This window comes from Oryzias latipes, chromosome 24 (assembly GCF_002234675.1).
Source record: "Oryzias latipes chromosome 24, ASM223467v1".
NCBI lineage: Eukaryota > Metazoa > Chordata > Actinopteri > Beloniformes > Adrianichthyidae > Oryzias > Oryzias latipes.
Genome location: NC_019882.2, coordinates 17,542,397 through 17,767,107, shown reverse-complemented (window position 1 = coordinate 17,767,107; position 224,711 = coordinate 17,542,397). Strand labels below are relative to the sequence as shown.

At 40.6% G+C, this 224,711-nt stretch overlaps 19 protein-coding genes and 1 long non-coding RNA gene across 26 annotated transcripts; 10 read left to right on the top strand and 10 right to left on the bottom strand.

The window, feature by feature from the left end:
• Positions 1-330: 330 nt before the first annotated feature.
• LOC101173427 (kinesin-like protein KIF3C) lies at positions 331-21,635 on the bottom strand. 3 transcript variants are annotated; one of them, XM_011491981.3, is made up of 10 exons: positions 21,325-21,635; positions 19,732-21,126; positions 8,215-8,316; positions 8,004-8,126; positions 5,699-5,817; positions 4,614-4,730; positions 4,381-4,489; positions 3,688-3,833; positions 1,629-1,703; positions 331-1,544 (listed from the first exon to the last, which is right to left on the bottom strand). In XM_011491981.3, exons 2-10 carry the CDS (start codon positions 21,115-21,117, stop codon positions 1,535-1,537), a joined length of 2,187 nt encoding a protein of 728 aa, XP_011490283.1. In that variant the 5' UTR covers positions 21,118-21,126; positions 21,325-21,635; the 3' UTR covers positions 331-1,534. The 3 variants fall into 3 exon arrangements, with proteins under 3 accessions (XP_011490283.1, XP_020570108.1, XP_011490282.1); XM_020714449.2 differs by having other exon boundaries at positions 21,397-21,635; XM_011491980.3 differs by having other exon boundaries at positions 19,732-21,635.
• A 4,132-nt stretch (positions 21,636-25,767) lies between these two features.
• Positions 25,768-41,381, top strand: rab10 (RAB10, member RAS oncogene family). The gene is made up of 6 exons (XM_004083786.4): positions 25,768-26,526; positions 30,393-30,453; positions 33,199-33,337; positions 38,065-38,154; positions 38,477-38,578; positions 40,461-41,381. The coding sequence occupies exons 1-6, from the start codon at positions 26,400-26,402 to the stop codon at positions 40,545-40,547; spliced, it is 606 nt and encodes a 201-aa protein (XP_004083834.1). The 5' UTR covers positions 25,768-26,399; the 3' UTR covers positions 40,548-41,381.
• A 1,514-nt stretch (positions 41,382-42,895) lies between these two features.
• lats1 (large tumor suppressor kinase 1) lies at positions 42,896-51,173 on the bottom strand. Its single transcript, XM_011491979.2, has 8 exons — positions 50,986-51,173; positions 50,036-50,474; positions 49,570-49,690; positions 47,619-48,991; positions 46,743-47,325; positions 46,063-46,245; positions 44,371-44,477; positions 42,896-44,295 (listed from the first exon to the last, which is right to left on the bottom strand). The coding sequence occupies exons 2-8, from the start codon at positions 50,387-50,389 to the stop codon at positions 43,825-43,827; spliced, it is 3,192 nt and encodes a 1,063-aa protein (XP_011490281.1). The 5' UTR covers positions 50,390-50,474; positions 50,986-51,173; the 3' UTR covers positions 42,896-43,824.
• A 471-nt stretch (positions 51,174-51,644) lies between these two features.
• nup43 (nucleoporin 43) lies at positions 51,645-55,637 on the bottom strand. The gene is made up of 8 exons (XM_004083784.3): positions 55,400-55,637; positions 55,096-55,218; positions 54,102-54,179; positions 53,856-54,018; positions 53,650-53,785; positions 53,403-53,554; positions 53,208-53,324; positions 51,645-52,003 (listed from the first exon to the last, which is right to left on the bottom strand). The coding sequence occupies exons 1-8, from the start codon at positions 55,517-55,519 to the stop codon at positions 51,774-51,776; spliced, it is 1,119 nt and encodes a 372-aa protein (XP_004083832.1). The 5' UTR covers positions 55,520-55,637; the 3' UTR covers positions 51,645-51,773.
• A 59-nt stretch (positions 55,638-55,696) lies between these two features.
• pcmt1 (protein-L-isoaspartate (D-aspartate) O-methyltransferase) lies at positions 55,697-64,924 on the top strand. 2 transcript variants are annotated; one of them, XR_911247.3, is made up of 8 exons: positions 55,697-56,036; positions 58,263-58,367; positions 58,451-58,482; positions 59,232-59,336; positions 59,417-59,537; positions 61,038-61,123; positions 63,223-63,455; positions 64,140-64,924. XR_911247.3 is itself a non-coding variant. In XM_004083783.4 (8 exons), the coding sequence occupies exons 1-8, from the start codon at positions 55,859-55,861 to the stop codon at positions 64,150-64,152; spliced, it is 810 nt and encodes a 269-aa protein (XP_004083831.1). In that variant the 5' UTR covers positions 55,697-55,858; the 3' UTR covers positions 64,153-64,924. The 2 variants fall into 2 exon arrangements, 1 of the variants encoding a protein (XP_004083831.1); XM_004083783.4 differs by having other exon boundaries at positions 63,223-63,392.
• A 342-nt stretch (positions 64,925-65,266) lies between these two features.
• Positions 65,267-76,104, bottom strand: lrp11 (LDL receptor related protein 11). 2 transcript variants are annotated; one of them, XR_002293159.2, is made up of 3 exons: positions 76,063-76,104; positions 65,812-65,898; positions 65,267-65,739 (listed from the first exon to the last, which is right to left on the bottom strand). XR_002293159.2 is itself a non-coding variant. In XM_011491977.3 (3 exons), the coding sequence occupies exons 1-3, from the start codon at positions 66,027-66,029 to the stop codon at positions 65,585-65,587; spliced, it is 300 nt and encodes a 99-aa protein (XP_011490279.1). In that variant the 5' UTR covers positions 66,030-66,087; the 3' UTR covers positions 65,267-65,584. The 2 variants fall into 2 exon arrangements, 1 of the variants encoding a protein (XP_011490279.1); XM_011491977.3 differs by lacking the exon at positions 76,063-76,104 and adding an exon at positions 65,972-66,087.
• A 457-nt stretch (positions 76,105-76,561) lies between these two features.
• LOC101157505 (gastrula zinc finger protein XlCGF57.1) lies at positions 76,562-83,546 on the top strand. Its single transcript, XM_011491976.3, has 2 exons — positions 76,562-77,104; positions 80,872-83,546. The coding sequence occupies exons 1-2, from the start codon at positions 76,930-76,932 to the stop codon at positions 81,975-81,977; spliced, it is 1,281 nt and encodes a 426-aa protein (XP_011490278.1). The 5' UTR covers positions 76,562-76,929; the 3' UTR covers positions 81,978-83,546.
• LOC105357221 lies at positions 77,326-77,955 on the bottom strand. The gene is made up of 2 exons (XR_911245.3): positions 77,574-77,955; positions 77,326-77,391 (listed from the first exon to the last, which is right to left on the bottom strand). It is a non-coding gene; the product is annotated as an uncharacterized LOC105357221 (long non-coding RNA).
• A 1,129-nt stretch (positions 83,547-84,675) lies between the features above and the next one.
• On the bottom strand, positions 84,676-120,200 carry tbc1d32 (TBC1 domain family member 32). 2 transcript variants are annotated; one of them, XM_011491974.3, is made up of 35 exons: positions 119,935-120,200; positions 118,688-118,850; positions 117,474-117,638; positions 116,785-116,962; positions 116,628-116,699; positions 115,428-115,547; positions 115,252-115,330; positions 113,874-113,977; positions 113,739-113,800; positions 113,241-113,379; positions 112,796-112,855; positions 111,821-111,920; positions 110,785-110,922; positions 109,556-109,645; positions 108,111-108,253; positions 107,847-107,974; positions 106,868-107,069; positions 104,750-104,817; positions 103,452-103,590; positions 101,916-102,003; positions 100,737-100,855; positions 98,675-98,794; positions 98,352-98,440; positions 95,748-95,870; positions 94,172-94,280; positions 92,347-92,440; positions 92,146-92,265; positions 91,303-91,386; positions 89,832-89,901; positions 89,675-89,749; positions 89,477-89,592; positions 88,382-88,536; positions 87,430-87,570; positions 86,324-86,512; positions 84,676-84,998 (listed from the first exon to the last, which is right to left on the bottom strand). In XM_011491974.3, the coding sequence occupies exons 2-35, from the start codon at positions 118,840-118,842 to the stop codon at positions 84,885-84,887; spliced, it is 3,948 nt and encodes a 1,315-aa protein (XP_011490276.1). In that variant the 5' UTR covers positions 118,843-118,850; positions 119,935-120,200; the 3' UTR covers positions 84,676-84,884. The 2 variants fall into 2 exon arrangements, with proteins under 2 accessions (XP_011490276.1, XP_011490277.1); XM_011491975.3 differs by lacking the exon at positions 89,675-89,749 and having other exon boundaries at positions 119,935-120,199.
• A 231-nt stretch (positions 120,201-120,431) lies between these two features.
• Positions 120,432-123,420, top strand: hsdl1 (hydroxysteroid dehydrogenase like 1). Its single transcript, XM_004083883.4, has 5 exons — positions 120,432-120,882; positions 121,440-121,888; positions 121,974-122,057; positions 122,790-122,912; positions 123,332-123,420. The coding sequence occupies exons 1-5, from the start codon at positions 120,663-120,665 to the stop codon at positions 123,392-123,394; spliced, it is 939 nt and encodes a 312-aa protein (XP_004083931.1). The 5' UTR covers positions 120,432-120,662; the 3' UTR covers positions 123,395-123,420.
• A 334-nt stretch (positions 123,421-123,754) lies between these two features.
• LOC110014220 lies at positions 123,755-131,138 on the bottom strand. The gene has a single exon (XM_020701000.2). It carries the CDS (start codon positions 130,386-130,388, stop codon positions 124,263-124,265), a length of 6,126 nt encoding a protein of 2,041 aa, XP_020556659.2. The 5' UTR covers positions 130,389-131,138; the 3' UTR covers positions 123,755-124,262.
• Positions 131,139-134,121: 2,983 nt separating this feature from the next.
• LOC101172551 (gap junction Cx32.7 protein-like) lies at positions 134,122-137,388 on the top strand. Its single transcript, XM_004083781.3, has 4 exons — positions 134,122-134,199; positions 134,693-134,845; positions 134,955-135,140; positions 136,573-137,388. The coding sequence occupies exons 2-4, from the start codon at positions 134,717-134,719 to the stop codon at positions 137,164-137,166; spliced, it is 909 nt and encodes a 302-aa protein (XP_004083829.1). The 5' UTR covers positions 134,122-134,199; positions 134,693-134,716; the 3' UTR covers positions 137,167-137,388.
• A 2,057-nt stretch (positions 137,389-139,445) lies between these two features.
• On the top strand, positions 139,446-141,275 carry LOC101172301 (gap junction Cx32.2 protein). The gene is made up of 2 exons (XM_004083780.4): positions 139,446-139,543; positions 140,085-141,275. Exon 2 carries the CDS (start codon positions 140,112-140,114, stop codon positions 140,970-140,972), a length of 861 nt encoding a protein of 286 aa, XP_004083828.1. The 5' UTR covers positions 139,446-139,543; positions 140,085-140,111; the 3' UTR covers positions 140,973-141,275.
• A 1,416-nt stretch (positions 141,276-142,691) lies between these two features.
• Positions 142,692-146,662, top strand: LOC101172045 (gap junction Cx32.2 protein). The gene is made up of 3 exons (XM_004083779.3): positions 142,692-142,816; positions 143,548-143,681; positions 145,665-146,662. The coding sequence occupies exons 2-3, from the start codon at positions 143,553-143,555 to the stop codon at positions 146,316-146,318; spliced, it is 783 nt and encodes a 260-aa protein (XP_004083827.1). The 5' UTR covers positions 142,692-142,816; positions 143,548-143,552; the 3' UTR covers positions 146,319-146,662.
• A 1,354-nt stretch (positions 146,663-148,016) lies between these two features.
• c24h1orf198 (chromosome 24 C1orf198 homolog) lies at positions 148,017-157,555 on the top strand. The gene is made up of 6 exons (XM_023952902.1): positions 148,017-148,355; positions 154,600-154,650; positions 155,736-155,861; positions 155,959-156,126; positions 156,264-156,611; positions 156,767-157,555. Exons 1-6 carry the CDS (start codon positions 148,050-148,052, stop codon positions 156,821-156,823), a joined length of 1,056 nt encoding a protein of 351 aa, XP_023808670.1. The 5' UTR covers positions 148,017-148,049; the 3' UTR covers positions 156,824-157,555.
• A 6,578-nt stretch (positions 157,556-164,133) lies between these two features.
• clec11a (C-type lectin domain containing 11A) lies at positions 164,134-170,539 on the top strand. Its single transcript, XM_004083882.4, has 5 exons — positions 164,134-164,523; positions 164,911-165,025; positions 167,285-167,392; positions 167,480-167,563; positions 170,040-170,539. The coding sequence occupies exons 1-5, from the start codon at positions 164,428-164,430 to the stop codon at positions 170,450-170,452; spliced, it is 816 nt and encodes a 271-aa protein (XP_004083930.1). The 5' UTR covers positions 164,134-164,427; the 3' UTR covers positions 170,453-170,539.
• A 1,337-nt stretch (positions 170,540-171,876) lies between these two features.
• On the bottom strand, positions 171,877-179,574 carry LOC101156547. The gene is made up of 9 exons (XM_023953256.1): positions 179,367-179,574; positions 178,752-178,830; positions 178,617-178,670; positions 177,892-177,937; positions 177,546-177,673; positions 177,323-177,437; positions 177,123-177,245; positions 174,391-174,528; positions 171,877-172,700 (listed from the first exon to the last, which is right to left on the bottom strand). Exons 1-9 carry the CDS (start codon positions 179,455-179,457, stop codon positions 172,542-172,544), a joined length of 933 nt encoding a protein of 310 aa, XP_023809024.1. The 5' UTR covers positions 179,458-179,574; the 3' UTR covers positions 171,877-172,541.
• Positions 179,575-181,649: 2,075 nt separating this feature from the next.
• ttc13 (tetratricopeptide repeat domain 13) lies at positions 181,650-201,887 on the bottom strand. Of its 2 annotated transcripts, none has more exons than XM_011491973.3 (23): positions 201,689-201,887; positions 200,935-201,029; positions 199,914-199,989; positions 199,757-199,827; positions 199,608-199,673; positions 198,240-198,332; positions 197,147-197,263; positions 196,963-197,073; positions 195,461-195,543; positions 195,184-195,325; positions 194,913-195,087; positions 193,844-194,000; positions 191,044-191,174; positions 190,820-190,952; positions 188,884-188,976; positions 187,612-187,695; positions 187,345-187,429; positions 187,127-187,233; positions 185,624-185,759; positions 184,921-185,000; positions 184,065-184,143; positions 182,953-183,032; positions 181,650-182,873 (listed from the first exon to the last, which is right to left on the bottom strand). In XM_011491973.3, the coding sequence occupies exons 1-23, from the start codon at positions 201,855-201,857 to the stop codon at positions 182,759-182,761; spliced, it is 2,478 nt and encodes an 825-aa protein (XP_011490275.1). In that variant the 5' UTR covers positions 201,858-201,887; the 3' UTR covers positions 181,650-182,758. The 2 variants fall into 2 exon arrangements, with proteins under 2 accessions (XP_011490275.1, XP_004083826.1); XM_004083778.4 differs by having other exon boundaries at positions 187,127-187,236; positions 201,689-201,886.
• Positions 201,888-202,445: 558 nt separating this feature from the next.
• On the top strand, positions 202,446-208,429 carry arv1 (ARV1 homolog, fatty acid homeostasis modulator). Its single transcript, XM_020714670.2, has 5 exons — positions 202,446-202,626; positions 203,210-203,329; positions 205,665-205,818; positions 206,028-206,252; positions 207,386-208,429. Exons 1-5 carry the CDS (start codon positions 202,531-202,533, stop codon positions 207,490-207,492), a joined length of 702 nt encoding a protein of 233 aa, XP_020570329.1. The 5' UTR covers positions 202,446-202,530; the 3' UTR covers positions 207,493-208,429.
• A 4,932-nt stretch (positions 208,430-213,361) lies between these two features.
• fam89a (family with sequence similarity 89 member A) lies at positions 213,362-220,231 on the bottom strand. Its single transcript, XM_004083777.4, has 2 exons — positions 219,816-220,231; positions 213,362-217,210 (listed from the first exon to the last, which is right to left on the bottom strand). The coding sequence occupies exons 1-2, from the start codon at positions 220,059-220,061 to the stop codon at positions 216,941-216,943; spliced, it is 516 nt and encodes a 171-aa protein (XP_004083825.1). The 5' UTR covers positions 220,062-220,231; the 3' UTR covers positions 213,362-216,940.
• Between the last annotated feature and the right edge of the window lie 4,480 nt (positions 220,232-224,711).

The window sequence follows — 224,711 nt, the reverse complement described above, 5'->3', positions numbered from 1 at the left end:
TTTTACCACAGATCAAATGAGGATTGGAGTGGGACTTCAAATTCTGTACTTGAAGCTGAATGTGAAGCTTTGACTCCCCCAGAAGGGATTTGTAAATGTTAAAAATCATCAATTTATATAGTTTTTGCTAAGGTGAAATCCTAAACCCCAAGTCTTCAAGTAACCAGATTTATAGATTGACCCATGAACCCCAAATGTGCACGGTTGCTATGACGCCAGAGTGTGAGGGGCTTATAAAAAAGAGGAATACTTCTGTAAAGAAGAAAAAATATTAAGCTTTGATTATAAATAAATAAATTAATAAATAAATAAATAAATGAAATGACAATCTAGCTGTTTGGGCAAATATTATTTCTGTCTCTCCAAATTAATACAGTCTAAAAAAAGCGTAACAAAACAGTCCAGTGTTTATATATCATTGTGAGTTAATTACTCATCTGACAGAACACATGGTAGAAAGATTTACAGGAATTCTTCACTGGATTCATTTCCCAGACTGCTGTGTTGTGGCCTTTTTTTACATTGAGGTTTTTCTGCCCCTAACATTTAGAGAGTCCTTCAGGAGGACCTGAGCAGCTTCAGTGGGAACGTGGTTTCAAGTTTGCAGTGAAAGTAACCGAACCTCCGCACCGCCGTTCCTGCAGAGCGGACACCAGATCTGCTCCATCAATAATCCAGATGAGCGTTTGTCCGTTTGACCCTTTAAACTTCCAACAAGTCCGTCAGGAAATATCCCACAAAAGAATCCATACTAAGCCCAGCAGGCTTCTTTTCCAAAGATGTTTTGGTCCCATCCAAACGGCGTGGATGACGTTTCTTGTTCAGGTCTTCAAGCACTTCACGAGAACAAGCAGCTGATTTTAAAACCGCTGCCATCGCAGATCCATACCCCTACTCGATGACCTACTTGAATGAGAAATGTACAAAGCTTCTACACTGTGAGAATTTCAGAATAAGAGGCCTGTCGTTCCACTCAGAAGCTCCTCCTGGCCTTAAACATGCAGGAGCGTGAAGGAAAGGAGACTTTTCCTCCAGAGAGGATTCAACAGGTTCAACAGAGGTTCAACAGACCCCAGGATTGAGTCAGTGGTGCTTTCCGGTCTCTTTTTTTGTCTTTTTCGTCAGTCGATCCTAGCACTGGTTTTGGGTTTCCATTCTCACTAATGTGAATCATCTCTACAGCAAGGAGAAGTCTGTTGACTGGCTTTTCCTGGGCTTTCTGTACAGTTTTTGAGGCTCTGCAGACTTCAGGTTTTGGTTGCTTTTTGACTTTTTTTTTTTTGGTTAATCCCAATTCTTGTTTTAAACAACCAATCATACCAGTAAGAGTTGTCGCCATGGCAACGAGGAAAACATAGGAGAACCCTGTTTGTTCTGGGCTTTCTTGCATATCAGACAGAGATGATCTCAAAAACACAGAATGAATTAATCTCCTTTATGTCATCAAACAGCTGATAAATATTCCTTTATTGAAGGATGGCCAGGTAAATTAATCGCAACACCTCACTTCCATGCGTTTGTGTTGTTTGTGGGATTACTGGCCTCTAGAACCAAAAAGATGCAAAGCAAAAATGAATAAATAATAAAAAAATCATCAAATGAAAAAAGTATTTTTCATAAAGCTTCACTTTGCCAGTGCAGCAGGACACGCTGCCAAAGAGTTATTAGACGAGGAGAAGGGGATTGATTTCGACGACTGACACCTGAAAGAAGAAGAAGAGGTGAAAGGATGTTAAATTTCTATTCAAACACAGATTAAACTCATCTGGCAGCAGTGAGATTACAGAGGAGACGACAAGAGATTAAGACGGCTGAGTGTGGCTAGATCAGAGTAATCCCTTTTAGAGATGAACTAACACTAAACTGATAACAGACACTGCTTGTTATAGATAAAGTATCTAATGATAGGGCGGAAAAAAGAAAATTGAAAAGAATTAAAAGTTTTTATGAGAGCTAAACTAAATTAAATACAGCTTTGTCCATGCAATTTCCAGAATTATTAAAGAAATAGAAAAAATCCTTATTTAAAAAAAGGTTTCATAGACTTGATTTTAATGTTCGGTTTCTTTCATTTAAAAAAAGTAGCTGGTTGTTGTTGCTACAAAGTCTAACATTAACAAAACAATTGATAACTTTTTGTTTGTTTTTTGTTTTACGCTACCAAAATACAAATAAATAAAAGTCAACTGTTCTGTCAAATATCTCCATAATAATTCAATTTCCAAGCTTAATTACAACAAGAAACCCATATCATTACAACCCCACCACTGTGCTTCACCATACGTCTGTTCCAGCCAACATGCTGATTGGTTTTAACATTTGACATTTATCTAATCTGGTCATAATCTGTCCAAACAGTCATTCTTGAAGTTCGTTTGAAAAAAAGTACACGTCACATCGGTTACAAGGGGGGCTCAATTCTTTGAGATTTTTTAAGTTAAGTGTAACATTTCAAATATTGAAACAAAAAAAAAGAGTTTAAATCAGATCTTCATGTTTCTAGTTAATCTGACTTCATAGACTCATTACAAGAATTGCTTAGTATTTATATTTACGTTTAAAAAATGTTTTTTAAATTCATAAATGAGAGTTTTAAGAATATACATTTTTAGAATTGAGTGGAGTAATGACAAATTTGCAAGTGGTTCTTGTTTACACTTTGGGTTAACAGCAGCTGCTTCATGAGAAGACAAAGACTCAAGTCATGCTAAATTGCTTTAGACAAAAGCCTTTAAAAACATACACAGTACCACTGGCCATTGTTCTTTTTCTTTTCTTTAAGAACGAGAAAATGACTCTGACTGCTTTAAAGTTTGTTGTTCTTCTTTTAAATGCAGTTCAGTGGCCTTGTGGTAACGTTTCCCCCTTTAGACTGGAAGGTCTGAGTCAAACCAAAGACTCTAGAAATGGGACCCAACGCCTCCCTGCTTGACTCTCAGCATGGAGGGGTTGGATTTGGGGGTGAAGCCACCAAGTGCACAGCTGTGTCTGCAGTTGACCCAGATGTTGAGAACAAGTTTCACACACCTAGGTGTGTGACAAATGCTCCTATTCCGATGCATCCACTTGTAGACAAATAGATAGATGAACGTCTTCGTTCTCCTCGCCTGAGCTGGAAACTGGAACTTAACTTTATGATTCCAATATGTTAGCTTGGGGTTGTGAGTGGCTGTAAACTAATGGAAGGAAGTGTAAACAAATGAATGATGTGTGCAGGCTATTCTGGGCCAACAGCCCCGCCCACAACTCAGAGGAGACTTTCTAAAAAACTCCTGCTGGTCTGCAGAGTCTACGTCCTAGAAAATGAGGCAGATTTCTTTCTTTTTGGGCTAAAAACAACATCATCATAATTTAAAAACCACTGGGAAGGATTTTACAATAGATCAAAAGATGATCGGATGGAGACTTTAAATAAAAAAAACTAGGAGAAAATGCTAAATATGTATGAAAAAAGTGCCTAAACTTTAAAATAATTCAATGTAATCGTTTTTGTGTTAAATTGTTTTGAAGTAAAAACCACTTCAAGACAAAAAAATGACAAAAATATTTACATATGTATGCCTGTTCTGCAGCTTTGCAAGCAGGTTTTCTTTTCATTCATAGATTCATTTAAAAAAGTTTCAATCAAGGGCTTCCAGGTGAGTTAAAAGCCACGTTAAAGCGGTGAAAGTCCACATGCGGGCTCACCAGGAGCTGGACTTGTGAATGTCTCTGTTCTTGGTGGGAGAGTTTTCCTGTGAGGGAGTTTGGTTTGTGGCCGCCTCCGCTAAGCAGTCCAGGGAGGACGGGTTTGGAGGACACATGTCCAGCTCCAGAAACATGATGTTTTCCGCCTGCAGAGGAGAGCACACAGACATGACATCACAGCAGCTGTCAGCAGTCAGGTTCTTCATAATTTACAACAAACATTTAAGGATTTCTCTTAGTATTGATGGTTCTTTGAGCATAAACTGAACACTTTTTGTTAATTAATATAAAAGGTGGCATAATCAGCAGATGACTAGACAATTATTTTGACCATAGATCCAAAGATTTTTACATTTTTTACAGGTAAAATTTAATTTTATTCATTTTTTCTTTTGGTGAAGATTTTTTTTTAGAAAATACCATTAAAATAATGTTAAATAAATACATTTTCTTAAATGGAAAGAAATAAAGAATAAGATTAATTAAAAAATATAAAAGGTGTAGTCATCTTTTTAAAGAAAGATAACATATTTGATCAAAAATTGAACAATGCAGAAGCAAAAACATATTTTTGTTTGACATTTGACATTAACTTAACATTCATTTTCCACATTTACTCTGATAAATAATAAGATACCTCACCACTATAAACAGATTTATGTTTTCATAGCACTGATTACAAAAAAAGCTCACCCTGAATCTGGAATGAGCTCCCATCGCTATGGCAACCCTAGCATACTGACTGATGGGTCGTTTGTATCCGACTGCAGATGTCGGCCTTTTCTTCATCTGTGAGAATTTACTGTAAAGGCAGAAGTTCCATCAGTGAATCACTAATTATGGCTTTAAGGGAGACTGTTTGAGATGAGAAAGATGAGAGAGGAAGAGCGTACTCCTGAAAACCATCACATGAAAGCATCACCGACCTCTGAGCGGGAACGAGAGGCTGGAAATTCCACTGATCCTCCTCTGGGTCGAAGGTCAGCCTGTTCATGATCTTATTCTTCTCCTCCGGAGGAATAAAATTCTCAATGATGAGATACCTGTGCAGACATGATGCAGCTTTAATGTGGCGAGACAGCAGCCTAAAAATATCAAACCAAAGAGCAGCATAGAGACAAACAGATGAATTATGAAGAATAGAATAAACTAAATATTGAGTTTGCTTACGGTACTAAATGTTAGTTGATGAATGTAACATTTATAAATACGTGAATGAAAATGTGAAAATATGTATCGGAAAAATGAAACCTGGTTTTTTTCTTCTAAAACAGGCTAAATAACCAAAAATATTGCTGGTTAGCACTCTTGCCTCACAGCAAGAATGTCCCCGGTTCAAGTCCCGCCAGGGGGACCTGAAACAGAATGGGGGACGTTGCATGTTTCTCTCCCTGCATGCGTTGGTTTTCTCCGGGGTTCATTGATTACCCTAAATTGTTCCTAGGTGTGAGTGTGTGATTTATGTGGACTGTCCCCTGCCTTCGCCCAAGAGTGGCTCCAGCGGCTACGGGACCCCGAAAGGGACAAAACAGGTTTAAGAGATGAATGAATGTTTTGCTGTTAATATCTGACTTTGTCACTTTACAAAAGGCAGCCCATAGCCCCACCCCTTCACGTTTGGTATGATTGAAAAGCCCAAAATGTCCTCTGTAGATACCAAAAGGAGTTCATTCAGTGGTATGCAGTTGTTGGGAGGGATTCATGTTTAGAAATATCCTCCACACCAGGGGTCCCCCAAATCCAGGCCAGTGTCCGACATGTTTTCTAACCCACCGGCTACTGAAGCTCCTTGTTGGCTAAACACCCCTGATCCAGGTAATCAGCAGCAAATAGGGCAGTGATTCTGGAAAACAGGACACCGGCCCTCAAGGCCTGGATTTGGGGACCCCTGCTCTGCACAGAACAGATTTACACTGCTGTGTGTGAGGTGAGAGAGCAGGTGGAAGAAGATAAACCGAGAAGCTGAGACGTGCTGGTGCCTGCACTTCCTCGGGACGCTGTTGTGACTCACTTGAACTTGAGCTCTCTGGTCAGCTCGTTTTGAGTCTGCTCCAGCTCCTGCCGGCTCCCCACATGCTCGTCGTTCATGTCCTTGATTTCCGCCTTGATGCACTGCAGCTTGGAGTACAGCTGCAGGAACACAAACAGTCAGCGGCTGAGAGGAGCCAAGCTTCTCAGTTTGGGGTATCTGCTGGTGCACTCGTCTCCAGATTGCAGCAGCTTGGTTGCCCATAGCAACAGCACTGGGGGCACTGGTATCTGGAGAGCTGGCCAGCCAATGGGAGCACGCCAAGTCCGCCCCCCACCCTCAATTTGGTTCATTCCTCTACTTCTCTGCTGCACCCCTTAGCCCCCACATTGTTCTGTATAACTTCAGCCTGAAAATCAGCCGCTCAGCCTGACTTTTAACCCCGAAACTGCAGTGAAGATGCATTTTATTGCAATGTGGACGACATTCTGCAAATATTTTAAACACAAAAACACTGAAAATAGAGATTTTCATGTAAACAAACCACAACGCGAGTCACTGAGTCGAGTGAAAGGATGTGTACACATCTGTTGGACTCACACATATGACCTCAAAGGAGTCAAACAGATGTGTAATTTAGATTTTTTTGTCTGAAATATGTTAGAACACAAATTTATCATGGTAAATTTTCAGACTTTGATACAGTATTTGCCTTAGTCTTCTACTTTACAAATCTCTTAAAGTTTTTAAAGCAAATTTTGAATTTTACTTAGGTATTTTAAATAAACATTGTGTAATTAGATTTTTTAAAACAGTTTTGTCAAAGTTGAGTTTTCATAGATGATCCTAAAATGTTCTGTGAAAGACGTACATTTTCTGTTATAATGCTTTGTGTGGTGGTCACTTAATTTTGTCTTCTAAATATCTTCAAGTTTCTCCAGCGAACTGAGCATTAAATTAGTATTTCAGTATTAAATTAGTATTTTAGCATTGCTGCCTCTTGTACAAACTATTTTAAGCTGACCATAAGTAAACAAAGCAGATATATAACTTTTTGAAAAAGATCTTGTTCACTGTTTTTTCCCCTATTTTTACTTTTTATGTTGCCATACAGTGGGGAAAAAAAGTATTTAGTCAGTCACCGATTGTGCAAGTTCTCCCACTTAAAAAGATGGGAGAGGCCTGTAATTTTCATCATAGCTTTACAGACCATAAAAACAAAGACGCACGTGGATCTATTTATTCTTTTTTTGTGGCCCGCCGAGAGTATTGTCTACGTAGCAAATACTATCTTATTCAAACAGTATTTTGTTGTCTGCTGATTCTGGTTCTGAAAATATCTGATCCTTATTCACAAGATTTGAACAAAGAAATACTCACAAATGCTATTTTAGGCCTAATTATCTTTAAATATCTCCTCCATCATGAGAAAAATGCCACAAGAACAAGATAAACACCAAAAACACAATTTTCAACTGAGTGGGTCTTTCATTCAGTATTTTAGTCTTTTTTCACACTGCTAGGAATAAATACTCTTTATGTAAACGAAGATCACAACTTTTCCAAAATAATATGAAATGGAGATAAAGCCAAGGACTCAGCCATAGGAAGTAAATACTTTTCCACACACTGCTTCTTCATTTTGGTTCAATTTATGTGAAACTGGTCATTTAAAGTAAATGTAAATATTGTCATCTAATGTGAATGTAATTTTTCTAAAAAATAGGTTACTTTATTGTTAGGAATAATTAGAAACAGAATAGTTAGAAACTCACTTTTACTTTTTATTACACTGATGGTTTAAACTTTGATTCACTATGTATTATCATCTCAAAATTATATTACAAGGCACAATCAAGACTATTGTCTCGTAACATTCCTTCAGCATCCTCCCCTTCCATCTTTGTGTGTGCTGGTGTGTGCGCTCTGCTAAATGTCTGTGATAACCTCAGAGAGATCTGACACTTTAAGCTCTCTGACCTTCGAACATCTAGCCTGCAACTGGGGGTGGATTTTTCACACCACCATCCATCGGATGATGTTCTGAATATGCAAATGCAGGACTTATATACCAAGCCCATTTTCCTGTTTTCTTTGTTCAGACTTTGAGCTCCGTTGTTCGGACTTTGATGCAGTAACCTGTTCATCTGTCTGTAACCCTTTGTACAAATCTGTGCCTTTTGTGCGGAGTAAATCTTCACTGAAGCTAAGTATTGTCTCTGAGTCATTATTCATTCATTTCTGTGTTCAAGAAATTGACAGGGTACGGACCTAATAATTTTATCAATACAGTCCAATCTAGCAGAGCCAGTTTCTTCACACTTATTTTGAAAGCTAGTAGACCCACCTTCTTGAGCTTTTTGGTCTTTGCCTCAACTTCCTGTTGTAGAGACGTGAACGTCTCCCTGAGCTCCACCGTCTCCTCATCCTGGACCAGCATCTGCTGCTGGATTTCCCTCTCCTTGCGAGTCTGACAACATAAAGTCCATCTTTAACAGCAGACTTTGTTTTCGAACGCACATGAGAAGGGATTTTAAGGGTGAGCACAGTTTCTTTACCTGCTCTGCAATCTCCTGCCTCTTCACCTCCAGCATCTTCTGTTGCTCGTTGGTGTGATCCATGATGTTCTTACCACCAACTAGAAGCTTGCTCTCCATCGCCTGAGAACAGAACCCATTATCAGTGTACGTTTTTAGAAACCAGCTGGCAAAACGTAAGATGAGAAGGCTGACTTCCAGGAACTGGAAAGGTGAGGCAAACTTTAGAATGAGCTAAAAACAAATAAGTTTCCAAAAGTACAAAGTCCCCAATCTGATCATCTTTTGATCTACTTTCAAAGTGTTCCCAGTGGTCTGTTCATTATGATTATACCACTTTTGGCCCAAATCAAAAACCTGTGTCGTTTTCTAGGACATAGTTTCTGCAGAACAGCAGTAGGTCATTAGCAATTCACCTCAGAGTTGTGGGCTCTTGGCAGGGAAAAACCCCTTCCCCAGAAAAGGTAGGAACTACGGGACATCACTGATTGGATAATGACGTTTGGAGTTTTTTCAAATGCATCTTATGCAAATTAATAAAGGTTTTATGATTGGTGGGCCCTGCGACAGGCTGGGGACCTGTCCGGGATGTACCCTGACTTTGCCCCGCAGTAGCCGGGTTGGGCTCTACCAGTCCTGTGAACTGGAAAGTGATATATTATGTTAAGTACATGGATGGAAGGATATTTAAATACATTGCTTTATGCCAATTTCCTCGCATTTAAAATGATGGACAAATGTCATCATCCAATCAGTGATGTCCCATAGTACCTACCTTTTACATTTTCTTATTGTGATTTATTTTTTAATGTTTCTATTCTGACACTGGAAATTACTTTTGCTTTCCAAAAAATATCAGTTTAATTTGTTGGTATTTTGTTTTGATTTCTAAAATGTAATGTTGTTTTCTTATTATTTGTTTTACTTTGATATTCTATTGAATACGTTTTTGTGTTCAGTGATTTGTTGATGTGATATTTTCTTCAGTTTAGATCTAGATACCAGCTGGGACCAGGACAACATAGACAAACATGGATCTTTGGGTTTTGCTGATGAGGCACATAGGAACAAATCGGACAGATGACACAGATCAAAGGCCGGGGGCTAAACTGGTCCTAGGAGCTGCTGGAGGTCAGAGAGAGTTCATGTGGGAACAGTCAAGCGTCTGTGAACACAAAAGCTGCAGTCAGTGCAAACTTTGCGCTGACGATGCTGCAGCTTCCCGTCAACGTGACGACAAAGCGCCGCAAGGAGCAAAAAATACAAAGAGGAAAACCTACATCTTTAATAAAAATTTCAAAAGGGCTGAGATGTTTCCACTTATAATCTCTTCTAAAGAAGAAGTGCAGATCGTGTGGCAAACGCCCGGTTACAGCATCTTGTTCCCATGGAGATAAACGGTCATTGGAAGTACAGCCTGATGTAAAGCTGCTCACATTCCAGGCTCTGATCCTAAAAAGACATTGTGCGTTTATCAAATGTGTGCATTCTTTACAGTATTTAGCATTTGCTGTCCTCATAGGAGCACAAAAGCAGGTCTGAACTGCAGCAGGGGACAGTGGAGTCCTTCAGAGAGGAAGCAGTACATACAGACCCTCTTTGTTTTCAGTGGTCTTTGTGTGTTTGTGTGGGACTCCTTGTTTTGCTGCTGCTTATTGTTTTCTGTTGTCGTCCGTGAGATTCATTAAAGAGGTTTTTCCTCCCTGCCTCTCTTCTCCCTGGCTGCTCACTAACATCCTGTTTAAATGGAAAATCGATTGTTTTTTTGTTTTGGTCATTAAATGCTGTATGCTCGGGCTATAGCTTCTATTAAACATGAGCAGTCTCGCTGTGAGCCTGAAAGTGTGTCAAAAATCTAAATTAAAGTGAATTTAATCAACTGAAGCCATTTTGTTTTCATCTATTAACAAATCGGCTGCAAATGCTTGTTTTTATGCAGTTTCTTAGTTTCAATTTACTTCAGTTACTTTTTGTGCTTTCAACAAAATAATTTTGAAAGTACTTTTACTTTGTATTGCATTTACTAAAATTGCTCGTAATGTTGTCAATTGTTTGAGATAATTCCTACGCTCACTTTTGGATTTTCTTACTTTCTTAATCTTTTTCTTCTTCTTTGCATTCATATGTTGATAATCAGCAGTTGCATGGTTTCTGTGGAAACCTCAACGAATGCATGATGACAGCCACTCTCTAGCATTTGGTTTGGTTTATTATCAGCAGAAACCAGATTGTGTTTATCTTTCAGAAAAATTAGAGAGATACTTAAGGAAAAAGAAAAATGGTATTGAAAGGCTTTAGGAAAAGTGCATGTTTGTGCAGAAGCCTCCATTCCTGTCGTGTATCATGTGCTCATAAGAGCACGCTCGAGTTCTTTTTGCTGCAACTGATGCGTTTTCTGGTGGGAAAATGAGGAGAATGGGTCGTGTTGCGATCTGAGCTGGCTCATCCACATCATTCAGCCAATCACAGCAGGCCCAGAGCCTGCTGGGAGCAAATGAGCTATAAATATCATGGGATCACAACAGCTCCAGTGTGTGCAGCACAGACACAGAAAGCTTTCTGAAAAGAGATAGAAGAACTGCAAAGTAAAAGAGAAGAAATACTGAGAAAGAGAGGATGAAAGAGAAGGACAGAACTTAGAGTCAGCAGTCCTGATGGGAAGTCTCAGATCTCATTACTGTTCACTTAGTGTCTGTATCTATTGACCGACAGATCCGTCAAAGAAATCCAGTTTGACAAAATGAGATAAGCAAGACTTTTTTTTTCACTTCCTGACATGTTTCAGACCCTCTGTCCTTTTCTTTGCTGTCTACATTCACAGATCTGCAGGGGTGACAGTAGATTTTTGTTTATGCCGGTACTGTAACAAGTTTCATCAACATTTCAGTCAGACAACTCTTGCAGTAAGAAATATTTATTTGACACTTAATTTTCCACATTCTTTAAGTTTCCATTCACATCTTTTCGTTTGGCATAAGGCTCCGTTCAATTCCATGAGAAATTTCCATAAAACTTTCGGGTAACAAAACCCCCTTTACGGAGCCCACAGGTGGAAGCCGGGGAGGAGGGTGGAGCGAAGAATGAGCGCTGAAGGTAAGAAAGAGAATGAACAGCTGCGCACCTGGGCTTAAATAGGACGCTGAGCAGGTGAGTTAATTGACTGGACCGCCTTAGGGTAGTTACCTGTAAAACACTGCAGCGAGTATCTGCCCGAAATACGACAAGTCGTAATTTTTAGTAGCAGTAATTAAGATTAGGGGTGTAACGATAATCGATGAATTGATTTATCCAACCAACCAGAATGATGAAGTCATGTGACCATACAGTGTGCTACAATGTTCTAAGAATGTTCCCTTTGGATTCTTTGGATGTGGAAAAACAACAGTGGGCTGAATTTTAGGAAACTAAAATGTGAATGGATTTGACATTCATTCCTAATTACTTGTTTGTTTGTACACAGATTTAATTCACACTTGATTATCTTGAAGATTATTAGGAAAGTGGAAACGTCTGAGTCACACTTGTAGAATTTTGGGCTAAAGATGTCCTGAATCGATTTCAGGTCAGTGAATTGGATCATGAATGAACAAATATCAACTATGAATCGGATCGGCGACCACAAATTATCACATAAATCAAATCGTTGCTAAAATAAATAATTACAGCATGTTTTAAAAAACTAGCAGAGCTTCCTTCACACTGAGTGGCAGCCATCTTGTTTCCTTTCCGTTTTGGATTTTGTGCTTTTTCTAAGACTTTCCTCGTTGGAAACTTGATTCCAAGCAGTATTATTGTTTTAAGCATTGGTATTGTTTTTATAGTTTAACGTTAACAAATCACACTTTCGTGCTTGTGTATGCAAAAGGTCTAAAGATCCCATAGACTTAAAATCCCATAGACTTGAATGAACAGCTATTTGTCAAAATAATCATTCTTTCTCTGATTCCTTTTTTAACATGTTCTTGATAATTCTTTGTTTTATGATATTTATTCTGTAGCGCAAGTTATTTAAGCTATAAATAAAAGGATGTGGTCTCACATCCAATGTTCAAAATGTTTGATGGTAGCCCACTTTCAGGGTAGGGGCGTGGCCTTCCAACAAGCTCAGTCCTGATTGGTGAGAGTGGTTGCCATAAAAGCATTGACATTGACCAACTTGGACCAATCACTGCTTATTGATGACGTCTGGCCTCACCATGGAGACATCAATGATGCTTGCAGACAAATAGATCCATGTACGTCTTTGTTTTCCCCGTCTGAGCTCTAAACTGTACAATATTGCTCACCATTTCTGTTGCACCAGTAATGTTTGCTTGGAGAAAAATAAATAAAAATAATCATTGTAATATTATTGTTTCCATTCAAATAGGAAAAATGTCATAAAATTCTGGAGGAGCACAAAGTGCAGCGATCAGATTCTCCTATATGTTAGTTTTGGACTCCACCCACTGATCACATCATCCATATGTCACAGGCCAAAGCTGAATTCCTGACTGGTTGATGCAAGTTTAGTCAAATTCAGACATTAGTAGGAAACATCACTTCAGATTTGGTTGATCAAAAAGAACGTATTTGGACATGAACCCAAATAAAATTGCTTTTGGATAAAACTTTGACAAATAAATAGATGTTGAATCAGAAATTATATTCATGTTAGTTATAAATATGAGGCTAAATTTGTACCAAAGTGTTTCATTTATTTTACAGACCCGATTTCACTTTTTAAACCAATAAATCACACTTCTAAGCATTCTAAGCTTCTAATCTTAGCAGTAGACCATTGCTGAATTTTTAAAACATGTTTCCTTTGTGGTGTTAATAAAAGGCAAATCACGAAGAGAATTCAGATCAGAACTATACAGAACCTGCAGAACGTTAACATTAGATTGTAAAACGTATGGAACCGTTTCAGGCTGATGTTGAATATGAAGCTAATGCAGGTCAGCTGACTAAACAGACACACACTGGGACTTCATTTATCAATATTTTATTGATGCAGCCCTCTCTGCTGAAAGATGGAGCTCAGTCTGTTAACAGCCTCCACACAAAGAGACCTCCTTCTGACTTTCCTTCTCTGATAGGCAGGAAGGCTGCTGTACAAACAGGAAACACCATTATTCCTTCCATGCAGCAGTACATGTGAGTGGATGTGAGTGCATGTGAGGCTTACTAAAAAACAAGCTTTCATATATCAGCATGTACTGCATGGATGCATGCATGGCCACAACCAACACAGATTTATCTGAGCTGATTATGAAAAAGCTTCAACTTGCTAGATTTGTGATCTAAGACAAATATTTTGCGTTGAAATTTGTAAATTCAGATTTAGATTTTTATACTATTACACAGTTCTGTTCTTTGTGCATTTTCTGGGATGTTTTTTGGAGAGAAAAAAAATTTGCAACTACATTATCTAACTTAGTTATATTTGTAGTTTGGAAAATGTTTCTTCAATTTGAAAACTGGATTTTTTTATTTTTTTTGCAAAAGTGTGTCCTGAAAGCCTAACATGCTGAAGTGTCTGCATCCAATTCATTCATTTTATTACTGTTTTATTTGCTTATGTTATTTTGTAGTAGCCTTGGTTTTTTTCAAGAACAGTTTAAGGAACTTGTGTGATTTAAAAATCACTGAATAGAAAATGAAGAATGCGTCTGATGAGATGCAGGGAGATGTTCCAGTTTTGTCCCAGAAAAATGGAGTCTAAGAATAGTCCAATGGAGGGTCAAAGAGAACAGTTGCTTGCTCCGGCTTCACTGGACTGACAGTTTCAGACCCAATAGAATCAGAGAAACATGCAGCATAAAGACTTTCCTGATGTTCAACAATCCTCCGTCCTGTCTGCTGATCTGCAGGCTCAACAAAAGGTGGAAAACGAGGAGTGACAGGACACGAGCTCAAAGTCAGTCTTAACCTGGGATCTTGACTAAATCAACCCCGACAACAGTAGGAGCAGATGTTATACAACAGTTGCACATGGACAGATGGAACGAGTTAGCAACAAACGCCAGACGCGCTGCACAAATTGAGGTCTGACCTTTGCTTGTTGAGCGTCAGACTCAAAAAACGACAAACTCCACTGTGTGATCATCTGACATGTTTCTGCAAATAGTTGTTTTTTTAATATTTTACAACCTCTCTGTGATTGGTTGAGAGAGTAGCCATTCATCCATTTTCCAAACTCACTTAATTCCTTTTAGGGGTCATGGGGTTGCTGGAGCCTATCCCAGATACTGTTGGGCAAAGACGGAGTACACCCAAACAGGTCGCCAGTCTGTTGCAGGGCAAAACAGATTGAACTTTGAGTCATTATCAAGTCAAGCTAGGTTAGAAAGAGGGTTGATAGTTTAGGCAATTAAACTCTTGACGGAAAAGAATACAGTGTGGCCTACTGTGCTGAAAGCAGAGAGCAACACTCACACTGTCCATCACAATCCAGGTGCTACTGTGTTCCTGACCCCATACAGTAGGTGGCGGTATAACCCCCCTTTGGTTTACCGTGCACCATCCAATAAAAGAAGGCCTACAACTAACATAACATGCTGCCCCATGTAAGCAGCTCTCGGCATAGTTTGGCTAATCGTGCCGGAAAACGGAACAGAACAATCACCGCAGCCAAACAAACCATAATCTTAGGTAGAATGTACTTGGGCATGGTTTGATAGCTCCTCTGTGTTTAAAGTCAATAAAGGTGAAGACGTGTTTATGAGCAGGTTAACTCTTTAACATCAAAGGTGTCGCAGGCGACGCCTTCTTTGACATACAGCAACTCTACAACCATTTGCACGATCTATTCTGACTATGCTGATTCTAAGGGTGGAAATGAGCGGCTTTTAACAGTTTACACAAGTGAAGTGCTTTTCCTCGCTTCGGCAGTTGAAAGAACGTTAACACTGGAGCCAAACCCTTTAAAGCAGGGGTGTCAAACTCATTTTCACTGAGGGCCACATCAGCATAGTGGCTTGTTAGTCTAGCATAAATCCTTTTAGTTTTTGTCCACTTATTAAAACCCACATAGCTCCATTAAGGAAGGATCAAACTGTCCAAGTGAATAAAGAAAAATATTACATATATGTATTACATGTGTAACATGTTGTCTGCATAAAGACATAAGATAGGCAAACATTGAATAATTACAGCAACTACACATAAATAATATGTAATAAACTAAAGAAAATTTTTATTCTAAGAATTATTCTAAGAAACTTTTATGCTCTCGAGGGCCACATAAAATGACATGGCGGGCCACATCTGGCCCACGGGAATTGAGCTTGACACATGTGCTTTAAAATGTTCAAATGGGTGGAGTGAGGGGTAAACCCATAGCGTTTCACTGTTTATAGAGAGCAGCACTGAAGAGTCGGAGGCAGATGTTATCTTGGGGGGGGGGGAGATAAGTTTAGGAAAGAGAGCATCTGAGAGACAAGATGCTTCAACAATAAAGTCTGTAGATGGTTTGGAGATGATGAGGTCTTAGCAGGAAAACTAATGAGAGGATTTATGGATGTAATGAAAAAGAAGATAATGCTAGTTACTGTCAGTGAATGGATGCCGGAAATGGACATAAATAGAGACACATTGTTGTTGTGAAAATAAAACAAATTGTAACACACAAACCAACAGGATGGACTGAAGATAATGGACGGATAGATGGAAGGATAAATACATGGATCGCTGAATCAGAGATGATGGTGTACCTGCTGCCTGCTCTATATCACAGAGAAGAGGCAGCTTCTGCAGACAGACTTGGCTTGAACTGGCAAAAAAATACTTCACATATTTGAGCTCCGTACAACTGCAGCTTTTCTGTGAAATAAGGGTATGTTTATGGTGTTTTACTTAATAGAAGAATCATAAAGGAGTGTGAGGGGGAGGAATTCACTTTAACAGTTGGACACAAACTTTTTTTAGCGTCTCCAAAAGGAGGATGGTGCTTCTTGCTGGATAAACTTTGTTCTCCCCACAGTTTCCTCCTGAAAATGCTAATGAATGAAAGGCAGGAAATACTTCCTGCCCTGAATTGTCTACCACTTTGAGGGCAGTTGTTCCCCCTCATCGCTCGGCAGAAGCATACAAGGCAGACTGAGTCAAGGACGTCTCAGGATGTAACTCAGATGGGCAGCAAAAACTTTGACACGTTTTGGGTCTGTGGGATCAAACCAGAAGCTGCTCAACAAAATACACAAAAACTCGTAGATAATCTGAAAATCCACAATGTTATGAAGAGACAATCAAACTCTGGCAGACCAGCAAAAATGTAAACAAGCTCGTGCAATGAAACAATTTGTGAAGAGTTTTTTTAAGAGTGAGAAAACATTTCTGTGGCAGGATGAGAAAAACATTAAACAGTAAATCAGGTCCCATATCCAACCTAGATCGTATAATTAAAGTTTCACTTGTTCAGCATAGCAAGATACCCCTCCTTTGAATTAACCAGTTAGATTGTTACTTTCCCCATCAATCACAAAACGGGATTAAAGGGCCTATATCATGCTCTTCTTGGCATTTCAGAGTTAACTATATCCATGTATGTATATTACCTTTGACACACAAAATAACTATTTTTTAATGAAATATGAGTTATTTTTATAGCTCATTTTCCAACGCAGAAGTAAGACGACTCGATCTCTTAAGCTCCGCCTTTCACTCTATGTGGGTGCCGCCCATTTCATGACATCGACCTATAGTTGGCCTCAGCAGCGTGTCTTCGTTATGCCCACAAAAACAAACAGCATCCTAAATTTGGCAAGGACGAATGCGCATATTGTGCATATAAGAAGGAAAGAGTTTTTGCCGATCACTGCTAGCTCCGTGGAGAAAGTGTGTGTGTGTGTGTGTGTGTGTGTGTTAGCCCGGGGGCGGAGCTGGCACCGCAGACTCTTCCTGGAAGAGTTTTTGTGGGTTGGTAGGGGTTAGTGCTAAATGAGCAGGTTTTTAGAGAAATGCGTGAACAAAATACCGCTTAGGGTTTGTTTTTTTGTGAGGAACGAATATTATAATACACTTCAACGTTCAAAATGTTGATGCATGATATAGGCCCTTTAATATCTAGACCATCCAGACTTTGTAGATAAACACAGCGGAACGAGGACACATTTGTTTTGTTTTAAAAACTTGTCCATGGGGTCTAATTTCCATACATCCATTCATTTTCTGAGCCTGATAACCGGTAATCCCTTTCAGTTTTGGGCAAAACTGGGGTACACCCTGGACCGGTTGCAAGTCCTTTGCAGGGTGGGCTATAATTTCTCAAAACAACATAGAAACCTAAGCTAATAAACTCCATCAATTCATTACTTTTCAAATCGGTTTAAATCCCATTAAAATCTTTTTAAATTCCTTTCGGGGTTATGGAGCTGCTGGAGCCTTTCCCAGGCACTATTGAGCAAATCTGGGGTACACCCTGGATGGTTCGACTGTCCTTCCCAGGGCCGCCATTGGACTCACTTAGACACTGAGTTCTAAGGTTAACCATCAGATAACCTCTTCTTAAAGTAATGAGGTTCAAATTGTACTTTTAACATAGAAGCAAACATACCTAAATTTATACTATGGATGAGATATCCCCTATGTACAGGCTGCCATGCTGAATCCAAAAATGACTCATCTGGTATATCAGCAAAATGAATTTCAGCAGCTTCAACAGAGACCCAGACTCCTCAAGGGATTTATTTTGAAGTCACTTCCTGCAACAATGAATGTTCTGAATCTGGTTGAGGTACTGCAGCTAAAGTTGGCAGCTGCAGTGACTTCGTCGCTCTGCATGAGTGACTTACTGACCAGATATGAATAAGGGTGAGTAATTAATGCAGCTTTGACTCAGTGACTGACTGCAGTAATGTGTAAACACAGCACAGAGACGAATGACCTTTTAAGCTCCAGCGGGCACAGCTCCAGTCAGGATAAATCAGCATCAGGACGGAAGAGTTAAGATCAAGGGTTGAATTCATTTAATCGACATTTAAAACTGATTTTATAGGTAGAAGCTCTCCTGGAGAGGAAAGATTTTGTGAAAACATCTGTGTAAAAAGACCTACAAGTCTCACTCTGATCATCTTTCAATCTATTTTCAAAGTGTTCCCAGTGTTTTTTTTAATTATGACTACTGTGTGGCGTTTTTAGCCATTGTCAAAATCAGAGCAGCAGGAGTTCATTAGTAATTCACCTCTGAGTTGTGGGCGGGACTGTTGGCGCAGAGTAAGTTCACACTCTCTCCCACTAGTTTACAGCCTTCACAACCCCAACATTACATTACAGATGCAACAAAAACGGTGAGCAATATTGGAGCTATTGGATACAGCAGTACAGTTTAGATCCAGATTCCAGCTCAGACCAGGAAAACAAAGACATTCATGGATCTATTTGTCTGCATCAGTGGAGTGGATCAGAGAGCTTGTGGCCTGCCAGTTGTAGTTGGTACATACAGTATGCATACAGTTGTCTGTTCCCGTTTTACATAGAGAAATACTCAGAAATGCAGTTTTAATCTTAATTTTCTTTATATATATATCCTCCATGGTTAGGAAAATGCTACAAAAACATGTTAAAAACACCAAGGACAGGTGTCACTGGAGTTGGTCTTTAAGCAAATATCATATTTGCTATCTTTGAACAAAAAAAATCTGACATCTTCTAGCTACCCAAGAACCTTTTCTAGTCAAAACTCTTCGTACACATATCATTTTACAAACACTATTACTATTACTGAACAATATCAGTCCATTTTGTGGTGAAAAATGTATGTTGTTTACAATTTATGGATTGTCAAAATGGAAACATTCACAAGGATGATAGTTCTGTATAAACACAGGTTACCTGCATTATGTATTTTTATGTTAATAAAATTATACATTTGATGCTTTAATGCTTTGGCTCAGAGTTTGACTCATTCCCTTCCAAAATTTGAAGTCTCAAATGGTGCAGTTCCTCAAACGACCACTAGAGGTTGGTTTCAGGAGGGAGCAATTGTTATTGACTCGCAGGTTAAAAAGGATCAACTATGCCTTACTATAAATATAAGCACAGTCTGTTCCTAAAAACGAGTTTTTCCTTACCGCGAAGGAGGGTCTAAGGGCAGGGATGTCCAGTTTAGTTTAGTCAGTTTGTTATTTCAATATAGTATTTTCCTATTGAAATCTATGTATTCATGATCCTTTTGATTTTATGTGTAACTTTTTCAATTACCTATACGAAGCCCATCGAGACGACTGTTGTGAATTTGGGATATACAAATAAAATTGAATTGAAAGGTGCTTGGCACGAACGATTCTGGGTATCATCACCTGGATTTTATTTTGTTGTTTTTTTAATATTTGTTTTACTTTTTTAATTTTTGTTGCGATCTTTATTATGCTTTTGCGTTGTGTGATTTGTTAGTGTTATTCGCACTTCAGGGCCACCGTAGAAATGCACTGACGAAGCTTTCTTTTCACGATAAGCACCACCTCCCAGCACCATCGTCATGCCATCAATCTTCACCTGAGCTCAAGCACATGGACCCGGAAACTCATGAAGTTCCAAGCCTTTGTCTGGACTTACCTTGTACTTTGCAGTCAGCTGCTCCGTGGCTTCCTGCTCCTTCCTCAGATCTCCCAGTAGTTTCTGTTTCTCCTCAACCAGCAGGAACTGGTCCTCTGTGATGGCCTCCTTCTCCCTCTCCAGGCGTTGCTCCTCCAGCTTCACGTAATCATCTGTCTCCGTCTCCACCGCCTCTTCCTCATCCTCCATTTCTTCATCACTGTCTCTGCCCCAGTCCTCACCATCCACCTGCTCCTTCTTCTGTTTGCTCCTCCACCTCCTGTGGTTGAGCTGAGCCTTGAGGCGAGCGATCTCCTTCTGGAACTCGCGCAGCAGAGCGTCTTTGGGGTCCTCGTTTACTTTGGGTTGGTTTTGAATGTTCTTGGCACGGTTGGCGTACCGGAGCGTGGTAAGTGTCTCATCGTAGTGTGCAGGGGCTGGGCCAAGTGTGGCGACCATGACAGTCTTGGCATTCCCGCCCAAAGAGTCCTGCAGGAGTCGAGTCAGCTTCGAGTCCCTGTAGGGAACATGTCCACTGCGTCCATCTGCTAAAGCTGAAATGACGTTCCCAAGAGCTGACAACGACAGGTTTATCTTGGCAGCCTCCTTCAAGCGCTCTCCGTGGACACCGGTCTTGGCTTGGCGTTCACTCCCGGCCAAGTCCACCAGGTTCAGGCGCCCTACTCTAATATGTTTTCTTCCATCTGGACCAGGCTGGCTGCACTCAACCGTGATCAAGAACAAGGCGTGAGACCTGGATGAATGCTCGTTCATGTCCGTTGCTCCAACTACCCTCGTCTGATTGCCTACGTTCATCACCTCCTCAATCTCTTTAATGCTCTTGCAGACACATGATGTGAGATCCTGAACATACACCCCTGTCTCTGGACTCTCCCTGAGATCCAGGCCTCTGGTAGTGCTGTGGTTTGGATCAAGGAGGTCACGAATCTCCTCTCGGTAGATCTCAAGGTAGGAGGCCCGGACCAGGTACTGCTTGTCCGACTGGGAGCGGGAGATGTGTGTGAAGATGTGGTCGAAGGCGTTAGGAATTACACCTCGTTTTTCTGGGTCCAGCCAGGCTCCCTGCATAGTGTAGGTCTTCCCAGTTCCGGTTTGTCCATAGGCGAAGATGGTACCATTGAACCCCGCCAGGACTGAATCTATCAGCGGCCGCACACTTTCGTCGTACAGGTCTCGCTGTTTAGAGTTTCCGTCATAGACCGCATCAAATGTGAAGGTTTTCTGGGGCTCGCTTGGTGAGGCGCGGGGGTTTCTGAGGATCACCTGTCCGAGCCGCAGATCCATCTGCACAATCCCCCCCACAGGCCCAGAGGACTCCTCTTTCCGGTTCAATGGACGGCATCGTACAACCACCTTCACTGACTCACTGCTCTTGTTTTTTGACATGGTAGGCTTCTGTGTTATGACATGAGACAGAAATCCAGATTATATCTTCTCGATGAAGGCAACAACCTCTGTAGTCACTTAAATGCAGAATCTCAGTGCTCTGTCATTTTCATGTATTCTTCAGCGTTACTACTCTGGGTTAATGCAGAATCTAAACATAAAAGCAGGATGATATGCAGTCCATTAAAGCATAGTAAGATCACTGACGGTAATTTTCCCATTAGACGGATGCTCGGAATCCCTCAACGCCTCGTTCAGCTCCTAACGGTCAGCTCCTACCGCTCGGCTCCTGTCCGTAAATATGAGAATCCCACACAGCCGGTAGAGACAGGGTGTGTTGACGCGTCGTCCTCCCGTCTCGCACTCCTCTCATCCGGCAGAAGCGCCGCTCCTGGTTCTCCGTATCTCCCGGTTCTCTGCTGCTCCGAGATGCTCCTAACTGGATCCGCTCCTGCACGCAAAAACACACGCGCAAACGGTCATTCAACCGCCACACCCCACATCACTGCAGAGCCGAGCAAAGGATCATGGGAAATTGAGTCAAACAAATCTGTCACTATTTCAGTGTTTAGATTTTCTTCTGTGTTAAAATCATCTTTAAAATGTAAATCCTTAAGATTAACATTTAGGTCTGATAGAAAATTGAATTAAAAAAAATTAAAAATTATTTAAACTCTAAACTACAAAGTCCAGTGAGTCCAATTCATTTAATTTACATCTAATTTGATCCAGGTTAATCTAGTGTGGCCCGAATTTAAAATGTACCTATATTTATATGCAGAGCTATCTCATAAATTCAGTGACATAAATATATTTAAAACAACAGCGAAATTTATTTTTTTGTTTCCTCGGCATATGAACTCCTCATGGACATAAAGAGATGTTACTTAAAGAAGATAAAAACAATCTTGAACTGGAAAAGATTATAACAAAAAAAACATTTGATTGGGGGTAAATAGGAAGGCATGATGTAAAAGCAATCTAAAATCAAACTAATTAAGATGTAAAGGGACTGCTGACCACAAAAAAAAAGAAAAAAAGGTTCAATTGTATGATTTTCAAAGCCAAAAATCTCCAGAACATCTAAGAAGTTATTCACATGTTAAACACTTGTTTCAGCACTCTGGAAACAATCCAAAATTATCTAGAAGATATGTACTTCTCGATTTGATTACCACACACAAAATCTTTGAAAGTCTGGGAATTTCTTTTGATTATTGCTTTTCAACAGTTCATGGTGTTTAGATAAACAGAGGAAAGCAGCGACAGTAGACCTATAGGAATTTGAAAATTAAAAAAACTATCCCCCTCCCCCACCAAGAAAACACCCTTTTTAAATAATCTATTTATTTTCAAGAGCCAATTCGCAATGATAGGAAAAAACAGATTTTTTTTTGTTTTTTTCTCTCTAAATTTACTGAAATGTGTTAAAAGAGCACCCCCTGGTGGATAAGTGTGGAATATTCTCATCATTTGACCTATATTGTTCCAATGTCACCAAATACTGTTCAAAAGTGCCGCCCTGTCACTTTTATTTAAAAAGAAACCTTTTTTTTAATGAGATAAAATTTTCCTAGGACACAACAAAGAATATTATTGTCTATTTTGGTCAAAATAGCTTTATTTCTCACTTCGTAAAGTCTGTTTGAAGTATGTTAGGCCTGCATAATGTGAAGAAAACCCGCGATGTGCGATACCACTGATAAGTATTTCAATGACGACATGACTTGTGATACATGAACAAAAACAAAAGAATACATTATTTCCACTTGACTGCAACAGTTTTATTTAAATAAAAGTCAACATGACTTCAATTAAAATCCAAATGACAAACATCAACTTGAGAGATGGGCATCTCAGGGCTCCATCTGATTTGTCAAATGTGTAAAGGGCTCAGTTTAATTTGTTAAATACTTCTAGCTGACCTAAGATTTTGCATGCGTGCAAAGATTTAATCCATGAGAACCCATGCTAACATCAGTGTAAAAGGAAAAGATTTGAAATGGATTATTTGGTTCACCTGGTTTGTGGTAAAATAATTTTATTCTTAAGAAAAGTGGGTCTGGGTTCTTCTGGGTTTTGCACTGGCTGATCTCACAATGCTGATAATGTTGCAATTTCTTGTGCAAGCCTACTATATATGTTCAAACTTGATCAGTATGTGGAATATTTCACAAGTTGCAGTTATAAGTCATATTAAAAAAATTACAAAAAATCCTAATTTGTGATATAGAATAACTGGAATCAATTCAAAATAAAAGATTTATTGAAATAGAAGGCGTTCATTTTTAAAGACTGTCATGCAGTTGTTAAAAGTCATATCAGGGACTGTAGTATGTTTTCATAACTAGAAATATTGAAAAAAACTTGCTTTTTAAAGTTACACTTAAAGTTTTACATCGGTATGGAAGTATGTTGCATTGAATAAAACGGATGATCTATGTGTTAATCTTTTCCGTGTTTTTTGTTCTAATTTTTTAAGAACTAGAAAAGCAAAGGACTACAAATAGGCTGGGTTCTAACTTCATCTGCTCATGAAAACTAGAAGATGAGCGGCAATTAAAAGTTGAAAAGCCCCAAAGTGTCCGTGTCACAGATGATGCCATTTGTTTTTGTGTTTGTCACCTTATCAACAGTCTGCTCTGTTCTTCTTGGCTTTCTCCACAAACACTGTAGAGCAAACAGTTGAAGAAGTATTAAATTTTGACATTTTTTTTTAAATTATTATTTTCATTTTTAAAGATTTCTGATTTTCATTTTTCAATATAAGTTTTTCAAGAAAATATTTTGGTCTTTTGATACAATGTTTTATCGATTTTTTTTTCTGTGTTTCAACATACTTTGAAAGGAGAGAAGGACTCGTCTACAACTTGCATCGCTCGAACATGCTGGTTGATTCTCAGAGAAACAGTGATGATATTAGGGATTTCTGTGGAGTTTGTTGTAACAATAGTGAGTACCTGTGATGCTTTTGAGATTATTTATGGTTAATTGCTGAGAAACTGCTGATGTTTGTCCGGTCCGTGTTTCTACACTTTATTGCCGGTCCCTACCTGCCTCTGCAGCTTCACAAGCATCAACATCAAGGTAGACCTCAAAGCTCTGAACAGACAGATCCTATTTATCGATAAGCTCCTGCTGAAACACATTTTCTGCATAACTACACACAAAAGTAAACAGTTCATAGCACATAAACTAAACGTTATGGCTCAGACACATGACTTTAACACTCCAAAAAGTAGAACAAAGATCATCAGTTTTTATTTTTATTGAATGCAATAATACACTTCCATAAGTTAGAGACACATCTGCACAGTTAAAAAAACTCATTTTTTGTTTAAATTCCCACTTCGATCATCTTTTGATCTGTTGTAAAAGCGCTCCCATTGGTCTTTTATTTATGATTACCCAAATTAAAGAGATCTTGTGTTGTTTTCTAGGATATAGCTTTTGCAGACCAGAAGGAGTTCATCAGAAATATGCCTCAGAGTTGTGGCCCTGCATTCATTTCCCATCATGCCTTTGTTTAAACTCTCTCCCATTAGCTTACAGCCCCTCACATCCCCAACCTAACATTATCGGTGCAACAAGAGCGATGAGAAACATTGGAGGTATCCAATCGTACAGTTTTGAGCCAAATACCAACTCAAACGAGGTAACAAAACCGTACACAGATCTTTTAGTCTGCAAGTGGATGCATTAGGAGAAAAATGCTGCAAGAACATCTTTTCATTAATTGTCTGAATAAAAAAAATATGAAAATTAAAACATATTTAACAAAGACAATAAGTTTGTTGATTAAGTACTAGAGGAGGGAAGAAATGTGAAAAGTTGTTGCTGGTTGTTCCTGTGAGATGAACCCTGGGGCCCCTTGGAGGAAATCCAGGAATGCATCTGGAGAGAGCAAAAAAAAAAAATCACTTGTGTTCATAATTTATTAGCATAACAAAAGTTTGCTCAAAAATGGAGGGGCAGTAGAAACACAGAAAGAGACAGAAAAAATAGGAATTCTTTTTAGATTTACACGTACTTTACTATTTAAGCCCGTGTGTTCCAGCCCTAAAACTGTGTTTCTTTTTTTTTCTTTTCAGTTTGTCAAGTCTGAACTTGGCAAAGTAAAGGGAGGCATACTCAGCATTCCACAGAAGTGTCCGCGAGACACTGACAGGCGGAAGTAGAAAACGTTCACGCGCGCCCAAAGCAAACTCTTCGAAAGGTCACAAACACAAAAACTAGAGCGTCTTTTTTTTAGGTGGGTTTGGTTGTTAAGGGCATTTACTGGAAATTTGCGGGGGAAAGGACGTGGGAAACGCCCGCAAAAAAAGCACAGAGGTCTTCGTTTATGACATCACTTCGTCTGACTCACAGCTGGGATAATCAAGTGCCAGCTTGCTACGAAAACTGAAGCGCAGGCTAGCTGCCAGAGCTTCGTGCGAAACTGGCAGCCATGTTGGGTCTACGTGTACACGAAAGAATAGGAACAAAAAGAAGCCGCGCGCCCAAATGGCTGGCTTACATGCGTAGTTACACTTGCCCTTTCTGTCACTCTAGGAACGCCCCTTTGCCACTCAGTGTTTTCTGAATGAGCCAATCAGATCAAGATCTACGACAGAATGGCAGTGAAGACGACCAATCAAGAGAGGGTAGTTTGACAGAAGAGGCGGGAGAAGGCGTTCCGATGGATCAAGGGTGTCGCCGTTGTGGCTCCCATTCGAAGGCGACGGCGGTCGTCTGTATATTTCGGTTCAAATCTCTCCAGAAAACAGAAATTGCTTTCTAATAGGCGCTGATTTTGCGGCCCTTTCGCGCGTGGCTTCTCTGTCGGTCTTCTCGGTCGAGCTTCGCGCAGCGCTCCTGGAATGTCGGGGTGTGCGGAGAATTTGAATTAGCTCGCCATTAGTTTTGAAGAAAGAGTGAGTCGGGGCAGAGACGGAGAGGAGCCATTTTGTCCTGACTGTGTGGGAGAAAAGAAAAGAGTGGAAAAGAGGAATCACATCGGAGGATATCTTACTTTCGACTTTTGTTCTCATGTTATAAAAGGAAGACTCGGCGGGGCTTGGGAAATTGAACTCTCGGACACGTCAGCTGGCACGTTATTTGGGTGGTATATAGCCAACTAGCTTGCCAAGCTAATCAACAAATCCCAGATTGTGACCCGTTAACAGTCAGGAGGAGTGGAGCAAGTCGGTCAGGTTGGCCAAGGAGCTGGCTTTAGACTCTACGCGGGCGTGCTACTAGTTTATCCCACTTTGTTTTTTCTGGGTTGAACATACTGGTTTTCGATGGCGAAGAAGACGTACGACTTGCTGTTCAAGCTGCTGCTGATCGGAGACTCGGGCGTGGGAAAGACCTGTGTGCTGTTCCGCTTCTCTGACGACGCTTTCAACACAACCTTCATCTCTACCATAGGTGAGAAGACGCAGAGTCTGTTCGCGAAAGTGTCTAATCACTTTCAGGGGAAGTTTGACAGCCGAGCGGCTGAGCTAACCCCCCCTCCACCTCTCTATATCTGGAAATGGTAGTCTGGTTAGCATGTAGCACTAGCAGGCCCGGACTGTGAAGCTAACATCCCGGACAAGCTAGCTGTTAAGATAAATCCCAGTTACTCACTGCCATTCCCCTTTCTAATCACTCTAGTAAGATAAATTGTACGATTTAAAAAAAAAAATTAATTATGTTTTGGTTAAATATTAAAACCCTATTAGGGGAAGGGCTTTAGTGTCACAACTGGTGTTGAGCCAGTGGCTACATCATGCTAACTCCGTTCTGGCATCCCTGCAGAGTTTAGCCCCAGAAGCTGGCTTTTTTTCAGACATTTGCAGGTCTTTAAAGTAAATTCAACCTTCTGTTGTCCTTATGTTTGCATCTTCAAACAAACATTTCATTAGAAACCAAGCCTCGGGGTGTTTACAAGTTGCTCCAGATAGATAATCGCCTCGATAGCAGTTTTGTCACGCATGAAATGTTTTAGCTAGTAGTTTGTAGATCAGTTGCTAGTAGATGAAATCATTTCTTGCTATGACTTAATCAGAAACGAAAACAGAAGCTCAGGAGGGTTTAATTTTTCCTTCTTGACCTGTTCAACAGAAAAAAACGTGAGTCAGATCTGGTTTTTCCACTCCAAGTTTATTAAGTTCTGATGTTATGACAGTGTGTGATATTTTGTTTGTCATTTTATTTCTCTCGGCTTGTAAGTTAGTAGCAGGACCTGGCAGAGGAAGGGCTAGGCTGCTGAAAGCATTGGTTCTATAGGAGTATTTTGTCTACAGAAAACACAAAGTTAACTAAAAACAGGTACTTCGCCTGCAGAGCCTCACTGCTGTTGCCACAACATGAAGCTGCACGATTAATTTGCTTGATCATTAAAATCTGGACCATGGAGAACGCCCCGAATCCCCACCCCCCAACATGTCGGATCCTGACTCACATTACATAAGTGATATTTTTGCATTTGATTTAACTAGTTCTGAGTTGATTCCTTTAAACCTAGTTCTGGGAAGATCTTAAGCACTTGATATGTCAGTACTTGACTCTAATTTGGAGATGGTACAGTCCAGCATGCTGGCATCATTTTCTTTTTTCCCCCTTTCACACTCGTCAGTCAAATCCCAGGAGAAAGCTCCTCTTACTCCTGTTGCTTAAGACTACAGCTGAGCAATAATGAAACATTAGATGTGCTTAGCAGAACTTAACCCAGCTCACTGTTTGCTCTGGCATCATATCCCTGATCCTTGGACCTGGCTTTCACTTCAAACCCGACTTTTTGGAACTTAAACGCGTTCTGATTGTTGTTGGTATGTTTGGCTTTTTACTTTAAGGAGGAAAAAAGAAAGCAGAAATATTAGGACTGGAATCCATAAAAATGCAGCGTTTCTGGCTCTTTGCCTGTAGTTTGGAGGAAGAGGCAGCAGTCCTCATTGTGGATCTTCAGCAACTGAAGAACAGCGGAAACCTTTGCTCCTTATAGAGAGAAACGGGGACGTCCCACAGTCTGCTTTCAAATAGGCCTGTGGATTATTACGATACTCAGGCAGCGATCCGATTCACGATTCCAGATCAACAACTCACAAATCAAAATTGAATGGTTGCTATATATTTTACTGGACACATGAAAACAAAAATATGTATTTAATTATCTTCATATATACCTTCATTCAGAGCAGATCAGAATTAACTAAACATAACTGATAAAAACACAAATTTAGAAAGAAGGCTAAAAGGGTTTTCATTAAAATTCTGTGCTCTATTTAGACAAAACTTCTTTTTTTTTCAGAACTCCTCATTAAAATGAGCTTCAGTCTCAATTTGGTTTGTTTAGTTTAAATTATTAACATTATTCTGCAATTTTGGAGTGGTACTCAATCACATTGTCTGAAGAGTATTTTCACTGCGCTCTATAAAGACATCAGTGATAAATATTCATACAGATCTCGAATGTCCATTTATTCAGATACTCGTTACAGTCCAACTTCCAAGTGTTTGCAGCAACAACGCATTTTCTGTTTCCATTGTTTTTGAAAGTATACCATTAAAAATGCATGTTGGCTCCACAAAAATCCCTCCGGAATAAATGGTCACGAAGAATTGTATTTAACTGTCTACTTTCTGGCATTTAAGAAGCAGAAAACGAGGCAATATCTGGTTTATGTCATAAAGAACTGAACTGCTGGGAGCCAAACATGAATTATTAAGAGTCAGTTGGTGTGTAATATTAGATTTCAGTAGACTGAGCTGGGGTCATTGATGGTCAGATCGTTCATAAACTGTGATAATCTTTGAAAATCAATCAATCTTCTGGCCCGCCCAGCTTATTTTTTATGAAACAAATGAGGTCTTTTTCAAACCGCATTTTTCCGTCTGCTCCTGATTAACAACAATTAGAATAAAAAAAAACTTAAAAAAGCTATTTTAAACGTAGTTTCGTTTATAATTGTCCATCATTAAAATAAATGCCACAAGGACATGTTAAAAACAAATCTCTACTATCATCAGAGTTGGTCTTTAATCTTCTCGAGCACGGACAGATTTCACCGTCACTGTTCACGCTCACTGTCTGTTTATTAACATGTGGAGACAATTCCTCCTCTTTATTCATCCGTTGTTTTCTCCTTTGAAGTTTGGAGAAAACGCGTTTCTTCTTGACCATGTGGTCCCATGAGATGAAGGTCTAAACTGCTGCTGGTTCAGAATCACATCTGAGACTTTTTCAAAAGAATGACACAATAATGGCACGAATGGATGAAATGGTGAGAAGGGAAACAAAAAAAGACAAAGATGAGAACCTTCTTAATTTTCTGAGCAGCAAAGATGGACAGATGTGGACAAGAATCACATTCCTGAAAGTTGATGGAGGCAGAATTAGTTTTGTTGTTGTATGAATGTTCAGGTTGGTGGAAATAAAAAGCAGTTTGTGATCAAGATTTTCTAACAAACCCTGATGGAGTATTGAACCAGCAGCTTCAAGGAAACTCATTCTTGTTGCTGCAGGAACAAAATGAGAAAGAAAGTGGGGAAAGCGGAGAACCAGGATGTGAAGCAGGACTGTTCTTCCCATCACAGAGAGGTCCTCCACCTTCTGGGGGTGCGGATGCACAGCTGCTTCTCAAAATACCCGTGACGGAAAGCCCCCTCTGCTGTTATTATCCTTCTCAGCCTCCAGGTCCCACTCTCCTGTGAATGTGAGAAGGGTTCCAGGATACAGGGAAAGCGAGTTTGAAGCATTCCCGTTTCCAATTCATCACTTAGCACTCAGACTTCCATGAAAACTTCCCAGAACACCTCGCAGGGGTCAAAATGTCCCCATGCGACATCAACCGACCCCTCTCTCTGTTTTCCTGGTTTCCCAGTCCCAACTGTTTGGTTTTGTCCAGGAACCCCTTTATTTTCCGCTCCTCTCCCTAGGGTGCACATAATATTTGGTGAGTCACTCCTTGGCAGCGCGTTCCCTCATTCTTCTGCTCCACCTAAAACGCAGCTGCTTCTCCTGCTTTCCCAGCCCCCAGAGCACCCAAGACCTCAGATTTCAACCTAACTTGAAGCTTTAGTTCGTTTGAAATGTGTAATATTTGGTTAAAAATGTCTGGAAAGTTTAAAAAATATTTCAGTTTTTGTTAGATTGGTTTTTGTCTCTGTTCTGTTTGTACTTTGTGAGTTTGCTGTTGCCATGACTGCAGGATCAGGAAGACACATTTTTTTTTTGTTTCCGATAAAAGAAAAAATAATAATTTTCCACTTCCTTTTTGAGTTTTTTCAAACTTTTCCTTTTTCTCTTCCAGGAATAGATTTCAAAATCAAAACTGTGGAGTTGCAAGGAAAGAAGATCAAACTACAGATCTGGTGAGTTGTTAGCATTTTGTGCGGAGCGAGGAATGTCTTTGGGAATGGCGTGTGGTGTCGGAGTGAAACATCTGTTTGGATCTGCTTCTAGCGCTAAAATGCAACGTTCATGTGTGTGCGGTGGTGGTGGGAGTTGTCCCTCCCCAGCACAACAGCAGATTTTCTTGCTGGAACTGACACTTTAACAGGCCTCCAAGACACGGACAGTTTGACTCTTGGGGGGAAAATTGCATTTTTTTTTATTATTTTTATAATAAAATCTTCCATTTTGAGGTATTTTTTTAACTAAAAAACTGTCTAAACGACACATTTGAGTTTTCTGGTGATGGTTCTTTAATGACATCTCACGAAGAGGTGTAGTGATTCATCTTTTGTAACAGGTTTTTAAGAAAACTGATGTAGCTCTGATGTTGACAGAAACTGTAAAATGTTTTTGGTGTTTAAAACTGGTTTATGTATCCTTTTCTGACAATGGACTACATATCTAATGAAAATTAAGCTTAAAATAGCATTTTTTTATTTATATATAATTTATATCTAATATATATATATATATTAAAGTTGTGAATTAGGAGCAGATGGAAAATATTGAAAAACACTGGGGGGGCCACAAGCTTCCTGCTCTGCTCCATTCTGATCCATCCACTTCCAGACAAATAGATCCATGCACGTCTTTGTTTTCCTCGTCTGAGCTGGAATCTGGATCTAAACTGTACGACGGGGTAGCTCTGATGTTGCTCACCATTTTTGTCACACCGCTATTGTTAGGTTGGGGTTGTGAGGGGCTGTAAGCTAGTGACAGACTACAGCCTATAAACAAAGAGCTCTCAGCTAGGGTAAGGGTGGCCGGGGTCTTCTCTGTGCCAACAGTCCCGTCCACAACAGAGGCGAATTTCTGATGAACCGCTGCTCTGCAGAAATGATGTCCTAGAAAACAACACCAGCTTTTTTGTTTAGTCTAAAAGCGGTTGAAATACCACTTGGAACAATTCTACAATAGATCAAAAGATGATTGGAGTAGGTCTATACATTTTTGGGGGGGATTTTTTGAGAAGAAACTTGCTTCTTTTTTTTTCATTTCAACCGTTTGTAAGTTGTTCTTGTTGCAGCAACCAGGACTGATGCATTTCCATGGGACTGTGTCAGATACAGCAGATGGTTCCTCCCAGTTTAGAGCACTGAAGCAGGCCTTTAACTGAGTTACGTTCTGGTCTGTCCGGGCCTTTACTTCAGAACCAAAACCTGCTGAGGTCCTCTGTTATAATGGCTCCATCAGCCAGGAGCTTCTTCATAAAACACTGAAGATGGAGAACATCATGAAGGAAAACAGCCAGTCAGCGGTTTTTCATTCTCACCTGAGTTTAAGGTGAGCTTTCATGCTCACCACAGTTGCTCTGCTCTGAGTAATCAGTCAGGTGATGGTCCATAAAGACCAAAATCAACAGTGTTCCTGAGCTCTCCAACATCATTCCTGTTTGGAAAGAGTTTGGTGAAAACATCTCGGTGTGCTTTTCTTGTGACGTGAAGGGTGTAATCAAAATCCGGGGTGGCAGTAAAGTTTTCCAGTCTCCCGTCAGCTACATGTTACCGTGGAAACATTTAGAAAGTGGGTCCTCGTAAGAAACTTTCTGCTGGAGGTTTGAGGCTCTGCGACATTAGCGTTGTTGACATTAGCCTGATGCTACCTGCGTTTAAATCGGATCGCTACATAGAGCAGTGCCTGTGTATATCTTATATACATTGCATGGGAAACACACAGGATGTCTAGAGATTGGATTTATTTATTTTGAAGAGTTTTACAAAGCGACAGTAATCATGTCTCCATGTCTTGACATTCAGAGACTCTCCTGGTACGTTAAGCTTCACTGTCTACTACAGGAGCTGAATGACTGTTGTTTCCTGTGGTTTTCCGTCTCTCTGACCCAGTCTGTAGACTTGCTGTCCTGCATTAGCCAGAGGAAGGACAAAAATACAAATAAAATTTAGATTTTTTTATTTTTATTTTTGTCTTGACGCAAATAAGAAAAAGATGAAGTTTGGGACGAGAACGACCAGCTTCTCTGCATGAATGGATTTGGACTCCACCCACTGATCATCACTGAACACGTCACCTGATTAGTTGTCATGATGTGTCCTCCTCGCCAAAGCAAAGAATTTTGAACTGTGGATGCGCTATGACACCCAAATTGTGCCGTGACGCTGAAATTGCACTGCTGCTGGACAAAGGCGCCATGCCAAATGATAAAACAACGCCACTGGAGCTCTGATCGCAGCTGTACATTGACTTAACATGAAACTTGACGCCTCTGGCGCGTGAATCGCGTTTGGTGTGGAAAGCAGGCTGAGAATAACAGCTGAGGTCTTCTTGTTCCTCTCTGTTTTAGCCAGGTATTGAACCGAATCAAGGTTTAAACCTGTTCTTGGAAAGTGAAGTAATAGCATCTTTAACACCCACACATAATCTAGAATCCCTTTCAGATTAAAACAAATGCATCCTGAAGTATAAACTACTAGATGTGATTATTTTAGGATGCATCATAAACTGATGAGATTTGATAAAACCAGAAATGGAAGCTTTATAATCGATGTTTGATCCTAAATTGATTTGTTGAAAAACTAAAAGTTGCAGCTTTGGTAGAAATGTTTCTGCTTTCTTCTGAGTCTGTGAACCTTTTTAGGGGGCTGGCTCTGAAGTGTCTTTTACGTGGGAGGAGCTGCTGAGTTTGTTACTGTTTTTGTTTGCAGGGACACAGCGGGCCAGGAACGGTTCCACACCATCACCACATCCTACTACAGAGGAGCCATGGGCATCATGCTGGTCTATGACATCTCCAACACCAAGAGCTTTGAAAACATCAGCAAATGGTTGCGTAACATCGACGAGGTGAGGCACACCAATGTTGCTTTTGGTTTCCTCATCGACGTGCCGGGGCGCCTTCAGGCTTTAAATCTGTCGTCAGCAGCAGCGTTGTTTGCTGATGAACTTCAGATCACCAAACAGTCGTTTATGATTCCCATGATTCACTAGTTGTTGGTAAACAGCGGCTGAAAGAAGAATGAAAGCGGTGCTCTCACAGGGATTACTGTGGGGTTAGTGTGGTGGGAAATGGTGTGTCATGTTTTCAGGAACGGTTTCTGCTGAGTCAGTCCTTCCTGTCCTTTTGGGAATGTCTGGGAATATCTTTGTGGCTGCCCTGATGAATGGAGGAATGCTTGGTGGAGGAGTTAGTCTAACCGAAGAGCTGAATTCCTTCTCGCTGTTTAAAGTGAACTTTTAAAATGGTAATTTTGAATTGTGAGATTCTATTTCCTGAGATAATTCACATCCTGGTGAAAATCCAAAGTTTGGATCAAAGCTTCAGATGTGGACGTTTTAAAAAAAAAAAAAAAAAAAAAAAAAAATTAACATCTCCTTTGCTACGATCCGTCTTTGCTTTGCTAAAAAGCCCTACAAAGATCATGCTCTGATCTAGAAGCAATGTAATCTTAATATAAATCCTTTAGACATAAATATTTATCTTTAATTCTCTATTTAAACAATAGTTTTTGTTCTGCCTGCGTCTCTACTCTAAAGCTTAACGCACGTTCTAGAACAGGGGTCGGGAACCTTTTTGGCCGAGAGAGCCATAAACACCACAAATCATTAAATGTAATTCCATGAGAGCCATTCAGTATTGTAGCGTCCCTTCCCACACTGAGGCACGGAGACTTTACCTCTTTTAAGGTTCTTTATTCTGGTTACTGCAGGCCGTAACCAACGCCGTACAACTTATTCAGCAACTCCTGAATCTCTTTCGCCAAGGGCGCTTAACCCAACCTTTTATTCCTCCCGCACCAGCCCTCCTATATACCGTATTTTCCGGACTATAAGTCGCTCCAGAGTATAAGTCGCACAGGCCCAAAAATGCATTATAAAGTAGAAAAAAAACACAGATAAGTCGCACTGGACTATAAGTCGCATTTTGACGGGAAATTCTTTTGACAAAATCTGAGACCAAGAACTAATAACTTGCACAACCTCATATGACACAATCATAGCAGACTGTTTATCTCATAATTTCACAGTAATTCTTTCTCATATTTATTTATTCCTTTCATGAAGCATCATTGGCCAACTAATACTCTGTTTTCATCCTGTATTTGTAGAATGTAGTAATTTCTATTGTATTTCTGAATCTATGAAATCATTGGAAAATAGAATATGATGATGTTAGCCTTCAAGATCTTATTTAAAAAAAAGGTTTGCTGATTCTCTGAGTCACTTAACAAACTCTTAACACTTAACATACCTCATACATCAAATTGACCCAGGAACATCATCAATGTTCCTCACAAATGAACATAACAGGAGGATTAACAATGTTTATTTCAGTTTAGCTCTAATATAAGTCACTGCGGAGTATAAGTCGCACCCCTTGCCAAACTATGAAAAAAAGGGCGACTTATAGTCCGGAAAATACGGTACTTATTCGGCCCGTAGCTGAACCCCATTGGTCCAAACTCCCCAACCACAGGCTGAGCGACAGAACTGAGAGCCAATCAGCATCTCTGCTTGATGCGTTCAATGAACTCCAGAACTTAGGACACGACCCAACAGCCACCCAGTCCAACTGAGTCACTACAATATGTTTAAAACTAAAAATACAAGTGAATGTGTGCATTTTGTGCAATTTCAACACTTTTAAAGTACAATAAGTCTGTTGATTCTTTTTAATAACATTGTTATACTGTTGTTAATAAATGATGAGTATTTCTTAGCATTAATGTGACTTCTGGTGCTGCATGGTGGTTTTGCTGATGGTCTAGTCTGGTTGATACGTGGTGAGTTTAAGCTTCATGCAGGCGTTGAGACTTCCATCCGTTAAACGTGATCGTAGGTTGGTCTGAATGTTCTTTAGATTGGACAAAGACTGCTGACATGCAGACGTCGGTACAGCAATACTCACACGCTGCAGTGTGTGGTATGTGACGGGCAGCGTGTTCTAAGTTTTGACAATTAGTGCGCGTTTCACCTCGCTGCCAGAGCCCACTACCCCTCCCCTTCTCCTACATCCTGTTCCTGCAGCTGCGCGCTCCTTCCTCAGAGACGGAGTGGCAGCTGCAGGACGGCAGATCGCAGGTTTCAGGCTGTTACAAACTCTGTGATACAACAGATAATAGTAAACCGATAGTGGGGCAGATTTTTATTTTCCAAGCACGGCTATCCCAGGCATCACGCCCGAGAAGGACTGGTCTGATGAAAAAAAAATTATAATTAAAGATTTGTCTAAGAGCCAAATGTGGCCATCAAAATAGCCAGATATGGTTTGCGAGCCATGGGTTCTAGAACATTCATTCAACCTAAGATTTTCCCACTGGACAAGCGGGAAGGGGCTGCTGCTTCTTCTTCTGCTGCTTCTTTACTAGTGCATATCTGCCACCTACAGTTGGAAGAGGGTTGGTGCAAAATGTTGGTGCCAATCCCGTTAATCTCGCTCCAAGCTTTTTCTGTCTGTTCTGATACATGAAAGACTGGTGTTGTATAAATAATTATTCATTTCTTCTTCATGATTTATTTTCAAATGGCACTTCCTTGAATTAAAAGGGACACCATCCATGTGCCACTACACGTTCAATGGTCACGTGTTTTATATGTGGAGCCTGAAAACGCTCTCAAAAATGTGCATAGCCACGCTTCAACAGGAAGGTTTGAGTATTTGCGTGTTTCATACACTTTTCACTTGATTGCTTGAATATGCTTTGCCGAGGTGGGTGTGACTGTAGCTTAGGCTCCGCCTCCTCTAATGCCCTCTAAATGCTTATCTTAAATAAAATAAAAATCCAAGCCACGACCGTCGGGTCCACGTGAAATCAGCTTTCAATACATTTGTTTTAGTTATTTTGTTTGTTTACGTTGAAGTCGCTCAGAAGATTGAGTACTGGGGGGAAGAGCTCTCAGCTAGGGAAGCCAGGAAGCATGTTTAAACTACCCTGACTTTAAGCCTGAACTCTGGCTGAAATCCACCTGAACTTGCTTACTCTGGGTATGTCATTTCCAAAAGAGCGGATATGACTTAGCGTAATTACGCTCGACTTGGTAACCCTGGGTTAATGCACGTGCTCGTCAGGTACACAGAGACATTCTCAATGGATCGCCGATTTCCGGAGTCACCATGGAAACGCGTGGTGAAAAAAAGAGAGCCCTATACTTCAGTGAGACGGAGTCTGAGATTTTAATGACGGCGTATGAAGATTTTACGTCCATCAAAAAAGTAATACGGCTGCATCAGCAAGAAAGAGTTTCTGCTAGTAGCAGAAGAACAAAGTAAACGCACGAGTTTCTGATCTTATTTCTATTTTCATGTGACGCATATATATATATATATATATATATATATATATATATATATATATATATATATCTTATTGCCACCTTAAATGAATTACATCCATTGGTAACAAGTAATTGAGTTAGTTATTCAACCTAATTTCTTACGTCTATAAAACTCAATAATTGTTTATACAACTCAAATTTACATATTTATTAAACTAAATGTCATATTACTCCAAATCAATTAATATTTTTTCCATCTTAAAGAATATGTCTAAGTTTGAGCCGGCAGATGTACTCATTTTTATAATAAAAAGAACGAAACAATATGCACTACATGCATACGTTCATTTGGGAATTTTCTAACATTGCCTTTACAGCATTTGACTGTAGGCGTGCTACATAAACTCATCATCCTCTCCCTCCCTCTCACTCATGGTGCAGAGACTTAAGCAAAGTAGGATAAAATAACTCGGCAAAATACAGTAAAACAGCTAAACAGCTAAACACATTTGGTCAAAAACCCACACTGAAACCCAAATCCGTCCAGACAGGCAAAGGGAATGGTATCCCACAATCCCTTATGGTGCAAGGGATTGTTACACCTACTTAAATGAATTAATTTGAATGAAAGTAAAATAACTGTCTGAAAACTACATGTTATTTTTAAACTGACTTAATAAAATAAATGATTTATCTTAACTAAAGCAAATAATTAAGTTAGATCAAAGTAAAAAGGTTTATCTTTCCAACATCCATATGTGGTCTTTCCACTGAAGTATTATCTGAGCTTCTTCATCCACTAAATCATCTTCAAATGGACACACCATGCTGCTTCACCTCTCTGAAAACAAACTAACCTTCAACTAAACCTGCTCCAGACCAGGTTATGTTCAGAGCATGAGTTGCCATGGCAACTTGACCTACCCTGAAACATACCTCCATTTCTGGAACCGAAAGCTGAGGTTATCCACTTCCTTAGCCTCAAACTTACCGTGGGAGCTAGCATAACCTGCTTTCTGGAATATCCCCCTGCATGAATACGTGTCAGTCGGAGGTTGAGGGTAAAAGTCCCTCATAGGCTGTTGGATCTGTTTGTATTTGGGTAGTTTTGACATCATACATCATAATACTATTTGTGGTCAAACAAAACTTTTGATTTCTTGTCAGTCATTTTTAAATATAAGGTTTATATTATAAAGAAATATGAATGGAAAAAATGCCATGAAAAATATGAGTTCACTTTTTTTAAATGAAACCAGAACTCAAAACATCTGTGTTTTGTTTTTGTTTGTTCCCAGCATGCAAATGAGGATGTAGAGAGAATGCTGCTAGGCAACAAGTGTGACATGGAGGACAAGAGGGTCGTACCAAAAGCCAAGGGAGAGCAGGTGAGGACACTGAAGATGAGGCTCCACAGGGGGATTAGCCTGAAGAGTCCAACATGAGCACAAACCTTCAGACACAGCAGAGAGATGTTCAAACCAGATTTTCCAAGAACATCCTGGAAATGCTGAGTTCAGAAAACCGAGATCCGCTGGTGAACTCAGGGTCCAGTCTGCCGATGAAGAAGCCTCAGCTGCTGACACAAGAATGGAGAGTGACGCAGCGTGGATGCCTGATCCGCCTGCGTCCTGAGCGGGACGTCAGCAGCTTTTATTTTGGTCCTGGACCTCCTTCAGAGCTCACCCTGGTTTTGTTCCCTCTCCACAGATTGCGAGGGAGCACGGGATTAGGTTTTTTGAGACGAGCGCCAAGGCCAACATCAACATCGAGAAAGCTTTCCTCACGTTAGCAGAAGACATTCTCAAAAAGGTGCGTGAGCCGCTCGCATCGTCCAGCTTTTCAATCACCGTCTGCTTGTTCAGCCGTTCAGGAACGGATGGACACTTTGTGGTTTAACAACACAGAACACTGAGAGTGCTGCCATTGATTTAGAGGAAACTAAAGGCTTAAGCTGCATTAAAGGCATCCAGACGTCTCCAAGCTGGAGCTGCAGGAGGAAACTGTAGAGTCCAAGCTCCGTCATTAATGAACAGAAAATGAGGAATTAGAAAAGGATGGAGCAGATCATTGAATTCAATTTTCAGGAGAAGCAGGTCAACAAAATAAATGCATCTCATTTAACTGTAGAAGGTTTGAAACCACTGCAGTGGATCCAGAAATGCTGACATGCATGTAGGATCCAAGCATGACAACAGCTGTTACATCCGTGTAAGTTGTCCAACAACTAAAAAAACAGCTCAGGTTTTCCCAAATCTTCTGTAAAAGTTTTTATTTTCCTTCTTTTAAGATTGTAGGAAAAGTAAAATATGCCAGTTACTAAATTAACCTGCAGAAATGACTAAAATGATTTATTTTACCTAAGAAACTATTTGTAAAGCCTGTAGACTAGGCCTGCACAATATACCGCAAATTTATCGTTATCGCAATATCCAGCTCTGCAATATGCATATCGCAAAAGACGGCGAATATCGCAATAAATCGCAAACCCAAAATGTGTTAAAACAATCTTCTAGCAGCTTGAAGCATTTAACAAATCAAATAAATCCCTTTATGCTTTGACCAATCAGATGGACGCCTTCCCATTGTTGACCAATCAGATGGAGGCCTATTATGTTAACCCTGGTCCTGAAGAGCCTCAACCCTGCCTGTTTTCCAGCTCTCCTTAACCAGCTTGCTGTTGATTGGCTGACTCAAGTGATTTCACATCCTGATTGACTGAACACACCTGATTTTGGTTATCATTATCGAGCAGTCTAGGGAGAATTGGAAAACAGACAGGGTTGAGGCTCTTGAGGACCAGGGTTAGCCACCCTGACGTTTTTCCCCCATGTCGATGAGGGTCATTTGGAGTATAATTTTTAAACTGTTGCAATGAAATGGGAATGATGTTTTTGTTCATTTTTCTATTTGTTTATTTACCGCAAATTTATCGTTATCGCAATATTGATCACTAATATCGCATATCGCAAGTTTTCCTCATATCGTGCAGCCCTACTGTAGACATAGATGTGCGTTCACATGTGTTCAGACGATCCCATGGATCTATATGGAGAGAGAAGACTGTCAAAATGAAACCTATGCTCGGAGACAAAGTTGAGCACATTTTGGAGGAAAAAGAAAAAAGAAAAGATGTGAGTGAATATGTGAAAAAGACTTTTCGTCGTTTGTATAGAAAAAGTCGTATTTGAAACAAAGACTAATCGTGTTTACAACAGAAATGTATTCCTTTTATTAAGTTTTGCTTTGTTCACAAGTTTGTCTATGCAAACACTTCATTTTGACAGAAATCTCACCCCAAAATAAAATGGATCAAAACTATATTTTTTTATTTGTAAAATGAATAATTATGGAATAAAAACTGTTTTTGTCTAAAATAATAATACAACAGTTCACCTTAAGGAAAAAAAAAATAATTTCATGGTTAAAACGGACATTTCTAAAGTGAAGATTAAACTTTTCTTCTGGGCTTTAAAGCTTTTAAAGTTGCATTTGACAAATTTCTTTTTTTTTAAATTCATTTTGGGTCGCAGCAATATAGAACCTGTTTGTTAGGGTTGAATTTTCAGGGTTAATTTAATAAAGATTTGTAAAATAATTGTAGTGTTGGTGGATCAGCTGAGTGTGTTCTATGTCTATGTCATGGTGGGGGAAAGCCGTCTGACGTCAGATTTCTGTCCGCTTTGTGCTCCAGACGCCCGTAAAAGAGCCCAACAGTGAAAACGTGGACATCAGCACCGGGGGCGGAGTCACAGGCTGGAAGAGCAAGTGCTGCAGCTGAACGCCACACGCAAACACACGTCTCCCTCTAACTGCTAACTGTCTCGCCCTCTAACCCGTCTCATGAGTTTTCTTGAACACTGACGCCCCCCCGTGTACCTGACCAGAATAAACCAATAAGCCACTTCACTCATCCTAACTCCTCCCCCTTTTCACTCTGCATCCAATCATTTTTATTTCTGATAAAAAGAGGAATCCAGTCACGTTTCTTGTCTTTTCTTTTAAAGGTTGTTGACGATAAAAGTGTGAAAGAGCTCATTTTAACTAAAAAGATCCCCCCCACCACCCACCCACGGCGTTCCCCCCTTCAGTCCCAGGAATCTGCGAATCAGCAAAGTAGGAAGAATATTTTGTACACTCAGTGAGGGGTTCTTCTTTATTGGATCATTTGTAACCAAGCAGCAGAGGCGTGGCCGGCTCCTTTTCTACGTGGGCGTTATTTTGTCCTGTGCCTTAAAAGGAAGACAGGGGCGGGGCTGTGCAGTGGGTGGAGCTACACCCACCAAATGAAATTACTATAATATTTCGTCACAAAGAAGCTGACTGAAGCTAAAGTGTTTGAATTTCTTCTCCAGCTAAGAGAACCGCGTTCTACAGTATGTCCTGTTTATCAATGTTTTCTTTTACTTTTTGTCTGTGTGGTTTCTTTCACTTTTCTTTTTTTTTTTTTTAACCCCCACCTACTTTGGTTAAAGTTTTGTGCATGCCGATATTTTCTCTTTTTAAAGGAGGAAGCGTTTCTGTATGGTGTCTAACTGGGTGGGAGGTGCACACGGTCTCTTTGGAAATTCAAACAATTTTGCAGATCCATTAAAAAAAGGCTTGTTTAAGTTAACTTGTTTGTCCTCTGTCCTTTTCACGCTTGAGTTAGACGGATCCAAACGTACAGCAGCATGATGGGAATGTTTACTTTAAACATAAAGTTTACAGAAATGCTGCTTAATGTGTCCCACTAAAGGTTTAAATAATTGAATTAGGAACTATACATTTCTCTAAAAATGAACTCATGTAAATTCCTGTTGAAGTTGTATTTCCAACCATTAGTTGTTATTTTCAGGCTTTGCTGCCATCTAGTGGTGGCAGTGCTCAAACTTTGTGTTGTAGAAAGGGATTCTGAATTTCCTCACTACTTACTCCACTATTTTAGGGCGTTTGCCATTTGGTCCGCATGTTCGAATCTACATTTCCAAAATCCAGTGTCTTGGAAAATTCCCAGAACTGTCAAAACCAGTATCGATGGTGAATATAGACCACAATGCATTGCACTTTGATGTGTCATTTGGAACAAAAGTACTTAGTTTTCCTCATCAGAACAGATGAACATAAAATGTTCATATTCTTTTTTTTAACTTCAGGAAATGGAGGATGTCATAAATAAAGTGAGTTTGTGTCCAGAGCACTGGATATTCCCGCATGTAGTTTTTTAGGGGTAAAGGAGTAGTGATGGAATTTAGGTAGACTGGAAATTTTTGTAATTTTAGGGCTTTTTAAGTCATATTTATGAAAGAGTATTTGGGCCACTGTAAAAGAAAACGTGCACAAATGAGAAAAATGTGACGGGAAAAGGTCAGCATTTTACAAGGATAAAAATCTAAAACAGTCCTTGTGCTATCTTAGATGACCCCACCCTTACATTGACGTGTTCTCCCTACCATGACAAAGGTGGATAAAGGTGGAAAGATTTCATGTAATCCATGGACACCAGTGAAGATCACAAATCATTGAAGAAAAATGGTTCAGAGCACTGTCTAGTGGGTCTAGATGACCCAACTCCCAATGTTAAAGTGCCTAGGATAGCACCAGGGTTAAAGGAAAATAAACAAGCTTAAATGTCATTTTTTACACGGAAAAGTCGTGCTTTTTCAAAATTCAAAAGTAACATTTAGCTTTTAAATTATTTGAACAAAGATGATTGAACTTGTTCCTCTTTCAGCATATCCCTTCAGGGATTGCCGCAGTGAATCCGCTTTTTACCCAGAATGCCCTTCCTGACAACCCTGCGTTTTATTCCGGTTGGGGACCGGCACAGGGCGACCCAGACTTGGGGCCCCTTGTGGCGTTGAAAACTTTATTCCTGTAAAAATGCCACTTTTCAAATGAATTTAGTTTTGTTCTCAAGTTGTCGACTTGAACTTTAATACATTTCAAATTTTACTACTTTTATGATTTCAATGACTTTTTCCTCATTTTACAACTTGATTCTCATTTTTCTTTAATGGTCTTATTTTTTTGTATTAAAAGTAAAAACACGAGTTTTTCTGGTATAAACACAAACACATTTTGCCGTAACTGAATAAATATAATTCAAATATTCCATCAAGTTTCCACCTGTAGATTAAGGGAAAAGAAAACCTTTCAAATCTGTTTATTTCTGACCCCTCATCCCAGAATCACATGTACAAAAAATAAACTTTAACAACGCAAACAAAAGCAGTGCGGGGCGAGGCGTCGCCGTGACAACTACATTCAGATGTTTCCTAAAGAGGACAGCAAGAACACCCCCCCACCCCCCCAACCACACACGAGGAAGAGTTTACCTTTCATCAGGTGCTAAAAAAGTGTGATTACCCATAATTCATAGTGTTTACTCCACCTGCAGGTTTATTGGGGCTCCAAACCCACATTTTTAGTGCTTTGGTTGATGAAAAAAGTTCAAAGTTCCTGTCAGAGACAGACACTGGCCCGTCTAGAAAGAAGAGGGCGGGGCTATGTACAACCTGTTTACAACTTCATTTATAAATACACTTTAAGTATAAATTAGAAAAATAAGACTAGTGTAGTACGATCAGCTACTGCTACTCATTTAAATGCCAGTCTGATTATTAACCTTCGTAATATTTGGTAAAACCACAGAATCAAAACAAAAGGCACAGCAAAGAATCATAGGAACCACTCCTCCCTGCTATGAAATCCCCATGGAAACGCATTTTAATATAAATTAGGACAACTTCTGAACATTCCTCAGATAAACGCAATTCTCATACACAAGCGGTATCTACAGCTTTAAATAAATTAAGTCGTTTGGGGGTTTAAGAGCACGCCGATTCACTTTTGAACCGTAGATTGTTCCTGAATGTGGGGGCGGGGTTTAAGGGTCCGGCGGAAGAGGCTGATATCAGACGGAGATTCTGAAACTAAGGAACTTCTAACATCTACTGACAGTCTGTCCTAGAAGGGTCAGTGTGGGACAAAAGCAGAACAGCCAGACGTGAGCTCAGACTCCAGTTTTTCCTCATGAAATAAAGTAGAAACAGGCTTTTGTCACGTGACGTGAACCGCTACACGTAGACCTGCTCCTGGCCCTGCGCGTCTGGGGGCACACCCTCGCAGTCCTCATCGTACTCGATGGGTTTGGGGCAGCTGTACGGGTGTCCGTAGCCGTCGAAGAAGCGTCGGAAGGTGAACTCGTAGAAGGCGTGCTCGGGATGCTTGCCGTTGCGGAACAGCGACGTCAGCGTGTCGTTGTGGTTGTTCTCGCTGTCCATGCTCCGCAGTTTGTCCGGGTCCACAGGGTCGAAGTTGGAGGTGTCCATGGAGTGGGCGATGGTGGGGATGTAGGGCGCCACCTGCTGCCTGAGGTCACTGGAGAAGTCGATGGTCCTGAAGAAAGAGTGGGCTTTGATTTCGTCAGCGCCGTTGGTGCCGAGGCGGTCTTTGGGGTCGCGACACAGTTTGACGATGAGATCAGACGCTTCGGGGCTGAGCTTGGCCTGAGGGGGGATGTGCAGCGTGGTCTTCCAGTTGATCACCTTCCAACACAGCGACAGAGGCGTTAGACAGAGGCACACAGGTTCAGGGCGCCTCACCGCAGCTGCTTCGTATACCTTTTTCTGGGTCTCCAATGGGGTGTTGGCGAAGAACGGCGGCTGTCCCACCACCATTTCGTACAAGATGACGCCCACGCTCCACCAGTCGCAGAGCTGCGTGTAACCTGCAGGGACACACCAACATTTGACATCCACACACGCTAAACAACTGCAGTTATGCAGAAAATCCAATCAGCTGCGGAAGAATTTGGCTGTGCATTCCTGCAATGGAAACGCTCGACGGCGTCTGAGTCTTCAACACAAACTCACTGAGATGACGTGTCCAACATGAACCACAAGAATCCTGAATCGTTAGGGAAACTCTTGAGATTTACCTGAACCACGTGAGGACCATTAAAGCTATAAAAAAAAAAAACACTAAATAACCCCTGAAAGCCTAAAGCTGCGTTCAAGCTGAACGCGGTTCTGCAGCCCGAGGTTCAAATATTCTTATTTTGACTAAGAATTTGCGTTACATCAACCAATCAGGAGCTCAGCTTTGGACGGTAACGTACCGATGAAGTAATGGAGGAGACCCGGATCGGCTTCCTCCTGAACTTTCATTTGCATAGAGACAATAATACTAAGGTATTGTGCAGGGGTCGAGCGGTCAACCTCTGATAGGAAGTTTACAGGTTCGATTCCTGCCTTGCCATGTGTCTAAGTGTCCTTGGGTAAGACACTGAACCCCACATTGCTCCTGGTGGTTCAGATTGGCGCCAGTGTTCAACAGCGGAGTGTGTGAATGGGAATGTGACTGTAAAACGCTTTTGCTCCATCCAAGCACACGCCGTTTACCATTTGTGGTCTGATAATTTTATTCTATTTACTCCCTCCTCTGACTAATGCGGGACAGGAAGTCTCCTGCAGCAGACGGTGAAGCTAACTGTACCGGGAGAGTCTCTGATGATGTCATGAACCCAGACATGGAGACGTGATTACCAACGCTTTAGTAGAACTCTTCTAAATAAACCTGGTCTCTCCCACACAAGGTCAAGGACACAAACAGTAAATGCTGCCATGAAGCAATCAGTCCAAGACCTTCACAGTAGCTCCGCCCACACGCATCAGGAGCCACAACTTTATGAACACATTTCCGGGACGAGCGTCCAGCAGAGGCAGTGGACAAAAATGGCATTTGGTGTGAACGCAGCATTAAGAGTTTGTTATTTTTAGACAAAAATGCTTTTATTTGGCTAAAAATCAAAGAAAAAGTGATGTTACAGGAAATATAAATATATAATAAATATATATATTTATATAAAGCTCTGATGTCACTCAAACTTGGAAGCAAAAAATCCTCCATTTGTAAAATAAGAGAAGATACCATTATGTAAAAAGGGGGGGGGGGGCAGCTTCAAAAACTTTCATTCTGAGCTTTTTTTGCATGAAATCTTTCGATTATAGATTAGAAAATTATTTGTATTTATCTGTAGTCATTAAATGTTAGTCTTTTAATTCCTAAAATGACTAAAAGTTTAAAGACAGACCCACTGAAAAATTGGAAAATTAAAATGATAAGATTAGAATTTTAATGATCTGATTAAACTCATTTTTAAATGTAAATGTTTTTTTAAGTAGATTTTAAAGAGGAAGTCACATTTATACAGCAGCTCCATACACTTCTAATATAAATGAGGTAGAAAAATCGACCAAAAAAAGAGAAAGTGGGATCAACAACCCCTCACCCGTATCGCCAGCCCCCCTCACCTGATCTGAGCAGCACTTCTGGGGCGATGTAGTTGGGCGTTCCCACCAGGGAGTGGGCCAGGCAGCGCTGGTGCTCCCGAGCCTTCCTCCTCTCCAGCGGCTTCAGGCGGTCTGAGCAGCGGCAGTTGGCAGACTCCTCCCACTCCTTGCTGAAGTCCATGCTGTCCTGCCTCACGTGGTCTCCTGGCATGGAGCAAAAACTGAGACCTCAGAGTCTGCACAGGAACGACTGACCCTCACACCTAAAACTTTATTTAAACCGGGTGGAGCAGAAACGTCACGGTCCTGAAGATCTTTTTCTATAAAGTGCCTCATAAACCTGCAGAACGCTGTGAATTCGGAGGAATACAGATATTTCTTCATTTATTGAACTGTTTTAGGGTGAATTGTCCTGAAGTTGAACTTTTGTTTTGTTTATTTAAAAGGAAAATTTGTTCAGTAAAGGGAAGAAGTTTTGGAAAATCAATCAACTTGAGTCAAAAGTGAGTTTTGAAATACTTAAGTGTTTTAAAGCAGCAGTTTGGGGCCATAATTTTGCAATTTTTTCGGTCATGGGTTTTTTTCCTCCAAGAAAAGTCTTCTATATTCAGAATTTGGTTGAATCAAACTTAAAAAAACAGTCATTATACAGAGAAGTAGTTCCTCGGGTTGAGGGAATTGAACGCACGGGCGGCACTCACCGCTCTGGTAGTACTTGGAGTCGTGCGTCCAGCGGAAACCGGTGCAGAGGCCGAAGTCTGTCAGCTTGATGTGTCCGTCTCGGTCGATAAGGATGTTGTCCGGCTTGATGTCTCTGTGGATGAAGCCCATCTTGTGGACGCTCTCCACGGCGCAGGTCAGCTCGGCGATGTAGAACTGCGCCAGGTCCTCCTTGAAGATGCCCAGCCGGATGAGGAGGCTCATCATGTCCCCCCCGGGGATGTACTCCATGACAAAGTACAGGTTGTCCTTGTCCTGGAAGGAGTAGTAGAGCCGCACCACCCACTCGTTGTCTGCCTCCGCCAGGATGTCCCTCTCAGCCTTCACATGCGCCACCTGGTTCCTCAGGAGAACGTCCTTCTTGCGGAGGGTCTTCATGGCGTACAGCGACCCCGTGTCTTCTTTTCTGGCCAGGCACACCTGACCGAAGGCCCCGATGCCCAGAGTCTTGATCTGCTTGAACATGGACTTCTCCATCTTGGCGCGCTTCAGGCGGATGTAGTTGGACTCCTTCTGGCAGAGCATCATCCGCATCTGCTCCTGAGCTTCTGAGGACAACCCCACCTGAGACGGAAACAAGCACAGTCAGCAAAAAACACGCCACCTGCAGCTTTTTCACAAACCGTGTTCAAGCGTTAAGTTAAACGTTGGGGTGGGGGCTGGGGGACATGCTAGCATGCTTGACTGATGCAGCTCAGAAGAAGAAGAAGATCAGACCTGAAGCAGCAGAAATGTTTACCTTTCAGATCAGGAAATAAAGACAAAGCAGCTAAGAAAAAAAGAGCAAGAGAAAGGTCAAAGGGCGTCCACAGATTGGGGGAATGGGGGTGTCGGACCCAGAGGGGGAGGTTCCTCACCCGCTGCATCTCGCTCTCCAGCTGCTTCCTCCTCCGGATCCTCTGCTGGTGGTTCTTCAGGATGTTTTCCACGTGTTGCTCCATGAAGAACTTGAAGGCCTGGGGGGAGTACAGTGCCACCCTCCCGGACTCCCCCCTGGGCTCGTCCTTCTTGTTGCGGCGGACGGGGACGGGCGAGGTGGTGATCTGCTTCCTCTCCTTCTCTGCTGCCGCAGTTTCAGGGTTTTCTGGCGCCTTCTCTCTGGAGTTCTCGCCACTTGCCTCCTCCTCTGCCGCCTCCTCTCTGCTCAGCTTGTTGGTGCCAACAACATACGCTGGCTGTAGGAGGTGCTTGGGGTAGGGCGGGGGAGGGCCCTGATAGCCAGGCGCCTCAACAGGAGCCTGGGAAACGGGGAGGGAGGGCTCCGAGTATGTAGGTCCCGGCAGCGCCCCCTGTTGGATCCAGGGAGGGTGCGTGGGGGCGACAGCTGTCTGAGGCTCGGGTTTATGGACTTTGGTGCTCCTGACGGGGTTCAGGATGGGGGCCGGCGTGATGGCGGTGACGGTGGTGGCAGAGGGCTGGGAGCTGGCGGGGTGAGCAGGCCTACCGTTCAGCTGGGGGGTGTTGAAAGAATTGGAGCGGACGGGCACGTTGTGCTGCCACGACGGGGACAGGTCCTGGTTGCTGTTGCAGTTGGCAGGCGGGGGCTGGCTCTGGGACCAGGACTGGGGGGCAATGCCGTACATCTCCAGGTTGTGGCTGTTCCGGTTACTGATCATCAGGGATGGAGGGATCCCGCCGCCGTTGATGTAGGAAGGAGACGAGGCGGGTCCCCCCACCTGGGGGTCAGTGGAGCTGCTCTGAGTAAGAGGGTAAGGGGGAGGGGGCTGTCTGCTCCCCCCTGACACATGCTCCGGTTGGGAGGAACCACTCTGAGTCCAGCTAGAGGGAAAGGTGAACTTGCTCCCCCCGGAGCTTTGCATTATGATGGGCTGGTGACTTCCAGCGGCGGGGCCGATCACTCGCTGGTTCGGGGCTGCGGGGGTTGGATACCCATCAGCCCAGGGGGCCTGAGGCACCGGGGATATGCGGGTGGGGAAGAAATCCATATTTCCAGGGAGGCGGTTAGTCTGCGGGTTGTTGTCCCAGGACGGCGCAGGTGGCATGGCCCGGTTGGGGGGAGGTGTGACGCTGCGCATCTGAGGAGGGAGGGGGGGGTTGACCCTCTGGTTGGCAGTCGGGTGAGCCTGCGAGAACGAAGGGGGGGGTCCGGGGCTGTCCGAGCGGTACATCATCCCGTCCACCATATTGGGGCCGTGGCGAGAGCCCAAAGACTCCATGGAGCCTTTCCAGCTCGGCCTCCGCAGCACCACCTGCGGCATGTGGAAGGCTTCTATACACACACACGCACACACACATCGTTAGACTAAGCACACATTCAATGCCGCACAACAGCTCCATCTTTGGCAAAAAGTGAAACTGCTTACATGCAGGATAATAATCTGATTTGAAATCAATCAATGCCTTGAAACCATAAATTTAGCCAGATTGGGATTATATCTGGGATTAAACACAAACCAGGAATATAGATTAACAAACCACAGCAAAAGATTACATGAATGGAATCTTCCCCTCAGTTATTTAATTTTATTTAGGGATTTTTTTTTTAAATTCAAGCTTTCCTAAATAACCTGAAGAATTTCATAAATGTTCGTTTTCACACAAAAAAAATTTCAGTTTTACCGAGCAGAACCTAATAAGGTGAAACAGTGAGAAAAGTGTCTGAATAACAAAAGCTCCTCGCCGTTAACCGAAGGCGTTCTATGTATCCTCAGAAACAACAGAATGTTTCCTCTCTGTCCAGAACCGCACATCTCTGAGACCGTTGGGTTACACACAAATGTTTAACCAGCCAAATAGACACAAACACTTGTCATCAAACGAAGCAACCGTCACCACAGGAGTGCGTACCCGGGGCTTTCAGGGCTGAAGAGTTTGAACTGGAAGCAGTCATCTGATCTCTCATTGGGTCCTGGTAACTCGGCTTTAACATGTAGTCTGAGGCAACCCCCCCACGGCGTCCACTGGATGGCTTCAGAAGAGAACAACTGATTAATAAGCTTGAAATGTATACAGGAAAGAAAAAAATTCAAATGTTGTGAATTTTTGGAGTGTTAATCATCAACACGTCATCATTAGGCTTTCAGAACGCACAGATGAAGATGACAGACCTCCTCCTCCTCCTCCTCCACACCAACGCCCGCAAATCGTTAACTATGCAGCTTCCATGGTATTAACTGTACCAGCTTGTCAAATACCTGGCATTTCCTACATAACTCCTCTCTAAACAAAGTGCACCATGTGACCGTCCTCAGCCGCACAAGTATGTACAGAATGGAATCCAATTATCTAAGAAGACTAAACGCATTCCTCATACCTCCTCAAACCCAGATTGGTCCTGGGACTTGTTTCCATCAGCACCTGACGTGGTGGACTCCTCGTCCCCAGAACCGTTCACTTTATACGGAACAAGGGACTTGCGGATCTCCTGTAAAGCCTTCTGGTATTGGTTTTTGAGGTTCCCGCTGCGCCCCTGCTGCCGTGGATCTTCAGGGGCCATCTTTCCAGGTCCCCCGGTGTCCCCTTTCGGCTGATCCGAGGGCTTGGTCAGGTTCCGCAGGCTGTTGCGTATTTCCTGCAGCATCTGCTGGCTGTTGCCATTGTAGTTGCTGACGGGGAAGGTCTTAGGTCTCATCTGTCTGTAGCCCTCGGGCTTCTCCGCTCTCCTCATGTAGGATCATATACGATGACGATGGAGGATGAAGAGGGTAACAGCAGTGCAGGCTCTGGTCGGTCCTCACAGCAGCATGCTTCAGCTGGATGTGTTTTCAGCAGCGTGAGAACGACAAAGAATACATGTTATGCTACCAAACAGGTTAAGCCAATTCAATTCAATTCAATTCAATTCAAAGGGGCACTGAAAAACAGGGCCATGTTTCCGTCACAAACAGGAGCTAAGCTTAGATTTAATACGTTTATATCCCTACTTCCGGGTGACATTTAATGTATTTTACATGTTTATACTTAAAAGTTAACTGTCTTCTTTGTAACACCAAAACATGCTAGCTTGTTAGCTCTGTTAGCTAACAAACGCTACTTTGACGCTAATTCTACGTCAATTAACATTAAATATGTAAACATATCTTAAAAATAAAAATCTTTTTACCTTACTATAAACATAGTAGGTGTCGTTTGTGATTAAAACAATAAGCTGTATTCGTCAGACAAAGACAAACATTTCTTTACGGCCTGCTGTGTTTGCTAAAATTCAACAGCAGCTGAGGGTTAGCGGCTGCTCAGAGACCAGCAGAGAGAACCGGAACCTACCAGCGCGTGAAGCGGCCGCTTGTCTCCCTGTTTGAACGGCTCGATGTGTTTTTGGGTTAATTCCGCTGGACGCAGGTTAAATGGATAAATGTCTGAGCCGCGGTGACTGGTTCCTTGTCGCGTTGGATTCCCGGGATGTCTGAATGACAAGTAAACGCTGCCGTCAGAGTGCAGCGCTGCACTTCCGGTGGCCGCCGCTTTCAAAATAAAACTATCAAGGGTCAAGAAACAAACAGGGAATGAGATCAAAAACAACCCATTGCTTAAAAATTTATAAAAAGCAAACCAGAAATAAAACGATTACAAGAAAAAGATCTTTAAAAAAAATCGTTTCAAATTGTTTAAAATGACTAGTGCTTCATAATACTATGAATTTTCCTTAAGGTAGGCAGTATAATTTCATATGTTTGTCTTCATCTGTGAGTATTAGTCCTCAAAAGATGATTAAACAACAGTCAAGTAAAAAAAAAAAATAGAATTTCTGTGAGGAAGTATTACTTTAAGATGTTTAACACATTTAATTTGAAATCAAGACCATTTTTCCCTGTGTTCTTAGCAGCTGACTTGTTTGTTTTTTTTTTTTTTTTACACAGTGTAAATACAAATCTATCAAATAATCGTAAATATTGGAAAATAAAAAAACAAGACTGACAATAAAACAACTTTTTAGACTTATTTGAGCGTTTATTTGTAATTTAATAACCTTTTAAATCAAATCTGTACAAAACACAGTCAGAACACAACATGAGGACAGTAACATCTCTTTCCTCACAAAAGACACTTATTTTTTAAACTGGGACATGTCTGTTGACAAAAATGGCCTCTCCGTCGGTGCCGCAGACGAGACACTGTCCGATGATGTCCAGGCTGTTGACGGACATGGTCTGGCTGGGCAGCATGTGCGTCGTCTCCAGGCAGCCTTTGCCAGAATCTCCGCAGAGCCAGGCGCTGCTGAGGGGGCGGTTCCCGCCAGCGGGGGTCAGCGCGCCGTGGGAGATCACGCTGCTGTTCCTGCCACCTGTCAACAGTTCAAACAATCCAACGTTCACCCCCAACTGCAAATATTCTCAGAATTACCCCAAATTCTATCAAAAATGCAGAGTTTACACTCTAGGATTGAGATTATTGTCCCTGTATTTGTTTCAGCGTCATTGGCTTTAAACTCTAAACTTCTTTAAAATTTCATAACAAATCTTGTCTCATATTAACCCTTTCAAAAGACTGACTTTGTTTTTAGCCAAAACACACAAATCTCTGTTGTACAAATCAGGACTGATAAGCTGTAATTAGACTTTAGAGAACTTCTGAGCTGTCAACAAGATCGTTTTAGTTTGAAGTGAAGGGATGTTTGATGAACACAAAGCAGAGGAATGTGCAAAGTCATGACTGTGTCCTCAGAGTCAACAACCAGAGAGAGAAATGTCTAAATAATTCTCAGAGAGCTACAACGCTGAGGAGGAAGGAGGAAATAAAAATTAGCTAAATCTCTACTTGGAAAGTCAAAGACACCAGGGAGCGAAATCAGAAATTGTTGTCAAAATATTCGGAGCTCTGCACAGAAATGAATGGAGAGGACGCATTAAAAAAAAAAAAAAGGAGTCAGACTGAAGAGTCTATATGTTCAAGCTTAAAGTGAATGAAAAACATTTCCAGAAAAAAATTACATTCAAAAGTACACAATGTAACCTCGAGTCATCCCTCCTTTGAAGTGGAAATGACATTGTCATGACCTCTATCACACAACATCAATCATGTCATGGTAACCAATGGGCTCAAAGCCCCGCCCCCATATAACACTAGCCTGAATAAGTACAGGAAGGGTATCTGGTTTAAAACTCTGCCAAACCACCTTTGCGAAACAGTGACAGCTGTATTTCAGAGTTTCAATTTTAAAATCTGGTTTTCCAGTCAATTTGAGATGATCCTGATTTGACCCTGTGTGTTTTAAGTGACATAAAGAAAGAAGAATGCATAAAGATAAAAGCTTCAAATCTGATCCATGGCTTTCTCTTTTTAAAGTTCCAATTCCAATCATCTTTGGATCCATTGTAAAAGCCTTCCCTGTGGTCTTTTTATTATGATTATGCTGCTAAGAACTCTGAGCAGCGAGCTGGGTTTTTTTTTTCAAACTGCCTCCATCATCAGAAAAAAGAAAAGAACATGTTGGAAACACCAAAAAACAAAATTTTCATCGGAGTGCCTCTTCACTGATGACGACTTGCCTTGTAAGAATGAGGGCATCTCGGAATGCGAGGCAGTTTCCCAGTGCAGCAGCGAGCCGTCCTCCGAACACGTGAACAGGTGATCCGGGTTTGTGGGGTGGAAGCGAACCTCCCACACTGACGAGGAAATCCAAAGGAAAGTTAGTGAAACAGAACCAGAGATATGTTTAAAGTGAAATAAAGAAAGGATCTGACTTTCAGCCGAGTGTGCCTCCATGAGTGAGATGGGCGTGCCCCCCTGTCTCACGTCCCACACACAGAGCATGCCGTCCTGGCCCCCGGTGGCTACGATGTGCTGCTGGTTGGGATGTCTGTCAACGCAGTGCAGAGGAGCTCTGTCTCCTGACCTGGTGGAAAAAAAGACAAACAAGTAAAGGTGTGTTTCTGAAAGGATAAAGATACATAAAAAAATAATAAATACATCAAATTTCAGAGCTCTTACAGGGACAGAATCTGCGATGGGGAGCTGCTTTGCTGCCTGAGGTCCCACAGCTTCAGCTGGCCAATGGAGTTCACCGTCAAAACCTCCGTGGTCTTCAGGTAAGTCACCGCGTGAATTGTGCTGCTGTCTGCATTCTCTAACAAACACAACGGACAGTTTTAGACTCGACTCCTGATGAGGCGGTAACATCCGAGTCCTCATCTCACCGATGACCCGGACCGCTCCTTCCTGGTCGGCTCTGAAGACCACGATCCTGCCGTCCTCCCCGACAGTGACAATCTCCGGGCTGCTGCAGACCAAGGCGGTGCAGGGCGCGTTGTCACAAGGGTAGCTATGCGCCCTCGCCCAGTGCTGCAGAACTGAAATGGTCTGTTCAGGAAACAAAAAGGAAACCCGTTTTTAAACATGACATTTTGTTTTCTCCTCAAGAAAACCGAAAAGAAACAACGTACATGAGTGTTTGGATGATAGCGGAAAATAGTGACTGCTCCCGTTGATGACGCTGAGACCATCCGTTCCTGGTCCAAGAACTAAAACATGAAACAAAGAAAAACAAGAAAAATTACTTTATCCAAACAATGTACACATTTAAAATCATTTAAAATTAAAACCTATTGTAAAAACATTCCCAGTGTTTTTTTTATTATGATTATGCAGTTTTTAGCAAAAATCAAAAACCCTGTGTTGTTCCTTAAGACATAATTTCTGCAGAGCAACAGAAGCTCATTAGAAATTTGTTTCTGGGTTGTGGATGGGACTGTTAGCGTGAAAGTGACCCTACCATGATTTCCCAGCATTCCTTTGTTTACACGCTTTCCTGCTACCTAACAGCCGCTCACAACCCCAATCTAACATTAGCGTAGCACAAGAAAAAAAAACAACCTGCCGTACAGTTTAGATTTAGATTCCAGCTCAGACAAAGGAAAACAAAGACGGATGTGGATCTATTTGTCTGCGTGCGGAACAGGGAGACTTTGGCCCGCCAATGGCAGTTGCTGCATCGCAAACCGGGTCCTTATCCATTACAATTTAAATAAAAAAGTCCTCGTAAATGCAGTGCTAAGCTTAAATCCTTTTGTCCTCCATGATGAGAAAAATGCTACAAAAACATGTTAAAAACACACATATCTGAGTGAACCATCCAACATAATAAAGTGGGAAAATCCAGAAGAATTGAACAAAAATGTAATCAAATAGTTACACAAATTGATCAAACATTTGGGTGTGAGCTTCTGAAGGATCTTTATGACTTTATAACTGCTGACACTTATTTGACATGCTGAATAATTTTAATGACAGAAAAGGGAACATTTAAAATTTCGTTTTGGTTTTGTGCTCATTTCTATTTTTCATTTAGTTTGTTTATAGGCCTAAATAAAGAAATGGCTCCACAGATCAAACATCAACACCGATGATTCCGTCATTAGAAGCTTTTGGGTTTCTTACTTGCAGGTCCAGAACATCTCCGCCATGTTTGTGCTCACATAAAATTTGTGGGTCTCCTTCAAATCCGTCTTCTAATCCAGAATTGTTGTGATTTCCAATGGACCAGATAGACACCTTGTTGTCCTATAAATCAACGGGTTTCACATTAAACTCAGTGAACATTTAAATCACGACGACAAATGAATCAAAACAATTTTTTAAAGTGTATTTAAATAATTTAAATTAATAAAAAAAATTGAGTTAATTAGCAAGCGATCTTAATAATTTGTGTGGTTTTGCGCTAGTAGTAGTACTACTAGCTAACCTCGTTGTCCCACGAGCCCGTAGCAAAGACTTCTGGTTGTTGCAGTGAAGAATAGGAAACCGGACACCATCTCGTCTTACTGATTTTCTGAGACACATATTTGGCATTTATGCTCTCCATGGAAATTGAAGCCTTTTTGTTAAAATTTGAAGTGTTGTTTTCAGTTTACGGACTACACGAGAAACTACGCGCCTGCTGCTTCATACGTAACTACGGTGGCCCGAGAAGACCAGATCACAGTGTGCTATTCTTCTTTAAATTAATAGATAATCTGTTTCCCCCTAGCGGCCGACTTCTTTATTACCCAACAATTCCAATAAAGCAGAGACAGAGGAATTCCCTCTTTAAACTGACACTGGGCTCAGTACGTATCTAATTGGGTTTGTATTTTATTAAACTGTACGTGTTTTGTTAAAAGGGAGTGTATGTGAAAGGCGGCCCGGTAATAAAATCATTTGGATGTCTGGTGACGTATCCGCTCCGCCGTCTCCGCTCGAGGTTGCGAGCTTCATCGGGAAAACTGTTGGCGCAGGCGCGGCACTGACAGCTGCTGTCTACTTACTCCGCAAAGTCTGCTTAATAATGGCCTGGAAATCTGGAGGAGCCAGTCACGCAGAACTTGTCACCAACCTTCGCAGTGAGTCTTGTAGCGTTTTTAAGGTGGCATCGGCAAGCAATTCACCCGCGCGACGCTGGAAAACTGTTTTCGGGCGCGTGCTTGTTAGCGCAGGTGCGGTAGCTAGCTGGTTGCTTAAACTGTTAACCACTGTTGCCCCTAGTTTCTCCACCCCCTTTTTTTTTTTTTGCCAAACCACGTTACGCCGTGGGACACGCGCGCGCTTCTGTCATTTTAGATCAAAATAAAAGCACTAAACACCCAAATTACATAATATTTGCATTAAATATTTAGGGTGTATTGTGATGTTAGCCCGGCCAGCTAGCTATGTATGTGCGTCATGTAGGAGCATGTAGCTAGCGTTAGCAGCGGCGCTAGCTGTGTGCCCTGCCCACATCCATTGATGTCTGTCTGCACTGGCCACTGCGCTGTCATTTCACTGACGAGAACAGTTTAAACCGTAAAGCTCGACTCTGGAAACCACCCTTCTGTTGCACGAGACAGAAATTCACATTTGCTGTGTCACGATAGCAGCTAGCAACATCGAAAGAGCGACTTAGTGCCAAGTCCAACTCGGAATAAATGGTAATGTCATTTTGACACTTAGCCTTTTTGTTCATAATAAGCCTTTAAGCCAGTACATCAACTTATTTAATGCTAATATGTGAATTTAATACGATATTTGCAGACTTGAGTGTGCGTCAACATTCACTGTCAAGTATTTGCCAGCTCTATTTATACTCTCTGTGCTGTCAGGGGTATCATTGCTCGCTTTTTTGCCCATAGCTGCGTGTTTAGGAGGGCATCAGTCTCTATATCTGCTTATCTCAGTCCAGACATGTTTGCTTCCGACTAGCACACTTCATTTGGATTGAAGCAGACCACATGCAGAAGGCATGCTGATCAGTCTGCCACCTCTGGCTGAACCTTTCAACCCTGCAGGCTTTTGTTAAGGACCTTTTGTGGTTATATTGGCTTTATGCAAATAGGTACAGTTAAAAAAGTGATCATGTGGACTGTATATAATAATGCTCAAGAGTTTTATCATCTTATTTTGCTAATATTTTACATGTGCATTCTTAATATTTAAGTCTTCATTGTTCATTTTTTCTGCTTGGTGACAATAAAGCTTTTGATTGTATTCCAAACATAAGAAATCGAGCTCATGTATCTTCCTTAAAGGGTCATGAAAAATCAACTTTTTTTTAGCTTTTAAGTGTATTATAATGTTCATTCTTCACTGTAAACAACCTCAAAGCAGTATTTTGATCTGTTCTTACATTTCTGAGTATTCCTCTAAAAACGTCTTAGGTTTTCAGAGGAATACTCTGTGTGTGTGTGTGTGGGGGGGTGTGTGTGTGTGTGTGTGTGTGTGTTTGTGTTTGTGTTTGTGTGTTTATTCAGGAATACACACACACACTTTCTGCGTGGTGCCAGTGGTGATTGGTCAAAACACGTTCCTTTACTCTGCACAGTATGCACATCCATCCCTGTAAAGGTTTGGATGTTGTTTGTTTTCCTGGGAGACTCAGACACGCTGCCAAGGCCGGCTCTATGTTGAGGTCATGCAATGGGCGACACCCACACAGAGAGAAAGGCGGAGCCTCAGAGACCAAGTCGTCTTATTTCCGGGTTGGAAAATGAAGTGTGAAAATAACTCGTATTTCATAAAAAGATCATTCTTTAGTGTGCCAAAGGTAATATATTATCATATACATGGATATAGTTCATTGTGAAAGTATTGGAAAAGCATGAAATAGGCCCTTTAATCCACAAACTACAGTGTAAATGCAACCTGTTTAGATAAGTGTGACTGTTCTTTTGAGTGTTAACATTACAACATCTAAATTTTATGTCCATAATTCTGTCCCGCTGCAGTCCATGGTCTGCAAAGCCAATATTGTTTTTGCTATGCCGCTTTCTTACTGTGCCCTGTGTTAACATTTCACACCAAGCCTCTTTCAGCTGTGAGTACATGCACTAATATCGGGTAGCGACAGTCCAGTGTGAACACATGTGGCAATAGGGCGTTCAAGAAGGCCCGTTTAGCGCGTTCTTCAGGTCACATCACATGCCTGGTGTGTAGGTAGCATAAGGAATAAGGTTTATTTGGATACCAACCACTCCATGTTTGTCTGATTTAACTCAATGCGTTCATTCGTGTGTCTTTCTTGTTGCATATTCGTCTGCAGGACTGTGTGGTTCTCTTCTGCCTCACTTTTGACAAAAACTCTTCTGCATCCTCAGAAAATGGCATCATCAAATCCGACAGGGTGTACGAAGCCATGCTGGCCACAGACCGAGCACACTTCTCCAGGTGTAACCCCTACATGGACTCGCCTCAGTCCATAGGTAGGTGCATGGACGCCATAGTTTGTGCACTCTGGCCTGTTTTCTGAGTGATCAACGAGCCCATGTTTGCTTCTAACCAACAGGTTTTCAGGCCACCATCAGCGCCCCACACATGGTATGAAGGTCTCCACCTTCCAGAGGACTCTTTGAGAAAACCTGAACTCATCTGGACTCAATTATGTCTATATATACAATATTTCAATTCAATTCTTTCACATTTTCTTTCAAATTTCTTAAATACAAAACTGGTTTTACATACAGTATTTTAAAGCACACTTAAAAGCCTACTTTTTTTTTTTAAATCTACAGTGCATCTTATAATCTGGAGCATCTCATATATGATTAATTCTGGTTGGGTTTACTGATGTTGAAGCGATTTTTAGAAGTAGACGGTGCTCTGTCAAAATGTTTGGTTGGGTGTTGTTGTAACTACGCTCAAGCAGCTAATGTTTAGACTGTTTTTTTAGGTGTTACTAACAAGGTTGTGACGTCACAGAACGTTTGTTTTAGTGATATCCGTTGTGTTTTCTATGTGTTGCAAACAAGGTAGGTACCAAAACTGCCACTGAACACTTATTGCAGGCCAAACAGTTTTGGTACCTACACCGTCGAAGTCTGCCTGACTAGTTTTTTGACTCTTTTGTCTCGCTTAATGCGCCTATGAAATAAGTTTGAATCTAAACCATTCATTGAGGATGCACCTTAAAGTGCAGAAAATCGAAGTTGCATCTCTTTAAATAAAGCTCAGTTTGAATCAAACAGTTTATTTTTGAAACCCAGCCCTGGTTAATCTCTGGGCTTGACCGCCCTTTGTTGGTCGCAATGGCCAGATGTGATCATTCTTGTTGCTTTGACTCCGCCCAGCATGCCTACGCACTGGAACTCCTTCACGACCAGCTGTACGAGGGAGCCAAGGCCCTGGACGTCGGCTCCGGCAGCGGCATCCTGTCGGTCTGCTTCGCCCGAATGGTGAGCCTCAAACCAGAAACTTTCAGGAAACACGCCATCTGATCACTGCAGGGTCGGACACAAACGTCTCTGCCTTTCAGGTAGGACCCAAAGGGAAGGTCATAGGAATTGACCACATCAAAGAGCTGGTAGATGACTCCATAAACAACGTGAAGAAAGACGACTCCAGTTTAATAACGTCCGGACGAATCAAGCTGGTTGGTAAGGTTTCATCTCTAAAAATGTTTGTACTTTTTGGTCGTCTTTCCCCACCTTTGTGGTAAGAAGCAGCTAGCTGCTGCAAAACCTAAATCATTCAGCAGGGAGCGCCGCTTTCTGCCGCTCATCAGTTCAACACAGATGCAGGTTAAACGCTCTGCAGACTCTGAATGTGATCCCTTACTGAAAGGCTGGAAGTCACTGGATTTCATAAAATATATCCTGTTTTTAAAATTATTTTATTATATTTCAAAACCCTTTTCTATTATTTAAAAAACAACATTTATATGGAGAGACTCTGTTTTCAAATGACTGATCGATGTATGCTAATAATCAACAGCTGTAATACTGTTCTGAATGAACTCATCTGCAGCTACGGGAGGATTCTCCTGTTATTCTCCTTTTATAATCTGAGTAGAAAACAATCAAAGCTGGAAATTAACTTTTTGATTTCTGTTAAAGTGGATCCTTAAATGGAAACATAAGCACTTTTTTAAAGAGAAGACAGACTGGAAAAGTCAGTTGGAACAGACAAAATCAGCTTAATTTGGTCCAGATCTAGTCCTGGACTTTGCATTTTATCTGTATTTGGACATTGACAAAAGATCTCATCATTGGCCAGGCGTTATGAGGGCGGGGCAAAGCAAAAAGAGAGAGAACAATGGAAGTCCTATGCTTTGCAATCCATGTTCACTGATTCAAACTCTATTTCGCTGGTCAATTTTGAACGTCTGTATCAGCGTCAGCCACAACACTCTACTGCTGCTTTAGTTCAGCTGAGTCATGCTGCAAGGCGGTTACTGAGGCAACAGTCAAGAAAATATGCTGATGTGTTTACGACATAGAGATTTTTGGGAAAACTGTGAGAAGCGATGTGTGTCTCGCTAAAAGTTGTTTTAATGAGCCGTCATTCATCCGAGCACATTTCAGTGAGTTGCTGTGTCTCATCGTCATGGCTGCTACCTTTCTACTCCGTTTCTTCTGTACTCTTTCTCATAACGCTCTGCTACGGTGGCTGATTTGGTCCTGTTGTTCTGCTCCGAAAGCGCAGAAAGGATGCAGAGGTTCCTCAGCTCGAGCCGTCCGTCCTAACCGAGCTCACAGGGACTCCAAGTGTTCCAGCTCAGAGTCTGGTTGCTTCACCATCTGCAGAAAAATGTGTTTCACAAACATATGTTGTTGGAAACAGAAGCTCAGATGAGTGTTTGTGTTTTTCTTTCTTAATCAGTTGCTAAAAATGTCAGTCTCTCTGTGCGGTTCTGTCCTGGTTTCAGACCTGCTGGTTGGTTTAGAATCACATGAGTGATGCTGGACGGTGAGTCAGGACTTCACTGTGACAGCAGCAGCTCTTTAGCCTCAAACATCATCTCCTCACAAATACATCGGAAACTAACAGGATTTAATATCATAACCGAGCCAGATTTGAGCATGCAGAGGTCTCATTTTCAGATGGGAGTTTTTAACGCTGTAAAAACCACCTAAATCTCTGTCTTCTCCCCACAGTGGGAGACGGGCGGATGGGTTACCCAGAGGAGGCGCCATATGACGCCATCCACGTTGGTGCAGCAGCGCCCACCGTCCCACAGGCTGTAAGTAAATCCCAGTTAGTAAGTCATGTTTGAAGTTAGATTTGTTGGGAAAGTGTTGTCTGTCCGCAAAAAGGTTTCATACTTGTAATAAGACATTTGTGAACAAGACAACTGCTTTGTAGCTGTAGAAAATATTAGAGAGTGAAGGTTTGACGATTCAATTCAAATCCTACTTTGTGGTTTCTGATCTGAATCATTCATATTGGTTCATTTTGAACGATGTGATTCAATCCGATTCACTGTACTAAAATGGATCCAGAACATCTTTAGCCTAAACTTCGACCAGAGAAATTCCTGCTACTGAACAGTGAAGTTTTCCAGATTCCTTGTTTTTCTTCAAGATCATCAAGTGTGAATTAAATATGTGTCCAAACAAACAAGTCAAATCCATTCACATTTTAGTTTCCTAAAGTTCAGCCCACTGTTGTTTTTCCACATCCAAAGAAACCAAAGGGAACATTCTTAGAACATTCTAGCACACTGGATGGTCACATGACTGCTACATTCAGAGTGTTTCCACACATTGGACTGCAATCATGGACTGATCAGTTTTGCTGACATCACATGTGTGTTGTCTGCTCTGATGTTTTTACATTATAGTAAAATAAACTACTGTACCTCAGTCCAAATGCTATTTTCCAATATTTATACGAGCATGCACTTTCATCTACCATGACAAAAAACAAGTTTCAGGTACGATTCTTTTATTTTTCAAGAAATCATCCAATCAGCAGCCTTTCACTGTCACCCAATCAGTGTGGTGCAAAACAGAAATGAAATGATCCAAACAGTAAGTAACTCAGTAATGAGTAGCTCCACCATTCTTGTTGATCAACTCCAGTTAGTCCAAAATGCTGCTGCCAGACTGATAACCGGAACCAGAAAGAGAGAGACCACATCACTCCAGTTTTGGCGTCTCGGCTCTGCCACCTAGTCCCTTTTAGAATAGATTTTAATGATTTTAATGATTGCTTTTAAAGCACTCTGTGGACTGGCCCCTAAATATATAGCTGATCTCCTCATTCCTTATGTCGCAATCTTAGATCTTCAGCAAAAGGCCTTTTAACAATCCCACAATCTAGATTGAAGACCAGGGAAGAGCCTTTGCTATAAGAGCCCCAACACTCTGGAACGGTCTGGTCTCCATGAAGAGATCAGGCTCGCTGAGTCCCTACCAGTATTTAAATCTCTTTCAAAAAACCTACCTCTATTGGAGTGCTTTTAATGATTTACTGGTTCTTAAATTCAGACATTTGATTTTTTTGATTTCATTGATTTTACTGATTTTACAGATTTATCGATTTTATTGATTCTAACCACTATCACGATTTTGTGCTGGGTTTTATTTCTACATACTGGAAACTGTTTTTAATCCTGATTTTGTCTCATATTAATTGTACAGCACTTTGTAATCTGGATTTTGAAAAGTGCTATATAAATAAAGTTTATTATTATTATTATTATTATCATCATCCCTTTGTTTACACTCTTTCCCACTAGCTTACAGCCCCTCACAACCCCAACCTAACTTATGTAGTGCAAACAAATAGCCAGCAGTATCAGATCTATCCAGCTGTATTCAGTTTAGATCCAGATTCCAGCTCAGACCAGGAAAACAAAGTCGTTCATGGATCTATTTGTCTGACAGTGGATGATCAGAATGGAGTAGAGCAGGAAGACTGTTACCAGCCAATTATATTTTCTACATCACTGCAAGCTTTTATAAAAAAATTTCATCTGCTACTCAGAAATGCATTTTTAATCTGAATTTTCTTTAGAAGTGTCCTCCATCATCAGTAAAATGTCAAAAGAACACGTTAAAAACACCAAAGACACCATTTTCATTGGAGTGAATCAATAAATTGTTACTTTCGGTGAATTGGCAGCTAAAATAATATCAGCACTCTTTCTCTTTCTTTCTTCCTTTTGCATTTTGAATTTCCATGCAGACTTTTTTTAAGGTCCAGCTATGTTAAATGCAGATTCTTGCATGTTCTTGCATGTCTTAAGGTTTTGATCATGTAGAGTCATGGCTCAGTGTTTTCGATGTCAGACTCACCTGTATGGTGTTGATCCTCCGTAAACTCTAACTCCTGCAGCTCCTGGACCAGCTGAAGCCCGGCGGTCGGCTGATTTTACCTGTCGGGCCTCCAGGGGGCAACCAAATGCTGGAGCAGTACGACAAGCTGGAGGACGGCAGCACCAAGATGAAGCCCCTGATGGGGGTGATTTATGTGCCTTTAACAGACAGAGACAAGCAATGGTCCAGGTGGAAGTGACTTCCTTCTCCTCCCCCCTCCACCCCCCCTCTGTCCTTCTCACAGTGGCAAAGGTGAAACGGTGTAGCCTGGAGCAGACGCCGGATCCTCAGGGGCTGCCCTTTTGCTGCTTGTTGTTGTTTTTGTTGCCCCCTCCTCCTCCTCCTCCTCCCTGACTGACGGCTCGATCTCTGTTTGGAGCCTGAACCTTCAGAAGCATGACTGCTTGATCAGTTTGGACCCTTAACCCTTTCACGCCGGAGTTTCAGCTCCAGTGTTTAACTCTTTAACTGTTCAAAGGATGTACGCATTTCCAGCGGATGCTGACACAGAGAAAAGCAGCATGGTGTCAATATGCAACCATTTATGTTTGCTAGTTTTATGTTTGTAAAGTATTTAAGCAATCAACCCAAATCAGCTTATTCTGACGCCATGATTAGCCCTTTTGGGCTGATATGTATGTCTTTACATTAGTAAAGCGTTTCACATAAATCTGCTGATTCTGATCAGGAGAAAAGCGCCGACATGCAAGCGTGTTGCTTATTGGCACAAAGTCTCTGCTGAAATGCGCCAATTACATAGAAACTCTTGAGTGAAGGTAGTTGAACAGCGTGTGTCATGTTGCCGCCGGCGACAGCTCCGGTGTTAAAGAGTTAATCAACCCAAACCACCAAAGCAGCTTCTTTTCTCCTGGGTGCTTTTGCATGTGTCCCGTCAGCTGCTGGTGGCCCTCTGACGTGGTTTTCTCTTTTTTCCAGGGATGAGCTTTGAAGAGGAAGACTGTCCATCATCCACCTTTGAGTTTGGCGCAGCAGAACAGTCGGGGGGGCCTCAGCGTCTGGTTGAAAGCATCACCGACGTGCTGTTTTTGTTTGAACAGAGCTGTGGAAGTTTGTGTGGCTGCAGACGCTCCACTCTCCAGATGGGCTTTCAGGTTTCTGTCTTCATGGGCCTGCATCCTTTTGGTCACTGTCCAAATCGCTGGAGGAAGTTTTTTTTTGTTTGTGGTTTTAACATTTGAATTCCAAACAATTTGAGACATTTTTAAAGCGGCACATTTCAGAAGGCTATAAAGAGGGCAGGACAGGATGAAGGCTTCTTTTAAAGAGTCTTCTGCTAAGCCCCCCCCCCCCCCCCCCCCCCCCCCCTCATGAGCAGTATTATTAAACACCGGAAACGCCACAACTGCTGTCACCCATCCATCCGCAGGTCACATGACCACACACTCAAAAAACAGAGCACCTCCACACTACACAAAGGACGCTCACTGCTTTGCCAAAATAAAGCGTATGAAGCAAACGAATGTCTGATTCTTGGTCTGAACGGTCCAAACATAGGTTCCTTTCTGTTGTGTAACCACATGTCATTGTGTTCCTCTCAATAATCAGCACATTTGATATTCCTTTCACATTTATTTTTGTAAAGGATAGAGTGGTCTACATGTAGCCACGCTGGAATAATATATTCTTAAACAGATCGTAACCCTTTAATAAAAATAAAATGACTTAAAGATGTATGTTCTAAATAAAAGCATGATGTGAAATTTGTGTTTGACTTGAATTTGACAAATGTTTTTTTTTGTTTTTTTACACTTTAATAAACATTGAATGCTGGGGGGGGGGGTATTTAGGCTGGGAGAGATTTAACCCTTGTGCTATCCTAGGCACAAAAATTTTACATTTTCTAAAGACCCACTCCAATGAAAATGGTGTTTTTGGTGCTTTTAACATGTTCTTGTGGTGTTTTTCTCATGATGGAGGACACATATTTATCCATTGTGTTATCCCAGGCATTTTAACATTGGGAGTTGGGTCATTTAGACCCACTAGACAGTGCTCTGAACCTTTTTTCTTCAATTATTTGTGATCTTCACTGGTGTCCATGGATTACATGAAATCTTTCCACCTTTATCCACCTTTGTCGTGGTAGAGAGAACACATCAATGTAAGGGTGGGATCATCTAAGATAGCACAAGGGTTAAACATGGATTTCGTGTCAGAGGAACAGCAGGTTCGTGTCAGTAACACAGGTAGTGGCAGACTGAAGTAGCAGAAGCTGTGAGGAAACCACAGAAAGACCTTTAGGATTGTGGGTAAAGAACAGCTGGTTTCTTCACACATCGGTGGTGGGTTTAGGAAACAAAATGGAAACGTTTTGACCATCTCCACAACATCAGGCTTTGCTGCAGACACCTTTTGTTGGATTACAGGTACATGCTGTTGATGAGGTAATCAGATTCCTCTGTGGTCAGGGGGCGGGCTTTCTTCATTCTGTGGCGGACAAGTCTGAGGCGGCAGCCGATTATGAGCAGCAGCAGAGCAGTGATGAGGAGGCCGAGCGCCAGAGGAAGGATCGCACCTGCAATTGAGAGGGTTCACTGAGCGGGAGGTGGGGGGATCTAAGGGCTGAAACTGTAAACTGGGGCCTCACCTGACTCTGGAGGGGGGTGTCCCCCCACTGCAGGAAAAGCAAGGTGGGGGTCACCCTCTGCTTTGTTTTGGGGGACTTCAGCAGGCTCTGTAACAGAAGAAAAGCAATCCAGAGCTTCACATTTCCCTCAGGAAAGGCCTTAGGTTCCAGTCAGACTCACGTGTGTCAGTTTCCTTGGACACCGCCGGCGCCACACTTGCTGGTCTGAAGGCCGGCATTTGGCTACCATCTTCCACCCTGCAGTTATGTGCTGGATTGTTTCAGGCGCTTCTTTGCACAGCCTTCACCTCGGGTCTTTTCTGGTGTGGTAGATCTGAGCCTCTATTGCTCTGGTGCTCAGGGCTTGTTCCTGAGCTGCCAGGATGAGCGCTTCAGTGCTGTCCTGTAGGCCAGCCCTTTCTAGCCATTGGTAGGACTTCTTGATATCAGCCACTTCAGTTATGGTGTGGTACATCCCATGCAGGGGTTTGTCCTCCCATGAGGATCTGTCCTCCAGCACTGTATCCTCTGTTCTCCATTGCCTGAGACATTCACATTCACTGTCAGTTGGGGCCTTGAGCTTGATGTACTCATGCATCTTGGATGTTTCATCCTGGATAGTGGCTTCTACGCTCACTAGTTCTCGGCCTCCTTCCTTGCGGCTAGTCTAAGGGTGCTGGATTTGGGATGGAACCCTCCATGCATGGTGAGGAGCTTTCGTGTTTTAACATCCGTGGTCTGTATCTCTTCCTTTGGCCATCTTATTATTCCTGCAGGGTATCTGATAACGGGCAGTGCGTAGCTGTTTATTGCCCGGGTCTTATTTTTGCCATTGAGCTGGCTTCTCAGGACTTGCCTTACTCGTTGGAGGTATTTAGCTGTTGCAGCTTTCCTTGTTGCCTGCTCCAGGTTGCCATTTGCCTGCAGAATTCCAAGGTACTTGTAACTGTCCTCGATGTCTGCTATTGTTCCTTCAGGGAGTGAGACCCCTCCTGTGTGTGCCTCTCTTTGTCACCATCCGGCTGCATTTCTCGAGCCCGAATGACATCCCGTCAGCCTTTGTTTGGCAGTTTCAAGTGCTTCAGGTATGGGCATTTGGCTTACTTGCTTTCTCATTGTACCTCTTTGAGCCTCTGTCAGCTTACTCACATCCTTCCGAGTTGCCTTGATTTTGGCCTCTAACCGTTGCTTCCATGGTGGGTACTGTTTTCTTTCATGGTTGCTCTTATAGCCAAGCATCTCAAGGATCACTGCTGCTGAAGTGTAAACCTGTTCATTGGTCTCTGTGATGGTTGTGGTAGGAATTGCCCTCAATGCTTCATTCACAGTTTCCAGTAGACGTTCAGGCGGTACATCACTTAACCGTTGTAGCTGGTGTCGGGGTTGCCTAGTGTTCATTGTAGACATGATCTTGTCTTTCAGGTCAGTTGCTGCCTCGCTCAGCGTAATTGTGGTTGTTGGGGCTGTGTACCCAATCTCAGGGCGGGAGTGTGGTATAACCTCCTCTCTGACCTGTTGTTCTGGCTCTCCCGTGGCATTGTATTGTATCGCTTCAATCTCAAGTTGTGATAGGAGTTGCCGTTTGTGGATGTTAGAGCACTGGGCTACTAGTTGTTGGGCAGTTATCCCTGATTGTGGTGTCCGAAGCATCCATTCATTCCACAGTCTCTGCATGTAACCCCTCTGGGTGGGATTACTTGAGTAGTAGCATTGTAACAGAACCTTGTTCTCACATCTAGTCCATTTGCCATTTTTCCATTACCATTAATTGTTCATTCCGCCCTGGGAATTGAACCCGGGTTTCCTGCATGACGGTCCTACACCTTACCAACCGAACACATATATATATATATGTATATATATATATATATATATATATATATATATATATATATATATATATATATATATATATATATATATATATATATATATATATATATATATATATATATATATATATATATATATATACGTATATATGCCTACCTCACAACATGAGAGACAATGAACCACATGTCATGCCGGCTCAGACGTCGCCCGGCCAAACAAGGTCTGCGTCAGGTGCTGAGGAACCAGAGCACCCTGATGGAAAGTGGGCTACTGGAACAAGACGGAAATGGACTAGATGTGAGAACAAGGTTCTGTTAGAATGCTACTACTCAAATAATCCCACCCAGAGGGGTTACATGCAGAGAATGTGGAATGAATGGATGCTTCGAAACCCACAATCAAGGCTAACTGCCAAACAACTGGTAGCTCAGTGCTCTAACATCCACAAACGGCAACTCCTATCACAACTTGAGATTGAAGCGATACAATACAATGCCACGGGAGAGCCAGAACAAAAGGTCAGAGAGGAGGTTATGCCACACTCCCACCCTGAGATTGGGTACACAGCCCCAACAACCACAATTACGCTGAGCGAGGCAGCAACTGACCTGAAAGACAAGATCATGTCTACAATGAACACTAGGCAACCCCGACACCAGCTACAACGGTTAAGTGATGTACCGCCTGAACGTCTACTGGAAACTGTGAATGAAGCATTGAGGGCAATTCCTACCACAAACATTACAGAAACCAATGAACTGGTTTACACTTCAGCAGCAGTGATCCTTGAGATGCTTGGCTACAAGAGCAACCATGGAAGAAAACAGTACCCACCATGGAAGCAACGGTTAGAGGCCAAAATCAAGGCAACTCGAAAAGATGTGAGTAAGCTGACAGAGGCTCAAAGAGGTACAATGAGAAAGCAAGTACCTAAGAGATACAGCCAGATGCCCATACCTGAAGCACTGGAAACTGCCAAACAAAGGCTCCTAGCCTTGAGCAGCCGCCTAAAGAGGTACACAAGAGACAATGAAGCCAGACGGATAAACAGGCTGTTCGCAACTCAACCTGCAAAAGTGTACGCTCAGTGGCAGGGTCAAAACAGCCGAGCAGACCCACCAAGGCTAGAAACTGAACAGTACTGGAAAAGTATATGGGAGAAAGAGACAGCACATAACAGCAATGCCCAGTGGCTGGTCTCTCTGAGAAAAGAACATAGCAACCTCCCTGAACAGAATCCAGTAACCATCACAGTGGCAGACATCCAAGAAAGAGTCTCAGGTCTGAAGAACTGGACAGCACCGGGCCCTGACATGATACATGCCTACTGGCTAAAGAAGCTTACCGCACTCCACGAGCGCCTGGCAGCACAAATGAACCAGCTGCTAAGGGATGGGACTCACCCCGAATGGCTAACGGAAGGGCGAACGATCCTGATCCAGAAGGATCCCTCAAAGGGTGCAGTCCCATCCAACTACCGGCCAATAACCTGTCTGTCCACAACATGGAAGCTCATGTCAGGCATCATTGCAACAAAGATAAATAGGCACATGGATCAATTCCTGAGTAACACACAGAAGGGCATTGGTAGAGACTCCAGAGGAGCCAAACACCAACTCCTGGTCGACAGAACAGTCGCTCAAGACTGCAAGTCACGACACACCAACCTGTGCACAGCCTGGTTTGATTACAAGAAGGCCTATGACTCAATGCCACACACATGGATCACTGAATGCTTGGAGCTGTACAACATCAACAGGACTCTAAGAGCCTTCATAGGAAACTCAATGAAGCTGTGGAAAACCACCCTTGAAGCCAATGGGAAGCCACTTGCACAAGTGTCCATCAAATGTGGGATATACCAAGGTGATGCTCTGTCCCCACTGTTCTGCATAGGTCTCAACCCCCTCAGTCAAATAATCACCAAGACTGGCTATGGATACAGACTCAGAAATGGGGCCAACATCAGTCACCTCCTCTACATGGATGACATCAAACTATATGCTAAGAGCGAGCGTGACATTGACTCCCTGATCCACACCACCAGGATCTACAGTACTGACATTGGGATGTCATTCGGGCTCAAGAAATGCAGCCGGATGGTGACAAAGAGAGGCAAGGTAGTACACACAGGAGGGGTCTCACTCCCAGAAGGAACAATAGCAGACATCGAGGACAGTTACAAGTACCTTGGAATTCTGCAGGCAAATGGCAACCTGGAGCAGGCAACAAGGAAAGCTGCAACAGCTAAATACCTCCAACGAGTAAGGCAAGTCCTGAGAAGCCAGCTCAATGGCAAAAATAAGACCCGGGCAATAAACAGCTACGCACTGCCCGTTATCAGATACCCTGCAGGAATAATAAGATGGCCAAAGGAAGAGATACAGACCACGGATGTTAAAACACGAAAGCTCCTCACCATGCATGGAGGGTTCCATCCCAAATCCAGCACCCTGAGACTAGCCGCAAGGAAGGAGGCCGAGGACTAGTGAGCGTAGAAGCCACTATCCAGGATGAAACATCCAAGATGCATGAGTACATCAAGCTCAAGGCCCCAACTGACAGTGAATGTGAATGTCTCAGGCAATGGAGAACAGAGGATACAGTGCTGGAGGACAGATCCTCATGGGAGGACAAACCCCTGCATGGGATGTACCAACGGGACCATAACTGAAGTGGCTGATATCAAGAAGTCCTACCAATGGCTAGAAAGGGCTGGCCTACAGGACAGCCCCGAAGCGCTCATCCTGGCAGCCCAGGAACAAGCCCTGAGCACCAGAGCAATAGAGGCTCAGATCTACCACACCAGACAAGACCCAAGGTGTAGGCTGTGCAAAGAAGCGCCTGAAACAATCCAGCACATAACTGCAGGGTGTAAGATGCTGGCAGGGAAAGCATACATGGAGCGCCACAATCAAGTGGCTGGAATAATATACAGGAACATGTGTGCAGAATATGAACTGGAAACCCCAAGGTCAAAATGGGAAACACCTCCGAAGGTTGTAGAGAATGAGAGGGCAAAGATCCTGTGCGACTTCCAGATCCAGACTGATAAGATGGTAATGGCGAACCAACCAGACATTGTAGTGGTGGATAAAGAACAGAGGAAAGCTGTTGTGGTGGATGTGGCAGTGCCAAGCGATGGGAACATCAGGAAGAACGAACATGAGAAACTGGAGAAATACCAGGGACTCAGAGAAGAACTGGAGAAAGCCTGGAAAGTGAAGGTGACAGTGGTGCCTGTGGTAATTGGAGCACTTGGGGCAGTAACCCCCAAGCTGGAGGAGTGGCTACAACAGATACCTGGAAAGACCTCAGACCTCTCAGTCCAGAAAAGCGCAGTGCTAGGAACAGCTAAGATACTGCGTAGGACCCTCAAGCTCCCAGGCCTCTGGTAGAGGACCCGAGCTTGGAGGAGAAACCACCCGCGGAGGGTGAGAGGGGCGTGTGTATATATATATATATATATATATATATATATATATATATATATATATATATATATATATATATATATATATATACACATATATATATATATATACACATATATATATATATATATATACACATATATATATATACATACATATATATATATATACATACATACATATACATATATATATATATATATATATATATATATGTATGTATGTATGTATGTATGTATATATATATATTTGTTGTTGTTAGATAAGAGAAAGTTAGCTTTAAAAGCTCAAACTTTAATGAAAAATGCATAGTTGCAGGACTTCTTACAATTTTGTTTTTACAAATAATGTTTAGAAATAATTTCTAAACATTTAGAATTTTTAGACCTCTTTTAAATGTAATTTAAATTATTTAGAAAAGCCCAACAATAAGTCAATGATAATAATAATAATAAATCAATAGTAAGTCATAGTAAAGCTATATACTGTAAACTAGGACTAGGCTATTATATTAATATAGATTTATACATTTCTGACTCAGTGACTGAACTTTTCTTGCAGGTTTCCAATGGATTCAGACTTGCGGAAAAAGTGGGCCTTAGCAATAAAAAGAGCTAACCCAGATGGATCACTGTGGTACCAACTAGCAATACAGTTTGGCTATGTTCAAGACATTTTGTGGAAACAGATTTTGATAAGACCAGACTGTTAGCTTGAAACCCGACACCATAACATCTGTGTTACATGGATCACTCACATTACGGTAATTAATAGAGTAAATCTATTGTTTTTTTTGTTTGTTTTTTTGGGTATATCTATTGTTGACTTATGGTTATTTATTATTATTAATTTATTATTATTTTTTATTGTTGACTTATTATTCATTTATTTTTATTATTTATTTATTGTTATTATTTATTATTTTTATTGACTTACTACTGATTTATTATTATTATTATTATTATTATTATTATTATTATTATTATTATCTTTCTTTCTCTTTCGGCTTTTCCCATCAGGGGTCGCCACAGCGAATCATCCTTTTCCACCTCACTCTATCATGAACATCTTCTACCCTAACATTAGCCAACTTCATGTCCTCTGTTAAGACATCCATATATCTCCTCTTTGGCCGTCCTCTTGCCCTCCTGCCAGGAACCTCCATCTCCAACATCCTTCTACCAATATATCCACTATCCCTCCTCTGAACATGTCCAAACCATCTCATTCTGGCTTCTCTGACTTTGTCGCTAACACAGGCAACATGAGCCGTCCCTCTGATGTATTCGTTCCTTATCCTGTCTAACCTGGTCACTCCTAAGGAGAACCTCAACATCTTCATCTCCGCTACCTCCATATCAGCCTCTTGTCTCTGTCTCACTGCTACCGTCTCTAACCCATAGAGCAGAGCTGGTCTCACCACTGTCTTGTACACCTTTCCTTTGAGTCTTGCTGACACTCTTCTGTCACACAACACTACTGACACTTTCCTCCACCCGCTCCAACCTGCCTGCACTCGCCTCTTCACCTCTTTTCCACACTCCCCATCACAATGAACTGTTGACCCCAAGTACTTAAACTCCTGCACCTTCTTCACCTCAGCCCCCTGTAACCTAACGCTTCTACCTTGATCCCTCTCGTTCAGACACATGTATTCTGTCTTACTACGACTGACCTTCATGCCTCTTCTTTCCAGAGCAAACCTACACCTCTCTAGCTGTTCCTCCACCTGCTTTCTACTCTCACTGCAAATTACAATGTCATCCGCAAACATCATTGTCCAGGGAGATTCCTGTCTTACCTCGTCTGTCAGCCTGTCCATCAGCATAGCAAACAAAAAAGGACTCAAAGCTGATCCTTGGTGTAGTCCCACCTCCACTTTGAACTCCTATGTCTGAGCTACAGCACATCTCACCACCGTCATACTTCTCTCATACATGTCCTGAACTACTCTGACATACTTCTCTGCCACTCCAGACGACCTCATACAGTACCACAGCTCCCTCGGCACCCTGTCATACGCCTTCCCTAAATCTACGAACACACAATGCAGCTCCTTCTGACCATCTCTGTACTTTTCCATCAACATTCTCAAAGCAAAAATGGCATCAATTCAATACAATTCAATTCAATTTTATTTGTATAGCCCAAAATCACAACAACAGTCATCAGTGGTGCTCTTACAGGGCATGAAACCATACTGCTGCTCACAAATCTCCACCTTTTTCCTAAGCCTGGCTTCCACTACTCTTTCCCACAGCTTCATTGTGTGGCTCATCAACTTTATTCCTCTCTGCGTGTCACCCTTGTTCTTAAAGATCGGGACCAGAACGCTTCTCCTCCATTCCTCAGGCATCTTCTCACTCTCTAGAATCCTATTGAACAAACTCTTTAGAAATTCCACTGCTGTCTCTCCTAAGCACTTCCATACCTCCACAGGAACGTCATCAGGACCAACGGCCTTTCCGCTCTTCATTCTTTTCAGAGCCTTCCTAACCTCATCCTTTCCAATCTCTGCTACTTCCTGCTCCACAACAACCACATCTTCCTCCCTTTTTTCCCTGTCATTTTCCTCGTTCATCATCTCCTCAAAATACTCGTTCCACCTTTTATGTACAGTCTCCTGGGTTGTTAGCACCTTTCCATCTCTGTCCTTAATCACCCTTATCTGTTGCACGTCCTTCCTATCTCTGTCTTTCTGTCTGGCTAGCCTGTATAAGTCCTTCTCTCCTTCCTTTGTGTCTAATCTGTCATATAGCTCATCGTAAGCTTTCTGTTTGGCCTTTGCCACCTCTCTCTTCACTCTACGCTGCGCTTCCTTGTACTTCTATCTACCTTCCTCAGTCCTTTCTACATCCCACTTCCTTTTAGCCAACCTCTTCCTCTGGACGCAGTCCTGTACTTCCTCATTCCACCACCAAGTGTCTTTACCGTCTGTCCTCTTTCCAGATGACACACCTAGCACCTTCCTACCTGTTTCCCTGATAATCTCTGCTGTAGTTTCCCAGTCATCTGGAAGCTCATCCTGACCACCCAGGACCTGCCTCAACTTCTGCCTAAATTCCTCACAAGTTTCTTCATTCTGTAGCTTCCACCACTTGGTCTTCTTTTCTGTTTTCCCTCTCTTCTTCTTCCTGACCTCCAGAGTCATCTTACACACCACCATGCGGTGCTGTCTGGCTACACTCTCTCCTACCACCACTTTGCAGTCATTAACCTCTCTCAAATGACCTCATCTACACAGGATGTAGTCCACCTGAGTACTCCTACCTCCACTTCTGTATGTCACTCTATTTTCCTCTCTCTTCTGGAAGTAAGTGTTGACTACCGCCATTTCCATCCTCTTTGCAAAGTCCACCACCATCTGTCCCTCCAGATTCCTTTCCTTCACACCAAACCTGCCCATCACCTCCTCATCACCTCTGTTGCCCTCACCAACATGCCCATTAAAGTCTGCTCCAATAACAACTCTCTCTCCTCTTGGGATACTCTCTATGACCTCATCCAACTCACTCCAGAATCTCTCCCTCACTTCTAACTCACAGCCAACCTGTGGCGCATACCCACTGACTACATTCACCATCACCCCTTCAATTTCTAACTTTAGGCTCATCATCCTGTCCCAGACTCTTTTCACCTCTAGAACACTATTTACAAACTCCCCCTTCAGAATCCCTCCTTCCCCATTTCTCTTCCTATCAACACTATGATAGAACAGTTTGTATCCTCCTCCAATGCTCCGTGCCTTGGTGCCCTTCCACCTTGTCTCCTGCACACACAGTACATCTACCTTCCTTCTCTCCATCATGTCTGCCAGCTCTCTGCCTTTCCCTGTCATTGTGCCAACGTTAAGAGTCCCTATTCTCAAACCTATGTTCCTGCCTTTTCCCTTCTCTCCCTGGCCACGGACCCTTCTGCCTCCCCTCTTTCTTCGACAAAAGGTAGTCAAATTTCCAACGACACCCTGTAGGTTAACAGCATCGGTGGCGGTCGTTGTTAAGCCGGGCCTCGACCGATCCGGTATGTCTAAAGTGTTGTGGATGATTCGCATGGTTATTTTGGCAATTTTTACGCCGGATGCCCTTCCTGACGCAACCCTCTCTATTTATCCGGGCTTGGGACCGGCACAGAAGTAACTGGCTTGCAACCCCTGTGGCTAGATTGATTTATTATTATTATTGACCTATTATTTACTTATTGTTGGGAGAGCCAGTTTAGCTCATGCTGGTTTGCAGCGCCTTCCATCCCTGAAACCAGAGTTCAAATCCAGACTGCTCCCTGTTCCCTTCTCTGCTTCTGTGCCGGTCCCAAGCCCAGATAAATTGAGAGGGTGCATCAGGAAGGGCATCCGGCATAAAACATTGCTAAGTTAACCAAGCAACTTATCCTCGAATGAGAGGTTGTTTCGCTGTGGCAACCCCTGATGGGAAAAAGCCAAAAGAAGATTTACTTATTGTTGGGCTTTTCTAAACAATTTAAATGACATGTCAAAGAGGTCTACAACTTCTAAATGTTTAGAAATTATTTTTAGAAATTATTTGTAATAATTTTTTTTTATTTGTAAGAAGTCCTGCAACTATGCATTTTTCATTAAAGTTTGAGTTTTAAGGCTAACTGTTTCTCTTATTTAACAACAACAAATGATGTATGTATGCATGTATGTAGGATGGATGGGTGTATGGATGAATGGATGGATGGTATAAAAGCTACTTAGATGCCATCTTAAGGCCCGTACACACCGGGACGAATTTCGCACACGTTTAACGCGTCGTCACTAAACAAAGGGCACCGATGTGAGTATGCATACCGACGCGAAAAACGCACGCGTAAAAGCGTCATTTAAAAAAACGCACCGGGTTCGTTTTTTTGGTTTGACGCGCTGCGTTAAAAACTATACGACCAATGAGAATGGCGCTTTTGCACACGTGTCTGGAGCTTCTGAAGTTACAGTAAAACACAACTTGGGGGCGCTCAAACACAAAACTGCCTTTCTGAGCACACATACCAGCGAAGAAGATAGACGCCAAGTAGCGTCTACACTGCCGCGAAGAAATAATGACGGACATTCTAAAATATCCCCGAAAACGCTCACGATACATTTTCAGCTCTTGTATCAGTCGATAAAACTCCCCATGTTCTTCTCTTCTCGTAACTATGGGATGTACCCAAAATCGACGTCTTTTCCGGCGTCTTTCATCATTCAACAGAACAATAATTTCTTCATTGCTGGAACTCTCGTCTTCTGAGTGAAAAGCGACTTTAAGAAGCGTAATGTTGCGCAGCGCCACCTTCTGTACAGGGGTATTTCTGTTTTACACTAAGCGCCATCTAATGTCAGGGAATGAAATTGCATGTTCACTCGGCTCATCGTCAGCGAAAATCGCCTGGGTGTGAACACAAAAAACGTGTTGAAAAACGCTGGCAAATAACGTGCGCCGATTTTCGTCCCGGTGTGTACGGGCCTTTAGGCTGTCGATGGCGTTGGGCACCGACTACCTCACCAAGATGGCGATGTGCTCCGCCACCACTGGCCAAGCTGTCCAAGTCGGCGTGTCGCCTCCATCGACATAACTCATTGGACTCCACTTCCCCCAAGATGGCGGTGCGCTCCTCCCACAAGGAAATACGTCATCGCCGTTACAGCAGGTTGCTAGCAGCGTTAGCTTGTGATCAGAAGACGGCGGTGTTTCGTTATGACGACTGTGAGTTTTTTCGGATAGAAAGGACGCCGCGTGGTTGGTGCTCGAACTTTCAGCAGTTTCCAAAGTGCCGTAAAGACAACGTGGCTGTGATGATCGGAGCTGCAGTGAAGGGGACGGCGGTGTTTGTGTGAGTTCCCGCGGAAGATCGGAGCAGCTGCAGGAACCTAACCATGTCTTCACTTCAGTCTCTGAGAGAACTGATCAGGGAGCGACTTGCTGCTGCTGCCGAAGAAATCTTCCGACTCTGTGAAGGAACCATCGTCCAGTACGAGGAGGAGATCCGTCAGCGCAGACTGCTGGATGTCATCTGGAAACCACAGCTTTGCCTTCAGCTGCACGATATAGGTATGGAGAAAAGAAAGAAACGCGGAAATCCAGAAGTTCTCCTTCATTTCCAAAAACCATTTGGAAATAGAAGCTGTAATTGTAGGAAAAGTTGATTGTTTCTTTAGCTTCTTTTCATTCCGTCAGAATCTGATGGGATGTGTTTGAATCCAGAGTGATTAGGGTTCACTTTGTAGCATTCCAGCCGCACTTGATTCAGACGATGGACTCAATGAAGTAACTGATGGACTATGATGGGGTATTCCAACCCATTTATTTACTCCACAGTCATAGTCACACCGTAAGAGCTGAAGAAAAGCATAAAAACAAACTTACAATAATTCCTTTTTGATAAACAACCATTCTTTACCTCAGCTAGTTGCGTTAGATTGTTGGATAACTTCAAACAGAAACATATTTTGTTATTTTACACAAAACAAATGGAAAATAATCACAAAATGTGTACAGTAAACATAACCAAAAATCATACCTGTTCGCCTTCCAGCTAGATGCCAAAAACAAATTACAGCTTTACACAGTTATCCGTCCGTCTTTTTTGTCTGTTTCCTTTGTTGCCGTAGCATCAGCTGTTAACCGTTTTTTTGTTTCTGTTAAACTGACACGCTTCACAGAAAAAGCGGAAGTAAGTGGAACCTTCACAATAAAAGTCTTCAAAACAAAATACACTTTACAAACATTGACACCTTTTTGTCATTTTCTTTTACATCTTCAACATACTTCCTCTGAAATTAAGGGCATCTTGAATCAAAGGAAATGTTAAACAATAATAAGAAAACAATTAAAATGGGTCTTTTACACTCTTTCCTTTGGAATCTTGGTCAGAGATGTGAAGCAGATGCAGAGCAGCTGCTGGAGCCTGCAGAATGACCACAAGCCTCAATTGTCTTTGGTCCGGAGACAAAAGTTGGTGACCACATGATAGAGCTTCCTAAAATAAACACAGAAATAAATAAAATAGCTTAATAGAGCCAAAATAAAGCTAGTTATTACTATTTTACGCTCTTAATTAGGGCTGCACGATATGAGGAAAACTTGCGATATGCGATAATAGTGATCAATATTGCGATGACGATTTAACTTGCGATAAATGAACAAATAGCAAAAACAACAAAAACATTTCCATTTCACTGCAAGTTTAATTTAAATAAGAGTCAAAATACCTTAAATTATTCTCCAAATGACCCACATCTAATTAGGAGGGCAACATCTAACATAAAAGCTCCATCCGATTTGTCAACAATGTGAAGGGCTCCATCTGATTGGTCAAATTGATGATGGGATTTATTCAGTTCATTGAATAGTTCAAGTTGCCATAAGATTGTTTTAGCACATTTAAGGTTTACCATTTATTGCGATTTTTACGCCGAATTTTGCGATATGGATATTGCACAGCTTGAAATCGCGATAACGATAAATTGGCGATTTATTGTGGAGGCCTACACTTAATGATCACCTGTGTTTTGCAAATAGAAAACGGGGAAAACTTGGTAAACACTGGTATCAAGTTGTTTTTTTTCTTTTTAGATACTACACCTTCTGTGCTCAAAACACCACCAGTTTGTCACAGAACATTATTCAAATAATTCTACAATTTGTAATATTTTTTAAATCGTTCAATTCATGTTATTACGTGTTTTATGTCTGCCGAGTGCAGCTTATTATTATTATTTTTTTTTTAACTTGTCCTGTCCAACAGCTGGGCAGACAGATGAGAGTGCAGCTGATTATTCTGTATTAAGGGGTGGAGCCTGTGGGCGCTCCTTGCCCCACTCATTAATATCATTTTTTATAATTTGACGTGTGGGATTCAGGTCTGCAATGATGAATGCTGCACATTTCATCAAGTTCCCTCAATGTTTAGGGCAGCGGCCAAAAGGATGAACTCAATTCTGCATAATATTTATCGTATTTCTTTATAAAAAAGCAATAAATAGCATTGTTTTGACAAGCTGGTATAGTATGCTATATGTTATAATCAAGCAATGAAAAAGTGAGGTTACTTTACAAAAAATCCTTTATTCAATCACATTTTCCAGAACAAAATATGAACTTTTTAAAGCTATTTATGACTTATATTAGTAAACATTTTCAGTCACATTCCCTCCAAATTACATTCTGAGTTTCAAATACTGCTGGCAAGAGGTTTTTAGCATTCTAAGGACATCCCAATGTTGTCTTTGTGCTCCAAACATTAAGCAAGAAACATCATATTATAAGTCTTTGAACATCACTGAAGTGTGGCTTTGAGAAAAAGGCTTTCCAAAGAAAGTGTCCCAGTCCACTGCTAGTTGGTGCCTTTGCATGCCTACAGGTTAACCCCCCAATTTGGTGTTTTAAAGTTCTGTTTTCTTGTTCAGTGAGTGAAATCTAGTCTCTGCTGGGCTTTAACCAGTGCATCAAAGTCAGGTCCAATGTGAGGCGCAGCTGACAGATGATCATCAGTGAGAGAGCTCCTATACATGGATTTTGTAAACTTCATCATTGAGCATGTTTGTTCACATATGTAGGTGGAGCCAAAGAGAACCAACATCTTCTGAGCATGTCTCCTCATATTTGGAAAGTTCTCCCTCTTAAGAGAAGAGTAGAAATCCACCAGAGATCCTGACTGAAGTGCTCTGCCAGTACTGCAGGTCAATGAGCTCCAGCTGAACATCACGGGGTGGATGATCCACACTGCAGGCAAACGGAGAGGATATCATGTGCATTTCATCCTTAATTGTTCTGAGATCTTCAAATCACCTTGAAAACTCTCCATTCAATGGATGAGTACCTGATCAGCTGATGGAGTGACTTCTTTCATTGAGTCATCAATGTTTGCATCGTCTGCAGCAAACAGATTGTTTGTCTCTATGTGATCAGCTGATGTCACCAAAATATGTCATCTTTCTAACTGGCACACCAGCGGGTATCTAGGAATACGAGTCGATTTCAAGGGATCAGCCAATGTGTGTTTAGATCCCACCCACTTTCACTGATTGACAGACAGGCTCGTTTGGACGAAAAAGCTCATCATCAAATAAGTCATTCTGAAAAACAGCAATGTGATATAAAAACAAAGCTACTTTGGAAAATATTGATTTTTAAGTCTGAGTTTCTGGAAAAAGCCATTGAATTATAATAATATTCAACATGATTAAAAATGAATACTTTAAATGCTGTTTTTCATGATCTTTTTATATATTTATGAGGGATTTATTGGTTGATTGTGTGATTGCACAAGGTGATATTAATTTTTTTAATGATGAACAATTTGGGGCTCCATACAAACTTGCATTCAATGCCCCGCATTAATAAAGAACATTCAGGCTATGAAAATAGAACCTCTGTTATAGAACGCACTCATCACTTTTTGGTGGACATTTTCATGGAACATCGAGTATTCACTCAGACTGTGCTATAAAGATTGACATTTTTTATTTCTCCCTTTAAAACCAATTTTTGTTTAATTTAAAATAAAAAAATTTCACATAACTTCTCATAGAAACAAAGAAAAACCTTAATGGATAAAACTATGAATTTATACATTAAAAAATGACACAAAAGTAGGTTTTTTAACCTGTTGAAATGTAAGAAAATAAAAAAAGGACATTAGATTTGAGGATTTGATTTTTCAATAATGTCTTTTCTCATTAAATTTTGATTCCTTATTGCCTTTTCCTTTAAACAAAGTGTTATTTACTGCATCCTTATTTGACACTTGTGGATGTTTCAGACAGAGGACATGCTGTTCTTAAAAAAAATAATTTATTTTGTTTGTGTCCTTACAGACCTACCCCAACATTTTCTGAATAACCAGGAGATAACAATCCACACTTCACACTCTTGTGAGAAGCAGGACGAACCAGAACCGCAACAGGACAAGCAAGAGGAACAGAACTCTCCTGAAGTAAAAGTGGAGCAAGGAGAACTCTGCATCAGTCAGGATGAAGACCAGCTTGATCTGAAACAGGAGGAACCAGAACCACAACAGGACAAGCAAAAGGAACAGAACTCGACTCAAATTAAAGAGGAGCAAGAAGAACCCTGCATCAGTCAGGATGAAGAGCAGCTTGATCTGACACAGAAGGCTGATACCTTGATAGAGATTCCTACTTATGAGGAAGATGAGAACAGTGAAGCAGATCTAAACAGTCAGCAGAACTTTAATGTAACTGATAGTCAGGATGAAGAAGGGAGCCAACATGTGTCAGATAGTCAGTGTGACTCTAATATTAGAGAAAACTACAAGACAACTTTGGTTAAGAAACGTCTGCAAAGTCCAAAAGAAAAAAAAAAGTCTGGTAAAAGAAAAAGAATTGCACATCTTTCAGTCCACAGAGGAATGGAGTCTAATGAAAGACCATATGTTTGTAAAGAATGTAGTAAAAGCTTTAATCAAAAGTATGTTCTCAAAAGACACATGACAATTCACACAGGAGAAAAGCCTTTTACTTGTAAAGAATGTGATAGAAGCTTTAATCGGAAGTGTAATCTCCAAAAACACCAACAAATTCATACAAAAGAAAAGCCTTTTTCCTGTAAAGAATGTGGTAAAAGTTTTAAACTGAAGTCTGGTCTCAAAAAACACCAGATAATTCATACAGGAGAAAAGCCTTTTTCTTGTAAACAATGTGGTAGAAGCTTTACTGTGAAGCCTAGTCTCAAAACACACCTGAGAATTCATACAGGAGAAAAGCCTTTTTCTTGTAAAGACTGTGGTAGAAGCTTTAATCATAGGTCTAGTCTAAAAAAACACATGAGAATTCATACAGGAGAAAAGCCTTTTTCTTGCGAAGTATGTCAGAAAAGTTTTAAGCAATCGTATCATTTAAAAACACACATCAAAAGAATTCATGCTGGAGATAAGCCGTTCTCTATAAAAGAATGTCAGTAGTTTTACAATAAAACAGTCTAAACAGACACATGATAAACTCACACAGGAGAGAAGTATTTTTTTTGTAAGGTCTCAATAAGTATTGTTTCAAATGTACAGAGGTTTTTTTTTGTGAAAAACAGAAGTAGGTTAAGTCAATTACTTAGTTTTTTTTAAACAATAAAAGTGATTTTCAGCTGTTTCTGAAGCCCTCAGTGGTGTAGTGGTTATCACTGTCATCTCAGTAAAAATTTCAAGGTTCGAATCCCAGCTGGATTCTTTCTTTTTGGAGGTAGCTTCTTTTCTCCTTGTACTTGTAGGTTAAGACCCACTAGACAGTGCTCTGAACCTTTTTTCTTCAATGATTTGTGATCTTCACTGGTGCCAATGGATTACATGAAATCTTTCCACCTTTATCCACCTTTATCTTGGTAGGGAGAACACGTCAATGTAAGGGTGGGGTCATCTAAGATAGCACAAAGGACGCTGAACAGGTGAGTTGATTAGATTGAACTGCCCACGGGGAGGTGTAACCAGGTAAATGCACTGCTCGAGTTGCTTGCCTGAAATACTCCCAAGGTCGTTCATGTCTGATAACTACGTGTTATTTTTAAGTTGACTGAACTCAAAAAAATAATTTATCTTAACTGAAGCAAGTAATTAAGTTAGTTCCGTGTATAAAGTTTGTCTTTCCAACATCCATACGTGGTCTTATCCCCCTTTCACGGTGGAAAAGTATTATCTGAGCATCTTCATCCACTAATTCATCTTTAAATGGACACGCCATGCTGCTTCACCTCTCTGTAAACAAACTAACCTTCAACTAAACCTGCTCCAGACCAGGTTATGTTTACAGCATGAGCTGCTATGGCAACTAAGCATACCCTGAAACATACCTCTGTTTTTGGAACCTAAAGCTGAAGTTATTCGCTTCCTTACTGTGGTAACTCACATAACCTGCATTTTTGGAATACTCCCCAGGTGATTCATGATCTGAAAAGCCTCTGGAAACAACATGACCTAAGAAAACCACATGATCTCTGGCAAAATGACACTTTCTAGAGTTCAGCTTCAACCCCGCATACCTAATTCTTGGTAACTGAGCAGTTGTCTGTCGTCTTCCTCAGCCACTTCTACATGCCAGTAACCAATAGAAAAATCCAGCGTGCTGAACCACATGGAACCAGACAAGGCATCCAGGCTGCCATCCACGTTTGCAGCAGGTGCAAGTCTTTGATTGTGACGGGATTCAAGCGACAGTAATCTCTGCAAAAATGCCATGAATGGATTGTAGAATCTTTGGCTAACACATCTGCTTGAACTGCTTTCATAGTGCCGAACAGCCGGCATCATTCTGAGCCACGCAGCATCGAAACAGACTCTGATGACGAAAGTGAACCTGGCTTGTTCACCTCAGATTCAGTCCGGCTGTGCTGAAGTCGGTGTCTTCGCTAGCCAGCGCGTGTGAAAGGAGGAGGAAGGGAGACGCTCAGCGCAAGTCTGTGTGTGAGCATTTAGCTTCAGTTAGGGAGAACAGTTAAAAAAAAAAAAAAGAGTTTCCTCTAAAAGAACGGAGACTGGTTCTTTTATTAACTGTAGGAAAATCTGTTCGTCTTGCAGTTTTCCTAAACGTGTTCAAGCATCGAGGAAAGATAACCAGGATTCAGAAAAGTACAGATTAACAAAGTTTTATTCCCTGACAGAGTTTTCTAAAACAAAGTTTAACAGATATCTGTAAAACCCCAGAGTCTGCAATGCACACAGCTTATGTGTGACTCACTTTCAAACAGTTTTAGAATAGGAGAGACAAAGAATGCTTCTCAAAGAAAGATTTTTATCCTGTGCTCGCCGGAGTCTTCCCCCCGGGCCCGTAGAACCATCGACAGCTGGACTGCCCACTTCCTTCGGTCCATATTTGGAGTCCGACCACATTGTTGGTCCCTCTTCACAGGTAAAATTCTTTCCCATCTGTCCATGACAAATCTGCTGTGGACAGCCGAACCCCGTAGCAATTTCTGGAGCAAAAGTTAGCTTTTCCTGCGCATGGGAATGTTTGCACGTCCTGCTCCCATGGATTGAGTGTCAGGAAAGGTCAAAGCAGTGAACTTTTTGTACTAAGTCACGAGTAAATGGCAAAACCGTGTAAGCATGTACCCTAACACTTCAATGTAATAAAAATTAAAACAGCAAGCATATACTTCTTCATAACCCACTCTGGAGGCTCTGAACGGGGTGTTAACGTGCCTGCGCCTTAACACCCGGTTCGCCTTTTGTCTTTTGTCAAAGGCTGAAAAATCCCCCGTAACTGAGACCGCGCCCAATGACCCAGTGCACCTTATGGTTGGGTAAATACGGTAAGCTTAAAGTTAAAGTCCCAAATATCTCCACATTTGTGTTCTCGCTCTGACTGGGTTTGAATGTTTGCTGTCCTGCATTAACCCGAAAGGGTAAAAATAAAAAGAAGAAGAAAATTAGGGGACTTTTTTTATCGTGATCGTTCAGCTCCATCGGCCCTGCAATAGACTGTCCAGGGTGTACCCACCTTCAACCAACCGTAGCTGGGAGAGGGACTATGGGGTGATTTGGTTCAGACGGTTCAGACAGGCACCAAATTGTGCCGCGCCATTAAAACTGCCTTCACAAAAAAAATCCAGCAACTCAGGGAGAAGGTTCATGTTTCCTTTATGGTGGAAAACAGTGATGCATGAGGAATGTTAGATTATATTATATTAGATAAGATAAACTTTATTCATCCCACAATGGGGCAATTCTCTTATCTTCAGCAGCACAAAAAACATTCAGAAATACAAACAGCAAAAAAGTGGCATTCACAGAGGAATAAAGTGACCTTGAATTAAGGTTGAATAAAAATAGTCAAATCATTCACATTTCTTTTAAATAAATATAAAAACAATCTGCTTTTGCTCTTCAGGGTTCTAAAAAACCTTTCATGGCCGTCAGAACGTCCTTCCTGTAGCTGCGTTCCAGACCCAGCATGAACTCCAGGTGGTCGCTCATCCTGAAACCTTCAATCGGATTCTCCTGCAAGATGGAAAAAAGAACGTAACCAATAAGTTTTTGTTTGCCGACCCTTAAGGTTATTTTTTCTTTCTAGCGCAGAAAGAAACAGTTGTTTATCTTTGCATAATTTCAATGTTAAAGAGAAAATTCTGAAAAAAGTGTTCACATTGAAATGTATCTGCCTGATGAATTCAACTTGAAGTACATTATGTGTTCAGAGTCTTAAAGGTGTGTGTGCTGCGTGTGTCACACTGTATAGTGGGCAAGAACAACTGGAATGTTTCAAAGATGGGGACTAATGTCAATAATAACATGTTTATCCAATTTTCCAAACCTCATGAGTTCCACTGCAACTCTTTTTATAGCCCCCAAAAATAGTCATTTTGGGTCAAGACTCACCAGTTAACCCCTTGAATTTAAATTCAGCTATGAAAAAAAAGCTCTTGTGTTTTTGCTTTCAAGTAGACGCTAAATTAAAATAATTTTGGAGCCAAATTGGTTTAATGCATAATTGCAACAATAGTCATCAGGGTAAAACTAACATGATTTTGGAGTGTGGGAGGAAACACACGTTTGTTCAAGGAGAACATGCAAACTCCACACAGAAAGGACCCATTCTGGATTTGGAGTGAGGAGAGAGTGTTAACCACTACACCACTGATCAGATCAAGGATAGTGTAGTCAAGTGTTGGGTTCAAACAGGTTGCAGGGGGTGCACTTGAGTGTTTCAGTTGTTTGTATTTCACATTTCTTGCAAACCCTCCCCTCAGCCTTGGTGCAGTTGGACTCCAATTTAACAAATCCACCAGCTTTTAAATGTAATTAAGAATCAAATATACATACAAGTGTGTGCTGCTAATCTAAAATCTGTCTGTGATCACTTTTGTAAGAGAGAAGCGTAAACAGAAACTGGGTGGACAAAAAACTTTCAGCTTTTCTTGTGAGGACAGGATTTGTTCAGGTCTTCTCTGTGTTTCAAAGGAAGCTTCTAGCAGCAGTATCTGATGCTACAGCTCATAAGAGGAGCTTCTTTATATAAAGACAAACCTGATGTTTTCTTCACAGAAATGATCAGTGTGGCTCATATTAGTCTTCCTCCCATCACTTCTTAGCAGGATCCCTGGATACTTAAACTCCCCCACTTGGGGCAGGGGATCTCCACCTACCCGGAGAGGGCAAAAACCCTCTTCTTACCTTCAACATTGAGAATTTTTTTGATTTCTGATATATGACTTTATTCCTATTAGGATTTTGGAACTAGCCTGTTTTTAAAGCTGGTTATTTTATTTTGAAATTCCAGCGTGTGGATGTTTTTCACTTTCCGGCGAGGTGGAACTGCAGCTGACCTTCAGGAAGATCTGCAGCTCCTGGGACTGTGTGCGCTGCAGGATGTCCGGCTGCAGGTGTCGGAATATCGCCACGCACAGGTACACCTGGTAGTCGGGGCTGAAGAGCACGCAGGCGCAGAGGTAGAGGCAGATTTCACTCCAGTCCAGGTAGTTCCAGAAGCACTGAGTCAGCCAGTGGAGGCACATCTGTAACAGAAACCGGGTTTCCCCTGAGCTTTTTCAAACTAAAACAAAGTTAAGATCATTCAAAGGACAAAGAATTCTGTATGGAGAAACAACTAACCGGAGCACAGCGGCTTCATAATGAGTTTAACACCAAGTGTGTTTGCTGTTTGGAGATGAAACTGGCTGTGAACTCAAACATTATTTTTTAACAGTTTTTTCCTAGTAGCTACACTGTTTGCAATAAAAGTAAGAAAACCACAGTGAGTATAGGAAAGATTATGAAAGCTTGACTGAACTCTTAAAAAAATGTTTTGGAAATGAGAATTACATCATGTGTAGCTGTAACTGAATGTAGTCTTAGCTCTTAACTTTGATAGTGGGAGTACTTGGTTTAGGAATGACATAAGGTACGGGGGTATGAATTTATACGATTTTTCTTCTTCTCTGCCTTCTGGATTTTTGTTGTTTATATACTTTTGTCTCATTTTGCTGTGCTTCATACGTTTTCACATGTCTGCAATAAATGTTTTTGAACTGAACATACAAGTGATGCTGTGTGGTACAACCAATGTCCCGTGACCTGAACCCCACAGAGTACGTCTGGAACCAGCTGAAGCAGAGACTGGATGATCGTAGCTTCAAGTGACCTGACAGAACTGCAAGTACCACTGGTGGAAGAGTGGAAGACCTCAGAACATCATCATGAGGCTAGTGAGGAGCAGGAGACGTCGTTGTCAAGCTGTCATTGCTGCAAATGGTGGAAAGGCCTGCTACTGATAAAGACAGCCCCTTTGGGTTTATCTCTGTTATTGTCTTTATTTTTGGGGGGAATAAATATCAAACTAATAAAAAAATGGTGTTCCTTCTTGTGCATTATGAGTCATATCAAAGGGAATGTTTATGCATTAAGACTACCACAGGAACTGCCAGTAAGTCACCTGTGAAGGTGTAAATCCAGACATCCTGAAGGCAGAGTGGACCAGAGGCAGTTCAGCCTTCAGCAGCATCTCCACATAGTGGGCTGTACACCAGTAGACCGGAGGGATTCCTGATCCAGCTACCTCTTCAGGTAAATGGACCTGAAAACAAAAACTTCTTTTAGAACAAAATTTGCATTCAAACTGAGATAAATGTAGAGTTCAGGCTGAAACGGAATAAAGAATGAGGTCTCTGTTCACGCTTGTGTTTCATACCTCAGTTTTAGGCACTTCATCGAGCTTTCCTTTGGTTTTGTCCAATTTACTTATGAAATATTAACTTCCAAAAGTATAATTTATGGGTTTTCTAGGACTCCATTTTATACATTTCAGTCAATCCCTACAAGTTAGTTATAGAAAAACTGCCTTTTTGCTTATTTTTACTGTAATTAAACTTCTGTTTTATCCAAAAAACACAGATAAATATCTCAAAGTTCCAGTTGAGTAACTGGAATCTTCAGGCGGGGCTCTAAAAGAGGTTAGCTTGAGATTTTAATTAAAAAATCTTAATTTGAAAAAACGTGAGCAGAAAACAAATCATAACTGCCGTGTGATGAATTGTACGTCCTCCATCTGAAGTCTCTGCATCAATGCCCAGTAGGTTAAATAAAGACCACAATGGATTGTGTTTGAATGATTTATCATTTGAAAACCATGTATTTTCAGAAATTGTCCAATTTTTCATCATCAGAACACAGTGGAATTATTTTTATAAATAGTTTTTGTAAAATCTAAACATTTATTAGGATTTTACTTTAGCAAATGGATGATGTCATACTCAGCATTATAAAAAAATGAGGATGTGACTGAATTGCGTTAAAATCCAGGGAATTCTATAGTCTTTATAGGAGTTAAGGAGTTTGTACAGAAAAGCAAAGACTGCAGTTAAACCAAACTTGCATGCACTACTCACACATGCATGCATTCTTGCAGGCCAGATGAACGCAGACGCCAGCAGGGAGGAGAGGCGGAGCAACAAACCCAAAGAGCGCTCCAAATCTCCGCCCATAAGTAGGAAGACTGTGGATGCCAGCCAGTCATGGCCTGGATAACTCTCCTGCTGAGTAACTGAAGCGCAAAGTTAAAGAACCTGAGGAATCATTGACTGGGCGGGACCAGGTAAGTTTTGTCGCGTCACACTAGTTTTCAGAGTGGCCATTTTTTGTGGCCAGTCTAAGGCACACCTGTGCAATAATCATGTGGTCTAGTCAGGATCTTGATCTGGCACACCTGTGAGGTGGGATGGATTATCTCAGCAAAGGAGAAGTGCTCACTATCACAGATTTATAAAGATTTGTGAACAATATTTTAGATAATTATTTTTTCTTTTGTGCATTTCGGAAATGTTTAAGATCTTTGAGTTCCTGTAATCTTGTGACATTTGAGAGCAAAAACAAGTGTTGCATCTCTATTTTTGTTCAGTTTAAGGATCTACTGCTGCTTTGTTACAAGATGCACTGTTGTTAATAAAAATTTTTTCAGTGCACCTTCAGGTCCAAAAGAAACAGGAAGTGTTTAGTTTTATGTGGCTTAACAAAAACACTGATAATTAAACTCAATTAAGCAAAAGCTCAAAGTGACTGAACACAAGCAGAATATTGATTTTGTTTGTCACATTTTTTTAAATCTGGTAAAGTCTTGGGTGCCAATACTGTTGAACCAAAACAGTTACTGACTACTTTAAAACCCTTGTGCTGTCATAGATGACCCCACCCTTCCATTGACGTGTTCTCCCTACCATGACAAAGGTGGATAAAGTGCGAAAGATTTCATGTAATCCATGGACACCAGTGAAGATCACAAATCATTGAAGAAAAAAGGTCGGGTCTAGATGACCCAACTCCCAATGGTGAAGTGCCTAGGATAGCACAAGGGTTACGAGTATTTAAGAGAATTTCCATCAGCAGTGTCTAAAACGACTTAGTTTCAGCAAAAAAGTAATACTGTCTAACAAGTTCCTCCCAACCCTGATCATAGGAGCGGCAGCAGCAGTTTGTCTGAAGGATACGAAGTCCTGAAGACGCGTTCCTCCGCTGTTTGGAAAGGAAGCTCTTGATCTGCTTCAGCAGCAGAATCAGAGGGTTTCTGGCGTCTCCTCCAAGTACCTTTAGGTAGCTGCCATACCTGCAGGTAAAAGAGGAAACTGACATTCCTCCTGCATAGAAACAGATTCAGAAGATTCCTCCACCTTTAGTCGTTCTTTTACATTTTTACTTCTGAACTCAATCCCTGTGAAATGATCCACCTAGAGTAGGCTTGAAAAACTGCTCCTCTGTGCTTTCTGTTAGACAGCACACTGATTAGAATTAAACAACACAGAAAGACTCAAACTTTTAGAAAACTCCTGAACCCGCTTTGCATACTTAAGGCAGATGTCGACTCCCAGCTGCTCCACAGAGGACAACTCCACATTCTTCACATCTTTTACCGCAGCTGTAAAACAAGCCGATTAAAAGAACGACGTGAGCATGAAACCAAGCAGAGGCATGAAACACAAAACGCTTCCTGTTTATCACTGCTGGTGTGCATCTTTCCGTATCAGGTTTAGAAAAACTCAACCACAAATCTGTTCCTGTTGCTTTATTTGAGAAAGCAAACATAGAGTTTTCACAAACACAAATATTTGGAAAAGCTAAACTTTGATCTGGAAGATTTTAACCCTTTAACATCAGAGCTTTGGTTCTCGTAACATTTTATCGATGACCATTTCTCTTCTACGCAATTAACGGAATTCCAGTGGATCCTGAAGCGGAGAAAAGCAGCCTTGCACTGATATGCAACACTTTACAGTAAAGAAGTGGTCACGTTGCTATGCAACAATATATCAGGAATGAATGCATAGTGGTGCAAAGCCACTTTTCTCCGTGACAGAGAAGCTGATTTATTGATCGCAAGAGTGGTGGGAGAGTTACAGTACGTCAAAGAGCGTGTGTCATTTATTGTAGGGGTCGCTGCCTGTCGCACACACACACGCACACCTATACACACACGCACACACACACTCCTGGATAATTGCCAAACAGACTTACTTTTGAGCTTTGAAACCACAACCATGAATCTTGAATGACTGTCAAACAAGGATCTTCCCTCAAATACTAGCTAAATACTAGGTTTTCCACTAACCCCCTCCCGTTCTCATAAACGTTGTGCCCTGGGAGTCGATTTTACCGTCTGTAATAACTACCATCACTAACACCAAACTTTTGTTTGTTCAAGACAGACACAGCTGAAAAAGTGGAGCAATTTATCTCTAATATTAGTCTACGGCTGTTTCAAGGGCAACAGTGAGAATTATTAAAGAGCCTATATCAGGGGTGGCGAACACGCGGCTCTCAAGTCGCATGCGGCTCTTTGAGTCTCATTATATTTTCTATATACTGTACTTCATTTCATAATTTTTTCCCTCTTCAACCACACTCAAATCCGTCAGAGGGTATTAAAAATAAATAATAAAAAAGTAATTTGGCAGTGTGTGTGTTTGATGCTGCTCCTGACACATACGCGATCGTCTACTGCAGAGACTGACTGCCAGAGATCCCCACTTGTCACCGATGAGGCAGCGAGAGAACCGGAGATGATTGAGCTGAAATGTCTTTGAAAGAAGGTCCTGTTACGTTTTGGAGATCAGAGAAATACCCGTGTGTAAAAGAGCTGCTCTCAAGCTGCTGTCCATGTTCTCCTCAATGTCTGTCTGTGAGTCCCTGTTTATTACCTTGACACACGTGAAATCAAGGCATCGGTCCGTTCTGACCGACACCCACGTAAAGGAGCTGATCATGGGGGTTAGCCCCGCCTTCAGCCCCTAACAAAGAAAGAAGTGCGTTCGCTGCTGACCTCTGTGTTGATCCAAGGAGAAGAGGCACTCTGTGGCAGAGTTGGATAGATGGACCACGACACTCTCCAGAAGGTCAGCCAACACTGCGGAGAAAAACGTACGCATAAAGACACAAAGCTAGCTGCACCCAATGAGCTATATTGCTAGAGGAGACATCACGTAGTTCCTCATGGGAGGAGAGCACCGTCATCTTGGTGAGGTCCAGTCACTGCTGTAGTGCATGATGTGAACACATTTTTGCTAAATGCCAGTTCATTGCGCTGGTTTCAACTACCAAAATCTGAGAAATTATTCCACGAAGGAGGAAGGCTTAACATTTGACAGGTAGGTACTATCATTTTTTCCTTTTAATGCTGCAGGGTTATTATTTATCAACATACTGCATGATGTACGTATAATTTGCTGACTATATATATATATATATATATATATATATATATATATATATATATTATATAAAAGCTACTTAGATGCCTCTAAAGGCTATAGAAAGCATTGTCATGTGGGCACCAACGACCTCACCAAGATGGCGTCACACTTCCCAAGCGGGCGTGTCTCCTCTAGGGATATAACTCATTGGCTGCAGCCAGATGGTGGATTTACAGGAAGTTCAGTATTTAAGGTAAAAAATGAATCCTGAGTATGACTAGCAGCACTGCATTGTGATTGTTTCATCAAATCCCAAAACACAATGTGTGATAATCCAAGAACATGTGAGACTCTTACTTTGAAATTTCTTCTGGTTTGTACTGAATTGTCCAACAATCAGAAGACTCAGAAATGACGCCTCCTATCATTAACACTACATTAATAAGGAAAGGCAGCGGGGTGTTGAGGATTACCGTTCCCAGTGAGGTTGTGGGGTTCAGACGTCATGGCTTTAAGGAACAGATTTTGGCACTTTTTTAACCAGTTCTCATCACTCTCTTTGGAGGAAGTCAGAAAAGCACTCATCTCACAACCTGTACAAAGACATAAAATACCGGTACTTAGTCAAAATTTAAAAATTGAACCAAAGTGGAACATTTGACCGTCATTCTCACTTTGTGAGGTGTGAAGAGTCTCTGGTGGGTCCAAGGTGTAGAAGTGTGGCACAGGGTAGGATAAAACCATGGGCCAAGGGTATGGCTGATCTCCCTTAATCAAGAAAAGACAAGTCTTTCTTAACCTCCTGACTACTAGAGGGGTTTGGATTTGGTAGTGATGTATGGATGGTGACCGTTTTTATTTACAAAAGCGCCAACCGTTAAAGAATTAAGGGGGAGAAAATTAAGGAGAAATTAATAATTGCAGTTTGTGCCGTCGGAATTCTATGCCACCAAGTCTTTCATATATCAGAATAGAGGTGTGAAAGAAAAAACCTGGAGGAAGATTTATGAGATTTCAGACCAAACCTCTCCCAACTGTCGGTGGCAGGCATGCACTGTCAACAGTAGAAATTTACTGCTTTCCAGAGTGAACACTATATGCCAATAGAACCTGCGTGTGGCCCGTTCTCAAACACCCTCACATGCTCAGTGTTAACCTAAAAATCAAGGCTTTGGTGGGAAGCTTTTGGGTCTGTGAGGCCAGAATGCTAATTTGACCACATCAATAGAAACAGTTTTTAAAAATCATCCAATGTTATTTCCTGGATTATCATTCACATTCTGTCTTTTAAAATTGAAGTTTCTCTTCTCAATAAACAAATCGTGACTAGTAAATTTTTGATCCACTGCATATCGTAATCCTGTATTTTTCTTTTTGGATTTTAATTTGAAATCTATTTTCCAAATATCATAAATGGTTGTAGGAAATAATACTCCATTGAAAGTTGAATTTGGAAGAATGATTAAAGTACAGAAAACCCTCTTCCTTTGTGAAATCTTTCTGGACTCTAACAAAAAATATTTAATTTGATCTTTCTTACGCAAAAGTGGACCAAATTTGATTTGGTAAAAGTCCCTCAGCTGGCAACATTCGCTAAACTTATTCATATTTTTTCCTTTTGAAAATGGCTTTCCTAAAATCTTAATGGCTTTAGCATTAATTATTTCCTTTTCTAAACTCCGCTGTCCTGTTCTCAGCCTGCTGTTTCAGCTCACTCCAGTACCAGTGCATCTTTTCTGTTCTGGTTATTCGGCGCTCTTTGTAGAACTTTTCTGTTGTTTTCGGATATTATTCCACTTTGGATGCTGTTCCCTCTTCACCCCAGAGGACAAACCTTAAATATAATTTTATAATCATACCATAAGTCATATCTGTTTTCCCCTCATTAACTCCATATTAGGTTTAAGACGTCCTCAACGTGGGCAGATGGCCGTTTACTTTAGACAGTGGATATCCTCGTTTTTGGTTGTCATTTTTATCACTTCTTCCTGTGTTTGGACCGTGTTAAATAAATGAAAAGCATTGTTTTGGGTTGTCCCCACTAGATCTTTACATCTGCATAAACAACACTTAAATATTTGGTACTAGTCTTCTAATATGCTGAGTAAATAAAGCTGTGGGCTCCAGACACTGGAAATGCTCAGTATATCGTTAAGTGTTCAACAGCTAAAAAAAAGGGACTTGTAGGGGACAGAAAAATGGAAAATCCACACAACACGCCTGCATCTCACCTACTTCATTCTTACTTAAATTTCCTTGCATGTTGAGTACAATAGGTGTTTGCTATGACATGTCGCTCACAGCATGCCTGCAGAAAAACCCGTGCTTGAACATTTTTGCTCTATGGGCAAAAATAAACTGTAGGCTAGAAAACACAAATAGTATAAGAAGGACGACTCCTGAGTTGAATCTTCCACAAGCTTGTTGGCAACACTTAAGACAAATAAACATCTCCAGGTCAGTCCAAATATCTGGATGCACCACTGAAAGCAAACTGACCTCCTGAAGGGATCGAAGAGGGAGTCTCCTTTCAGACGGACCTCCAACCACGCCAACACGAACCAAGACATGATTCCTCTCCACAGACAGACCGTCTACAATAATCTCCCTGAAAAGTCAAGAAAAAAAATCCTTAGATTTGCTAAATCATGTGACACACAGGGGAATGTAGCCCCCTATCATATAAGAGTTTGGAAAGATGAACATAGAATAGAAATCAACAAAAAAAACGTTGAGATTACCTTTGAATAGATTTGAAGTCATATTATGATTTTTTTTAGCAGACAAGGTAAGTCATAAAGGAATTGTTCTATTTTTTAAATCTTTACCTCTTTTTAAGCAATAATCCTTTTTTGCCATCTAGTCATTGGAAAACCTTTAAAAAGAAATTTCCTGATTGCAATATTATCAGGATTTTTTTCCCCAGAATCTCAAAAATGTCCCATCAATGCGGTCCTTATAAATGGAAGTTTGTAAGTCTTACAGGGCACATTCTACTGTATCTATGCCAGGAGAACGTTAGTAGAAATACAAAAATACCAGCCACTTTTAACTGTACGTTAAGCATTAAGGGCCCCTTGGTGGGAGGGTGCGTGTACATCTCTGTGAGCAATCGGGAAATGTCCTTGCAGTGCCCTACCTGCCAATTTTAACTGCATCCTTTATTGCGCACAAGCTTTACCCCTCAACAATATAAACTCCAATACACACACACGTACACAATTATATTACACAAGGAAGGTGGGACCTGTGATCTTCTGTCCCCTACCAACCCATCCCTGGTGGAGGGAATAGTGCCTCAGCAGTGGTGGCTGTGACCCTTGGGTGCAGACTTTCTGGCCTCGGCAGCCCCCTCCACACAGGGAGGGGGATGCCTGAGTCACTGTGGTGCTGGTTTTGGTCCTTGGCCTCCAGTGCTGGGCCTCTCCAAATTTCCAACAGTGGGTGAGCCTGGTCGGCCCATGTTTACCACACTCGTGGGTGAGCCCCACTTCTCTCAGGCGTTCTCCTCCTGGGCGGGGGTGGGCGGCCCCTGCCTTGTGCTCTCCTGGACCTTCCGTGGGGTGGCAGCTGATTGCCCAGAGCATGGGGCGGGTCTCCCTTGGGGGACCCTGGCTCGTGCCTAGGGTTGGGGTGGGGGGATGCTCAGAACTCTCGGATGGTGGTGAACTAATTGTCTGGTGCTGGGTCTTGTCTGGTCCGGGATGGGTGGGTGGGGGGTATATGTGCAGGGCCCCCTGGTGAGGTGGAAGGGTTATTCTTCTGGTTGGGTTGGAAATTGCATTCTCCGTCATCTGGTTTCCCCTGCTCTCTGGCGTTGGGGGCCCCTGTGGCGGTCCTGCTGGCCCTAGTCTAGGTTGCTGACATGACTGCCTGGAGGGTGGATTTGCTGTACTGTGCAGGCATTGGGGGGGCCCTGGCTGCCGCTGCTGCTTCAGTGTGGGTTTGGTGTGGGGGGCGACCAAGCATTCTCCCTCTTTTTACAATCCATCATCCACCTCAGTACAACATTTTTCAAAATTGTTAAGCAATGCAACTTTTTCATTTCAAGTTCTTCACAATCAAGACTCTGTACCCTTCATTAATGTCAGAGTCGGTGATGTTGTCCCTCTGACTCTGCAGCAGCATGGAGCAGATGTTGTACTGGTTTTCCAGCAGCAGGAAGGAGTCCAGACTGCAGCAGAGCACATTAAGTAGTCTGCAGAAAAGCACAAACATAAACAAAGACATTAACATGGAGGGACTGGCAGCCAGAGGAGCTGGAACAACACAGCAGCACGTACAAACAACAACTTAGTTTATAATATTGAAAGCAGGCAGCCATAGACTCCATTTGGAATTTTGCTAAAGCTTTTTTCTCCTGGCCATCTGGGTCCCCTTGTTCCAGCCAAAACAAGATTTCTCTGACTATTGTCATTTTTGTTAGGCGCTGCAGTATGCACTGATTAATGACACCACAATGCATGCATCATTGATGAAGCCACTAGGACGACTGGCTTGACTCAGTTGCCATGACTTAACTTTAAAGTCAACTGGATGAATGAGAACTCCAATCAGAGGTCGGCCGTTCCACTCTGCACCAGAGGGGTTATATGGACAGAAAGGAGGGCCAAGAACTGAAGCATGTGGAATACAAGTTCTGAGGCTGAAAGAACTGGACGATCCCTCTACCGTGAACCTTGGATACTCTTTACCCAAATTAATAGGATTAAACTACTCCAGAAATCTGTTACACATAGACTCAATTCTTACTTTGTGCATATCCCACCAAAGACATGGGACATTTGGCTCTGCTGTGAGTTTTCAGCCCAAACTATGGTTGCCATTTACTGTTGCAAAAAAAACATCTGATGTAATTATTGTCAATTACTTTCAAAATGATGTTTTGATCAGTTTGGATGATTAAGCAAAAGGACTAAAATTTTTGATTATTTGTTTTTTATGACAGAGTTTTAGAGCAAAAGAAATGTAAATTACAAAATTAAAGTGGAAGTGAGCATGCAGAGCAGCAGGTGAACGCCACGCAGAAGCAGAGCAGATCGACTAAACTCAATTGAACAGGTGAGCTGAATGTTTATTGATAACGTTAAAAATGTTTTGGAAGCTCATTTATTTGATTTACAATTTATTAATGTTTTATTTGTTGCAGAATCTCTGCAGCCGTTGATGAAGACATCGGTATCCCTGCAGCCGTCCACTTCAATCCTTTCTTCCTCCATGAAACCAAGATCTCTAAGTCTGTCTGACGTATGCTAATATAACAGACTATTTTCATCTTTGTTGTTTTATGTTGAAACAGGACGTTTCATCTGGAGGAGGGGACGTAAGTAACTGTTTACACGTTGGTGTTCTGCGCATTGACAGGTTCATGACTTAATGAGACAAATGCAATTCTGGGTGTGTGAATGAAAAGGAAATTAAAGTTGCGGTCCTTTCCACCCAAACGTGTCTCTGAGCTTTTTATTTTACAGATGAAACTCCGCTTTACCGACACCAAACCCCAGACAGTCGGCTACACTGACAATAATCTGATTTTGGACCAAAGGGTCCAGAATTCCTTTATTTTTTAAACCTATCTGGAAATAAAGCTTCACAAAATACTCCACATCTTTCATCTTCAAGCTAGGCTCCAATAAACAGACAAAAGTTGGTGTTTTTTCCTCGTTAATCTATGCCTTTTTTTCATAAATTTACGAGATTTTAGGTTGTAAATTTACTACTTAAAATCTCGTTGTTTTTTTTTTTAATGACTTTATTTATCCCACGATGGGGAGACCCACTTATCTGTGGCAGCAAAAACAACATTCAGAAATAACAGCAAAAAAGGACATCAAAAATGACATTCTCATTATAAATAAATACAGCTACGAAGGTGGCATGTGATCCACTGCAAACATGTGATACCATTTTTATTTTTTATCCCAAAAAAAAGAAAGTAAAAAAGAACACACCAATCAAACAACCGAGTGAATGAAAAACGCCCGTGGGACCGTAGTGTGTCACTTTAACATGATGTTGTACAGTCTGAATTGTTTAACAGTTATGCCTTTTTTCTCATAAATTTATGACATATAAGTCATTATTGAAGAAAAAAAAGTTTGTAACTGGCCCTAAAACTCTGTTGTAGTTTTTGCTCAGCTTTTATATAAAGATTTGCACGTTAACTAGATTCAAAAGTTTAAAATTCCAATTTCAGATTGTGAAAGTGTACTGGTATTTTATGGTTTATTTCTTTACCAAATATCTTTGCTGTTTCTTCTTTCACATTGTGTCATCTAACAACAGTCCCACACGATTGAAGTGCAGGATAAACATGAAGCCAGCAGACGTTTGTGCTCAGCGCCAGGAAACATTTAAAAAAATGCAACTTTCAGTGAGTCATACATCTCAGAATAATTATGCTTAGTCCTGGAAATTAAAAACTGAAATAGAAGCTAAACTCTTTTTTGTTTGGTTCCTTCCTCCACTAATCACACGTACTCAGCTTTCACTCTGATCCACAGAAATCCTTTCATCAGCTATTCAGTGCTGTATCATCCCAGCATATAGAAGCATGTGAGTGGGGTAAAGCCAGAGCTGCGGCGGAGTATGTGTGCAGTCAACAGGTGCTAATCTTTTAATCAGTACTTTGCTGCTGTGGTGAAGTAATATGGAGAAATGAAAGAAAAATTAATCTCACCGCAAACCGAAAGTGTGAGACTGCTCATAGTGGAACAGGGAATGGATCTTCACGTCTGAATTCACAGCAATCAGCCTGTCAATCAAGTCCTGTGGAGCAAAAGGAGAGGCTGTGAACAAAAACATGTAGGATGAAAACAGGGAGGAAGTGTGCGGCTTGTGAGGTGGAAGCTGCGCATCAGCCTCAGAGTAATGGGAGTTTAGTGGAGGGCCCATGTGAAGTTAAACACATGCATAGGTAGCAGCTGACAACCGGACCAAAGAGCAATCCTGCCCTCATGTGGCTGGAAAAACAACTGCAGGGAGTCATGGAAACACACTCACTGGTATGGAGGTGGGCATTTCTCTAAGGGAGTATTCACTTTTGTTGGGTAAAGGCTGTTGGTGCAGCAGCTCCCACACCGACTGGGAGGATGATAGGAGGTTCACCAAGGACAGGAAGGGCTATGGAGGTAGAAAAAAGTAAACCGCACATCTACGAAAATACTTTTTTTATCAACTTTATAATCGTAAAGCTTAGAGACTAAACTGTTAGACAACACATTTAAATAACCTGGAAGCTGAACAAGTGGATCAACGGACCCATGGGAATGATGTCACATGTGCCGCTGTCCGCCATTTTGGGAATCTAGTACACATTGTTTTAACACATCCAGCGAGTAACATCAGTCACTTTGATGTAGAGAAACAGCCACCAAATCTCATTATATTACATGTGCATTGTTGTTGGTTGTCACAACAACAACAAAATTCAAGCATCTCGATGGATTAGCCTAGTCAAGCAGAAAGGTGGCAGCCTGCAGATGCCAGCAGAATCTGTAGCGCACATTTTGGGTCAGGAAGGCCTATAGTTGCAGTTTTTAAAAGTGATACATATTTAGGAATGGGTACCGCTTGTGTTTTATCCGATACCAATGCCATTCCATTACTTTTGAATGGGTGCCGGAGTTGTGCCATGGTAGTTATCCCTGCCAGAATCTGTCTCCCGCTGTCATAGCGCTCATATTTTGTCTCTAAAAGAGTAAAAATGATGTGGATGTTCACAATGTGTTTAGTTCTGGAGCTGCTCAGGGTTTCTCTTTCATATTTGCCATGGGAGTTTGCAGTTTTTTCACATCTTCAACGTTAAACAACTAAAGAGGTATGTGACACAAAAAAAGTTGAGCGTTGTTTTTCTAATTTAGGATAAGAAACGTGATATATGAAACTGACATTGTTGTGGAGCCATTTGCCAATTGACAATTAATAATTATTGTCTAAAATATTTGAACAAGCCTGTTTTGTTTAGTAGGGAAAACTATTTTTAATGGACAAATGCAGGGGGTCTTCTCTTAAACACAGGGGTACAAATTCTGGCAGTGGTAAACTTTGGCACAACACCTCTTCCAAAACAGTGCCAGAACCTTTACTTTTAAAATCATTAACGGTGATTAATGGAAAACATGAAAAGCTTTACAAAAAGCAGGCAAAGTGAGGAAGCAGCATCACAGGTTCCTGCAGAGCCAGAATGTTCCTGAACTGTTATTTTCTGTCTCTTACATACATCCTCACGCACACCAACATGATCATTGCAACATTAATGCTCATTGAATTCATGTAACCTGAAAGCTTTTTGTATTTTGTCAATATATATTCATCTTAGTAAAATGTAACCCATTCTTTCAATGTACACTGAGACTTCTTCTTTGTGGCCTCGCTGCTCTGTTTTTGTCAGTCTTGGGGGAAGGGTCCATCAGAATAGTCACCAGGCGTTGGATCTGATCCGTGGTCGACTTTGCTGCCCTTTATTTATTATCTTATTATCTTTGCCTTAATCCTACAATTTGACTCCCAAAATGGCGGTTTACACAGGAAATGTCACTTGTAGTGGGTCTATTCAGGCTTCAAAATTACTGGTGGGTGCGTATTGTTGGAATATGATATTTTACCACTAAGCGTTATAACTGCATTGTAAATCCTCTTTTGATTTACTGTTTGAACCAATGACTGTATTAGAGATGGATTTTGGTCACTGATTTGATTTGGGTTGATTTGAGGTCCATTATTTTTTTCTGTGCTCTTTGTCATTTTGACAAGTAATACTGTAAACCAACACCTGAACTTTTTTTTCAATGGGATTTTTGAACAAACTGGAAAAATACGTTCAAGGTGAAGTCAATAACGAAGTACTAATTTTAGGACAATAATATAGTGTCGTAGAAATGTTGACATCGGTGGTCTTGGAAAGGCAAACCAAATCATCCATGTCAACCATTTTTCAAAATTAAATCTTATTTAATTTGTGAATGTTGTTTTGTACAAAGTCCTTGTACCTGAAGACTGAATATTAGGTACTGGAGGTAATCAAAAAATCAAACAAACAAAAGTCCGGTATGGAAGATTGTACCTTGAGGCAGCTTCTGTCAATGGGATCCATGGATGTTGGTTTAGGAGCAGCCAATTGTGCATCATCACTGCCGCATTCAAGAGCAGACCACAGCTGCACCAGCAGCTCCTGAATAAAACCTGCAGGGCATCAAAATCCTGGTTACAGAGACCAATTATAGGATCTGTTACAGAGAAATTAAGCTGTGAAGTTTTCTCCAACAGGTCAACAATTCCCATTCGCCTACTTAACATATGCATATGTCCTCATTTCCAACAGGCATAGGTTGTTTTCTCCTACATCTTCATCACTGTGAATTGGTCAGTGTGTTCTGATGAAAGTAAACCTTGTTCAAGCTTGTCAGAAATGCTACAGACTGTAGCCAGTTAAGAGTCAAACAGAGTCAAGGAGCACTGGAGCAAAAAGTATTTGGCATACCATGAGGGACAATGAAACATGCCATGCTCAGATGCAAATCCACATTGCAACATCAACAAATAGCAACCGGTATCATGACTTGAGAAGAAGACAGTAAATAGCTACAATCAGTGATCAGGTACCCAACAGGACGACAGGGTGAAAGGGAGAAAGGAAGAAAGACAGACCACAGGTGTAAAGACATGAAATCTCCTCACCATAACTAGAGGGTTCAATCCCAAATTCAGCATCCTGAGATTGTATACCAGTCGTAAGGAAGGAGGCTAAGGACTAGTGAGTGTAGGAGCCACTATCAAGGATAACACATCCAAGACCCATTAATACATCAAGAATAAGACCACAAATGATAGTGAATGCCTTAAGCCAGTGTTTCCAACCCTTGTCCACTGGGAAAAAGGCTGGCGGGGAAGCATACATGGAGCACCACAACCAAGAGGCTAAAATAGTGAACAGGAACATGTGTGCAGAATATGGACTGGAAATCCCAAGGTCAAAATGGGAAACACCTCCGAAGGTGGTAGAAAACGAGAGGACAAAGATCCTGGGGGACTTCCAGATCCAGACTGACAGGATGGTAATGGCGAACCAACCAGTCATTGTAATGGTGAATAAAGAACAGTTATAGTGACATTTAAATAAAATAAAAATTGAAACCAGACAGCAAAAACATTTATTTTTAGAATGAAAACTTTTCCACATAATGGTAACTATCCCCCCCTACAATCCACAATTCCATAAACATGTTTGCGTGACTGAGGATACCTGAATCTCGTAGAGCTACAGTGCCTGGAGCAGTTGTTGCCACCTGTGTCACCATCACACCATATCCAAACTTCTCACAGCGGCTAACCTACAAGACACACAAAAAGCATTCAGATCCACAGAAAGGTGTGGCATTTATGTTTTCATCTGACAAAATGGGGACAGAGCTGAGCAAATAACCCAATGTGCAGACAGAAATAGATCCAATCACAGCGTAGAAACCAAATAATGAAAATTTTACATTTAAAGACAAAGTCAATGAAATGATAAAAACGAGGTGCTACTACAGATGTTTACAAGGCTGCTAGGACCAATATCACATGCAACCCTTTAACATCAGTAATGTAGCCAGTGACACCTACATGACACACGCTCTTTGGCATCCTAGGAACACTGACATATCATCTGCAAACCCAGTGCTAACACCTTACTAATGGTTAGAGTGTGGCGTAAGGACATCATGGTACATTCCATTTTCACATCCCTTTTGGTGGGAGCCTCAAGGAACCCAGGGCCCAGGTTTCATGTGTGGCAGTCCTACATCGGGCCAACTGAGCTATCCAGCTCCTTTTTTTATTCTGAAACACCGTGGAGATCCTGCTGTTACAAGGTATGCCGATCTTCACCCAAAAATCACATTTATAGCTCACTTCAGTGCAAAATTAGCCTTAGATTTGTGCCAAGAGAAAGAATTATTTAAAAAAAAAACACATTATTTTTTATCTCAAAATTCTAATAGTCTTTAATACCCTAGTTCTAACAGCTGAATTACCTTTTCTGGTTTATTTCTGTTTTATCTATCAATTTAATATACAGTGGTGATGTTAAATTGTGTCTCACACTTAATTCTGTCAAACCTTAGGAACAAAAGCAGCAAATTGGGCAAAGTGAAGGCGTGAGAACAAAAATGTGTCTGTGCTTTATATTTTCAAACGACAAAAAAGACAGAAAATTGGATTGAAGAACTATGTAAATGTAATGCATCTGGGGAAAAAGCTGAACTGTCACTTTAGTGTCAAACTGGGACCCAAGATGGCACTCTAGAACTCTCAACAGTGACCCAGTCAGAGTTTTTTTCCTCAAGCTATGATATGGGTATTAACGCCCTTTTTACTCAAAAAACATGATTCATTTTTACCATTTTATTTTGATTTCTGAAAGATATTTTTGTTTCCCAAAATCTTTTTTTTTTTTACATTTTGGTTTCTGGAATTTTCTTTTCTTTGTTAAAATTTAAATTTTTTTTGTCTGTTAATTGTCATTTACATTTTTAATGTGTTTTTGTGTTGAGTGATTTGTTGATGTGATTTCACCTTCAGAGCCACAATATAACCAACAGGTTTAAGATTTTCATTTTTGAGTTTTTACAAAACCTTCTGAGACAGTAATCATACTTAAAGATGTGATTAGATTGTTCACATTCAAACAAGTCTTTGCTACTGCAGGAAAGAACTTCTTAGCTAAATAAACCCATAAAGGCATAAAGAGCCAACTTTGATCTTCCATCTGATTTTGGAAAAAGAAAAGGAACCGTACCTGTAGTTTTTTGGTGGAGCGGGAGAACATGTAGGAGATGCACTGAGTGAGGGCTCCAGTCTGCTGGAGCAGCAGCAGACCTCTAGGAGTCGCAGCAAAACTCAGCAGGCTGTCCAACAGTGTTTCCTCCCAAATGAGCCTAAGGGGAAAAAAGAGATTTATTCATTGACTTTTAAGTAAAAAATAAAAAACATCAAGAGCAGGAACTAATTTGTGTACATTTCAGCACACAACATCTGAAAAAAAAAACCATTAAAGGGCATTAAAATAATTCAATAGTAAAATCGATTGCTTTTATTTTAACTGCAGAGAAGCATAATTAACCCTTCAACGCCAAAGCTTTAGCCATCGTTAAAAGGTGGAAGAGTTACAGAGCGTCAAAGAATTATTTAGATTTCACTGGCATCACCTCCAGTTTTAAAGGGCCTATAGATTCAATTCTTAAGCTTTTATAGTAAACAATATCCATGTATATGAAAACATATTACCTTTGGCATACAAAAAACACATTTTTGATGAAATATCGACTTGATCCCTGAGGCTCCGCCTTTCGCTCTCTGTGGGTACCGCCCACTTTATGACATCAACATAGAGCTGGCCTCTACAGCGTGTGCGTTTCGCCCACGTGAACAAACAGCATCCAAACTTTTGCAAAGATGGGTGTGGTTATTGTACGTATAAAAGGAAAGCGTTTTATCCAATCACCGCTAGCTCCGTGAAGAAAGTGGGGGTGTGTTAGCCTGGAGGCGGTGCTGGCAGTGCAGACTCTTCCTGGAAGGGGCTGTTCCTCACTGGTCTACGTCACAATGTGACGTGGGTTTGACAGGGGCTGGTGCTCAGAGCGCAGGTTTTTAGAGGAAGACTCAGAAATGTGTGAACGGGTCAAAATACGGCTTTGGGGCTGCTTATGAATTACCATTATGATACACTTAGAAGCTCAAAAAATTGATTTTGAATGACAGAGACCCTTTAAACTTCCTTTAAGACAACTGCAGTTCACCTGCTGTGTGTTTCTGCAATGTGAATAACGGTATATATATGTTATTGGTAAGCACGGTTTTCACATAAACTGGAGGTTACCGTAATCTCATTGGTCAGGAGTTTCCTAACGCCTAAGCAGACATGCTAGGACTTAATGAAGAGTTGTTGGAGGCTTTGAGCCATTTGAACAAACAATTATCAAACATCTCCATCTGTGCAATGATCCATCACTGTCTGGTGATCCCTGCATTACAACTCATTAGTTAATGGCGTCTTAGTGGGCACTTGAAGTGCTGTACTTGTGTGTGTGGACTCACTCATTAGGCATCTCATGGAGGGATGTTTCAGGACTGGCTTCAGATATCCTCTCTGGTAAGGAGCTGGTCTATTTAGAAAAAAATTCAAAAGTTTATGTGTATCGCAGTAGCAAATATTAAACAAAGAATAGCTTCTTTTTCTGTAATTTAGTTGAACAAAACATACAGTTTTAAGGTTGTTCTAACAATTTTTTGGTCTTACGTTTAGTTTCTTTTCAATTTTTTTAAAATTAGTCCTTTTAAACGCTTCTCTTTTAGTTTGTGTAGAGTTTGTCTATTAATGTATCATATTTTTTTTAAATCAAACAGTTCAAGCCTAAAGTAGCAGTAAACACATAGAGATTGGCAATTCTTGAATATTTCAACTCTATACCAAGAAAAATTGCTGTAAAGTCCAAGCAACCATACAACTCTTTGATCGTTTTCGGCCGATAAACTTGTGTGACAATTTTTATGTAATAATATGAAAGTAAATTTCTTCCCTAGCAACCATTGTTTTCCCCTTTGCAACACCCACATTGTTATCTGCATAACATATCAGCCTTAGGTGCGTTTGTTTTTTTTAAAGAAATATTTGAATTTTTTTAAGCAAGAGATTGGACAAGATTGAAAATAAAAAATAGACAAAGGTTTTCTGCAACTTGAAATATTTAAATTCAGCTGACACGAGCACCAGCCTGCAAGGAGCAGAAACCTGGAAGAAATGAAAAAATGTTGAGGTCATTTGGTGACCTTGAAAAGGTTAACAACGTTGAGTTTATTTTACACACAATCAAATTCTGATGACAGTTCCTGGATTGCCTTTTTGATCAAGACAGTAACCAACTTTTGCTTCAACCCACATCAATGATATTCTACCAGAGATAACACATCACGTTTTTCAGTGTTTCCTTGTTTATCACACGTTCCATAAATAACACACAATAGGTGAAATCTAAGAATTACAGACAACTTAAAGCTGTAAAACTCCTCAGTACAAACTTTATACACTTTTCTCATGCAGACATGATCATTTTCACACTTTTCTCTCTTGCTTAAATTCTCACAGGTCAAATCTGCTTATTGGGATATTTCCTGCTGCAAGATTTAGATTTTTATAGTTCTGATACCTTAAGAAAAACTATTATTGCAGATACAGAAAACACGAACACAGCATATTTTTACATATTTTTTTAAGTGTAAAGAAAGATAAAAAATGAATAAAGAAAAAAAACGTGTTGGTCTGTCTCATTTCCGTTTACATTCAGTTGACTCCAAAGGGTTTTGTGAGACTCTGCACATGTCAGATTCTAGCTAAACTTCCATGGAATAACTTGGCATTAAAAACGCTGTGATTTCAAGCTTTTACTCAGGATGGCGCCCTCCACAAAGGCACAATCCTATTTCAACAGGACAGTTTCTGTGAGTTTACAGAAGTCATCAACAGGCAAAATAGAATCAAGAGGGTTCCATTTGAAACAATGGCTGAATTGAAATAATGCCTGAGAGCTCTACAGACGACTGCAGCCATGTTTGATTTACATTCACCGCTAGCAGAAGAAAGTATAGAAAATTTCATGGAATCAGAATCAAACCTTATATAGAGAACATCAAATCAGGATTGGGTGTTGACATGAATTGTTGCTGAACTTGCAATAAAGCTTTGTGTTCAACGACTCCATGCCTCTGCTGTAGAGCAAGCACGGGCTTCATCTCTGCAGATATTTTCACATAGACGCTGTTCTGACAGACGTGCTGTTCCAGAAACCTTGATTAGGAGGTTTTTTTTGGGCTGGTTAGCCTCCATATGATGGAAGCAGCTCCTTGATGAGGCGAGTAGATAAAGTAAGACGTGCGCTCACAAAGCAAACCGAGCATGACAAACGTTCGGCGGCACTGAAACTAAACATAAGATAGTCTCCATTTCATGATGCTGAAAGCAGATGGAGATAAAAAGCTTGTAAACGAACATTTTCTAGAATTTATGTGCATTTTCTAGTGATAAATGCCTATTTATGTCCCCTGATTTATATAAAAAGAATGTACAGACTCTTTTTTTCAAACAAAAGGGTCATTTTAGAATTAATAACGGCTACATTCACCAAGAGGTCAAAATGAGTTTTGTATTTCTGCAGGTACCTTTCTCCATGCAGCAGCTATGGCTTTATGAAGTCCGTAGGGCTCAAGGACCTGCAGGCCCTCGCAGGTGTTGTACATCTGCCAGCACACAAAGATGAAGGCTCCACACACCGAATGTGACACTGCTGATCCGCTCAATGATGGCAGTCCGTTACCCAGCAGCCTCAGGGTGAACTGTGCAATTATATGAGCAGTACAGGCTCTGCGGATGTCAGAAAACAGAAAGAAATAGGCTAAAAAAGAGATAAAAGAGACTTTTTTCTACACATAAATGTATAAATGTGAGTCTTTTCATCCTTTTCTTTTCACCCTACTCTAATATTTATAATAGAATTTTCTATTGTGCAATGTTACACGTAATAAAAAATAAGATTGTAAGAAAACTAGAAAGTACTGACGTTAAAAACCAGAACAACTGATCTGAGGAACACCTCTGAGAACACAGTTAGAAAGGTGAAGCACTGAGCCTTAGATTGTGTTTCACAAATGCAAACCACCTGGGAATGTTTGTAAAGAACCAAATTGAGCAATTTAACAGAAAAACCCCATGTTCATTGTAAAGCACAGTGGGAGAAGCATTATAATTTGGGCTTGGACATTCTCCATCTGCAAAGGTGAGCTGACACCCGTCGTCAGTTGAGTGTCTGGCAACCACGCAGGAAAGCATGGTTGCCAGGCAACCCAACGTCAACCACCCAGACCAGAACCAGAAGGACCACCACCGATGAAGTGTTTAGGGTCAGACAGCAGAAGATAAAACCAGTGAAAGGCTGTTTCATATGCTTACCAAATATGCGTTTTGAATACATTTTATTTCTCAAAAGTTTTCTTTACTGAGAAACATGGGAGCTTTGCCAGTTCTAATCTGTTTGCTCTGCATGAACCGGGAGGATTTGTTTCACATATTTAACTCCACACAAAAGTCTTCAAGGCTACCTGAGAAGGTCTGCTTCTTCCCGTCAAAACTTCGCAGCCTCACCTCTCTCCCTGGGGCCCCACCACATTCTTCTCATATAAGAAGAGGGCTAATCCTCTGTCGGTGTTTGCAATGCGAGCCAGAACGTCCGCAATAAGAATCAGTGTGGTTGCCGGGGAATCCAGCGTGCTCTGTAAACAAATAATCAATCCAATCCGTTAAAGCATCATTGATGAAAACCCCGTTCCTGCTGTGAGAACTTCCCAGTCCACAGAAAGTCTCCTCTGACAAAAACCTTCCAGGTTTTCTTCAAAATGCATGCGTGACCTGTTGTCCACTGAGCAGCGCGACCACGGGAGCCAGCAGCTTCTCCATGACGGCGGTCTGGTGGAGGCATTCAGCTGCGCAGTCTGGCTGCTCACACAACATCCACAGCAGCTCCAACACCAAACCGCTGGGTGACAACGGGTCTGAGCATGAAAACATCACAAAGTTAGAACAGTTTGATTGATCCAAATATAGTTTTTGGTTGTATTTGTAACTTCAGTTGGTCCAAATTGTGACACCTGCTGGTTTAAAGCATTTCTGAAGGATGTTTTAGAAAACCAGAGGACCTTTTGCTTAGAATACTTTACAAAGCAAAGTGAGTTTTGAACATTGCAGGTGACTGAGTTGGATTGAGCAGGAATGCCCAAAATGCTGATACCTTTGGTTATTTCGGTTTGCTTTTGAACTTTATAATTAAGAGAGTACCAAACCCCTTTGAAATGCTGCATTGTTACAACAGCTACTCCTAAAACAAGCCTTTAAACCCAGTGCTGGCCAACCCTGGCCCTCAAGAGCCACAATCCTGCCAGGTTTCCAGCTCTCCTTGACTATCTTTCTCCTGATTGGCTAACTCAAGTGATTCCCCATCCTGGCTGCCTAAACACACCTGATCGAGGTAGTCGGTGTCAAGCAGTCCTGGGAGAGCTGGAAAGCAGGCAGAATTGTGGCTCTTAAGGACCAGGTTGGCCAGCCCTGCTTTAACCCATTAATTGTATAAGATTACTGGACAGAGAGAGTGTGACGTCACCAACAGAAAATGAATTCTAATAATATTAATTAATTGACTGCCATTTGGAGCCAGATGAGGTTAGAAAGTAGTGATGGGTCCGAGTCATTATCTTTTGATATATTGTGGTCTTTGAATTATGATTATGTCGTTTTTTGCCTAAATAAAAAAAAAAAAAAAGCCTGTAAAAGCTCTTTGTTGCCAGTGGAACAAAGAGCTTTCCTTCGGCCTCATTTAAGGCACCTTTATTACACGATGTTATGGCAGATGGTAACACAGTTTGTGGACATTCTTTCATAAAACTGATCCTAAAAGCACTGCTGAGGATTTGTAACGCTCGTTCATTTGAAAAAACCTGAGGGGATCCTGCACCTATTCCAAAGAAACACAACACTAACACAGCTAACTCTCTTTATTTTATATCTTCCCAAGTAGAAATAAGTGATAGGAGCTTCGCTGTGAATACAATTTCCTCCTGGGATAAATAAAGTATTCCGATTCTGATTCATTCCATGTAATTAATAAATAACTCAATAAAGTATTTTAAGACACAACTTTACTTCCTGATTCAGTACAAGGTTAATAGATACAAGCCGTGGTTAAAGGCGTTTTATGTCTGACTGGAAATTACGGCTTGCTTCTTGATTCTAGACAGAGGCTGAGGAGCACTGAGGTCACTGCAGGTGAACATGTCTGTGTGCGTGTGCGTGGGCCGCACCTGTGTGCGAGGCATCGCTGGGCAGAGGCTTGGGGTGGTGATACATGATGTTTATGAGAATGACGAGCAGGTCTGTGAGAGTGACTGGCTCTGAAACACAAATATAGCTGCTTATTGTCCAGACAGAGACACGAATCCTGAGGGGAAAAAGGCTGAATCACCAAAACACAGTTTTAGGTGCAAGATAAGACGCTGTCATAAAATCCTCTGCTGTTGTACGTTTGATGAAAATTTAGCGCCAGCAGGAAAATATTACTAGATATTAACCCCGTACAAAATAACCTCCCCACCACCAAATCATTATTACTTTTTAACTTATAATTAAAAAGAACTGTCAGTGAGATGAATATGTTGACAAAAATGTATAAAAATACTAATTAGATATACAATTTAAGATGATTTTGATGACGATAATACTAAACACTTTTTTATATTACTCTTCTATTGCTAAATTAATTTGGGAGAATTGTACTTTCACTTTGTGTAGTTCACAGACTCACTACTAGGTGACTTTTAAGCAATTTGTGTATCAGGGGCGTTCAGTTTCAATGGTAGTAGAGGAGGCTAATCCCAATTGAATGATGCTAATGTAAATTATAGGATGCTGACTCCAATCAGAGAATACTAATGCTAATCCCAGAACGCTAATACGAATATCTAATTTTGTAAAAAATAAATGAATACTAAAGAAACAGTATTGTCGACATTATCGAAATGTAATCTCAAGGTTTTATAAAAGTGAAAAAAACCTGATAATCCTATGATTTTAACAACACATTTGTCCCACGTAACAATACTCATAAAAACTTAAGGCTGCTATCAACAAAAAATTTACATGGAGAACTGTATTAAAACTGCAATAAGTGACACATGATGACACACGAGGCTGATGCAAAGTCATTTCATGACATAAGAGTCTAGATTCAAAGAGAACACCTTTGATAGACAGTGATTCACAGGTGACTGAGTAACACAGACTGATACAGGGTGTGTTGGGGAGAGGCGTGTTATACGTGTGCACTGATCAGACATACACCTGCTGGAGATTATGGGCTGTAAAGATGGGAAGGATTGTTCTTCTTTGGAATTATTGTGACTGATGCAACACCCATCAGTACAGGACAATAAAGCCCTCCTTAAGTGGAGACATGTGCCCAAAGCTAAATGTTAAACTGCTAAAGTTACGTAAGATTCCATGTCAGGGAGCACAGAACGTGTTAGCATCAAACCTTTGTGCTTCCTGATTCGGATGGGAAACAGCTTTCTCCCATTGGCATAAAGGATCAGTTTCCCCAGAACACACACAGAGTGGACGAAGAGGGCAAAATCCAGCTCCTTTCCGGAGTAAACGCTGCTCTGCAATGCGCCTGAAACGAACAAAAAAAAAACATTTATGGATCTTGGTCCGTGTCCTTTTTTGGCATTTGAAGTCTCTTTATAACAATAGAAACAAGCAAATTAAGATAAAACTTAAGTTCAATTTTAAACAGAATTTAAAACCCTAAATTGCAATAATTCGGTATCCAGCGTAATAACAGCCATTGCCTAAAAATAGAACTTGTTTCTTTTTTGTAATATAATAAGAAAACAGTTTATGTTTTTTATGACTGCTAGAAACTAGAACGGCTTGTTTCATCGTATTGCAGCAACAAACAAACAGTAATCAGCACGCCAGGAGTTTTGTCGTTTGAATCTTGTTCAAAAGCTGCTGCAATGGTCCATCCACACAGTATCACCTGCACACTCTGTGCGTGCAGTGAGTGTGTGTGCAACTTAAATTAGCCTTACAGACACCTTTTTGATACACTTACCACATGCACAATAATGGTATATTCCATTTTCATGACGTCCCTTACGGTGACTGTACAAACCTCTAGGGAGGTGCAAAACACACCTGCACTCCCTTTACAATGCTCCTCTCTACGACCCTCCATGGACCTGGACTACACAAAAACCTGCAGCACGGGCCAGGGTCAACACTCGTATGGGTGCATGTGACCTTGCCTGCCACTAAAGTGAAGGGCTGCTCTTTTCTTTGTAAGAGCACATCTGTGTTTTTGTAGTTCCTGAATGCACTCAAACAACAAAGGCTTCAAGCTAGGTCTTCAATTGCAGACCTGGATTCCTGGAATAGCACTTAATGGCTCCCAGTGAGCTTTTTTTTGTCAAAAAACAGCCATTATTCCATTTCACTGCAGCTCTGAATGTTTTCTATCACACTGTGGCCTGCATCAGGCTGATGGAGGGGAAGAGGGTTCGACTTACTGGCGTTCTTCTGCTTCCCTGCGAGAGCATCGCTCACGTCGCCCCTGAAACCTTCGCTGGCCTCGCTGTAATGGATGCACTGCTGAACCGCCACCACCACCTGGTGAAGAGCAGAGCATTGGAATCCGTTGGTGTGTTGGAGCAGTCCACCTCCAACTGAGAAACCTCACTTTACGATTTACAGGGCATTGCTCAAAGGCATAGAATTGTGAGAGTTATTGTTGGTTAGCTCAGAGAAAGTTTAAGAGTTCATGTGGTGGAAATTGACTCACTCAAGCCAGGAGGATTAAAGTGAGAGGTTTAAATTAATCGATCCATTCTTGCGTCAAATTGTCAAAGTGGCATTCATCTGCAGTTGATCTGTGTTTGCGTATCAAACACGGTGACTCATCTGGGATTGCACTTCATTTACCATCAGATCTACCCTCTTGACAGGGAGAAATACAGTTTAAGCTGGATCTCTGTGAGCCGGACACTTCAGTTACAGTTCTCTAACAGCCATTTCACACTTAATACCCACTAAAGCACAAAAGTCCTGTCCAAGGGCGGATCTCAGATTTCTGCAAGGGCCTAGAGCTAAGCTGTACATCTCCTATGGGACAGGAAGCAGCGTCTTTGGTGAGCTGGATACCAGATCTGGTGACAGATGTGCTCTCAAGTCATTTTTTGCAAATCAGAGTCGGTGTCAAGTCCTTCAGGCTTCAATTTGCAAGTTGCATCTCAAGTTTTATAATTAAAATTGTTCTTCGTCCTTACAAAATGTCGCTGTGACTGCCTGAAACACACTTTTAGAGAGTCTGTGGATCTGCAATTGTAAAACAATAAGAAGTCCCAGTCACTATACACAAACGTGTATAATTTATATGTAATTAAAATTATTTTTTTTAAAAAGCTAAACTTAAATGTTTTTATCTTTGCTGTTGGCATTTTTTTAAGAAATCACAAAAAAGGCAGTGATTACTGAGTGAATCTTACCAGAAGCTTGTACTTTCTCTCCAAGAGTCTGAGAACAACATTCCTGCTGTAGTAACCATGCTGAGCAAACAGAAGAGAACAACCAAGAAAGACAAAAAAACAACAAAAGAAAGCAAGTTAATAAAGCCTAGTTTACAGTCTTCAAAACCGAACATAACAACACAAGGAGTTTCCATTTAAGGTTAATAAGAAGCACAAAGAAGCATCATAACTTTGCTGTTACGTCGTTCAAGCAGAGTTTTGCTCTACATGTTGCTGGAATTGTCTCAGCTTTAGCAGAACTCTCAGGGAATACAATAAAATCTCCAGCAAAAACTGCAGCTGAAAGCATTTGAGCTATAAAGTGGTACAACTACTTCTAACTTTGCAGAACCTAACAAACGTTCTAGAAATATCCATGTTTTTTTGCCGTATTTTAACAGTAAAAGAAAAAGAACAAACACACCATCCACTTGATGAACCAGTCCGCTTTGATGTCCAGTAGTGTCAGTAAATGTATCGGCTCCAGGGGTTTTTCAGCTGAACCGTGTGGGTGATGGAAGGACAGCAGGGACAGACTGCTCTCTATCACGTCTTCCATATATCTGTAGCAAAGTCAACAGAGTGAAACGTAGCATCTTTCTCCAAAACAGGAGTGAAAACACAAACTGCAGCTGAGTGCCTCGTGTGACGGACGTGTTTTGCTTTAGTTTTATAGTGTGTTAATATAACTTAGACTCTCAAGTGTTAAGTTTAATATCTATGCAATTAACAGTATTTATATAGGACTTGTGTCGAATTGCTCCGACTGTTTTTTCTTCAGACATACGATTTGCATATCCAACATTCTTGGAGACAGCTCTTAAAAAAAACAAAAAGTATGGTATGGCTGCTGAAAATATTGGCTAACATAAACATAACATGCAACAAAGCCTCTGTGCTGAAATCCTTGACATGAACTCACTTCTCAGGGTGACGAATCCAGAAGGAAGCCACCTCCTTCTGGAAGTCATTAATCAATCGCATCTGAAATGCACAAAGCAAAATAATTAGAAAAACTCTTCTGAAACGACCTTTAGTTGAGCTGAAAAGAAAGTACCTGCTTGAGAAGGCGGGTTATCTTAGGAGTGTTGATGTCGAGGGTTGCTGAGCCGCTTGGGAAGTTCAGCTTGTGAGACACAAAACTGGATTCTACATTTTTAGCTGTTAAGAAAAAAGCATATCGACACCAATTAATGTCATGAAACTGATAAATTCTTTAACTTATTTGTAAAATAAATGATTTTCAGTTTTTTCCACAAAGTAGTTTAAAAAAATCTACCAAAGGAACGAGGATATAAAGCAGAATTTAACAGATCGTCTTTCTTCAACTTTTAGTTGTTATTTTTTATTTTATTTTATATACAGCTTGTGTCTGTAAAATTGCTCTCTCCCATTGACCGTGCTTCTCCCCCTATCTCTAAGGCAGCGCCCAGCCACCCTAAGGGTGTTCTCTGGCTCAGCTCTCTTGACCATAATGGGCCGGTACGGCGACTGCATAACGGCAGATGCCGCACCAATCTGCCTGTCAATCTCACGCTCCAATCTTCCCTCACTTGGGTTCAAGACCCCAATATACTCCTCCACCTGGGGAAGGGACACTGCGCCCATTTAGACAGGACAACATCATCTGCAAAGAGGAGAAAGGAAATCCTGTGGTCCCCAAACCGGACCTCCTCCGGCCCCTGGTTGTGCCTAAAAATTCTGTGCTCAAAGGGCAGCACTGCCAGAGTCCAACATGCAACGGTAACGGGTCCAACTTACTGCCGGCTATGCAAACCACTGGACAGCCCTCAGTAAGGCTCCACGGATCCCATCCTCCACAGGAAACCACAGGGGACCCGGTTGAACACCTTCTTCAAATCCACAAACACATATGGACTGGATAAGTGAACTCCCACAAACCCTCCAGCACTCTAAAAAGGGTTAGGGCCGGTCCACTGTTCCACAACCAGGACAGAAACCGGACTGTTGTTCCTGGATCTGAGGTTCAACTATCGGATGGACTCTCCTCTCAGGGTACCCTGGCATAGACTTTCCATTGTGATTCCCCGGGAGCTGGAACACCCCCCCATTGAAAAGGGGGTCGCTGAGACACCTGCCTTCAACTGCCACACAAACCACATTGGACAGGCCCCTACAGGTGTTTGGCCCACATGACTGTAATCCCCAGTCCTGGCTCTGGAGTGGGGCTTCAGTGAAGCCAATCCTGGCGACATAGCAAAATCTTTGTTTGTACTTCTCATCAAGCGGGTTCTGAACAGCTCTTTGTCTGGCTCGTCACCCAGGACCTGTCTGTCTGCAAAATCTCTAGACAGTTTAGCTCCTGGGATGACTAAAGCTCTTCAACCCCTCCACCACATTAAGGTGGCGGTTCAATGATGAAGAAAATACATTTTGTTAAAAAAAACAGTCATATCTCTATTTACATTTCCTACCTAAACTGGCGAACATCTCTCTGGTGACATTGAGTGGAGAGCAGGAGAAGCTTTTAGCAAAAAACTGCAACGCCTCTTCCTGACAGGGACAGGAGAAAAAGAGACCTTTATTCCTGCAGTGGCGGAAGGAAATGTGGGTGTGTGGGACAGCGGGGGGACATGAGGTTAGGACTCACACTGAGCTCGGCCTCGTTCAGAGCCAAAGAGAGGTTCCTGCGCAGGGTACTCCAGCTCTCGCAGCTCAACAGATCAGGCAGAGACGCACGGCAGAGGACGTGCAACGCCTCCCGACGCATCTACACACACATTCAAACAGATCCCAGCTTGAATGAATTTTAAGATGATCGGGGGCGATGGGTGTGGCCGAAATCTCCAAAATGTGACTGTCTAAACCTGGTTTAAGAGATCTACTCTTTGTAGGGGTGTAACCATGAATCGATTTATTTTCCTATGATCCAACCAGATCAATCTGTCTGAGGCAAGCTGTCAATCAAATTGACCTAAACCAGGGGTGTCAAAGAGGGCCGGATTTAGTGAAGTGAAACTGTATGTGGGCTAGGGCTGCACGATATGAAGAAAACCCGCGATATGCGATATTAGAAATTAATATTGCGATAACGATATAATTTGCGGTATATAAACAATTAGCAAAACAACCAAAAATATTATTCCCATTCCATTACAACAGCTTAAAAATTATACTACAAATGACCCTTGTTGACATAGGAGGCGAACATACAACATAATAGAGCGCCATCCGATTAGTTAACAACGTGAAGGGGTCCATCTGATTGGTCAAATGCAGAAAGGGATTCTTTCAATCCATTAAACACTTCAAGCTGCCATAAGACTGTTTGGCCACATCTAAGGTAACCATTTATTGCAAATTTGCTGTCTTTTGCGATATGCATATTGCACAGCTTGATATTGCGATAAAGATAAATTTGCGGTATATTGTTCAGGCCTACTGGGGGCCAACCCTTTGGCCTGCATTCTTGAACTTTTTAATAAGGTTAAGTGCAAATGAACAGTTTAATGAACATTGCTGGGCAGCACATATGCATATTTAAAATGATCATAGCTTGGTAAATATTCTGCCAAGAGCTCTGAAAATTAATGCATGAAGTTATTATTGTTTCTTGAAGGTGGATAAATGAAAGCACAGAGAACAGGTTCCACTAAAAAGAATTTAAATAACTGCAGCTCAAAAGAGGAGTATGTGTTTGTGGAAAGAAGGCAAAAACTTCAGTTAAAAAACAGAATCTGAATCTGTATTGTGTAGCTCTGAGTTCTGACAGGCTGAGCACAGCTAAAACATACATAGAACAGATGGGAAACAACCATGGTGGTGAATGTGAAAGCCTCAGGTTGGGTACCTCTTTGGGCTTGCCGGGCTCAAGTCTTTCAGCTAGAAGCTGGAGCTCCTCCTGCGTGATGAAGGTGTAGCTCTGGAAAAGATCAAGAGGAGAGTCTCAGAGAGAGAAAACAACCCCATTCCAGAATCAAACCCCCCTCGTGTCTTGTTCCTCTGACCTGGTTGAAGGAGGAGTCGCTGTCGGAGCAGCTGTCTGTGAAGTGGCTGCTGTGCTGGCTGTGCTCCCTCTCTCTGTGCGTCTCCTCTTTTCTCAGCTGGCTCTCCTTGTATTTGTTGGTTAAACACTCCACAACAGAGCTCAGTGAGGTTTTCAAGGTCTGCATCATCTGCTGATACCTGGTTCAAGAAGAAAAAAACGGATTATCTGAAAGTCCACCATAGCTTTTCTTGAAATTCTGTTGATGAACTTTTATTCTTTTTAAATACCGGTATGTCTATTTCTAATGCAGCCTGAGTCCTTTTATGTTGTCTTGTTCAGCAAACAATAACTGTAAAGTAAACTCCTTCTTAAGATGACAGAAGAACATAAAACATAAAAAAGAACATTTAAATTTTATATAATCACAGTCAGACAGACTTGGTTTTAGCACGATCCATTTTAAGTAATTTTTTTGTTTAATTTCTGCAAAACAAGGACAAAAACAACACAATAAAATGTGTTTTTTTTCACAATAAAAGGGCAAAAGCAAAAAGAAAACATAATATATTTTTGCTTTATGCACCATACAGCCCGAAAAATATGTTACTGTTTTAAAAATACAAAAGGTTTTGTGTTTTTCTTCAGTCAAAAAGCCACATGTGGCTCCACAGCCTCAGGTTGTGGGCCCCTGTTCTAAGTTACTCTTACTCAGCAGAGTCTTTGTTCCGGCACGCCACAACATTAATCAAGGCGTCGTGTCCTGATCCGGTCCCGTGTTGGCCCTCTCCTAAAGTTAAGTTCAGCATCTCCTCCTCCACCGCGGCGCCCAAAGAGCTCTCTATATGTTGACGGAGGTACCTAACAAACTCATAGCTAAATAAAAACAGACAGAAACCAAAACAACCCGTGTGAGAATTTTGAAGGCATAGTTACAGTTTTTCTCAGTCGCTTTAGTAGAATTCTCAGATCAGAATGAAATTCCCAAAACTATTTGTTCAATCTTCACATCATGATGTCACTTGTGCACATCATATAAGCAGTTTCTCACTTCTTTGAACAAGTTGCAATAGCTTTGGTACATCCATGCAAATGATTATGTACAATTATCTGCTCTTTGCTACATTATCAATTGTTTTTGTCATGTTGATCAAAATGTATTATCTAGTTCACTGTGCAATAGTCTTACTCCTCAAAACACTTAGTCATTAGTTCATCGTATAAGTCATTAACTGCAAAATGGTTTACCAAGTTGTCATAATGTGACAAACATATTTCGCTGCATTTCAAGAGAGGATATTCGCTGTGATGTGGATGAGAATTTGTGGCCTAACATACAAGAACGACAAGAGGTGTAGGAAGACCACACCAATTCCTACTGCACTGCCTGTATTGTTGGACAGAATATTGTCCTATCTCCCTTTGTATTACTGTTTGCAGTGGGTTTTTTCTATGTTGGTATGACATGGTCTGTCAACAAATTACAAAATGAACAGTAAAAGTGTAAATGTGAATCTTGTTCAGTCTCTTGCAATCAAACAAAAAAGGTGTAACTTACATTTTACAATAATTGTCATCAGAACTTTAGCCATAGTTTACATCAGAACTTCCCTCTAAAGTACACACTTATATTGACAACATGACTAAGTAATTTGACTGTCTTGTTCGTAGACAATGACACAAGGACTTGACATTCTGATGGCCCTGACATGTTCAATGACATAAAGACTTAGTTTTGAGAGATGAACTAAAGATTTTGAGCAAGTTACAGGCTTTTGCAAGAAATCCATAGTGTTTGGCTGTTTGTACAAATTGTTTTGAGAAATGCACACAGGTATTTGCAAACTTCAATTCTGATCTGAGAATTGTACTAAAGCGACTGAGAAAAACTGTTGAGGACCACATGTGTTTGTGGGTGACCTCACCTATAGAAGTTCTTGTCAGTCTCCTCCAGGTGGAGGAGGATCTCTTGAGCAGCTTCACCTGAAGTTGCCCCGGTTATTTTCTCACTGATACTTTTTAGAAACTGTTTGATGAGGGACTGCAACTCCACCTCATCTTTCACCAGCAGCTGAGACATATTTGTTGCTGAGGAGTAGATCAGAAAATGAGACCAAAAAAAAGGATTATTAAGGACCCGCTCCAATGAAAATGGTGTTTTTCACGTGTTCTTGTAGCATTTTTCTGATGATGGGGGAAACATATAGACAAAAATTAAACTTATATTTGCATTTGTGAAAATTGTTGTGAATCAGAAGCAGATGAAAAAAGGCCCTGTGAAAAAGCTTGTAGCTGTGATGCAGTTGCTACAGTCAGTGGGCCACCAGCTTCCTGCTCCACTCCATTCCGATGCATCTACTTGTTGTCAAATAGATCCAGGAATGCCTTCGTTTTCCTCGTCTCAGATAGAATCTGACTCAAAACTGTAAAACTGGATATTTCCAATATTGCTGCCGTTATTTTCTTGCACTGATAATGTTACTTTGGAGGTGGATGGGGCTGTAAGCTAAATGGGAGGAGTGTAAAACAAGGGATGATGGGAAGTCAGGACAGGCTTACTCATCCCAAAGGTCCCGTCCCCAACTCAGAGGTGAATTTCTAATGAACTCCTGCCGCTCTGCAGAAACTATGTCCTAGAAAACGACACAGATTTTGCCTGAAAACTGCATAATTGTCATTAAAAGACAACTGGGAACACTTTGAAAATAGATCAAAAGGTGATTGGAGTGGGACTTTAAATTTGTTTTGTGTTTCATTCACACAAAGTAAAGATACTTAACATCATCTCCAATGTTTTGTTTATTTTTAAATTCTCTTCAAAACTAAATTCTAGCCAATTAGCCATACAATTAGATCTTTTAAAAAAGCACAAACAAAAAATCTTAATAATATTAGAAGAATAGAAAAGTAGTTAATATCGCACCACCTACAGATGTTGAGGTACTTTAAGGGTAAAATGACATGTTGTATTAAAGTGATCATAAAACTGTTTTAAAAAGCAAAAATGGGCAATCAGCCAATACACCAAAACCAATAAACAAATTAAGTTGAATACTAGATGATAATACCAGAAGACGGGCAATAACTAAAAGTCTCTTCCGACAGACCCGAAGAGACTAAAGCAGGCTGTGTACACAAGACAATAAAATGACATTTTAACGGCGTGACTTACTCTGTTAAGATGCACTCTATATTATTTATGCATATATCTGATAGTATTTTTGCTCTTGTTGGTGAACCAATTCTTCTAGGCTAGCTAGCAGAAAGAGCGAATCAGACTTAGCAATAAAAAAGAGCCAAATTCATGCTAAAAAAAAACGTAGTATTTATGAATACAATGTCACATTCATTCTGCAGTGGCCGCCGCTTTACAGGAAATTTTAAAGCGCTTGCAAAATCCATTTTTGTCTCGAGTATGTAAACGTCAGAGCTCGGTGCATTGTGGGTATCTCATGGTGCACTGAGGTACCATCGGAAATTAGAAACTATCGATTATAGATCTATAATTGAGCTTAGAGGATGGTTAAAAATACTTTTAGAAAGGGATAGTATATAATTTAAAATATTTAATATTTTATTACCAAATAAAAACGTTTGTCTTATATTTTGGTATAGTTAAAACGTTGTAAAAAGACATTTCTGTTGGCTTTTGAAAGCAGCAACCGGAAGTGTCTCATCACGTGATAAATGTTTTGTTTCTTCACTGAAAGTGGACGAAACGCGTCCCTTATTCTCCAGAAGCTATGAAATAAGTTTTTTCCCCCCAGTATAATAATAACTTTTTAGACACTTTTTCCTCAAAATCAAACTGCTGGTTGGCGTTTAATCCCAGCGTTTTGTTTTGGGGATGATTCTAAACTAGCCAACTAACTAGCATCAGACTAGTAGTAGTGGAGCAGCATGGCAGCGGTTGACAGCTTCCAGCTTTTGTACAGAGAAATTTCTCGCTCTTGCGGCGGGTACGTGGAGACCCTGGCCCTGGTTGGGGCCCTGTACTCCGCTAGCCGAGCCGTCGTCCTGCTGAGTGATTGCTGTTCGCTGGTCAGGGTTCATTTTCTGCCAAGGATCATCCCCAATAAGCGGCTGGCTCAGAGATTTGGAGACTGGGCTGTCATTACTGGTGAGAACCGCCTTCAGCAGAAAGAAAAGGAAACAGCTTCATACTGACTAACAGTCGTCACACATCAGGTCTATGATTTATGGAATCTAAATATAAATATATCCAGACATTGTTGGAAACAATAGGATTGTGTGTGATTTAGGATTTTTGCTGAATTCTAAATGTGTTAATTTACCCTAAAACCCTTTGATCTTCTTTTATAACAAACACAATACTGAGTTTCTTCTAACATTTTAAGTTAAAATTTATTTATTTGTTAAATGAATGTTGTTGTATTCCCACGATGCCGTACAAACAACTGGTTTGTTGTGTTTAGCATTGTATTTATGTGTTTATTGTTAATTTCAGCCTGAGATTCACTTTCTGTCTGAAATCTTTATGCTGGCAACTGATAAAAAGATATTGTTACCATGATATTGTCCAGTAAAAATAAAATAAATGTTTAAAACAAACAAGGTGTGAAATGATCGCCACGCATTGTTTCATAATAAAAATCTCATCTGTGGTTAAAATGAATGGCTTTCCTGAAATAATGAAGGTATCTTCTTTCCTCTCAGATGCATCTGAGCCTGTAGCCAAAGCATATGCAGAAGAGCTGGCCAAGCACGGCATCAATGTGGTCTTCATAGCGCCAGACGCCGCCTCAGTTCGAGATTCAGCAGCATCAATTTCACAAAGTTTTGGAGTAGAAACCACCGTCATAGTGGCTGACTTTTCTCTGGGCCAAGCGACTGTAATCAAGCCCATCCAGGACTCACTGAGGGATAAAGATGTCGGCTTCTTGGTGAACTGTGTCGATGAGTCGCTGGCTTCTCCTCTGAGTCTGATGGAAATGTCGGATCAGTTCTTGCTGGCTCAGGTCAATAGGAACGTCGGTGCTGCGACTCTGATGACCCGTTTGGTTCTGCCGGGGATGTTGCAGCGCAGCAGAGGAGCCCTGGTCAACATATCGTCGGGCGCCAGCTGCAGACCGTGGCGCCGACCCGCCACGCTCAGCGCAGTCAGCGTAAGAGCAGAATCTGCAGGGAGGAGTCTCTGAAGCATCTGTGTGGCCGGAGCCCGCTTAACGTTTTCCTTTTTGGATGTTTCAGGGATACTTGGACAGTTTCTCTAGAGCGCTTCACTTGGAGTACGGTACCAGAGGGGTCTTCATTCAAAGCCTGATCCCTTTACAGGTAAGAGTCAGTGTTCAGATCCTGTAGAAAGTGTTGAATGACGTTATACAGTACGGTCCAAATTATTATGCAAATTGTATTTAAGTGTAAAAATAGTAGAATTCTTTGTTCTTCTCATTATAAGTCATGGATGATATTAGTTTGCCAGGTAAGTTCAATTAAAGCAAAACCTACTAAACAAGGAGGTTCCACATTATCAAGCAGAAAAAGGATTTCTCTGCTGCTGAAAAGTGTGAAACACTTAAATGTCTTAGGCAAGGCATGAAAACCTGTGATATTTAACGAAAACTTAAGTGTGACTGTCGTACTAGGAAGAGATTTGAGGCTATTCAGACGTCCTGCAGAGAAATTCAAGCAGAGTCTCTCCAAAAACTCACAAGTTCAATGGATGCAAGAATGGTGAAGCTGCTACAAACTAAGGGTTCCACTAAAAGACATAAAGTGAAATCAAACAGAAAGGTTTGATTTAAAGGTTAAAAATGATTTCTAAACACAGCACCAGTGGACTTGGTGCTTTGGACTAAACTGAAACAGATGCTTTAAATTCTTTCCATGCAAACCGGGGGGTCATGTGACCACACACATGCATCTCTCCACTGGCTTCACTGCTGCTGGGCTTCATTCAGGCTCTGCTTTCATACAGACCTATGATTGTTGAAAACTGCCCTAAAAGAAGCTGAATGGAGCTGAATGTGTGACACAAATTCTCCTCGTTTCGTTTTCTTTGTTTAGATTGCTTCAAGCGCTCATAGAGAGAGTTGGTTTGCGCCGAGGCCTGAGGTCTACGCTCGCCACGCCGTCTCCACTCTGGGCATCTCAAACAGAACCACCGGCTACTGGCCGCACACGCTTCAGGTCAGCACCGACATTCAAGCGCCACTCGAGTGAAAATGGGTGTTTTAGTTTTTTTTCTTGCAGCATTTTTCTGATGATGGGGTGGCATTGCATGGGTTTTATTTTTATACTATTCAATTCTCTTCATTTATTTATTTATGTGTACTGTCTTGCTATTTGTTTTTAAAATTGGATTCTGTTTTTGTGTAAGGCACTTTAAGTAACATTAGTTGGAAAAGTGTTGTACAAATTAAATTGATTTGATTTGATTTGATTTGAAAAAGACCACTGGGAACCCTTTGAAACTGGATCAAAAGATGATCGGAGTGGAACTTTAGGATCTTAACAGGAAGTTTTAGGTTTCTTTTTTGTAGTTCTTATTCAGGAAGTTCTATCTGAAACCTAAACCTGCTTCCTCTTTCTTCTCTCCTTCATCACAGTATGGGCTGATGAAGTGCGTCCCGGAGTGGCTGTGGATTCTTGGATATCGAACGCTCATCTAAGCCGAGAACTAAAAAAAAAAAAAAAATGGCATTGTTTGTGGTTTCTGCTGTTTTTTTGATGAAATTGTTAATTTTTTAGTTTGCTGCAGGAAAAGGAAAAGAACAGTTTCACAAACCACACCTGCATTTCTTTAAACATGTGATTTTTTATTTATTTTTTTATTTAATGTTGATGTTTCCTTCCTGAAGGAAAGGCTGAGACTATAAACTTGTAAAAATAACTGCAACCGATTTTGCATTAGTACTTCAGACTCTGTCACAGTTTGTTTTTAGGAAAAAAGCAGCAAATTTAGGGAAAAAATCTATGCAAAATAATGAAAAGCAGAAGCTTTCGCTCCCTCATGAAACACGGGACCACGGTTCTTCATACAGATGAATTTATTGGCTCTTTATCCACAACTTCAACAACTCCACCAACTTCGCCAACTCCACCATCAAACTGACAGAACAAATAAATACACATATAAATTGTATAGACATTTCACAGAAATATAAATAATACAAACAAACATACCTCGCTGGCCGCATATATAATGAGGGAGGGATGTCCGTGAAGGAACAACAAATATTCAAAACACTTTAACAGCTCTTAACTTCACTTGAACTTCTTTTCTTTGCGATTCACACGTCTTTTCCAGCTCTCCTGTGTTCTCATTAGAATTGTCCGTGCACAACACATCACGCCACAAAGGTTCCGCTTTGGTTTTCCTATTTAACTAAACAAAAAACAACACAAAAAAAAATACAACCTAGCGTTGCAGCTAAACTCCCACCAAATCACAAATTAGTGATTTCATTTACATGACTTATCTGCAGTCTTTACAATCACTTACAGTATATGAACAATCACGCGTCAACCATGTTACAATTACTGTGCTTCAAGCAGTAAAACTGTCTTTTGCACAGGTCGGTCTAAATAAACAGGTTTAGCAGAGCGTTTGCCTGTATCATCTAAGGTAGAATTGCTAAGCAACAGTTTTACCTTCCTAACTCTACCATCGGCACTTGGGTACACCTCTGTTACTTTGGCTAGTTTCCATCTACAGCGTGGAGAGTTATCTTCCTGAAGGATAACTATGTCATTGACCTTAGTGTCTCTTTTATCCTTCTGCCATGTCTGTCTTTGTTGAAGATTTAGAAGGTACTCTTTCTTCCATCTTGTCCAAAACACATTGGCCAAATATTGCACTTGTCGCCATCTTTTACGCAAGTACAAATCTTGACTCACAAAGTCTCCAGGAGGTGGCGATATTATACTGGATTTCATCATAAGTATATGATTTGGAGTCAAGGGCTCAAAGCTTGGATCATTTAAGTGGTCTGTTGACAGAGGTCTGCTATTGATAATAGCCATCACTTCATACAAAAAGGTACGTAATGATGAACTGTCGAGTCTTTTAGAAGACTGATCCAAAATTGCGGTCAGAACACTTCGAATGGTTCTTATTTGCCTTTCCCAAACACCACCCATATGGCTAGCTGATGGGACATTCATGATGAATTCACATCCATGTTCTTTCAACTGTTCCTCATTCAACCCTTTCATTGCATTCATAAACTCTTTGTTTGCACCGACGAAATTAGTGCCCTGATCACACCGCAACTGTCTGACCTTTCCTCTGATTGCAATGAACGCACGCAAAGCATTAATGAAAGCATCAGTAGTGAGATCATCTAACAACTCAATATGTACTGCTCTGGAAGACATACATGTAAAGAGAAGTCCGTATTTTTTCAGTTCTTTCCTGGCATCTCTTACATAAAATGGTCCAAAACAGTCCATCCCACAATAAGTGAAAGGTGGGGACATTTCCATCCTATCCTCAGGTAAATCTGACATTTTTGGGTCTTGTGTGTTTCTTCTATACTTTCTGCAGACGATGCATTTGTAAATATGAGAGGACACTACTCTGCTACACCCTATGATCCATATTCCGTTGGACCGTAACTCATTGTGAGTGATTCCCCTTCCTTGATGATGCACCTTCTCATGATAATGTTTGATCAGTAAGGACGAAACATGACTTGCCTTTGGCAAAATGACTGGATGCTTGATGTGAGGATGAAGACATGATCTTGTCAAACGTCCACCAACTCTGAGAACACCATGTTCATCTAAGAATGGACTAAGTTTGTAAAGCTGACTGGCTTTGTCCTTTGGTTTTATCTCATTACACCTTTTTATGCTGTTTATTTCTCTGTTAAACGCTTCTTCTTGGGCCAATCTGAATATAAATGTTTCTGCTTCTTTCCGTTCCTCAATGCTGGAAGCTTCATACACTTTAGGTTTAGGTTTAGCACCGTTGATCTGATTAGCAAATTTTTTGAGACAAGCAATTGCCTTTACAGCTCTTTTCCAGTCGGAAAACTTTGTCAGGCGATCTAACAATGTTCTTTGCTCTTCAGCTTTTACATTTAGCACCTGTACCTTCCGAAGCTCTGGATCACTGTCATCTATTTCTCCCACCTTAGCATCTGGAACAGGAAGATTTCTTTCCCACAGAAAGTCTGGGCCTCTGAACCAGTTTGATGCAGTAAGCTGATCTGCAGTCAAGCCTCTTGACGCATGGTCAGCAGGATTATCCTTTGACTGGACAAACCGCCATTGTTCAGGTTCTGATGTTGATTTGATTTTTTGAACTCTGTTGGCCACAAAAACATGAAACCGTTTGGCATCATTATTGATGTATCCAAGAACAATCCTCGAGTCAGTCCAAAAATGCTCCTTGAGATCATTGATTTCAAGTTCCTTCCTCAGCATGAAGCTGGTCTTTGCTGCAACCACAGCAGCAGATAACTCAAGCCGTGGCACTGTAGTTACTTTAGTTGGGGTAACGCGAGCCTTTCCAAGAACAAGTGAGCAATGTACCTTACCACAGTTATCAACTACTCTGAGGTACGTGCAAATGCCATAACCTGTTACGCTGGCATCTGAGAAGTGGTGTAACTCATATTGCTGAACGTCTGTGAAGTTTTCAGGAATAAAACATCTTCTGGTCTTTATGTTCACCAGTTTTTGAAGATCACGGAGCCAAAATTCCCACTGGGATTTGAGCTCTTCTGGCATTGGATGATCCCACCCTACTTTATCTTGACACAACTGTTGCAATATCTGTTTCCCTCGTAGGACGAAAGGTGCAACAAAGCCTAAAGGATCATAAATGGAGGCTACTGTTGACAGCACCCCTCTTCTGGTCAAAGGATGCTCTTTGATTGTCACCCTAAACTGAAAGTTATCAGAGGATACACACCACTGAACCCCAAGAGCTCTCTCAACTATGGGATGTCTCGAGGCTAAATCCAAATCCTTCACACTGTCAGCACAGTCCTCCTTTGGTATTGATTTCAACACCTCCTCACTGTTGGAAATGAACTTGTACAATCTGAGCTTGCCACCACTGCACAATTCTCTTGCTTCCCTGACAAGTTCTACTGCTGCAACTTCAGATGCTACACTCACAAGTCCATCATCCACATAGAAATTTCTCTGGATAAATTGAACTGTGCTGCTATTGAACTTGCCTTCACTTTCACTGGCCAAGTGTTTAAGGCCAAAATTTGCACAGCCTGGTGACGATGCTGCGCCAAACAGATGAACTTTCATTCTGAAGACAGATGGTGGAGAATTTAGATCACTGCTCTCCCACCACAAGAATCTCAAATAGTCTCGATCTTCAGGCTTTACGTGGAACTGATGAAACATACGTTCCACATCACACATTACTGCAACTGGGCCCTTGCGGAATCTGCATAAAACTCCAACTAACGTGTTTGTGAGCTCGGGACCAGTAAGTAAATAATCATTCAGCGCTTTATCCTGGTATCTTGCAGAGCAATCAAAGACAACTCTTATCTTCCCAGGCTTGTGAGGGTGATATACTCCATGATGTGGAATATACCAGGCAGGATGATTATCCAGTTCTTCGGCTGGAACCCTTTCAGCATCACCTTTAGCAACAATGTCATCCATAAAGGACACATAATCTGCATAATATGTTTCATCTCTCAGGAGTCTTCGCTTCAGACTCATAAGACGCTGAGCAACATATTGCATATTGTTTGGTAAATTTGGTCTGTCTTGTTTGAAAGGCAATGGCATCTCAAAATGTCCGTCCGATTTATGCTTGATTCCATTTCTTAATTTGCTTAAGAAATCAAGATCTTCCTGGGAAAAGGCTGCTTCTTCAACTCTTTCACTGAAATCTGACTCCAGCATTTTAAGCACTTCGTCAGGAGTGGCAATCTCCTTAATCTGAGTCCTACACACGTAGTGTACTTCACGTTTAAGTTTCACTGTTGTTTTGGTTTCAGGTATCACTTGCTTTACAACAATGCGGTGACTTACACCTATTGCATCACTTCTGATTTCCGAGGGATCACCATAACTCACTATGCTCCAACCTAAATCAGTTTTTTGTGCATAAGGTTGGCTTTCTTCTCCACACACAACTTCTCTGGGTAAAAGAGCCTGAGGGCAATTATACCCAATTAAGAGACCAATGTCACATTCCCTTTGTGGTGAGATATATTCAGCAAGATGCTCCAAATGAGGCCATGCCTTGGCAGTTTCTGGTGTTGGGATATGTTTATGATTAGCTGGGATGAACTCCCGGGTATACACTACTGGCACTGTGATTCTTTTAGAACAAGACAGTCCTCTGATTTGTAGACCTTGAATTCTTTCACATGGCACGATGGTTGCCCTTGATGACATTGTAGATAACTTTAATTTAACCCTTTCTGAGTTTACATCTAACCCAGCAACTACTTCGTCCAAAATGAATGAAGAATCACTTTGTGAATCTAGCAAAGCATAAGTAAGAACTTCCTTTGTCGGATCACTTTGTGTTGAAACATAGACCGGTACTATTGTTGAGGTTTGTGTGCTACTTTTCTCATTTACAACTCTGTTAGATGTAGTCTCCTTGAAAACATCTGTTTCTTGTGGTTGCACTGTAAAAAGTGACCTTTTTTCCTTAACCTCTACAGTTTCTTTAGCTTGCTCACTAGGAAGCTGCTGTTCTTGTTTTGGGCGCTCTTCGTGTAGACACGATGGGTGGCGCTTTGAACAAAAACTGCATGTCATCCGACTCTTGCAGTATTTGGAATAATGACCAGGATTTAAACACCCAAAACAAAGTTTCTCACTTTGTATGAATTTGACACGCTCAGCAATTGGCTTTCTGATTAAGTTCCGACAGTTGTGTAATAAGTGACCTACTTTTTTACAAAAGCCACATGTGTCTGTCTTCCTTTCACTAACGTTGGTTGTAAAGCTTTTTGTCCCGATGGTTTGACCTTTGGATGATACAAAGTTTTGCGGCTTTATTTTACTCTTATCCGACTGATCTTGGTGTAGAGCAGTATAAGATGTTATAGGATTACAAGCAATGTTTGCCTCCATCGTCAGGAAAGTTACAAAATAGCCGAACTTTGGAAATCGTCTGTGTTCCAGTTGGTACTCTGTGGCCTTTCTGTTCCACGCTGTGCTCAACCAATCAGGTAGTTTTGCTGCCATTTTCTGATTTTCGATTGCATCGTTGAGAACATTAAGATTCTCATTTTCAACCATCGCTGACTCACAACTGCGCAAAAAATCCACAAACTTCCTCAAATCTGAACTTTCTCTGTGTGCTATTTTTGGCCAGGCATGCAACTTATCTCGGAACGCCTTTGCTATAACAAATGGTTCGCCGTATCTTTCATTTAACAAATTCCATGCCTTCTCATAAGATGCTTCTGATCCAGTTAGAAAAAAGCCCTCTAAAGATTCTCTCGCTGCTCCTCCCACATATTTCTGAAGAAAGAACATCTTTTCTGCTGCTGGAATGTTTTTTCTCTCAATTAATGTCTGAAAGGATGATTTCCAATGGCTGAACTTCAGTGCATCCCCACTGAAAATGGTTGGTTCTGGTATGGGTAACCTGTTTGCAGACAACGCCTCAGCTAAGACTTTCACGAGCTCCACTGTGTCTTTCTGAGAGTCACCCTTTGAACTTGGAGCTGTGTCAGCGTATTGATTCACAGACTGTTTCCTAACTCCTTGATCCAGATGAGTTACTTCAGGACACGCAGGTACTGCTTGTGTTGGATGAAACTCATTTTCATCATACACCTTAAGCCTTGCTTTAGCTGCATGTAACCTTTTAAGTTCTTCTAAACGCTCAACCTCTCTTTTCAAGTTCTCCACAGAACGCTTTCTCTCAACATTCTCTTCTTGTTGTCTCCTTAAAAGAGCAGCTTCTTGTTTTTCCTTCATGATTTTACGTTCAGTCTCTTCTCTTTCTCTCTCAAGGCGACGAGTGTAAGCAGCAGTTTCTTGATCTGCTGTTATTAACTTATTCTCAGCCTCAAGTTTCTCCAACTCTTCTCTACGACACTCTTGCTCAGCCATAATCTGCAACACAGCCCGTGTGGCTGCATACTCTGCTGCTGCTTCTTGTCTACTGAGTGCGGATGCTACAGAGTGACTCAAAGTCCTTTTAGAGTGGTCAGAGACCGGAAGTGAAACACTAGAACTTGAAGATGCGAACACTGAACTAGCATCAGGCCAAACAATCTCCTCCCTTTCCCCTCGTGTCTGTGACTGTGCATTTTTGATTACAATCTTGGTTACTGACACAGCCTTATCCAACTTATGACGCATGTCATGAGGTGGACTATCTGTACATCTGTACTCATCATACACACTGTTTAGTGTTAACAGTTCCTTTTCTACAGAACTAATGTGTTCCTGCAGAATGTCATTAGGATCCTGTCTCATTACAGATTTTTTAGCCAACTTAGTTAAGGCTTTCCATCGTTCGTAGATGGTGTCAAAACGTAGCATGAGTCCCTCTAACCTTTCTCTTTGAAAGACTTTTCCCCTTTCTGTTAATGTACGGGCTCTTTCACTTCGACGAGGTTCTTCATGTTGCTCTGTAGCCACGTCTGCTGGTTCTGGCTCTGCAGCATGTTCTGTATTGCTTTCAGTCCTTTCATCAGGTTTCAACATTTTGATTTATAAATGGTAGTTATCCCTATTCTAACTTCAATATAACAGAATTTTCTTACATATCTAAATCAAACATAAACCCAGAAACTTCAATAACAAAATTAAAAGGAAACTTATATATATCAACTTATCAAATGTCAAATGTCAGTCTTTGTCACACTTCAAAACAAACACTTGTTTATCCGTCTTGTGAACATCTTCTCGAACTAACACAGGTGCAAAAGCGTTTTTTTTTTGTAGCTTATCTGCAGTTCCCGTCTTGATGAACTGGCGGGACGGTCTGGTGACGTCACGCTGATGAGCAGGCTCCGAGTTTGACTTTCGCTCCCTCATGAAACACGGGACCACGGTTCTTCATACAGATGAATTTATTGGCTCTTTATCCACAACTTCAACAACTCCACCAACTTCGCCAACTCCACCATCAAACTGACAGAACAAATAAATACACATATAAATTGTATAGACATTTCACAGAAATATAAATAATACAAACAAACATACCTCGCTGGCCGCATATATAATGAGGGAGGGATGTCCGTGAAGGAACAACAAATATTCAAAACACTTTAACAGCTCTTAACTTCACTTGAACTTCTTTTCTTTGCGATTCACACGTCTTTTCCAGCTCTCCTGTGTTCTCATTAGAATTGTCCGTGCACAACACATCACGCCACAAAGGTTCCGCTTTGGTTTTCCTATTTAACTAAACAAAAAACAACACAAAAAAAAAATACAACCTAGCGTTGCAGCTAAAGAAGCAGTAAAGGAAATTAGACAAAAACATAAAACTAAAGCAATAATATGAAACATAATATTGAGGTTTGGTTCCCATCTAGATGATTTTGTAAGATTTTGAAGTGACATTCCTCTTTTTGTGAATGTTTTGCTGCAAAAAGTAGTTTGAAAGAACATGAAGGCTGTGAAAAACTGAAGAGTTTTTAGGGAAAAAACTGTGTGGATTTCAAAGATGAAAGAGATTTTTTTTCCTTTCTTTTCTTGTTTTACCAAAGCAGGTCTGAATCCGTATGAGTTCTTGCACTGATTGTTTTGTCTTTATCTGACTGGCTGGTTTAAACAAAGACAAAGCTCAGGGAGGAGTTTCCTCCTCAAATTTAAAAAATAATCTGTTGCTGGGCAGATTTCCCTGTTCTAAAGAGTGAAGAATTGTTTTGCTTCTGTGCTCAAATAGTGCAGTAAAAATGTTGTTCATAGTTTGGATTTAAAAGTAAATAAACCCTTTTTTGCCAACATGACTGTTTTTCTTTTCTTTTTATTGTCACAAGTTGGAGTTATCTTCTTGAGGAGGTCAGTTTCATGCAGGTGTGTTCCTGGTCTCAGCCTTTCTCCTGATAAGTGTACTCTGATCGATGTGGTAAAGGCCACACTGGAATACTTTTTTCCCCACTTCAAACTATTGACGTAAATCATTTACACAGAGAAACTCGCAAGAGATGTGCAGAAAAACAATTGTTCCAGAAAGATGCAGAACCACAAGTACCCATCCTTGTTTTTGGCCATTTTGACCTCCTGAAGATCCCATGCAAAGAAGCCTGAGTAAATACCAAATGCAGCTTAAACGGCTGTTTTGACCATTGACTGCATATGAGACCTGGAGTGACCCCTCCCCCCTCATGTTCCAACAATGGTTTATATACGGTGGCTGGATAACTCAGCTGGTTAAAGGCAGGGCTGGCATGCAGATAAGCAGGGGCTGCAATGGCTGATAGATGAATATATATTTAAAATTACAATTTAAAAGTCCTCATTTTACATAGAGAAGTGATGTAATTTAATGACAATAAAGTTGTACATTTACTAAAAAAGTAAATCCGACTCAGCGAGATTCTTGAGTAGTGTGATGTCCGTTTCATTTCTCTGAATTGTCTGCAACAATTCAAGTCTTCCTACTCAGGGTGGATGAGTTTATTCAGGAGATCGGCTGCAAAGCTATCTTGGAGGAACTGGTAAAATGGATTTCTTGAACAACAATAAGAAAAGGTGGATCTATGGATCTGAAACCTTACAGGCATATCTTAATGGGAGGATGGCCCTGTAGCAGACCACTGCTTAACTCCCTCTCGACCTCTTTCCTGGTAGCTCCAACCTCAAAATCTTTTTACCAATATTATCACTGTTCCTCCTCCCAACATATCCGAACTATTTCCATCTGCTTCTTCCTCTCTGCTTCCTCCAGCTCTGCTTCCTGTTTCTGCATCAGAGTCTCTAAACCAACAACATGGCTGCTCTCACCAGTCTTCTAAACCTTTTTCTTTCATTCTTGACGACACTCTTTCATCACACCTAAAACCTTCTCTTACCCATTCCAGCGTGCTTGCACACGCCTCTACCCTCTTTTCCTATTTCCTACACTCTCTGTTGTGACTATTGATCCCAAGAACCTAAATCCTCCAGCTTTCCCCTCTCTGGTCCCTGTAAGCTCACCGTTCCACTTCAGTTCCTCTCATTTACACACAGATACTCTGACTTCATGCAGCTGACTTTCATTCTTGTCCTTACCAGAACAAACCTCAACCTCTCTAGATGTTCCTCCACCTGCTCCCTGCTCTCACTACAAATTTTAATGTCATCTGCAGACATTCTGGTTCACAGAGATACATTTCTAACCTCATCTGTGAGTCTTTTCATCACCACAGAAACAAGGAGTTCAAAGCTGATCCTTGGTTGAACCTTTCTTTATCCAGGTAGGTCGATTGAGAGCAATTTCTCATTTACAAAGACGATTTTGACGAGTTTGCAGCAACAATACAAAAACGACAGTTCAATATAAGTTACATGGGTCTGCACATAAACCATGACATCTTTGTACATCAATATTTACGATAAAAAGTCTACAGTAGGCAGTACATTACTGTTTACAATAAAAAAGACCCATAAAACCGTTTAAAGACATCTGCATTAATCACAAACCACATCTATTAAAGATGTCTTTAAGGCAGCCAAGGAGACCAGGGTATGCAACTTTTCTGCAACTCAGCACAGTCATAGGGGCCAGAAAAAAAGAATGAGGAGCGGTCCAGCGTGATATGAACACTTGGTACAACCAGTCACTAGGACGCAAACTACAAGTAGAAGACATGTTAAAGAGCAATCCCACCTCCATCTTCAACTACTCTGTTACAACTACAGAACATCTCTCCATTGCCTTCCAGCTCCCATCCATGTCCAGTATTCTTCTCTGCCCTCCAGACTTCCTCATCCAAACCACAGCTCCTCTCTCTGTATTCTGTCATTTATTAAGATACAATGCAGCTCCTCCTGACCTTCTCTGCTCTTCTCCAGAAGCATCCAATTCACCTATAAAAGTGGATAAACTCATTTGAGGAGTACATGCAAACTACAGAAAGGACCCAGCTGGGATTTGAACCAGGACCTGATGTCGGGTCAACTTAGAGCTCTGTGAAACTTTAGCAGAACCTCAGCGTAATCATCTCCATTTTTTTCCCCCACAAAGGGAGTTCTTCACTTGTTTTTAGCAGTCCAACTTTCCTGCAGGGAAATTTGTTCATTTCTTTGTTGAAGTTTCATAGATATTCATCCTCTAAATTTGGGTTTTAATGAAATATTTAAGTTTCAATAAAAACCAGTAAATTTGAGCAGAAGCAGCGTTGCTGCATCAGCTGGGATTTTGCTGGCAGCCACTGACAGTAAGGGTTTCTTGTTGTGGTTAAGCAGGGCACTGCCTTCAGATAAGCCTGCAGATGAGCAAAGAAGCAGCGACCTTCTTCTTCTTCTTCAACTTTTCGCTGCATCACTCTGCTCTCTTCGTCCACTTTTCCTCCTCTTTTGGGTGAGTCGATCATTTCTTCTTGTTGGTACTATCTTTGCGCAAAGATGGATGTATTTAAGACTCGTGGTCAAGCAAAGGCTTCGTTTAGAAGAAAACAAATTAATTTACATAAAATGATTTAATTTGGAAAGATTATGCAAATGAAACTTCCAGCAGTTAGACTGTAATCTTTTGTAAAATTAGTTAAGTAAACAACAAAAACACCATAGTTTAAATGACCTCACATCAGTGTTTTTTGAGCGTGTGCGAGATCATTTAATTTGCGGGAGTGCAGCTCTGGTGCTGATAAATGTGTTTTGGAGACTTGAAATCAGCAGCTGTGACTTTTATCTGCAAAGTCACAAACCTTTGAGAAAATAAAAGCTGCTTGGCCTTGTGAGAGAGTCTGTCTGCTCTGGCTTTCAAAAACAACCCCGTATTCTCTATTTAAGAAGACATCCTCAGTAGAGTGCATGAACTCAGCTCGTGCTTTTAACTGGATCTTCTGGAACAGGTGAACGGGACGCCGAGAGCCAAAATGGGAGAGTGGGATGTGCTGGGCCGTCTGCTGGATAAGGTGCAAAGCCACTCCACAGTCATCGGCAAAATATGGCTCACCGTGCTGTTCATTTTCCGCATTATGGTTCTGCGCACCAGCACCGACAAGGTCTGGTGGGAGGGTTTGAGGCCCATGATGTCTTGATGGAAATCCACCAATGTCTGTGTTAAACGCCTGAGTGTAAAAAAGGGGTTCTTGTCTGTCCCGTCTTCTGCAGGTGTGGGGAGACGAGCAGTCAGACTTTGTCTGCAACACTCAGCAGCCCGGCTGCAGGAATGTCTGCTACGACCTCGCTTTTCCGATCTCTCACGTGCGCTTTTGGGTTCTTCAGATCATTGCCATTGCTGCACCAAAGCTGCTTTACCTTGGCCATGTGCTTCATGTGATCCACGTGGAAAAGAAGGTGTGTTGTCATGTGAATCTGTACCAAAGGCCTCCACCAGAGTTTGCTTTGTGTTGCTGTTTGCACGGCTCAGTCATAACCACCAAACACTAGATGGTAGTACTAATTAAAGTCGACTGTAAGTAGCTCCAATGAAGAAGTAGCACGCATATGCTAGTATTAGTATATTTTTTTCTTTGCTGCAAAATAAAATACTTTTTTATATTCATTAGAGAAACAAATAGATGAATAAGTCGTTAAATAAAGAACTTACATCAAAATACGTGAAAGAAGAGAACAACAGTCCAAACACCCCCAATGGGACAGTGAAGATGCCAGATTTAAGTCCGCATCCTCCAATCTCAAACAGACACCAGTCTTCTTTCCTCCAATCCTGAGCACCTGAAACATAACACATTTTGAAAATATATGCTTTTTAGTGTCAAAAATTATTTGAATCAAATATTGGAACATTTTATTTTGGATTGTCTGATTGACACTGAAGTTGTGTCCGAATTCCTTCATTACTTAATACTCAGTGCACTATATAGTGTGTTTACCATTTTCTAATGCTGTCGGAAACTACAATTCCAAAATCATTAACGCTGGATTGGGGAATATAGCCCACAATGCATTGCGTTTGAACAATTTTTGAGAGAAAAAGTACTTAAATGTATTTTTTTTAATAAGCCATCCACACTGTCATCATCAGAACAGTGGATTCATAAATAGTCGTTGTAAAATGGTCGTATTGATAAGGTTTTTACTATGAGGAATCTCTGACTTCATATTTGCCGTTTTAAAAAAATATGTGGTGAGCATGGTGTCCAAATTGCTTTTAAAATCCACGGCTCTAGATAGTCCCGCACATAATGTTTTAGTAGTTAAGGATTAGGGTGGGAATTTGGACACAACCTGAATCTAGAAGGTGGTTACAAGCAAATACAAGCTTAAAAGTTTTTACTACATTGCTACCTTATTGTTAAATAAAATGTTTTTCATCAAATTTGAGTTTTAGGTTAAACTCAAAGCTCAGTAACTTCTCAGATCTGATGACAGAGAAACTTTGGTGCCAAAACTTGGTTTCATCTTGTTTTAATTTATACTGTTTCAAGTTCACTGCCTCTGTGTCAAACCTGAATAGTAAGGATTTTTGCTGTATAATTGCTAATCTCTGAGAAATGGTCCTGTCAAAAAGTTTCCTTTAAAATAGGAAAGATCCTGACTAGAACATACTTTATTGTTTTTGGACCTCCAAAATAAAAGAATCTGCTGTTCTTGCATCGTATGGACTTTGAAGAATTAAAAAAATGTTTCACAAAACCTTTGTGTTTGTTCTAAAGGCAATTTTTGTTAAAAATCAGTGGCCACAAAGCACTTATTTATAGTGTATGGCTGCAGGTTTGAAAGCTTCTCAAACCGATTATGATTTAACTGTTTGTTCCTCTGACAGCTGAAGGAGAGGATGCAGAAGCAGGGTGAGCTTGACCAGGCCAACCTCTTCCTCAGGAGGGCCTTCAAAATTCCTAAGTACACAAAAGACAACGGCAGGACCAGCCTCCGCGGAAGCCTCCTTCGCACTTACATGATTCATCTTGTGGCCAAAATAGTACTTGAGGTTCTGTTTCTGGTGGGTCAGTACTTCCTTTATGGGTTCACTCTGGAAGCTCGCTATGTCTGCACCAGCTTCCCCTGCCCTCACAAGGTGGACTGCTTCCTGTCCAGACCCACAGAGAAATCAGTCATCATCTGGTTCATGCTGGTGGCCGCCCTGGTCTCTCTTGCCCTCAGTTTAGCAGAGTTGATGTACCTCTGTGTGAAGAGCATCAAGGAGTGCGTGGCCAGAAGGCAGGACTACACCGTCACCCCGGTGACACCACCGTGCTCAAAGAAGTCTGTGAAAACCCAGGATGAGGTGATCCAGAACTACGTCAACTCTGAGTTGGAGCTACATGGACGAAAGCTGCGCATGAATGGGATCCCTGGAGGAGTGCAGGAAGGTGGGAACTTGTCGCCTGACACGAATGTTGGGGAGATCCACATCTGAAGCTGATGGTAGGGAGTGACGGTTTTTTCCATTCCCTAAAAGTCTGCATGTTGTGTGGCCTGGGGTGGGAGTGGGGGTGGGGGGTTGTGCTCACAGCAGGTTAAGAGAAAGGAGTGGGAACGGCCAGCTTCAGCAAACAGAACTCATTCACGTGTAAAATGTTGCTTTGAATAAACCTCAAGTTATACTTCTGGCAACAGCAGACATGATAAACCACATTTACACAGGTTTTCTCTGTCTATTCAATAAACTTTAATTGAAAATGTAAGCTGTGTGTTACTCTTTTTTTTTTTTTAATTATTGATGAACTTGGATTTGTAATGATTTATTGACTGTATACGACAACCTGACTAGGTGACCCCTCCCCCTGGCGTTCCAAACAGGAAGTACCTGCTGGTTCCAAGAAGCTAAAACCCCATAGACTTCTACAGAGAAATAAACTGCTGTTGCTTAATTACATTTGTCAGAATAAACATTCTTGCTCTGCTACATTTTTCAAAATGTTATTGCTAATCCTAATTTTTTCTTCGTATAATTTTTTGGAGTGTAAATTATCCTAGTTATAAACGAGCCAATCAGGTGCCTCAATTAAAGTAGGTGGTCTCACGTCAAACGGTTGTTTAACAAGCCCAGAGGGAGCATCCACATGAGGATAGTCCTGCAGATGCCATCCAATCTTCCCTGGAAAGACATGCACTTGCCACAGCTCCAGTTTCCTCAAGAAGATCTGAAAAAACAAAAAAAATTAACAATCCCTCGCAGGTGTTACCTGATCCAGGTAAGCAGCAGTATGTGGATGTTTAAAACACTAGCAGGATGGGAGATCCTGAGTACCACGTTGAAGACAACTCCCATACAGCCTTCGCACTTATTGTAACCACACCAGAGTTCACGTGGCGCATACCAAGACCCTTTTTCAGGTGGACCAGACTTCAGGTGAGCTTTCCCACCTCAAAAACTTACTTTGTCCGACTGGACCCAACAAAGTAAAAGTGTGATAAAAAGAGCTGACCAAAAAAAACCTCCAACAATAGTCATGAAATAAAAAAATAAATCTAATCTTGAAAAAGCTTTTGACAGTAAGATCTGCGTGTTTTTGGACTGAAACTAGACTTATTAGAGCATGTAGGTCTTTGGGAAATCGCTCCCTTCTGGAACATGCTTCTAGTGGTCATTTAAGGAATTGCAATATCCTCATACTTTTGCATTGGATTTGTATTGAGAAACTGAAAGTTTGGGCTTGGATGTTACGTGTCCATTTCCAACTTCTTATGGCCCTATTCACAAATGCCCTCACAGCTGGTCATGGCCTGTCTGCAAGCAAAAAATGAGCAAACCTGTACAGGACACGCAGGCAGCCCACACAAAATATTAAGGTTGTCGACTGCTCAGTGAGCCTATAAAGCTAAATAATGTGTATGCACTTTTCTTGACAGGCATGCTGCAGGTGACAACAAGCACGGGTGAAGCAAGAGTGAAGTGGATGAGAAGCAGGTATGTTGTATCTAATCTTAAGGCCAGTTGTTCCCAATGCCTTACTAATGACTAGAGCAGAGGTGGGCACTGAGGGCCGCATTCCTGCATGTTTTCCAGCATACCCTGCTTTGGCATGTTCTAATTGGCTGGACACACCTGAACCAGGTAATCAGCCATGAGTAGGGCAAGACTATCTGGAAATCATGCAGACACACCGGCCCTCGAGGCCTGGAATTGCCCACCCCTGGACTAGAGTATATCGTGAATCCTTCACAATACACTTACCACACACACGACAATGATATGTTCCATTTTCAAAGAGCTTCAAGGGACTACAAAACACATCTGCACTCTCTTTGGAAGGCAGCCAATCCGCTCAAAGACCCGCCACGGGCCCAGACAACCCAAAAAGCCACAGCACCCATATTGGAAACTTTTACTAATTGACTCCTCGATTTAAAAAGTTGTAAAAATGTTGCCATTTGAAGGCTTTTGCAGAATGATTTTATCATTTCTATTAAATATCTGTAAAAAATTGATAAAGAAATGGTAATTATATTTTAAATCCCCAAAACATGAGGAAGAATGTTTAAAACGTTGATCAAAACTTGCATGTACTTTGTTGGACCAGACTCTACCCAGGACATGTACTTGATTGGTGTCTATATATAGACAACCATCCGAAGTTGTGCAGTTGTCAATCATTACACACTCCCCCATGTTTCCAGCTTCACCGTTCTCTGCACCCGTTTTTCATCTATGACTGCAACGTGACGTTTTTGCCAGATGTGTGTTACGCAATTGGGTCCCTGTTGTCCTCACCCAGCTCAAAACTCCAAGGTTCAACTAGAGTTAGTGTTCTGTCCTAAGCTGAGGCAGTTCTTTTTGACCAGGTCAGAAGGTAAGAGACAACCTGTTCTCTGCTCGGATGCAAAATACCGATTAGTCGACTGATTGGACTATTTAGAATTACATTGGCTCAAGGGTTTGAGAGAAGTTAATTATAACTTTATGCTTTTTTAAGTATGTATTTTTTTCACTTTTTTGATTGCCGTCTTTTCCTACCAATGTGTAACCAATCATTTATGAGTAAAAAAAAGTCTTCTACAATTATAGACTTGCATGCGGGTTTGCTCTTGCATGCCAAAAACGTGTTTTAAGTTTTGTTTTTTAAGAACTATATTATTTCCTTTCTTCTTTTATTGATTAGTCTCCTCTGCATCTTTCCTTCCTGAGTCATCCACAAGAGTCACTGGAGTTTCTGTCAAAATGTTCAGATTAATGATTCTTCCAGGAACATATCGACCAACAAGCTCAAGGTTCAAGAGAGTGCTGTTTGAGATGGTGGCAGACTAAAGGATGGAAGCGTTAAGGACATTTCTGAGCGATTGATATGGTTAAGTTAATGTTTTGTCCTCTTTGTTCCTCTCATTTCCTTACAGTTTAAAGTCTGAACACCAACAGTGAAGATGGGAGATTGGGGATTTCTTTCAACCTTGCTGGAGAAGGTCCAGTCCCACTCCACTGTGATCGGGAAGATCTGGATGAGTGTCCTGTTCCTCTTCAGGATCATGGTTTTGGGAGCAGGTGCTGAAAGTGTCTGGGGTGACGAACAGTCCGGTTTCGTCTGCAACACCCTCCAACCCGGTTGCGAGAACGTCTGCTACGACTGGACCTTCCCAATCTCGCACATTCGTTTCTGGGTCCTCCAGATCATCTTCGTCTCCACTCCAACACTGCTGTACCTGGGCCACGCCATGCACATCATCCAGAAGGAGAAAAAGCTCCGGCTGAAGATCTCAACGCCTGGCGGGCCTCAACCAAACAAGTCTCCCAAGTATACAGATGAGACTGGCCATGTGACAATCAAAGGGAACTTGCTGGGAAGCTACCTGACCCAACTCATTGTGAAGATCATCATTGAAGCCGCCTTCATCGTCGGACAGTACTACCTGTACGGCTTTATCATGGTGCCCATGTTCCCCTGCTCCAAGAAGCCCTGCCCCTTCACCGTGGAGTGCTACATGTCCAGACCAACAGAGAAAACCATCTTCATCATCTTCATGCTGGTGGTGGCCTGCGTCTCCCTGCTCCTCAATGTCATCGAGACGTTCTACCTGATCGGCACCAGAGTCAGATGTGGGTCCAAGCGTAAGGCTCACAGAGTCACCTCAGCAGAAAACCCAGCCAGCCTATCCGGTCCAAAATGGCCAAACACGGACGAGGCTCTCAGGCAGAACAAACTGAACATGGAGATGGAGAGCAACCACAGCGTTGGAGGAAGTCTGGATGGAGCCAAAGAGGAGAAACGGCTACTGAGCGGTCACTGAAGACCTGAAATATTGTTTTTATTGCACCAGATTATGTTATAAAATCCTCCATCGTTGAATAAAGAGGTGTATTTTTACCTTTGTTATTTAGAAACTAAGAGAAAATCTCCTTTCGAAAAATGTGCAATACTGCTGTATTTATGTTCTCAAGTCTCAAGTCAGTGTGTTTGTTAAGCATTTCAGATCTTCATTAACCTGAAGGAATCTGCTGATTTAACAATCGCGATGACATTTTCTGCTGAAGATACAGAAACTTTTTGTATGCTTTGTTTGTTTTAATAAATGATTCACATTGAATAAAAACTCTGGTTTTCTATCTTCTTGACAAAATAGCAATTCACATTATCATTAGAGCAACTTTATCATTCCAGATTATTTTTATCTTATTTTGCTTCAATAATCATCATGAAGAGGGATTAATTTAACGGGAATTTAAAAAAACAAAACATAAATTAAAGTTTTGAAAATAATAATTAAGCAACCGCTTTAAAGTCCCACTCCGGTCATCTTTTATATATATATATTCATATATATTGATGAAAAGTTTTATTTCAAAACCTTTCCCAGTGGTCTTTTAAGAATAATTATGCAGTTTTTTGGACGAAATTTTAAAAATTGTAGTGTTTTCTAGGACACAGAGGGACGGGAGTTCACTTGCAATTCACTTCTGAGTAACTGTAGGGAGGATGTGAGCCCCCCCCCCCCCCCCCCCCCCATTTCTATCATGCATCTGTTGACATTCTCTCCCACTAGCTTACAGCCTCTCACAACCCCAACCTAACATTAGCGGTGCAACAAAAAGGGCGAGCATTATCAGAGCTATGCAGCCGTGCAGTTTAGATCCAGATTCCAGCTGAGACCAGGAAAACAAAGGTCTACTTGTCTGCAAGTGGATGCATCAGAATGGAGTGGAGCAGGGAGATTTTGGTCCTCCAACAGTAGTTTCCACGTCCCAAATGAGCTTTTTTTCAAACAGCATTTTTTTGTCTGCTCCTGATAGACAGAAATTTAAATAAAGAAATATTGAGAAATGTAATTTTTTTTAAATGCCACAATAACATGATTTTCATTTTCAAGCATTGAATCAAGCTTGAATTAACGTAAAACAATATAAAATGATTAGAAACTCTCATGTTTCAAAAAATGTCCCCTATTTTACTTTATCTTTGCATGATTTAATATTAGATTTTTTTTAAAAAAAATTTGTTTTTTCAAAAAAAAATTTTTAATAACTTTTTTTGTCGATCAAGCATAAAACTTTTTAAATAATTCTTATTTTGCAGCACAAGAAATCTGTGCATGTCAGGCTTTCTATGTGCAAATAAGACAAACATAAAAAAGGTTGTAAATTTGATTCATATTCACTTTATTTTGCTTTTTTAAGCTGATTTGTGCACTTTGGTGAAACGTATGTGAAAATAATCAAACTAAAGCTTAAAAACAATAAAAAGTAAAACCGTTAAAACTACGTCATCAAAAATAAACGTCAACACCTGCTGTTTTTCTCTCATTTCTCCATGTGTTGTGCAACTTCCTCTGTGGTACTTCTACTACAAATATCAATTTTTTTATTGCATGTTTAATAAAAAAACACCTGAATGCTGATATGAAACATTGTCAATCTTTGACCCACACAATCTTTTAATGGCTGAAAGTGTCTTTGGCTTCAGAATTAAACATTTTCAGGTGTCGGGACAACGTGACACCTCACTCTGTTGCACAACCACGCCTGATCTAAAGTTCAAGGTACTGACAGCAGACGTGATCTCCACTCTGGACTGTCACTTAACCCTGGAACCGCAGACAGGAGCTTCTCTTTTCCAAAAACGTCTCCCGAATAAAAGGTATCATGTTTAAATACATTTTATAATACATCAATGTAAATTTTTGTTTTTGATTTCGTTCTGGTTTTATGGGAGCTTATATTTTTGTATGTTTGAGGAATTTTAAATTAGTTAACTAAATATTTAAGTGTTAAAAACAAATAAAACTAAGACTAGGAAATAAATGCAGTTAAAAAGGTTTAGCTAGTTATGCAATCAAGGTAAATGTCTCTCGAATAGAGAAGAAGTCATTATTTTTTAATCAGATACCATAATCTTATCACTTGCTTATGTTACCAAAAAAGATTTTTACAACAGGCACAGTTTGTGCTTCCAATTCTTATTTTAATCTGTCATTTTTTGTTGTTTATTTTTTCTGACAAAATATATAAAAATTGTGCGCCAATTCCTGTACTTTGTATTTGAAATAAAAATGGAGGGTCAGAATAGAAATATATCTCATTATTAGTTCTGATTATTGTTAGCAATTTGAACACTACTTTTAAAGGTACCGTTTCAGATGTCTTTTACGTATATTTCTTGTTTACTGCAGCTAAAAACTTCCAAAAAGACAGAATATTACTTAAAAATTAAACATGAATTATATTGTGACACATTATTATTAAGCAGTTTGGTGTTTAAATTGCATAAAAGTTAAAAATTATGAAAATATTGAACATTTTGAATCAGATTCTGTTGACACACGCATTTCTTGTATTGAATTTTGCTTTTTTTTTTCCTTCTGTCTGTAGAAGCCATGGGAGAGTGGGGCTTTCTTTCCACGCTGCTGAATAAGGTGCAGTCCCACTCCACGGTTGTTGGGAAGGTGTGGCTCAGCGTGCTCTTCGTCTTCAGGATTATGGTGCTCGGAGCCGGAGCTGAAAAGGTGCACCATCCATCATTTTTATAAATAAACATCATTTAATTACTAAACAATTTGAAACAATCAAGAAACAATAGCAATAAAACAATGAAAACAATAGAAATAACTAAATGAACAAGCTGGTCCACTAGATCTGCTCATTGGAGTAAAAAGCCTGAGTAAAAAGATGAGTTTTTAAAATCACTGACTGTTCTGGCAGACCTCACAGAAAAGGGGAGAGCCTTCCAGACTTTAGGAGCTGCAAATGAAAAGGCTCTGTCTCCCCGAGTCACAAGCCGAGTCCTAGGAACCATTGAAAGCATTAGATCTTCAGATCTTAGGACTCGACGTGGACGATAAAAATGTAGAAGCTCCGAAAGATACTGAGTTGCCAGACCATTTAAACGTTTTAAAACCAGAAGTAAAATCTTGAAATACTGATTCTAAAAGACACAGGCAGCCAGTGAAGTAGTATTTGAGTAATATGCTCATAACGTCAGGTCCCCGTTAACAGGCGGGCAGCTGAATTTTGAACCAGCTGGAGACGGCGGAGCAGAGACTGGTCAATACCACTGTAGAGAGAGTTACAGTAGTCCAGTCTGGAGAAGATCAAAGCATGGATCACTTGTTCCAGAGCATGAGGATGTATTTCCTAAAAATGGACCCCAAGGGCAGCGGGTAAAGCGATAATAATAGCGGGCCTAAAACTGAGCCTTGGGGTACACCATGTTTGAGTGGAGCCTCTGAAGAAGAACAGTGTCCAAGTTAGACAGAAATACTCCTGCCACATAAATAAGATCTGAACCAACTGAGTGCTGTGTTCTTCACATCGACAGACGGCTCTGGTGGGAACGAAAGAGTTACAAAAAGATTTTAAACACAGTGAAGGAAAAATACTCCAGAGGTAAACATTTAATACATCAAAGGATTTAATTTACCACCAGCTATGTAATCACTCTTGCAAAAAGAAATTAGTTTTTTTTATAATAATTTTGGTACCCTTATTTATTTATTTCTAAACAATAAAAGGTGTTTTTCACTTTGTCACCAGTATGGGTATAGGTTGGTCGGTTGGTCGGTAGACCAAGACTTTATCTCTGACATCTCTGATGTACTCAGTGTAATGAGTCCAAAACCAACATAAAGTAGAAACTGATTTTTCTCTTAAACTTTCTGATGCTTCTCTTATTTGTATAGAGAACACAATTAAAAGCTCATCAATTTATTTCTTTTTTGCCTCCTCTAACTAATGTGATAGAAAATAGGTAAAGTGAGTCACAAAGAGACAGAATTACCACTGAAAGCGCCCGTCACTCAGATGCCGTACATGGTGAAGCTTGCCGTACTGGGATGAGCTTCATGGATGATGCCACAAACCCAGACATGGAGACGTGACTGACGATTCTTTTGTAGAGCTCTTCAAAATGAATAAACCTGATCTCTCAACATCATCAAATCAAACTTATTAGCACCTTTACAACTCATGCTTCTCAAAGTGCTCTACATAAAAACATTATCAAATTTAGAAACAAAACGACAAGACAAACAAACATTTTGTTTAAAACCCGCACAATGCCAACAATCCTTAAAACGCAAACATATATACACACACACACCATTTTAAGAAGCATGATAAAATGATGCAATGAAGAAGCGATCATCCATGGTTTTTCATGCAATGACTGGAAATTGGATATACAGTCAATACTTACTGTCAACAGAAGCTCCTCCCACATGCGTCAGGATTGTCAGGTTTATAAACAAATTTTTGGATGAATTTAGCATTCAGCATTAATGCAACATTATGTTTAGAGGAACCTTTTTTCACATCTTTAATGCTTAATAGCACCAGTTTACTCCTTGTGTTGACCTGATATGTTGTACAACTTTGAACAAAAATAAATCAATATTTTTGATCATCTTCTCATATTTTTGTACTTCAGAAAATTCTGTTTAGTGTGGTTGTTAAAAATATTCTTAATGCAAACCTTGTTCATTAAATTACAGGTTTGGGGGGATGAACAGTCCAACATGGTTTGTAACACCAAACAGCCAGGTTGTAAAAACGTCTGCTACGACCACGCCTTCCCAATCTCCCACATCCGATTCTGGGTCCTCCAGATCATCTTCGTCTCCTCACCAACCCTGATATACCTCGGCCATGTCATCCATGTCGTCCACAAAGAGAAGAAGCTGAGAAAATACATCGAAACTCATTCCAGCGAGGAGGTCACCAAAGTTCCAAAGTATTCTGATGAAAAAGGTCACGTCAAAATTAAAGGCAATCTGTTAGGGAACTACATGACTTCCATCTTTTTTAGAATCCTTTTGGAGATAGCCTTCATTGTGGGTCAGTATTACCTGTATGGTTTTGTCATGGAGGCCCTGATTGTCTGCTCTCGGGCGCCGTGTCCATTCACTGTGGAGTGCTACATGTCACGGCCCACTGAAAAAACCATCTTCATCATCTTCATGCTGGTCGTGGCCTGCGTCTCCCTCGTCCTGAATGTGATCGAGATCTTCTTCTTGGCGTGTTCCCAGTCGCGCAGGAAGAAGTCCAAAATGGTGCCGGTGACGGCGGTTGCTCTCCACCCCCGGTTCCCCAACGACAGCCTCATGAATAAGGAGAAAATGAGCCTCCTTGACTCCAGCACAGCCTGAGGACCTCAACCGACACGGAAAACATTGGCTGACAAATGCCGTCAAATCTACAAAATGACTGGCAAACACTGTAAAGTTTTATTTTAAATATACATTTTTACAAGAAGAATATTTAAAGGTTTTAAGTGATTAATGTTTATAAACTTTTACGCATTTGATAACATTCAAAACCAATATTTTGTAACTCAAGCAGAAAACAGGTTTACACATCTATCAAGTACCTCTTCTTGTTTTTTAATGTTTTGTAAATTTGAGCTCAATCGTGCTTTTAGACTTGCAAATTTGCCCTTGCATCTTTTAAATCTGTAAATTTTACAAATAAAAAGGTTATTTTTATTCTAAAATTGTTGTGTGTTTGAGTAATTTCTTTAAGCATTTTTGAAATAGTAAACTACATTCACTGGCCACTTTATTAGGCACACCTGATGCAAATGGGCTACAGCAGCAGAGGACCCCACCGGGTGTCACTCCTGTCAGCTAAGAACAGGAAACTGAGGCTACAATTCACACAGACTCACCAAAACTGGACCATAGAAGATTAAAAAAGGTTATCTGGTGTGACGAGTCTCCATTTCTGCTGCCACATTCAGATGATTGGGTTAGATTTTGGCCTCAACATGAAAGTATGGCCTTGTATCAACAGTTGAGGCTGGTGGTGGTGGTGCTATGGTGTGCTGGATATTTTCTTGGCACACTTTGGGCCCCTTTGTACCAATTCTGATTACTGCAATTCTCTTTTTGACATTTACAAATTAACAAAATGATACCCTTAAGATGAAATTATTGTACTGCAGTGATTAATGGCCTTTATTTACATCAAAACTTCCATAAAATGTGTCAAATATCCTTCAATGTTGATAAACAGCTGTAGTTTGACATTTGTGATTTTCGAAGTTGATGTAATGGCGGTAAACTGCCACTGCGGGGCGCTGTCAATTTTTTCCTCTTGTGCCTCCAATTTAATTGTGTTCTATTATATTAATAACCCTTAAGAAAGAGGAAGTGCAAACACATTAGATTAAAATGAAATGGTATTTTTCGTGAAATTAAAATGTGTTTTTGTCAGATAAGATACTTCAATCTGTCATGCAGAAGCTAACATTGTAAATGTGCCTTGTTGTCCTCATATATTAGCAGAACCTCTACTTAACAATTGCAGATGCAGCCTAAAAATGATGCAGAGGATTCTCCTATTCTGATGTTTTTTGGGATATGCCAATACGCAGCAATTTTGACCCTAATGCAAAATTACAATACATATTTACTTTAAACTGTAAAAGGGGAAATGTCCTGCATGAGAGGGCATCTCATTTCAGGCCTTTGATCATTTGTATCAAAAGGTCAGTGAGTTGGAGTAATACCGCTCCTGCATGGTATAGTAATTCAGCCTGTGAGAAGAAAAATAACCTTCCTTCACTTTGGGCCCCTTTGTACCAATTCTGATGACTGCAATTCTCTTTTTGACATTTACAAATTAACAAAATGATACCCTTAAGATGAAATTATTGTACTGCAGTGATTAATGGCCTTTATTTACATCAAAACTTCCATAAAATGTTTCAAATATCCTTCAATGTTGATAAAAAGCTGTAGTTTGACATTTGTGATTTTCGAAGTTGATGTAATGGCGGTAAACTGCCACTGCGGGGCGCTGTCAATCCAGAATAATGACGGCCCCGCCCACCTCTTTCCAGCTGCTCCCATGATAACATCAGTCGGCACCCGTCAAAGATGGCCGCCGCTACGATGCAAGGGCTCGGCGCCCACAGAATGGAGGAAAAGAAGTTGGAGTACTTCTCTTCCATCAACTCCATGGCGAGGAAGATCATGCAGGAACGGGAGAAAATCAAAGCCAAGCACGGGTCGTCCTGGGATAAAATGACACCGCAGGAACAGGACAACGCCATCGATAACTGGATGATGGACCCTCAAATCCGAGCCCGATATGCTATGCACAGAGTGGAGCGCGAGGAGGTGGTTTGTTACCCCAAACTACTCATTCAGACCGGCCAGAAGATAGTCCACTTCGGTGAAGAGGTACCTTACTTTACCCACATTGGCGGGTTTTTATTGTTTGTTTTTCTTCCGACTAGCTTACGGTTGCTAACAGTGGCTATGTGTAGATGTGTGCGTACGTCACTGCGCCTTCCCCACGTCACCAGGCATTTTATAGATGAAAGTCCTAAAAAATTAATATTCTGTTTTTTTGCATTTTATTTCTGACCTTCAATTTATAACTCTACGACTGTAATGGGGGGAAAAAGAGGAAAGGCGGTCAAAAATTACGATGTTTACATTTCCTCAAAATATATTAACTCTTTAGTTACTCGACGTGCTCAAAAACGTATCCTAAATGTTCTAGTTCTATTATCTATCTAGCTCTAATCTTGTTTGTTTTCTATAAGTTTTACATTATAGAATATCTAATTATAATTTTGTCCAAAATATCTTTACATTTAAACAAATTAGGGAAGTTTTAGCCAGACTTACCTTGTGTAAACGCAGTTAGCGTCATGCTAATCTGTTAGCAGAGATATGCTAACATTTCGCAGTCGAAATCACTACTTTTTTGATTTTTCTCATTTTTTTTTTTTTTTTTAACAACTTTATTGCACATTATGCCATTTTACAAGAAAGTACTTTTAGGTATGCAATCAAAAAAAAACACAACAGCATATATCAAATAAACATCTGTAACATACAGAGGAACACGAGTAGAAATAGAAATAAGCCAGGGGGTTAAACTCTATGAAAAAATACTGAATCTATCACATACAGACAATGTTCTGATTGCTTTTTGCTTCTCTGAAATTCGAATACTGTTGATATTTTTTTTTTTCCAGAATAAAGACAATATAATTTTTTTTTACCAATGATACAGAAAAATAAAATAAAATAAATACAAGACATTAAAATAAAAAATAAATTAAAAAAAAAAAAAAAAAAAAAAAAAAAAAGGGGGGGGGGGTTACATAGACATTGTAATTAATCTTAACTTAGGGGGCTATCAAGAAGCTGTAATTTACATATGATACTTTGAAGTTCCATAGCAAGTTTGTTTTCCATGAAGTTTACAGATGAAAAAAAAGAGCAGAGTTCTTTATGAAATGTAGAAAAAAATGGTTTGATTTTAAGGAAACGGCATTTATGTATATAGAATTTACCCAAAATAATTACAACATTCAGAAGAAGTTCTGTGTTCTTGTTTTCTAAAATAAACCCAAAAATGATATCCTTAATAGAAAAGTCTGCTAAAAGTGGAATCTTGGGGAAAAGCCAATAATTTAAACTATTCCAAAAGACATCAGAATAAAAACATTCAAAGAAAAGATGCTCAGTTGTTTCAATCTCCACATGACAAAAAGAACAACAATTTTCAGGAATTCCAAACCGTTTTCTTAATAATTCCTTGGAAGGGTAAATACCTGAAAAGGTCTTAAAGTGAACTTCCTTGGCTTTAGGAGGAATGGGGAGTTTTAAATATTTAGTTTGTATTTGTTTCTTTTTTGAATGATTAAAATATTGGGTTATATAATTTGGATTTGAGATGTAGGGAAATGACGTTACATTAAAATATTCTCTGATTTGAAGGTTTGGGAGTTTGGCAGTTGCTATGTTGTGTCCATTAATCAGAAGCTTGGGGACAGTAGGATGTCTGTAGATGTCATTATGAAACATATCAGAAACTGAGCTCGCAACATTTTGAGGAATGGCCTTAATAATTTTTTCAAAATCTTTTCTATTCGTTAGTGAACCATATTTAGCTGTGAAATCATCAAAAGACATGAGAGTGGCATTGTCATTAAGAAGATGCATTAAAGACCAAATTCCATTTTCAAACCATGTTGGAACAAAGATGGATTTGTTTCTGATAGTGATGTATCTGCAGTTCCATATGGGAGTGTTGTGTGGACTGTAATTGTGTTTATAAATGAGCTTCCAATACATGAGAACTTGCTGATGAAAAGACGAGAGTTGGATGGGAAGTTTCTTATTATCAAAATCACAACTGAGTAAAAATTGGATCCCTCCTAGGCTGGAAAATATTTTATTAGGAACAATGAACCAAATACTATTTTGATTCCTAATAAATGATTTTAACCAGTTTATTTTTAAGGTGCCATTAAGGCTGTTAAAGTCTATGGCTTGAAGACCTCCATCTTCATATTTTTTAGTCAGCGTACCTTGTTTAACATAGTGTGTTTTCCTTTTCCATATGAAGTTAAAATTGACTTGATTAATAGATTTGATGGCTTGTTTAGGGACACCTATAGAATAGGTGGGGTATATGAATCTGGATATGCTTTCAATTTTGGTGAGGATAATTCTACCAAAAATAGAAAGATCTCTCTGTGCCCAGTTATTCAGCAGAGTCGAACATTTCTCTAATTTGTCCCAAACATTCAGTTTTTCCAAGTCTGTTTTGTTTTTAGTTATATGCATTCCGAGGTATTTAACTGTGGATTTAATAGGGATATTATAAGCATTCAATAATGTACATGGTTTAATGGGTAAGATCTCACACTTGTTTAGGTTCAATTTGAGGCCTGAAGCTTTTGAAAAGAAGTCAATCGTTTTAAGAATCTTGGGGATGTCATGAAGATTATTAAGGAAAATTGTTGTATCGTCGGCTAGTTGGCTTATTGAAAATTCAGCATTTGCAACTGTCAGCTTACCAAAGTCAGTATGTTTGATGAGCAAAGACAGCATTTCTGCTGCTGCAATAAAAAGAAGGGGTGAAATTGGGCAACCTTGTTTTATACCTTTGCTGATGTTAAATCTGTGAGACGTCCCCTGAGGTAAACAAACAGAACTACTGGTTTCATAATAAAAAGTTTTAACTGTATTAATAAATTTGTTACCAAAACCAAAGAATTGCAGAGTTTGAAACATGAAATTATGCTCAATCATATCAAAGGCCTTGTAAAAATCTAAAAATAAAATAAAACCGTCTGTATCTATGAGATGTTCATAGTCAATCATATCCAGAACAAGACGTAAGTTATTATGAATTGAGCGACCTTTAATAAAACCGCACTGCGTTTCAGAGATTATTTGGGTTATGTCTGACTTGAATCTGTTTGAAAATATATGCGTTAGAAGCTTATAGTCAGTATTCAAAAGAGTTATAGGCCTTAAATTATCTAGAAATGTTGGGTCTTTACCCGGCTTGGGAATAAGGGTGATTACACCCTGTTTCATTGTATGTGTTAGAGACCCATTTTGAATAATTTCTTTAAACATTTCAAAAATTAAATCTTTGATATGCTCCCAAAAGAATTTATAAAAGTTACTGGTCAGTCCATCACATCCTGGAGCTTTATCCTTGGACAGACAGCTTAAAGCCTTCTCTAATTCCTGCAAAGTTATTTCTGAATCACAAGAATTTCTAAAATTGTCATCAATCTTAGGAATGAAATCTTTAATTGTCTGGAAAAAAGTATTATTATGGGATTCGGAATAAGATGACGAATACAAATTACTATAAAATGAACTTATTTCTTTAGAGATCATTTGAGGATCAGAGCATAATTGATTATTAATATGAAGTTTCTTTATAGCATTCTTCTCTTGCCTCTTCTTTTCTAGATTACAGAAATAAGAAGTACTCTTTTCACCAAGCTCCACCCATTTTGCTCGGGATCTGATGAAGGCTCCTTTCGCTTTTTTAATATAAATATCGTCAAGAGAACACTGTAAAATGCTTCTGCGTTGTTTATCATCCTCGTTGAAAACAGGCTTGGAACAAATCTGATTTAACTCAGTCAAAATTTCAGTTTCTTTTTGCTTATAATGTTTTGCAATTAATTTGCTATGTTTAATGGCAGTTTGACGTACTTTGAATTTAAAGAATTCCCACTTATCAGTGTAAGATTTTAGGGTTGAATCACTATTTATTGTTTCTAATAAGTCAATAACAGCATTACAGAAAGTTTCATTAGTGAGAAGTGAAGAATTAAATTTCCAGTAGCCTCTTCCAAAGGATTTTTGGATTTGAGAGCTGACATTAAGTTCAATCAAACAGTGATCAGTAAGGGGAGCTGCTGAGATGTTAACGTCTATTTTGTTTTGTAGAAGGTTATTTGAGACTAGCCAGAAGTCAATACGAGATTTTGATGATCCATTAGGCTTGAACCAAGAGAATGTTTGTCTGAGAGGATTTTTAATCCTCCAGGGGTCAGAAACATTAACATCAAGACAAAAGTCCCGTAAAGTTGGATTAATATGATGGGTATTGAACTTTGAGGGTACTCTATCCAGCCATTCATCTAGAACCATGTTATAATCACCACCAATTACTACAGTATTTGTACAGTACTTGTGATTGAGAAGTTTGACATGTTTTGCAATTTCCGTTAATAATAACTTGTTTTGACTAGGAATATTATAGCCATAGACAGGATCAGGAAACCATCATCAGTTTTAAGAACACAGATGAGCCAGTGACCGTCATCATCAGAGATATGGGTAATCACTTTGAACGAACAGTTTTTAAAGAGCAAAGCAACTCCAGAAGATTTGTTTGTACCGTGACAGAATAGGATTTTGTCTCCCCATTGATTAGACCAAAACTGTTCGTCTGCTTTAACAGAATGAGTTTCCTGCAGTAGAATGCAGCTGGCTTTCACATTTTTACAGAATAGGAACATAGATTTTCTTTTTACATTGTCTCGTAAACCCCTAACATTTAAAGAAACAAAGTTAAAATTAGACATGAAACACAAAAAAACAATAACACAAAAATGAACAAAAAGTTACTTACTTAGCTAGTTACTGAAGGTGAAAGTTAGCGGTTGGAATTCAGATCCCAAACAACATTGTAATGCAGAACTAGACCTCAAACTTTTAGAAAAAATACTTTAGAACTTATAACTTTCAAGTTAACAACAACAGAGTTTCACTTTCCTCTGTGAACTTAAGGTGTGGAAAAAACGGAGCAAATGAGGTTTATGCTTTAAGAACAAAGCATTTATGGTAGTTAACTCCAAACTAGTAAAGAAGAATAAAAAAAACAACAACACAACTAGTCTGGAAACAGACGGACTCCATTAGCGTACCCGATGTGGCCTCGATAGTACACGTTCTGTCCCGCAGCTCTCGCTTTCTCCATTTTGGGCCAGACAGCAGCTCTTGCTTCTCGGTCAGCTTTACAGAAATCCTGCTTGAAGAAGATTCCCAACTCTTGACAAACCCTTGCATCCTTAGAAACCTTCCAGAAGATGTCGCGGTAGTGCCTCATGGAGAACTGGATGATAATTTGGCGGTGCCTCCCGGTTTCTTTCCTCCCCAGCCGATGTACTGTATCCACAACCATTTCCAACACCGATGTGTGCTGTGGCGCGATCTTTGCCAGGATCTCCAGGACTTCTTTGCGGGTGTTTTCCTCGGTTTTTTCTTTCAAACCTTGTAACTTCAGGTTCCAGCGCCGTTTATATCGCTCCATCTCCACCACCCTCTCTTTTAAGTCATCATTTTCTTTCCTCAGCACAGAAACTTCTTTTCCCAAATTGTGCACTTTGGATTTACAGTCCTTTATATCAGCAGCGTTTACCTCAGTGATCTTCGTCAGATTAGCCAGAATCACAGAGTTTTCCCGAAGTCTGCCGTCAAAGTCGTCAAATCTCGCAGTCAGTTTTTCGATGGCGGCAGTTAATGCTGACAACTCGGCATCACTTTTGTTAGAGATGACTACCTTGTTAGGTGGAACGGAGGGTTTAGTGGGTGTAACCGGGGTTTTCCTTTTAGTAGACAGCGAGGAAACTTCCATGGCGTATTCGTGGTCATGTGTTGTCATCTCTGGGTTTTTGGATGCGGGAGTCGGCTTCTCCGATACAGGCTTTTCCCGTGGCATTCTAGGAGCTCTTAATATTGCCGTTGTTGTTTTTCTCAGTTCGTTCTTGTCCCTTTACAATGGTAAGACTTGAGAGTAATACAAAAAAAAAGCAAAACTAGTTCAGCAGTTTGAAAATGAGGTCAAAAGGGATATTTTGGGACCGGACCGTAGCAGCTCACAAAAAGTTGACCGCACGGACCGCCATCTTAGCTCCTCCCTTTTTCTCATTTGTTAAATTGTTTAATTCAGTGACTGCTGTGTACCACGGAGAAAAGGGCAAAGAGGAAACAAGGTTGAACTTTAGTTCCGCCCCATGTTTTACTGAGTTTGCATGATGAACATTAGGACACGTTAAAAAATAAATAAAATGACTTTTTTTCCAGTCCACATTATTTATAATTATGGGTTTTAAATTTATTTGTAAATAGTTGTTTTCTCTTTCTGCAGGACATTACGTGGCAGGATGAGCATTCTGCTCCATTTTCATGGGAAACAAAGGTAAATACTAATTAGTTTATTACAGACACACTTCTTGGTGGCTAAACGAACATAAATTTACAATATATAAAATAGAAATACTGTAAAAATATTTATATATTTTTTTAAGAAATCAGACCTTTTGACTTTCTACATTGATTAGCTGAAACTATGCGTCAACAGGTCTGGGTGTTTGGCTTCATCTTTAGATTTTGTTTATTCAAAATCTTTTTTTGATTATATGACATTTTCAATTGTTTTAATTAAGAATAAAATCGTAAGATGTTTGTTTGTTACAAGGTGTTTGTCTTTGGAAATGCTGAATCCATGCATGTTAAATAATTAATAGGTATTTGTGTGTGGCTGTTTGGGAATACTAGGTTTAAAAAAAAGAAAATACTTGGTTTATAGGTAACATAATATTTAATTTTCTTGACAACTTAAGTTTTTAGTGACTTCTCCTTTTTTCTTCTTAAAAACATTATCAGGCAAATATAAACAGTAGAAGTACAAATTAAAAAGGTAATACAAAGACAAACTCAGTGTATTATTGTCTTCAGTATTAAAGCTTCTGTTCAAGGACATAAATATAAATATTTGGCAATATTTTCAAAAGTACAGGCAACAAGGCAGCAAACTGGAAGTAAGGCTTTTATAAAACGACACACAATTTAAAAAAATGTTGTAGAACCTATAAACACTAAGCTCTTTTGGGGTTTGACATCAGAATCAATTTGTTGCCTCAACAATTAATATAATAAATGTATCAAAGTTCTGGAGTCAGGGATTGAAATTCTGATTAACCTCTGACACCTGGTTTTTAAAAAAGTCCATTCCACCTTTTGGCGGAAGTATCATGATTGGGGATCATATAATCCACAGTTTAAGATGTTCTGTACGAATGAAAATTATTTTAGGATCAAATCTGATATTGATCAACTAAATGACCTATATTTAAAAAAAAAAAAAAAAAATAGCCCAAATCCAGAGTGGTGGATCTAGTCCACCTTTTGGTGGACGTATCATGATCACGGGTCATGCAATCCTCACAGAATTTAAGATGTTCTATTCAAATATTGACACTGAAATATCTGACCTCCCTGTAGAGTCAGATGGAGTTAAGCCTGAGCTCAGAATCTGCAGATCAGAGCCCTGCTGTCTCACAGGCAGAACCAAAGCCGGCAAAAGCTCCTCATCCCAATCAGGGGAGCAAGAGCACACCTGCAACCAAGGTAAGGTTTGGAGTTCTCGCCACTGCATGTGGCTTTGGCCAAAATTGTGTGGCTCGTCAAATTAATGCATAAATTTTTGGCAACTCTGATGACGAAGGTGTCTGCCAGCGAGGGGCAGAAACCTGGGGAGGAGTCCTCCTTCTGGAAGATCACCTCTGTAAGGTCCAGGCTGGAGAGTGAAAAGACCGGCTTCCAGTCCCTGACACCCAGCCAGATCAAATCCATGGAGAAGGGAGAGAAGCCCCTCCCCTCTTACCTCAGACAGGTTCGGTCCAAAACTTCTCAAAGTCTCCAATTATGTTTTTTTCACTGTCAGCTTCACACCAGAGGATTTTCAAATGTACCCGTTTCTAGTTCATTTCTTAAAGGAAGTTAAAATTTTGAATCCTATCGTTTCCTCAGGAGAGCTCCAAGGGAGCAGAGCCAGCAGAACATCCGCCTCCTGCTCCTGCCAAGTCCATTAAACACCGAGCCCCCAAGCCTCCTGCCCCCCCGCCCCCTGTGCCCGCCTCCTCCACCACCGTCAGCGCCACACCCGCCTCCATCTCCATTGCGCCCAGCCCGGCCCCGCCCAGCAGCACCTCCACTGGAGGCTGGGAGAGATCCCAGAGCACCCTGCCGTTGGCCGGCAGCAGCCTGGATGAAATGTTCCCCTCCAGCCTGATGTCTAAGCCGTCTAGCACCCCCGCCTCAGCAGAAAGGGAGGACAAAGCTTCGACCAACTTGGACATGAGCCCGACCTTCTCCCAGGTAAGACGACAAGCATGTTTTTTCTGCTTAGTCTGACTACCGGAAAAGCTACAAAAAAATTAAAGTCCGTCTTCAAAAAATCCAGAAAAGTGGTTGATCATTGGTCCAAATGCCTCCTGGAGGTTCCGTTTCTCAACTTCTTCCTGTCTCCACAGTTCAACACCAGCAGCAGCATCCTGAAGACCGGCTTCGACTTCTTGGACAACTGGTAAAGCTAAGCTGTGAGCGCACCCCCCCCCCCAACAAGTCCTCATCACCCGCTTCCCATGGGCTGTTGCCATGACAACAAGACCTCCTCGTTTTTCTCAGCTTCAGCAGCTTGAAATACCTTTTTTTTTTTCCTCTTTTGTGTTGATCTTCAGTGGATTCCAAACCTTTTAGCGTGACGCTCATCAATGTTTTTACTGCACTGATGCACTGATGTTCATGAAAACATTCTCACCACATCAGAGATGCTCATAACTTCCATAAGCAGCTTTGTGTTTTTATCACACGGTGCCGACACTAAAATCCACGTCACTTTATTTGAGTACGTTTCTATTCTACTTAAAACATATTTATTACTGTTTCAGATCATTCTTGTTCCTGCAGATTGTAGAAAATCTCACAGAAAAGGAGGGAAAAAGTACCTTTTACTGTCAGATTTAATGTGTTGGGTGTTTTGGGACGGAAGACGCAATGTGCAGTTTTCTCAGGAGTTCACAACTATTGTTGGGGTGGGTTGCTATGGTAACTTTTTTCCAAAGGTACAGATCTGACTGGCAAATGGACAGCACAGGTTTGCAGCGGGGATTTTTGCTTGTAGAAATTAAATCTGATGCAAAACTATAGAACTATTTTCCAGATGTTTATATTTATCTGCTGATTGTAACTTCCTGTGTGTAATTCCTGTGTTTTGAAGCTACGCATTGAAAGTAGGTCAAATAAATGAAGCGTCAATCGTGCTTCTGGGTTTTTTTAAGGCTTTCTTGAAGAATTTTTTTTTTTAAATTTTTATCAAAAAGGGTGGTTTTTAGATTTTCTAATAATTAGTTTTAGGACTCCAATGAAAATCATGTTCCTGGTGCTTTTAACATGTTCGTGTGGCATTTTTCTGATGATGGAAGACAAAGAAAATTAATGTTAAAACTTCATTTCTGAATATTTTTTTGTTCAAATAGTTGTGAATTGGGAGCAGATGGAAAAATGCCATTTGGAAAAAAATCCTATTTGTGACGTAGAAAATATGCTGAGTGGAACAAAAGCTCCACCTCCACACATCCACATGGAGGCAAATGGATCAATGAACGTCAGTGTTTTCCTCGTCTGAACTGGAATCTGGATCTAAACTGTACGACTGGATAGCTACAATATTGCTCGCCATTTTTGTTGCACCACGAACGTTAGCTAGCGAGAGTGCGGAAACGAAGAGCTCTCAATTATGGGTGACTGAAAGAGGGAGCCAGGGTTGTTCTGCACCAACAGTCACTCACAACTCAGAAGGGAATTTCTAATGAACTCCTGCTCTGCAGAAAATATGTCCTAGAAAATGACGGTGTTTTTTTTTTTATTTTGTTTTTTTTTATTTTAGACTCAAAACGACAGTCTCAAATAAAAGACCACTGGGAACTATTTAAAAATAGATTCCAAGTGGGACTTTAAATCTTTGGAAATGGTTTTTCTAAACGATCTCTGCTGGTAGGAAAAAACACAAAGTAGAAAAATCCAGCAATTCTGCCAAAGAAAAGAAGTCAAACTTTAGACTCCGATTTGAGTCACACATCCAGTACTCACAAAGGGATATTGTAAAAAAAGTTAGTGTATGACGTACACATAGGGAGGCAATTGTATTGGGGTGCTAGACACACCTCATTTAGTGTTTTCCACAAAATGGTCACACCCTATTCAGTGTTTCTTACTTATTGGAGGCAAAACCAAAACATTCTTATAGAAAAACCTTTTAATTGTGGCATAAATGTCAACATTCTCTGTGTCTAAAAAGTTGAATTTGCCAGTAAGTCTTTCCAAGTTTATCATTTAAACAGCCATGAACAGACAACGTCACTTTATGGACGAGCAGCGGCACATGGTCACAGTGTGCCTTTGGGTTGGTAGTAGGCAGTCAGATGTACTATGGTTTCACAACCCACTCGACTTGAATTCCAGACGACTGTTGCTGGTGACTTCACTAACACCAAAACACTGCCGGAATCAGTGTCGGGTCACTTTCCACAGAAATGATGGTCATCAGCGTTGCTGGAGAAGGCGAGGCGAGTGAAACGCCGAGGCCAACATTGTTCCCCACCGCTGGCTTTGGTGGAGGAGGTGCCACAGTCTAGGCAGCCATCGCAAGTCAGCACAAAACCGATTTGGTTGTTGCAGATGACCCAGTCACTGTGCCTTCTTACCTCAGAGACATAGAACACATCATCATCCCCCAATCTTACCAACGCACCCACAACGTTCTGTTCATGGATGAAAATGCTCCACCACATGGTGCTTGAATAGTCACAGCTGGATTTACAGGACGTGTCTCATATGATGTGATCAGCAATGTCTAAATCATGGATGGATCTCACCTACTTCCCCCTTACTTATCCTTCCATGATGTCAAAGTGTTCCCTGAACAACCTGTAGCCCATCCCCACAGACAACATGAACATTTTCACTCTACGGGCTCGCTGGGTTGACTACAATCCTACAATTATAGTGGTCACTACACCTGCGTGACCTGCACAAGTTTGCCCATTTTTCACTTATACGGGCAGCTGTGACTGAGGCCTCAACTAAATCCAAACCCGCCCGTTAAAGTGCATTGAAGGATACATTTTTTGCCATTTCCCAGCAGGGTTGTCCTCCAAACCACATGATGCTTCTGTATTTTCTTTTAATTTACCAAAGTTGACCTCAGTCTAAGTCAAGAATGAGCTCCAGAGAGTTCATCGGCTGTTACTCGGCTCCCTCAGGAGGCTCTCCTCCTGACACCAGGCACACATCAGACCACATTAAAATTCTTTACGCTGAAAGTTGTAAAATAAACAGGGAAAATGTTGGTATTTCAGACCAGCTGAATCATAAACAGCCAACATCTGCACACGTCATTGATCTGTGTCGGTCTCCACCGTGTTTGTCTTGTCTTCTCCCCCTTGAACTGAAGGCGCCTCTGTTAGGATCCAGATCCTGAATGGCTGCTTTGTGTTCAGAAAAGGTGGGGGGGAAGTAAGCAAAAAGTTTGGCTGAAAGTTTTGAACTTATTACCAAAACAGAGAGCGGCCTGTTACTGTAATGTCATCGTTTTGCTTCTTATTAAAATGATTAATGGCATAACTACCTGTGCAGACATGGCAGCATTTTAGTTTCAAATGAAACCATATGTTTTTAACAGAAATTGCAGATTTCTTTTCTTTATTTGCCCTCAAATTGGCTGTTCACATCTGAGTGGTGGAAATTGAATTTCAGTCATCCAGATGCTGTTGGCATTGCTGAGAAGCTCTGATGTCAGAAAATACCGTGCAAAGGAAAAGGCAGCTCAGAAGCTAAAAATAATGCCTTAGATCTAATCTAAAGGCAGTACAAGTTAAGACTTTGTTGCCATGGATACTCTGTTTCATAAAGTTCACTTGAACTCTGGTGTGGACCCAACAGCTCTGGTCCGCTTGAGACTCAGGATCTCAGGTCACATGAACAATGGCGCAGTTTCCTTCAGTCAGAACACAGGAACTAAGCAGAGGGCTGTTTGGGCTGTTTGTTTATACTTTATACCACGGGCTGCAGTGTTGCACAAGTCATGTCCAATCTGTAAAACATTAGAGATTACAGTGGCACCTCATTTATGCCGTGATGGATAATATCTGCAAAGTATTGTATCTTCCCAATATACAGTGGGGCAAAAAAGTATTTAGTCAATCACCAGTTTTGCATGTTCTCCCACTTAAAAAGAGGAGAGAGGCCTGTAATTTTCATTATGGGTTTACCTCAACTATGAGTGACAAAATTAGGACAAAAAAATCCAGAAAATCACATTGTCTGATTTAAAAATAAAATTATTTGTAAATTATGGTGGAAAATAAGAATTTGGTTACCTACAAACAAGCAAGATTTCTGACTCTCACAGACCTCTAACTTCTTCTGTGAGAGGATCCTCTGTCCTCCACTCTTTACCTGTATTAATAGCTCCTGTTTGAACTGGTTATCTATAAAAAAACACACCTGTCCACAACCTCAAACAGTCACACTCCAAACTCCACTATGACCAAGACCAAAGAGCTGTCTAAGGACACCAGAAATCAAAGCAGCTTGGTGGGAAGAAATCAACTGTGGGAGCAATTATTAGGAAATGGAAGACAAACAAGACCACTGATAATCTCCATCCATCTGAGGCTCCCCGCAAGATCTCACCCTGTGGGGTCAAAATGATCAAAACTCCCAGAACCACATGGGGGACCTAATGAATGACCTGCAGAGAGCTGGGACCAAAGTAACAAAGGCTACCATCAGTAACACACTACACCACCAGGGACCCAAACCCTGCAGTGTCACATCAGCTGTCCCCTGGTGAGGCCAGTACATGTGCAGGCCCGTCCAAAGTCTGCTAGAGAGCATTTGGATGATCCAGAAGAGGATTGGGAGAATGTCCTATGGTCAGATGAAACCAAAATAGAACTTTTTGGTAACAACTCTACTCATCATGTTTGAAGGAGAAAGAAAGAATGCTGAGTTGCATCCAAGGAACACCATACCTACTGTACAGCATGGGGGTGGAAACATCATGCTTTGGGGCTGTTTTTCAGCAAAGGGACCAGAATGAATGGGACCATGTATCGCCAGATTTTGAGTGAAAACCTCCTTCTATCAGCAAGGACATTGTAGATGATCCCAACCACAAACGCCTGGATAATAAAGGAGGGATTTCATAAGAAGCATTCCAAAGTCCTGGAGTGGTTCAGTCAGTCTCCAGATCTCAATCCCATAGAAAATCTTTGGAGGTAGTTGAAGGACCTTGTTGCCCAGCAACAGCCCCATAACATTACTGCTCTGGAGGAGATCTGCGTGGAGGAATGGGCCAAAATACCAGCAACAGTTTGTGAAAACCTTATGAAGACTTACAGAAAATGTTTGATTGCTGTCATTGCCAATAAAGAGTATTGAGTTAACAAAGTATTGAGTTGAACTTTTGTTATCAGGAGGATAACAGGAGTTCCTGGATTTTCTTTCTCATTGTGTCTCTCATAGTTGAGGTATACCCATGAGGAAAGCCATGGGCCTCTCTTATCTTTTTAAGCAGGATAACTTACACATATGGTGGCTGACTGTATACCTTTTATCCCCACTGTAAGCACAGTGTTATAAGGCACACTGTCAATAAATGTTCTTTGTTCAAAATTATTTCAATAAGGAGAGATCTTCGAAATGCGAATAAAGAAATATTTATTTGTGATACAGAGGATGTGCATGAAATAAGTCCATATGCTTTGGCGGTTTGGCTTAAACTCAGGTAGTAAACATTAGTTTAGGTTGTGTTTAGGGCTCTCATTGGAAGAATCTTGGAGTTCTCTGGAGCAGCTGGGAATTTGCAGCCTTCCTCCAGACTCGAACTCACCAGACGCCTGCTGCTCCTCCCATCCTTCACATCCCAGAGCTGCTTCCGTGGAAACTGGATTCTTGTGGCATTTTACTGGCATTCCTTCACACATACACACACACACACACACACAGTTCTGTGCAGACTGTTACATAACAGGCCTCCTCTGGTTTTGCATCATTACTTCCAGGAGAGACTAGTCAGATCTTTAATGCAGTTACCAGTCATTTCTTTGGACTTGATTTGAATTTGAATCAACGCGTTGTTGGTCATGATTACAGTAGATCATTTTAATTTACCCAAACTATCTGTACTTTTTTTTTCCTTCTCTCAAATTTTTTTTATGGAGAAGCTTGTTTAGTTTTTCATTCTCCAAAAACGTGCATGGTAAATGTTTCCATCCTAAGATCAGCAGATATTTTGAATGCTTTTAATGTCTCATATCTCTGAATGATGTTGTAACAACTCTTTTCATTTTTAGACCAAATCCAGCTCTTATAAAACCTCCAAAAGAACTTTACTTAGAGACATTCAAAGACAACACTGGAAGTGATGGGAGTCACATTTCATGCTTTTATTTTTAAGGACTTATCAACCAAAAGGCTTCACCAAGCATCTTTATTGTTTTATTTTTGTTCCACTAGAATAATGACAGAAATGACAGAAAATGACTAGAGCGCCTCCCACCCCGACCATTGGTCTGATAATACTTTCTATCAGATGGCAGCTCTATACTGTCCATTAAAATATTAAATGTTCTCAGTGCAGCCATGAGATTGCAAGAAAAAAGTGGAGTTTTAATAAAGTTAGGGAAGATATTGGATTGGTTTAAGTGCCATTTAAATGAAGAGACTCTTAGAACACATACACCATACATTATTTGCATCCACTGCTGCCTAACTGCGTACTACTGCCTAATGTAGCCACGAGGACGCCCATATTTGGGTCGCCCTTGCTGGTCCACAGCCCAGATAAAATGTCAGAAATGGCTTCCAGTGTAAAGTTCTCTGTCAAACCATATGTGAAAGCTGGTAATTAATTTTTTTTCCAAACAACATTTTTGTCTGCTCCTGATTCACAACAATTTGAATAAATAAATACTCAAAAATGAAATTTTAAGCTTAATTTTCTTAATAAATGTCCTGCATCATCAGAAAAATGCCACAACAACATGTTAAAACACCCAAAACACCATGTGAGAACGTTATTGAGTAATGTGTCCTGTGGGTGTGGCTATTGTCATCTTTGCTGCCTGTTATAAACATGGATTGATAAGCTGACCTCAGAGGTGTGCATCAGGCAGAAAGGGTTTGGTTTTCTCCTGCTGTTGTGGGAAATGGAGTAATGAATGTGAATTCTGCTTTCAGTTACGTAAATAATAAAAGCACAAATTATCTGAGACGTTGATCCGAGTGACAAGCCTTTCATTGCCTTTGTCGTACAGGGAAGCAACAGCCTGCAGTAACACGTCACCCAGGTCACACAGCTCCTTAACTTGAAGTACACAACTTAGCTCCTATAATTATTAGTCAAAACATTTGATCCCTTCTGTCTGACACACACCTTTAAATGTCAGCTAATCATCTATAACTGACATTAAAGACAGTGATATATTACCCAATAATTCTGCTACACATCTGCCCCTAAACTGTTACACAATAAACAGTTGACCAAAAACCTCTCAAAAGGAGCCAAACATATACAGCTTACACTTTTCCAACAGGCAAAGTTTGGATATGGGCCTTTCAATGACCTTGTCTGTAGTTTACACCGTGTACAGATGATTTTCATCACAGTGGGTCTTTAAGAGAAGCCCCTGTGTAAACATGGGAATAGGACACAGGCAGTTTGGACCAACGGTGTTTGTGAAAATGTGTGTTGTTTTTGTTTCTAATCTAAGTTAGGGAGTCACACAGAGATCTCTGTATACCCATGTTTTCCACACAATGAGTGGAAGTGGGAGCTGGGAGTTCAAACACAGAGCATTGCTGCTGCTCAGAGGTTACAGCTGCCTTTAGGCACAAAGAAAGACGGCGTGTCTTCTTCCTTTTTACTACCTGAGTTCCTCTCTTCTCCCTGGTATTTTTTTTTTCCTTCTCTAGGGGGTGTGAGCGCTGCCTCCCATTCAAATATCTAAGGGGAGATTCCTTTCCTGCTGCCGCTTCAGGAGGGGAAGAGGAGGGAAAGAGAGGAGCGCGACTTGGAGGCGCAGAGGGAGTTTGAGCTGCTGAAGGAAACATTAGCAGGAAGCAGAAAATGGGCCCGGCTGCTGCTGCCTCACTCGCTGCGTTGTGTTTGTGCCGCCTGGTTGTGTGTGTTCCTACAGGGACGAGCAACGCCGCATCAACCCAGGTCAGTACTGCTCATCTGCTGTTGGTTCTAGCTGCACTAGACAGGACACACATCTCTGAAATAGACACTCTAAACAGAAAACAAAGGGATTTTTTAAAAGATTTAATGAACCATTAAAAGTTTTAGTAGTGTGGAAGCTAAGGAATAAAGATGAAATGTCCAGAGAGGAGGGATTTTCTGCCAGTGGATGCTGCACATGATTGAGATTTCAAAAACAACCTTTTCTTGGAAAGTAACCACACATGAAGGTTTCTTTGTTGGACTGTAAAGACTTCCTTAACGTGTTTGTTTGGAGAACTGCAATTAGCCTGTGCAGAACCAAACACTTATTTAGCTTATTCACCTGAGTGGGAAAACTACTCTGACACCATGGAGATCTTTTGTCAGACGTCCGGGTTGGAGCGGAAGAAGCCAAGAGGTGATGTTCCTGATATTCTTCCAGAACCTGATTGGGAGCCAACCAGTCCCACGTCAGACTTTGAAAACTCCTACAACTACATCTGTAAGTACTTTTCGACTACACTCTAAAAAGAAAAAAGTTGATCCAACTTAATTGAATCACTTCGATTGGTAACACGTAACTGAATTAAGTTTGTTCAACTTTATTTTTTATGTATATCCAACTCAAATTAATGTGTTGATCTAACTTAAATTTTTTATTTTTGTTTTTATTTAAAAATTTTGTTCATACAACTTAAATTGACACCTTTATCTGAAGTTTCAACCAATGGGTCGTGTAATTTCCATTTCAAAGACATGAATGACCAAGCGATATTCCGCATTACAAGACAGGAACTCACGTGTCGTGACCTCTGTCTTTGATAGTGCTACCTACGGTGTTTTTCCGCACAGGGGGATTTGTCATCATGCTTTCCCAAACTCTAACTCATGGTGTAGAAAGAAATAAACATAGCAGTTACTAAAACAGAGTAAAACAGCTAGACAACAATACACATGGACAAAAATTCTCACTTAAACCCCAATCTGCCCAGATAGGCAAAGAAAATGTGTCCTTGTGCTGCCTTACGCTATGATGTCATGACGCATTGACAGCTTCACACCAAAGTTATTGATTGAAAGTAAAATAACTATGTCAGACAACTACGTGTTATTCTTAAGTTGAATGAACTCAAAAAAGTGATTCATTTTCACCAAACTAAATAATTAAGTTAGATCAATGTAAAAAAGCCCTACAGCCCAAATACTCTTTTTTTAGAGTGTATTTCACCTACAGACGCGCTAAAATGTTCATGCACGCCGGCAAAAAAACACATCTGTTCATATCCAATGTTGTCAATAGAGCCAATGAATAATATAAAAGAAAAATGAGTGAGTTTTTTTTCATTGGTTGCAGCAATTTGTGATGATTGTTACAAACAAAAATTATGAGAAACCTTTGAACACATTTGGAAATTTATGCTAACTGAGAAAAATCTGCAAAATCATTTTTGAGAATTTAAAAATTAAGAATGATTCTGAGCCAATTCAACCTAGCACATTTTTTTATTAGTTCGTATGATTAATAAAAAGTGAGAAAAGAATAGAAAGCCACAAACTCAGTTATGACCGACCTGATTATGCCTGATACATGGGTCAAGTGTTACATTCACAATTGTGCTCCACAAGGTTTGTTCAAACTTTTAGGTCAGCTTTTAGTTAAAAGTCAGTATAACATTTAGCTAAAACACAAAATTTGCCCCATTTAAAAGGTTAATTGATGCTAATATGCTCTTTGTCATCAACAGATGCTTATCCACAGCATATGTGACAGACTAACATTTTCTAAAGAAAAGGCCTTTGGTGGAGGGAAATCCAGAGCTTTTGTTCTTTGGAGGAGCAGTTCAAGTGACCCATTTATCCACATGTGTTCTTTTTGTAATTTCAAACTGTTGATGTTGTCTTGGACTCTTTAAATTTCAAACCATTCAACATTCAAAAAGTTGAACTCTATGAGGATACATTTAGAAGAAGGACTAGTGCAAGAAGATGCAGACCAATTTCAGGGTTAGGAAGAAATGCCTCAAATTTGGGAAGGTGATGACTCAGTCCCAGTTTGCACAGAATCTGGACACTGGTTGAGAGGATTGCAAGTCTTCAAGACATGAGTCTGACCGGTTAGTGAGCATTGAGGCACATTTGTTTTTTGCCGAGACCTCTGGGAAATTTCCAGGGCACTCCTTTTTGGAATTGTAGATTCGGACAGAACTACCAAATGGCGAGCGCACTATAAGGTGAGCAGTGAAGAAATTTTGACACAACCTTAGTCACATGCATGTTTTTGGGTTGACCAGGTCCGTGGGGCATTGCATACAAGTGGCTTGCATCTAAACGGGTAGTGCAAGTGCAGTTTCCCTTGAGTGTGGCCATCTTAAAGGACTTCATGACAATGGAACGTACCACTGTGGGGTGTGAAAATGATACTCAAGTCCATTTGGGATGCCAGAATTGGGGGCACGGAGTGCGCACTTTGCACAGGAACAGCACTAAAGGGCTCTTTGTGCAGTGCTTCAGGTTTGGGGGGGGGGGGGGGGGGGGGGGTAAAAAAATGAGAAACCTACAAGGTGTGCCTGGGTCTCACCTACTTCTCCATTATTTACCCTTTTTGTGTTCAGTGTTTAAGGGTTCACTTCGACCTGTCGTCCACAAAATGCCTGTAGAAAAATGTGCATACAAATTTTTGCTCTGTGAAGAGGCAGTTGTGACGAAGGTATTAGTCAAAACTAAACTTTCCTGAGGACTGAGCGTCTGTTTTTCTGTTTAGTGTCCAGACTAGCAGGCATAGAAGAGGCCATCCATAAACTCAACGTTGGTCACTACACTCTGGATGTTAAGGTCAGCCAGCTGATGGACCACATGTACAGGATGGACGGTACGCTTCTTCAACTTTGACATCTTCCTGTCGTGTACATCCTTTCAGTGGATAAATCACTGATGATACTTATTGCTGATATGACAGGTAAAGTCGGAGATCTGGAGGACAGCATCCGTGATGTTCACCAGCACAGCAAAGTCAATCGAAAGGAGCTTGGACGACTAGAAGGTGACAGATAACCTTTACCTCCAATCGTATTCAGTGTCCTTGATAATCAGGTTATCTTTTAATCCTAAAAAATAAGGAGGTTTCTATTTAAATACAGTTGACCATTTTGATGTAAAGACTGTAAACCAGGTTGGGGGTGTTTTTCCATCTGCTTGTGCATGTAGGTAGTGATGTAGAGATCGACAGATCAAAGGGGAAACCTGGTGCGTGATGCAACACGCCATGGCTAAAATGCAGCATTTTGTATTATGCAAATAATCCAAATGTTTGTATTAGAGGAGGCCTGTGGAAAATTCACAAACACACCTCTGTTAGCTCCAGAGCCCTTTAAGATGCCGCATTAGGGGAAACATTACAGTCATAATTTATGACTGCTTGTTATTGGCTCGTCACTATGCAATTAATAACAGAGATGCTGGAGGCAGAAAAACAAACATAGAAGAAGAGAGGAGGCAGCCAAAATAATGTTAGGGAAATATGGGCTGCCTCTGTAGTTTAGCATGTTATGGCATGTTCCTTCTATCAACAGCAAGATATCTGCTTTGATTTATTTCCCTAACTTGAATCAGTTTGGTCTGTGGGAGCCGATTTCAAAGAAAAGCCAACATACGCTATATTACCAAAAGTATTGGCTCACCCATTCAAATGATCAGAATCAGGTGTCCTAATCCCTTGGTCTGCCCACAGATGTATGAAAGCAAGTAGTCGGTCATGCAGACAGTTTTTACAAACATTTGTGAAAGAATGGATCGCTCTCAGGAGCTCAGTGGATTCCAGCGTGGGACTGTCATAGGACAGTGTGCAACGAATCCAGCGGTTTCCTCATCCTAAATATTTTACAGTCAACTGTCAACTCTATCAGAACCAAATGGAGGAGTTTTGGAACAAGAGCAACCACGTAAACTGACAGAGAGGGGTCAGTGGATGCTGAAGCACAAAGTGCAAAGAGGTCACAAACTTTCTGCACAGTCAATTGTTCCAGAGCTCCAGACTTCATGTGACCTGATAAGACACCTCCTCTGGAGTGATGAATCACGCTTTTTTATCTGGCAATCTGATAGACAAGTCTGGGTTTGGAGGTTGCCAAGAGGACGGTACATTTGGGACTGCATTGCGCAGAGTGTGAAACTTGGTGGAGGAGGAATTATGGTGTGCGGTTACCTTGTGGGAACAGTTTGGAGTGGGCCCCCCCCTTCCTCTTCCACCATGACTGTGCACCGGTGCACAAAGCAAAGGTCCATAAAGACATGGATGACAGAGTCTGGTGTGGATGAACTAGACTGGCCTGATCAGAGTCCTGACCTGAACCCCATGGAACACCTTTGGGATGAATTAGAGCGGAGACTGAGAGCCAGGCCTTTCACCAACATCAGTGTGTGACCTCACCATTGACCTTTTGGAAGAATGTTCAAAAACTCCTATGAAAACTCCTCAACCATGTGGACAGCCTTTCCAGAAGATCTGAAGCTGTAATAGCTGCTAAAGGTGGACCGACATCAAATTGAACTCCATGGCTTAGGAATGAGATGGCCCTCCAGTTCATATGTCAGTCAACGCAATTGAGCCAACACTTCTGGTAATATAGTGTACAAAACAGCGCAACCAGGTTTCTCATGGACTTTTTTCTGGAACATGTCTATGAATTGAAAACACAAGGTTCCTTTCAATATGAGAAAGTGGAGGTCTTCACCCTTTCATGCCATATCTTCCTAATTCACAGCGTACCATTTAATGCAGGACTCCACTTCATTTAGCATTAACTTGAAAAGAACAAAACACTGAGGAATATTTTTTCATGAATAATGTTCCCTAATTTATTGCAAGAGTTATGTTCTAAAACTAACTTGTGAAATGTGAAATCCATTAAGAAGGTTTATAGATGTTTTAAGGCTGTAAAACTTACTACACACTATATGTACACTTCTATAAACATTTCCACACTACTTTCTAAATTCAAACTTTAATAGAAAAATGAGTTGAGGATTATAGAATAAAACAAATATCTGATTGTGATGAAATACTTTCAGTAAAATCTGACAAACTGTTATAGAAGAAGATGAAGAAGAGGAAAAAGAAATGTGCTAAAGTGCAATGAAAAGAAATTCCCAAAACAACAAAACCATGAAAGGAGAACAGTGATTGGGACCTCACTCCCCCATGGTTGAAGCCAGATGACTGCTGTAGATGTAAACAAGCTAGCTTTTTGCAGTCAATATTGGCTACATATACATTAAAAGATCTAAAATGCATGTGCTGCAGTTTGGGTATTGTAATTGGATATTTGTCTACAGAGGTGTGGACAATATACCCTTTCAATACATTGTGTTCAAAGTATTGAAAGGGTACTGACCATGTTCAGGTTCTTGTATCAGTGCGGCTGTTTCAGACACTAAAAGGGATTTTTGTGTTTTCATTTTACCACTTGAAGCAATGATACAGATGTGTCCTGTGTGTTCTGGTCGTCTCTTTTCCACAGGCTGCTTAAAAGGCCGCAAGATGGGCTACAAGTGCTACCTGGTGTTCAACAGACTGGAAGATTACGCCGGAGCATCCCGGAAGTGCCTGGAACGCGGAGGACGCATGGCGATGCCTCGTGACCGCAAGGAGCAGGAGGCCCTCGCTGACTATGTCAAGACCTTCTTCCACTCGAAGAACCTGCCCGTGTGGTTGGGCATCAACGACCTGCGCTCTGAGGGAGTGTACTTTTTTGACGACGGGACCGCGGTCTCGTATTTTCAGTGGCGTAAACACTTCCTGTCCACTCAGCCGGACGGAGGGCGGCGGGAGAACTGCGTGGCCATGTCGTCAGACGACGGCGACTGGTGGGACAACTACTGCGACCGGACCATGAACTATGTGTGCGAGTTTGATGACAGGGTGGATTTTTAACTGGATCCAAAAGTGCTTTTTTTTATATCACCAATTCTTTTTCCAACTGTTGAGAATTAGAAATAAATGCTATTTAATAACAATTAATGGAAGAGTTCATTTTGTCCCCCTGTTTGAAATTTACATAAACTTTTTATGATCTTCGTGAAGATCATAAACATTTCAGCTGCAGCAGAACTGACGGTTGGCCAGTTTAGACTTTGGGGTCTTTTATTCCTGGAATTCGAAATATTTGCGCGAAGTCTTCCAAAAAGGGAGAGGCTGGAGGCAGTTTCTGGAATATCAGCACATACCAAAACTCTTTGAGATACACATCAGTGTGTATTTGGTCCTAAAAGGATTTAGACAGAGCCTCTCTGCTATGCAAAGCAAAGTCTGGAAGAGGGTGGGACCTCTTTTAAACTACTGATCCAACATCCTCTACCAGAGGAGACCTGCTCTGTTAGACCTTTAATCCTCCCACCAAGCCCTAAGCACCCCTTTAACCCTTGGTGTACATGTAACTGCAGCCTAAACTTTTCCAAAAGTGAGTTTAAAATGGTCCACTTAAATGCTTTTAACTTTTATGCAGTTCAGGTCAAATTGATTTTTTGTTTTTTTTCTTACGTCATCTAAAAAAAAAAAAAACCAGCACAAAAATATAAGTTAACTAGAAACTCAATGGCTTTCCTTTAGCGGAGTCCAAACTGTTTACAGGGAGAGTAAAATTGTCAGACATTCCCACAAACATTTTTTTACTAAATGTTTGGATATATGTACACATTAAAAATGTAATTACTTTACAGATACACTTGATTTTGCCCCAAATTCTCTGACTTTTATATTTAAAGGCCAAGTGAATTTTGGAGAAACAAAAGAAAAACAAGCTTAATATGCACACACTGGCCACTTTGTTAGGCACACCTGTCCAACCGTTTGCTAGCACAAATTTCTAATCAGCCAATCACATGGCAGCAACTCAATGCATTCAGGCATGTAGACATGGTCAAGACGATCTATTGCTGTTCAAACCAAGCATCAGAATGGAGAACAAAGGTGATTGAAGTGACTAAACATGGTTGTTGGTGCCAGACGAGCTGGTCTGAGGAGTTCAGAAACTGCTGATCTACTGGGTTTCCCTTCTGTGGGCAGAAATGCCTTGTTGATGACAGGTGTGAGGGGCTGTAAGCCAGCAGGAGCGCATGTAAACAGAGAGCTCTCAGTAACAGGTAGAGGAAGGAGAACAATGGTCCCGCCCATAACACAGTGGTGAATTTCCGCTCTGCAGAAAACGGCATAATCATATTTAAGACCACTGGGGACCTTTTTACAAAAAAGGAACTGTAGGTTTAGGTTGACGTGTTCTATTCGGATGAATAAAGTTCATTTAGATCTAAAGATACGCAAAGATAATGACAGAATGTGTGTTGTCCAACATATAACGCTCAATGAGAAACATCTTTTTATGAATTTTCATTAGAATTGATTGTAAACATTTATAATCCACTCACATAGTAGCAGAAGGTGGAAATGCTAAAAGTCAAATTTTGTAAGAAGAAAAACTGTTTTTTCATTTTTAAATCCCATCAATAACATTTTTTTACTGATAAAAATGAGAAGTGTAAGAATTTAATCAAAGAAAATAAAAGTTTTTAACAGGTTTTGTTTGATACTATTATCTGAGAGCAAAAAAAAGGTTAAATTTTCCTTGAAAACTTAAACTATGGACATTTTATCTGATGCATCTTTAAATCAATAAAATACATCCAAGTAAGTCATTTATCTATTTTTTTTGCTCTTACTTATATTTGTGAGTAAATTACATGACTTATTTTTAATATTGATTAATCTCCTTTATAATTTAGCACTAACTAAAAGTGATACTTTTGCAGTCACAGTCCATTCTTACAACAGAAAGTAATTCACTTCACAGGTGAATTCCTGAAAACAGCGACTCGACAGAGGAGATCAGCTCTTTTCTTCACTCAGCATCGGCCACGTCTCTTCATGAGGTCATGAGGGCGAGAAGCGGCGTCATCAGCGTGAACTGAAGCTCTGATGCTCCTCTGTGGTTGGAGTCAGGGATGCTTTACTGTTTCTGGACCTCGTGTTATTCAGTGTCACTGGAGCCGCCTGCCTCCTCCTCCTCCTCCTCCTCCTCCACCACCACCTTCAGGATGTCCGACACGCTCGGTCTGTCCAGCGGGCTTTTAGACGGATGAGAAAGAAGCACTTTTCCTGTGTCGTCCAACAAAAAATCCCCACCCATCTGAAAAAAAAAGTTGGTTTTACACTTTTTTGTAAATATTACAAAAAGATTATATAAAGACTTTAACCTAAGTATAACAAGGTTGAGACCATTGACTGTGTATGACCACTGGCTGAGTGACCCCTCCCCCCTGGCGTTCCAAACAGGAAGTAGGACAGGAAGTTAATTTAAATAATCATTGTTTGAACTTCCAATTAAATAACGCTATGTCACAGAGATGCTGTTAGCGAGACTCATTGTTGATTGAAGCCTTAGAAAGATTGAAGCGGACCAACCGTGGGCCGGGCGGATGGCTGCCTGGAGCGCGGAGCGGGTCTCCCTTGGGGGGTCCTGGCTCGTACCTGGGGTTGGGGCGGGGGGATGCCCGGAACTCCTGGGCGGTGGTGGGGTGCTCGTTTGGGGCTGTGGGCGTCCTTCTCCGGTGGGGCTCCGGTTGGGTTCTCCCGGCGCGGCGGGGGGGCTGCTCTCCTGGTTGGGCTGGGGCGGCGCTCCCTTTCCCTCCGTGCTTCCCTGGCCTCTGGCTCTGGGGGCCTTGCGGGGGCCCTGCTGGCCCTGGCCTGGGTGGCGGGCTTGGTCGCCCGGGCGGCGGTTGTTCCCTGCCGGTTCCCGTGTGGCGTTGGGGGGATTCCGGCTGCCGCTGCTGCTGCGGTGGGGGTCTTGGGGTGGGGATGGCTGGGCACTCTCCCTCCTTCTTTTCACGTTCCACCATCCATTTTAGAAGAACATAAAACCTCACCTGAGCGCTGGTGTTAGCTCACCTTTGCACTAATAGCTTGCATGACTGAATGACTGAAATATTTCACACTAGTTGGTTTTAAGGCATACGTATGCGTGTGTGAACACTATCTGTTTTGTGTACATGTCGACAGGTGGACATTTTTGCAGCTACCAGGTGTGTTTGTAACATTGGAGTGTGTGTGTGGACGGGCCCCGCCCTTTTTGTACTGCATTTGAAACCTACCATAATGATTAACAACCAGTAAACTTGTTGCTGTATGCTGCTTCATGGTCTTATCCCCCTTCCCCTCCTATTATCACCCCCTACCCCCCCCTCTCTCTAGCGTCCCTCTCTCTTCTTCCCCTCTTTCCTTTTCCGTCCGGTCCAACACCAAAGATTTTCAGACATGATTGAAATTAATAAAGTTTGGCCTCAATTACAAAAGGGGTTTATTCAGACATACCTTTGGTTTGTCAGAAGATTAATAACCCCTCTTGTTAAAGCAAAATATGTCCAACACAAGAGGCCCTCAGCTCTCGTCTGTCTGCCCAGCTGTTGGACAGGACAAGTTAAAAATAAAAAAAATAAAAAATAAAAAAAAATAAAAAAAAGATTGAAGCGATATAGTTTTTTGATCGTGTGTTCGTGTAATTTTTCTTTTTGGAATAAACAGTTCATGAAGAACAGTGTTATATAATGTTTAAAATGTCCGTATCCTGATAAAATGGCGACTGAATTGGCTTCGTGGAGCCAGAGGGGAACCATTTTCTATGGGTGACATCACTCTCATTTAGTCCAGTTCTCATGTACAGTCAATGGGTGTTACCACAAGCTGCTACATTAGCTAACCACTAATGTTACCAAGAAAGGATACAAATCTTAAAATTACTAATAATAATAAAAATGTAATTCAAATTCTGAACACTAAATTCAAATCCCACAACAGTTTTGAAGCAGTTGTCAGTTTTGCACCTGGTAAAGGTCTTCCAGAAGACGAGGGGGAATGTCGGGGAAGTCTCTGTTTGACGTCGGATACTCCGAGTACTTCAGCAAGCAGTCAAACTTCAACACCTTCGAGTAGGACGAGCCCAGGCCAAAACTCCTGTAGACCTGTATCAAGAAAGAATAATGCATTGTGTAAAGAAAAAGCTACTCTTTACTCAATTCATGAAAAAAAAGAAGAAGCCCCTCCCTGCTAGTCCAGTGTGAACACGGACTAAACGTGCATTCAAGAACACAATTTTTGTGCATTTTTAAACGCGCTACACGTGCTGGGTGAGTATGAAGCTTGATGACAGAGTTGCTACAAGATTCTAAGTTGCTTCTATCACAGACTTTTCATCAGCTAAAATTAACACATTGGTTCACAAAATACTAATAGTGTGGATTTATGCAACAGTTCAGAGCGTGTGCTGGTAAACAATGCTGCGTTGATCCAAATGGTTTTGAAGACCCGTCTTCCTTAAGGCAGCGTGGCATCACCTGTTCTTTTCTCTGTGTACACCAACAACATCTCCTGGAGTACAGAAGGATTAACCCTCCTAAAAATGATTGGCTTTTATAGCATATCTGTGTTATAGGACCTGGCAGGAGGTCCACGCTCTGGTCCATGGATTGACTTAGCGTTCATTGAAGCTTAATATCTTCAAAACCAAGGAGTTGTGCTATGGAGTCAAAGGGAAGAAGGACCTGCAGGATGTCCAAAAGACAAACTCCCGTCTTTAACTGTGTTACAGTTTTTCTCCATTGGTTTGGCTCATTTCTTGAAACAGAAATTACATTCTCAAAACAACATGGACAAACCTCCAAACCACTTGGCAATTGTTCACAACAGAATGGCATTTCTCATTAGTTTCATCCAATTGCAAATGTCTTAGTACATGTCTCAATGTCTCATGTCTCAATGCCTTCATTTAGCACAATTTCCAAGTGAATAGATCTTGTTGATCTAAACTGATTGTTGATTCTCAGTCTAATGGTTGTTTGCTCCAAAATGAGTCAGCATCATTTCACTGTGTAAGTCATCACATGCACAATAGTCTGTTCAATTGTCAAAATTAGGCAAGAACATATACCATGAATACGATATAGGAATCCCTTGGAACGTTTGATACATTTATTATTTTGAATTGATCCCTGAAACCTAGAGAGGTCTCGTAGGGCCTCACCTACCACTATATGTTACTGTATGGGACAATGTGAATTTCCACCGTGGCCCGCTCATCAGGACCTGGTTCACTACTCATCCAAGGATGTTCTTAGTGTTCAAACCACCTTACTGTCCTTTCCTCAATCCTATTGAGGAGTTTTTCTCCGCTTGGAGGTGGAGAGTGTATGAGCATCGGGCTCAAGATCAGAAGTCCCTGCTCCATGCAATGGATGCTGCGTGTGAGGACATTACAGGAGATCAGTGTAGGGGATGGTTGCCACATGCACGCCGTTTCTTCCCTCGTTGCATCGCAAGGGAGAATGTATGCTGTGATGTGGACAAGAATCTGTAGCCAGACAGCAGCGTGAGGATGACCAGCAGGGTGAGGACGATGGGCAGGAGAGGGAGGGTGAGGACAGCGACCAGTGAAGAATTGTTGGTTGTGAAACTCAAGCATTATTTACAGCACTGTAGGCTGCGTATCATTGTCACTGTTTTTTGTTCGTGTTTAAATTATAAAGTATATTATGCTGTATACATTTTTTTTTACTCTGATGTATGAATGTGTGTGAATGATAATGGTTACAATTTCCTTGGCAGTATGAGTGTGCTGTTGAACCTAAGAGGCAACTGTAACCCTAAAATCCTTTTTCTTTTTTCCAGTTTTATACAAAATTGTATTTTGTTAGCTACTGTATACAAAAACAGTACAGTTACCTTTGTCAATAAAGGACCAAGCTAAGACTGAAAGGTGGACATGAGGGATATTTCAATGGTCCTCTGCTATGTTGACAAAGCATCTAATCATTTTGACATGCAGTGCTTACACAATGCCACAGGGACAAAGTATTTTGGGGGCACAGACTGTTTGAATGAGATGGAAATTTAGTTTTGACATGAGTGAGTTATTTTGGGAGAGATATGAGCTTTTGCAGGTGAACCATGGCGTTTTGCCGAACCATCCACATTATTTTGGTAAAAGCACCAAGAGTGTTGAGAACATCCGGTCTGATCAAGAAATGAGCCAAAGCAATTGAGAAGGATCTTTGCCATTTTGGTGGCACTGACTCTCTACATGGGAGAGGAATTTAGATTTGAAGCATTAGTGAACAGTTTTGGGAGATATATTAGATTTTGCAAGTAAGCTATTGTGTTGTGCTAAACTGTAAGACTGTTTTGCCAAATGATCTTAGAGTTCTGAGAATGTAATTTCTGTTTCAAGAAATGAGCCAAACCAATGGAGAAAAACTGCAAAACAGTACACCTGCTCCACCTGGTGGAATTTTTGCAGACCCTCACCATCCATGGCCAGCAGGGGGCGCAGGACTGTTTTTAATAAGTAATCGCAAATGCAATCCCTGCCTTAAATGCCGCTTTGAAGCACATTGATTGCTTTATTTTGTTGTTGATGTTATTCTTTGAGTATTTCATGCATGTTTTATGTTTTTATTAAGTATTATTGCCGTGTTTAAAGAAAATGACTGTTCCCTTGAACTTGAATGAAGTTATCTGTCTGTCAATCTGATGCAGAACTAAAAAGTTTCAAAGCGTGAACCTTTCTCTGTGGATCCAAAAGCATTTGGAAACTGCATCCGGTCTGCTCCAGCCACAGCTTAGCCCCTTCCACGCTGCCGAAGGAGAGCACCAAAACACGCACGGACTGAGCCTGCAGGAGGTTCTGCACAACAGAACACAGTCCAACCCACAAGTCAGCTGTCACAGAAAATTGGAGCACAAAACTCAATGGCAGCAGACCTCACTGGCCTCCAGCTCGGCCACGTGGTCTCGTCATGGCAGTCATCCGAAGTGTCTGATGAGGACCAACAGCAGCTTCTGGTTCTGGCCCAGGAACTCACCCAGGGTTACACTCCTTGAAAAACCCACAATGCTTAAACCTTACTTTTAAACATCTTTGATGATGAGTAGATAAAGTTTACAGTTGGGCTAAAGTCTTAAAAAAAGACAACAGCAGACTCACTCTGCACTCCGAGCATCTGTGAACACAGAGTCGGCGCCGATTCTGTCTGCCGCCTTCGAACCTGACTGGAGCTTATCTGTGCTCTGCAGATCTTCATCCACGCTCTGCAGGAACGCGTCCCATTCGCTCTGCAGACACACAGTACATTGCCATCTAAGTGTAGAGCTGAGAAGTGAGTTACAGATGTGTTGTTAAAAAATATTCCATACAGCATGTACAGCAATAAATGTTCATTTTAACTCTCAACATAACTGAGAAGTAATAAATATTAAAGATGTAAATATATCTATTATATATATATATAAAATATATATATGTGTGAATATATATATAAATAAAATCAGACCTCCAGCTGCAGAAGCTCCTCCACTTGTTCTCTTACAGCTTCATGGCTAAAAAACAAAACAATCAAATGTGTTAAAAAACAGTTTTTTCTAAGCAAAAGTAAATTGGCTGAAACTGAAAGTGACATTTTAGATTTATTGTAGATAAATATTGCTTCCAATCATTAAATGTTATTTCAGAAACATTTTTTAAAGATCAATAATTTTGCCAACATTTGAAAAATCTTTGGTTTTGAATACACAGACTTTAGGGGGCGCTGCAGCCGCCTCAGTTTAATGATGCTTTTTTGCACCACTTTCATTCTTCTCTTTCTATTTTTTTTATAGGTAAAATAAATTGTAGATTCACAAAATTAAGTTACAGTTTTTGCTTTAGTTTAACATTTCTGGAAATAAAAATTGATTGAAAGACTCAAAAGTTTTAGAGCCACCAAAAATAAACAACTAAAATCATGAAATTTTAAGTCGTACATTTAACCAGAAAAAAATCATAAATTTAACAGATTTAATGTTGTAAATTTAAAAGAAAGAAACTCGTAATTTTGCAAGACAAAGAAATCGTAAATTTACGACTTTATGCTCAAAATTTAACAGTTATTACATATTTTTCATGTAAATTTACTACTTTAAAGTCATAATTTAAAAAAAGTGTTTACAAAGTTGCTCGAAAACTCCATCGTAGGATCAGGACAAAGTTGAATGAAGCATCTGCCCTGAAAACACTTACTGGTATGACTTCTTCCACACCTCCTCTGCCTCACTCTTCGTCTTCACTCCGAGGCTGCGCAGAAACAGCAGAGAATCAGGTCAAAGTATTATAGATCTGGTATTAATGTGTCAGACTCTGATGATGGGAGCCCACCTCCTGTAGAAGTCGGCCCCGGCGGTGATCAGGCCGAACATCGTGGTGATTTTGTACAGAACGAAGGTTTCCAGGGAGGCTGAGTGAGAACAGAGAAGCTTTGTTTGGAGATTTCAGCATTTTTCTGACCAGCATGACAGGGATTACATCAACCCCCCCCATACACACACCCCTTCCCAAGAGGCCCCACCTGATGCTGTTGGCAGAAACAAATATAAAAGAAGGAACTCTATGTAGTTACAACAGAAAAATAGCTTTGAATACTAATTGATGTGCTAATTATGTTTCCAAATGAGTTGAAATGACTTAAGTCAACATCCATGTAACGATGACTCAGCATTTTTTACAAACCAAGAATATTTATGTTAACCTTACAAACAATCAAAACGTAAAAACAAAAAAACATCATGGGATTGAACATTCAACTCGACTGTAAAGCATGAATCACTGCTTTTTCAACTTTTAACAGCCGGAAATGTCACAATAAAAGTATTTAAAATAAAATAAAAAATCTAATGGACTAAGTGAAGGCTTATAAGGTTTCCTCTTAGCGCTAAATTCAAACTCCGACATCAATGCGTCCGTAGTCTGATTTTGGTAGACATTTATTCATACCTGCAGCCTCCTGCTGAGCCTTCTGCAGCAAAACCTGGCCCAGGTTCACCAGCAGACTGAGCGCGCGCGTTAAGGTCTCGTGCTCTTCCATCTTACCGGCTGCTTCCTTAGCTCGCGCGCCCCTCAGAGAAAGTAACAGGACGAAAGGCGGCGAACACCTGATTTTATAGAAGAACTGGACTGAATGACCCCTCCGGCATTGTATATAGGAAGTAGCTTTTTTTTTAAAAAACTTTATTGATCACAACGATCCAGTACAAAACAGTGCAATATAATAATGATAGGAAAAGAACAAGGGGGGTATTATTGCATTTTATACAGTCATTGAAACTGACGCACGAATTGAGTGTTTTAATCGTTTTTTTCATTGTCAGAATATTTTATTGTGTTTTATGTATTGTTTGACCTCATTGCCAAAGATAGAGAAACGGGGATTTCAAAATACATTATATTACCAAAGTATTGGCCCATCCATCCAAATGATCAGAATCAGGTGTCGTCATGACTTGGCCTGGTCACAGGTGCATAAAAACAATGTTTTCACAAACATTTGTGAAAGATTGGCCGCTCTCTTTGAAGTGGTTCAAATGAGTTAAATGTCTGGGATTTGTGAAATTTTCCAATAGTGATGGCATCACTGCAACATTTCAAAAATATCCAAATGCCATAGTGACAATTTACACGTGTGTTTTGACACAGATTTAAGATGTGCAGGGCAAACAATGTGACATGTAGATCTCCCTTTGAATGAAGGGTACGATGATGACGATGATGATGATATTTTACTTCAGACATAGACTTTAAAATAAATGATGGGACAAATAAAACATTAAAGAAACAAATTAAACAAAAATCTGAAACTGTTAACTTTACATTGGATATAAGAAGAATAAATTGAGCAGCTTGGTGGACATTTAAGGCCTTTTTATAATCAAAGTTGGACTCCAGACTGTCTGCAAACACTGTAGAGCCTGTCCTCTGCAGTTTAGCATGCAGCGCTGAAACTGGGCAGATTGAACCCTTAAGTGGGGTCTGAGAATGCATAAAAAGAAAAACTAATAAAAAGCATTTCAAAATATGGCCAATTTTCCCAGACTATGAACCATTTCAAGCTAAATGAAAACAATCTGCATTTGATTAAAAGCTTCTCTGCAAGAGGAGCCATGGATTCTGCAGATTCTTTCTGTGATTCTGGAGCAAAATGCAGGAGTTATTGCGAGGATATATGCAGCATTCTGCCACAGAGCCATCTAAATCTTGATGTCAGATATTTTATTATTAAAAGTCTGTGCTCTCTTTACAGCCGTCAGAACTCAAAGCCTGAGGAACAGGCTGGAGTCGTCCTTAATGCCAAGAAATGAATGAAAAGACAGCAAAAAAGGTTCAAATAATAAGGAAATTTAAACCATAGGACTAAAAAACACAAGAATCTATTTCCTTTAGAAAAAACCTAAATTCATATTTCATTTTGTTTTTGTTTGATTGAGAGACAAATGCACAAGCTGTTTTGGATTTAGAAATATAAAGGCTTGATGCATCTGTACAGGTGCTGCAGGTTTTTGGGTGGAGGTTTGTAGAGAGGAGCGGCTGCATTTTAAAGGGGAGTACAGGTGTGTCTTACAGTTGTGTGTAGTAAGTGCATCGTGAGGTAAGGGTAACGTAAGTTGCACACACTTATGACATACAGGTCAAAGTCATACAGTGCCCTTACACTGCTCTGTATTAGTTAGTAGGATGTGTGAATTGGCCATATGCAAGTGCTTATAGGTCACCTGAAGGACGCACACACAAACTAAGCTCTGATTACCTATTCCTCTGTTTATCTTCACCCTACCTTCCCCTTATGTGTTGTACAAGTGTTCCCTACGACCCCTTGCTCTCCACATGTCTGTATTAAAAATGTGCATGAACAGTTTGACACTCCAGACTCAGAGCCACGTGCAGGTTTGCCCATTTTTACCCAACTGGTTTAACTTTCAACCCCTGTGGAGCCCGAAAACAGACTTAGAAATGTGCGTAACAGCGCATGAACACGAACGTTTGGAACGCAGAAGCCTGAAACGCACAAGTACACCTGTTCACACTTTACAAAGTGGTTGCCCAAACGTGAGTTGCTGAAGGCGTGTGAATATAGCTTCACGTGAAGCCTGATGGAGGCGGGCACTTCAACTGAAGTTTGCCCCGCCCATTTCAACTTGAATGTGAAAAAAAGTGAAGTGCAGGTTTTGTTGGGTCCACCAACCTGTCAATCAAATAAAAAATAAATAAACTTCAGACCAGACAGAAACTGTCACCAGATTTATTGACTGTTTATAGAAAAACTTCAAGTTTGTAGGTTGTTGTACAGTCTTCACTCTGAAGCACTTGAGCAGATGAAAGTACAATCAGTTAGCGGTTGGGGGCGGAGCTTTCTGACTTTTATGTCAGTTTGTGATTCATAACTTCTCCTTTATGTTTGGAACTTACCAAGGGAAAGAAATAATCTGAATGATGCAGTTGAAATATCAGGATGATTTTGGACGGTTTTCTTCTTTAAGTGAAGAAGACATTTCTGGCAGCCTTTTTGCTCTGATAAAGCCAAACCAAAAAAAATAATAGAAATTGGCATAAACTTCAATAATTTTACAAAGCTGTTCATGTTCTTACTTTTAAGCAATTTAACTAAAGTGATATTTCTGTGGACATTTCAAAATAAAGGTGTTTAGCTGGATGAAAAAATAAAGCTCTTAGGCTTAAAAGATTTGACTGAAATACAGAAAATAAATGAAATAATGTTTTGTGCTTCTTCTGTCTTTACAGGTTTTCCAGCCAACGATTTTAGAGGACAACCATAACATGAACCCTTATTTTAATTTTACATTTGCCAAAAACACTTAAAAGGCCTGAGAAGTGTTTTATTGCACCATCTTTGATATAGTATAACAACGTAAAGTAATTTGGTTAAACTATAAACCTGGAGTTTCTACTTTTTCAATTGTCAATATTCTTTTAAGTACGACAGAAAAAGTCAAGAGGAAAAAGCTGTAACCAGCTCAAAAATACAAAGGTTTGGAACCAGATGGTTAAAAAACTCTTCTGAAATCTCAGACTAGTGACGCCAAATCAGAGTTTAAGGCTTGATAAAATCAGGGATGTTAGCTGTGAGTGATCAAGAGAAACAGCTTCAAGTATCTGGAGTCCACAAGTCCTGAAGGTTTGCTTCTGTTTATAAAAATATCAATGTTTAAAGTGCCAATTAGAGATTTTCCAAAAGAGCTGACTGTCAACCCAAAATATTCACTTAAAGATGTCCGATGCGGTGCAGGCAGATGTGTTTGTGCTTGTTCAGCCCAGGCCCGGAAAGCGGAGACGGACAGAACTGTTGTCTGGCTCTGCCGGGCTTTCTGCAGCAGTTAAGACTTTTTTGGACAATATGAGGACGAGTCTGTATTGAGGACCTCGATCATGGTTCTGATGGTGGGGAAAGTGTCCGACACGGATGGAAGACTCTGGTACCAGCTTGGCAAACTGTGCGGGAAGAGGAGTCAGGTGAGGTTCTGGTCGTGTAGAGCAGTCAACAAAGAAAAGCAAAGTCTGTGGGTCCCACCTCTTCAAGTGCATCCAGCCCTTTGTGGTTTTGCTGAAGTTCTCTGGACTCGGTGCAGTCATGGCTTCAAAATCCACCAACTAAAACAAAACGGTGACATCATCACTGTCATTTTGTACTCAGGTTGCTGAATAATAGACGAAAGAGTGCAGAGAAATGTAGAACGATCAAACATTTCATAAATATTTTAAACTTTCAAAATGTCTAGAAACAAAAAGTCCACAAAGAAACCATGATAGTTTAAAATGCGTATAAAATTATTACTCAAATAAAAGGTATTTTTTTCTCAGCTAAATACCTTGTTTCCAAAGCCTAATCATGTTTGAGAAGTTTTTGACTTTGAAATCAGAAAAGTCCTGTTTAGTTACCAAATGGCAACATAACATGGCAGCAGTGGATGCAGTTTATTTTTTATAGACAGCGATGCAGCTTTTTCACTGGCTGTAATTGAGAACCTGCCCCTCGCCTTCCAAGTAGGACCCGCTGGCTCCAAGAAGACGAAATCATATAGACTTCTATAGAGAAATAAACAGCTGTAACTCAGTCATTCTATTGGTCAGAAGAATCTTTTTGGATCTGATAACTGTCAGTAACATGTTCTTGATAATCCTAACTTTTTTATATTTTTTTCTGTAGTAATTCCAGTTCTAAACTGAAAGATCAGATGCCTCCATAAAAGCATGTGGTCTCACGTCAGTTGTTCGAACGTTTGATTGACCGATTCTGCCGAGAGTGCTTTCAAGCAGTAGGGAGGGCTGTGGAATTCCAACAAGCTCACGTTTGATTGGCGAGAGTGGTTGTCATAGAAACCTCGACTCAGACCAACCTTGGACCAATCAACGTTAACTGACGACTTATGGCTGTAACATGGCAACATCTGTAGCGGGAAGAAATGGCGACTGAACGAGCCAATCTGAAAAGCCACTTTTCTCCGTGTCAGAATCAGCTGATTCACCATGACCTCGTAAACGGTCCATGAGTAACAGTATGTGAAAGAGCGTGTTTTAAGGTGCCACCGGCAACAGCTCCAGTGATAAAGGGTAGTATTTTGTTGCATATGCAACATTATGCACCATATAACCAAAATGTTAAAGAGCTTTTTTTTTTTGTACCTTTCCTTTAGGGATTCTGCCGATGACCTCCTTCCCGCTGGCCATTAGCGCCCCCATCACCACTGAATATGCCACAACACTGAGGAGAAACGGGAACAGCTGCGAGAACAGTTTCAGGTTCACCATTCTGAACTTCTCCTTCAATAATAAATGGACACTTCATTCTGTAAAGCACTGATGGAATGTGGCGGTTCGTCTAAATCAAGGCTGTTTGTCACCAGTTCACCATGCAGTTATTATTTATCTGTTTTAAAATAAACATCTTTCCTCGTGCACTTTTATTCCATAGATTTGTTTAGTAATGAGTTTGAGATCAAAACTGATCCAAAATGACAGTAAGTCTCCAAACTTTTATAATTCAATTCAATTTTATTTCTATAGCCCAATATTACAACAATAGTCGTCTCAATGGGCTTCATACCGGTAATTGTCTAAGAGCATGGAATCAGTCATAAAACAGAAATGGTAAATGCTAAACTAAACAGCCTAAAGGTTTTCATTTAGCGGTTGGATCAGCAGCTTTAGGCAGGTAAATGTATTAAAGACATGACCGAGGAGAATAAGTGAGAAGAGAGAATCAGAAGGACGGAGATGAGCGAACTCGGTAGTTTTTCCAAAATAAAACATCCTTCACAATCAGATAAATAATACAGAAAAATGTAAGTGACCTACAGTGATGTGGACCACAGCTAAATGTTGTTATGTCTGCTACTACAGATCAAAATGAGCAGTTCTGCTATAATTAGGCACATCTATCATCTGGATTTTTATGCTGAGACCTAAATATTTCTGCAATTTCTTTTTCGGAGAACAATTTCATTTTTCCTGGAGCTGTTGAAGTGTTGAGTGCTCCTACCTGGATCCTCTGGAGAGAGGCATGAGGTTGCAGAAATAATACACCAGAGAAAGGATGAGGTTGCTCACAGCATCTGCATCCTGAAAAAACAACAACTTTTCAACTCAACCTTTAATAAAGAGCCTACATTTCTGCAACCGTCCTCCTGCAACTTTATTTTCAGTTCATTTTAGAAGCGAGCACAATACCGCTCAGTCATTAGAGCAGAAGAGACATTTTAGATGAACTTTATTAACACTTATTTACATTTTTCTTGTGAAGTGTAAATACTTGTAAACATGACAACAAAGCGTTTGTTGCATTACTTTTTTTTCGCTTTTTAAGAACAGAATGTAAAATAAACATACTCCAAAAACATCGAAGACCTAAGATGGAAAAACATAAAAAGAAAAAAAGAGAAGAGGAGGTGAGACCATTTATGCCTCTGGTCCATTTTTTCACTTTAGTTACTTTTATTGAACCAGCAGGTTCCTTTTTAGATGGGAAATGACACAAGTGTCTTCTGTAAAGGTGGTGAAACAGTCTTTCTTATAAAAAATCATTCTCAGCTCTTCATTGAAAGACCCACTCGGATCATCTTTTGATCTAAAGTGTTCACAGTGGTCTTTTCATTAGGATTATGATGTTTTTAGCCAAAATGCATTGGTTCTTTAGTTTTAGATAATTTAGTAACCTAGATTTGTTAGGCTGAAAAAACACAAACCCCCAGTTCTGTGGAGAGCATCAGCGCCTTTCCTTTGACAGTCAGGTCTTTGTAGATGGACTCGATCTCTGACTGATATTGTTGCGTCCTCTCCTCTGTCGTCTGCGTCTCTACAGAGAACAACATGTTTCCCACCCTAAAAAAGAAGAAGAAAAAAATCAACAATAATTTTGATTCATTCTCTTATTGACTGAACATCTTCATACAGTTATATAGTGTAGGTTTACTCGCAGGTTTAAGGAACAAAAGAACCAAACACGTGTTTCCTAAACTCAGTCCAGACTCCAGGTAGACTCACTTTGTGATGTCACAATTTTTGCGGGTTGGGAGGGGCTGGTATTCCAGAGGAATACTCAAATGTGTGAACTAATCAAAATACTGCTTTGGGACTTTTTTCATGAGGAATTCTTATAATACACTGAAAGGCTAAAAGAAAATGCATGGGGCCATCTAAATAAAATCTGATTTGGATGCTACACCTTTTATGTTTGCATAGAATCCATATGGGTTTACATGCTGTGGCAGAACCAACAAAAGTGGAGACAGAATAAATATTTATAGAGCTTATATTTGATTTATAAACGTAAACCTTTATTTTTGTGGGTACTTCATATTAATTTACACAAGGTATAGCAGAAAGTTTCTTCCTAAGTATTCCTATTCCAAATGTCTTTCTCACATATATATCCTTCTATTAAAATGCAGATAAGACTAACTTGCTTTATAGAAAGTATCCAGACCAAAGTGGACTCCAGATAATTATAATGATTTAAAAATGAACTGAACAGAAAATTTTGTTGTGACCAATTTACAGTCTAACTAGCCAAAAGAACAGTTTGATGCAATGTCATCTGCATAGAGATAAAAAATGGACATTTCACACTCGAATCTGTGTTATTTATATAAAGTAGATCCAATTATGATCCCTAAAGAATGCTTTTGATAATATCACAAGGTTATGCCTTTGATTTAAAAGAAAATCCTTCCTTTACAGGTAACTTTATTTTTTAGTTTTATTTTCAGATTCAAAATATATATAGTAGCCCCAGAACCGATCCCTGAGGAACACCAATGCTAGCAATACGGCAACAGGGAAAGTACTTTTCTTCAAAAAATAAATAATCACCCTCAGGAATTTTTCTTTTTTATAATTTCTAGGGGGTCCAATTTGCTAACAAAAAGTGCCAGCAACCCTAGTCCTGATACTTGAAACACCTTTAAAATTGAGGTAACTAGAGCCATGCACTGTATAAAAAAAAATACAATACTTGTCAGACTTTTATCCTCATCTCATTTTGTTTGGGTTTTTGCAGAAATAGTTCTGGTTGTAATGTTGAAACTGGGTTGGTAAAACAAAAATAATACTTTCTAACTTATTGCAATAAAAAGAAAAAACAGATTACTTGGAAGCAAATTTTGGTCCTAGTTTTGCATTATAATAAAGTAGAGATATGTTGAGTAAATGTACTATTTTTGGTTTTAGGCAAAAGTCTCTTCTTTTACCTGTCTCCAGTGATGGTGATGGTGAAACCATCATACTCTTTACCAGGATCCTTCATGCTCGGCACCTTGGAGTTGACGGTGAATCCGTCTCTTGTTTTACTGTTGAACTGCTTCAGGAAAGAAAAAGAAAAATGCAACAATTACAAAACCAACTTTGCCATGTGCTCGCAGCAATACGGTCACATTAATATCCAAATACGGTTTTCTTTTCTTCATACCTTCATTATAGGAAGCAGATGTTCTATTCTATTCACGCTTTCAAGGGCTTGTCGAACTTCCAAAAGCCCTCTAGGATTGAATGCTCTAAGATAAAGTAAATAAAAACACATCAGTTACAGAAAATGTAGAAAAAGTTAGGTGATATAAACAAAACTTAATCATCCAAAATGTAAAGAAACACTTAAAAGAAAAGACAATTTTTAGGCACAACAGCATCAAAAAACTAAAGAAACTGTATTTGTTACAATTGTTTAAATTGTTTTTACCCGTGATAAACCAGTATTCTGTCTTTGATGAAGTCAAGGATGTTGTCGAAATATGCCAAGTATCTGATGTTGATTATCTGCCCCCTAGAAAAAACAAAACGTTAAAGAAAATGTAAATCTATATGCAGCAATCCACCTCTTGTTTTGCTAAAGTTACATTTAGGTGGAAAATCCAAAGCAGTAAAATCAATTTATTGGTTTAAAGGCTAATCATCTTAAACTTTACACTATTTTCCATACAACAAGATGCACTGAATAGCCTCAATTTTTTTCAAGAAAGCGCCTCACATGAATTAATGGGTTGAATGCTATAAAGCATTCAAGCCATTTTCCTGTTTCTCTTTCTTTCTTTTTAATAGTATCTTCCACCACTTTTTGGCGCTTAACTCCTACAATTTTTCAGCTATTTTAACCATTCAACTATTAAAATGTTCAGCTCTTTCAGCCTTTTCCAGCTCTGACTTTTGGTCCTTCAAATCATTGAACTTTTCAAGATATTCCTTCCCTACGCACTGTACTATATAGTGCGTTCGCCATTTTGAATTGGTGTCCGAATCTACAATTCCAAAATCGGGTGCAACAGAAATTTCCCAGAAGTCTGTATTGATTCTCACTAGATCTAAAAAATATCAACCACAATGCATTGTGTCTGAATATTTTTTGCCGAAAAAACGTTTTTTTTTTAATCTTCAGAAGACAGTGAACTCATAAATAATCATCGCAAAACATTCATATAAATTAGATTTTAACTTTGTGAAATCGATGACGTCATATCTGTCATAAAAAAATAAAAAGCAGTGAGCATGGTCTCCGAATTGCTTTCAAAATTCAGGGAACTATATAGTGCCACACTATATAGTTTTTTGTAGTTGGGGGTTAGGGTGGGAATTCAGACACAACCTTTTATTTCTATTTACGTTGCTTTTTGCATGGTTACCATGGTGACCACAAAAAACTTGAACATTTAGCTATATTACCCAGAAAAATATGAACAAACATGAACACCAAAAAATAAAAACAGTGAATTTAATGAACTGTTTACTGATTAAAATCAGACAAATCAAAGTAGTTGGTAATTATATTCTCTCTAGAACTTTCCTAGAAAGTTGTAGATGGCGAACCACTAGGATGCTACAATCATATTTGACGGCGTTAGGACTTTCAGAATGTTTGACGCTTTAATGCAGAAACCAAGAGAAGATGCCTTATGACTCTGCTTATGGAGAAAAACATTTTCAAAGTCCATGTGGAATTTCAAGTTGGTCCCGTTACCTGATGAGGTTGATATGATTGTTGAAGCCTCTGCTAAGACTTCTAGCAGGCATCTGGTCCAGCCACAGCACGGGCTGGTCTGGGTCTGCAATCCTACAAAAAACAGAAAAAACATTTATCCTGTCAGAACTATTTAATCCAACCCAATCTTTGCAGAAATTTTACTTTAAACCTGCTAAATCATGCTTAGGTTTCACACTGTGACACACAGCGGGGTGGGTCTCAAAATATTTAATAGATTCTTATACTTCTCAGAGACGCTTTAAAGAGATAACCGTGGATTTCCCGGGTTCTTTTTAGAACGTTACCCCTGCAATAAACGAGGGAACTCTGCACTCGTGAAAAGGTAACAGATATATGCGTAGCTGCAGCAGAAGGCATAGAAATGTGCTTTTTTCATCATCACTGGATGAGAAACAGACATGCAGGACACAACACAGCTGCTCAGTTTTAGCACAAACAGTGAGGCGTGAGGAACTGCAACCCTCAAAGTCTCAGCGGGACGAAGACGGGAGAGGATCCACTATTTCTTGTTTTTATTAACGTATCAGTATTTTTTTCCTGACTTTTTGTCTTTGAAAATCACAGAGAGACTTATTTGGTCATGTTTTATTTTTAATAAATATTGTTATTTTATTAAAAGGATCATGAGTGGATGAAACAACTCATTTAAGGTACCAAAGGGCTTCACAATAAAAAAAAGACAAAAGAAGTTTAAAGAAAAAGAGTTATTGTGGCCTCACAAGAAAACTTTTGGGGACCTCGCTCTAGCATCCATGTGTTGTTTTTCATTCTTCCTATCATTCAAACAACACATGAACGCAGCATTTCTTCAAGTTTTACACAAAGTGCATCAAGCCGTTGGTGCAATTGTCTCTAAAATGAGAACAAAAGTTTTAGCCAAAAAACTCTAAAATGTTCTGTATTCAAATATAATTTTCAATCCAAACGTTTTCATCCAGATTCCATGTTATTTCCTTCTCACTCCACACATCTGCTCCTGGTCCGGCCCTTCTAACCAATTTTAGAACCCTTTGTGGCCCAAGAGTCATAAAGTTTGCCCACCCCTGATTTAGCCTAACGGCTCTAAATCCACCCTTTCAAAAAACAACTGAGACCTCCACTGTCCGTCCCTCTTCACATGTTTAGAGTTTCTGGGTCATTCTTGACTCTGCTCTCTTTTTTACTTCATCCATTAGTAACATCACCTCAATAGTATCTCTCCACCTGTGCAATATTGGGTGTGGCTAACAGTTTCTAACAGATCTCATACAGCGTTTCCGCTACAGACATTAGTCACATCCCATGTTGACTACTGTAGACTGAATACCTCATTTTGGTCTCCCATTTAAGTCCATCCATCACATTCAATTGGTTTAAAACTCTGCTGCCCAGATCATTTAACCAATCACGTCACTCCTGTCCTGAAGAAAGAACTCTGTTGCTCCATCTCACTCTTCTTTCCCCTCACTTAAAAGTCTTCACAACCCGTTTTTTTCTGATCTCTTCCAATTCTATCTACCCTCCCACACTATCAGATCGCCAACAAGTCTCCTCCTCTTCATCTGCTCCTCTTTCCATCACAGGGAGGAGGGCGTTCAGCAGATCAAGAACTCTCTACCGCATGTTTACAGGGGTTTATGGTGCATAAATTCCCAACCGATGTTTCAATCAAAACTTCAAACTCGCTTTTTTGTTGGCTTCAACAGCCAAGATAAAAACGGACCTTTTCCCTTTGATAGCCTTTGTGTCTGTTTGAAAGACACCTGTAAGGCAACTTTTATACCCATGAAAGGCAGCTACAAATAAAATGTATTTAAAACTAATGCTAAAGACTATTAGACCTCATCTGTCCAAGTCTATTCGCCTCTTAATTTAGGATTCTTTTGAGGGTTTTTCTTAGCGTCCAATTAAATTCCGTAATTGAGGTTCTCACCGTCTCCATTTGACTGCTATGTCAAACATGTCTCTCCACTGCATCTGCCTGGTCTTTCCGTTGACACGTACTTTGGAGTTGCTCCACGTCCGATGCATAGCCTGCATCACCTCCAGTGTTGCTAAACCCATAGCTGTAATAACACACACAAAGCTGTTATTCTCATCACCTTTGACCCCCGACACCGTGACCTCCCCCCCGAGAGAGGCGGAACTTTATAGTACCTCTGTGTATTCTCTTGTTAGGTAAAAAGCCCGGAGTGTCGTACTGCATCAGCGCCCCCAGATGGTCGGCGCTGCAAATCATCTTCTGGACCTCTATGCTGTAGCTTTCAAAGTTCTGTGGAAGAACATCTCTGAGAAGAAACAGGAAGAAGAAAAGGCTGTAGATTATATTTGATTTATAAACGTAAACCTTTATTTTTGTGGGTACTTCATATTAATTTACACAAGGTATAGCAGAAAGTTTCTTCCTAAGTATTCCTATTCCAAATGTCTTTCTCACATATATATCCTTCTATTAAAATGCAGATAAGACTAACTTGCTTTATAGAAAGTATCCAGACCAAAGTGGACTCCAGATAATTATAATGATTTAAAAATGAACTGAACGTTCGAGCATGGAGGATGAGAAGAAGAAAGGAATGATGAGGATGTGTAGATAAGGAAGGAAGAACAAGTGGATGAATACCTAAGAGATGGTTAAAGACAGCTGACTGGAGAGAATTTGGGGTTGTCAAGGGACTAAAGTTGGTTTTCAGATGTTTAGAGAAGGTCATCAAGTGATTAGAGATGGTGGTTAGCTCATTAAAGACAGTTTTACGCTCAGTGGTTTAAAACCTTCACCAGATCTGCTGAAGGAGATCTAAGTGATTGGAAATGTTTTTTTAGCTGGCTGTGACAGGATCCTGCTCCAAAGACAATGACACAAAAACTTGCTAACCCAAGGTTATGGTTTAATAATAATAATGGATTACATTTATCTGCGCTTTTCCAGATCCTCAAAGCGCGTACAATATGTCCATTATTCATTCACTCCTCATGTATTCTGGGTGATGGTGGAGACGTGACTGCCAGTTCGTGCCTATGGTCCCTCTGACCCTCACCTAGATCATTCATACACATTCACACACCAGTGGAGCTGCAGTGGAGGCAGGGAGGGTGAAGTTTCTTGCCCAAGGACACAACGACAGTTGACTGGGGGAGAGCGGGGATCAAACTGCCGACCCTACGACCATTGGACAACCTGCTCAACCTCCTGAACCACTGCCGCCCAGAGCTAACCACCATCTGTAATCATTTGATGACCTTCTCTAAACATCTAAAAACCAACTTTAGTCCCTTGACAACCCCGGTTTAATATTAGAAACTGTTGGAAGTTGATAAGAAATTGTTCTTAAGAGTTCAGGCAGCTCTGAATGTTTTCAGGGATGAAGGTCAGGTGCTTAGAAACAGCTGTGAAATGATTAGAGAAAGAAGCTCTACAGGTGGTCAAAGGCCTAATCCTGCTCCATGAACATGGAAAACAGCAGTGTTAAGGCACAATTCATGGATTATAACCCTTAAGGTTACAATGATGATGTAGGCCTAAGGTCAGTTGGATGAAACTTTACAAACTTTTCATTTAGTCACAACTGTCCTTATGGGTAAATACAGGCTGTCTGCAGGCAAAATATTGGTAAACTTGTACGGGGGCATGCAGGCAGCTCCACAGAAAACATCAAAGTTGTAGATCGATCGGTGAGCCCGTAGAGGGAAAAGGTTCATACACATTTTTTCTAGAGTCATGCTGGAGGCAACAGGTCGTAGTGAACACTTACACAACACACAAGGGTAAATAAGGGTGGAGTAGGTGAGACGCAGGCATGCTGTACGGAATTTTCTATTTTTTCTACCCCTCTAAATCCTGGAGACCATGCTGTTCATGTGATCCTTGCGTGATTTGTACAGGTTTACCCATTTTTTTGCTCCCAGGCAGCTTGTATCCTACCATAAGGGCAGTTGGGACTAATACTTTACTAACGACTAGAGTGGGACATAAGGGCTCCATACAAAAGCATCACCTGTACAACAACTTAAATTTGCCATGTGAATACTTCACAATTTTCAACGAGCCTCAAGGGAACTACAAGACAGACTTGGGCTCCACTCAAGATACGCCTTGAACTGGCCACGACTCTCTACGACCCTTCACCTGCCCAGGGCTACCCAAAAGCCTGCAGCTGTCAGAAGTGAGAACTCTGTCTCCCTCTCTGGCAGGAGCCCTTCCCAAGGTTGTAGACGCACTACAGCTCCTAGCAACCCCTGCGCACACTTCCTGGATGCCGCACACCTGACTCTCATTCATTCAATTAACTACAGCATACTTCAGCTCAGTGCAAAGTATTGTTTGTGCCACGCTGCCTTCATTACCGAGTGTTCTATCTGGACATGATCTTCTGTCGCCTGACCCTGATTCTGTTTGCCTGCCCTGACCCTCACCTGGATTTTTGACCATCCTGTCTCTTCTCTTATGATCTTATGCCGGTCATCAACTCCTGCCTGCCTGACCCTTATGTAGCTTTGTGGACTTTTAGCCGAGCTAATAAACCTGCTGAACTTGGATCCAGCTGTCTGCCTGTTCTTGTGACAGCAGCGTCCATACTGGTCCAAACCCCCCCCCCCCGCAGGTGCAAGTGACTAGATCCTTAAATTATGCTGGTATTTTTAAATAAATATTTGTTCTTCTCCTGGTACTGCTCCAACTTCCTGGACTGTTGGGCAGGGATTTCCTAATCATTACAGAAGAGTCTCGTGCCCTTCGTGATGTTACCTTTCTTTATTTCTGTGAATGATCTATTCTTGTAATTTATTCGATTACAATCTTGCACCGCTCTTCTGCTGTGGGACAGCCTGAAATAAATCAAAGCATCACTAAACAGATTATATGTTAAGCTAACAATTGGAACGAAGATATCAGCCCATGAAGATTTAAAAGTCTGGATGACTACTATGATCCAGTATTTAGTGAACTTCTCAAACCTACTTTATATGAGGCTGCAGACCGGGTTGTTCTTCATAGTCTTCTATTAGAAAAGGCAGGTTTTTGGCCCAGTGATTCTTGAAGTTGCCAGGCAGATCCTGGTCCACGTTGTACTCGGCTACCGGGATGTCCAGGTGGGAGTGCATGTAACGAGAGTACTCTGGAGGGAAAACAAACAAAAGGGCTTTTCATCTGATTTTGATTACATTCTCCGCTCCGTCAGCTATTTGACTACATAGCTGAGGGTCTCAGAATGAAGGTGGAAGGACATAACGGTGTCAAGTTTTGATTGTGGGTTTGATCTGTAAACGTAGAGGCAATGTTCTCTTCTACGGTTTCACTTACAGGCAGAGAAAAGTTAAATCTTTGTGTCCCTTGAATGTTTATCCCCTTGTGTCTCGACAGTTTTCATATGAAGTCACACTAAGTGGAATGAAGCCCCTTTTCTTTAACAGCATCAGTTGATTTACGCTGATTGCGTAAATCACTAAATCCACTTACTGTAAAGTGTTGCATATCAGTGCAAAGCCGCTCTTTTTTTGTTTGTGCTAACTGTGTAAACGGTTGAAGAATTACCGTTTGAAAGAATGCAAACACTGGAGCTAAAGTTGTGCTGTAAAAGAGTTAAAGACCTGGCAGACCTGAGAGTCCCCCAAAGGTTAAAGGTCATCAGGTCAAAGTTTAGTCGGGGTTCCCAAAACAGGTTCAGGGAGGGAAAGTCTTCCTTTAGCCAAGTTTTAATGTCGTACTTTTTAAATTCTCAAAGTTTTGCTGTTTTTAATTCTAGCTATAAAACTGTTTGTTATACGTCTTTGTAAAAGCGGCTTCACCTGTAAATCCTTTGAATCGACCATATAAAATACAATTAAAAAAATGTACAAAAATAAAAGAAATGAAGAAAACAGGAGAATAATGTTGAAATTAAAAAGAAATATGTAAATCCCTAATACAAAATAACAACATATATAAAATATTTCTATTTTAAATCATTCTATATCCATCAAATAATAAGTGTGAAAAAAATGAAACTATTATTTCAATTGTTTTTAAATGTTGATTTGAAAGCACTGACCTCTGAGGTATTTCACTTTGAGGTATTCAGAGCTGGCCTTCTGCCCCAGGAGGGGGTCGTTGAGCATGACTTTAGTCTGAGCTTTGATGCCCTCGTAGAACTGCCCCATGGCTACGTGGCTTAAGCCCTTCATGTACTGACACACCTCGTTGTACGGCTCCAGCTGCAGACACCTCTGGAGGACGAAGGAGGACACATTTTTTTAACCACCTGCCTGCTCTGAAACGTATGAATGCTGCTTCTCTGGGACTTTTTCGGGGAAGCGGTTTACTTTAAAGTTTCCGAGCGCCTCCTGCAGCGAGCCGTGGTGGTACAGCATCATTCCCCGCAGCTGGAGCGACTGAATGTGGTTCTGGTTCATCATGAGAGCTTTCTGGAAGCTCTCCATCGCTGATTCAAAATCCCCCAGCTCTCTGGAAGAGACAAAAACAAAATAAACACTCTGTAATGTGAAATTCTTTATTTTCTTTCAAATAATGTTCTTTTTGTCTTTAGTTATTTTGCTTGAAATAAACTAATAAAACAATAATTAATTCAGTCCTTCATACCTGTAGGCCTGTCCCAGGCTCTTATAGGCATCTATGAAGTCAGATTTTAACTTCAGCGCCTCCTTAAATGTCTCAATGGCCTCCTGATGGAGAAAAACAAGCTTTCACCAAAGGGTTGCAGTAAAAACATGATTAAAAGAGGAAAGACTGAAACAATAACTGACAGTGTAACCACAAGGAAAACATTTCTTCATCAATTAAATAAAAAATATTTAAACCCCATTGAAAAGTAGATTTATAGTTCACCACTGGGAACACTTTTATAATAGACCAAAAGATGGAGTGGGACTTTAACCAAAACAAACTTCCATGAAAGTTACTCCCATGATTCATTCTGTGCAATGTACATTTTTTCAGGTTTGTAAATAATTGGCACATGTTCTGAAATATAAATAGTGATTTTTTGTTTTTGTTCGTTTGCATAGTTTGGTCTAGGGGGGTGCAACTCACTTAGGTAAGCTGTGTGTGATTAAAAAAAGAAAAAAAGCTCATGAGATCGCTGTTCTTCCACTAATGACCGCTAGAGGGCACTGTAGGCTTATATGTCAGCAATTGCATCTCCTACGACACTGATGGTAAACTGTTAACATTGCCAGTAACTTATAATAGAACACCACACTATAACACGCCAAAATACTGCTTTGGGGTTTCTTTAGTGAGATATAATACACTTAAAAGTTTAAAAAGATACATTTTCCTTATAAAGGGCCTTTAAGCAGAGATCACTGGATGTTGTGCTAAAGACGCAAGTAGGGACAGAGAAGTAGGGGTGTCAAATTAACACATCAATAGGGATGAATTAATTACAGACAAATTAATGTGATTTTTTATTTTATTTTTTAATCTCATTTTTAATCTAAAGCTATCATGTTATATTTAATAACATGATAAAACAAATAACTATTTGTTGAGTGAAGAGATGTTTTTTAAATATCACAACAGTTTAAATCAACTTCATTTTCTTCTTTTAATTTGGATTTAAAAATCAAGAAACTGAAAAATAGAAAAATCCAACCAATTATTAACCATTATTATTATTTCAAATGACTTTCAAAAGAACAATGTTTTATTATTCATTTCTTTCCGATTTAAAAGGTAAAAATTGTGTTTTTTAAAGTCAAACTCATTTCACTTTTGTGCTTGTTTTTTTATGTATTCTCAGCACAAATGTAAATTTATCCTTTTTATCTCTGTAGTTTAGAGTAATTTAATATTTAATGAAAAGTTGAAATATAAAAATCTCTACCCTCTTGAATGGGGAACAAGTGATACTGAGAAAGATGGAGAACCTCAATTTAAACCTTGTTAAATTTATATGAATATAACAAGATATTTACCTAAAAAACACAAACATGAATGAAATCCTTTTGATGGATACTTTTAAAGACAAAAGGAGCAAAACTCCAACCAGCAATAAAAGCCTTTAAAGATTTTTTATGTTGGACTAAAATCTGAGTTAAAACGTCTCCAACTAAAAACCAAAGCATCTCCCAGCAGCGTACCTTCAGCATGCCTCTGTGGAAATATGTGAGACCTTTGTACAGCATGGCAATGGGCTGGTTCTTCTTCAGCTCTAAGGATCTCTGGAAGTCTTCCATGGCTGCCACATAGTCCTGGATGGAAAAGCAGGTTTATGGTCATGTGACCGACACGCACATGCACAGTGCGCCACGCAGACAGCCAGACCTCAGAGATGAAGAGCAGCGTTCCTCTGTGCCTGTAGAGCCGAGCTGAAGGCTGCAGCTGGATGGCTTTGGTCAGGTCGCTCAGAGCCTCGCTGATGCGGCCCAAAGGAGACAGGATCTGTGGGATTCCAAAACCAAAAAAGAGCTGCACTATAAGCCTCAGGGAACATTGGGATTGAATCCCTCTAGACACAAAAATACATGGAACCACTGAGGCTGTAAAATGTCCCGAATTTAGCCTCAACATGAAAGCAAAAACCATAACTAACTTTTTTATAGCTGGAAATAAATTCAGGCTCCTCAAGGGCTTAAGTCCATTCACGAGCAACAAGTTTAAAGACCCAAAGTGCCTTTTTTGGCGTTTTTAACATTTAACATTTGTGGCATTTTTCTCATGATGGAGGACATTTAGAAAGAAAGTTGAATTTACAGCAGCTTTCTGAGTATTTCTTTATTCAAATCGTTGTGAATCAGAGAAAGAGCTCATCTTCGATGTAAAAAATACAAGTGGCGAGCTACTGTCTCCCTGCTCTGCTCCATTCTGATGCACCCACTGTCAGACAAATAGATCCATGAACGTCTTTGTTTTCCTCGGAATCTGGATCTAAACTCTACGACGGAATAGATCCAGTATTGCTCGTCATTTTTGTTGCACTGGTAATGTTAGGTTGGGGTTGTGAGGGGCTGTAAGCTAGCAGGGGAGCATGTAAACAGAGAGCTCTCAGCAACTGTGATGGAAAGGGGAAGAGGCGAAGGGGTCGCCAACAGTCCCACCCAGCAAGTCAGATTTTCTGATGAACTCCTGTCGCTGTGCAGAAACTATGTGCTAAAAAATGACACAGGTTTTTAGATTTAGCCTAAAAACAGCAAAATCATAATTGAAAGGCCACCGGGAACGCTTCTATAATGGATCCAATGAAGATGCTCAGAGTGGGGCTTTAAATTTGCCTGCAGAGATGGTAAACGTTCAGCGCAGAGAGTTGGGCTGGTTTCTTCTCAGGATGGTTCCATGTATCTGGTTCTAATCTGCAGATACAAAACCTTCCTGTGATCTAAAAACAACAGCAAATGAACAGAAGGGAACACAGTCTCACCTCTGCTCTCTGTTCATAGACCTCTGGCCAGTTTGGCTCCAGGGCAATGACTCGATTGAGCTCGTATAAAGCCAAGTCAGCATTTTTTATGTCCTGAGAAGAAAGAAATGTGGTTAGTGGCACAAAACAAACAAAAAACTTGGCATGTGAACTTAAAAAAAATGTAGAAATTTTATCAAAATTCCTGTATTCAGTGGATACTATATTTTAAAGTCATTTAAAGCAAGAAAACAGAAAGGTTAAAGTTGTCAAAAACAACTACAGATGAAGACATTAAGACAGGAAATTCATAAAATAACAGAAAAAAGTCTTTACAAACCTTTAGTATTTTGATAGTAAATAATTAAATCAAAATAAAATATTTTATTTGATAGTCAAATAAAAAGTCAGCCTAATTAAATCTTTACATTTTTTGAAAAAAAAAAAAAAAAAAAAAGAGACCTGAGGGGTAAAAGCAACAAAAACTGAGAAATATCAGTGAAAAAAGGTTTAAAAAAAACACAAAAACTTAAAATTAATTATTTGCAGATCAAATTGAAAAATAAAGGTAGTTTGTAGATCTTGTTATAAATTATTTTTAAATTAATCTTTGATTTGGCTACTAGACTCTTGCTTTTATGTTTATTTTGAGTGTGGGAACACATTTTTTTAAATGGTTTTTATTCTCATCAAAATTAAAGGAAAACATTCTGTGATTTTGCACTTTTGTGCTCCAATATATGTTTGTTTACTGGAAGTAAGTTATTTCTTGCTTTAAGCATGATCAGTGCGGTTTTAAGTTTAACTAGTTCCCATAATTTCAATAAACCCGACTTTAAAAACTGTGCGATCACACGTCTTCCATAATCCACTCTATGAACGATTCAAACAGCTTTTTTTGTAAGACGTGCAAAGACAAAGAGGCAAACACATTTGATTGGAGACACTTTTAACGCCAACAATGTCTGGTTAAGGAGAATACATTTTTAAAACATGACTTCCAAACTAATGTCTTTCTTTAACTAAAAAAAAAAAAACGACTTCCTGCATATGATTTATGATTATTTTTTTTTCTCAAACAGGAAATAAGCGAGACCACAGAAAGAAATTAACCTGGAGCTTATAAAGCCAGAAAATGGCCATAACCAGAATCAATGACATGATTTTGTTATTCATTAATAATACAATATGCTTCAAAACATGCAAACGGGAGGGTTTCAACTGATTCACAAATGACATTTAAACAGAGTTTTCAGAAGATTCTTTCACTAGAATATGCTTATATTTTTAGACTCTAGGTGTGAATGTGTCAATATTCTAACAGGAAGAGTGCACTCCTGAATTAAAAATGTCAACAACAAAAAAAGCAATTAGACCCAAACAACAAACCTGCAGACTTTTCTTCCCATAAGCGATTCCTCTTCCATAAATGGCACTGACCAGCTCAGGATCGTTCTGCAAAATAAATGAAAATAAAAAAACCAGAGTTGAGCTACTTTGTTCAGAAAATGTTCTGCAGATGTTCTGTGACAACACACCTGCAGTAGGAGGGAGAAATGCTTGATGGCCTCGTCGTAGAGGCCGTTACCGATCAGAACGTAGCATATGGCTGTGAAATCAGAGGCTGCAGCGTTAGAGGACGACAACACAACAACATTGAACGTCAATTCAGGAACAGAACTACAGCAAACTTACAGAGCTCTTCGTTTGTGTTTTGGTTTTCTACGGGGAAGGGGATTTTCTTCTGCTCTATAAACAGCTTTGCTTGATTCTGAAAAACATTAAAGAAAGAATAGACCACAGTGATAAAGAGGGAAAATCATATATTTATTCAATAGAACTGAATTGCTGTGAATCAAAACAGAACCATGGTGTCGGTGGACATACGCAGCCTTCAACAGGTTTTTGGAGCTTTCTACAATTTTCTCAGCAGATCCATATCATGATGCTGCCACCTCCATGCTCCCCTGCAGTTTCAGCGATGGGTTCGTATTTGTGCCAACCACATTTTTAGGAATTGTTAAAAATTTGAAGTACCGGTAACTTTAAATCATTGTTTTCAGTAAAGATACATTAGATTTGTTTTTTTTTTTAACTTAAATCCACTTTTGCTAAAAAGATGCAGTTTGATGAAGAGGACCTATGTCTTCAATAAATAAGGAGTTCGCGTAAGCAAAGAAAATGAGAAGCTTTGGAGCCATCGGTCCAGATTTGATTAGGACTAGGGTTAGATCTTAAGGAGCTGTAAAATGTCCTCAAAGGTCTGAAAAAATACCACAAATCAGTGGATTTACCAAAAAAAGTCAGTGTTGTGTTAAAATCCAGAAGTCTTCAACCTAAAACGCATCAAGGTATTGTGTGGAAACAGTTTAAATCCTCCTCTGCTTCTTTCGTACATTTTCTAGCACACAAAGTCTTCAGTAGTTTCTGCACATTGTGGTATCAACACATTTAGTTACTTTAGGAGATTGCTGTTTGGTTCCTTGTACCGTTTTGTAATGTTGAGCTGTTTTGTGCTCATGTGAACATCACCGAACAAAATGTACTGAAGCTTCAGCAGCCGGGAGACGATGCTGGAAGCTGCAGGTCTGAAGCCGCGCCACATTTCTGCTGTCACGGCTTCCAACAGAATAAGCAGCAGCACCAACAGATGAAGCTCTCTGGCTCACAGTGCAGGGCGGAAGGATGAGACTGAAACCAGCAGAACACATCTCACCAGGATTTTCTCTGCGTTAAGAGAGAAGACGGACTTGCAGGGCGGGCTGCTTCCCTCCTCACACTCCGGGTCCTCCAGCTGTAAAACCGAAGACTCTACAAAGATAAGAATTGATCTTGAGGATGTGTTAAAGTTTATATACACTGAAATGAATAAAAAAATTGAAAGCCAACAAGCCAATTTAGCCAACTTTCTGTGTTTTGACCACTTAGACTTATTCACAAACAGCATAAATTAAAGGAAGGGCAAATTGAGTTGTAAAAACATTTGGAAACCACCTTAAAATAAAAAAGGAACATTTAAATTGAATCTATTAAACAAAAGTTATATAGTTCAAGCATATATTGTGATTTAAAGTGTTGCTAAACTTTTGACAGAAATAAGGACTATTGCATTTGTGATTATTTACCTGCATACGTCATTTATTTAGAAAAAAATCAATTTGAAATGTTAAATTAGCTAAGCTATGTTTAGTTACAACAAAATTGTTTAGTTATGACCTCTTCAAATACGTCATAACTTTTATTTATTGTGGTTTTTGTTATCTATTTGTGTATATTATAGCTGTATGTAATAGGTTTAATTGTCTTTTTACTGGACCGTTGTTGTAAACCTATTTTTAAAACCTTTCTTCTCCAATTATTAGCTTGATGTTAGCGCCCTAGCGTTAGCAGTTTGGCTAGCCGGCTCCACAGTGACAGCAGCAGCAGCGCTGAAGGACGTGGCAGAGAGCAAACAAAAACAGAGGCTTTACCGCAGTCTGCGGCGTAGTCCTCCAACTCGGACAGAGAGCTGCACCCCTGCTTGCGGAGCTCATTGTTAAACAGAGTCAGAGTGGAGAAGTGCTCGGTGGAAATCACTGCCCGGCACAGACAGAGCAGGGAGAGTGCTGCCGCACAAATAGTCCGGCTGACAGGGGCCATGTTGTGCCTCGTGCGTGACGTTGGAAAGCGGAAGAGTGTAGAGAGGAGGGCGACGCCCCCCAAGTCGTGAGAAGCCAATGATAACCTCACACGCAAGTAAAGGTATAATAATAATAATAATAATAATAATAATAATAATAATAATAATAATAATAATAAAATAATAATAATAATAATAATAATAATAATAATAATACATTTCCCACAATGCCATGCGAGTTTCAAATTAGCTACTTCAAATCGTTAAATATATTACCTAAATACAATAATCAGAACTAATTTAGATTAATTAGTGATTTATTAATTATCTATATCTGCATAGGTGTAAATGATAAAGTTACGTTTTAAGAGTGTTTTTATTATTTTTACACAGATCATGAAAAACCCCTACGAATAAAAATGTATGTTTTTTTCCCTTTATAAGGCCTTGTTGTTAAAATGTTGCAAAGTTTTTGTGTGCTGCTTCTCTCCCGCAGAAATGATACAATTTAAAGGGAATTGGGGGGGGGGGGGGCTTTAAAAATGTCTTGGTCTTAAAAGTTATGGCACAGACTTCATTAAAATGATTCTCCGTTCGCAATTTATTTTGAAGAAACCCGGAATCGCTTCCGGTTTGGATGTTTTGAATAGTAGCATGTTGCTAGCTGCTGTTAGCTGATTGAAAGGAAAAAACATGGGGAAAGAAGTTTATAGATGCATCGAATGTAGCGATAAAGCCTCGGAACTTTACAGGGATTACAATAACGGAATTCTGAAGATAACTATTTGTGTGGGTAGCTTTTTACATTAGATATGAGGCGTCTCAAGGCACGCGGATAACGAACGTGTAGTTAGTTTAGTTTTTTTTAAAAACTCAGACATATTTTATCTGGTATTTCCGTATGAGCTGTTAGCAAAACCTTAATAAAATTATGTTAAAACAGAGCTACAGAACAAATTTGCATCTTAAATTTTTTTAGGTTTTTGTTTGTTTTTAACTAATGGCTGAGCCATGTGTATCATCATGCACATTGCTGCATTGATTTGGCCACAGGTATTTTGTGTGTCCCACCAGGCTAAATGTTGTGGTTGGTTGCAGATCTTTAAGTCCCAACAGCTTTCCCTCGCATTTGTTCCCTGCAGTTGACCTATCCCCTGGGAGAGGGACTTAGGAACCATTTGGTGTATAAACCATAACTGTAATCCTAACCTTGACCTTTCCTCTGGGTCTGTGCGGCCAAGAAAAAAGTTCAGATCTGGCTGCTTGTATTTAGAAAAATACATGCAAGTAGAACAGTTCTTAAGGGCTTAGTACGACATATTAGCCAGCTCAGCTACACACTTTATAATGTTGTTGTTTTTTTTTTACCCAGGAGTCCTGCCAAAAGCCTGTTGATAAGTACATTGAATATGACCCAGTTATCATCCTCATTGATGCCATTTTGTGCAAGACTCAGGCTTTCAGGCACATTTTATTCAACACAAGCCTGAATGTAAGTAACCTGCAGTTTCACCTTTTCATGACTTTTGACTGATGCATGTTTTCCAAAGTAATAAAATTGCCACATTCTTAATTTTATGGTTTATTTCAAGACAGACTCCGATTAAAATTGTGGTTTTTAAGAAGTAATTTGATCATTTTGTCTCATTGTGGAGGACAGATATAAAGAAAAAATTAAGATTAAAACTTCTTTTCTGAATATTTTCTCATGCAAAATGTGATAATTAGGAGCAGATGAAAAAATTATGTTTGAAAAAACTTGTAGTATTTGCGTACAAACTAAAATTGCTACAGTCTCCCTGCTCTGCTCCATTATGATGCATTCACTGCCAGACAAATAGATCCCTGTACGTTTTTGTTTTTCTCATCTGAGCTGGAATCTGGATCTAAACTGAATACAGCTGGATGGCTCTGATATTGTTCACAATTTTTGTAGCACCACTAATGTTAGGTTGGGGTTGTGAGCGGGAGACACTGTAAACAAAGGGATCATGGGGAAATGAGCTTACTCCATGCCAAAAGTCCCACCCACAACTCACAGGTAAATGTTCAAAAAGACAAAGAAAAGACCACTGGGAACACTTTGGAAATAGTTTAAATTTTGATTGGAGTAGAAAATGTAAACAGGCAAACTTGCTGGTCTTTTGCAAACTGCCATGAGACAGAAAAAAATGACAGAATCTGAGTCATTCCAATAGTGAGTTGCAACAAACTGAGAGCAGCTCGACACTGGGAGGTACAAGGAAACGACAAGAAATCCGTGTGCAAAGAGGCAAAAAAAAAAAGACTATGAGTAATAGAGTCAAAATAAATATGAATAAAAAAGAATCTTTAAAAAAGTATAAGTCCAGTAAGAAAAAGGATAAGAAGAAAATAATAACAGGAGCCCAAACGCTGATGAAATAAGAGTGTGTGTATGTTGTCATCAAGTGGGGTGTGGCTGGTTTTTGTCTGTGTTCAATGAAGTAACTGATGAGGATGACACTAGAGATGGGAGAATCAATACTAAGGTATCATACATCCCCCATTCTGGTATTGACTACTTACTTAAAGAATTGATTACTAAGTAATTAGTGAGAAAATAAAAGTGCATGTGTCATTGCTAGAGAGTGTTGGTTGTGCGGTGAGTTACTTCAGTGTTTTGTGCCGACAGCATGTACATACGACAGCCATACATATTTCAAACAGTTTTATTATTGCTCTAGATATTAAACAGTAGTGCTTTTAGCTGTGCTGCTTTTACTAATGCTTAAAGAATCTTGTATTGATGATGAAGAAAAGACCACTGGAAGCACTTTTCCAGTAGTAATCTCGAATCATCTAAAGATGATTGAAGAGGGACTTGAAAAAAGCATTTTTGGTGTAAAGTTTGACTTTTTAACATGGGAGTCAATAGGAAATTGCTCACTATTGAACAAGCCTCCAGTGGTCATTTAGGGAATTACAGCAATTACTTTGCCTTCACGTTGGAAACAAAATACGAGGGTTTTTTGGTATTTCTTTATATTCATTTGTCATAAAGAAGAACAATTAGCTATTTCCATGTTATTTGGAGTATTTTAGCTTTTTTTTCAATATTTGATTTCTATTCAGCCAAATTTGGCACTAGTATTTGTTCCCTTCAGCTACGTTAAGTCTGCCCTTGGCAACACACGATCAAGCAATCACTTCCAATGAAAAGTTTATGTAAAGGCTTGTAAAAGTGCGTTTCGAGCTCCTGCGTTCAAAACCCTCGTGTTCACGCGTAGCTATGCTCATTTGTTGGGCCGTTTTTGAGCTCTACGAACAAAACAGGCTGCATTGAACGCATGTCGAAAGTATAACCAGGTTGAACTTTGACCAATCAGGGGCCTCGGATTTGGCAGTGACGTATGAATGGCGTCTCTTTTAGTTCACAGAAGTGCCAACCGTTTGAAAATTGATCATGAAGGAGAAACGAATGATTGCGATTTGTGCCCAGATGGACTTCTATGACGCCAAGTCTTTCATATATCAGAATAGAGCTGAGAAAGAAAAAGGCTGCTGCAAGATTTACCAGATTTGTACCACTTTGACATTTTACACTAAGCCTTTGCCAACTGTAGGTGGTTAGTACTAGTGTAAAGTACTAGTAGACACTAGTATTGGGCAATATCAGTCCAGTGTGGGCTAAACATGCGTTCAAGAATGCAAGCTTCAACGCATGCCTGATGTGAACGTGGCATAACAGTGTAGAAACATGAAAACTTAAATTACTTAGTCACCAAAAATGTTCATTCAGTCAAAACAACGTTTCCTTGACAGTATTCTATTACTGACAGGGCTGTTTTTTCTCCACGTTTCTCCAGATTCACTGGAAGCTGTGTGCCTTCTGCCTGCTGTGCGAGGCCTACCTCAGGTGGTCGGCGCTCCACGGCTCCGAGCAAAGCGGCGACCCCGCCGACATCATCAGATACACCAAGGAATGGGAGTTTTATGTCATGTTTGGATTGGCTGCCCTCGGTATGAAGATAACAGAGTCAGTGTGTTAATACGCAGGCCACAGGGCACAAACATTAATTCACAACAGGAAAACTCCAGAAATCTCCAAATAGATGTTTGGATACAAAATCTATTTTCTACTGATGAGGAAATCATTAATCATGATTGGGATTAATTCTGATTTATCAGAGAATCTTTTTCGGTAACATGAAACCCCCTTTTCTCGGCAGAACTGGCGGCCTTCTGCGGCGGCGCTCTGCTCTTCCTTTGGCTGTGGGTGGGTGCGCTGCAGGGGGGCTCCGTACAGCTCGGACCGCTCCTCAGAGCCTTGCTGCTGTCTTGCTACGGCAAAGTCCTGCTAGTTCCCGTGGTCATCTGGGAGCACGAATACTCCCTCTTCTGTCTGGGACTCATCAAACTTTTTGTTCTGACCTCAAACTCTCAGGCCATCAGAGGTAGGAGATGCATTTAATTGATTAAGATCAGTGATTTAATAATCAAGTTTATTTCAGAAAAATACTAGACGTCACCACAATTAATCACATCTGATCAAAAATGTTCAATAGTTCTGAAGATACTAACACTGCAGTCACAGAGCTTTCTCCACATGACTAATTATCACCAGTTTTTAATAGGTAATAGTTAACTATTATAACTAGTTGATAGTTGCACTATTATAGGAAAAAGAAAAACTCTGGCGTACCCGGCTACAAAACCACCCAACCGGATTTCTATCGCGGTGTCCATTAGGCCGGCAGGGAGCCTTAAGAAATTAACCAAATAAATGTACAGATTTTTAGTAGCCAGTGGTAGTAGCATAGTAATTTTAGTTGCAAACATTATTATTAGAAAAGTAACAAAAAATAAATAAAGGCGGGGGGTGAAGATGTTAGAGCATAAAACGTAGGAAGGACAAAAATGTATGAAATCATCAAATTAGTTTCTTGACATAGTCCATTATGTAAAAAAGTCATTTTTTTATTGATTGAAGGTTTAGTTTTCAATGCAAAAATGTGTGATTAAAAAGTAGAATTAAAAAAAGTAGAATCTAGTTGCTGGAAGTTTTTTGTTCTTTTTTTAATCCTATTATTATTATTATTTTAATATCTTGTCATGTCCAACAGCTGATAAACAGATAGGAGCTGAATGCTTTCTGTTTCAGAGAGATTCTACTGTTACAGTGGAGGGTTATGCAATTTTAGACATGTAAGGTGTATGATCAGATGAACCCTGATTGTACTTGAGGCCAAACTTGATTTATATTATTTATGTTTGCATACATTTCTTAGAGAAAATGAGAGAGAGGGGTGTTAGAGATGGGGATAGGGACACAAAAGAAAAGGGTAAGCGGAAGAAGGCGGATGGAAAAAAGCTGGATTTGTTTATTAATTTTTACACAAGTATCAGATTTGGACTCAGAATCGGATCAGGCCAAAAAAACCTGATCAGGCATCCGTAGTATTTACCAATAAAATCCTTTTTCTTAAATGTACTTAGAATACAACCTTTTTATTCAAATGCATATACAAATCTCTATTGTTTATGACCCTCATCATATTCATCATGTCCTCCTGTGATCTTTTTGCAGTGATCCTGAACAGCTGCAGACGTCTGTCTGTGGCCGCCGTCGTTTTCGGCTTCCTGTCAGAAACCTTAGTGGCCCGGGCCTGTCAGCAGCTTCCATGCAGCATCTAGGATGTGTTGGCATTTGAGGGATGCATGCTGGAACGTCTGCTACCTTCAGGCGGAATGGTGGACGCACAAAAAAAAAAAGAACGGACATTATTTTTAAGATATCTTTCAGGCTCTTGCTCAAATTCATAAATGAAACCTTTCCCAATATAAGAAGGACAGAGAGGGAGTCTACGTTTTTAAAGCCTATTGGATGTGCAATAAATATATTTATTGTGGATCGTTATCAAAAAGTCAAGATTTGAGTAGGAGTTTCTGAACTTTTCTTTTAACAGCAGCAAAAAGGGAGAAAGTCATACAAACATTCTCCAACCGGGTTGTTGTTTAGCACGCTCCAGTTCCTTAGTCACTCTTCAGGAATGACAAACAGCCCCCAGGTTGTAATTTGTGAAAAACTACCTCTGTCTGGACAGGCAGCTCCCTGTGCTTTTTTCAGCTCAGTACGAAGAGGCTTTGTGTGGTAAACTAACAGGATCACATGACACAGAGGTCAAGCTTTAAGGTTTCCATCAAGATTTTACTGAATCAACTTTTTCTGTTGGAACCAGAGCACTTATTTAAGAAAGCCAAAATATCCTGTTAAGCTAACAGATCTACATTATTGTAAAGGAGCAGTAATATGGTTCAGCTGTTGATTAGCAGCTCTGTCACATCTCCCAGCGCTTTTTGATGCAGTTAACGGGTGGCTTTAACTAACAGCAGTCATTTGGGAAGAAAAGCAACAAGAACCCATAATACTTCTGCCACCATGCCTCAGAGTCATGACATTTTGATCAGTTTGCCTAAACACTAAGATGTTGCATAATTGGGTGCATTTTTAACTCTTTTTCATTTATTTTTGTTGCTTCTTCTGCATTATAAACGTGCTTTATACCATGGATCAGCTGCTTTTGCATTTCCCACCTTGTTTATAGGACAATAAAGAATGTTTGGATGTTTTTTTTTTGAGGTGTGTGTTGTTTCATGCAAATAAGGTGTTAGAGTTGACTTCAAACATCTATGCATCTGTGCAAGTTGAAATTGTAGATTTAGAAAGTGTTGTTTGTACACTTTGGCATGCAGCATGGTAATCTGAGTTGGTATAATCCGATTGAGGTAACAGCAAATGCTTTGTTGCCTCCTGCAGCACGAGTCAGGAGCAATAAAACAGATTAGCACTAAAAGAGTTAAAAAATTCTTCGACTATAATAGATTTCTTTCATGCACCAACCTCTGAGCCCTGTAATATATGACGCAACTAAACTGATCATAAAAAACTTGCATTTTATGCATTTGTCTTTTTTATTTAAAAACAGATTAGCACCAATTTCCATCCAAATTTTGCACAAATTTATCATCCCATGCACACACATTCACGCACTGATGGCAGCTCCGATGACGCCAGCCTACAACCACCAGGAGTAATGTGGGGTTCAGTATTTTGCCCAAAGACACTTTGTCAAATGGGCAGCAGCGGCTGCTCCAGAATATTCAATATTGTAAAATTAATTGTAAAATTATTCCTTAAGTCCTTAAAGATCCACTCCAATTAAAATGATGTTTTTGTAGCATTTTTCTCACAATGGGGGAGAGATATGAAGGAAATTATGGTTAAAATGCATTTCTTAGTAGTTCTTGTTTCAAATAGCAATGAATCAGGAGCAGATGAAAACATTTTGTAGTTATTATCTACAAACCACAAACTGTCTCCCTGCTCTACTCCATTCTGATCATCCACTGTCAGACAAACAGATCCATGAACGTCTTTGTTTTCCTCGTCTGAGCTGGAATCTGGATCTAAACTGTAGGGCTGGATAGCTACGATATTTCTCACCATTTTTGTTGAACCACTGATGTTAGGTCGGGGTGTGAGGGGCTGTAAGATAGCAGGAGAGCGTGGAAACAAATGAATCTACAGAAATGATGTCCTATTTTGTCTAAAATTACATAATTATAACTGAGACCACTGGGAATTAGATGAAAAGCCACAATGTGAATTTAAAAGTGACATTGCATGAAAATCCCTGTAAATTGCGTTTCAGGAATTTTCACAAATCAGACATAGTTTTTTTTGTACCACTAATGTTATCTTGGGATTAGCTGGAGAGAGTGTAAGCAAAGGCATGATGAGAAATTAGCACAGGCTTACTCAATGTCAGCAGTCCTGCCCACAACTCAGAGGCAAAGTTTTTAATAAACTACTGCTGCTCTTCAGAAAATATGTCCCAAAAACAAAGTTTTTTTCTGGTTAAAAATGGCATAAACAAAAGACCAATGCAAATGCGTTAAAAATAGATCAAAAGATGGTCGGAGTGGGACTTCATGCAAGATGGAAAAACAATTAAAGCAGAAACTGAACTAACATTTGACATGAGAAAACAAAAACTGAAATCTCAAAATAACATCACATTTTATTCCAGTAGGTTATCGTGAAGAGAGCAGCTGTTTGAACAGCTCTGATTTAGTGAACGGCCCAATCTCTCCCCGTGGAGAGAGTGATGCGCACCTTGGATTTGCTCCGTCAAGATTATGGTAATCTGCTGTAATCTCTGAACAGACGCTCAGACAGACAGCATGCATGCAGAGAACAGAGCCACAAAGCAGGCTCTGAATGATGCACACAGTCACCAGAAACAAACTGGATTCCCCTCATCTGCTGTATAGTGTGAGACTCAGGAGGAAGCGCCACAGAAAGAGGAAAACATACCAGATGACCCATTTCTTCACTGCAATGTTATCATCAGTGCTGGAAGAAGCATCAAAGCATCCTGCTGCATTAATGATCAATCACAGTGGAAACTGCACGAGCCTGGCAGCAGCTCAAGCACTAGATGCAGCAGCTTGGCGCATTTAAATTCAAGTCAGGGATGAAGAAGAAGAAGTAGGGCAGCAACACAGACCAGCAGAGCAGTTGGAAGCTGGTTTGGAAGAGATTCTTTGGTATTTCAAGGAGGAGTCCAAATCTGTGCTCCTAAATCCTATGAATGCCAAATTTGACGAAATTCTCAACAGGTCTGCAGCAGACCATCATGGAAGATAAAACAGAAATCCTGGAACACGTTTCAGCAGCAAGTTCTAGGTAAATGCTGAACCACTGTCCCGCATGATCTATATCTATGACTGATTTCGCTGAACGAACACCACCGAGTCGGAACCAGATGTTGCCAGTAAACAGTGTTTGGTCCAAGTTGGTCTGAGTTTCTATGGCAACCACTCTCACCAGTCAGGAGTGAGCTTGTTGGAAGTCCAACCTGACAGATTCAATCAAAAGTTTCAAACGTTTGACCTGAGAACACCTAATTTAATGGAGACATCTGATTGGTCAATGTATATCTTGAATAACTTACACTACAGAAAAACTATCATGGAAAAAAATGAGGAAAATCAAGAACATGTTACAAAACAAGGTATCAGAGGCATGAAAGTTTATTCTGACAAAATAGATAAAGTCTGAGTGATAACTGTTTATTTCTCTAAGTAAGCATTGGATCTTGGAACCATCCTGTTTGAAATGTTCAATGGGAGGAGTCACTCAGTCCAGTTGTTGTGTACAGTCAATAGTTTGTCAGCCACGTTTGTTTCTTGTAGTTCTTGGGTTTTTCTAGAATTAGTGTGGGGATTTGTAGAATTTGTGGGTTTGAGGATAATTGCTGTTTTTTTTGTTGTTGTTTGTATAAGGAAGCAGCAAAACACTACTTTTTAAAGTTCCTTTGTCACTGATTTCAATGTAAATTGTCCTGATTAGGGTCTCTGTGGTTACTGGAGACTATCTCAGCAGTTATCATGTCAGAAGGAGGTTTTTTTCCCCCCAAATACTCTGTTAAATAAAATGGACAAAGTTACAACAATAACATCAGGAAACAGGATTATGTTTCACTCAGATGAGAAACATGAACCCAATTTTAATGTCTTTACCTTTTTTTGAGAGCAGTCTTTTCAAGTAGCTGCTAGGATTCTAATGAATGGATTGTCCTGTATCTTATTCAGTTAAATTATAGTTGGTACATTCTCTTTTGTGTTTTGCAAAGGTACATAAAGGAAGGAGGAGTAGAAGGAGTTTTATGATCCAGTGATTTGCATGAAAATCAGTACTTAAACCTGTGGTTTTAGCCACTTTGGCTACCTATGATGAAATCAAACTCTGGATTTTCCAAAAATGGGTGGGTAAGACGAATAAACAGGACAGACACCTGTTGAAACCAAAAACTATTCATATAAAACATGGACAATGTCTGTGGTCACCTGACCCATTTGTTGGTATTGGGCTCGCAAGTTAACAATTACTTATCCACCTAGAGAAATGCTGTGTCTACATTAATTAAAAATATTTTATTAAAACATTTTGAAAAAAAAAATACAAAAATGTTTCTCACTATTTTTGCTAAGTTTTAGCTTTTACCACAATTCCAGTTTCAGCAGTAACATGTCCAAAAGATAAATATAAACTTCAGCAGCTAACTTGAGTCTTGGACAGCATACCATCACTGTAATCACATTGAAAATAGGTTGTTTTGTGTAATACATGATTATTACCGAGTTGAGGTCTGTTTCATTTACTGTTTCTGCTGCTAAACTTTAAATTCTGAAAATAATGTTTGGCTGGCTGTAGGAAACCAGACGAGGTGTGCTGAAAGGTGAACAGGAATTCATGTTTTTTAGCTTAGTTTTTGTCCAACGGAATCGAAAACTAGAGATTTGCGTTATTTGAATAGAATTGTGGTTATTTAAAATATGACTTCATGATTAAAATATTATTGTAATTGTTAATTTTTGCTCATTTTAACTGTTGGATGTTAAAAAAAAACAAGGATGTTTAGAAATGCAATTGTCTTTCCTTTGTCCAGATCTCTGAATTAAGGGGATCTATCCATGTTGGAACAACAGAAAGAGAACAGAAGATATGTTACACCACCTTAAAACTCATGATCTGCCCCCCAAAATGAACAGGAAAATGTCCTTTTTTTGTAGGATTGACCAACGGCTTCCTCTGGTTTTGTATGGGACTATTTTAGCAGATAAACATGATTGTTTACAATGATGATCATCAGTAGAAACACAAGAGTAATTTTTAGATTTGGTGTTTAAGCTCTTTAGATTAGTTGATATGTTTTATTGAAGAATGTGGTCTCTCCAGTCTGTATTGATAAACTGCAGCCACTGGCCCCTTCATTAGGTCCACCTTGCTGGTACTGGGTTGGCCCCTTTCTGCCTTCAGAACCGTCCTCTGCTTCGCATCTGACGGCTCAGGCTTGCACGGCGTGCGTTAATTTCTGATAATGCACATTTCGTCGGCCATTATCCCTTACTTATTTCAGTTTAAAAAACGTTTTTGAGGCTCTGTGCAATGCAGCACGGATGTTGTCATTGGCAGCTCGCAAATGTGTCATTCAAGTCTAAACCAATAGAGTGTTTGTCCCTTAAGAGTCATTCCTTGCATTTTTTTCAGGCAAATAAAAAAAAGTTTTCTGTTTTTAGTGTAAGAATTTAGACAATGAAAGTTCTGTTTTTATTTAGTTTGAATGACCGGTTTACTAAAATGTTTTTTTTTTTCATAACAAAAATTTTAAACTGCAGCAAAACTTCAAAAATATCTGCTAAAACAGTTGAACACTAGTATTTTATCAAGATGTCCAAAAATATTTTACTTATTTCTAAAGCAAAACTGAATTCGTATGGAGGACATCATTTTAAAATAACAAGAGGTCAAGCTCTCACCAGTTTACCTTCCAGGATCAGCTACCGGATGGATTTTGTTCTCCTATTGTTCTTCATATTTCTTGTATTTGTGCACGTTTCCACTTCAATAAAAACTAATGAGATACTTAAAAGAATAACTTTGAGCATTAAAGAGCTGATCAGCATCATTCCCATCATTTCACAGAGTCAGGAACAGTAAGTTTGCCCCAAATCATTATTTATTCAGACATTTTTCCTCCACTTAACGACCAACTATGAGTGATATGCATTTCAAGAAAGCATTAGGTTACATACACCTCTGTTTTGTTCAGAGCTTCCTTCTGAATCAAGCATGTGAAACAGATCGGATCCTTTGTTTAACCCTTGTGCTATCTTATAGGGTCCAGATGACCCCACCCTTACATTGACATGTTATTCCTACCATGACAAAGGTGGAGAGGATTCCATGTAATCCATGGACACCAGTGAAGATCACAAATCATTGAAAAAAAAAAGGTTCAGCGCACTGTCTAGTGGGTCTAGATGACCCAACTGTAAAGTGCCCAGGATAGCACAAGGGTTAACCAGATCCAAAAACCCAGATTTGCATAAACAGTAGGACGATTTCAAACATCCAGAAGTGATAACTGAGGCGTGATCGCTGTTAGAGACGACCTTCATAAGTCACCAGGCTTCGAGGCTCCGTTCCTGTTTGGAGTTCTCTGAACCGCCTTTGAGTGACGATTATTCCAAGTTGGCAACATTCAAATCCACATGAGCACGGCACTGCATTATATACATTTAGATCACGATTCAATGAGGAAAACACAAAGAACAGCCTCGGTGTTACATTAAAATGGTCTGAACACAACAAAAACAGATATGCTGATGACATCTTTGTGTTTTTACATCCATCTATCACATTAAAAAAAAAAGGAAATTCAGGTTCGATCAGCTGGTGCTGCTATAAAGCTCATCTTTACAGATTTAACTGAAGAGGATCATTCTTCGCGTTGTGTGAAACATCGAATGGTTTCAAATCTGACATAAAAGACCTTAATACATTGAGAAATGTCATATGGCGGAACAGAGAGAAACTTCAAAGACATTTGTGATGTGTTAGACCCAAACGTCAGCTGTTTGGGGTCTACTGTATTGTCCTTCATGCCTTTATTCTGAGAAATTTGTCATCCAGCAACAGCAGGATTGCAGTTAGGAAACAGTGATGCAACACACAACCTTAGGGTTTAAGGGATACGTTTGAACATCCACATGTACTGCAGCAGCTTTACAACCCAGCAGTGTTTAAAGGCTGGTCTATTCTCTGCAGGCTGGAGAAAAGCAGCCATTGGTTAACAAAGGCACTGAAAGAGACCACGCCCAGAAAAAAGGAATCTGTGGATTAGACTTCAGCCAACAATCTTTGAATTATTTTTTCTTGATATTTTGTTTTTAATTGATTTGAGGTCCAAAGCTTCTAAACGTGATCACGAGTTAAAGCCTTGGGAGCCGTGATGAACACCAGCCAAAACCTGGAGAGGATTGTTTCTTGTTTTGTGCCCATTTCAAAATAAAAGACTTCTCAGTTTCAGGATTAGTTTAATGCGATGCCAGAGCACAAAGCTGCTCGTTCTCCAGCTACCCTGCCAAACTCACAGATGTGTTTTCTGGGTGGTTTTTACTGACTGAACACATCGGACCCAGGTTTGGAAGGGACGACTGGAACTCTGCGTGGCGGAGATCCATCGACAATCAAGACTTGAAGATGTCAGTTGGAAATAAATCCTTAAAGTTCCTTTCAACTAAAGCTGAGAAATGTTTCTTATTAGTGGAGTAATATTGAGATTATTAAGACTTTTCAATGGAAGTTTATTCTATTGTTGTAAAAGCAGAAAACATGAAAGGAAAAACTTGACGTGTTACTCCTGAAGCTAATCCTGATCCCCCAAGATCTACAACCCCGTCTTGCTGAATACCCAGAACAGATGTTTATTTAGCCTGGAATCACCTGATCCAGCTCCTTAACCATCAGGGTCATACATCTTGACTGGGGTTGGACTGCCCCGACTGACAGCAAACAGTTTATTGAAAGCCCTTTGTACCACCTTGAAGACTTCTACCTACCACCCATGGGTTCCATCTTTAATTTTTGGTCATGATTTGGACCAAAACACACCAACATGTTCAAAACAAGTAGCTAGTGAGGTTACAGGCTATGAGGCGCTGAGCCCAAATACTTTTTTCTTGGTTAAGGCTGATGCGAAAGCTCCCCTGGACCCTAAAGTTCTGGATCCATTCTTGATCTGCTTCCTTTTATTAACGTGTTCTTGATAATCCTATATTTTTGGTACGTAATTCAAGTTATAAACTGACCAATCAGACATCTGAGGCCAAACGTTCAAAACACCTGATTGACAGATTTCATGAAGACCACCTTCAGGGGTGAGGCCTTCCAACAGGCTCACTCCTAATTGGTGAGAGTTGTTGCCAGAAACGTTAACAGACCAACTCAGACCAATCACTTATTACTGAGTATTTCTGGCTCCAACATGGCGATGTCTGCATTGTGAAAAAAAGGAGACCAAATTGACTTAATTTTGTTGGAAGTGAACCATTTTCTATGGGTGACATCACACTCGCTCGGTCCAGGTTTCATGTAGAGTCAATGGTTGAACCCAGACAGAACTCTTCCACAAAAACTAAGAAATAAAGTGAAGAGGTTTGCATCGGACAATCTTTAGCTGCTGCAAGATTCATTGTCGTACATCAATTCCACAATTGTATTTTGTTTTTACATTTTTATGTCATAAGTTTTCCTTAATTCAAAGCACAGACCAGCACTAGACTGATGGAACATCCTGTCTGACATTTTCCACCTCAGACGATTTCAATCCTGAAGCTCGGCCTCTGCAGAACCGCAGATGTCAGAGGAAGCAGAGAACTTCACACTTAATATCATATGAATTCTATTTTCTGTACTAAATGCTGGCAGGAATACAAAAATGTGCACATTTTAGACCTCATTTGTGTCTCCATTACTCCTCAGACATGTTTCTTCTTCTGCCTTTTTTCACTCAACTTTAGAGAAAATGGTTTTTGTTAGTTTGTTCAATAACTTGATGACCCATTTCCAAACAACTGACCAGTGTAGCTTTTTTAGTAAGTGATTCGAGACACATGATGTGTAAAAATCAGAAATGTCCAGAAAATGATCTAAAGAACCAGAGAGCCCACTGCTAACCGACCTTTGCTTTAAGTTCTCATTTCTTTAAAGCTGGTTTTGTGGAGAAATGCTGTAAACATCGATTGATTAACCAGAACCAACTCTGTGCTTCTTGGGCTCCGATGCTTCTTTTCATGGCTTCAGCCATTATTCTGGATCACTTCAGAGCTCTGCCACATAAAAACAAGACAAACCTTTGTCCGCACATTCAACCGACCACGTTTACGAGGTTTTCCTTTAGGATTTCTTCCTGCATCCTTCCGCTCCCAAGTCCAGAATTCAGGGATGATGCAGTGGATGTTCTCAGTCTGGACCTCGATGGTGCAGAACAATAAGTTCATCTTTATATTAGATATATAGCTTAAATAATAAACTTTGTTCATATACTTTGGAGGATATAAAAAAGAAAGGCTCTGCTACGGAAGAATAGCAGGTCTAGAAGCAGCAGCTCTTGATCAGAAGAGAGTACTGCTAAATTCAGAGTGGGAGGAGTTTGTCGGAGCCGTTCTGCAGGAACATGCAGCCCAACTCGGCCCTCGGAGCGCCAATCCGGGATAGCAACAGAACCGGACCTCAGATGTTGACGTGAAAGGAAGGCCAGCTGTCTTCCCGGTTGCGCACGCTCCCGTTCTTGGCGCCTGCCTCCCCGTCGGGCTGCTCCCCGGTGGGGGTGGTGCCCGGCTCGCCATAATACTCGTCGTCCTCGTCGAAGAAGCCGTTCTCCATCATGCTGAGGCTGGAGGCAGCGCTCAGGTCATGGCAGCTTCCCTTGTACTCCTGGATGGACTCATGGAGCGACCACAGCTGACACAGCAGAGACATGTCCTGCTGACGCAGTCCCACCTATAGGAAACGCCAGAACTATGATTAGCATGAAATACTTAAAACCAACAAAAGTCACATTCCTTATACGACACTAAACTCTCTAAAACACTTTGGAGCTTGTGACCCGTTCATTTCAAACCTGAGCTTTTTCCAACGGCATTGATTAATCTGCTCCTGATTCACAGTGATCTAAATTAAAAAAATACTCGGAAACGCAGTTTTAAGCTTAAATTCTTTTATCCTCCATCATGGGGAAAATGCTGCAAGAACAAACAAGTACAAACACCAAAAACACCATTTTCCTTGGAGTGGGTCTTTAAGAAAAACGTAAAAAGTTGGAAAAATTTAAATTTTATCTTAAAAAAGCAGAGACTGATTCGTCTCGACCACATCTTAACCATGTTTTTAGTATTCAAAGGCAACTACAAAAACAGTTTTCCTGTTAGTTTTGACGTAGAAAACAAATGAACATCTCTTTATTTTGTCTCCGAGATGTTCACTGGTTTTCTACATCAAAACTATCAGAAAAACTCTTTGTTTTTGGTTGTCGCTTTTAAATAAAAAAAATAAAACTTGGTTATCAGTCTCGGCAGCCCTGAGAGTGTTAAAACAGTTAAGAAGACGAATGACTGAATGAATAAATGATACTTTGTCTCTACTGGTTCACCAAGCGCTCTATGACATTGATGTTTTGGGCTGGACCACCTGCATGCCCCCTACAGGTTGGATCGTTTTTTCCCCTGTAGAAAGCCCATATCTACGCATAAGGGTGACTGTCGTACCCTTAATGAACAAAAGCATCTAGTGGACAGATGCAACAGGAACTAAAGCGATTGGGGGTACAAACAGGCAACCACTGAAAAATGAATGTTGGTTTAACCCTTTGACCGTGGAGCTTTAGCTCCAGTGTTGACACTTGTTGAACCGCTTATGTAATTATGCAAACCAACTGAAAAAAATGGATCTGTGCTGATTTGTAACATTTATCATTCTTCAGCGGATAAAAGCTGCTTTGCACTAAATTATACAATAGTGTAAAGAAGTTACGCAATAAGCGTAAACCTACTAAGTTTTGATGCAAAAAAAACACTATTTTGTGCCAATATTAAACACTAATACTGTAAAGTGTTTACAAAAGTAAAGCGTTTAAGCGGCCAAAGTAAACCAAAAGCTGCGTCTGAATCTGTTGGAGTTAGGTTCATTGGGTAAACGGTTCGAAGAGCGCGAGTTCTTTTCTGATGCCTGCGACAGCTCCACTATTAAAGGGTTAAACCCGTTTAACCTTTCCTATGACAGATCAAAAAGACATGAAAAGGTGATTTTTTGACCATTTCCCCTCCTGATCTCTGCTTCTTTGTCTAACAAAGCTGTCATTTTCATTTGGTTATGTTTTGTCTTATCATCCTCCCACCAATGAAAAACAAACCACCTTGGGTGGAAAAACATAGAAATGTCAAAGGTTGGAGATATTTTTGTACAGAATAATACCATCAAAACAATGATCAGTTCTGTTCTTAGCTGCCGTCTCTGCTGTCGCCGTCAAATCACCACAGAAAGAGTCAGTCATCCGGCAGACAAGGCACCTCTTCTGCCCAACATTCAGAGCCGTAGTCCAACTACAGAAATCTAAAACAATACCTTTCAAAGTCCCACTCCAACCATCTATTGATCTATTCTCAAAGTGTTACTAGCGGTCTGTTAATTATGATGTCGTTTTTAGCCAAAATTTAAAAAACCTGTGGCGTTTTCAAGGACATAGTTTCTGCAGAGCGGCAAGATCTCATCAGAAATTCACCTCTGAGCAACACCATCCCCACTTCCCATCATCCTTACAGGCCCTCACACCCCCCATTTAGCATTACCAGTGCAAAAAAAAAAACAGCGAGCAATGTTTGAACTATCCAGCTGTATGTTTTTTTTTCAGCTAGATTCCAGCTCAGACGAGGGAAGTGAAGATGAACGTGGATCTAAAAGTGGATGCATCAGAATGGAGAGGAGCAGGGAGCTTTCTTTCTTTCTATAAGTCCTCCATCATCAGAAAATGGCACATGAACAAGTTGGCGCTTAAAGAAATAATATAGAACATAAGGAGTAGGATGACGTTTTTGTGGCTCCTTCAGTCTAAAAGCTTCAAGCTTTAATGACAATTAATCTTGTCATACATATTTGTTCTATTTGTTATGATTAATAAAGTTTTTTTTAAAAAGCTTCAGCTTTGAAAACTTTCCAACCATTATGTTGCGTTTGCTGTAAATCGGAAATGGGATGCACCAAACTGACAGGGGTTTTAAAAATGACCACACCCCAAACCTAAACACTTTATAGCTGCCGCTTATTATGACAGACAGTTTTTGGAAAGCATAATTTGATGTGGGTATGAAAATATAGTTTCTATTAAAAATGATTTTAACAAACAAAGAGTACCCCCCCCCCCTACACGAACACGTGACTATTACAGACAATTAAAGGCTTGACGGAACTAGCAATAAGGCCATCTCTGCTTGCTGTGAACGGAAATACGTGTCTGAAAGTTAACATTTGGTAAACACAGAGCGGTTCATAACAGCAGCACTGACTGTCCTGCCGACAGATGCAAAGAAATGAAAACAGGCGCAGTTCTGACCATTTCTTTCCGCAGGAGAGCCAGCGCAGCGTCGAGGTTGGCCGGCTTGTTGGCCAGCAGGTTATCGGCGTTCCTGCCGCGGCTCAGGTCGTCCTGGATCATGGTCTTCTTCACGTACATCCTCTCCATGTCCCTCCACGAGCCGCCGCTCGAGTTCAACAGCCCGCTCAGGCTCTTCGGCAGCGGCGGCAGCCCCTCGATGCAGGCCATCCCCCCCGCTGTACCGTTCGCGGACTTTCCGTTCATGGCTTCCGGTGTTACCGACAGGACGAAGGGCGGCTATTTTTCCTGCTAAAAAGTTCACCAACCCCACTAACACGACACACACGCCCTACCCCAGCGAGCAGCCGCGGCTTTCTCCGCGTGAAGAGGGGACGCTCGCGACGCCACGTCAAGTTACCGGAACTGAGTCACAACGGCGCTCGAATTATACTTCAAAATAAAAGCCTCTCAGTCAGAAGAACCTCACTCTGGGCTTGAGCAGACTAACAACAGTAACATTAAGCCTTTTTCTGGACAGGGATGCCTACAGGTAGTTTTAAAATACTGATATTTAGAACTATAAAAATATCCCATAACATATTCATTTTTTTAAACGTTTCTATTACTTTTGTTGTTAGTTTGCACATGGACTTCATGACGTACTCACAATAAAATTTTGTTTTTGGTGTCTTTAACATGTTCTTTTTGCATTTTTCTCATAATGGAGGACATATAAGAAAAAAATTAAGCTCAAAATTGCATAGCATTTTTTATTAAAATCATTGTGAATCATCATTGTGTTTGAAAAAGTTCATTGTTTTGTAGATATGACAATTTGTGGACCAAGCTCCCTGCTCCACTACATTCTGATGGATGCCTCTTCCTCCTAAGAGCTGGTATCTGCCTCAAAACTCTACGTCTGGATAGCTCTAATTTTGCTCACCATTTTTGTTGCATTGGTAATGTTAAGTTGGGGTGTGTGAAGGCCTATGAGCTAGCGGGAGACTGTGTAAACAGAGAGCTCTCAGTTATAGGTGATAAAAAGGGAGGCGGGATTGCTACACGTCAACATAATTTCTAATGAACTCCTGTTGCTCAGCAGAAACTATGTCCTAGAAAACGACATGGGTTTTTGACTTTTGCTTAAAAACAGCATAATCATAATTAAAAGACCACTGAGAAGAGTCGGCCAATCACAACGAACGCTTAGATCACCCTAAGGAGTAAATCGCCTAATAAGATGAATGAACAAACAGACGGACACATGCAAAAAGAGGGACAGGATTCTGGCGCAGAAAGAGAAAAAACGAAGGTAGTCAAATGACTCAACAAGAGTAAAAAAGAAACAACAAAAAACTACTCACATAAAAAGTTTTAAAATACCATCACATTTGGGGCTAAAACACAAAATCAGACATATAAAAAAGCCCATTGAGACTGTGATATTGGGCTATACCAATAAAATTGAATTGAATTGAATTAAAACATTTTACTTTTTCTGTATATTTAATCTAGCCACAGGGGTTGCAAGCCAGTTGCCTCTGTGCCGGTCCCAAGCCCGGATAAATAGAGAGGGTTGCGTCAGGAAGGGCATCCGGCGTAAAAATTGCCAAAATAACCATGCGAATCATCCACAACACTTTAGACATACCGGATCGGTCGAGGCCCGGGTTAACAACGACCGCCACCGATGCTGTTAACCTACAGGGTGTCGGTGGAAATTTGACTACTGTTGGTCGAAGAAAGAGGGGAGGCAGAAGGGCCCGTGGCCAGAGAGAGAAGGGAAAAGGCAGGAACATAGGTTTGAGAATAGGGACTCTTAACGTTGGCACAATGACAGGGAAAGGCAGAGAGCTGGCAGACATGATGGAGAGAAGGAAGGTAGATGTACTGTGTGTGCAGGAGACAAGGTGGAAGGGCAGCAAGGCACGTAGTATTGGAGGAGGATACAAACTGTTCTATCATGGTGTTGATAGGAAGAGAAACGGGGTAGGTGTGATTCTGAAGGGGGAGTTTGTAAACAGTGTTCTAGAGGTGAAAAGAGTCTCAGACAGGATGATGAGCCTAAAGTTAGAAATCGAAGGGGTGATGGTGAATGTAGTCAGTGGGTATGCGCCACAGGTTGGCTGTGAGTTAGAAGTGAAGGAGAGATTCTGGAGTGAGTTGGATGAGGTCATAGAGAGTTTTCCCAGAGGAGAGAGAGTTGTTATTGGAGCAGACTTTAATGGGCATGTTGGTGAGGGCAATAGAGGTGATGAGGAGGTGATGGGCAGGTTTGGTGTGAAGGAAAGGAATCTGGAGGGACAGATGGTGGTGGACTTTGCGAAGAGGATGGAAATGGCTGTAGTCAACACTTACTTCCAGAAGAGAGAGGAACATAGAGTGACATACAGAAGTGGAGGTAGGAGTACCCAGGTGGACTACATCCTATGTAGACGAGGTCATTTGAGAGAGGTTATTGACTGCAAAGTGGTGGTAGGAGAGAGTGTAGCCAGACAGCACCGCATGGTGGTGTGTAAGATGACTCTGGAGGTCAGGAAGAAGAAGATAGGGAAAACAGAAAAGAAGACCAAGTGGTGGAAGCTACAGAATGAAGAAACTTGTGAGGAATTTAGGCAGAAGTTGAGACAGGGTCTGGGTGGTCAGGATGAGCTTCCAGATGACTGGGAAACTACAGCAGAGATTATAAGGGAAACAGGCAGGAAGGTGCTAGGTGTGTCATCTGGAAAGAGGAAAGACGGTAAAGAGACTTGGTGGTGGAATGAGGAAGTACAGGAATGCGTCCAGAGGAAGTGGTTGGCTAAAAAGAAGTGGGATGTAGAAAGGACTGAGGAAGGTAGACAGGAGTACAAGGAAGCGCAGCGTAGAGTGAAGAGAGAGGTGGCAAAGGCCAAACAGAAAGCTTACGATGAGCTATATGACAGGTTAGACACAAAGGAAGGAGAGAAGGACTTGTACAGGCTAGCCAGACAGAGAGACAGAGATGGGAAGGACGTGCAACAGATAAGGGTGATTAAGGACAGAGATGGAAAGGTGCTAACAACCCAGGAGAGTGTACAGAAAAGATGGAAGGAGTATTTTGAGGAGCTGATGAACGTGGAAAATGACAGGGAAAGAAGGGAGGAAGATGTGGTTGTTGTGGAGCAGGAAGTAGCAGAGATTGGAAAGGATGAGGTTAGGAAGGCTCTGAAAAGGATGAAGAGCGGAAAGGCCGTTGGTCCTGATGACGTTCCTGTGGAGGTATGGAAGTGCTTAGGAGAGGCAGCAGTGGAATTTCTAACAAGGTTGTTCAATAGGATTTTAGAGAGTGAGAAGATGCCTGAGGAATGGAGGAGAAGCGTTCTGGTTCCGATCTTTAAGAACAAGGGTGACACGCAGAACTGCAGCAACTATAGAGGAATAAAGTTGATGAGCCACACAATGAAGCTGTGGGAAAGAGTAGTGGAAGCCAGGCTTAGGAAGAAGGTGGAGATCTGTGAGCAGCAGTATGGTTTCATGCCCCGTAAGAGCACCACTGATGCCATTTTTGCTTTGAGAATGTTGATGGAAAAGTACAGAGATGGTCAGAAGGAGCTGCATTGTGTGTTCGTAGATTTAGAGAAGGCGTATGACAGGGTGCCGAGGGAGGAGCTGTGGTACTGTATGAGGTCGTCTGGAGTGGCAGAGAAGTATGTCAGAGTAGTTCAGGACATGTATGAGAGAAGTATGACGGTGGTGAGATGTGCTGTAGGTCAGACAGAGGAGTTCAAGGTGGAGGTGGGACTACACCAAGGATCAGCTTTGAGTCCTTTTTTGTTTGCTATGCTGATGGACAGGCTGACAGATGAGGTAAGACAGGAATCTCCCTGGACAATGATGTTTGCGGATGACATTGTAATTTGCAGTGAGAGTAGAGAGCAGCTGGAGGAACAGCTAGAGAGGTGGAGGTTTGCTCTGGAAAGAAGAGGCATGAAGGTCAGTCGTAGTAAGACAGAATACATGTGTCTGAACGAGAGGGATCAAGGTAGAAGCGTTAGGTTACAGGGGGCTGAGGTGAAGAAGGTGCAGGAGTTTAAGTACTTGGGGTCAACAGTTCAGTGTCATGGGGATTGTGGAAAAGAGGTGAAGAGGCGAGTGCAGGCAGGTTGGAGCGGTTGGAGGAAAGTGTCAGGAGTGTTGTGTGACAGAAGAGTGTCAGCAAGACTCAAAGGAAAGGTGTACAAGACAGTGGTGAGACCAGCTCTGCTCTATGGGTTAGAGACGGTAGCAGTGAGACAGAGACAAGAGGCTGAGATGGAGGTAGCGGAGATGAAGATGTTGAGGTTCTCCTTAGGAGTGACCAGGTTAGACAGGATAAGGAACGAGTACATCAGAGGGACGGCTCATGTTGCCTGTGTTAGCGACAAAGTCAGAGAAGCCAGACTGAGATGGTTTGGACATGTTCAGAGGAGGGATAGTGGATATATTGGTAGAAGGATGTTGGAGATGGAGCTGCCTGGCAGGAGGGCAAGAGGACGGCCAAAGAGGAGATACATGGATGTCTTAACAGAGGACATGAAGTTGGCTAATGTTAGGGTAGAAGATGTCCATGATAGAGTGAGGTGGAAAAGGATGATTCGCTGTGGCGACCCCTGATGGGAAAAGCCAAAAGAGAAAGAAGAAGACTTTTTCTGTATATTTCCAAATAATAAAATAAAAATGGAATAAAAGTAAAAATTTAATTGTCTATAGTATTTGTTAACCATAAAGTTATCCCTGATGTACAAAAAAAAAAAAATCTGGAAATCTGAGTAGAATCAGTAACTTTAAAATCTCAAATTTGCACAAGTAAAAGTAAATTTTACCTGAAAGATACTCAAGTCCAATTCAACTCATCCCAGCCAGCTTCTGCGTATTGATCAGAAGCAATCATCATAGGTTAAAATTGTTCACTTC

Coding starts and splice junctions, on each gene's coding strand:
- LOC101173427 (XM_011491980.3), bottom strand. CDS start 21,117: ATGTCAAAAAACAAGAGCAGTGAGTCAGTGAAGGTGGTTGTACGATGC. Junction 8,127..8,214: donor GGCAGGAGATTGCAGAGCAG/GTAAAGAAACTG, acceptor TTATGTTGTCAG/ACTCGCAAGGAGAGGGAAAT. Junction 5,818..8,003: donor AGACCAAAAAGCTCAAGAAG/GTGGGTCTACTA, acceptor GTGTTCCTGCAG/CTGTACTCCAAGCTGCAGTG.
- rab10 (XM_004083786.4), top strand. CDS start 26,400: ATGGCGAAGAAGACGTACGACTTGCTGTTCAAGCTGCTGCTGATCGGA. Junction 26,527..30,392: donor AACCTTCATCTCTACCATAG/GTGAGAAGACGC, acceptor TTTCTCTTCCAG/GAATAGATTTCAAAATCAAA. Junction 38,155..38,476: donor CAAAAGCCAAGGGAGAGCAG/GTGAGGACACTG, acceptor CCCTCTCCACAG/ATTGCGAGGGAGCACGGGAT.
- lats1 (XM_011491979.2), bottom strand. CDS start 50,389: ATGAGGAGAGCGGAGAAGCCCGAGGGCTACAGACAGATGAGACCTAAG. Junction 48,992..49,569: donor TTCAGCCCTGAAAGCCCCGG/GTACGCACTCCT, acceptor GTGTGTGTATAG/AAGCCTTCCACATGCCGCAG. Junction 47,326..47,618: donor TGGAGAGCGAGATGCAGCGG/GTGAGGAACCTC, acceptor TTTCCGTCTCAG/GTGGGGTTGTCCTCAGAAGC.
- nup43 (XM_004083784.3), bottom strand. CDS start 55,519: ATGGAGAGCATAAATGCCAAATATGTGTCTCAGAAAATCAGTAAGACG. Junction 53,555..53,649: donor CCATCGCAGATTCTGTCCCT/GTAAGAGCTCTG, acceptor TTTTTCCACCAG/GTCAGGAGACAGAGCTCCTC. Junction 53,325..53,402: donor GGAGGCACACTCGGCTGAAA/GTCAGATCCTTT, acceptor TTTCCTCGTCAG/TGTGGGAGGTTCGCTTCCAC.
- pcmt1 (XM_004083783.4), top strand. CDS start 55,859: ATGTCTGGTGACGTATCCGCTCCGCCGTCTCCGCTCGAGGTTGCGAGC. Junction 58,368..58,450: donor GGACTCGCCTCAGTCCATAG/GTAGGTGCATGG, acceptor TCTAACCAACAG/GTTTTCAGGCCACCATCAGC. Junction 61,124..63,222: donor CGCCCACCGTCCCACAGGCT/GTAAGTAAATCC, acceptor TAACTCCTGCAG/CTCCTGGACCAGCTGAAGCC.
- lrp11 (XM_011491977.3), bottom strand. CDS start 66,029: ATGCCGGCCTTCAGACCAGCAAGTGTGGCGCCGGCGGTGTCCAAGGAA. Junction 65,899..65,971: donor GTCCAAGGAAACTGACACAC/GTGAGTCTGACT, acceptor CTTCTGTTACAG/AGCCTGCTGAAGTCCCCCAA. Junction 65,740..65,811: donor ACACCCCCCTCCAGAGTCAG/GTGAGGCCCCAG, acceptor TCTCAATTGCAG/GTGCGATCCTTCCTCTGGCG.
- LOC101157505 (XM_011491976.3), top strand. CDS start 76,930: ATGTCTTCACTTCAGTCTCTGAGAGAACTGATCAGGGAGCGACTTGCT. Junction 77,105..80,871: donor CCTTCAGCTGCACGATATAG/GTATGGAGAAAA, acceptor GTGTCCTTACAG/ACCTACCCCAACATTTTCTG.
- tbc1d32 (XM_011491974.3), bottom strand. CDS start 118,842: ATGTCTCAGCTGCTGGTGAAAGATGAGGTGGAGTTGCAGTCCCTCATC. Junction 103,591..104,749: donor CTCCATGAGATGCCTAATGA/GTGAGTCCACAC, acceptor TTTTCCCCTTAG/GCTCATTTGGGAGGAAACAC. Junction 89,750..89,831: donor GGAGTCGACATCTGCCTTAA/GTATGCAAAGCG, acceptor GCTGTCTAACAG/AAAGCACAGAGGAGCAGTTT.
- hsdl1 (XM_004083883.4), top strand. CDS start 120,663: ATGGCAGCGGTTGACAGCTTCCAGCTTTTGTACAGAGAAATTTCTCGC. Junction 121,889..121,973: donor CCACGCTCAGCGCAGTCAGC/GTAAGAGCAGAA, acceptor TGGATGTTTCAG/GGATACTTGGACAGTTTCTC. Junction 122,058..122,789: donor AAAGCCTGATCCCTTTACAG/GTAAGAGTCAGT, acceptor TTCTTTGTTTAG/ATTGCTTCAAGCGCTCATAG.
- LOC110014220 (XM_020701000.2), bottom strand. CDS start 130,388: ATGTTGAAACCTGATGAAAGGACTGAAAGCAATACAGAACATGCTGCA.
- LOC101172551 (XM_004083781.3), top strand. CDS start 134,717: ATGGGAGAGTGGGATGTGCTGGGCCGTCTGCTGGATAAGGTGCAAAGC. Junction 134,846..134,954: donor TGCGCACCAGCACCGACAAG/GTCTGGTGGGAG, acceptor CGTCTTCTGCAG/GTGTGGGGAGACGAGCAGTC. Junction 135,141..136,572: donor TGATCCACGTGGAAAAGAAG/GTGTGTTGTCAT, acceptor TTCCTCTGACAG/CTGAAGGAGAGGATGCAGAA.
- LOC101172301 (XM_004083780.4), top strand. CDS start 140,112: ATGGGAGATTGGGGATTTCTTTCAACCTTGCTGGAGAAGGTCCAGTCC.
- LOC101172045 (XM_004083779.3), top strand. CDS start 143,553: ATGGGAGAGTGGGGCTTTCTTTCCACGCTGCTGAATAAGGTGCAGTCC. Junction 143,682..145,664: donor TCGGAGCCGGAGCTGAAAAG/GTGCACCATCCA, acceptor ATTAAATTACAG/GTTTGGGGGGATGAACAGTC.
- c24h1orf198 (XM_023952902.1), top strand. CDS start 148,050: ATGGCCGCCGCTACGATGCAAGGGCTCGGCGCCCACAGAATGGAGGAA. Junction 148,356..154,599: donor TAGTCCACTTCGGTGAAGAG/GTACCTTACTTT, acceptor CTCTTTCTGCAG/GACATTACGTGGCAGGATGA. Junction 156,127..156,263: donor TCCCCTCTTACCTCAGACAG/GTTCGGTCCAAA, acceptor TCGTTTCCTCAG/GAGAGCTCCAAGGGAGCAGA.
- clec11a (XM_004083882.4), top strand. CDS start 164,428: ATGGGCCCGGCTGCTGCTGCCTCACTCGCTGCGTTGTGTTTGTGCCGC. Junction 165,026..167,284: donor AAACTCCTACAACTACATCT/GTAAGTACTTTT, acceptor TTTTCTGTTTAG/TGTCCAGACTAGCAGGCATA. Junction 167,393..167,479: donor CCACATGTACAGGATGGACG/GTACGCTTCTTC, acceptor CTGATATGACAG/GTAAAGTCGGAGATCTGGAG.
- ttc13 (XM_004083778.4), bottom strand. CDS start 201,857: ATGGCCCCTGTCAGCCGGACTATTTGTGCGGCAGCACTCTCCCTGCTC. Junction 199,674..199,756: donor ATTTCTCCCTCCTACTGCAG/GTGTGTTGTCAC, acceptor TTTATTTTGCAG/AACGATCCTGAGCTGGTCAG. Junction 194,001..194,912: donor CAAAGTGAAATACCTCAGAG/GTCAGTGCTTTC, acceptor TTTTCCCTCCAG/AGTACTCTCGTTACATGCAC.
- arv1 (XM_020714670.2), top strand. CDS start 202,531: ATGGGGAAAGAAGTTTATAGATGCATCGAATGTAGCGATAAAGCCTCG. Junction 203,330..205,664: donor TATTCAACACAAGCCTGAAT/GTAAGTAACCTG, acceptor ACGTTTCTCCAG/ATTCACTGGAAGCTGTGTGC. Junction 205,819..206,027: donor GTTTGGATTGGCTGCCCTCG/GTATGAAGATAA, acceptor TTTTCTCGGCAG/AACTGGCGGCCTTCTGCGGC.
- fam89a (XM_004083777.4), bottom strand. CDS start 220,061: ATGAACGGAAAGTCCGCGAACGGTACAGCGGGGGGGATGGCCTGCATC. Junction 217,211..219,815: donor CTCTCCTGCGGAAAGAAATG/GTCAGAACTGCG, acceptor CGTTTCCTATAG/GTGGGACTGCGTCAGCAGGA.